The sequence below is a fragment of the Colletotrichum abscissum genome (assembly GCF_030869225.1).
Source record: "Colletotrichum abscissum strain IMI 504890 chromosome Unknown Scaffold_22.1, whole genome shotgun sequence".
Classification (NCBI taxonomy): domain Eukaryota; kingdom Fungi; phylum Ascomycota; class Sordariomycetes; order Glomerellales; family Glomerellaceae; genus Colletotrichum; species Colletotrichum abscissum.
In genome coordinates, this window is record NW_026850121.1 from 159,910 (window position 1) to 428,941 (window position 269,032).

A 269,032-nucleotide genomic window follows, 5' to 3' on the forward strand; every position below is an offset into this window, starting at 1 on the left:
GTCAGTACCTAGCAGCAAGCCAGCAGTTTGGAGACGGCGGGAAGGGAAGGAAAAGAGCGACGACCGGGGGGTAAGTGACAGGGAATGGGGGTCGATGAATGAACGAATCCTAGGCCGAGAACGGGACTGGGGGGGTTTTCGGGGAGCGAATGAACTGGGTGACGGAAGAAATAAAAAAGGGACTGGAACGGGAGAGAAAAAAAAAAAGAGTGGAAAAGGAGGAAAACGGGGCGGGGGTCCGGTGTACCTACTCCAATGAACCCCTGCTCCTCTCACTTCAGGTTGGTCTCTGATCATTCGCTATTTGACTAGGTATTCACTGTTCAGTGGCCAGTCTCGTCTCACTATGTAGGTACTTGTGGTAAATCTGAGTGAGGAAAGGTCGCTGATTACTCTCGTCTGCCGCGTCCAGAAGCAGAAGGCCTCATCTTCTTCCATGTCTACTCCGTACGAAGTACCTAAGTAGGTATCTTATTGTGCTATCGTGTAAAGTATCCAATGTCTCCAGGCCCTGCCAATTCGCAGTTGGATGTGAGTGGACCAGTCTAGTCGGCACCCGTCATCTCACTTGGGCTCACTCACTCCTGACATTATGCCTAGATGTTAGATGCTAGATGCTAATGCTAGGCCGGTCCTGCTCTCACCTTACTTGCGCCGTAGCACTTCACCTTGGGCCTCACTACCACAGACAAGGCAAGGTCGCGAGGACTCTTGGTGCGTGCGTTCTTATGACGGGGGGTCCTGGTGGCCGTTGCGGACGCTCGTGAAACAACATTGTGAAGAGGCAGGGAATGAGGTCAAGAGCTGAGACTGGCCACGAACACTGTGTGGCGCCTGCTTGTTCTGGTTCACGGGGACAGTGTTGAAATGCAATCTCCACCACCACCCTGCGCACTGTCTCAGGGTCTGGTGGGTCCCACTTGTACCCACCCCACCCAGCTAAGGTACCGGCCCCGACTTCGACGGCGCTGCCGCTAGTGAGACACTGCAGACAGGATACATGTGGCAGGTGTCGTCGAGACATTTGACGTCTAGCCGACATGAGGCGCGTGCGGTTTGCGGCTTTACTGCGTACAACTTGCGGAAACTGCGAGGATGATTCCGGCGACACTGCTCCTTCCTGACCTGGCTGCGTACCTTACCAAACCTTGCCTTGCCTTGCAATTCACCTCTTTTCTCTCTCATTGCGTCAAGGAAACTAATACCGCGAGCAGACCACAGACTACCGTCCGAATACACTAAGACCCAGAAAGTCTGAAGATCGAGACCCTCAAGACCATCTCTCTACACTAGCCGAGAGCATTGACGTTCCGCAAGCCTCGACCTGGTCAACTTCAAGTGGACTCGACATGCGCCGGAACTCAGAACCGGGCTCCTCCTCCCTGGACCTTGCTAATATCCCACAGGTTACAAGTTGCAACCCGTCCACCCATACACGGTACACCGTACCTAGATACCTTACTGTACAATCATCACTCACCAAGCATCGCCGTCCATCCCTCGCTCGCCCAGCCGGTACCACCCACACTCGCGCACAAGTCCCCGTCCGCCCGATCACCTAACTGCTTACTCTGCACATCCTAAGCAGAAGCATAACGCCGTAAGGCCATGAGGTAGGGATGTAGGCCGTCATCAGCTACACCAAAACCCAAGCAAACAACGTGCCCGGGCCGCATATTGAGCCTCTCCTTTCCACCACAACATCCGACCGCGCCGCCATCGCCGCCGGCGCAGGAACGCAGGAACCATCACTTGCATTCAGGGCCAGGAACAACCGGTGGGACGCGGCGGACACGCACAGAACAGAAGGAAACTCTCAGTCTGCTACTGCTACACAGGCACTGGCTCTGTGAATCGTGATGCTCAGCACAGACCGCGGCCCATCTTCAATGGACCATACTAAGACTCCCAGGGACCACAAGCACGGGAATCTGTCATCCATTCTCAAGTCTCCATTGTGTCGAAACCGACTCAGCCCTCCCGATATCATGTCCGGCATTCAGTACCCTACTTCAGGTTGGACAATTGAGTTCGAGGTCCAGCCTTGGCGTCAACGGCTCCTGCATTTCCACGCTCCTGTCGTCTATCTGCCCCTTTTCTTGTGTACATCTCACCCTTTGTCAGAGTCTGAGTCCCCCTCTTCCTCCCCTGGCCCACGACAGAGCGAGGCCATCGCCAGACCAAACGGACACTTTTCAAGGTCCCAATCACCACCCCAACCATGCAAGGTACCTAGCCGTCTAACCCCTTCCCTGGGGTCACGGGTGGACCATGACCATGCTCCCGCATCTCAAGCGTGCACAAGAGGTGGACTGGGAGGGGGAACTAATACATCAGAACCATCCCCTCGGCGGACTATTCTACCGACAGGACCAGGCTTCAAAGAGACCCTACGTATCATCCCAGCAATGCGGCATTCCCGCCGAAGGTGCCTGTCTGCACGTACAGCTGCCAAACCGGTTACTGTCAGGGCCATTTTGACGACGTCCGTCCGCTCCCACGGCTCTCAGCTGTAGATCTCGCTTCACATGCATCTAGGCCCCCCTCCCTCGCCTACATACATCCCGCGCCTGTTTGATGAACCCAGTCGCCCATCATCTCGAATTAGATCAGGTCCCCACCCTCAACGATACCCCGCGTCCATGATGACAATCTTCCCACCGGTTGCCCTGGCGTGCCTGGGTCATGTCAGTGCCCTTTTCCCCCCAGAACGCCCAGAGATAGTTGGACATTCGAGAAACACCAATTCCTCCACTTCTGCTGGGCATCTCCAGCTTGAATCATTGTCTTTGGCTGACAAGCTTCGCGGCGACGGGGGCCTTTGCTTTGGAATCACTGATAACAGTCTAGAATAGCCCTTTGCCAAGCTCTGTTTCTCCAGGAAACAACATCATTACTGGAATCTACGGTACGCAGTCTCCTCGTCCAGACAAGTCTGCTACCGATATTGTATGACTGCGAGCGAAGAAGACGACCCAAGAAAGAGGCCAAGTAACCACTCGGAAACCCCCCCTTCCTTCTCGATCTCCTCATACGCGCCTACAATGCGGCCTTTTCGCCAAAGAATGTGATCGAGATATCCCGAATTAGCAACTTCTTGTTGCGTACGCCGTACGGCGACATCAACAGGTCCGGTAAACCCATGTCAAATATCCCGTCTCGTCACAAGAGGGTTCGTCTTTCTACAGAGCAGCAGTCATCTAATTCGTCCGGGGAAAGATTCAAACTAAAGCAAGGTCGAGCCGATAACCGCTGTCGTCGCAAGAATTCACAATTATGTCTCCGTCCCATCATCAACCGGCAACACGCCATCCCACCTTTTTTCATTTCTAAATCAAAATTTAACCATATCATTAAGTTAAGCGCCGGCCCATTCCCAACGAGCATGACGCTAGTCCAACATTTCGGAGCCGGGTTTGGGTATGGGGGTTGGGCAGAACGAACGAAAATGCTTGACTTCACATCTTTCTCCTCCGGCACGGCGTACCCACCCCGGTCAGGTTATCAAAAAACTTGCCGTGTCTGAAGCGCAAAAGAGCCTCTTGTATCCCCATCCATCCACACACGCATCACTTTCCCAGGTTTCCCTCTTTCTGGGTTGTGACGGTGTGAGCTCGACATGCATGTTTCTTCGAGGCTAGCAAAGAGACCGAAGGTGTTCCTGGGTGCAAATCCCAAGCCGATTGGCCAAACGCACCCTACGATCCAAGAAGCCCTATGCAGGTTGGTGGTGCAGACGTGCTTCTCCCCCTCTCCATGCCCCCCTGCGAGGTTGTCCAACCCATGCCCTGCGGTTCTAAAAATAGGTTTATTTTTAGCACAACACAACTTGGCGTGCATATGCTCACCTCTTGCTCCGCAGCCACGCGACCTGGCGACCGTTTCTCTTCCCCCCAAAAAGCCAAACCGAAAGGCCTTTTGAACCACACACGCACGCACCACTGCATCTCGGGAGCCAATTATCCCCCCTTGCCTTTTGTCGATTGATTACACGTCTTTTCCGACTTACACAGTACATCGACGTAGTCCGTAGGCTGTAGGCTGTCGGTGGGTAAAACACATCTGCTCCACCTCTGATATGTCTAGTCAATGTTTCCTGGCGCCGCAAAACCAGGCTGGGGGGTTTTGGAGAAACCATGCTCTCACACACCTGGCTTGGCAGAAGACTTGATATTCTCTCTGAGGAGCAGGCCCTTGTATAACCCCAACCACCAAACCTACCATCATCATCATCAGAAGCAGCAAAAGCAGCAGCAATCACCAACCACATGTTCATTGCAACCCGCGCATCCCACCGCGTCCCATCCCATCCCATCCAATCCACGCTTTTTGTTTTCTTCTCATCTGACTTTGACTTCCCTCCCCCCCCCCCAACCCCCTTCCCCTTTCTCCCTAATCAACCACAAACTGGTTCAGAGTTCCCTAAACCTTGCACGGATGGGTTTCCACACCCAGACTACGTCAAAAGAGGTCCCGGCCAAAGCAACCTCGATCTGACAAGCGGGACACCAAACCCCACCTCCAAACGGTCCAAATGGAAACAATCCCTAGGCCACCTCTCTTCCCTTTCCAAACAAAAAAGTCTTGATCGTTTCGGCGCGTCTAGAATGCCCTTGTTGGGGACGTGTCACTCATTGTTCCCCTCATCCAATCCCTCTTTGACGTCCTCCCCCCCCGCCCCTCCCCCCCTCCCCCCCCCTCCTCTCTCCAAAAAAAAAAGCTTTTTTGTTTTCGGGGGTAGGTAAGCTTCTTTGGTGGGGTAGTTGTACTCGCTGGTTCCTCCCACCAGCCGCCCTTTACCCCTCCCCCCCCCCCCCCCCCCCATCTCACCATCTCTCGAAGCTCGTCCTTGTTTCTTTCCCTAAATTAGCCCGGCCATCGTCCGTCGTTATTTACCCGATTCGCCAATCTGGGAAAGAAGATGATGGCGCCGCGAGAGTTCACGTTGATACATACACAAATCCCGGGTTCTTTCTCTCCCCCCCCCTCCTTCCTCGGACCTCTCCCCCACCCATGTTTGTGTCTAGGTATCTACACTACCCTTACCTGTCTCTGATCTTCCCGTCTCTCCAATCCATGTTCATCTTCTACCGCATCTAGTTCTCCCGGCAACCTGCACTACCTCCTCTTCACCTCCATGTAATCATCGGCCCATGCTAGCCTCTTCCAAGAGCCTCCCCTTACTGTCCTTCCCCATTCACCCAACCGCCCACACTAGCTAGCTAGCTAGCTACCCCGAGAATGGCATGCAATATCTAACCGGGGGGGGGGGGGGGGGATCCTCCAACCTCGGAAACCAAGGTAAGCTGGACCAACGCGTCCATCACTGCAGAGTAACGACACACACATCACCACAACGGAGAAGAAGCAGTAGTAGTTAGTTAGTCACTTTGTTGAAATGAATTTCCCACGCGTGTGATGAGATGGCTACTACCCACGCTTTACGCGGCTGTGGCTAAACTTAACAACACCAGACGCCGTGCCGATGCATCATTACATGCTTTGCTTAACCGCTTTGCCAACCCCCCCCCCCCCCTCCTTCCCACCATTCGGCATCGTTTTTTTCTCCCCTTGCTCGTCGTGACGTGAGAGCAGTCCATTAGTTCTGCCCCGTCCAGTTTTGACAATGTTGATCAAGCCTTTCCAAATTCCCCAAGCTCCAAGGGCTCGCCCCTCAGATTGTTTTCTTTTTTGTCATCGTACACACACCTTTTCCCCCCTTGATTGTCGAATTGCATGATGGGTTCCAATTTTGGATTGTTCGGTCCGACCTCTTGTATGAGATTTCTCTGGTCCAAACGCTCGCAACTACCCCAACCTTTCTTCAACATGAACTTTCCCAGTCTGTTCACTGTGCCTGAACCCCTTGACCCCTTGCGTGATATCGCTTGGCATAGCCCTATTGTTAGCAACCGGGTGGTTGCGGGTGGGGTTCTTCCCCCGTTCTGGAACGTTCGTCGGTAGTTAAGCGACCAGCTGCAGCCTTTGCTATTGATTATTTGGTAAGCGCCGGAAACAGCTACCGGCCGTCCGGTTGTTCGGAGTCTGTCGTCTCAACCGTATTTTAGTGTCCTGCGCTGCAACGTCTGGTCCGTTGGAGCCTCCGACAGCTGCCAGTTTCCGCCGTCCGAACTCAACGTCGTCTCGAGTCGTTCATTGCCCGGGAGAACCGGCTCCAGCAGCTGGGGCATTGTAGGTACCGAAACCGCCATGTTCTGCGATGCCGTTGTCGGTCTTCATCGTGCCGTTAAGCATAGGACAAAGCCTTTGCAAGGGTTAGTATGCGTGCATATGGAACAGAAGTCATGGGGGAAGTGGAGAGAAAGAGAAAGCATGTTGGGTAGGTAATGAGAGAAGACTGTGGAAAGCAAGCAACAGGTAGTGATGATGGCCAAGGGGGCATATGCTTATATGACCCTAGTGCTCATACTGCTGTTGTGCCAGTAGGGCTTGGATGTGTACTTGTTGTACTTGAACTTCTTTGCCTTTGGCTTTGGGGGCTGTTTTGGCTGTCCCTTGGACGATGCCCGCCTATTGGCCTTTTCTTTTGAGCGGTCGCGTATCCTGTGCTTTTGAATCCCGTCGCTTTTTTGCTTTGGCGGGGCTGGTGTTCGCTGGCGTGCCCTCAACAGGAGCTCCCGCTTGAGAACCCAGCGATTGTTTCCCCCACGTCTGAACATGCTCCGGAGATCTGAACTGGGACGGGGAGGTAGAGGAAAAGCAAAGGGAGCAATACTTCTTGTTTGTCTTGATGTGTCCGACTTGTCCACAATTGGCACACTTTCGGGTTGTACCGGTGGCAGCGCGGTCTGCTTCGGGGGACCCTGCGTCGAGTCCACTCTTGGAACGGTGGAGTCCTTTTTGTTGCTCTCGTCCGATGCGTCGCTGCTTGTTTCGGTTGAGCCGTTCAAGCTCCTTATCAATCCTGCTAGGTGGTCAATCAAGTGTTCAGCATCTACGGAAGGATAATGCCTACTCAACCAGACGACGGCGGTCGTCATCAGCGACACCAGTCGGTCGTCCTTCGTAGATACTAAACACGAGATTACGTGAGCGGGGAGCGCATGAAGGTTGAATAATAGACCTGAAATAGGATCGGGAGGGGGGTAACGCGGTGGGAGTTCGTACTTGAAATCCTCCAACTCCAACTCCTTCTTTCTCTTGATATAACGGTCTATAATCACAGGGTCTTCGAGAATGATGACCTTTTGCTCGACAGCACCTTGATCATTGAGAACTTCTCGGGTAATCTTGAGTTTCTTTCGCTGATTCCGGCTAGTCGATGTCGTCAGGCCGGTAATTTGACTCATCCCTTCGTCGGCATGGGCAGGAGTCTGGGCTCGCTGGGGGTTGAACCGGTCATCTTCGTCTGGTGGCAGAGGCACCACGAGGTCATCGTCCTTTTGTGTGCTATCCTCCAGACTGTCTTTTTGCTTGTCCCAAATTTCACGAATGCCTTTTCTGTACATGGCTTCTTGCTCCTTGACGTTGTAAGCGTGGCCGTTGTTCGCCTTCCGTTGTGCGTCAGGGTGTGCTGCCATGGCGTCAGCTGCAGTGGTATGGGATCCACCCTTCTGGACAGTCTCGATGTAGCCGCCCTTCATGGAAGTTCTGATAAAACTGAATCCAAGGCCATGGCCAGTCGGGTCTCCTTGTCCGTGAAGCTTGAGCATAGCCTTGCCAGCACATGCGTCGATGAAAGCCTTGCTGGTTTTCCACGGCGCCATCTTGTCTGCTAGTTTTTCTTCGTTCTTCTCGGCAGCCTTCTTACTACCCTTGGCAGTGCCTGCACCCGTGCGATCGTCGTCCTCATCCTCGGCAACCTCTTCGCCTTCGTCCTCCAGGTTGACGTTGTTAGGGTCGAAACCAGCGTCTTCCAGCATCTGCATACCCAACTGCATACCATCAATCAGGCAGACGTCTTCAGGCTTGATCATCGCTCGTATTGAGTTCTCATCCATGAGAGTCTCGCCGTTCCTAAGGCCCCAGAGTCCTTTCTCAACCTTGGCGTAGGATAGGAACTCCTTGAGCTTTTGCCGGTTTTGAGCGTCCGTAGACTCGGCAATATGTTTCGTCACCTCTGATAGGTTTACCAAATGGTGCTCGTTCCTCCTCATCATGCGGTACGAAATCATCTTGATTCTGTTCTTCGAAGCATTCGTGACTTTTCGAGAATGAGGACCGGGGACCTCAACACTAGGAAAAGTCTGGCCAACCACGTAAAGATGATCAATCTTGTGTAGGTACCAGTTGGCTCCGTCGACGCCCGTTGAGCTGCGAACACAGAGGAAGTCTGTAGACCGCGGCTTATGCTTGAAGATGGGCGCTCGGTACATTTGGTTGTGCAAAGTAGGCATGGTTTGTCCCACTTCGACCTCGCCAAAGATGGCGAAAGGGGATCTGTCTTCGGGCAAGAGGACGTGAGACTCACCAATCTCCATCTTTGGTGGCGTCTCTTCGTCATCGACCTTCTTTTTGCGGTAGTAGTTAATGACACGGTTTCCCATGCCAAAGTTGGAAAGAACGGGTGGCGTTCTCTCACAGTACTCAAAGAGTACAGCCGTCGAGTTGTCCGTTATGCCCAAGTCCTTGGTGGTTTTGAAGACCTCATGAGCCTTTCCCTTCATAGTCTTGCGCTTATGGAAGCCCAATTTGCTGAACCTGATCGTCTGACGCTCATGCTTGCCAAACTTGAAATGAGGCCGGTGGAATCCATCTCGTCGAATGTCCAGCTTGACCTTGTAGAACGGCCATGCCAGTTTAAGCGCGGGCATACTGTGCTCGACGGCAAGATTCCCCAGAGTTGCTCTGACCTTGTGCTGATGGTTCTCCTTGAGCGCCTCGTACGCATCGTCGTTGGACATGTTGAAACGAGAAGATAAATCAGGTCTCAGGTGACCGTTCGCCATGCGCGTCATCTTCTGCTCCACACGTTGACGCTTGGGGCCACGCTGCGATTCGGCTTCTTCTAGGAGAAGATATGGGTCATTCAAATCGAGAATGACACGTTTGGAGGCGCGCTTGGTCACATCCTCAAAGGAGTCGAATGATGGTGCGGTGAATCGAGGAATTTCTGGCAAGCCCTTTGGCGGTGGCGGGCGCGTCTTCTTCTTTGGTGGCGGCTTTGGCTCTTCATCTTCCATGAACTCAGCCTCCCAGTCGAAATCAAAAGCGTCATCATGGGCACGCTTGACGGAAGCCGCGGCGGCTGCCTCAGCTGCAGCCTCTTTTGCTTGTTGATCGCGGAAGTCTTGCTCAGCCTGCTCAATACGGATGGACCAGTCATCGCACACCATCTCAATGTCTTGGAGCGTAAAACCCGCCACTGCTTCCGAATCGGATTCTTGCTCGAGATTAAATTCTTCAGCTTCAGCTTCGTCTGAAGACTCTTGCGGAGCGCAAGACATGAGTCCTCTAGACTCGTCGTCGATGCGTCTCTGCTTACGAGTCACAGTCGCGGGTCCGGGGATGCGGAAAAGCTTCTCTTGGTCGGCGGCAAGATCCAGGGTGAGCTTGGAGAAGATAAGGGTCTTTGGCTTCTTGGTGGGCTTCTTCTCGATCCACCGGGCCTTCTTGGGAGGCAAGAGTTCGTTCCATTTCAGAATAACACCCTTCTCCCAGGTCGGCCAGGCCTGCTTGACCAAATCTTCAGCAGTCTCAGCTGGAGCAGGAATCTCGGGATCTTGGTTGGCAGCTTCGTAGCCAGGTTCAGGATCGAAGTTAATGTCGCGGTATTGTGATGGATCGGCGTCGTCGGGATCGTGAACGTGAGGGGCTGGTGACGGCGGACCAGGGACTTCGATCGGAGAAGACGGTCCATCGCCAAACAAGTCGTCGGTGTCGTTGCTTGTACCTCCGTCATCTGTCAGACCTGGAACGGACATGGAAGTGGCAACGTTGCCTTCGCCTTCCTCCTCGTCCGGAAGATCGTCGTCGCTAATATCCTCGAAGTCTTGGGCATCGTCGGCCTTTCCAGACTGGTCGAAAGGGGTATCATCAATAGTGATGCCGAGCTCTCCGCCATTCTGGAGTGTCGCGAGAGTCCGCTCGATTTGCTCTTCGTCCTGAGCATCCTGCGCCTTCTGCGCTTCCTCACTGCGAGGAGGGGATTTGGGAGTGTCGGCGCCCATGTTGTCGATGCTTTGCACAGATATCCACCCTCTGACACCTCCGATATTGTGCGCCGACCTGTGTCTGTTCTATACCATGCCTCGCGTGGTGTCTTCCGATGCGTCGGGGTCAGCGTTCGTTCGTTCGGAGCTCGTGAAGTCGATGGGGCGACGCGTCGGTCGGCTCTGGGGAAGCAGGAGGGAAAGTTCACGTAGAGCCGCAGAAATTTGGGTGACTCAGGTGCGATTTCTGCAGGGGTGCCTGAGGCGTCAGTTGTCAGCCAATTACTTTGCTTCGAAGAAGGCAGCAATGGCCAGTGGCCCGTGCCTGCCCGTTCTACCCCAGGTGGTCATCGGCAATGGGGTTTTTGTTTCTGTCATGGCATACCTAAAATCGACGGTGGAGGATGGTGGTTTTGCTTTCCCAACGCGAAGTTGAACCAAAGAAAATATCGATATATCGGTAAAGTGAAGTCAAAAAAGTCTGCTTGTGGGTGACAATATGGCCAAGCGTGCTTTCTGTGTTCGTAATGGCATTTGATGATGGTGGATGTGGAGATAAGTTGTGTGAGATGGTAAGAAGCTGGTCACCGCGGTAAGTCGACTTTGTAGAAGTTGGAAGCGGAAAGGAAAAGGCTTGCACAAGTAGGTACTGAGGTGCCTAGCTGAGAGAGACAGACAGCCCGAGGTCGTTGATGGACGGGAAGGTCCTAGGTAAGGTACCTACTTAGACAGGAGAGGAAGAGTGGGTCGTGTTCACTTACACGGGACGTCTCTTGAGGTCTACCTTCCTCAAGGTAGGTCCAGATTTCTGAAAACTTTATGCCTAGCCATGCTGACATGCCTACTTCATCTTCGAGTTGTAGTAATCTCCTATGCCTGAGATACTGATCAAGGCATCGTAACTTGTCCTTGTTCAGAGTATCCAGATCCATGGCAGACAAGGAAACTTTTGACAAGCTGCCACCCTTCTGTCCTTTCAAGACATCCATCTCCACATCAATCGCTTTTCTGAATCGCATTTCCCCAGACTCGTTCTTTCACTAATGCGGCATAGCGTCAAGCCAAATATGCTTCACCAATGAACAGGACAAAAAGCCACGTTTACTCTACCTACTTGTCCATTGTCGACTCCAACCTTGATTGCGAGTGGCTGGCTGAGGATCGACCCGCTCCGATCATCTCACGCAATGCGAGACAAGATCTGCTATAACATTCGCAACTCCGCAATCTACACGCGAAGAACCGTAAGCTGGTCGACTCCATTCCGACATTCGAATACATGTATTTCCAAATCGCTGCAGAGTAGAAATGCTATGCGAAGATACGCAGCAGTGAACGTTCGTTTGATACGTTTTTGTATTTTTCACAATCTATGTATCTCCGATTAAGGAATAGATTGCATACGCGTACAGATAGCATCCTTCCAAGACGGTCTTAATGCGAGGTAGTCTTTTGACGCCCACCGTCTGCCTCTTCCCTCTGATAGTCAGAAAAAAGCCTTTTGTGCAAACTCCATACGCCCTTTTCTTAGTAACGAGTAACAATGACCCTCCCGCCATACTCCTGCTACCCCTATCCTAACTTTGATCCCCAACGGGCCCTTGAATGACGGCAATCACTTGCAACGCTTCTCCACGATGCTGACACCGTTCTCCTCGTACTCCTTGCGCGAGATCCACATCTGGTGGAAGGTACCCAAGCTAGCCAGGATGCTGCCGCCGATCCAGGCGCCGAAGCGACGCTCGCTGGAGAGACCGGCAGCATGGATCTTGATCTTGAGGCCGGGGTACATGGCCGTAAGCTCATTGTTCAGGCGGTCGTTGAAGCCGTTGAGCAAGCTGGTGCTGCCAGTGACAACAATGTTGCCGAGGAGGTTGGGACGCAGGTCGACGTCGACAGCGTTCAGGGCGGCGCGGATGAGCTCGGGGATCGTCTGCGACTTGTTCAGGCGGAACTCCTCGTTGGTGGTCGGGAACGCCGCGGTCTCGTCCCACATGCCCTCGGAGACCTTGTACCGCTGCTCGCGCCACATCTGATTCGCGCCGTTGGGGAACTCAAACACGCGGCCGGGTTGCGTCTTAGCGAACTCCTCGTTTTGCGGCACGGCGTACTTGCCGGGTCCGCGCCAGGTCTCGACCACTGACTCCTTGAATTCCGTAAGGAGACGGTCGTCCTCGTAGGCGCGGAATGAGTCGGTGATGGAGAAGTCGAACTTGCGTTCCTTGAACTGAGCAGGAGCGCCTGCATCGACGGGGGTCTTACTCTCGACCATGTATGTAGGAACGGGCTCGATCTTGGGCTCTGAGGTCTCCCACAGGCTGCGAATCTGGGACGACAGCCACAGGCCACCAACGGGAGACTTCTGGATGGATCGCTTCAGGACCATGCCGTCATGAATAGCTGTAACCGAAGTGTTGGAGCCGCCGACGTCAATGACCAGGGCGCTCGCCTTGCCAGCGGCAAAAGCAGCCAGAACGGGCGTTCTGCTGAGCCAAAACGCAGGACAGCCCCAGTTCTCCATGATAATTTCAATGGCCTTCTCTCTAGACTTTGCAGAGTTCCACGGCGCCTCCGTCATCAGGAGCGGGTTCTCTTGCAGGGCCTTCTCTTGCGACTCCACGTCCTCCATGGCCACGTCGGCGTCGCCGTTGGCCTCACCTCCCTCGACTTCCTCCTTGGGGTCATCATTCAGGCCGTTCTTGGACGGGTGAGTCGGGCGTCCGGGCTGGAGGCGTGTGATGAGCATGTGCTCCCAAAGCTTGTTGGCGACATCCCAGTCCTCGACAACACTGTCGCGCGTCATGTAGTTGCGGACCTCAAGGTCGGCCCGGGGGATCAGGCACTCGTCGCCGAAGACGGTCGTCGGGGTATCGGAGGAGCCAACGCGGCCGTAGAAGGACGGGAAGACGGACTTGGGGACATCTTCGCCAGCGAATCCGGCGCGGGTGCTGCAGTAGCCTGGGTCGAGGACCAGGGCGGAGACCTCATCTGTTCGCGATGGTTAGATTGGGTCACGCGTAGAGTACAGCTGGCGGTGGGCACTTACCTCCTCCGTAGATGTCGGTCGGCTGGACGGCCGAGGACAGCGGTTGTTGGGACATGATTGCAATTCGACGTGTGAAGCGACAATCCACCGAAGTAATTGAGATGGTTCGAGGGCGGTGGGGTGGGTTGTTGCGATGCTTCGGTCGATTGAAGGTCGCGTCTGGTCAAAATTTGGCGCGGTGGTTGGAGGAAGGTGCAAGGCTGAGATATTCCAGCCACACCCCACTGTGTCATAGCGCGACACACTGTACGAGCTCTCGGTGAGAGCTACTGACCGAGCAGGGATGTCTACCATTAAATTACAGAATCGTCACATCCCACCATACAGCACTTGAGTATTGGGTCTAAAGAGCGGAGCCTCAATAGAAAGGCTATGCCATTCACTTTGGCATTTTGAAATATGATTGGACTACGAATCTCGCGCGCAATGGGTATCTCATTTTCGTTTTGATTGTATTCGTTTTCAATTAGTTGCTGATTTCAGGCTTCATGTCACAATATATTCGTCCTCTGACTCGAAATCTCGGCCTTCTCCGTAGAGAACTTCACACGCGCCGGCCAACGGTATGTCCATAACAGCATCCGTCCCCTCGTTCCATATATTCTTCCAGTCGTATCCTCCCCCGGGCAGCCTATGATCTCTCTTATTCCTAGACCTCTTCTTCGGGTCGTCTCTCAGCCGCCCCTTGCTGTCAATGACCCCAATCTTAGAGGCATCATCCACCACCGTCTCAATGGAGCTCAGCGGCAGCGTCAGAATCTCCGTATTGTACGCCGCGAGCGCGATGTAAATATAGACCCCCAGCATCGTGAGGAAAGCCGGGATCGCGAGCGACCACCAGCGGTTCGGATAGTAGTAAATGCCCAGCGCGTGGAGGAATGGCGAGGGCAGGTAGGACCAGAGCAGGTAGACGAGGAAGGTCAGCGTCGAGAATAGGTACAGGACGAAGCCGTAGTATTCGTAGGTCGGCACCTGCGGCGACGCGCGCGGCACGGGCTCAAAGTCGTCGTCCGAGGCATCGGGGGTCGTCGGTCGCGATGGGCGGAGGAGCGACGTCAGTGACGGCGAAGGAGGTAGAGGGGTTGGCGGGCGACCGTAGAAGGGGGGCGCAAAGTAGTTCAAGTTGTGATGCAGGGGTCGCGGGGCCGGTAGCTCTTCGTCGTCGTCGCTGGACTCGGAGGCGAAGGATTGGTTGTCGAAGAGGAGCTCTTCTTCTTCGTCTGAGGATAGAGACATCTTGGGCGAGAAGCCCGATTAGCCCGGCCTCTGCTATCAGTGTTGCGACAGTGGAGTTGTGGTGTTGCAAGAGGCAGAATCGCCATTTCCCCAGGTTGGCTCCAGTGGAAACCTAGAATTGGCCCTGTCCGTCCTGCCCCTGTCTGCCTACCTTAGGTAGGTACCTCTCATGCACGGAGTAGTGGGGCCGCTTCGTCCTCAAGGTCGGCGCCGATTAGGTAACTTTTTGAACTTCCTTTCTTCCCGTTCACCAGACCCTTGGTGTCATCTTCTGTAAATCCAACAGGTCACGAAACTCGTATTAGTCTACAAAGAATTCCTCTTCGATAATTAAACAGTTGGAGCAATTTACGCCAACATATTTTGCAGGTTCTCGTAGGAACCAATATGACTTAGAAATCAAGAAGGTGATTGTACCAGTGAACAGCCCAGATCACTTACACAATGTTTAAATTCAATGTGCCCTGCTTCAATCAAGTCTAGTTACTTTGAATCAAGAATTGACCGATCAACCATTTCCCCGGTCTTTGCCTTTTGATCTATACCGATTCTGACCAGCCTCTGTCTCTTTCCTCTCTCTCCAGACACATCGAGAAGCAAACTAATCCACCCGTGCCACGGACACACCCATCCGCATCATCTTCTCCCAAACGCCTGTCGAAACCAACCTATTCACAAAGTCAGAAAAAAACTCCGGCAAACACCGACGTCAAACTGGTCAGGAAACGGATACACTCACCTCTCCGATTCTCGTCTCTCCTATTCTCACCTCTCCTCGTGCCCGCCGGCTCAATCCAGACCCGATTCCTCAACCCGTTCCTCACCCTCACCGCCTGCGCCCACGTCAACCCGAACCGGACGCTATTATGCATACTACACGCCACGATCCCGCACGTCCGGCACCGAAAGTACACGGCGTACGCCCTCGACCGGCAGAACGTGCACGCCGGCGGCTGGACGCGGTTGTTCATGTCCTCCACCTCCCACGACGTCGGCAGGTGATGGCTGCACAGGGGGTCCTCGGCGTGGATCGCGAATACGGGCCAGGCCCGCGGTGCTCCCGCCCTCTCGCCCGGATGCGCGAGGGGAGGTGGTCGGCGTCTGTTGGCGCGGGGTTCAGGGCGCCACTCTCGGGTTTCCGGCTAGATTATGGGAGTCAGTCCTTGTCAATGGATGGTTCAGTGCTAGGTGGAGGAAGGTGGGAAAAGGAAACTGGTGTTCTCAGCATACCTCGGTGTTTCTGCCGTCTGGGTAGAACATGATGATGCTGAACCGTCCCCGGCCCTGTCGAATACGAGCTTCCCGGTCCATGTCGTATACGTTGCGCTGATCTATGAATTGTATTTCTCCCACGGGTTGGAGACCTTGCACTTGCGGCTGGGGAACTCCTACAAACGACAAGTTAGTCCCCCCAAATCTTGTTGATAGCCACAGGGGTGAAAGCGGCAGTCAGAGAGAATTGATACGGCTGGCGTCGATCGAGGACTGTATTGGCGGAGGAGGAAATGGCACAACCATAGGCTGAACCCAGATTGAAGTTGCGCGTGCCCCCTTTAAGAATGTCACATATTCCTCATCCGATGACTAGGCGTGACAGAGGAGTCACTTACCTGCAGGAAACGGCACCCACAAACCATCAAGATTTGCTTGTGGAAAGGGTTGAGCTTGCGGTTGGACTTCCGGTTGAACCTGAGGCGGTTGAGGCGGCGGCGGAGGAGGAGGGAAAGGAGGGTGCTGAAGTACCGGCGTGGGAACAACGAGTCGACCATCTTCCCCAAGTTGACCCTGCCGATACGTCGTCCTCCGATCCCTCATATTCACACGGCCCCAACCTCTGCAATTTTGCACACAGCCTCTCCTCCATATCCCGCCGCACGAGAAGCAGAACTCTTCGCCGCATACGCACCTACACGTCCCCTAGTCAGTTCTACTCCCGAAACCTCTTTACTTCACTTTGCTTTCCAGTATAGGAGGAGAGAAAGGGAAAGAAAGGGGGAGGCACAAAAAACTCACGTCATGTGCGTACACCCGCCCGCACGCTCGATAATCCTCCGACAACTAGGGCAAGGCGAAAAACCAAGCTCGTCCATGACATCCATCAACGCCGCATCCTCGGCCTCGGTGCCACACAGCTGTCCCGGATGGAGCGGTCTCCGACACTGCCGACACGTCCCCTGCCCACATGCAAGACAAGTAGCACCACCAGCAGCCGGTATAAACGCAGCACACTCCGGCCTAGCACAATACACCCTCTCCCCGCCCGGCGTCTCCTCCTCAACCCGAACCTGTCCATACAGCCTCACCAGCCGCGGCCGTCCCTCGCCGGCGGCCTGCTCGACGTTTTCTGGTTGTAGGGGCTGACAGCACCGCGGCGGCCAGCCTCCTGGGCGTAATCCCGCGCGGAGACAGCGCCGGAGGCAGCGGGGGCACATTCGGCAGCCGCAGGGGAGGCGGTGGAGGGGTTGTCGTGCCGTGAAGCAGACGACGCATTCCGTTCTGTCGTCGTTGTTGATGTCATTGTCTTCTTCAGCGTCTGAGGTTTCTGCGCTGTTGTTTCGAGTATCAGTCAGAAGGCGATTGCGTTCTTCCCAGCCGATATAACCTCCTGTACCCTCCATGACAACGTTACCGGCGTTATTGTTGGCATCGTTATCGTTGGCCTCGTTCTCATCTTCGTGAATAATGGCGTCGTCGCCTTCTGTTCCCATGACACTCTGTCTCATGGCAATAGCGAGCTGCTGATCCGGGGTAGCCATCTCGAGCGCCCTAACGGCAGCACGCTCGACCTCCCGTTCCGTCGCAAAGCGCAACGTGTCGAGGTTGAGGAAACCATGTTCAATGATGATGTTTGTAATATCTTCGTCGAGGCGTTGAAAGAGGTCCATCTTTGTAGGTTTGGTCTAGTTCCTTTGCGTTCCATGGGGCAAGGTGCTGCTCTATGAGTGTTGGCTATCGTCTCGAGGAGTATCGATGCTGGGCGTCTCTCTTCCTCTCTCTCTAACGGGCTAGTAGCACATTGCCGACCCATCGGAGTCACAGGCTGTCAGCGGTGAAGAAGTACTCAAAATGGACATGGAGTTTCCTTCATTCAGCGTCACGAGGCGTACTGACAATCCAGTGAATGTGTTTTTCCATCACTATACGGCCCCAGTCACTCTCAATAAGCACCGTACAGACTCCCTTCAATCCGAAGAATAAGAACCCGTATTTACATTATATGCACGATACATAGGATAGGTAGCACTTCATGGATTCATAGTGAAGCCACAAGGGGGAGGGAGGAGGGGGAGCTCTCGAACCATGCTTCTTTCGAAAATGAATACGGAGGTCGATGCTGGAATACGTGCTGCAGTAGATTCTTCTTCCTAGGCCAAGTTTTGCATCTTCAAATCGGCCTCAACTCTGCTGGGCAGGTAAAATGTATCTGTTTGCGAAGCTACTATCCGAGACTCAACTTTGCATATGAATCCATGAGAAAGGCACAAATCAACTAGATCAGTAACAAGATATTAATATTTCGTCGTGGGGCATGTGATAGACACGGCCAAAGTACCGGGACAGGATTTCCCACTTTCTACTTCGGACCCAAAGCTACTTTGTAAGGCACGTGTACCGTGGTGTCGAGAAATCATACCCAGTCACAGGTCACAGGTGTCATGGAAAACAGCAAAGTGTCATTGAACAGTGACGGACTGACTCGACTCAAATTGATAGATGACAAAAGAGCTGCCTTGCCCCTGCCTATCTTCTAGACCGGATGGAACCGGCCTTGTTCCCACCGCTCCGTCATACTAAGGTGTTATGCCCAAAGAGGTGGATTTGATATATCATCGACTCCCTTACGCCATAAAAGCTGACTCCTTCGTCAAACCATAATGGGATATTCTCGTCGACATTGACCGTGATATCTTTACTTGCTTTGTCCAAACGACCGCTGCGCTGCAATATAGTGGCAAGACCTGTTTCCGCCAGAATGAACCCCCAGAACCAACCGCCCATCGGTGGCTATGGCCAATGAACCCCCCCATAAACTCCAAACATTGTAAACTCCGACGCTGCTATCCGGGATATGATTTGAAATGACAAAGAAAGAAAAGAGTGGTAATAGTAACATCAGATATAAAGTAGAAGATGGGTATAAATGATCAATAACTGAAGTCCACATTACCCATCTGGGATAACATCTTTGCTTCCGCTTCCGTCGAGCTCGCAGTCGCGCCGGTGTTTGTTGATGTTGCTGAATTTGAATTTGTTTGTGAGGTTTGCGTCGTTTGTGAAGTGGAATTTGTCTGTGTTTGTTGCAGTTCGTGTTCCGGTGGGGGTTGACCACTAGGCGACCAGCCTTCGTCTAGAATCTGTTGGAAGCTCCAGCTGGGTTCGAACCTGGTGCTGTTCCAGGCGTAGTCGACACGTTCGTACATTTCATCAATCTGCTCAAGACTAATCTTACTGGTCTCGAAGACCATGCACCACACAAATAGAACGGCCAGAATGCAAAAGGCACCCCAGAGGAAGAAGATCTTGGGACCAATATCTGCATAGCCGGGTCCCTGACCAACCATGAATGGAGTACCGTATGCGATGCCAAAGTTCAAGAGCCAGTTGGAAGCGGTCGAAATAGAAGCAGCCTTTGCACGGATCTTCAAGGGGTATATCTCGGACGTAATGACCCAGCACACGGGGCCCCACGATGCTGCGAAGAAGAATATGTTGATGGCGCAGAAGACGATCAAAATGGTTTGCGCAGCCTGCTGTAGGTTCTCTCCGGCAGCTGTAGAGAAGGAGGCGATGAGGAGTTGACAGACTGCCATGCCGATGGCACCGACCATGAGCAGCTTGCGACGGCCCCAGGATTCGATGACAAGGAGTCCCGGGACTGTTCCAACAACATTGATGATGTTGATGATGAGAGCCTTCACGTAAGGGTTCTCAACCCTGGCGCCATCGAAGAAGGACGTGCTGTAGTACATGATGAAGTTGATACCCGTAAGTTGTTGCAGCATTTGAAGGCAACATCCAGTGAGAGTTCTTCGACCAAGATGGGGCGACCCATAAAAGATTTCCTTGTATGAGTCCGGGCCAAGTGTGAGTTCATACTCGTGGTTTGCCACGATTTCCTGGAGCTCGTCGAGTAGGGCGGGATGGGTAATATCGAGGCGACGGAGGCGACTGAGTGATAAACCCGCGGCTTCTGGCTTGCCCTTCTTGACAAGAAAGCGTGGTGTTTCGGGAAGGACGAGGAGACCGAGGGTCAAGACGACGGCCCACACGAGTTGAAGGCCAAGCGGGATGCGGTAGGCGGCGCCCGAGTCCAGCCTTTCGGTCAAGATGTTGACAAAGGACGCAGACAATAACCCAATCGTAATGGATAGTTGGTAGGCGCAGACGAGTGTACCGCGAATCCACTTCGGGGCCATTTCTGACTGATAGACTGGGACGAGAACTGAGATAGATCCGACGCCGACACCAGCAAAAAACCTGTGTGTTTGGTCAGCGACGCGTTGCGCGATGAGCCGACACAACCAATCCTTTAAGCATACCTTCCGACCAAGAGCATTGGGATGTCATGCGCGCAGACTTGGAAAATACCGCCAAAGCTGAAGACGCCGGCGGATAAGATGAGCGAAATGCGACGGCCCCAACTATCGCCGATGGGTGCGGCGAGGAGAGCACCGAGGACTGTCCCGGCACTTAGAATTGCGACGATGATGGAGGATTCGGCGGGCGAAATAGCAGGCTTCAGGTTTTCGGTATAACCGGTGGAAAAGTCTCGTCGGAAGGCCGTCATGGAGAGGATACCGTTAATCGTTCTACAGTCCGTCACGAATCAGCATCCAGGTCTCGGAAGAATCCCCCCACGAACACACGAATATGAGCACCAGCGCCATCGCGTTCTTTTTCTCGTCTCGTTCGTTTGTCGTTGACGGTGGTGCTCGATCGTATTCCCGCGTTGCGCATAGGGGTTTGCGTGTGCTTACCCAGTGTCGTAGCCAAAGAGCAATCCGCCTGAGGCGACGAACAGACCGACCATGATGGCCGGGGCCGACGAGCCGGCGACATTGTCGGGCTTCTGCCAGCCCATGGCTATCGCCATGGTGAAGGGGGGTTTCGGCTCGAGCAATCCAGAATGGAAGCGTTGTACTATGAGAGGGCGAAACTCTCGAGGGTCGTCGAGAATCGAGGTGGAAATGGGCCGGCGACCATTTGAGTGAAGTGACGGGCGACGGAGACGGGGACGGCGGGCGAGTGAAGAGTGGTGAATCGACGAAGTGTGGGTAACGATGGATGGATAGGATGGAATGGGACAGGACAGGCAGATGGGGTGTGGAGAAGGAAGCAGGGAGACAGGCGAAGGTAAGAAGCACGAAAGGTCGGGCAGTCGGGTCCCGGGTACTCTACGACTAAGGTAGTCAGTCAGTCAGTCCAGTCCAGTTCGGAAGAAGGAGCCACCAAAAAAGCCACCACCGCCCACCTACTGCGTACATACGCCCACCACAGTGGCACAGTGGGAGTCTGAGAGTCTGGGAGTTCTGGGACTGAGAGAAGGGGGGCGGCGAGGCACCTCAGAGGATGGGGGCCTGGGGCACAGAGAACACTGTGAACAGCGCGAGTCTGGGGTGTGTGGAACCCAAGACGGAAGATGAACCAGTCAGAAAGATGGAGGGCAAGGGGAAATATGGAGATGGAGGGCGGGCAAGAAAAGCAGCAAGGCTTTCCCTCTTCCAATTCTCGCCTTACCTCAGCACGCTCAGGTCAGCGCTCTCTCTCGAGTCTCACCCCCGCCATTAGCACACAGCACACAGCATCAGCGCGGAAAAAGCAAAGCAGAAAAAGCACCAGCAGTACCACAGTACGTAGCGAAAAGGTGACAGGGCCCATACGAGACGCAGCCATATAGGTACTTAATTCAAGTTGCGAGGTATGGGCAGAGAAAAGGCCCAATCAAGCTGCCCCGTGGACAGACTCAGAGTCAAACACTGTGAAGCCTCGACGCAACCAACAAGATTGACTTCTGCCACATCCACCTTCGCCCACCCATCTGCTGAAGGGACGAGGGGGGGAAGGACGAAGGACCCGTGGCACCGTGGATCAACACAGTTTTTTGAGGGGCTCTCCCCCCCTCGTCTCCCACAGCATGGGCGACTAGCGATTCTTGGGAACGAGTGACTGCGCCTGTCTTGTCCCCCTCGTCTTGCTCCTCTCTCTTGGGGACCTCGATTCTTGAGTCTTCTGCTAGGTCTTGTGCTTGGGTTTTGCTGCTTTTGCGAAGGCCCCAGCCCAGTGGCTGCGGCTCTAATTGGCTCCTTTGAGCAAGAGTGGTGCATCCGGCCGTGCTCACCTCGCCAGTCACATACCCCTTTCCCAAGACTATTCCGCATCTGGCGATGGCGTCTTTTACTCTTGTTCCCCCTTGGCGCCAGAAAATGAAAGGCGGGATGGAAATATGGACTTGAACGGGGCATTGTACCCATAAAGTGCTATGTAGTGAACATGCCTGGACCGTACGAATCTGTATTCGTACCTCGATGAGGTTCGCCAGCTTCCCAGCTTGCTGGTCATCTTATTCTGTGATACCTAGGGATTTGAATAGACGCTATTCTCTTAACTTGTCGGGTCTCCACAGTCGAGCCTCTTGAATTTGCTTGGAGCGAAAGCTGTTGTACGGGGTATAGGCGAGGTACCTAGGAGGCTGAGTGGCTGAGGGAACTGAGGTGTTACACACGCGACTGCACTGATGCATCTCTCTCACCAAAATGTAGTCAATCACCCACGTAACTTGCTGGATTATTTCATGGTTTGACGCTAGGTTTCCCCTTATTTGCGGGGGACGCTGAAGTCTGGAGGAACTTGGATCACGAGAAACTGAAGTCAATCCTGGGGCGGAAGGATGAACTTCATTCTCGGCACGGCCGCTTGCGTATACGCATTCATACACAAACATCTGGAAACCTGTTAGAAAAGCAAAGCCAAGCCAACAACCTCCGCCCGTATGTCCAATGGAATCTCTTGTCGGATGTCTGACCATTACCCCTGGCTTCCCTGGAAATCGGGTTGTCGGGGTCTGGAGAAACTCAACTTCCAGAAAGTTCAGGGACGACAGACAGGACGACACACAGACGTTGAAGCATCTCTAGGGCTGCGTGTACACTACAGTTTGACCATGCAGCAGTCAGTGTCAGTGGAGGTTTAGTTGTCTTGGTCTGATGTGACTGTAGTTTCCATGGGTGTCCCGAGCGAGGGGAACACCGCAAAAACTATGTCTTGAGAGCTGTCCTGTCTACCCTAATGATACCTTACAGACATGTATAAATGCGGTGCTGATGAGGTGTAGCACGCAGGCGCCTGCTTCCCTCCCTTGACTACCCTCAAGGTACTTTCCCTTCCTCGTCCTTGGGATCGGGGGTCTTGGTTCATGTCTCTCAATGGCAAACAAAGGCGACTCTGCATTAGCGGCCTCGACACTAGCCCAGCCAGGCAAACACGCTGCAGGCGACGGGCTGACGGACTTTGACTTGACTGGACCTGTCGGCTTCTCGCACGCACTGTGCTATCCGTCCATTGTCTCTTGCGAGTGATTGCGGAGTACGGATACTGACAGCGACAAGAGTACCTTCCATTGGTAATTTGGTAGTATTCTCTAATTAGCATCGTGGCTTCCTGCTTGAGCTTCGCGCCGGTGCTGTGCTGTATCGTGCAGGCCGCACATGCATTCAGCCTACGTTGCCTTGACTCAGCATCTCCTGCATCTTGGACGCTATCTTGGTGCTTGGCTGGAGGGCTGTTGTTCTACTGCAACAAGTACCTTATGCTGCTGGGTTTGGGCATCGTACGTCGTACCATTTTCCCACTCGGGTTGCGGACAACAGTGAGATATGACTGACTGACCACTTGACAACAGCCCGGCAGCCCATCACTCTCATGGCAGGTCTAATTTTGATAAGCAGTCATTAGCAGCGGCCTGCCCTGGCTTCTCAGCTATGTGACGGTGCCACGAGTGCCTGCTGCTTGCTACCTCACCACCTTACCTTGTACCCCGTGCAAGCCGTGGGAAAGGGTCCCCATTCGATGCCGCGCAGCCGTTCGTGACCCGTCTTACCCCCAGCTGAGTCTGACAAGGCGGATGATATTCAGGGACGATGCTTGAGTATCCGTCGTACCCTTAGGTGTTGTATTGCCGTGATGAGGAGACGTTTGTATAGATGACGACAACGATGGCGCTGTCATGCTCAGAGCGCAATACAGAGAAGTCTGTATCCGCTGGCGGCGGCGGCGGCGGTCGCTTATTTCATGATTCCGAGCCTTGTCCTCGACTGGTATCGCGTGTCTACGATTCAAGAGATGCGTGGTGTGTGAGCGAGAGAGTGAGAGAGTGCGTGGGTATGTGCGGAATGCAGAGACCGTTGGTGTCGGCACACAGTGTTAGCTTAATCCGGGGTTCATCTCACCATCGAGGAGCCAACTCATCTTCCAGGCCAACACACTGTGAAGCTTGCCTGCTTTCCCATCAGACCACCAGCTCAAGACAACGGGATTACTGATAATGACACAGTGTGATCTCTCCACAAGCCATCCGCCAAAAGCCGGGCAGGGGTGGCGGACAAGGAACAAAAGATCACCTCAGTTCGCGCAGACAAATTGCGGGGAAACTCCGCCAGCCCTGACAGAATTGGGGACGTACCTATCCGTACTCCGTACCTTATCGCAAATTCTCAGCTGCCCCTCTTTTGGCTCGCAGTTCGTACCGGCCAGCGGACTTCTTTCTTGCCAGGTACTTCGGAATACCTTAGGTAAGGTAGGTATCCGCAGGACCGTAGGCAATGGAAGTTCTGGTATGGACACCAATGACAATGGGCGGCACTGGCGCTAGTCAACTTTCACTTACACTACGAAGTAATACCTACTACACGTTTACCGCGATTCCTCGTCATACATTCTTGAGTTCAACTTACAGTAAACCAAGACCAGCCAAGCGACCACCCGAATAGCTAGTCAGCTTCGCTTGCCAACTTCTGAATTCCTCGCAAGCCTGCTCCAACAATCAACCTTACCTTACTGAGGTGCAACCCCAGACTTGAATGTTCGCTGCTTCCAGCCGCGGCCCCGGCTCCAGTCTTTAGACTCTGTCCACTCAGAGAAGACCCGCCCTCCCCAGACGCCGACGCCGACGCCGACGACGACGACGCCCTCCCAACCTCACCTCACCCCATGACCATGCTGGCGTGCGGCACAGCTCTTTCCGCACCTCCATCACTTTTTCCGACCTCGACGCTCACCCGTCGATTTGTTCTGGTTTTTCTCATGTTTCCAAAGTCATGCTGCTTATGTGCCTCTCGCCTCGAGGTCGGTTATGCACTTCACCAGCAACTGTATTCTTTGCCGGCCCTGCCAGCTGTGGCAGATGCATACCATCCCAAATCGTAGACGGGTGAAAGACTCATTGACAAGTTGATGTTGTGTTTTCACCCGAGCTCTAACGACAGTTCCCAAGACTAGTAAGTAGTAGGCGTTTTGTGAGAGGAGGCTTGCGACAGACAACACCCCCAGCCGTCAGCTCCCATAGGACTACGAGAATGGAGCCCCGTGGGCATCTACCACAAATCCCGTGTTTATACGGAGACCCGAGGCGGCACAGCTCTTCCTCCAGCCCATATTTTCTCTAGGGCTGATAAGGCAGCTCGCTAGCTTCAGCTTCCGATGGCAGGAAGGTCTACCCATTCAAGGCAGCAATCAAAGTCGACTTTTTTTTCTAGTGGAAATGAAACAGCCAGGCGAGACTTCCGAGACACGAGGGATGCTGTCTCATCTGCACCGGCAAGCCACGAGCACCACATTCCAAGTAATCTGACATGCAGATGCATTGCAAATCAGCTCTGGGCCAGCCTACACGCACGAAGGTAAAGGCCCGCACAGTCTCGTGGAACCAACACACTTTCGCCCTACGGGATATTGCTCGAGCAGCAGCGCACTGACAGGAGGGAGAAAGAGAAGGATGGAAAACGGTCCGGACTCGACCTTCTGGAACGTTTGCCCGGGCATTGACATATGTAGTCACACCTGGACAACAAAGAAGACGTCAGAGGGCCTGGTTTTCCCTGGCTGGTGTTTCTATTTGGCCTCATGCTGGCCTCTTACTGTAAGTTGACAGCCCTGGCATGGTAAGTCTCATAGCAGGCCGTTCCCCAATGTGTGGGCAAAGCCACTTATATATCGCTAGACGCCACGGCGTTAGTCTGGAATCTTTTGGTGATTTGCAGTCAAGCAAACCCTGCCCAAGTTCAGGTTTTGCTCCAATAACCTGCTCGTTCACTTCAAGTTGCAATCTCTGACGAGCTCTTGAAGTGCATTGAACATGGCCATTTGAGCCTTCAACACTTACCCCTACTTCCTTCCTGGAGTTCCATTACATGGAAAGCTAAATCCTTGACGTTCCCACAGCCGATGGTACCAAGAAATCCGTTTGGCAATTGCCTCCAGTTACATGGGCAGGACAGCAGGCTGTGTCTGACATGGGTACATCGGATATTCAGAACATCTGCCGGTGGCATGACGGCTCTCTAGAAATGTATCGTCTAAGCCCCCAAAGATTGCAAATACTCGGCTCACCGTCAGCGTCAGCCTCATCCCACAAGTTCGCAGGGACGGGAAGGAGCCTCGACTGTGCAACATGCGCCTGTAGTTTGGCAACAAGGGGGGCAATGTTTCCCACTGCATGCAACTTTGGTGGTTTTGCTACAAGGCCAGTGGGCAAGATATCAGTGGATAACGATGGAGCATTAAAGCAAATAGGAACCTTTACTCGAGCGGGATACCATCCGTCGTGAATGATACTCGAAAGTGCCCAAGATACAGCAACGTCCAATACGAGAGCAAAACACAAGCATGGAAAGTGCCCACTCGTAGTTGGAAACGGGCAATCCTGCCACGCCCTGTATACATACAGTGGGGAACACGGCGGGTGTGCATCGTATATATGTGTGATTTGACAAGTGATTCCCACCAACGCGCGCTGAAGTGCGGCTTCGATGATGATCTGATCCTCCGGATCCGCCTGCAACGATCGACGGCAGTGCGGCACCCCCGAGTCGAGCACCCCCGTCCGGCGAGGAAAAACTTTACACAACACCAACAGCAGCAGCAACAGGCGAGCCGGGAGCTGTTTGGCCTTTTTGGATTTTTTCTTTATGATCTCCCCAACAATGGGCTTCATACCGAGCCGGGGTTTTGTCTACGATTACCAACATCCACGTAACACAATGCACCGTGTCGTTGTGAAGTGAGAAATGTTTCCGTGGTAGTATCATCGAGGTCGCCCTGAACCTGGTCCAAATTGCCTTGTTCATGATGCAACCCCCCGTACCCGGAGAACTCTATATGGCCTTCGTTGGTTTAAATAACGCCCATGATGATGACCCAGCTGACCGTTTGTGCCGTCAAATCATGATAGAAGGATTTCGTAGACAAACTCATGATTCAACTCGGGCGCTCTCGCAACGTATTGTCAAAATTCCCCAATTTCCTCTGGTCTCTACGTGTGTCCACTCTGCCATACCTTTGGGGCCTTCCTGAAGGCGTCCAAGAATGAGCGCCTCACAACGGATTTGACCTAAGCTACGTACAGGGCATTTCGATGATGTTTATGTGGTAAGAGGACGTAAGTTGGAGCACATCTAGCTTGAGCAGACCTCTATGCTCCATATAAAGGCCTTCGATAGAAGCCTATCAGTATCTAGTCTCCATTCTCTCTTTATGGAAAACTGGAAGTTGATGATAAACTCTAAACATGGGTGAATCTCAACCTTCCTCGAGGAAAAGGCCTGAGATTGGGAGTGGAGAAGATGGTTACGAAACTGCATCGAAAGTCCAGACTCCCCTTCCGACCAACGCATATCCACAACCATACACAATGTCTTTGAGCCCTGTAGACCCGAGACGCGATATAAGTCTTTCACAATGGGGAGGGATCTTGCGGAGCTGGATGTTGTTGATCAAGAATCTTCGTAGACTCCGCGTCACCCAATTTATCTACCCATACCACGCGAGGCATACCCGCACTTCCCCACGCGCATTCCGGAGGAACCGAGAAGAGAATGATGGTTTCGTGCTACGTGATAGGCAAGTTCAGCGTAGCGATGGCTTCATCGACAAAAGGTTTAGCTTCCTGTTGGTGATATGTGTCCTACGCCAAAGCCCCCTAAGGCATCTTCAAAACGCCAACTGCTGTAGGTCCAGCAAACGAAACTGAAGAAACGATAGCCGGAAGGCAAATCATATGCTCTGAAGGTGAAAACCTAGCATCAACATTCGCCTTAAAAACTCATTGCTCTCGAAGAAATGTCAATTTCATACGTTGATACGACCCAGGAAAGTTGGAAACCCCACGGTAGTAAGGAATAGGCAAGTGGTTGCACGAGTGGGCGCTTCAGGATCCTTTCGTTCGTCATCTTAAGCGGTGTTGGCAAAGGAGCAAGTCACCGTACCCAATTAGCAAAAAGACTATAGCAAAAAACTTCTTGAATTGCAACGAGTCTCGAGGAAACAAGTCCTATTCCCTGGACATTCCCAAACGCCGGCGCTGAATATGCTTTAATCGTCCTCCCCAACTAATCCTTGCAACACCCATCTGACACACCATCTCCAACAGCTACTTATTTTTATCCGTATTCATACAAACGCTTCAATGTCCAATACCGCCAGCGACCCAGTTGTTCCATTCCGGGTTGCCAGGTGGAGGGAAAAGGCCCTGATCTTGCTGTTGCGCCGCGGCAGGTTGACCCTGCTGCCCCTGCTGTTGAAGTCTCTGCGCCTCCTCCTCCCTTCGATGCTGCTGCTGCCTCTGCTGCCTGTAGTAGAGAAGAAGCACCAGGGACAGGGCGAGGAAGACGATGATGAGGCTCTCGGCGATGCCGTCGTCCTCCAGCGGCACGCCGTCTGGGCCCGTACCGCCGATAGTATCATCAAAGATGTCTTCATAGTACGGGTCGTCATAGAACAGTTGGTCGTCTTGAAGGAAGTTGGCAATCCACTCGCTGAGTGACCAGTCCTTCTTTGGTTCTAATGTGTGTGGTTAGCCGATGTGTATCTCGGTGAATGCGCCGTGTTGACTTACTAGGATCGTCTTGGATTGAGTGAATCGGGCCGTGAGTGAACGTGTTCCATGCGCTTCGGAGGCGGAGCTTCAGTAGACTCAAGGTGACAGGAAGATAAGCCTCCTCATTGACCTCGAGCGCTTGGTCGTAGTATCTCTTGGCCAAGTGGAAGTCTTGGGTCAGGCCAATGCCATTTTCGTGCATCCAACCAAGGTTCCAAAGGGCCTGGGCACTCTGCGAGTAGTCCGAGGCGCCCGTGTAACACTGAACGGCCTTGTTGACGTCCGGCTCGGAACCAATTCCGTGGAAGTAGTAGTCGCCCATCTTGACCTGAGAGTCCACGTTCGACTGCCTGGATGACCTCGTCCAGTACATGAGGGCGAGTCTAGGGTTGTTGAGTAGGTTGGGGCGGGTATGCTGCTGAAGACCGAACCACTCGGGAAGCGGCAGCCAGTCGGGTATTTGGAGTCGTGACTGGACAGGATCAAGAATGAAAGCGACGTTGTTCTGCGCGCGCTCATATCCTTGCTCTGCTGCCATGACGTATTCCAAGAAAGCGAGCTCCTCGTCACCGTAGTAGTAGGCTTGGTTCGCCTCGGCCCACGAGGAAACAAGCGGCTCGGCCTTTTCGGCAACGTTTTTGTAGTAGCCCAAAGCCATCGCGCACGTCTTGTCGCGGCCCACGCCGTTGTATACCATCTCAGCAAGGTAGTAGTGAGCCTCGATCTGGCCGTATCTGGCGGCAAGCTCGAAGTAGTTATTTGCAATGCGGACGTCCTCTGCGCCGCCCTGGTCCAGGTAGAGCACGCCCAATTCGATCTGGGATGGCGCGTAGTCCTGTTCCGCTGCCGCCTTAAAGAGGTCGGTGGCCATGGCAACATTCTTTGGCGTCCCGTACCCGTAAAGCATCATGAGACCGAGTCCATGCTGGGATTGGGCATCTCCGTGAGAGATGCCTCGCTCAAACCATCTCTTTGCTTGATCAAAGCTCTGGTCGACACCATCACCACGCAAGTACATGCGGCCAATGAAGCCAGCCGCCTTACTCGCCGTCTTCTCGATACCCTGCTTATGGTTTTCGATGATACGGCCGTCCTTACGCCAGTACCGTTTCGCCACAGTGAAGAAGTACTTGCGAGCAAGGTCCAGATCCCGGTCGAGACCCCTCTGCCCCTCGTAGTAGATCCTTCCAAGGTTGTAAGATGCCTTGGCGTCGCCCTTTTGCGACATGAGATCGAGGTACTCAATCACATCATCAATGGCGGCATTGGCGTCGGAGTTGGGGCTCACTTTGATGGCGTTCATACCGGCACTCGAAGCGCTAGCACCCTCGCCGTAGACACCGCCAAGCTCATCAGCGATACGATACGACTCGACCACCCAAGCCATGCCGCCGGGTGGGCCCGAACGGTACCAGTCCATTGCCTTGTCCGCAACTCTCTTGTAGTACTTGCTTGCAGCCTCGCAATTCTTCGGCGTCGCAATGCCGCTGTGATGGCGGTAGCCAATGGCCATTTCCGCGCGTGTGTCGCCCTGCATCGCTGCAAAAGTGTAGTAGAGGAGCGCCTTTGCCTGATCGGGAGCAACAACATGGCCAATGCCAGTTGCGTAGTAAAGACCAATCATGTACTGTGCCGTGCGATTTCCGTGGACCGTCGCGAGGGTGTGGTAATGATCGAAAGCAACCTTGAGGTCTCTCGGGTAGGTGTAGTTGCCATAGAAGTTCATCTCCGCGAGAAGGTACAGCGCGTCCGTGTTGTTTTTCAAAGCAGACTGTTCCAACAGCTTCACAGCCTCCAACAACGGACCTGTGACCTTGGCCTCCTGTGTCTGGTGGCTACCAGGAACAGGTGCAGCCTTCAGGCTGGGCACGACTTTGAGGGCATATCGGAGCACGGTATAGACGACAGTATAGCGGCGTTCACGTCTGGGGTAGGTTCGGGGTGGTAGCTTGATCAGTTGTTCGATTGCGAGTTCGACTAAGTCCGCTCCTATGGGAAATCAGCTCTGTTAACCGACATTCCCCCCACCATCGCGAATAGTGTACATACCGGGCTGCCTCGGAGGTGGGGTGTGGTGTTCCGGGATAACATCCGTTTGTACTTTCGCATGCTTTCCTTCGCTGCTGTCGTGATTCTTTTCGTAGTCGTTCAAGACCTTTTGCTCGTCGACACAGAATACAGTTGCTGCCTGCAACAGCACTTGATGATATGTCAGCTTACGTTCAGCCGTTTGGATTCAGTGACTTTTAACTTACGGCCTAGCCAGAGCAAAGAACGCCTCATCTCGAACGGTAATTATGTGCCAAATTCGAGCGCAAAGTTCCGCGACATGTTATATCTCACAGATATGCGGTGTCGGGAGAGGGTTTGTTGGTATTCCTAGCAATTACGCAGCTCGGTGCTTTCAGAACAGCTGTCCTGGCTTTAGGTCCACGTAGATGGAATTGGGAGCTCCAAATGAACAGGGATAGTCCACTAAACGAGACTTGATTGGTCGCTAACTTAGCCGGACGCCAGGTACGCAATACCGTTGTAAGCGGGCACTAGTTCGGAATGCTGCGTACTTGTATAACGCGGGGGTTTGCATAAAAACGCTTCTTCATTGACCAGTCCTCCAATGCGCTCACTGGTGATGCTTGCTCAAGTTTCTACGAATTTCATAGTCTGCAAAATTTCGATCTCAGCCGGGTGGAAGTGATAAGGCGGGCGGAAATCTTCAAACTTGTCAAGACCATAGAGGAGAGGTCAAATTTTGAGCTGTCTAAGCTGTGTACCATCGACGCTCAGTAAGTAGTTGCAAATCTCAGTTTTTGGTCAAGGGTCCATGCTCATATAAGCCATGCACCAAAGGTCAAGGTGCCGTGAAAATGTACAACCTGTCTTGCGTTGACGGCCATAGATTTGGCGATGTCTATGTTCTCGACATTCAGCGCCTCAACGCTGGTCTGTCCGCCATCTCATCAGATCAGAAACTCAGTCTCTTCGATCCTGCACGAGTGGGACAGGGTCCGATCAAGTCATACCAGACCAACCATGGCAACTTGACATGCCTTAGGACTTTTGACTGGCAAAACTCTATCGTTTGCACGGCGGGAGAAAATGGGGAAGTCTCAGTCTGGGATATGAGGGAAGCGTCAAAGCCGCAGGTCGCTCATTTTGCGGGTATGTTTTCTCGCTCTGAAATATCTAACGAATCTCACTAACACAACGTTCAGCTGCTCAGTCGCCTATTTTGTCTATGGCTTGCGACCCTAGGAGCAACACAATAGCACTAGGCACAGAGTTCCAGAACCACACCGCATCCGTGCTACTCTGGTAAGCCTTCCTTGGATCACGACTACCCACCCCCGCCCGATTACACAGAACTCCTGACACATCCATAGGGATATCAGAGCCGGCCCGAAGCAGAGGCTCCAGTACGACGAAGTCCACAGTGACGACGTCACAGAACTCCGCTTCCACCCTTCAGAATCTCATATCCTCCTCTCGGGATCGACCGATGGCCTCGTCAACGTCTATGACACACGAATTTCGGACGAAGATGAGGTCGTCGTCCAGACGTTGAACCAGGGCTCTGTCCACCACGCCTCCTTCCTCAGCAATACCGAGGTCTATGTGCTGACTCACGACGAGAAGCTGGCCGTGTACAGCGTCGCGGAGGATTGCGGCTCTGGCGCGGCTCTGGTAGACTTTGGCGACGCAAGAGAGACACTGGGCTGCCAGTACATTGCCAACATGACGACAAAGGTTGACGGAAGCGGTGCTATCGTCGGTGCGGGCTCACAAGAGTAAGTCTTGTTGACGAATTGTTCCCAATGTTTGGCAGCGTAACTAATAAGTGAACCAGCCGCCAAGTCTTTGAGTTGGTACACCTGTCCCGTACCGCCGAAGGCAGCTGGGGCTTCGACAGGGCGAACAGCGTCGGTCTGCCGGGGGGGCACGGCGAGGAGATTGTACGCTCGTTCTGCTTCTACGATGACGAACAGGTTGTCTTCACTGCTGGAGAAGACGGTAATATCAAGGCTTGGAGGCCCACGTAGGTCAGGGATCGAAGAAAGCAAAAGTAAAGAAAAATAGAACTTGAGAACGAAAGTGAATTGTTTTACGGCTATGCTGCTCATTGCGTGTGGGTATCATGGTTTCCCCCCTTTTCGTGTTGCCAAAGAAATTCATCCCCCGAGTTAGCCATACTTGTCGTGCTTTCCCTTGACCTTCAACATTAATAACTGCTCGTGGTAATCGCCCTCCCTTCTCGCCCTCTTCAACTTCCTGACTTCGTCGTCCTCGAGTCTACGCCCTACCGCTTGTTCAAGCTCCTTGCGACTAATCTTTTCCTTCGCCTTTTCTTCCTTGTTCGCTTTGAGCCGCGGCTTGAATCTCGCTTGCATCCTGATACGCCATGTGGTGTTGAATGTGATGGACTCTTCGTCGCCTCTGACGTCCGAGGTGGTAACATTGGGTTTCGGCGGCTTGACAGAGAGGAAGGTATCGCGTAATGTCTGGACTTGGAATGTGCCAGGGGTATCCGCCGTTGCGATGATGTTGAAAGACTCTAATGGTGAGACGGCCGCCGATGTCGCTGACAGCACGCCGTTCTTGTCGCATCCCAGATATCTGTGGCTCGTTAATACATGGCTCCCGTCGACAGCCTTCTGCAAATTATTCTTACTGTCCGTGATGGCCCTTGAACCTGAACTGCTCCGTCCCTGTGATCCTGTTCGCAACCCACACCTGCCGCACGTCGTGCGGCTCAGCCGTAGACGGGTTGCCATCGACGATGTTCTCGATCCCAAGCGTAAATATCTTGCCTACGGCATCGCACGCCAAAGCAGTAGGGGGCTCCGTCGGCAAGACGAATATGACGGGTCCGACAACATCCGTCACGGCATCGGCAGACACCCAGCTATCGTCGTCATCGTCCGCGTTCGCCGTCGATGCGGAAGCTCCGCCGGTGCGGGCAACCTCCCCGCCCTGCGCGTCGCGGTCCTGGGCCTCGGCTTCCGCGCGCTTTCTTTTCTTGGGCTTCTTGTCGCCCTTGAAAGACAGGGGCTTGACCATCGCGTTGTATCGCTCGTGTTTCGTGTCCCCCCCTCCGCTCGCAGGACTCGATGAGGAAGGTGAAAGTTGCGTTATCTTGATGCGGTTTTCGGCGATAACCGGTAAACTTTCTCTTTGGCCAATCTTGGGTGCGTGCTTGACCTTTCGAAGTCTGGGAATGGTGATGAGTAGAGTTCGAGGAACGTTTGAACGTTGTGATTACATAAGGGGCTATCTGTGCCCCTCCCCCACCTTTTAGGTACCAACCCGGCAGGTGGTATCGCGGAAGCTTGTCGATGAGCCTACGATCTGGCTGGATTCCTTCTTGTTTCATTCGTTGCTACCTTTAAACTTCTACAACTCAGATAAACACCATGGTTCAGATCGCACAACCGGTGGTTGTGTCTCTCAACGACCTTAAGGAGGGTGAGTACCGTCGAGCAGGATCGTAGGATGGAACGGACAACAGCTTACATGTGAAATTCACATCATAGGCAACATCCCCTTCGAGACTCTTAAAGAGGCCTTTGGGCCCGAATCTCTAGGTATCCTGGTGGTCAAGGATGTGCCGCCAGAGTTCACTCATTTGAGGCACCAGACCTTATCTTACGCATCTTACTTGGGCAATCTCCCTGAGGAAGAGCTGGGTACGATGCAATTTGCTACCCGTCTGCCCACCACTGCTTACACATGAGCAGTCAAGCTTGAGAATGAAAAGGCCAAATACCTGACGGGCTGGTCCCTGGGTAAAGAAACACTCAAGAATGGCCAAGTTGACACATTCAAGGGTTCATACTATGCCAACTGCGCATTCTACGTTGATGCAACTCTCGACTGTGCTAAGCCGACGGCCGAGTTTAACCAGAATAACTTTCCCGAGTACCTCTCGCCAAATATCTGGCCTTCACAAGACGTCCTTCCGGGGTTCAAGCCGAGTGTGGAGAGTCTTTGCCGAGTCATCATTGATGCGGCCGTTTTGGTAGCCCGAGCATGCGACAGATTTGCCGAGTCTGAGATCCCAGGATATACCAAAGGGTACCTTGAACACGTTGTCAGTACATCGAACACGACCAAAGCGCGCCTTCTACACTACTATCCGCAGACGAAAGAGGCCCTTTCCAAGATTGGTGCAGCCGACGATGACTGGTGAGCCACTGGATTGTGACCGCCTTCAGAAATCCACTAATAGATGCAAGGTGCTCGAGACATAAAGATCATGGGTTAGTCGGCCCCTTCTAGCAACGATGCTGCTGGTACTAACACACTCGGTAGGTGTCTGACTGGTCTGACATCTGCCATGTTCATCGACGAGAAGGAGACTTCTACCGTGGTACCTGAAGCCACGAACAATACGATAGCAAGCCTACCACCTTTGTCGGAGCTGGCCGCGTCTCCTGATCCGTCAGCAGGGCTGTATATCGAATCGCGGGGCGGAGAGACGGTACAGGTCAAGATACCGCGGGACTGCATCGCTTTTCAGACCGGCGAAGCTCTAGAGCGCATCACGGGCGGCAAGTTCAAGGCAGTACCGCACTTCGTAAGGGGAGTCAGGGCAGCTGTGAGCGACGGACGCGTCGCGCGTAACACGTTGGCCGTCTTCACTCAGCCAAACCTTGGCGAGGAGGTGGACAATGAGCAACACATAACGTTTGGCGAGTTTGCGCGGGGCATCGTGGCCAAGAACACTGTAACATAAGAGTGTCATCGTTCCGCTGATGAGAGTGTAAACGAAGCATGTCAAAGGTCACAGTCGGCTTGTTGATTGCTCCGGTGTATGTGACTAGTAGTCGAGTGTAGCCGACCCCGATGTTGGATTTGTCAAGATTGTTCGGGGCCACACGGTGGGGCACCCGACAGCAGGGGCCCGGCCGGTAGTCCCGGAGCTCGGTACTTGGTGTTGAAGGGGCCAGTCTATACTCCGAAAGGCAGCTCGGAGCCGTAGCTGTATATTCCAAATCATAGACCTAGAGGACTAGCCAAGCCGAGGCCCAAGAGGCGCAGAACGATAGCGCATGAATTCTCTAGAATTGCGTGATGCTAATGGTGAGTTTCGAGGTTGCTCAGTCAGCAAAGCTTTCGTGCGCTTGCATCATGATTGCAAAACCTCACCTATTGGCAGCTACTCTGTGGACAAGGAGCTCTATCAACACCCGGAAGCTACCCCACCCCCGCCGCCTGCTCCAATGGGGGCCTTTCGTCACCACTTCTATCAAGTAAGGTATCCGTATTGCTGCTGCTGGGCCACCTGTAGGTATCTCATATCCCCCAGACAAAGCTCCATGAAGCTCCCCTCGAACGTGTTATTAAACCTGACTCGACGCCCAATCTTTGCGTCGTCTCTATTCCCACTCATCCCATCCTCAAGTTCGACGATACCACTCGCCAGCAGAAACACTGCCCGCCTCCAACGCAACATAAGCACCACCGCCACATCCCGTTTCCGCTACACATCACCAGCAATGGCCGTACCGCCCAAATTCGCAGCTCACAAGCTGACCTTCGGAGCGGAACCCAAGCCCTCGGCCGACGGCGTCCCCGCGCAGCCGCACACCATCGAGCTCTACCTCGACTACGTCTGCCCCTACTCCGCGAAGCAATTCAACACATTTTACAACGCCGTCGTGCCCGCCATCCGCGCGAACCCGGCCTGGGCCGCCAACCTCGAGGTCATCTTCCGTCAGCAGGTCCAGCCCTGGCACCCCTCGAGCACCCTGGTTCACGAGTCCGCCGTGGCCGTCGTCAAGACCGCGCCCGCCAAGTTCTGGGCGTACAGCGACGCCCTCTTCAAGGCGCAAAAGGACTACTTTGACGCCAACGTCGTCAACGAGCCGCGCAACGAGACGTACAGGCGCCTCGCCAAGCTCGCGGGCTCCGTGGGCGTCGACGAGAAGGCGGTGCTGGACCTGCTCGTCGTCTCGGACAAGCCCGACGCCGAGGGCGCGCTCAACGTCGGCAACGGCGTGACCAACGACTTCAAGGTGCTCATCAAGCTCGCGCGGTTGACGGGCGTGCACGTCAGCCCCACGGTGCTGTTTGACGGGTACCCGAACAACGAGATCAGCTCCGGCTGGACGCTTGACCAGTGGAAGGAGTGGCTTCAGAAGAACATTGCCTGACTTGAAGGGCGGCGGGGTTCGGCGCGGGATCACCGGCTTTGAGACGATGAGGTGCTCTATTAGCTAGTAGGCAATCTGGCAGGGTTTCCAGGTTGGATTCTCATAGTAGCGGTCTTCAGTCACGTCAATCATTTAACCTAGCATAGCCAACTTGTGTCCGAGAGTCAATCAAATAAGAAGAGACAGTAATTCATGCTAGTTGCAGCTCGTGACGATTAATTGTTATCCTCATGAATTTCGGCGATGTTGAAATGGCGTACACCATCCGGGCGCTGGATACTGATTAAGTCAAGTCGCGTCGCGTGGGGAAAAATTAATTAGTACCAGGGAAGGTAGATGCGTGCAGTGACCTCATCCGACCTCAGCATTCTCATCTCACCATCAACCTCTCACTCTCCCTAATCCACCCATTTCACTCACTCACTCTTCCCCTTTTCCCTTTGGACAACCTCACAATGTCCCTACTGCGGCTCGCCTTCATACGGCAACCCCCACAAACGATCCGAATCCTCCCCACGATACGCCAATGCGCTCTCCGTCCTACCCTCCGGAAATCTCTTCTTCAGAACCAGCAATGTAGCCTGAGAAGGCCCTTTGCCTCCGCACCACCGCCGCCGACCACGGCCCCCCGGGCCGTCACCACACCACCGAAGCCGAACTCAGCCGGCGCCGGAGGCTCTGCCGGTCCCCGGGCCGGGAACCCACGTGAGTAGTAGACCCATCCATACTTCATCTCACTGTCTCTGCACACAAAGCTAACGGTGACCTACTAGAACTGCCTGAGCGACTGCTCATCTACCACGCCGGCACCGGTCGGACGGCCTTTCTGGCCTTTTGGAAAATCACCACCGTCTTCTCATGCGTCTTCTTCTGCTTCGTAGCTGCTCCCAGCTACGTCCGCGCCGAAGATAAGACTCTTACTGAGGCAGCGGGATGTAAGCTTCTCACCCCACATCTCACTCACACGTTGACTGCATTCCCATCCCATCATTCCCTATTCTCCTCCTCATAACCTCCCCCTTTGCTACACAAACCTCGCAGCATCTGATGTTTCCAAACCATTCTCACATCCCATAAACCATCGCACATATACTAACACCCGATCCAGTGGCCGCCTGCGGCATCATCCCCTTCCTCTTCGTAGCCTACACCTCGGCCCCCTTCGTAACCTACATCTACCTCCGCCTGCCCCCCTACGCGCGCCAATCCCGCGCCCTCCTAGAACGCTACGTCCGCACCCTCCCGCCCACAGCTCAACTCGAGATCGGCACAATGGGCCTCGCCACCCGTCCCCGTCTCACGGCCGTCACGGCCGCCGAGCTCCGTCCCGTGGCCGCGGACAGCGGGCCCTTGGCCACGCGCCTCGGCATCGTCACGCACACCAAGGACGTCTCGGCGCTGATGGCGAAGCGGAGGTGGTATCACTACCGCCCCGTCGGCCAGTTTGGCATCAACAGCGTTGAGGCGGGCGGGAAGACGAGCAGTAGCGGTAGCAGTGGCGGCGGCAAGGGCGCTAGTCATGGCGTTAACGATGGGTGGGTGTGGAATATCGTGCGCGAGTCGCTGGGTAAGCGCAAGTGAGTAGGGCGAAAGGGTTGGCCAGTTTGCCAAGCGCGTCCCACCATGTATTCGAGACTCTCGAGTCAAGGAGAGAGAAGTGCCGGTCAGGGTGACGGTAGCATTGTACGATTCAAGCAAGACCGAGAGGGGGCGAAAGTGTACATACGCACGTTCTGCTAGTCGTGTACGGCGCTCTCTGCGTTGTCAGATTATCTATCTAGAAGAGGGTGTGCCCCTGAGGGTGAGGGCGTGGATGATCGGAAGCCCACGCGGGGATTCCGGTATTCATCACGAGTGGCAAAGCATCACGTTCGATATTGATGCCGGGAGACAAACGACATCGATTTGTATACTATCAAACAACAACAAAAAAAGTTACAGGTGATGCCTCACCCCTTCCCTGGCGCAGACGCACTGCCACTAGTCATTCGATTTCGCCACAGTCTAAAAGCTGCTGATCGAGTCAAGGACTTGAGTCGCAATAGGAGAGCTATTTTGGACCCCGTCTAACGGTAACGGTAGGATCGAATCATCGTAGCATGTTCCATAACGTGGTGGAGGGTATTCGTACTTTGCCCATATAAGAGGCGAAAAAAAAGAGAGTGCTCTACCTAGGTTGAACCATGTTCCGGGAGGCAATCGCCATCGCACGTTTTTCGACGCTGACAACCTCGGGATGTCCAAGTTGCCTTCCTCGTCCAATACTCTTCCCACTTGCCCCTCCAACTGGGTCCCAAACCAGGGGCTTTTCTCGTGTAGAGTGTGAAGATGTTGGCTTGTTGGTTGTCAGGAAACATGAGGGGAGAGATGTAACCATAACCATGCTGTGAAAGGGTCGAGAACCAACACACTCACAAACCGAGGCTAATAACGAAAACGAGCTGACTCTGCGTCTGCCGGGGCCACAGTTCAGCCCCAAAGCCCCATTTCCAGCCGTCACCACCACCACCACTGGGAAACTCACGGCGAGGAATCCGTTGGCACACCACCATCTCTACAATACCCTGGTTGGCTTTGCTCCTCTCTGCCCTCCCTCTTCGGCCACCTCCGTCCGTCCGTCCGTCCGTCGCCGTCGCCGTCATCCGCCGCCGGAAGACGGCCTCCGCACCTGTTACCTCACCACACCCATTTGTATCCGGGCGCCGAGTAAAAACCCGAAATACACCTACCACTAAACTCCGAAGTCATTCCGTCGTACACAATCTCACACACCCTCCCCCTCTTCTATGTTGGTGCCAGTGGGATGGAAGGTAGGTAGCCAGTACATACGTCCACCGCCCCCCCCGGAACCAACAAGTCACTCATATCTCTGGAATTGCCGATGCCTCATTATCGCTGCCTCACCGTGTACTTCTACCTGTGAGAAATAGCAACATTTTCTTCACCCTTAAAACTCGGCATCCGGCAGTCGCATCTGGTACCATCCTGCAAGAATATGTTGAAATTCAAAAGGCGAATGAGGAAGAGCGCATAATGATCAACCCTATCATCCCGATGCGTGTACGTGTGCACTCGGAGACCGGGTTGTCGACGCCCGGGTAAGTCACGAATCTACCCGTAAAGCAAATCGGGACTCAATAGTAGAGATGGAATTGTGTCTTGGAACTCTACCGTACCTTTGAGTGACTTGCCATTATGCTTGTGTCATGTTTTGCAAAGCCCACGAGGGAGGGAAGGAGGGGGGGGGGGGCAACATCGCTTTCAATGTTTAAAGTCCGAAACAACCAGACGCACGTCAAAAGGATGCAAGCACGCATTCCAAAACGACATCACCAAGCTTGACCGTCGGCCACGCCGAGAAACCTCAATCCCAACAAGAAAGTGTGAGCGTACGCAGTCAAAAAAACATGAGACGGAAAAGACAAAAGCGGGGAAACCCGTGGACTATGAGGATCCTCCCCAGTCTACCTACCTTACATTGAAAAAAAAAGATGCGATGAAAAATGGAAGCAAGATTCGAGTCTATTGGACCTGCATGTCCCAGATCACAGATGGTATGCATGTGAGATGGACATCCACACATCCTTGGAATGTCCTTCCCCCCCCCTCTCTTCATCCAGCCCTTTGCAGTTTGCACACCCCTCTTCTCAGAGGGATTCAAACCCCCCCCTCACCGCTGCACGCCACGCATATTCTTGCGTCGACTTTCCCGCGCATTTCACACCTTACATCGGCGATACAGGAACCCGGTCTGGCCGCCGTTGCGCGGCCAAAAGAAAGAGACTACCTACCTTACGGGGTTTGGTACACTAGGTACTCGTAGGCGACCATCGTTGCAAATGTTAGAAAAAAACGTGCCAATGCCAAACTCTAATAGCGACCTTATCTCGAAACAACGTCACCCGTGGCCTAGGCAAAGGGGTTGCAACGATACTCGCTCCCACACTCCGTACTGCATACTTGATGTAGGTAGGTAGGTATGGCAAGGGCAAATCTCCAACATCTCCAAACATCTCTTTTGCTTCCCGCCGCTTGCTCCCATCCATCCCATCCATCACTTTGGGAGAGTTCATCGAACCCGACCCGAACGAACCCGGTCCTGGCTGCGAAACACGAGGCACAGATAACTACATGCCCCTACTCAGTACCTACCCACCCATGCAATGCCAGCGCGGTGCAGACCGCAGTGAACCCGACTCCTTGGCCGATCTGGTACACGTTACCCACGCGATGTCTCTCTCCAAGGACTCTTCAAATTCTTGAACTCACCGTCCTCGTTCCCTGTCCCCCGTCATTCGAACGAGTGACGAACATGGACTGTTCTCGACCCTGCCCATCACTTTTTGCGTGTTAAATTTAACCTTTCCCTCCTGCGTGTACTCCGTAAAGGAACACACCCCCCGGACCCGTCGCCAAAACCCTCCACTGCCTTACCTAACCGGCAATCGCTCATTGCTACCAACGGCAAACCACAGCGGCAATCGTCGTCATTGCGAAGCGAAGCAGAAGCAGAAGGGGAAGACGACGAGAAGAAGCTAAATTATGCGGTTTTCGTCAGCGGTGATGTAAGCTTGCGACTCAACCGTCTCACCACATTGAAGTTTCCAAGCGATGCTCTTCCTCCCTTGGGCCCTGGGTCCTGGGTCCTGGCTCAAGGGTCCCCCCCATTGAATGTCACTGCTCCCCACACTTTCTCTCGCCGATCAAAAGAGGCTCGAAACTATCCGTACATACCCAGAGCTTTCCGAATATACGCCCCGACATCCGACTCCCGGCTTCCGCGCAGTTGCGTCGTTCTTCTTCTTCTCCATCTCCAGGCTCCGTCTGCGGTGCGGCGTGCTCTACGGGGTACGGGGGAGGCCAACGGAATAGCCGAGGACGACGTTGTAAATACTTTTTTTCGTGTGGGATAAAACGGGCAGTCGTAAGTACTAGGTAGCTGTTGCTGTATAAGCGAGGTCAGACGTATCACGTAAGTAGGTATACCTACCACCCCGCTGTATAGCCTCAAAAAAAAAGACAAAAGAAACGCTTTTACCGACCGCCGAGATAATATACACTCCGTACCTTAGCTTCACTTTCTAAGTACCTTGTTATTAAAGAAAGTTAATTCTTTTTAAGTTATAAATATAAGAATATAGTTTTAATAAAATAGTATAGTACTTACTTAGTACTTAAATTAAAATACTTTTTTAAGCTTATTATAAGAGAAAAATAATTATATTATTAACTACTTATTATTAAAGTTCGTAACGCTATAGTTTTAACTATAATAGTTTTATTTATAATAAATAAAAAGTTTAATTATAAGTCCTTTAAAAGCCTCTTTTTAAAAGCTATAAGAGCTTTTAAGTATACTAAGTTAAAATATTTATTAAAATATTAATAACTAAATTAACTTTATAATAATAGTTTTAATAAAGAAATTAAAAAATAAATTAAAAAATAATATTAAAATCTTTATTAATATTAAGTATAATTTATAAAAGGTAATAACGTAGCTATAGAGTATTAATAATATATCTTATATTAAAAAGATTATTATTAATATTAATAAAATAAATAAGGCCGTGTTAATATAATACTTTAGCTTTTTTTTATAACTCGAGGACTATAGCCTTAAATAGTATTAGAAATTTATTAAAAAGCTCTCTTAAATACTTTAGTATATTTATTATTATTTTTATAATAATAAAACTCTTAGTATTTATATATAAGTATAAGTTATTTATTTTTAAATAATAATACTAATTTATTAATAAGCTATTAAAACTACGATTTTAATAATTTTTTAATAAGGGAGAGGGTAGAATAAAAAAAAGGATAGGTAACTTATAAAAAAGGTTAAGGTTAAATAGTACGGAATTCGAGGGTAGGGTAGCGTCTATATATACTGCGGTAATCCTCTAGTAATGCAAAACGATGGAGTTAAACAGTGTGGCTTCACTTTTAAACCTGTCGGTTAGCCCGTTTGCCCCGTCAAGGCTCAACGTTGTTTCCAGTGGAGGTTCCCTTTTTACTCGCCCTCTGATAGCTTAGAGGTGTGTGTGGTGTGTGGGTGTATGAGTGTTGCGTACCCGCGTATAGGGGAAAAAGGTCTTGTTTTTTTTTTGTAAAGGAAGTTGAGACCATTTGCTTATGCAAAGTGTATTTGGGGGTGGGCGTCTTGCTCAACGTGCGGCTGAATGAACCCTGTGAACATGTCAACATCAGATGCCGTGGCCAATCAACTCGTTCAATCGCGAGACTTTGCGACCGCTTTGGGGGCTTCCCGGTAGGAGCTCTCTCGCCTCGGGCACCCCACGTACATACACCACACCCACATCTACCCATTGTCGGCTTCCCGTCTCACCCCCCTTCCAAACGTCTTACTCCTTGCTTGCCAAGCAAACGATACAGCGAATGCCCGTTTCTGCGGGTTGCCTCTCGTTTTGCTGGTGTCTTATTCACTTCACATTGCTAGATGGTTTGAATTTGTATGCGCGCGCAAGGTGGTATCATGTCCGTATTGATCGGTCCAAGTCAATGGAAGCAACGAAACTCTTCTCTCTCTCCTCGTACAGTTACTTTTTTGGGCCTTTCCATGATTGTGATAGTAAGCAAACAGGACTCCTCGTTCGCGTTGCCAGGGTGAGCGCCGTCCGTACGCCCAACCGAATTGGGCCGCGTCGTTGGCTCCGTCATGAGGCAACATGCCAAATATAGTAATACAGTCCAGAAATACAGACCAGGACACCGCTTCGCCAACCTTCCCTCTCTCTCTTTCTTCGCACCGTCCCGAAAAAACAAAAGCCTCTTGGGAGCCCCATTCCCGGCTGGGGGCCATGCTTCCGAAGGGGCATGAGTGACGCCGGCGCCCGACATGGATCTTCCGTTGTGTTCCCCTCCTCCTCATTTTCATCGTAATCGTGTACATGTATTTCGTCGCGAGAATAAACCGTGTATAAGGCGAACGAGGACCGTAGAAAGCGAAAATCCAAGATATGTACGTGAATCGCTGTAGCTGAAAGGGGCACCTATTCGTCGGTCCAGAGGCGGTTCGCGGAGGCACCCCATAGGCTGGCAAGTGTTGTTATGAACCGGTAAATCGTCGTCGCTATACCAAAGGTGTAAAACATCCCGTAGATGTTGCCGACAAGAAGGTTAGGTAGCTTTGCAAAAATCAATTTGGAAATGGCTCATCGCCGTTTCATCATAGGACCACTGCCATCGTAATCCCAGGCCCGCTTGAGACCGCCTTCGTAGACACTGGCCACGGACTCCTGCCACATCGCCGGCGAGACAAAAGTCTGCACGGGGGCTGCAGAGTATTGTTGCGCCAACTGTTGAGAGGCCACTGGGAGAGTAGCATTGACAGCCTGAATGTCTTGGAGAGACGGGGCTTCGGGTGCACCTGAAGACGGAGAAACACTAAGCGAATTGGACTGGGGAGGCAGCGTCGAAGGCTGTGGTTGGACCTGAGGCGTACCGAAAGACGTGTTCCATTGTCTGTAGACATGTATTAGCGGGTGCCTTCGTTGAAGTATGTGATTGTCGACAACAACTTACTCAAAAATACGTGCGGGATTCCACGCTGGCGCATCCGACAACGACATGGTTTGCTGCATTCCCGGCGCTTGGGAACCTTGACTTGCCATCATGACGAGTGACTGTATAGCAGGCGAGTCACTCTTGGTATCCACAGGTCCGGCAGAAATAGGAGGTGTGATGGGGTGGCTGGTATAACTGACTTGGGAGTGTTGAAGGTTCTGCGTGTCCAACTGGTGGTCCAAGGAAGCAGTGCGTGCCATACCCGGCCTGTAACCCCTTGGAGGACTGGAATGGTTGGATGATTGGGGGCTGCCGTAAGGGAAGCTGGGCTTGAGGACAAAGGGTTTCCTGACGTCAGCAGAAAACGCTTCGCGCACCGCGTCGACTTGCTTCTGCAGGTCGGCCATCGGCCAAACCGACATGACCCTTTCGAGCACTCGCATGTGTCTCGTGAAGAACTCTCTCGCATCAGTGTTCAGATCAGGGTCTGGGGAGACGACGGCCACCTGTGTACCATAAAAGTTAGAGAGCCAGTAACGGGGAATCGCAGATCATAACCCACCAGATGGAGTACAATGCAACACAGTCCACAGTAGACGGTGAAGCTGAACCCACGAAGCATACACTGCAGTCCAGGGAATCCGAATGAATTCAAAACAGCCTCCTGGAGCCGGCATAGAGCCTTGGCAGAAGAGTAGCAGATCATCATGTGCTGTTTCCATTGTCCATCTTGCGCGTTCGGGTCCAGGAAATTCAGCTGCGGTCGATGAAGCAGAATCAGGGTTAGATAGTAGTAGGAATGCAGGTTGCCGATGTAAGGTGACGAAAGCCATGGCGGCGAGCCGTCGGGCGGGAAAGTAACCGACAAATCCGCTGGAAGATCATTCAACCAGGCATTCAAGGCCGGATTGAGCTGCACAAACTCGGGATCGACGCCCCAATCCTTCGTCTTCTTCTTCTTGAGATGGCCATAGGCCGTGTTCATGCGGCTGACGTTGCGGACAATTCGTGCGAAATAGGTGAAGTTACGGGTGGTGTGGTACTCAGAGTCGTCGCCTCCAGGGATTGGGCGTGGGACGCTGAAATCGATGGAATCCAGCTCCACGGCGAGATCAGTACGGCCTAAGGGAATTAGCAAATTCTCACAAAACGTCGAGAAAGACCAAGTGCCAACCTTGGGGAGAACCAATCATGGTTTCGCACACAAAGATAGACTGCCAGATTCGACTCTTCATCTGACAATCCAAGGGAGAAGAGCCACACGGCCTTCCCGCTTGATGATCCGTGTAGTGCTCGTCCAGACCAAGATCCTTACCCATCTGAACGCACTGGACAATCGTCATCCACGAGCGGTAGTAGTAACCACGCTTTGGTGCTGCCTCCCGAGCTTTCAGGATGAGGAGCAGGGCTTGCAAAGTGCTCAGCCTCGGTACGTCCATGAAAGAGTCGGCGTGCTCTGTCATGGTTGTTAGCCTTTGCCTATCCAGCCGACGAGTGTTTTCATACTTATTGCCAAAGCGAGCCACTGCTGCCCTTGGGCAGGGTCGTCGGCTAGTCTTCCACCCATGGCGAAAAGAGCTTCAAGAATGAGAGGCGATACGGATTCTCTGTTCGTATTCCACTGGTGATAGAAGACACTTTTGCTGAGAACAGGCACGTAGGGATGCACGTGGCTGAAGAAGAGATCAAAGTAGTGCATGACCGTCTCGTCATCCGGCATTAGTTCAGGTGGGATGCGAATCTTGAGGCCTGGTCCGGTGATAATTGGCGGAAGAGGAGTCTTGTACTCCTCATCCTCAACGGCGGGCTCCTCATCATGCAGAAAAGAGGCCTTGTTCCTCAAGTACGGCGCTGTATTACGCGTCAGTAACTCTACTACGTACGGAAAGCTGCGAGAGAGGGCCTACCTGTTCCAGCTTCGTTGACCTTCAGGGAGCCCAGAAGATCAGCAAGATCTGATTGCTGGTAGGAGCCGTCATTGGAGTAGGTGTCGGGAGGGGAATCTGGGCGTTGACTCTGCTGGAGAGGCGGCGTTGGAAATACGTTGTGACCGGTGTAAGGCTGCTCCATCATAGAGGAAGAAGGAGAAACCGTGGTGTAGTGCATGTTATGTTGATGGACCTGCTGGTCGGAGTAGTGGACGGGTGGAAAGACGTTGGGATCTGAATATGCGCCCTGTGCAGCATACATCGAAGGGTTGGGCTTCTGGGCCCCTGCCATCATGGACTGTTGCTGCATAGGAACTTGCTGGCGGAAGCTGTTCTGCAGTTGCGATGAGGCGGCGGCGAACTCATCACCGACGGGCTCATAGGCGTCGGTCGAGGTGCCATCGTACTGGCCATTGGGGCGCACACAATGGAGCTTGAGTCTGATACACGCCGAGCAGGGCCAGGTGTTCGTTGTGGCCGCATCGCACTTGATCTTTCTTCTTCTGCATCCTTCACAAGCTCTCATCACTTGATTTCATCAGTTTAGCTAGACTGCCCGCATAAATCATTTGTCCAAGGGAAAGTGAGCATACCCTTCAATCGCTTATGGCGATTGTGTTCATCCACGAAGACATAATCTACAGAAAGGCACATTTGGTTAGACAAGACGTTGTGGGCAAACCGGAGCGGAGGGCGGTAGAGGTGGAGGTGGATGGCGCACTCTTTTGGGTTTCCCGTTGAGGGAACTGCTGCGGCGCAAAAGAGAAGCTGCCCATCTGGGAGCTCTGAGGCAAGATGCGCCTCACGGAGGGATCGTTTGACATTGTGATTTGGGCGTGACGAGTCGATTTGTTGGTAGCGGTGAGGTCGTGGAGGTAGCCTCGAACGGAGAGCGGAGTCAAAGAAGCGGTTACATTCAAGCCGGTTGCTTGAGTTCTGGGTATGCGTAGCTGGCGACGACCGTCCCGACCTGGCCGCGCACTCGGCGGCTCTTGCTCTCTCTCACTCGCGCTCGCTCGCTCGCTCTCACTCTCACTCTGAGTGAGTCCTTCAGTGCTGGAGATGTCGGCGACTAGACAGACGTGTCTTGTGCAAAAGACTTGTTGGAAAAGAGGAAGTTGTAGGAAAAGAAAGTACCAGAGGGGAGTTGTGTCTCGAATTTCTCTCTCTGGGAGCGCGCTGGGCTAGGAATTGTCCGGATTGGTGGGTGATGGTGAGGGGGGTACGCGGGAGAAGGTCAAGCCTTATTATGAATGGACGACAGGTCCCGGCGTGAGGCGTGAAGGGTTGACGTGGGTAGACCTAGACGGGGAGGCGACCGGGGTAAGGAACAAGATCTGGGCTGGGTACACACAGGCAGGGTCATATCACTGAGCTGCTGGGGCCCAGAGGAAACCGATGTTCGATGATGGATGCGACCAGGAGTCGATGGGGGGAGGGGGGCCAGGACCCAGGACTGCCTAGGATGGCAGGGTAGGCTAGACAGAGGTGGACAGTGCTGTGAGGAGGTGAGGATGAGGAGAAGAGGAGCGGCAACGAAGGAGAGCAAGAGAAGAGGTGTGTGTGTGTGCGTATGCGTGTGAGTGTGTGTGTCCAGGGTTGCAGGAGGCGGACAGGGTTGCGTGAAGGTAAGGTATCCGTACTCCGTAGTTGCAGTGTGAGTGTGGTTGTGAGGTAGCGTCGTCGAAGGGTGTTGGAGAGAGGGAAGACTTGACTTGGGAATTTGGGACCTTGGGTGTGGATTGTGGAGTGGATAATGGGAAGAGAGAGAGCGTGAGTATGAGAGACAGAGAGAAGGAGAGAGAGTGTGTGTGTGAGAGGTGTGTGGGTGTGTAAATGTGTTCCTATGCGGATGTGGAGGAGGGCGTGAGCCAAGGGTGGGATGTCGAAGTTGCGCATTGCGGCGACGGCGTGAGCGGCAGCAGCAGACGGACAGGAAGAGCTCAGCATTGAGGCCTGGGGTCACTTTACTTTCTCCTCCTCCTTCTCCGCCAGCTTGACCAAGTACCTTTCCTTACAACAGTACTCCGTTCCTCACCTAAGGTCAGGCAGGTAGTGAACAGGGCAGGGCAGGACGCATCAGCGCCATCTCAGTAATAAGGTACGTCCCTAGCTGCGCAAGCAATAGCACCAGCGCCATTGAGACCGAGGAGACATGAAAGGTACAAGGATGACATGCCATCGGTAGCACGAGGAACAAGTACCTCATCCGTCTCTCTACCCTCTTCCTCCGCCTTTGCCTTCTTGCCTCCCTGACGGATCTCATCTTTCTTGCTCTCTCCCAGAGTCCCCATCAACTTACTAGTGTGAGGTAGAAGAAGATGGGCTCCTCTTTGCCCCTCTGGCAAGCTCGCCTCTCACAGTGCAGCATCATGTCCATTGCGATCCCGGTACATTGCGGCTTTGAGAGATGGCTGGATGCGGTGTTCGTACCTCATCTCACAGAGAAGGTATCCATACCAATGCCTACGCAGTATCCGTATAGCGCTCTGCTTTCTGAACAAATATCCGTACCTTGGGGCCAGACAAGGCAGGCCGAGACGCAGAGCTGGCGGGGGGGCCAGCGTGCAGGGCAGCGTTGCAAGTCCAGAGGTAAAATGCCCTGTCGCAGGCCGAATCTGGTAGTGAGATGAAGGATTGGCCAGGGGATGCGAACTTTCAACTCTCGACGGGACTCGGGACTCATGGCCAGCACATAGGTACGAATACGTACGCAGGTACGAAATACCTACGGTCCACGGATACTTGACTGGCGGCTGTTGCCTTCTATTCTCATTTGCCAGGTTGAAGTTTGAGGCTTCTTTGATGCTGGCCGTGTGAAATTGGACCCAGGCTTGCCGGGCCCGGGAAATGGCGTCGACAAAGAAGAAGAATTGGTTCTCTATGCAAGCCAAAAAATCGTGGTAGTATACTTCCCACACGGCATGGATTAACACCGCCTTAGTGCGCGCTGCACAGTCGTTTCCCCCTCCTTCTCTGTCTCTCTAAATCCGAGGTACTCCGTCCGTATCCGTACTTTCTACAAGAAGAAGTACTCCGTAGTATTATTAGTCCGTCTTTCTTTCATCTCGGTCAGTACTTCGTACGGATACTTGGAAGACGCCGACGACGACTGTGGCCAAAAGGGGTGACCGAGGTCAAAAAATAAATAAAAATGAGGAGACTGGGCTGACACACAGACAGCAAATAACGGGCAGAAGAACAAGAGACGGATAGAATGTCTCCTGTTTCTTTTCTTGGGTCGGACGGGGAAGGCGGGGGGCGAGGTTCGAGGCATGACACAGACAAGGAAGTGCTGATAAAATGAACCACCATTTCCAAAACAACCTCCTCTCGTACTCACCACTCAGTAGTGTACCGTGCTATGTGTGTCAAGCACGCCTCCTCTCCTTGACGTCGTAGGGCAGTGCGAGCGTGTTCGAGCTAGAGACAATCAATCGACTGGTATAGGGCAGGGCCAAGACCAGACGTTCTAGGCACATCAGACACAAGAGCGAGGATGGACGCCGTACCTAGTGTATCAAGGCACCAAATGCTTCAGAAGAAGAGGGTTGGGCCCCCCAGGGATGATAGGGGTCCACGTCCGCCCAAAGTCCGCAACATAAGCATGATCTGTGCCAATGTCCGTCTTCAAGGAGCAAAAGAGAGTCGAAAGCAGTTCGGTCTATCCGTACTTCATCGTCGATGAGATGGAACATACATCAGAGCGGCGGCGGTAGCCGTTGTGTCGTCGGTGACTTCAGTCTCAACTCTCAATCGCCAGGACCATCCATTGACAGGCAAAAACCGAGTCAGAATGCGGCGAGCTGCTGTGAATGATTGAGTGCATCTGTGCAAGGGACCAGCACGAGGCATGTAAGGTACATGACCTCTTGTCGGAAGTAAAGGTGAGAGGTACCCGTAAGGCAAAAGGCATTGGGTTCCGTGGACGGGTGTGTATGCGACCAATGCGCTGCCCGAAAGCCCTCGTCGACTCTCGCGAGTCCTCCGTCAATGCCCCCCTCGCCCTTCGAGCCTTGAGGCCAAGTCCCAGCTCCCATCAGTGGAAGGGGAATTCCGAGATGCCCTGTCTATGTGCGCGCCCATTTTCCAATCCGAGTCGACTCGTTGGATGGCTTGTATCCGTACTCAGCGCAGGGAAAGGAGACCGTCGATGACCATGTATTCGCACGTAGCCACTGTTGAACGCACTGTATAAGATCTCGACTTGAGCCCAGCTGCCTGTCCAAGGGCGCAACTTGATGGGCTTTCGCCTCGTCGTCATCGTCACGCAGGGCAGTGTCACGAATACAGTATTGCTCCACACTGGAAGTATACTGTGAATGTGCATTCGCAAAAACTGAGCATGGAGAATACGCCGCCGTCCCCCAGCTGCCAAAGTATCCTCTGGCCTATGTGCCTCTACCTGTACAGTACAGCTGGGAGGCTAGCCTGACCGTATTTTGCGTCCAACGTCGTCCCAAGAAACTCAGAGACTTCTCAATAGGCCGGCCCAGCCACAATGTAGGAAAAAAAAAAAAAAAAAAAAGGCGCCAGCAGCAAAGAGGGGATTTGTTAGCGGAAAGGCAACGGGGGGACGGCCGGGGGAGATGTTCGAAATGGCGGTAGGGAATAGCGCGAGCGTGGTAGGGTTGCCCATGGAATTAAGCACCCAGATAGCGAAAAGGGCACAAAATCGTCAATGCCCCATGTCATCATAATAAGTGGCCATGCTCATTCGATATTGATATCAAGTTCCAACTCCCAAGATACCGAGGTGCAACCAAATGAGGCAAGTTGCCTGAGGTACAACTTCTGCATCGCGCTTCCTTTTGCTCCTGGCTCCAGCCCTGGCGGAGATTCCTCGCACTCCCAGTCTCCCTCCCACTCGGGTGTCATGGTACTTCACGCCCTTTTTAGTGCCAACATCCATGTGCCGGATGCCTCGATGTCTCCGCTGACAGGCTGGGAGCTCAGCTAAGCCAATGGATCGCGTAGGTATCCATCCTGTTGCCGCAGTAAGCACACACGACGACAATGACCAGATGATCCGCATCTTGAGGAGTCGAGCCAGGTGGTACTCCGTAATAACCACCTTGTAAGGAGTCTCTAGCGTCGAGAGAGCAAACCAGGCAGGCGGATTAGCATTGGCAGGCAAGGTATCTGTACCCGTACCCGTCCGTAGGCTGTAGCCGTACCTTACCCGCCTTGTTGCCCTGCCCAGTAGGGCAAGTCCACCAATCTCTTCATCCACAGCGCCATTCAGCCTGGCATCTCTCGTGGGGTTGGTGGTCCCAGTCTCGCCCAAGGCCCAAAGGGACCCTCATACTCCTGACCGTCCTGGGGGGGCAAGGGGGCTGCTGGGAGACACATAAGATTGAGGACGGGTACGGAGACGGTACCTGAGGCTTGACCCCGTCTTATCCTGCCTTGATGGGTCAAGTGCATCATCCAGTCTTGTTCTCGAAGGAGTCGACCTCAACTGTCCACCGACCCCGTCCGGCCACAACGGGGGACGTGGAAGGTGGAGGGCTGCGAGGGTCTTAAAGCAGAAGCTCTGCTCGGGAGCCCGCTCTGTCGGCCCCAGACCGCCCTGGTCTGGGCAAAAGGCAGACGCACACCACAGAGTGTTTGAACTTTGAAGTTGTGTGAGCTGGGTAGGATTCCGCAGAAGATATTGGATCGTCGTCAATGATGCTGGGTGCCGCAGAGTAGCTGGCATACCTAATCATCAAACCTTAGGGCGAGAGACTAGGCTGGCAAACCGAGGACCAAGCATTCAAAGCTATCTTTTCGGCAGACGTTGTCCCGTCTGCCGTCGTGCTAACGGGATGAGACAGCAGCACCGTCGAAAGCCGGCGGAGGCGAAGCAAAAGACGGTCGTCGCACCTTTGCCAAAATGGCAATGACAGGTGGCCGGTGGAATGGCTGAAGATTCTCTGAAGGCTTCTAGTCGGAAGACTTGAGCTGAGCCGAGCGCTGTCTTGTTGAGCTTGGATGGCGTGGTGAGGCACTTGCACCGGCTCGAATCTCTCCTGCCTTAGTCTTCAACTTTGATCGACAGCAAGCCATCTCCGGGGTTGGAGAGGCCCTGGCAGCCTGGCACGACGCACGCCTGGCTGCAATGTCGAGCCGATTCGAATGGTGTCCAGGAGGCCGAGAAGCGGACCGAACCAGAGTGCTGACGTCGAGCGGCGGCGGAAGGTTGTAGGACGAGATAGCCCGAGAAATGTGCAGAGAGCCAGTCGTGGGCCATGGATGGCCCATGGGTGTGTATCTTGGAAGCTCCTACGGATTTGCAGCGCTATGCCATGCCATGGTCAATGATCCATCGAAAGGCCCTTTGGTTTTGCATGGGTACGGCGTGGGATGCACAGCAACGCCAACGCCAACGACAGGTGCATGGGGAGTGGTCGGAATGGGAGCTTGGAGATGGGAGATGGTCAAGATCCATTGGAACGGAGACACGGTATCTGCCGCTTTGTACCGCGGTAAGGTACCGCAGTTGCAGTCGCGAAAGGAAGTTTTGGTTGTGGGTTACAGCCAGGTGCGATCCCTGGCATCTCCACTGCCCGCTTACCTTATCATTACAGGCCGGCTCGTACTTACCCTGGCCCACTGCCTCCACCGGCTGGGTACGTTAGTGCGTGCTTGTCCACAGTCCACCAGAGCTTGCAGGGGCTGATACTTGGAGCTAGGCCGCACTGGATATTAGGTCCTTCGAGGTGATCCTGATGCTTGGGTAATCATCTTTGGGTTCGTACCTTCGTACCTTGCACTTCCCTCCATCCGATGACACCGTCTGCACCAAGTATTCTTGCCATGTGTGCCGCATTTCCTTCGTCAGGAAAAGTGTGGGAAGGTGCCTCCCTGCTGTGTAGGCACTTTATCTACATAGTACAGTGAACCGTTACTTAGGTGCCCATACTTACCTGTTCATAGGTAAGGTTACGTACTCCGTACCTGCCTTTTTGTCGATTACACAGCCAAGATATCTTGCTTGCCTCTAGCGTCAAGCTAAGGGATCTCAACCTGCCACTCTTCTGACCGGCCTGGGTTTTGCCGTCGCCATCTATTTCATTGTTTCTGTATGTCTACTATTCATTTCCCTTCTCCATTTCGTTCTGCAAGCATTTCTCGGTGATTGCAATGGAATACACGGATACATATAATGTCTACGGTGCCTGTCAGTGGCTACTTGCTGCTAGTATAGGTACCTTTTCACTATACTGCTGCAGCCATGGCCGTCACTTATCTATACCTCGACTCGAGTAAGCTAAGGCAGTGTTCGGACATCTTCGCAAGGTATTCGAATGTACTCGCTGCCTGGGCCTGCAGTGACTTGAAGTCGAGGGACTGCAGAGAGGAGGGGGACGGCACACGCCGTACAGTAAGGTACGTACTCTGCACTGCATCTCAGATGTGATAACGCACCTCACCACACCTCAACTCTTCCCACCCCCCCAGTGCCGCTCCCCTCACCCACGAACCAACTGATCAAAGCAGTTGCTAGGTCCCTCTGCTACTCCGTACGGAGTATTCGACTTCCATCACAAAGCCACCACCACCTGGCATCAAGTACGGATACCTAGGTATTCGCGCCGGCCTCACCCAGCTTGCAAGACGCAAAGACACCAGTATCCCCAACACTCGACTGGCTTCAATACCCTGCCGACGAGCCCCCGTAGCCGAATCCACACTGTCTTCCCCTCGCCTCTCGAGTCCCAGCAGCTCCAGCCTCCAGCCTCTAGCTTCTAGCCTCTAGACTGCCAGGGGCCTCCCCTTGGCCAGGATTGACTTGGTGCCGCTCGCATGGGAATTGGAGCTGCACCACCATGCTCTGCTTGCTGGGGTTCGGTTCTGGAATCCCAAAACAAGGTTCGTCGTGGAACGGCCATCCTAGAATGCTTCTTGAGCCAATTCCTTGAGTTCCAGGCCCTGCCGCCGTATGGCACTCAACTTGAAGTGCCGCTCATGAGAAGCATCGAAAAGCAACGACGTCGCGGCGTTTATCATTGTCACGGTGTCACCCACACTGAATAAAACACTCCAACTTAGCCGGCGGACTCTCATTGATCAATCAATATCTGAATCTCATCAAACATCGAAACCTGCCAACGGGCTGCGTAGGCACGTCCTAGTACCTACTTTACGCACTGCCGTCGACGAACCCCGGGCTTTGATGTAATTTCGGCGCTGAACACTTGGAAGTTGGGACCTCGAAATCACTTCCTGATCCAGTATTATCCAACCATCCCGCCATGCCACCCAATCGAACCCTTCTTCGGGCCTTCGACGAAGGTTCTGGCCTCATCAGGCCCTGACGCACTGACGGCGCTAATCCAGATGACACTCGGCCAAGCTGCTCCTCACACTACTCATTCTGCTACTCGTCTCACCGGGCGCCTCGTCATCATGCCCTTTTAGGCTCACAGTGCCACACGAAGCGTCTGACGGATACTGTTCGTCGTGTTTCTGTGTCTACTCCGCAGACCAACCGTCTCATGCGGCGAGCTTGTTGGCCACATCGTCAGACCACGCTGTTGTTCCAACGGCCTCACCGGATTGTGAAGGTCCAAGAACCCGCAGCCCGGACAGTATGGCATTCGTTGCGCTGCGGATTTCCGATGTTAGATGTCCGACCAACTTTGTATCTCCGTGCCTGGAGGCACTGAAAATTGTGCCATCACGCCACTAAGACGAGGACAAGTCCTCGTACCAAGAACTACAACATCTAATGTCGGATATATCATCCATGCCGCCACGTCGGTTTCATTGTCTGCACCTGGTGCGCCAGCTTGCGCAGACCTAGCATGATACTGCTGTACACATCCAGAAGAATGGCAGCGCATGCTGAAGCTAGGTACACTATGCCGCATTTCTCGCGGGGAATTTCGAGCTCCTGGACCGGAATGGCCTGTCAAAGATCAAGACCACGACCGTGGAGCGACTTACACACACTGGCACTGGCCCAATCAGTGAGCACCACTTCGAGCAAGCCGTCGATTTCGGGGTAATCCTTGGGCGAAATTGAGGGGACGCGTCCTCATTCTAGGTTGATCAAAACCTCCAGAAATTGAATAGGCCGGTGGCGGACCGGTGTCGTTTGACAGACGCCTTGGCCCTGTCCAACAGCCAAGTTAATATACATAGCTCGCGCCGCAGCTAATAAGAAGGAATCAACCGAATGGCCTGCAGCCTGTACTTGTGGGCGAGAAGAGATGGGATGGTGAGGAGCCGATGTCTTCATAGGACTCGATAGCTTTGTGGAGATCGCGGGGTCTGATGGCGACCATAACCTGCGCCCTTTTTTCACTCTGGGTAATTCACCCATATCCTCACGGTCTCGCGAATGAGCCTGGAACGTGCTCCTATTAGCAAAGTCCATTTCAAAAGACTCGCCAACGACTCTATGTCCAACCAAAGGCCAACAGGTCGACGCCGTATAGCTTTGCGGACAAGGATTGGCAGTCTTATGGAAGTTGCACATCGGTCTGGAAGGGGAGACCCAACTTCCCCCCATCTTCAAGCCGTTGGTGGGAATTAGCTTGCTGTTTCCCTCGGCATCCCTCACGGCGTGCCATCCTCCACTCTCGTCCTGGAGATGCTGGCATCGGCAGTCTCCCAGCAAATGGAATGCAAGCAGAACCACCTTTTACCAGCCAACCGAAATGGGCAGTGTCATAAGTCCACGGTGAGCAGGGGAGCTGGTCATAAAATGGGGTGAGCAAGCCAGTAGTGTCATCATTCACATGCTAAAAAACTAGCGGTGGCCACCTGGCTCGATAATATCGCAGGCCTTAGAACAGGAACCTACCGAGGAAGCCGTCACCCACGCCAAGTCTTGCCTTACCCTATTCGATCCTGTCAGGCCTGTCCCCAACATGCCGTCCAGCCTTTTGCAGAGTACGGTTATTCCGCACCCACACGGAGGCTATCCCGCACCCATACTAGGCCTACTCAAGCAAATAGTGGGCTGCACGTGACTATACAGCCGCAGCAGCCACATGTTAGGCTATGGGCGCGCGCCTTCCCATGATTTCTCTTTTGACGCGTAACACCACCTTTTTTGGTCATTTTTGAAGCAGGATAAGTACCTCTCCGAGCACTAAAATATAGGCTCTAGAGATGTATTTTACCTGAGCAAAGACTGGCTTCTAAAGTCGTGGTTTTGACTTTGAAAAGCGCGCATAATCGGCATTGTGGAAGAGGGCAAAGTGGAAGGTGCAGTTGTGGAACGTGCAGTGGAAGCGCGCCTTCCCCCTCTAGAACTGTCGGAATAATAGAGATTCCGGGTCAAATGTGGCTGCTGCGGCTGTGCAGTCACGTGCAGCCCACTATTTGCTTGAGTAGGCCTAGTATGGGTGCGGGATAGCCTTCGTGTGGGTGCGGAATAGCCGTACTCCTTTTGCAACCCTCAAAGGAATACAGCCTATCCACCCAAACCAAAATCTCAAGCTTGACATGAAAGGGGCTGTTGCTGGCTAAGAGCTCCAGAGAGTTAGTTATTGGGCTTTCTACCAACCTTCATTTTCTTTGAGTATCGAAGGGGGACGTTTATCCGTACAACTGGCGCACTGGTGGTTTCAGGCCGCATGGCTCGCCCTGCATCCTGGGGCTGTGTCTGCCTCGGATCCGAACTCGTGCCAGCGAACCACGCGCCTAGCGCTAGGAGCTAGCATCTGTCACGCTCGGTTGTTCCCTTTCGCGCAACTGGTTCCTGGAATCGTTCGTTCAGGGGGGGCTCCTGCCTTCGCCCCCAAGATCTCGGGCACGCTGTCGAGCGTGGCTGGATGGACAAGGGGGAAAGCCAAGTACGGGATGGGATTGCCTTTGGATGCACGAGGGGTGTGTCCAGAGCCAGAACGGTCCGAATGGGGATCCAGTCGCTGTGCTGGATGTCCACTTTGCTCCTGATCCATGTCGGTCAGATTGTGTTGGACATTCCGTGACTCGCATACGGTACATTTGCTAGGCGATCCGACCATGCAGGAAAAGCCGACGAGAACGACGGTCAACCGCCAAGAAGAAGGCAAATATCACAACGAATGTTCACAAAGTTACACTTTGTGAGGAAGCGTCACAATATCCGGCATGATGGTGGCGTGGTGGAGGAACAGATGACTCGGCCGAGTGCCAGGGGAGCTACCCATCGGGCAGGGTCTGTCCCGTCCGCCCGCTCCGGGGAACCTCTAAAGAATGGGCAGCAAACCAAGACATAGCAGCAGTGCCGAACAACTACACCACCTAAACCGTTACGGGATAGAGCATCCGACGCGGTCTGGACAGGGACACCGGTACGTGTCGACGACTCTGAAAGGTGACATGCCCGGGGCACAGTGAGAAACAAAGCAGCCTCAACGGCGGAAACCTCGGGGAACAGCCTCGCAGCGCGCGGCTTGCAGATTGTGGGCAGCTCCCCATGACAGGTGCCAGTCTGCGGCAGACAGGATGGAGGCGTGCGTGGTTGAAACGTTTGGAGCGGAACCTTCAAGTTGGCTTCCGCGAGGCTCCTAGACAAGGATTGCGGCGCAGTGAAATCAGCCCTCATCTTGTTCTATTGCTTCCATTATGCTTCCAAGTTCCGCCGAGTTTCGAGAAGAAGCGGGAGAAGGAATGTGCGATATCCGTGTCCGGGCACCCAGAAAGCCAATTTTCCCTAGCCCCTCATCGAGTCCGCCTTGAGGCCCTTGCCTGTCAATATCCGTAGATGGTTCAGACGACGGAGTCGGGACAAAAGAACGTGGGGTCTTGTCCGGCACGACGGCTTGTCTTAGATATTGAACGGTCCAAGGTGGCCTTCGTCATTACATAGAGGATGCTCATTTTAAAACTGTCCGCAGAACGTGGTTTGGGCGAGCATGGGAAGGGAATGAAGCAATGATTACGGCTTCGTAGCTTCTATCAATTCAGTGTGAGGATATACTAGTAATCAAACTTTGAATAATTCTCCCTGCAGGCTAGTTCTCCTATTTCTCAAGGGTCCTATCAGCCTTACGCCGTTGCTACGTACTCCGTACCACAAGCCGGCAAGGCACCTGAGATCATCTTCGCCTGCTAGTTCCAATAGAGTGTATTCGCCCGATGGGTGTGGTAACATGGGGGCCGAACGAATCTTGGTGGTGCAGCAAGGAGAGAGACAGAGAGAGAGAACCACAAGAGACAATCTTCATGGATGCTTTTTTTGGGTTTTGTTCCGTCCTCTCAATTTCGTATCCATCAGCGGGAAGGATGGATCATGGGTGGTATGGCGCACGCACGCCGCATGCAGGGCCGCCAGGCACAGGCACAGGCACAGATAGCCCGCAGGCCACGTCTTCCATTTTTGACGGTTGATGGGGGTCGTTTTTGGGGTCCTTTTGAGGGGTAAAGGGGGCGGGAAGGAAATGGGCATCCACGCATCTTTCGACTTTCATTTTTTTCCCACCATGTCAAAGAGGTTATTTTAGATTTATTGGAAGATCATCGACAACCTTTTTTCAGTGGATCGCTGACGACACGGCTCTGAAGATGGGACGGCCCCGCAATCTGTGGACCGATTCGGCAAGTGAGGGGCAATATTTCGAGAGTGCTTTCCATCACCCTAAGATTAGTGATTCATGCGTCCATTGCAGCGCCCACCGCACTTGACTGCTGATGCGGTCGCTTATCTAATCCTCGTCCACTGAAGCGGGGTCGAGCCGGGGGCATATGGCCAAAAATATTGATTCCCTCATGCCAGGTCATTTCTTTCCCATCCACAGCAACGTCCATCGCCAACCAAGTTCGCAATCCACTCCAACCGTTGACAGGGAAGACAGAAGAAAAAGAACCATCGTATTGCGCATCTGCAAGATAGACGCCATTGACCAACATCATCTCACCGTCTCATTCCGCCGCTACCGAATAAGCAGGGGCCGAGGCAAGAAACGAAGGAGAACCTTACTTTTGGACAAGGCTATCTCCTTTTTCCCCCCACCACACATAGCTGCTACCCTGCCTGTATCCCGAGATTTTGGTGGTACTGAGAGATTTCGTCGACAAGAAAGCGAGAGAGAGAGAGAGAGCAAGAGAAAGAGAGAACCGAGATCGAAGAAAGAGAACCAGGTTGGGGGCCACACTATTTGCAACTTTGCCGGGGCAGCAACTAAATCAAACTAGCGGACTTGGACTTTCATCCTGGACAAGCGACAAGCACGGATATCTTGACACCATGGACAAAGATCTTGACAATGCGAATCCGACCATCCTGAGCGCGGCCCAGATGCCGACGCGTCAGAGCAAGCGTGAAGCACCCAAGTCGGGCCCATTCCACAAGTTCGACGATGTCATCTTCGCTAAACCCTGGTACCTCTCGGAACCGTTCTGTGATGATGATTCACTGTGGTCTGAGCCGGAGGCCGATCACTCTCAGTGGACAGAAGAGCCCATTGATGAACAAGAAATCTACGGTGAGGAACCCTTCTTTCATACTGTCCCCCCCCCCCCTTTTCTTGCATGCAGTGGTTCACCTTACCAAGTATTGGGGGTTGGATGTTATGAGCTCCAATCCTGCCTGGTCCTGTTCCTGGAGTGTCTCAAGCACGGTCCTGTGTAGTCAGGCAAGCGCCACCTGATGCAGACCACCCACTCATCATGCTGTGTACTTCACCAAGTGGATGTTGCAGTTGCGCGGTGTCTTTGCTCCTTGATGAGTGGTGCCCAAAGATGCTTATCCTTCATGCATTGGCTTCAGATTTTACGCTTGGAATGCCATCTTTTCTGGGTGAACTCCTCCTACGCGTTTTCCGGCTATACTAAGTTCCTGGGGAGGATCACGCGACTGACGTTTCATAGACTTGATATCATCCATCTCAGACCCAGAGCACCCCCTCTCCCTAGGACAACTTGCTGTTGTCAACTTGCCTGATATTCACATTAGCCCTCCTCCACACATGGCCATGGACCCCAACAAGTTGGTCCAAGTGTTGGTCGAATTGACGCCAACCGTTTCTCACTGTTCTCTCGCCACAGTGCTTGGTCTGGGAGTTCGCGTGCGCCTCGAGAAGGCACTTCCTCCCAATTGGCGGGTGGATGTGAGGGTCAAGGAAAACGCGCACGCGCAAGACGATCAAGTGAACAAGCAGCTCAGTGACAAGGAGCGAGTTGCTGCCGCGCTAGAGAATGATACCCTGAAGGGGGTTCTGGACAAGATGCTCGAAACCTGCGTCTGAGTAGCGAATCAAATCTCGGATATACAGGCCGGGATCATACCCGTTTGATGCGAATCTCGGTGTCTTGTCATACCAAAAAGCGTGACGCCGAATATGGCAATGCCTTGGGACAAAATGGTCCGCCCACCGGCTCGCCCGACTAATCCGTCCGATGGGGGCCCAAGTCATGGAATTCAGCCCTTAAAAATAGACGATCGACATTCTGCACCGTTTTTTTACCAGGGCGTTTGCCACTTTGGCTGGAGAATTTATCGGATATCTGCCATGGAAAGACAACCTCTAACCCCGGCGTTTTGGCAGCTTCTCTCGAGGGAAATTGATCGACAGGTACACAGTGGGAAACGATGTCCATTTGCGCCTAAGCGCGGATATTGTAGCCGGTCAAAGAAACGTTACCTCGCCTCACACCCTCCACTTCAGGGCCCTTGGGAAAGTCGGAAAACAGGGGCCCAGCGGGATCGACTGGCAGCTCATGACTCTTTCAACCCGCGGCAAGACTCCGAGGTAGGGCTGTGCGGGCGGCGGAATTGTTCACACATATTGGCATAGCTTGGCCTGTGTGTGTTGGCTTGTATGTGGCAGCTGGTTCCCTTCTCTTTCATCTGACTCTTAAGCGCAGGCAAAAAGCCAGCAAGCTCTGACGATTCGGATTATCCGAACAGCTCGTCTGCATGGTACTAGCTGCTAGCAAAGGACCAAACGCAATGAGTGAATGGAACAACCAGTTTTTTTTTTGCCCCTACGACCTTGATTTGCCAGGGATGTATGTTCTTCTCTTCCTCTCAAAAGGCTTTCAGGTGGCTTCGTCACCTCACAATCTGAACCCCGTTCAACGTTGCGCATGGATGCAACGCTATATCAGAGAGCATATATAGACCGTTGATAAACACACGCGAGGTATCCGTACGGATAGCCGATCAAGATACAGAGCACATCCCTGACGCCGCTTACCGCGACAGCCGACGTTGCTTACCAATCTGAAGGGTCCAGGACCGCGCCACCGATGGAGGGGAAAGTTCAGCAGAGCTTTTACCGAGCGAGAGGTCTACCTAAGCTGGTCGTGACCGGTACGTAGCCTTGTAGGTGTTGGTGTGGTCAATTAAAGGTCAGGAACCATCGGATGGATGGTTCTGACGTATGAAGATCTGCAAATATTGATTTTGTGGCTTTTTTCTCTGCAACTTGCTAGGTAGTCCTCGGGCCAAGAAAAAAATGTCTCTGAAGAGAGGACTTTCGATTAATTGATAAACCCATTTCTATAGTAAACCAAGTTTTTTGCGTTGTATGATTGCATTCGTCTCCCCTGAAGCGGCGAGGTGAACAAGAAACTTGCCATGGCGTTACATTGTGGCGCTCGACTTGACAGCATTTGAACGTTTCCCCCTTCCCTGCCGCTCCCCTCCCTCAACGAGAAGGGACAGGACGGCGAAAAGGGACCTTGAAGTTATTCATATTCGGCACTGGCAGAACTGGGGGCAGCTTGTTGAACGAGGGTGTCGTACGTGAAGCTCAGCGGGAAAATTCGTGTACCGGTCTCACGGTTTTTGAGAGGGGGGCATCCTCCTACCTAATCAAAAAGTTGATTCTTTTTCCCACTTCAAGCGAAACTCTAAAGATGAGCAGAACATGAGCAAGCTGCTTACTGTGCAGCTTGAAGCTTTTGCCTTTTTTTCCCTTCCATCCTGCCACCTGAACTCTACCGATCCCACAGAATATACGGAGTACTAGGAACGAATGACAGGACCTGGTAAACGGAATCGAAGGCTCGCCCCCGGCGAGCAAGGCATGGTATTATTACATGGCACGGCATGGCATGGAGACCTGGGTTCGATTCGGTGTCTCGGTCGGACAAGACACAGCATACGAGCTACAAAATCGTTCAATTTATCCGGTGCCGGCGCCGCGGGAGCTAGGAGGGGTGGTCGTCAACCTGAGGGGTTCGGTCATTGGGCCGCTGGGGCGTAGTGTAGATGCGGCAGGAAGACCACCGCATCTCCTACGGCCGTTGGTGAAGATCTTCTTCCTCCGGGAAGGGGAACAAGGTATCTCACACCCAAACCTCGTAGGAAGAATTTCACATACTCGCGTTCCCCCCCCCCCCCGCGTCGTCCAGATCTGCCCGAGCCTTCCGTGGCCCAAGCTCTCTGGATCACTCACTGTCTTGCCTACCCGTTCCTTTTTTTCTTTTTCTCTGAATGTCTATCTGCGGAATCACGGAAACACACGTGTTGTGGTGGCACGATCTTCGCGCAAGTGGTCCTGTGCCCGACACCCCATGTCCATGTCTCTTGTCGTTTTCGTTGTCGATGTCGGTGGTGATGACATTGACAACGTTTGGTCTTGGCGAACCTCGTAGACTTCGTCAAGTTCAACGGCAAAAAGGCAAAGACGAGAGTTTCCTCTTGGCGCTTATTCTCTTCGGGCGTTGTGTTACATGGCATTGTGTGAACGACCAAACGGTCGATATCTTTGAATTACCAAAATGGGCAGGAGAGCTGTGGTTCCGTTGAAAGATGCGTGTAAGTCTAGAGAGGTCTCATGTCACGCGTCACGCTATGACGAACGTCTCTGATGAGATCGAGAGCTTCGAGGCGGGAAGGTCGCAATGGGAGGCGGCAGCGCGGGATATCTTGCACATGTCACTAGTCGTACCAACGGCCGGCCTCATCATCTACGTTTGACAGCAATCTTCTGCATGATTTACCATCTTGTGATTGTGACAGCGCGAGGCGTTGTGACGCAACTTTCCGACACGTGTGCTTGACAGCGTAGAATGCCAAGACAAGAGCTTCCCTTCCCCAGCTCCCTATTCCAGAAGCTGGGGAATTCTTGAGGAAGAGGCCCCTTCGACTACTCGAGAAAGGAAGTTACCAAGAAAATTGTTGAGAGATTTGGGGGTTCATGGGGGAGGCAGGGGGTTGGTTGACGGATGGGTGAGATTCTGCTGCGTACTGTGGTATGTAGTTGCAGTGCAGGTTCAAGGTAAAGAGGGTAGGCAGGGTGGGTTTCGAAGCATGTGCCGAAAGGTTCGTCACAGCAGGCGCTTCAAACTGGGCAGGTAGGGTGAGTACCCTCAGACGAGCTAGCTGTTTCTATTCACAGAGCCCACACACTCACCCTCACCCACACTGTTGCCTTCTTTTTCCCCAGTTTCCGGCAGGTGATACGGTACTGCTGGTGGTTGGGTCAGGCTGGGGTTTGGCGGCAAGGGTACGGAGTAGCGGGAGGGTTACGTTGGAGAAGGGGGAAGGAGGGGCAAGGGAAAAGCAGGAGGAGGAAACATGGTGGTAGTGGTGGTTGGCAAGAACAACCATAGCAAGGAGAACTTCCCTCTAGATCTTTGGTACACTAGAAGGAAAGTGTGCTTTGGGTGTCAAGATATGTATGTACGTCGGCTGATGAGCGTGACTTGCAGCAATGGGGTTGTAGAACGAGGTGTGTGCGCATGTGCGTGTATGTGACTACCAGTGAGTACCAGTAGGTGTGTGTCTCCTTGCATATTGCGAAGCAGCATCATTTTGCGAGGTGTGGCGGCAAGGCGGTGACGGGTTGTTGATGGATGTGTGGTTTTCCCCCTCGTCGTGTTTGTTGACCAATTGCCTTTTTCGCAAGGTTCGAGACACGCATTGGCTCCTATCTTTACATAACAGGGACAATGGCATACATTTTCCTTTCCAGCCCCTTGGCCACTAGGCCTTTGGCGTGTAGCCTGGGGGAATGTGGAAAGACGACTCATTGCAAATTGCTCTCCCATCACTACCTTAGTCAGATACACACTATCATCCATGATATCGTCGCTCTCTCTGTGTGTTCCTCTGATCTTGCGACTCGGTGAGGGAGTCGCCAAGGCGTACGAAGTAGAATGAGGGCAGCAAAAGCATGGCATCGGCCGGCCGGAGCCCGCCGATCCCCTTTCTAATCCTGGATCCAGCCCAAAGTCCACTTGTCACGTCCTTGAGAGTCTCTATCTCTCTCTCCCTCTATCACTTATCCTGACCAAGCCTCAACTAAGGGTATTAGCTCTGTCTTCAAACAGAGTCTAAAAAGCACACTATGTATCGGCAATAGAGAGAAACGCGCCGGTGCGGGTTCTTAATGTTAACTCCGATCTCCAGGTTACGGCAGTTTTAGCAAAAAATAAAAGAGGGACTAAGAGGTTTGTGATGGAACTAAAACACCGTCCGGTTTTTCCTGTAGGTTTGGTCCTTGGAGGGGTTCAACAGGGTTGAGCAACCATAAGGTTTGGGGCGTCCTTTCCTTTCCCGCCCCCCTTTCACCACCCGCGGAATGGGATTTTTCAACGTTTGCACCTTTTCCTGACCATGCAGGAGAGGGAGAGGCCCGTGAGGATACAGGCGCAGGCTGGCGGCACGACACCACACACACACACACACACACATACACACCAAGCACTTCCTCGTACGTACGGATACAGTACCTACACACGGACTAGGTCGTTCCCTTCTTGTCCCTAAAAAGAATGTTGTATGCGTTTGTTCTACCGCAGACGCTCGCAGACCAGACCACAGTACTCTGCAGACACCACCCACACATGGCCCCTTTGTCAGATCGACTTGGCGTTGAACACACATACATCACCTACGGAACTACCGATGTTGTTGTGGCGAAGCAAGGAAAAAGGTTCGGCGAGTCAAACAAGACGCATCGCATCACGCAATAGCCGCCGTCGCATGAGCCTCTTGATTGTGTATCACGTGTACGTCTTACGCAGTTTTCTTCCTTGACACAAGTCCACGCATGAGGCTATAGAGTATGACGCGCAAGAAGGGGGAAGTTCCAAAAGTTGGCATGATGGGCTTTACGATAAAGTTTGGCCCCCAATGGCGTCGTCACCTTGACGAGGAACAAGATGGAAAAGATGAGAGCGGCGATGTTGAGCTGGTCCATCGTGTCTGATCTCACGGCAAAGAAAGCAAGGGAGTAAGTAAGTAACTATATTCGCGTACGGATATTCTTTACCCGCACGCGCGCGCAGCCATGTGGAATGCAAACTAGATTCAGGTCGCCGAATGCTGTGTAGTTGAAGGGTCCCCCTTTCCCCCACATGGCTCGAGATGTCACCGTGTCAAGGCATCATCAAAAGGGATCCGCTTCGTCAGAATTCATCAGCAAAACTTCCACTATCCGTGCGCTAAATTACTTGTTCACCCTTTCTCCTTGCGTTCGCTCGCGTGGCTTAGAGTTGGGTGATCGAAACTTTACCCAGGGGGGGAACCGCCGAGCCGTTCGCGACGACCGCCGCCGCCGCCGCCAATGGAACTTTACTACCGTATCCCGTATGGTACCCAGCGGCAATTGGGCCACCACCACCTCCACACTTTGCAAGTTTCCCGGTTCTAATGGCAACACACTAAGACGACCAGATACCGGCCGAGATTTTGCCAGTAGCGCAGTGGGTGCCGTGGTGTTCCGCAATGCTGCTATGCGACCTCAGTGGGGTCTTTTCAAACGGAGACCTGTTCTGATCCAAAGGGACTCTGAAGGTTCATCCGGGATTTTCCCTTGTGTGTTGTCGAATAAATTAGATTGGGATGTGGGGGTGAGGAAGAGGGAGGAGGCTCCCATCTTCTGCATGCCTTTCCTTGGTGTCTTGCTTGATTGGTTGGTACAGTACTACCGTATGTAGTAGTGGTGGATTGGTGGCATCCGTAGCTTGGAAAAAAAAGTAGGGCTTTAGCTACAAAACGGTCGCGGGGAGGAGAGGTACGTCTGGCGGTGACAAGTTTGACAACGAAACAGTGTTCCAGCAGCTTGTTGTTCTGTTAGTTTTAGAGCTGATCCCCGTCGGCTACAGCCGCTCCAACGGGCGTCCTTCGGTTGTTGACATGTTGATCATTGAGATGCCAATCTGTGTCAATCTTTGTCCCGTTCAAGGGGTCATCAACGACAGGCCCGCATCCGGGCCTAAGTATGCAGGTGGTGCTGTATGTGTGTCTGCCCCCCTCTCCAGAGAAGCCTCGGTGTATTTTCTGAAAGTCCGGAATATGGTCGGTGTGTGCTGCTGCTTGTTGGTGCCGGGGTCTGATCCACTCCAAGGTGAGATGGCTGGGAAGCTTGCAAGAATGAGCTACTATGGATACAGATACAACCTGAAGGACCGGGAGACGTGAAGAGAGAGGGATGAGACGGTGGGCAAGATGGGGCGATGTACGAATACAATGATACTCTAGGTATGGCAAGAGGGGGAAGAAGGAAACTCCGCACTCAACTTAGTTACTGTGGTATCCGTTGTAGGTACTACAGATAGGCACTTGGAATGCAACGGCGGGGAGGCTGGCTGCGATGGGCCGGCCGAGGGATGGCGAGGTAGCTCTCAAGGAGTTCGAAGCTCCTCCCTCCCCCTTCCGGGTTCCGGGTTGGTTCGCAGTAAGCTTTTCAGTGGAGGGATTTTCTTTCCAACTGCACCGCCGTTCGACGACCCCCGGTTCGATCGGCGTTCCGTATGGCCGGCCATGACGATTGGGATTTGGGGGAGACGCGGGATTTGAGGACTCGCTTGTCGGGGAAGTCGGATCGGGGATCCCAGGTTTTACGGCTTTTGTTCTTCAGTGTCACGGATGGTTTTCCGTTGTATATTTCTATTGGACGTTGTAATGTGGCACGTATCCGAGGCGTGAGATCTTCTCCCGCTCGAAACTTGTATTCTCAATGTAACTTGGACATTTGGTTCAACGACATTGGGGCAGTGCTGTCTTCCTTGCATCTGTAGTTTGACTACCATGACAGAGTAGATGCTGTCTTTCCCTGGACTCCGTTTGAAAAGGTCTAGCCCGCGCCGATACTTTCCCATATCGAAATCGAAGAAATGCCATCGGCCCTTTTTTAGAGGGGAGACCTAGTAAACTGGGCAAAAAAGTTGCGGGATACCGCTGATCCAAAGTATCAGAACGATTGGAGGGGGTGACTCTGGGATTGTCACATAGGTTTCGCTTTATTTATGGGGTTCTTGTCGGGGGGGTGTTGTTTGGTTCTGCAGTGTTGGTATGGAGCTTGTTTCACGACAGTTGGATCTGCCAAGGGCATATTCACCCCCGCTCTCGAGATATGTTACGGATGTGAACATCTCCGTGCTGTCAACTCTTGTCATCTCATGTCTATGGAGTATGGACCATGTTAAGGAACGGTTCAACTGGAGTATCTGAAGGACGGTCATGTGGCTGAAGGCGCAGGATTATTGCGGAGTTCCCACGTTTACATATGCCTCTTCGTGAGGTAATCATATCTCATGCCAAGTCAATGACACGTCTAAGACGGTACTCAGAATGAACAGGAAAATATCATACCTCAGAACACGCTGGAGCGGAGGACGATACCTTGAGGGTTTGTCTAAGGTGCTGGCCATCAATGTTCTCAGTCACTAATGGCATCACAGGCCAAAACTATCAATCAGGGTAAAAGGGCTCACCGCGCTGATTCACAAGTCTATCATTGCAGTCAGCTCGGAGCCAAGCCGCCCATGGGAATTTCCCACATCCAAGAGCCGATGTCGAACGATCGTCATGAGCAAAATGATTCTGCATCTCGCGTTCTTGGACCTGTCTCGACCGGAGACAAATCTAAAGCGGGCAGGCTATACACGGCCTCGTAGTTACGAGTGTAACGTGGACGTATGGTCGCCGTGGCTTTGCAATATCTGCAAGCTTCATGGTCTCGATTCTTTGCCAAGAAAGCTTCTCGGTGTAGATTCAAGACGCCGAGAGTCTGGAAACCAAACATTGTACCATTCATTGCCTTGTTTCTCATACCAAGTCGATGCAAGACAAACCTCAAGGTAGGGCCATCGGAAACTTGTCATTCGCCAGGCAGCAAGGACATCATGAGGGCACATCCTAGGTTGATACTGTCGGGATGGAGAGGCAGAGTCCTCATTTGCACTAGACGATGGATTTCTGCTTGACTAATCCGTAGGTCTATCCCGTCATCTACGTTGAATCAGGTGAATGAAAATTGACGAGAGCAAAATCGATGTAAATTCGATGTGAAGTTGCCTACGCAAAAATGCCTCACCGTTTCTAGAACCTAACCTCTCACTACTCACGTCACCAATAATCCACTGGAAAAGTAAGACCTCTGCATCTGCAATTTGCTCTCTTAGATTCCTTTCGATTTTGATACAGAATCCAACGCGAGAACTTTCCGGCTCTGCGAGCTCGCTAGATGGGTCCCTTCCGGCCCGAGAAACGCCAGCAAGGATCCGGTTTCTCCGTGTCCCGAAAATTGGCCCAGATCGTCTAGTTGGTTAGGATGATACGTTGTGGTTCTTCTATACAGCGATCCGTGTTGACGGCGGTTCGAATCCGCCTCTGGGCAATTTCGCTTTTGTTATTTTGGAAAATTTGTTTCTGCAAGTAAAGAGAATCATCACCGTAACTTTTTCTCTCTTTGGATCATCCGGAGTCGATGGCTATGCTGTCTTGCTCAAACGTGTGGGGTTGGGAAACTCACTCGACAGAACGAACTTTGGAGAACATGCATGCATGATGGCTAAGGTAGAAGCGACTGACTGACCGCATGCAAGCCCGCTGAACATAAAAAACCTTTCTCGGAAAGTCTATGATTTACATGTAATAATTCAACCTAGTGTGGGGGGAAGCTATTCTGAGCACCCGGGCATGAGCGAGTGCTTCGACGAGACACACAGCAAGTAGATGGACACGGCAAAGCCGCACACGTATTCTTCTAATGCGGGCTCGTCCGGCGCCGGACGCCGATCCGAGCCCCCTCGTCTTCGGCCACCGGTGCCCGCAAGGTCCCCGAAGGCAGACCACCTTCCAGGATGGCATGAGGAAGAACTCGAGACACGATCCCGCCAACCCCCCCCCCCCCTCTTTACCCCCTTCTCTCTCGAAGGAGGGATACAGAGTACATAGATTGGGGGAATTGAAACACGCCCCCCTTTGCACACACCATTACGCCCTCATTCGCCTGGCTGGTCTAGACCCGCGTCTTCAAGCATGGGCACTGGAGCGGGGAATAGTAAGTCTACGAAACCAGACACCATCTTTTCTTAAGTTAGAAAGGTGAAAGACGCTCGTTCCCCTGTTTTTTCTCAGCAGTTTTTGATATACACAACGGCCCGAGTTGTCTCATGGCTGGCTCATCTATTCGCAGATGCCCACAAACCTCGCTGCCTCATCACATGTGAGCCCATTCGCTCTCCATTCTCTTGAGCCCTTGTTTGGCGACTTGCATGGCTACTGGCCCACAAGCAAGCGCCTGACCGTATTGTCTCAACAGCCGCATCGTTAGAACCGCTGACCTTGCTACATTCCTGCATACTGCTGCTCTCCCACCACACGCTACTGAATAACCCTTTAGTCGCCAAGAGCGCCACTCTCCATGAGGCTTTGGTAGAACTCAGGCTCCAGGAATGTTGCCACGCTCACGTCCTCGCTGAGACCCTTTCTCCTTCTCGTCTTCAGCACAAAGTCTCTGGCCGTGGCTTGTGCACTTGCCGGCTGCAGCGGCCGCAGAATAACCTCCTTGTCGAGAGGATCACCTGGCACAATGCTCCAACTGTCAAACGTCAAGCTGACCATGGCCATGCCCTTGGTCTTGATGCGCAGGTCCGTTTCGAAGCCAAAGGAGTCGATGACAGGAATCAGACCGTTGACGCGATAGAGAGGCGTGCCGGCCACAGGTCCATCCTGAAGGACGTGACCACGACGTCTAGCCAACGTTGTATAGACCTCTGTTGCGGAGTCCTCAGGGCCAGTCACAGAGACAGAGTACAGAGGCTCCATCAGTCGAGGGGAGGCCATCAGGAACGAAGAGTAGCAGGCCCGCCTGGAAGTGGGGATGATCTGACCGCCTCCCCGGAAGATAGCTTCCGACGCCAACGACACATCCGTGATCCTGAACTTTGTATTTCGAATGGCTGTAGCGAGCAGGTATCGTTAGCGGTTGGTTACCGGTGAGAGAGTAAAGGTTGGGGAATGGCCTGATGTGGGGACTAGATATCTGCTAAGGGCCGTGCCCCCATCCCCGGTCAACCACAGCCCCCTCCTAAAAGGCATGGTTGTTGAATGAGGTCTCGTGCGCAGAAGCAGGTTTTTGTTTTGACAGGTCGGGGTAAGATGAGGGGACCATAGTCTCGCTGCGAATGCAAGCCATGCCCAAAAACCCAACCCCAACCCCGGTCCCATGTGTGTAGGACCCTCCCGGGAGCTAGTCCCGCCTGCTTGGGGACCAATGGCAGGATACCAGGAAGGTTCCAAGGACAAGACAATAGACAGGAGGCGGATGCTAACAAGGGGTAAGGGAAATAAGGACTCACGTTCTTCGCACAGGGGCCCTTCTCTAGTTGCCCAGCTGAAGCCTTGGCGAATGGTTTCCTTGACCGTCGTCAAGAGCTTCTTGTCGACCTGGAGTTTTGTTAGCCCATTGCCTATTTGTCTGAAAGTGGAGGGAGGAGACATTACCTCTGAGGGCAACGTGTCGTCCTGCAGAATGTTAGGGCCCATCTCATCGGGACCAAATGCCCAGATGCTTCTCGCTGCCAGCTTGTCCCAACCATAGGTGTCTTCGAAGTATTTGGCTGTCTTGCGAATAGGGTCCTTGATCTTGACCTTGCCTGACTCAATGTCTTCCGAGATGCCCTTATCTAGCTGCTCGGCAACCATCGTAATCTTGTTCTTCTTGTTCGGCGTGATGGCGTAGCATTTGGTCGCTGACTGCTCAACGACTGTCTCGCAGAAGCGAGTTACTGGATCCGAAATCTTAATCTCCATATCGGCGTAGAGGCGTCTAAGGTCATGGAGAACACAGTCCATGTACAATTCGCCAGTGCCCAAGACGATGTGTTCTCCCGATTCCTCAACCTTCGTAGTAATGAGCGGATAGCTCTTTTGGATTTTCCGCAGACCGTCAAGCATCTTGGGTAATTCTGACGGGTTGATGGGCTCGACGGCTACCTTGAGTACAGACTCGGTGAAATGTGTGACAGGCTTAAAGATGTAAGGATCCTCATCATCTTCAAGCTTCGGCGGGATGAGTGTTGCCGTTTTGACGATGGAGTTGTCGACTCCACCGAGCAGTACGAAATTGCCCGCCGGCACGCCGTCCGTCGGAATGTTATACCTCGACTCTGCGATGAAGACGTCAGAAATCGTTGCCATAGCCATGTCTTCGTCGTCATCTATCGAGTACCCCTCTCCAAGAACTCGGACTTGCGAGCCAGGATGAGCTGTGCCACTTAGCACGCGACCAAACGAATAAAAGCTCTTGGCGTCTGCGGTGCTGAAAAGTTTTGTTACGTGAATTACCAGCGGACCGTCTTGGTTGCAAGCCTTCATGGACTGAGCCAACTTCGTATCCAGAGGGCCAGTGTAGTACTTTTCCAAGTACTTCTCCGCAGACTGGTCAGGTGAAGGGATGTGGCCTACGATCATGTCGACGAATCCTGTTGAGGGACCGAAGAACTGCTCGCAGACCAGTTTTAACAGCACCTTAGCGTCAGCCTTGTACTGAGAAGGCTTCAAGGTGATGCCGAGGCTGCCCAAGACAATCTTCAATTCCTCTGGGCTGTCGCTGATTGTGTGCGTAAAGATCTTGTAAATAGGCTCCAGAACGAAGTTGACAAAGGATCGGCTCGATCGTGGCTCTAGCGGCTTGCGGGTGAAGTTTCGTTTCTCGGGGTTGAAGTAAATATCGCCCCATAACCTCTTCGCGAAATCCTCGGTGTTGATGCCGCCGTACGTGTCTGCGTACATCTTCGCGAATGACTGCAGGGTGAAGCACCACCCCATGTCCGTGCAAGCAAAAAGAACATTGCCCTTCTCGGGGCTTATCCGTCTTTCCTCGCCCTTGCCCGGGATAGTGTTTTCGATTACCGTGTTGACCTCCTCGATGACGTGCTTAAGCTTGAAGTAGGCATCCTTGGGCGGCAGCTTCAGCTCCAAGATGAGGCGGTCCATCTTGTTGACAATGAGCGTCAGCGGGATATCCTCCAGAACAGCATGCTTGATGATTTGCTCCGTGTTGACCTGAACGCCCTCCACAACGTCGACAACCAGACAGACTCCGTCGGCTAATCTCAGACTGGCTGCGACCTCATCAACAAAGTTGACGTGGCCGGGGGTATCCAGAATGTTAATCAGATGGGATTTTCCTTTGGAACTCGGAAGAACCAAGCTCATGGGCGAAGCCTTGATCGATACGCCTCTTTCCCGTTCCACAACGTGGACGTCGGTATATCTCAGCTGCTCGTCTCTCTTCTTGCCGACCCGGCGCTCGAGCCTGTCTGTGATATCATGGGTTTCCAACACCAGCATATCCATAAATGCCGTCTTTCCGTGATGGAGGTGTCCTGCCAACGCAACATTCCGTATTTGATCGGGGAAGTTCATGAGGTCTGTCATGAAGCTGCGCTCAAAGAATACGGGTGGTAGGTCGACCTCTTCGATGTTGAACTTCTTCTGCTCGACGGGCGCTATGATCGGCTGCGAGAGCAACTGCTCATCTTCCTCTCGTACAAGGACTTCGACTTCATCTCCGTATACTTGCTGTGCCGTCGGGTAGTATTGTTTGTCCTCGTGCAGAATGATCGCATTTGATGGGCCATCATCTGTTCCCCCAGGTTAGTTAACTTCCATCGGCGCAAAAGCAAGATATACATGCCGTCAATTTCCATCAATTCTTGACCAGTGGGTGCGGGCGCCTCGCTAGCATCATCGCCGTAGACGTAATCGCCCTCCGCCCCTCGTTCAGACGCCTCTTCAGAGCCGACATCCTCGCCGATGAAGTTACCGAACCTATGATAACAATTGTCAGTCGAACTATATTCTCGGCCAACATAATGATATGTTTACTTACTCGTCGTATAAATCATCCATCTTGGCGTCTAGGGGTGCAGGAGATGAACTTTTTGTCGTGGGTTGCTAGAAGCCTGCTGAAATTCTAGTCCACGCGCAGTCGCGTTCCCAGCATGACGGCGGCGCAAAGTTTCTGGCAAGGCTACATTGTGGCTAAATCAGAAGTGTGGCTGCAAGGCTGAGTGGCTGAAGCTAAGTCAATTGGTCGCACGGCCAACGCTAGTCAAGCAGGTACAGTGGAGCTTGGGACAGGGGACCTCCGACAGAGAGCTACCTTACCTACTGCGCCACAAGGTCCCAGCTGTGGACAAAGCCACCGGAGCGGTGCAGGGTCGGAGCAACCCCACCAAACATCCAAAAAGGCGGCGAGGGGTGATTGGAAGCAGCTCTTTCTGATTAGTGACACTTGCCCAACAAAAAACTGTTTACTTCCTTCTCTCTTCACAGTTAAGTAGGAACGGTTCCCGGCTCATCCTTGAAGAAACTCTCCTTCTTTCATCCAAACCCAAACATCCAACATATCCACCTTCAAAATGGCCAACCTTCCCCCCGTCTACATCGTCTCTGCTGCCAGAACCCCCGTTGGTTCTTTCTTGGGGTACGAATAAGCTCACTCGACAATATTATCTTGACCGCTTGACCGAGAAGCTAACGTACTATCTTCTCTCAGTTCTTTGTCTAGCCTGAGCGCCACGCAGCTGGGTGCTCACGCCATTAAGGGTATGTAAATGTCTTATCAACGGTCCGAGACGCGGGGCAAGCTAACATTTACCCCTCCACAGCTGCTGTCGAGCGAGTCCCCCAGATCAAGCCCGAGGATGTCGAGGAAGTCTACTACGGCAACGTCCTGTCCGCCAAGTACGTCTCACGCACATATGAAGGGTTATAATTACCCATACAATGTTTACGTATTCTGACCGAAAACCAGCCTCGGCCAGGCCCCCGCCCGCCAATGCGCTCTCGGAGCTGGCCTCTCGCAGGGCGTCGCCGCCACGACCGTCAACAAGGTGTGCGCCTCGGGAATGAAGGCCATCATCCTCGGTGCCCAGACTATCCTCACTGGCAGCGCCGACATCGTTGTCGCCGGTGGCACCGAGTCCATGTCCAACACTCCTCACTACCTCCCCGTCCTCCGCAACGGCGCCAAGTATGGCGACCAGACCCTCGTTGACGGTGTCCTCAAAGACGGTCTTACCGACGCCTACGGCAAGAAGGAGCACATGGGCATGTCCGCCGAGCTCTGCGCCAAGGAGCACGAGTTCACCCGTGAGCAGCAAGACGAGTACGCCATCAAGACCTACCAGAAGGCTCAGGCTGCCACCGAGGCCGGTGTCTTCTCCAAGGAGATTGCCCCTGTCGAGGTCTCCGGCGGCCGTGGCAAGCCCGCTATCAAGGTTGACCGCGACGACGAGGTCAAGAACCTCAACATTGACAAGCTCAAGGCCATGCGCCCGGCTTTCATTCCCAACGGCGGCACAGTCACCGCCCCTAATGCCGCTCCCCTCAACGACGGCGCTGCCGCTGTTGTCCTCATGTCCGAGGCCAAGGTGAAGGAGCTCGGCGTCACCCCTATCGCAAAGATCCGCGGCTGGGCCGATGCCGCCCGCGAGCCCGAGCGCTTCACCATTGCCCCCGCGCTGGCCATCCCCAAGGCCATCAAGCACGCCGGCCTTACTGAGAAGGACGTCGACTTCTACGAGATCAACGAGGCGTTCTCCGTCGTTGCCCTCGCCAACATTAAGCTCCTGAACCTCGACCCCGAGACCGTCAACGTCTTTGGTGGCTCCGTCGCCATCGGACACCCCCTCGGCTGCTCCGGCGCTCGCATCGTCACCACCCTTTCGACCGTCCTTCGCGAGAAGAAGGCCAAGATTGGTGTTGCCGGTATCTGCAACGGTGGCGGTGGTGCCTCCGCCATTGTCATTGAGAGCCTACAATAGACGGACACTCAATTGCAGCAGAATTTCAAGATTCCCCCTCTCCCAAAAGTAGAAGTCTCGGAGCTCCGAGTTCGTACGGTCCAAATCAAGTAATTGGCAGGAACGTGGGGCCGTGACCCCGTCGAGCACCCACGTACACACGCGCAGAGTCAGCGGCTTTGCCGCATGTGACGCTGGTGGTTGTGCAGACTGCAGAAGACTTGACGCACACCACTTTTTGTTTTTTGGTCTCGCGTCATGGTACCTGAGCCGATGGGCGGGCTCCAAGACTACTGAAGGAAAATTTAAAAACCTCAAAAGGACAAAAAAGACAAAAGTATACCAAGTTTTAGATATAGCGCAATGGGCGGCCATTGCAGATCTTTTTACCTAATATCACGAATCCGACGACCGCAAAAACTTCTTCCTTACCACACCTTACCTAGAGACTAAGACCACAAGTGCCCACTTGGCTGCCGTGATTTGCGTCTTTTTCTTGCGTTTTTCTGCGCTTCCTCATGCACCGTTCTCGGATAGATCCTGGGAGATTTGACTGATTAGATGATCTGATAAGATCCACCCGTGTTACATCTTCGGCCCCTCCTAAAGAAGAATTTACAAGTAGACAAATGGAACTGTGGCTGTGTCAATTCCCCATTTCCTGCACTACCTACTTATTGCGTTGTGAAGAAGAGACTTTTGCGGCTTCGTGCATAATTAACGCGGTGGCCGAAGCGTCGACGCCGCGACATCGGCCCCGAAGGTGTGGGACTTACTTCGCTACCCGATGCCATGTAAGGTACCTGGGACTTTTGAAGTGACAAACAGGTACAAAGTTTGAATCGAGATTTTATGCTTGCAAGACCTTTTTTATTTTGCGCAACTACAATTATTGTACATTTGCAGGAAAGAGAAGACTGAAAAGGAATGAGTCGCAAAAGGAGGCGCAACTCGCTCTCTCTCATGATGAATGTCCGTGAAAAAAGAGAGAATCGTCTGCCAAAGCCTCCCCACTCTACTCTTCTTTCTGCAATCAGGTCGAAAAATTAGGAAAAAAAGGAGTCATGTAACGCCGAACCTTTCCCACGCCGTTCCCATGCCAACCCGTTCCACGGATTCAACGATCGTGGTCAGGGCATCAAGAGAAGACCAAATCCATGTAAAGTTGGGGTAACATGGCAGCCATGCCGCTCTGCACCGCTATGCCGCCTGGTATCTTCGTAATTGTGAACTTTCAGCCTTCGCCCATCTTGTCTCCGATCTCACACATGTTGCCAACTTCTTTGCCCGCGCCACCTATAAACGCCGGTTCCGCTGGATCACCACTTCACTACTCTGCGGTGTCCATTGCGTCCCCTGCGTCCGAGGCGGGTGCGATGCCATCCTTGAGCCACTTTGACCATCCCTCGTTGGACTTTTGTACGTCGGACTGGCTCATGCCCTTCATCCAGGGGCTGTTGAAGACAAACTTCTCGCGAAGCTTCGTGTCGCGCTTGTTACTCGCATTCTTGAGCCTCTCGAGGTGTCGCTCCTGGCCCTCCTTGTCCTTGGGAACGTTGTCGTAGACAAAGTACTCAGATGTACCAGCCTTCCACACCATCTTGCTCGAGTTCAGACAGATACTGATGGAAAGGTCTTCATCGAACGAGATGGGCTTGGGAATGTGGCTGTCCTCAAACTTCTCGTCGCTAGAAGGAAGATTGCGGGCCAACACTGTCTTTTGGAGCTTGTGCCGTGGCACACCTTCTGTCGGCTCGACTTGGATGAAGGACGAGATGTAGTATTGCCAGCGATCCTTGGCCTTCATCTCATCCATGTAGAAGGTGGTGTCTTCACGCTGCAGCCAACGGACAGAGGCTTCCGATTTGAGCGGGAACTGTGAAATGTGTTAGAAACAAGATAGAGAGAGAAAGTGGTGTTCAAGTGGACTTACCCAACAGATGACAAACATCTCGCCGTCCTTGACGCACTTCTCTGCGTACTTGCGGGCAGCGATCTCTGACTGGTAGTTTGTCTCCTCCTTCTCTCGGCTGTGGAGGTACTGCTGAATGAGGTCCGGAGTCTTCTCCTTCGCATCAGTGCTGCTGCAGGTGAGAGCGAGACGGCACAGAGTCTTGAGGAGGTCCTGAATGGTGTACAGCTTCCAACCGCTCTTAAGGTAGTAGTGGCGTAAAACATCCTGGTAACGGACCTCGTCGATATCGCCGGTGATGTATTCCTCAACAAGCTCAAGGGTCTTCGGCCAGAAGCTCTCAGGGTCGTCATGAGGGCCGAAGTAGTTGAGGGTGTTGTCGGCCAAGCCAATATCCTTGGCGGGACGAGGTCGGTTGACGCGGTTAACCTCTTCGACGACGCTCTCCTTGCTCTCCTTAACATCTCTGAGACGGGTATAAATCGTCTGGAACACGTTGAAGAAGACGAATATGGTTTGGTTGCAGAAGAAGTTGTGCCAAGGCCGCGAGAAGAAGCCATCAGCCTTCAGTTCACCATCAGCGGTGAGGAGAGCATCGTCCCCAGTCGTGACTATAGGCTGCGGGACAATCGGCATCCAGCGATCGTTAGACACGTCGGGGCCAGTACCATCCTCGGGAGCATCGGGCATTTCTTCCTCGTTCGCTGACCCAACTTCGGGTGTCGTCTCTTTGCTGCCAGACGCCGCGCTTCCCTCCTTTTGCGCACGCGGCTTAGAGCCGTTGCGGCCAGGATCGAGCACGCCACGGAGTAAATCACCCCTTCTACCGGCACGGCGGCTGCGGCCGTTAGTCAGTTCGGTAGGGACGGCCTCTTCAGTCTCATCCTCTTCCGATACATCTTGCAGCCTCGGTAGACGACCTTCCAATTCTTCCTCGGGAATATCGAAGAATGCAGGGATGAATGTCTCGAAGAAGTCGGCAATGCGCTCCTTCTCTGGCACGCTATGCTGACCACTGCTGATAGTGTAGAGCATCATCAAACGAAGCAGCTCAACGACAACCTTCTTGTCGTTGAAGTCCCAAACCAACTGATGACGCGGGGCTTTGCCCTTCAAGCTGCGCTGGCGCCTCTGCTCCTCGGCCTTCGTCTTGATGACGTCGACAAGGTGTTTAGCTGAGAGGTTCCTCTTGTCGGTCTGCTTGACGAGGATGCCCATATGGTCGAGACTCTTGAGGTGCATGTGCTCAACTTGAGCATGCCACACCTTCTCCCATTCACGCTGTGAGAAGCGCCATTCCTCATCCTTTTGCTTCATTCTGGTCAACACAATCGGGACTACATTCAGCGGGTTGCTGAACAAGTCGTTGACGACTTCGGGACCCTTTTCACCATAAATCTTCTTGCAGACACGCTTGAAGACCGAGGTACTGTGTCCAGCCAAGGCCTGCGGCATCTGGAAGTGCTCTCTCTCCGCAGGCGACATGACGCTGATTTGCTGGGCGACAGGCTCCAAGAGTTGGATGCACTTGAGGTTTGCCTCGATATTGAAGTCGTAGTCGTGGCGTTCTTCCTCGATGCGATGCAAACCCTCTTCGAAACCGTTCTTACGATGCGCGACGAATCCGGAATCTTCGGAGGCCCAGGTTGGGTGCGACGCCCAGTCGTCGTTCAACACGGAATTGCAGAGTTCATCGCGGCCGCTGCAAGGCTTGAGACGCTCCTGATTAATGGTTAGCGAGTGCAAATAAGACAACGAGTCTGGCTGACATACCCTTTTGGGAAGAAGACGATAACTAGGCCCATAGCCTCGGCAGTTGCTCAATGACACTTTGCCGCTCGGAGGCGCGGGTCTGTTATCGACGATTTCGTCATGCGGCTCGTACTTGAGGAACGCCTTCCAGAAACCTAACAGCTCGGGATTTGCGGCAAAGAAGACGCTGCCCTTGTGAAACACTGTGTTGCGGTCGATGATGGATTGACTGAACAAGTTGCAGACTTTGAGAAACTCGTTGAAAGACGTCTTGTTGCTGAGGTACTTCTTAACCTTTTCGAAGAAGGCGATCTCATCAGAGTTCGAGGTGGTCGACGCGGGAGGTCCCAAAGGCTCTGGCAATATCGGCGTCAGTGTCGGCTCAACCGCGGGGGCATCGGAAGCCAGCGCCTTGTTGTGAGACATCTTGGTTCGCTTGTTGTTGACGGCCGCAGGGGGAGGAGCGCCAGTAACAGCTCGGTTGGCTGAGACAGCAGCCTCCACGATGGGCGGCGCAGGAACGGGCGTCTGCTTGTCAGTTCTAGGTCGCTTCTTGTTGTTCTCCTTGGAGGCACTTGGGGGAGCAAAGCTTCCCAAGGGAGGCATCTTCTGGCCGCTCATAGTCGGCTGAGGTGTTTGGTTAGGGCCAGGGCCAGGCGGAAGCTCATCGCCAGGCCGTCCGGGTGTTCCCTTTCCTCCTTGTCCAGCAGATTCGGGCAAGAACTGCTTGAAATCTTCGAGTAGGTCAGGTGCAGTGTGGAACAAAGTCGTGACTTGGGCGTACACGTCCTGGATCGGCTTTTGTTCGCGCTGATAAGTCTGGAGAATTTCAAGGAATTGTTTGTAAATCTCAGGCTTATCCTGAAAGCGGTTCTGCGGCGTGGTTAGTGCGCGAGGCCTCAGACTGAAGCGGGATATTGATAGCAAGAAAAAAGTCCAGTTAGACTGACCTTGATTTTGTTCACGTAGCTGATGGCATGGTTGAACTCTACCGGCCCACGGCGCTCCAGGTTTGCCTGTTGTTGTTGCTGGTTGGTCGCGCCGTTCAGATTTGCGGGTCCCGTTACCGGAGTAGGGGTCTGCGCATTGCGAGGAGGCTGCTGCGCGTTGTTCGCGTGGGCAGCGCCTTGCGCCGGAGGACCACGCTGCTGACTTCCACCAGGACCCTCGAAAGGCGCGACGTGACCCTGGTTCATAAACGCAGGCGTACTAAAGTTCGCTTCAGGGCTCTCGATGCTGTGTTGCGGCTGCTGGGGCGGCGGTTGTTGTTGCTGTTGCTGCTGCTGAGGCTGTTGCTGCTGCTGTTGCCAATTGTTTCCACGCTGAGGAAAGAGCGGCTGAGAAGCACCGTTAGGGTGTGGATGACCTTCAACCTGCGTTCCTCGGCCAGCAATGGACTGAACAGTTGTGCCCATAGGGGTGGTGACCCTGATGGTGTTAGGGTCGTTGCCAGCGCCGCATTCAATCCGGTATCCTGGTGGCAGGAAGGTATTGAAGCCCTGGATTAGGTTCGGATGACCAGCGAATAGCTCCGAGACGCGATTGATGACCCCAGGAGTGTCAATGCTGCTTTGGTCAGTTGTGTCACCTGAACAACGGATTAATCACATACGCCTGGCTTTTGAAGTCTTTCATAATGTCGAGGAACCGATTGTACACGTCTGGCTGGTCGTGGAACTGTACCTTGACCTGGTCAAGATACGTCAAGGCATCCTGCCATTCATAGTTAGCTCTGACCGATGACAAACAAAACATTTAACCCGAAACCAAGCTTTACTTTGACCATGATGGGCGTATCCATGACCGCGGTTGCATTGGGTTTGCAGGCTACAGAGAGGAGAATTTCATGCGCATGGTTCTGGGGGGGAACTGGGTAGATGGGAAGATGACGAAGACAAGACGATGCGCAAATGGACGTAGCGAGATGGAAGGACGGAATATGCACGCGGGGCGGCACTGCATCCTGCCTGGGCAACATGCGCCGTATCGGCGCACCAGCCCACATCGGTTTCCACTTTGGATGCGTCCAGCCACAGGTAAGAGCATCGGCAAAGGGTTCGCGGCTGCCTCCTTCTTCATCTGGCAAGTTTACAAATGACTTATTTCAACTTACATTCAAGATGGGTTGTTGGCCTTGGGCAATGCCGCCTTGGCCTTGCTGACCTGGCGGCCCTTGACTTTGACCGCCAGCAGCACCGGGGGCAGCGCCTCCAGTATTTCCACCACTGCCACCGAAAGGAGGTCCTTGTTGCATCGGAGGTTGGCCCTCGCGCTGCTGTAGCGGCCCTCCAAAAACAGGTGGACCACCGCTGGCAGCGCCTAGGGAGTTACTGGGGGGGACGGTCGTGTGCGGGATCGGCGCGAACATCTGGTGCTGGGTATTGGGGTTGTTCGGACCCCCGTGCGGCGGAGGTCTACTGTTATCGGGTTGAAGGGGACCGCCGAAGTTTGCGCCAGGCCCCGAGGGGGCGCCGAGAGGCATGGGCGGTCCGGACGAGCCTGAGCCGTGGTTTGCGAGCAGGCCGCCGGGGCTGTGGATTGCGCCCATCGCGCGAGATGCGACGGGCTGGTGTATGGGGATAGAGCCAGCATTGCTGTGATGGGGTGGGCCGGGGGGGTAGCCGTCTCGGCGGCGTCTCTCGGCTTGTTCTTGTTCGCGTCGTTCCATTTCTTCGGCTTCTTGGAGGCGGCGACGATTTTCGGCCTCGCGCTCGTAGGCGTCCACCTCGTCAGCGGATTTCCCGCTCATCATCCTGAGATCGATCGTCCTATTCCACTCCGGACGTTAGCGACGCGTTGGCATATAGAGTAGAGAGAAGGTAGGGTAGAGAGGGGTTGTCCTCAGTTGCGCCCGAAGAGTCTGAGGGGGGTGGCTGGACTCTGCAACCGCGCAAGCTTTGCTTCGCCCGCCAGTCCTCTGCGACCGAGGATCGTGTCGAGACTGAAGACACTTACAGACTGATGCTACCAATGGTATAATGTCTACATGGGGATCCAACGTCTTATCTCAGATTACAGTATCGTAAATCTACGAGGACGTCACGTAGGTAGGGAAAATTCGTAGTGGTCTCCAAGCTTGGAAGCTGCTGCTCAAACCCCTTCGCGGCTGATTGGAATGAAGCCCCCAGGTGCGGCTTCTTCCGCACATCACGTGCAGATAACGATCTTATCATGCTCGGTCCACCTTTATGTCCGAATGGCAAAAGCAGTCTTTCTTCCTCTCAAATTGCGCCGACAGCTTAGTATTAATGCTGCAAACTTGACAATATGTGGAGTTTCCTCGCGCCTCTGCAGTCACTTACAGTCCGATTTGGCCGTTTCTGTTTCGCAAGGTTGAATGTCTTCTTGGCAACGTTATTGTTTTATTTTCTTTGAATAAGATGAAACGATGCTTTCACCTGGATGGATTAACTAAAACCTCGAGCTTTACGATTTCGGGTCACTGTGTGGACAGGCAGAAGGGTGTTGAGTTTGGTTCGCACAATGACTGGTCTTTCAAAATAGCTCCCTTGTGAATTCTTGATGTATTTTAATCTTGAACTTTCTCTTCTGCGTAGCATGACTTCCGATCGATTCCGATTGTTTGCCTGAACTGTGTAGGTGGGTGCCTTGAAGAAGTGATAAACATTATTGTATGTCTTGTATTCTACCGCGTCGTTTGGATATTCGTTTACTATTCTTCGCTGATCATTCATCTACCTATTCATCCACGCTTTGATTGCCGATTCATCAAACAAAAGCAAAAGCTAATAACTCAGCAAAAGCTCAGCCCCCTGTAGGGAGCTTACGAAAGATCCGAGGAGACTCTTACCAGCCTCAAGTGTAACGATGCAAGGATTTTTACAAGTAGAAAACGGGACTCGAACCCGCGACCCATAGGAGCGAGGCAATTCAGAACGAGCTAACATTCCCCGCCACACCACGGGCCTTGGTGACGATAATAAACAGATTTGTATCCTATAGAGGGTATTGGGGTGGCCGTTCCAGCGGACTCTCGCTCATGGCTCATAGCTCATAGGGAAGTCTGACTACGGTACCTTAGGCATAGTTCCGTACCGCCTTGATAATCCACTGTGTGCGATGGTTACTCACAGCCCGACAAGGTAAACCGTACGGGATGTTAAAGAAAGCATTGGGATCACATACCACTTCGCCATTGGCAACAGTACTCGCTACACTTACTACCTCAATATTACCAGGCTGGATCTAAACTATTCGTCAGTTTCCCAATATCGACATGATTGATAACAAAACAGAAAAGGAAAGAAAGGGACAGCATGGTATCGACTTACGAACTTAACACCGTCCTTGGTCTCCCACCACACATCCCTATCATCACCAATCGTCTTGGCCTTTGTATTCTCGGGCCACGGGCTCACGCCAACCATGTGCGCCTCAACAAACCGCTGAATGTTCCTCTGCGCCTTATCCCTGCCGTCGTCGCCCTCGTAGGCGTCGGCGCCGAGCTGCTGGTAGTCGCGGGGATCCTCCCACGGTTTCCGCGGCAGCTTCTCGACGGCCGAGTTGAGGGGCGCCAGCACGGTGGTGTTGCGCCCTTGGTCGTCGAGGCGGCGCGAGGCGGATTCGATGTCGCGCGTGAAGCCGGCGAAGACGTTGATGCTCCGGTCACGGCCCATTACGTCGGAGAGCCTCACGCCTCCTCCTCCTCCTCCGTCTTGGCCCGGGCCGGAAGAGGAGGGGGTGTCTGAGGGCGGCGGTGGTGGCATGGCTGGACCGGGGGCGGGGTCTACGGATTCTACGATGGGTTTCTGGCGGAAGAAGCGGGGTGCGTATCCGTTGAGGCCGGAGCGTTCGACGGGGAGGGATCTGAGCTGGGCCGTCACTACGGTGCAGGTCAAGAGAAGTATTATGGCAGTGGGCCGTCTCATTATGCTTCTTGTTCTTTGGGAATGGGGAATTTGTGTATCGAATTAAGATTCCCGTCGTCGCAGTTCAGGAATGCAGCAATGCAGTCGCACTTGCCTTGGAAACTACTACACTGATGGCGCGCGTCACTTTCACGTTGGATGCGGCTTCGCGGCCTTGGATTTTCCCCACGGGACCAGATTTTTGGAAATCTAAGGGCGACGATTGGCTGCATGATAGGATGACATCACCCATGCTCCGATGCTGCGCAGGGCGGTGCTCTCCGCCAGCAGGAACACCTGCGACTCGTTTGTGGTAAGGTGCCTTGCTCGCTGTAAGGCACACCAAACCAGCAGCAAAAGCGCAACCGCCTCACACCACGTGATGCTCGATCAACGAGGCAAGTCGCAAAACGCTTACTTTCCGAAGATGCCTTTACGATGCGGAAGCGAGTTCTATCTTTCATTCCTGCGTTGCCGACGGATGAGCGCACTCGCCGAGATGCACCGAAGACGGCAGCCCAATAACCCCAGGTATTCTCTACTATTTTGTCTCACAGAAGGGAGCGATTGCGGAGACGGGCAGCCGTTCCCCACACTTTTCTCAATCCGCGGGTTTCCTTATGGCACAGGTGAGTTGAGGTGAGGATGCGCGAAACGGCAGTCGGGCAGTCGGGAATTATTGCTGCATTTGAACGAGAAAGACTGGCTGGGAGAGCCCTATGCCTCAGCAATCAGCGACCAAAAAACGATGCAAGGCCACCACTAGCAATTGTACCAATAGTTTAGTTTTTATTATCCTCAGGATTCAATAAAGCCTCTCATGAATCATGAGAGGCTGAATTGGAAACCAAGTCGATGGGATAGGTGGCAAGTTTCTGTATGGGGGGGGGGGGGGGGGGTTTACGGTCAAAGAAGCTTGAGCACCTGACACATCTAGGCTTTTGCTCCGTCCTGACGCTTTCCCCCAAGAATGCCCCCTTTCACATGCGAAAAAAAAGATGTACGGCCTGGGTTCCCCAGACCAGCCCAGTCAGCCCAGTACCAGCCCCCAAGCACGACTCCAAAAAAGAAGTCCTTGGAGCCGGAAATGGCCCGTGAGAGGAAGGGGATTTCTACTGTACTACTGTGTATTCGACTATATTCGTACGAGTGCGGAGGAACAAGCTGGACTGGAATGCAGGCCGAAAGTGGTCGCCCAGCAGCGGCAAGGGAAAAGAGGGGACGGCAATGCGAGTAGATCCTCGGTCAGGTGCTAAAAGTTCCGGACCGGTCAATCATCTGACCTGCACCTCTTGTGTGGGGGATTAGGTGGGAGGGGGCCTAGTGAGACTACGGTATCTACAGTCCTACACAGTACGTGGTGGCTATGCCTCTCTCGCACGTAGCTACACTCGTGAAGATTCGACGGCGTCTTGAGAATTGCGCTCGGCCAGCCGCAGCCTCAATGCAGCCGCACAGTCTTGAGGGGCAGAAGGGGCTGGAGAAGGGTTTTGGAACGTGTCCCATGGCATGGGCATCGCAGGCGGCGGGTTTATGCCCGTGAAAGATGTCGATTACCCGTTCACCTTGTTGACACGAGGCATGTGGTACGCACCCAAGGTTGTGGGGAGAGTGGGAAGGCGACGGGACGCCAATTGCTGGTTAGAGATTCGACGGCAGACGTTTAGTTTTGGCAGCCTCTCAGACGGGAAGACAGGCGGTTCGAGGTTCAGTCAGCTGCATGAGCTCGAGCACGAGGGTAAGCCCGTGACCTTGGATGCACCTTGGGTGGAAATGGTAAAGTAGTGGCCTTCACATGTCAGAGGCAAACGATGGACGGCTCGAAAAGTCCTGAAACTGTCACAAAATTCTTCGTGGCCTTTTCTGCGGCAGCTTACTCCAACAATTTGACTCGTGAAAGTGTACTTACCTACACAGTTGGAGCTAAGGCTGGCGCAGGCGTGGCAGGTGAACCGGTCTGTCATCCCTTCTCGAGAGAGCCTCAATTGCATCTTTTGAGGTTTTTGGGTCAAACGTCTTCAACATGTCTAGGTACTGTGTAATGCCCTCTCTTCCGTTGGTCAGTTCGGTAAACGGAGCGCAGAGGTACCTCAGTAATAGACGGGGAACCTTTAGTAGCCAGACGGGGAATTCGAGACTTTTAGAACATCCCCCACAGTTTCCCCCAGTTTTGCAGGTCGCGGTCCACCACCGAGGAAAGCGAACGCGGGCCCAGTCTCGGCCAGAATTACTGCGAGAAGCCAACGACTGTCTGGGGTCTCTTCATGCTAGAGGAGCAGTTCAGTTGCAATGCCCTCCGCAGACCGGACGCAATTGCCTGTTCGTAGTTGACAGACACAACATGGAGGAAACTTTTCTCACGATGCGCAGTTGGGGAAATAAACTGCACATGGAAGACAAGACTCAATTGAGATTCCATCTCTCTCGTCGCTCTCGGCTTCCCCACACCTGTACCTAAGAAAAAAAAGGTGTCCCATTGTTCCTCGGACCACTGCCACCGCTTGACCAAAAGGCTCATTCTTACTGGTACGTTCATCTGCCTCCCCCCGTTTAGTGACGCCAATTCTCCTCCCCCAGGGCCCCAGACCGTCCCTTTCCCCGACCCCCAACTCTGAGTCTCTGACCCAAACTCGGCCCAAAACTCACTAGCACCGCGGGCAAGCCCAGTCGTGGACTCGTGTGCCATGGAAGTCCCCAGTGCGAAGTTGCCCCCCCCTGGTTTCTGCTTTTCCCACCGGCGCTTCGACCTCGGCTCACGAATCGCCGTGTCAGCGACCTTTCTGCCAATCCCTCCCATCTGCGCGCACCACCTCACGCAACCAGAACGAGTCGTCTCCGTAAGGTATGTACCACTGTCCCACTGCACCGTACCATACGGTACGAAGTATACCCCCCCAGGTCCCTTGCGGAGCGGATACCACTACCACCTGCACCTGCCTTCGGCCCCAGACCCGCGTCGTCCTTGTGCCTTTGTCCCCATCTTCCCTCGGCGTAGCAACAAGACGAAAGGCACCGCTCCTCTTCTCGTTTTCTTCTTAAACCTCTCCATCCAAACTCTCTTCCTCCCCCACCAACTTTCCTCTTCCCCATCTTCTTTGTTTGTTCTCCATCCTGTCCTCTGGAGCGCATCAATACCATCACATCAATCAAAATGGCACCCAGAGTTATCGTCGTTGGCGGTGGTCGTAAGTTACCTCAACCCCTTCCTGCTCCCACCTCCGCCTCTCAGTCTTACCACTCTCTCTGCCGCGGCCAATCTCGGCCTCGTCTTACCCGCTCACATGCTAATCCGTACTGCCAGTGTCCGGCTTGAGTGCCGCGCATACCATCTACCTCGCAGGAGGCAACGTTGTCGTTCTCGACAAGCAGGGTAAGTCTAATAAACCTATGACTGCCATGCTGCTTGTGATTGTCGCAAAGCTCACGCTCCTACTCTATAGGCTTCTTCGGAGGCAACTCCACAAAGGCCACTTCTGGCATCAACGGTGCCTTGACGCGGACACAGGTCGACACCGGAATTGCCGACAGCGTCAAGCAATTCTATGATGATACCCTCAAGTCTGCTCGTGACAAGGCCCGCCCCGACCTCATCAAGGTCCTTACCTACAAGTCCGCTGCCGCCGTCGAGTGGCTTCAGGATGTCTTCAACCTGGACCTTACTCTCGTTTCGCGGTTAGGGTAAGTCGATCGCAGAAGCCCAATGTACAAGGTTCCTCCGGTTCTAACCTATCCTACAGAGGTCACTCCCAGCCCCGTACCCACCGTGGTCACGATGCCAAGTTCCCTGGTATGGCCATCACATATGCGCTCATGCAGAGACTCGAGGAGCTCGCCGAGACCGAGCCCGAGCGTGTCGAGATCATCAAGAAGGCCCGCGTTACCGGCCTGAACAAGGACGGCAACACCATCACTGGTGTTTCATACGAGTTCAACGGCGAGGAGCAAAAGGTTGACGGACCCGTCATTCTTGCCACCGGTGGTTACGCTGCCGACTTTGGCGAGACCTCCCTACTCAAGAAGCACCGTCCCGATACCTTCGGCCTCGCCACCACCAACGGCACCCACGCCACTGGTGACGGTCAGAAGATGGTCATGGCCATCGGCGGTAACGGTATTGACATGGACAAGGTCCAGGTCCATCCTACCGGTCTGGTTGACCCTAAGGACCCCGGCTCCAAGTGGAAGTTCTTGGCTGCTGAGGCCCTTCGTGGTGAGGGCGGTCTCCTTCTCAACGCCGACGGTGACCGTTTCTGCGATGAGCTTGGCCACCGTGACTACGTCTCCGGCATGATGTGGAAGGAGAAGGACAAGAACAAGTTCCCTATCAGACTCATCCTCAACTCCAAGGCCTCTAAGGTCCTTGACTTCCACACTCGCCACTACTCTGGTCGTGGTCTGATGAAGAAGATGACCGGTGCCGAGCTGGCCAAGGAAATTGGCTGCTCCCCCGACCACCTCCAGAAGACCTTCACCACCTACAACGCCATTGCCGATGGCAAGCAGAAGGACCCTTGGGGCAAGAAGTTCTTCCACAACCTGCCCGTCGACATCAACGATGACTTCCACGTCGCGCTGATGGAGCCTGTTCTCCACTTCACCATGGGTGGTATCGAGATCAACGACAAGGCCCAGGTCTTGAACAGCGAGCAGAAGCCCTTTGACGGTCTGTTCGCCTGCGGTGAGCTTGCTGGTGGCGTTCACGGTGCCAACCGTCTCGGTGGTTCTTCCCTACTTGGCTGTGTCGTTTACGGCCGTGTTGCCGGTGACACCGCTAGCAACTACCTCTTCCAGCAGGCTCTTAACGGCGTAGGAGGTGCCACCTCCCGTCTCGGCCAGATCTCACTGCACCTGGACCCCGCCCAGCCTGGTCGCGTCACGATCGACTGGAACAACGGTGGTGGCTCCGGTGGCCAGGGTATCCCTGCCCAGCAGACCACATCGGCCGCCGGCCCCACGCCCGAGAAGGCGGACGGCCAGAAGGCTTCCAAGCCCAACAACCCCAAGGAGTTTTCCGTTCCCGAGAAGGAGTTCTCTATGGAGGAGGTTGCCAAGCACAACACCAAGGAGGACCTGTGGGTCGTCGTCAAGGGTGTTGTGATGGATCTCTCAAACTGGCTCGAGGAGCACCCCGGTGGACCCCAGGCCATCATGAACTTCATGGGCCGCGACGCCACCGAGGAGTTTGAGATGCTGCACGACGACGAGGTTATCCCCAAGTACGCACCACAGCAGGTGATTGGCCGCGTCAAGGGCCAGACGCCGAGTTTGGAGCTGTAAATTTTGAGACGATCATCTACGACGAGCGCACGACGGAATCTTGGCTTTGGGTAAAACAGTGATAACCGGAGTAACGGGTGCGCATTGGCGCGCTTTTTTGAATTTGGGCATTTTTCTCACATCTCGGGAATGTATTCATAGATACATGTTGTAGTCTCTTGGATTCAATGGAACTCCAAACTCTCTGTTCACTTGATCGTCTCTTCTCCATGTGATGTTTGTGATGCCCTTGCATGTCGTCCTAGAGGTCGAAGCTAGTAGCTATCAAAAAGCACGACCAATGGAGAGATAGGGTAATTTATTCGAGACAGACGATAATTGTACACCACCCCTTCGCCCTCTGCAGTTCAACGTTGCCTCTGGATTTTCGCGGCTTTTTACTCCACACATGTCAGAATCGCGACGGGGCATCTCTTGCTCACCGGACGATGACAACGGCAAACAAGGAATCTGCACTTGGACTAATTTGTTTTTCACCAGCCTCATCACCGCTATCTACCTTGATATGGCCCGCACCCAGCTGGCTACATACACAACCACTCGTTACAGGCTCGTCCGATCTATCTTAACTCCTTCTCTCAAGACGTTTCTTCGGTCTCCTCCTTATCCTTGAGGGGCTTTCTCGCATGGATGACATAGCTATACATTCATCAGCACCGTCAAAAGACTGAGGGAGCAGGGGGAAACACTTACACAGGGATATACGCATGTATACCCCTATCCTTCAACTCCTTCCTCACACTAATCAAAAACACATTGACCTCCTCTTTAGTCCACTCAAGCGCCCTCGTAAAGGGCGCCATGCTGAACCCTTCGAGCCCTTCCATCCAGTTCTCTAGGCACCAGATACCCAGCTCGCGGTAGTGCGGGTCCTTTGGCCACGAGTTGATGGGCCACTTGAATTTGGTGATTGTGACGTCCTCGAAGCCGACCTCCTCGAGGAGGGGCTTGAGGCCCGGGCAGTCGATGTAAGGGCGGCCGAAGATGTTGCAGGCCTCCTCGAGCTTGTCTACCCATTCTAGTAGGGGGCTGTCGGGCTTGAGGGTGCCGTCGTCGCATTCGGGGCGCATATGGCCTTCTTGGAGCTCTAGGTAGCCGCCTGGCTCGAGGTTACTGTTGGGATTGTAGAGTGTGGTCAGTTACCTTTCCAAGTTCTTTGTTTGGAAACAGCAGCAACTCTATCGACCAGTATGAGAGCGGTCTTGGTCGCAGAATTTGATTCGCTTACTCGTATGATTGTTGGAAGAACTTCTTCCAGTCGGAGATGCTTGAGGTCATGATGCGTGTGTGGATATAGTCAAACTTTCTGCTGTACGTCCACGGTTCCTCGACATCATCGACCTCGAACTTTACGTTTGGCGGAACACTGAGGTTGAAGGATTATTAGTACGAGTGCCCATTCAAGGTAGTAGGAGGAAACCGTACAATGCTGTCGGAGCCGGTGACAGATCGATACCAAGAACCTAAAAGCACGAAAAGATTTAGCACCCAAACCCGACTCATCGGGGGAAGAAGAAGATCCAAAGCAGATGCAAGGCCAGGCCAGTTTCATTCTACGTACCTCGGCATCGGGATGCTCATCACCAAATTCAATGCACCAAAGCCCGGTACCGGTACCAACGTCCAGAACACGCTTGACCTTGGACTCGAGCTGGGCCGGCGGCGCGAGACCGAGCTTGTAGTCCAGCGTGAGGAGGAAGATGTTGTGCTGAAGGTCTGAGAAGAGAAAGTACCATTAGCCCTTTGGGACCCAGGAACAAGAACACACTAAAATATGCTCTGCAAAGGAAGGAGCTCTTGCCTAGCCGGTCATGTTCCTTTTCATCGTTAGGATAGACGTATTCTTCAGAAATCTTTGTCAGTACCAGAAAAAAGGTTGGATGGGACCATGAAGAGGGAACGTCTTACGGCCATCTTTGTAGCGGTGGTATGTTCTGCCGTTCTCGAGGCGGTGGTTCAGGATTGAGCTTGCCAAGCTTGTGCTGGAAGACGCGATGCTCTACGAAGGGGAACAGAAATGGGGATCAGCAAAGAAGACATTTCGTGGTTTTTCTTGCATCTTCAAGGAGAGGGCTTGGTCTCCTTACAGTTGCCCGATCCGACGAGCTGTCATCGGCACTCTGAAATAGGTCGTCAGCAAGTCTGGAGAAAATGAAATGATCAAACAGGTCCTGGCTAAGAAAAAGTACTCACAAAGTCTTCATCGGCCACAATGACTGGGCCATCGTCTGCGGGTTCCTGCTGGTCGTTGCACATGGTCGCCGTGTTTTATGCTATGTTTCTTGCAATGAGACAACAAAGGACAGAGGGACAACAAAAAGACAAGAGAGGGGAATGCGACATGAAGAACATCTAGAAAGCCCCCCAGTTGTTTTTATCATCTCTCATGTGGAACGACCATGTTCTGTTTGCATAACCCCTCTTTCTTGGTTGGAAACCGCATCATGCACGTTGGTGGCAAAGGCGATTCGTTGGTGGAGACAATATGTGCCTTCCGAGTTCCAACAACATGGGTCCGCGAGCGCATTAGGAAACTACCAATGTGTCCCGAGGTACGTTGGACGAGGAGCATATCTCCAACGGGCAATTGTTGGTCGGACTTCCTTCCAGTAGTGGCTAAAGAGCCTCGTCATTCGTCACCGTCGCGATCCTCGACCTGATAAGTAAGTGAGAACATCACTGCTTGCTCGAATGCGAGAGGACAAATGTAGAGTTGATATTGTATGGCGTTGGGCAAAAAATACACATTCTTTTCTCCCTTTACTGAACTTGCACAAAATTAGCGCCGTATTACTGCTTAAAGATTTCGATCCCTCAGTAGATGGTGGAAAGTAGGGCGAGTGTGATCGATTTCTCGCCATTGTCGTCGTCGCGGCCATCGCGATCATCTCTCGTATCATAGCCGAGGCCCTCTGCCCCATAACCATTTACGAATCCTGTCAAATTCTTACCAGCCACACCGTTCTAAACAAAGCACGAATGATGGTCTTCAGCCTTTCATGCGCAAACTAGAAGTTCAAGGGAACCTGTAGAAGCGATAAAGTTGACCGGTCTTGTGCTTGGCATGATCAAGTACCTTGAAGATAGCCATGATACGTGTTATGTCTCCTATTCCATACCTCATTCTTCTCCTTCTTCTTCTCGCCAGAGACAGGCCAAGTCGAAACAATGAACAACGCTGTTAAAACGTCGCTTTGTCATCTAATACAATCTATCATCGACAGCGACAGGCGACTAGAAACCTCTACAGTTGTCAGATATGGTCCAGGCTCTTCATGAGCATGACCACTACAGTTGCGAAGCTGGTACCCAACACCCGCTCCAGAAACCATTCCGATATCCAACGAGGAGCTCACCAACCAGAACTCAAAGATCAAGCAGAAACCCCATTTACAACTTCTCCCAACCCACGACCAGCAACAATGTGCAACATCCAACAATTCATCTGCAACCTATGCGACCGCCCCAAAGCAGTCTCCCTCACCTACTGCAAACCAGTCCTGGATGCCGGCCACATCCCCTATTCGCACGTCCTCATCGAGATCAAAGACACCTTCGTCTGGACGCCCTATGAAGGCTGCGAAGGGCTCACAACCGACCCCGTGGCGGCCCGCTGGATGAAGTGCGGCTCGTTCGACTTTACGGATGACGAGGCTGAGATGGATGAACAGTTTGATGCTGATGATGAGATGAGCGACTAACATGTCGAATCATGACCGACGGCGGTTGGATGGTAGTCCCCGGATTTGGGGGGGAAAGAGAGAGAGAGAGATGACGGCGAGTGATGGCTAGAACACGTATGTGGGTTTCGAGTGCTAGGCTCTAGAAAATTTGGAGGCAACTAGATAAACGTTGGCTGGGCTTTAGAACAATGACAAACAAGGTGGTACTCCTTTCTTTTCTCACTGGGTTCTAAAGTTCACATCAGTTCTTTAACTCAAGGATCAAATCTGCCATTGATATTGTGCGTAATCGGCTTGCTATTCTAGTGGTATCATCTTATTCTGTAACAACCCGCAACGAAAAGGGACGGCAGAAAGGTATTAGGGACTAATGACAGAAAAGGGGGGTTTAGATCCGGCCAGGGATCTGAAAATCGGAGACGTTTGTATCTCGAAGAATTAGAGACCGGAAAAAAAGGTGGCGCTTTTTTAGTCGTATTGATGCTGGATGCTGCAGTCATTCAAAACATACGCAGAGAATCTGAATTTCAAATCGGGAGGTTCAAATGTCGTCCATCAATCTTTAACGGCGGACGGGAGGGGTTCGGGCACCCGTCAAAGGAGGACCTTGGGAGTTCTCCATGTTGCCAGTCAGTTCAGCAACACGCGCCTTAATACGCGCTACGCGGGATTCGATCGCTATACATGGTCAGATCTTGGACGCCAAAGGTTTCTAGTTTCATGGTAAGGCTTACTCTCTTCCCCGCTTGTGTCGTCGCCATCGTCGGTAGTCTTGCTGTATCCGCCGCGGCTCTGTTCTTCGCTCTGGCGTTGAGCTGCGCGATCCGCAGCGTTCTTGCGGATCTGAGCCCATCGGTCGACTGCGGGCGGCGATCTAGGGCCATCCTCGGGAGACACCGGAGCGGACGAGTTGTCCGCAGGAGGTTCGGGGGTCTTCGCGCGTCTTGCGATAGGGGGCGGAACAGCATCCTCGGAGTCGTCGTCGGGGACGAATGCGGGCTGCTCTTGCAGAGGGCCCTGGTCAAACCGCGAGAATTCGTGCCGAGCCTCGTTGGCATCGTCGGTATCGACGCGAGAAAGGGATTCATCAACGGACGGCTCGTACTGCGGCTCGTGAGCTTGGGTCTCAACTGGGGCGGGTTGAGGAGTCTCCATTGGTGTGATGTAAGCCTCTGCAGGTGTTGGTGTGGGGAGATTGGACTCTGAAGCAGCGGGTTGGGGGACAGGAGAAGGAGCAAGCTTTGGCGGCTCGGGAGTTGCTGTCTCGCGCTGGAGCATACCGTTCAAATCTGCGGCGGCATTCTCAGGCAGTTTCGAGTTCCGGTTCTTGTTACGGCCAAAAAGCTTGCGAAGTCCACCTCCACCGGTCTTCTCCTTGTGGAGCTTCTTGGACTTTTTGTCCTTCGGGCTGGTGTCCGGTTCAGGGGTGAACATGTTCTCCCGTGCCTGGTCATATGAGTCCTTCGGCGGGGGCATCGGAGAACTGCGGCCTTCCTCGAGTCGGTCGGTCGGGTGCAGACCACTCGGGGCCTCTGATTCCTTCTCGGATGGAATGCGAGGTTCGTCGTCTTGCGCGCCGGGGGGAAGCGGGGATGGCGAACGAGGGAAACCTGGTGAGCTCTGGGTCAATGGCGAGGGCTGTGGTTGCAGCGAGGGCGACTTGGCCGGGACTTCCGGGCGAAGCTCCGCTCCGTTGGTGTTGCCGTTTGAGTATTCGTTATGGCCTTGACTGTCCTTCCTTTGCATGGTGGAAACACCGATACCGCGCCCAGCAGTGTTGTTCGCCAGGTAGGCCTCCCGAATCGCTTCCTTATCGTACTTGTTTGCCCATTTCATCGCTGGAGACGCCTGACGCATGATTTCTGGCTGGAGGGTGAATACACTGGTGGTCTTCTCTCTCGCCGACTCATCATTCCGGCCTCGGCGAGCCTGCAAAATTTGCTGTTGCTTCTCCTGCTGCTGACGGGCCTGAAGCTGTTGAGCAGCAGCTTGAATCCGAGCCTGTTGATCGGGACCGATGCTCGATTTACTGACATTGGGATCTGTCTTTTTATTGCCCTTCTCAAGAGTATGCTTGCCGGTTGATTTACGGCGGTTGACGCCCTTATTGCGCCTTGTCCAGCTGAAGAATCCCTTCTTTTCGGCAATGTAGGCTCCCTCCTGAGGCTCGGGGGCGGCACCAGCAACCATCTCCTCCATGACGAGCCATCGACCACGTTTAATGGTCGTCTCAATCACGGCGCAGCGGCCAAACGCAGATTTTCTCTCGGGAGTCTCTTCGGGTGCAAGACTGCTCATCCAAACCCACCAGAAGCTCTCGTCGAGGTCAAAGCGGGCAATGCTTGCTAGCTCGCCAGGCTCGAGACGATCCGACTCCAGGCGTGGGTTGTGAGATTGGGAGCTCCGTTGGCGTTGAGCTGTCTCGATGGGCGGCAACTGCTTATCGGGCGGCAGTAGCATGTTCGGGTTGTTTGGGTTGTCATCCACAAAGCCAGACGAGAGGAAATCGGCCCAGGAAGGTGTAGTCGGCCGTCCCAAGCCCATGTTGCCAGCCGCAGGTGTAGTTCTCAAGCCCTGGGGTTTGCGAGCCGCAGCTGCCGCTTCTTGGTCATCGTCGTCGTCGTTGTCCTCGAGAGCGCTGGTGAAGCCAATGTCTTCGAAGCGTGACCAGGATGCGTCGCGCAAACTCGTCGAGTGTTTTGAGCTGGAAACTTGAGACTGATTGGCGGAGGAGATCGATTTCAAGACGCGACGGCATTCTTCCGTCAGTGCCTTTACAGGATCCTCGTACTCGGAAAACTCGCGCAGAGCTTGGTCCTCATCGCGGTACTGGAAGTGATTGGCTCGACGGAGTAGCGCAAAGGGGCCCGGCGAAACGGTGTCCACGATCATAACGACCCTGTATGTAGAGGACTGCATCAATGATGGCTTCTGGGGAGGATACTCGGTTTCCTGAAGCAATTTTTGAAGAGACATTGGCAGCAGCGAGATGGAGCCCTGCGTCTGCTTCTGCGGGGCCAAAGATCGCAGGTAGGCGAAGAACAGATGGCTCGTAGCATCAGCGGCGCTGAAGAATGTTAGTGTTGCTCGACCATCGTGGTAATTTTACTCACCTTGCCCATGCCTTGTAACCACCTTCGAAGCCACTGCCCGTGTCCTTGTGTTCGAACGCCCACCAGGCAGCCGTCCGAGACAATTTCCGTCCGCCCAATCCGTTCATCTTGCTGTGGGCGGCAATTGCAGACATCAAGTCGAAGAAATCGAAAATGATACACGAACGAGCTCCATTATCCACACTCAGAGGGATGAATGTTTTGAACGAGTCCCTCGCCATATTTGAGTCTAATGCGCGGGTCAGCCCATGGTGCCCATGAAATACTCATGTGAAGTGCCGAGTCCGTTTGTGCAACATACCTTGCTCGCCGACTTTGAACAGCTCGTACGCATCCCAGCCTACAACACCGCCTGCAAGGCGACTCCAGCACCATTTAACTACGCCAGCAATGACCTAGTGACATGTAAGTATATCAGTGGTAAATCTGTGTTCAAGATTCACAAACCATTGGCTCAGTCATGCGAAGCTCTTGCGACAAGAATTCGCCGCGCAAAGGTTGGCTTCCATCGAAAAAGTGGCGGATGAAGGTCCGGACCGCACTAGGGTCCGAAGTAGGTCTAAACGGCAGCAGCAAAAAGGGGTGGTCGAGGGCTAGGTTGTGACATGTCAGTACACCGTTGGCGCAATTGGCCGAAGTTCAGAGAAAGGCGACGGTGGGAGCTCAGAGGCAGATGCAAACGACATACCTCTTGCTTTCAGCTCGTCAGTGCAACGCCTGATCAAGTCCTGGATCTCTTCGGGCTCGACCGTCTTCCTCGTGAAAGCGTCGTCCCATTTTGGCTTCGCGGGCAGCTGATCGGCATTGTCAAAGTTGGCGCCCTTTTTTGCCTTTTTGGAGCCGTCCTTGCTCTTCAATCGGGAGAAGAGGCTAGGCATCTTGTCGGTGGACTCTCGCCTCAATCAAGGCGATTGGTGTTTGGAGCGGGGAAAGGCGCGATGCATTCGAGGTTGCGACGGTTGGATAAATGGGCAGGCGCGCCTTCTTTGACGAGGGGCAGGTTACAAGTCGTGTAATCGGAAGTGAGACAGGGAAAGTCAAGAAATCGATGTTGGGTGGACTCGGTCGGTTAAGGAATTGGCCGGGGGGGTTAAGGTAGGTAGTCGCGAGAGGGCCGCGATAGGGGGCGGGAAGTGTGAGTGTGTCGTCGAAAGAGAGAGGTGGGCGCGCGTTTGCTCTTGGTCCAATGTCAATAATACGTCGTTGGAACGGTCCACCACGCGAAGAGATTCCACTAGGAAATTGCGATAGCGGGGGAAACCAACTGCTGAGGGCGAGGGTATCGGGAAACAAAGACGGCGGGGTTCAACGAAACGAAGGGAAATCTCCAGCAAGGGAAAGAATGGTGTTAGGAGAAAAGAAGGGATGGACGGGAAAGGAGAATAAGTGATGATGTTGCAGCTTTGCTTTGGGCACGAGGGAAACCGAAAAGAGAAGAGGCAGCAGCTCTGGTGAGTGTGACCTGTGTGTCTCCCGGCCGGCACTCAGGTTAAAGGCAGGTCCCGTTCTCACCTTACTTCTTTCTCTTTGGCTTTTTCCTAGAATTCAGGGGCGAATGAACAATCGGCGGGCTATTAATTGGAGAAGGAGAGAAATGGTATTATTTGGGGGGTCCCCTGGAGCCTTGGCCTGTCTGCCGGTGCTTGTCTTTTTTATTTTTTTTATTTTTTTTACACCACACTCTACAACTGCCCTCTTCTTGCCTTGCTTTCTTTTTTTTTTTCTGCTCTTCTGTTTTTGATCTGTAGCCCCCAGACCCCCTGTCTTGTTATTTCAAGGTGGGCACAAGTACCTTTTGTGTGACGATCACCGCAGGCGGGTACCTGACTACGACCCTGAAGTGGCAACCCAAAGGGGGATAGCTCTTCATGCAGCGCGTTAGGGGTGTAGCTCTTCCTCAGTCCGTGGGACTCTGTGCAGGCTCTATGGCTCCCAAGAGTCCTTGATGGCTTTTGGCGGCGTCTGGTAGGTTCGCAAGGTCGCTGGCCCGTTGTTTGAGTCTCGACTTGTCGACCGTGGGCGGTTTTTTGGGTGATGCTAGCGGCACCTCAGAATCAGGCACGCCGCCCGCCGTACCGCTGCAACACAGCTTTCCCTCTTCCCCTGCCTTAACGATGGGACTAGGTTGGGAGAGTGGGAGAGGCGGGAGGGGCACGACAGGCCCTGAAATGAAATTAAATCGCTGGAACGAGGATCCTGGTCCTAGCGCCAATGGGCACAGTCGGCGCCAATGAGACAGACCAACAAGATGTTAGCAGCAGAATCGAGTCTCTACGTAGTAAAGCCTACGGAGACAGTCAACGCCGTCGACCTTTCTCTCGCCGGGCTCGCCCCAGGCACTGTGGCCGAGGCCCTGTCAGTTCGACCGAGTCCTGAATCAGTCTGTACCGTAGATGGGTGACCACGGGGCAGACGTATCACCGCGGTGGGGGAGAGGCTGTTGGTGGCTGAGGACTAAGATCTCAGGCGACAATAATAGCATCACTCGGAGCAAACGGTAGAAGCGTTGCGGCGCCCGGACAACTTTCAGAGGCACCGAGAGAACCGGCCATGATAAGTTGGAGTGGAGGAGATGGAAAGGCTTCGGCGACGAGGATAGAAGGCAAGACGATGCGCGGAAGTTGGAACACTGGACGACCAAAACCAGAGACGACGCGCAATGTGTGATACTAGGTTCAGTGCTTTTAGAGCTAATGCAGAGTATGCAATGCCTGTTGCCGCTGCTGGTGCTCAGAGTAAGAAAACCTCAGATGGCCAAAGACAATGTAGCAAATCCGGCGTCGGTATCGGCTTCTTCATCGATAGACCGGACGAAACAAGTCGAGGGAGGGAAGGGAAGCGTGCCTTATCAAAAGTGTGCTTCTTTGGTGTCCCGGAAGGCTTTTCCCGTCAAGCAGACAAAGGGTTGATCTCAATGATCCAAGTCGTCTACCTAATATGTGTAGTCGGTACCCAAGGCCTCCTTGCTCGTATACACCCTTTCTCGTGAGATATTACCGGCCATGCCTGGTTGAGTCCATGAATGAGGTGAGACAAGTTGTCTTTGCTGCTTGTTGCTTGGTCCGGGCAAGCGTGGGAACCCCGTCAGTCGTCCGCACCTTAATTGAGCCCCCCCCTAGCACCCATTAGCTCCGTTCGCCCTACGCACCTTTTTGGTGTCTTCCTCACTGCTTGGCTCTCAAGCAGCTTGGCAGCCAGGCTTACCAGGGTACTTAATTGATTGATTCTTAGCTTGAACTGTAGTGGTTGCTGGTGATATTGAGGCTTTCGGGATACATGCCAATGGTGTTACTTGTACAGAGCACTTGGCCTTGCTGTGGAAAGAAAAGGAAAGAAGGGGAGGGAAAGATGAGATGAGATGCAAAAGACACAATTGAAAGAGCCTCGAGCAATGTTCAACACCTTCAGGTAGGTAGAGAGGTAGGTACCCTTTGATGAGGTGGTTTCTGCCATCGCTCCTCCCTTTCCCGGGGCCGCTTTACGGTTTACCTCGCTCCTTCCACATGGCGCCGCAACCCAGTGGGGGTGGGCCCTGTCTCGTTTCGGAGCGACTTCCATCTGCCTCGCCTGCTGCGGGTAGATCCTTCAGGCTTCACCTCTGCAAAGCTGTATCCGTCGAGGCAGCTAGGTAGGTACGGATACGGATACAGTTTTCATCTCTTCTCTGTCTGCCATCCATTGCTTGTCTTCGCCGACATCCCCTAGCCCAAACAAATCCACAAGCACATCTGCATCTTCTACCTCATCCCTTGATATACATCCACGATGCCAATGTACCCCGCGTGCCCGCCAGCCCACTCAATCAACCGTTGAAGCGTTGGTGTCATTCGAGGCATACCTAACATAAAGCAGATTTCAGCCCGTATCCACGCCTCCTAGCATCGGTACCACCGCCACGGCTCATCTCTCCAACGGCTATGTGTCGCACTCGTCATTTCGTGTCTCACGGTACCTTGGAAAGCAACAAGGTATGACTACAGATACTTAGACGGCGAGACGCGTCTCGAACCCGCCGCTCGCTTGGTTGATGTTCCGGCGCCCGCCCGACCGCCCCACCACAGATCCCCGGCCAGACACGATGCGGAACCATTGTGCCTCAGTTGATGGAATTCAATTGATGCAGAAGAAACAGAATCGCGACTGACATTCGAGAAAGAAATTCACAAACAAGAAACCCGCCCCGCCGCCACGCCGGCTCAAAAGCCCACGGCCGACCGCTCACAAAGGTCCGCAAGGGACGCCACACCATCCGTGGTGGTCCAGAAAAGCCCACAGCTCAGAGTAATCTATCTCCGGGCCGCCCAATCTGCTTCTCCCTTCTTTCCTCAGCTCGCCGTCAATGCCAATAATAGGTCGAGGATGATCCTACGTTTGGTCACTTGGTCGCGCATGAGTTGGCCGGTGCCAGCACATCCTCGTCGTCACCTCCTCCATACAGAACCGGGTCTTGCACACATCCACCGTGCCGAGCACCCCGCCAGAACAAGTCATTGGCTGTGACCCGTGCGCTTGATCGTCGTGTGCTGGCATCCGTCTAGGGGTACTGTCAAAGCCTGACGAACAGCAACCTCCTCATCACTTGCATTGGGCATCGTGTGCGTCACCGATCTCTCCGACCTCAGCAAATGCTGTGCAGATGGCACTCGCTACCAAATATCCGTATGCTCTTCCCATGGCCGCATATTCGGATGTTTGGCCAAGTAGCCTCGAAATGGATACAGAGTACGGACACAGTCGCTCTTGACAGATCACTATGACACGATTGTGATAATACCACGCGGAAGCGGAAGCGGGCCAGCATGGCACGTTACGTTCATTGGCATGATGATGGGCTCCCTCAAACCACCCGTCGGCGAGTGCGGCGACGCTCGAGCCTCCAACTGCGTCCTTCCCATTCCATCCCCTTGGGGATTTGTCCTGGCCAGCCTGGTACCTGCGCATGAACACACCTTCAAGGGGCTCAAGGACCTGCTTGCCTCCTCACGTTTGCTCCGTGGGCTCTGAGTGGCCAGGTTGAGATGCGAAACTCTCCTCTGGGCCTACCTGGATGAATATTGGGTGCGTTGCCGATCGATCAACGTCAGAAATGTCTGTTCGAACCCCACCAATATGGCCAACTCAATTATCGGACGATGTCTCTAGGCTGAAGGGCATTAAAGGGAGGGACGCCGTCATTGACAAACGTTAATAACTGCGGCCACCATCCATTGAGATGGGATCCGCCAGGAGCCAAGATGGCATTTTTGAGATTCTTTTGGTGACACCATTTCTCACATGCGGTGAAAGCTGCTGACTCAAATATATCAAATACCTACTGCTTCGCAAAGTCTCCCTTTCATCTGCCGGCATACAGCTCCGGTAGCACAACGCGGCTGCACCAACCCTAATCTTACTCCAACATCGGGAGGACCTTGAATTCCTCGCGATGACATAAGCCACTTCTATCTGAGGGGAAAAAAACATGTGACCATAGATTGCGCCGCGGCGGAACGCGGTTCAGAATGCATTGTGGTAGGAAAAATATGGTACATCTCAAAACGTTTGGCCGCGAGGGCCCTATACCAGTTTCGAGAAACTGTAGCAAAAAGGTTCAGCTCGCCGTCTTACTCTGCTCAGCCGTGTACGTTGTCTCACGCCAGCTTGTGCTAATTGCGGCATTCCATTCTTCCGCCGCGCTTCCGTTCGCTTTAACTCGTATCGTCCACCTGAGCTCTGCAAGCTCTTAAGTCAGTACCGTAATCCGAGACATTACCGGGGCCGGCTTCGGGGTGGCGATAGGACCTCGAAGTGGGACCCGGCCTTCGGGCCTGGGCCGCTGATGGCGTGAGGGTGCCGCATTCCAGAGTTTGGCGCTTTGATCACCCCGGAATGTGAGATCTGCTTCACTACTTTAGCACCAAGCAGTGTCCGGTCGTTCGGTTTTTTGCGATATCGACCGCATCGCCTCGTAGTCAAGCTCGCCGTTGCCTTGCACCTACAACGGGGAGTCGCGAGTAACAGCTGCTAGACTCACAGGAGGCAGGAGACAGATACAGGCACCTTGTCTTACGGAAAACTTGACGCGGGACATGAGAAGGTTGTTTCGAAATGCATTCCTTCTAGGCTCGAAGACCTCAACAGAGTGCTAGTATCCGAGAATGCCATGCATGATTATCATCTAGGTGACTTACAACAGTGGTCACCACCCAGTGTCGAAGTCCACATCTGTCGGTGCGTAAATACTGTTCTCAATCGCGTCGGCGGCATGTACTTGTTCTAGCTCTCGTGTCATCCTCGTTCGTGCGGACAGCGCTAGGGTAGGGTAGCTGAAAGGGGGCATATTCGCCCCCTGTGTTCTCTTAACCTGGTGTTTGGATCAACTCAAGACGTTTTGGCAAGAAGGCGGCCATTCTTCTGGCGTGAATATACGTTTATTGCATCTTTTTCGATGAAGCTCTGGGGTGTTATCTGCACAAGGGATTCGTAGTGAGATTCGAGTCCAAAGTTGTGTGAGTGACGTATATTGGAGACTTGAGCTTCAAAGTGATTAGTCTTTCCCAGTTACGGGGCGATTTTGAGCCTCTCTTAGGGAGCTTCAAACGGGTGTTAAGTTTGTGTTTACGAGGCCATGGACTAGACAGACCTTTCGAGACTATGTGCCTCTTTTTAGCGGCACAGAAAGTATGCGTAAGGACGTACCTACCCGCGTAGTTCTTGGTTACTCATTCTGCCGTCTGAGGACGTCTTTCCAACCAAGATCTTTCACCTATCACAAGCTGCTGTCATATACCGAGTGAGGTGTTTGGGGCTCGCCTAGAAAATCCATCCTAGAACTCTGGTCGGACAGATCTCATGATGGATTTGGTGGTAAATATTCCGATACTCATCTTGGAGGTGGATGGCCTGAAAAGGAGGAAAGCTTAGGAAGCTGGTGGACACGATGTAGAGACTGCAGTGAAAGTTATAAGGCGAACATGGGGTGACGAGAGATACTTGCACACAAAAATAACAGACGCCGCACATAGTCTCGAAGTACTCGGATTGCCGTAAGCGAGAGCAAGTCGATCAAACCTACCTTACACAAGGTCACATACCAGTGCAAGCCCACTGGTGGATCACTGCCGCTCACAGAACAGGTCCCACGTGAAAGGTTCCCTCGCCAATCTGCAGGTCATCTGACAGCTTCCTACTTTGACCCTTGGACTTAAGTCGGTTCGAGACATCTCGGCGGCAAAGTCGAGGTGCCAAGAGAAGCAGGGGCTGCGGTTCGCTCCTGCTTTTGTTGGGACGCTTTGAGGTTGTCTACATGTATGATTTGAAGTCAGCAGTTTGGGGAGGTATAGTATAGAAGGACATTATAGGATAAGGAAAGACGGTGTTCGTGTGTTAGCACCAGAAAAGAACTTCACGTTATTGCCCTAGTGACAACTTTGAAACATTGTCAGATGTCCATAGGTCTCCAATATCCAACAAGACATCTAGTTCCTACCACCTTCCAACTCACAACGCCAATGCATGTTATGCCTTTCACAACACATGTCACATCCAGACTTTTCTCACAGCTCCATCTTGTGAATGATTTCCTTGATAACTTCCAAGGGTATGTCCACAACTATAGCCTTCTTCCAAGTCAAGTCCCAAGATACTACTGTCCACGAATATTGCCCACCAAGGACAACTGAAAAACTAGAGTACATAAATCAACCGTTTAAAAGTCACGAGAACTTCGGGGTCAAAGTATTCCCCATAGTCCGATGGCTTTGAACTCTCTCTTCGGTTCGGCCCAAGCTCGGGGCCGACTGGGAACCTAGCCGGGGAGGATCGAGCCCGTCATGCACACCCATATTTAGGCGCAAACATGTATGTATAATAACTTTTGGTAATTCCGTCTGAAGAATTGAAAAGCCATCATAAGTGAAGGGATGACGTGCGCGGGAATTTCATAGGATCAAAAGTATCATGAGTCCGCAGGAGGAGGAGGTGTGCATGCGTGCGTATGCCAGTGAAGGAGCCGCAGCTGAAACTCCCTTTGGAAGACAGTCAGCTAGAAGCAATGATGAGAGCTAAGGTTCCATGTGTGAATCATTCATCTATAAGAAAAAGAGAGAAGAGAGAATTTGAGTCGTTGCGTTGTGGTCTTATGGTGTAATTGTAGCAACTTACAAAACCGAACGGGATAAGATCGTGAAGAGCATCAACCACCAGTACAAGTCATTTGGACTTAGTCCCTTGATTTTATACGAGTGAATGAGACCACATGAGTAACACATTTCATTCTTTCATGTCGTCTCCGAGTACCTGGACGTACGATTCCGCCACTCCGGATACATCGAATGCAAGACAGGCCATGCGCCGGAGCAATCAAACCACGCCAACGTGAGCGCTTTGTCCGCGAAACCAACAACTCAGCCACCTCCGCATCTGCCATCTTCAAAACATGCAGCAGCTGCAAGATTTGTTTCCTCAAACTCTGCTAAGAGAGGGAACGAACAGGCAAGAATAAAAAGCCCTCTCTGCTTGGCGTTTGGGACGAGGTCCATGAGTTCCTACGAGTCCCATGAATCCCATTGCGGAGTAGGGCAACATGAGCCTGCCGAAAGCGACGGGACAGCGCAAGTAGTCAGCCCACTCACAGACTACCTCACGTTCACCCAAAGCTCACGATCGCCAAGGACGCAGACCAAGCCCGGGGGAAACGGCAACGTGTCTGGGGCTGGAGCTCTTGCGACCGGGCCAAGGCTCATGTTTCCACCGTGGTCGAAGGTTCGCCTCTACCGTTGGAGCCTCCGCCATGTGTGTGGCTTGTACGCTCAACTTTCCGTGTCTGCTTCGTCACCTCTTCAGAGTATGTCTTGTACGTGTACGTAGTGTACAGTGTGTTCTCCCTGACGTAGACTATGTGAGCTTCAACCTTTCAACCTGCACGATTCGGTCTTGTCCGTTTCCATGAACGCTACTTAGGGCTGAGAAAGCTTGTGAGGGCGTTTGCGCCGGGGTCTTGTCGTCCGTGAATCTGGACCAGGTCGATGGGTGGCGGTGGTTGTGATTTGCTTGTCTAGTTCTGCAACTCTATATAGCTGACCCTTGTGGCATTCAGGGAAGGGCCAAGGACACTAAATTTCTTGTCTTGTTTTGAATTACTCTTACTATACCCATATCAGTATTTTGTTCTTGCGAGGGAAGCAACATGTGCGGAATTACGGCAGCTATCACACTCCAGCGGAGCGATTCCGCCAGCAGGGACAGGGACAGCATCGGAACGAACGGAACCAAGAGCAAGGCAAAGAAGATCTCGGAGCATGGTACCTTGCGTCAACAGTTTCAACAGAGTCTTGAGGCCATCGCTCACCGCGGCCCGGACGCCTCTGGTGTCTGGATCAGTGATGATGCCACAGTCGGTATGAAACCCCCCTAACAAACATGCTTTGGGAACTGTCCAACTTATCGTGTGATGCTAGGTCTTGGCCACTGCCGGCTAGCAATCAACGACCTCTCTCCAGACGGAGAGCAGCCATTACACAGTGACGATGGCAAGATCCACGCCGTGGTAAACGGAGAAATCTATGATCACGACGCCATCAGAGAGAGATGTATCAAAGAGCACAACTACCGCTTCAAGGGCCACTGCGACAGCGAGGTCCTCGTCGCCCTGTACAAGATCTACGGCGCCCCCGGCTTCTTCAAGCACCTCCGCGGCGAGTTCTCCTTTGTCATCTACGACGAGAACAAGGACCGGGTCATCGTGGCCAGGGACCGTTTCGGTATCAAGCCGATGTTTTGGACTGTACAGGACCAGGGCAACGGTGCGAGTAAGCGGATGCTATTAGCCTCGGAGATGAAGGGATTCCGAGCTTTTGGCTGGGAGCCGGAGTGGAATGTCTACGGGTTGCTCAGTGGATCTTCGATGCAAGCCGACTGCACCGTGTTCAAGGACGTTCGCAAGCTGGAGCCCGGAAACTGGATGGAGATTAGAGATGGCGAGATCAAGCATCGCCAGTACTGGGATCCCGAGTTTAAGGACAAGGTATGTGAAGCCGCGGTCATGATAGTTTCTGCTGGGAGGTGCAGTTTTGCTAACTTATGGCAGCGTGAGGTGGAGACACGAAGCGTGGAGGAGATGATTGATGGTGTAAGGGAGCGTCTGATAGAGGCGGTGAAGCTCCGACTGCGCGCCGATGTTCCCGTGGGAATCTACCTGTCTGGAGGTACGGAGTCGTCAGATCAAAAAGATCGAAGCACAAGACTGACCTTGCCACAGGTATCGATTCATCAGTCATTGCAGGAATTGTGACGAAGCTGGTAAAGGAGCAGGGCATTGAGCTGGGCAATCAAGACGCAACGAAGCGTATTAAGTGTTTCACGATCCAGTTCCCAGAGTCATCGGGCTTCAACGAAGCTGGTGAGTGCACAGCCCCCTATGGATCATCATAGGGATACCATACTGACGCCCGACAAAAGATATTGCTGAGCGCTCGGCCGATTTCCTCGGCGTGCAGATCCTCAAGAAGGACATGAACGAGACAGAGCTCGCCGACAACTTTGCCGACGCAGTCTTCCACACCGAGCACCACAACTTTGACCTGAACAGCGTGGGAAAGTTCTGCCTGTCGTCCCTGCCTCAACAGCACGGTGTGCCCGTCGTCCTCACGGGCGAGGGCGCCGACGAGCACTTTGCAGGCTACCCTTTCGTGCTGCCAGCCTTTCTCATGGAACCCGACCTCGCGTGGCCCCAGTCCGACATGACGGACGGCATCCGCATCCCCATGTATCAGGAGATGACGGACGACCTCAAGGCCATGTTTGACCGGATCGGCATGTTCGAGGATGAATCCTCCTCGGGCGGCGCCGCCCCGACGAGCAACTCGATGCGTCTCGAGCCCGAATGGAACGCCTTCTCGCCGTGGGTGCGGGAGACGTACAAGATGCCCGGCTCGGCCGAGTCGACGCTCGCGCCAGAAGTCCTCGAGAAGATGATTGAGAAGTGGCACTCGCTGCACACGAGCCTCTACGTCTACACCAAGGGCCCGCTCGCCAACATGATCCTCACGTGCCTGGGTGACCGCACGGAGATGGCGCACAGCATCGAGGCTCGCCCTCCCTTCTTGGACCACCACCTCGTCGAGTACGTTAACAACCTGCCGCCGAGCGTCAAGGTCGCATATCAAGAAGCTGCCGGGGCAGCCGCCGGGACTGGAACGACCGGCACCGGAGCTAGTCTGTGGTGGAAGGACCTCAGCCCGGCACGTCAGAAACTGAGCGAGAAGTGGATCCTCAAGGAGGCCGGGAAGCCGTTTATTACACAGGAGCTCTACGAGCGGAGGAAGCACCCGTACTCGGCGCCGGTCAAGTGGCCGCGCGGCGGGCCCGTGTATAAGATGATTGCGGGGCTGATTACGCAGGAGAATATTGAGAATCTAGGCTTCATGGAGTGGGATAACGCAAAGAGGTGGCTTGAGGAGGGCTTTGGCGAGGATGCGAGCCCCAGAGCATTCCGAAAGTTGATCTGTACCGCCTCCTGGGTTGTTCTCAGTCAACGGTTTGGGGTGAAGAAGGCGGCCGTGGAACAGTGGTCAGCGAGTGCGTGATTGGATGCTCACTTAGGAGTTGGGGACTTTTAGAATTTTGCGGTACGAGATGCTCTCAGGTACCTTATTCCGTACCGGGTACGACATACGAGGAATGAGTTTGGATTAGGAATGCACAACAAGTATTGAAGAAAACGACTGGCTTTTGAGAAACAATCCGGGACAATGTATTGATGCATTGAAAAATCTTGGCTGCATGTGTACACTTTGGACTTGCTTCGTTGGGGTCCCTGTCTGGCTTCTGATATGGGGACATCCGGACCGTTGGGCGGCCCCGCATCGGAGCCGAACCCGACAAGTAACCATGTCCCTTAGGCGGTGCCGTGAAATATTGCCCCCAACAGCAATATTGGCCTCCTTCAACGCCTTGCTACACCCAATCCATGGGTCACAAGCATTTTCAGCAATTGACGAGTGCTACGCGTATTACCGAGCTGGGTCATCGTGTCGTCGGGGTCAGATTTGCAACAGTCTGGTACCATTGGCCAGACTGGTCTGAAGCAAAGCTGACAAGGAACCGAGGCACCCATCCCTTCCCCCCCAGGTGCCACAATAGGGGTTCTGTCGATCGGCTCCCCGGCCAATTGGGTACGCAAGCTGAAGCTCCGTTGGGTCCAAAAGTGCCCCGAAGCCCCGGCTTTGCGGGCAGTGTCAGCTAGCCTTTTTTTTACACGCGGCGGGGGGGAAAGAGGTACCTGTGCATCCACCGCAGGGAACGCGTGCCGCCGCCTGTCTGAAGCTTAGCCCTTCCAGGTTCCAATCCCTCCAAAAGGCGGTTTTGCGTCACAAAAATAACCCCCAAACTAAAGGTCCCCGGTCTTGTCTGGACACATGGGACGGAAGTTGCGACCACGAGACTTCATCTCCAATTTCCCACAACCTCCAACCTTTCCCCGTTTGCTGGAATCAACACACCGAAGTGTCGAAAGTCACAACTCGGCACAGCTCTTGAGAGCTTTTCCTTCTCTATACACACATTGACGAGATGTTGTAGAAACTCTCAAACCTGAAACTCTCTCTCCCTTTCCGCCTCTTCGGCTTCTTCTACACGTACACGTGCGCAAAGTTCCTCGAGGAGCTTTGCATCCACGAGCCAGCCCGCCATGGCTGCCATCCTCAAGTTCTCGAGGAGCATCTACGACCTCGATAACCTCGACACCCGCTTCACGAGCTCCTCTTCCGTTCCCTACAAGACCATCGTCGAGGCCCGAACCGATCCCGCGCAGAGCAAGGAGCCGCCCAACAAGGTCCAAAGCCGCTCCCAACCGTCGAAATGGGGGACACCAGAATACCTCCTCTACATCTTTCTGCTTTCATTCATCGTGCCATACATGTTTTGGATCGCGTATGATGTATCAAGGCGTACGTCTGGTCCTCTTCCTCCGAAGATGAACCTTCCGCTGATGCTCAATGCTTCCGTCCTCTAGCTTCCGACCCTCGATACCACAACTACGAACGCTTCCTCCGTGATGGCTGGATACCGGGTCGCAAGATCGTAAGCTCCATACAATGCGCAAACCTACCCAATCTGTAAACTCCAGCTCACCCCCGACTTCTCTTTCTAGGACGTATCCGATTCGCAATACCACACGTTCCGCGAGAACCTCCCGTTCATGGCCCTCCTCCTGGCCTTCCACCCCCTCCTCCGCAAGCTCTGGAACACAGTCTTTCCGATCCCCTCGGACCTGCACAAAAAGTCTGTCTCCGAACAGGGCGACGCCCGCCTCGAGCAGCGCGCCTCCTTCGACTACCGCTTCGCCCTCGTCTTCCTCGTCGCCCTGCACGGCTTCTCCGCCCTCAAGGTGCTCGCGATCCTCCACATCAACTACCAGCTGGCGACCCGGCTCCCGCGCCGCTACGTCCCTGCCGCGACGTGGACGTTCAACATCTGCATGCTTTTTGCGAACGAGCTCTGCGAGGGGTACCGCTTCGCCGCCATTGCGCGACACATCACCCCGCCGCCCGCGACGAAGAACTTGCTCGATGAAGACCCCTTTCTCGTGAGGTGGGGTACATGGATGGACCGTCATGGCGGCCTCATGAGCCGCTGGGAGATTCTCTTCAACATCACCGTCCTACGGCTCATCAGCTTCAACTTGGACTACTACTTCAGCCTCGATCAACGCAATGGAAGTCCCCTAGAGGTAAGATCAAAGCTCTGTCATACCAACCCCCTCGACATCACTGACGTCCCCAAGAAGAAGCAACTCGACCCCTCCAACCTCTCCGAACGAGACCGCCTCGCCATCTCCGCCGCGCCCAAGGACTACTCCTTCCGCAACTACGTCGCCTACGCAATCTACGCGCCCCTCTACCTCGTCGGCCCCATCATGTGCTACAACGACTTCATCTCCCAGCTCCGCCACCGCCCGGCCTCGATCGAGACCCCGCGCACGATCCGCTACGCCGTCCGCTTCCTCCTCGGCCTCCTCGCCATGGAAGTTGTCCTGCACTACGACTACGTCTGCGCAATCTCCCACGCCGGGCCCGACTGGTCCACCTACACGCCCGCCCAGCTCTCCCTCCTCTCCTTCTTCAACCTCCACATCATCTGGCTCAAGCTCCTCCTGCCCTGGCGCCTCTTCCGCCTCTGGGCCCTCATCGACGGCGTCGACGCCCCCGAGAACATGCTCCGCTGCGTCTCCAACAACTGGTCCCCGAAATCCTTTTGGAAGGCCTGGCACCGCTCCTACAACCGCTGGCTCATCCGGTACATCTACATCCCCCTCGGCGGCGCAAACTTCCGCTCCTGGGCCACCACCGTCCGCTCCATCGCCACGTACCTGCTGGTCTTTACGTTCGTCGCCCTCTGGCACGATATCCGTCTGCGCCTGCTCATCTGGGGCTGGCTCATTGTGCTCTTCCTGCTCCCCGAGGTCCTTGCGCAGCTCCTGTTCTCCGCGCGCAAGTGGGAGGGCAGACCGGACACGTACCGGCGGATCTGCGCCGTGGGAGCTGTTGCGAACGTGCTCATGATGATGATTGCCAACCTTGTCGGTTTCGCTGTCGGACTCGACGGCTTGCAGAGCATTCTCTCTGGAATCCTGCACGACTGGTCAGGTAAGTTCATCTTCCCTTCTTACCCCTGAGAGTGCATGCACTAATCCTGATCTCTCTAGGTGCGCTGTTCTTTATGAGTGCGTTTGCCTCCTTGTACATGGGTGTCCAGGTCATGTTTGAAATCAGAGAGGCCGAGATGCGAAGAGGCATTTCACTAAAGTGTTGACGGTTGTTCACCGTCGTTTGTCACCCAAAACGTTTGTAGCAAAATTACCTGTTTGAATAGCGATTCTTAGATGTTTGGTATTATGATACTAGACAGTTATTATGCTGTACTATTACTTTGATGCAACTCGCTCCCTCTTCCCCTTTTGCGCCTCTCAACGTTGTGATGCTACTCATGGCAAGGAGGGGACAAAAATTAGTTGAGGTCCCTCCGGGGTATAATAACAATGCAGTGCCTGCTCCCAAATCCGTGTCCAGACTCCTTCTCCTTGTCTCTCCCTCTTTATACATATACATATACATATAAGTCACCACGTTTGCGTGTTCTGTCGATTGAAATGGGCGTGCGCTTAGGCTCCTTTTACCCTCCTCCTTTTCGCTCCCTCTTTCTGACTTTATATCCGGTCTCAGTGCTTGGAGGTGATGGTGCCCAGCTCCGTGTCGTAGTTGCGGAAGCGCTGCTGGGCAAACTTGCCGTCCATGCCCAGCTTCTTCTCCGTGATCCACTCCCTCAACCAGATGAGGCCCTTTGCAATGAGATAAAAGACGATACCGGCCACCGCGATGCCGATAATGTACGCCGCCACCTTGCCGCTGCCGTTCTTGTCGATGTTGAGGAAGTCGTAGGTGTAGAAGCCCTGTGTGTAGTAGGTGACGTAGGCGAGCGCGAGGTACAGGGCGAGGACGATGATGAGCCAGAGCATGTGCACCCACTCGAGCTGGGCGGCGCTGGTGCGCGGGATGACGATCTCAAAGAGGGCAAAAGCCGAGTTGAGGCCGTGCTGGGAGATGTTGCTAAAGGCCTCGAATTGCTCGGTGTACCAGGGGGCCGAGTAGATGATGGCCCAGTAGACGATGGTCACGATGAAGGGGTAGGTGACGATGGTGCTATAGTAGAAGGCGTGCAGGGCCTGGAGGGGTCGCGGGAAGCGGTCGAGCAGCGGGGTCCCAGAGTGCGCGTACGTGAAGGTGTGGATGGCCGAGATGAGGAAGTAAAACGCGAGTCCCCAGTAGGTCAGAACAGTCTACGGAGGGGGGTCCCTCAAGTCAGTCTTGCGCCCTGTTCACCATGTTGGCACACAATGATATTCGAGGTTTACTTACGAAGTAGGAAAAGCTCTGGCCGACGACCTTGCACCCGCCATCTTCGGCGTGAGTACAGGTCCAACCGATGACGAAGAAGCGGACGACAAAGATGTACAGACTCTGCGAGAAAAAGACATGTTAGTTCCCACAAGCAATTCACTGTTTGGTGGTGGTTAAAGGGGCATTTGCGCGCTGAGAGGATGGTGACGACATTGCTAGACACCACAATGCACGAAGGGTCCTCAAGCGTGACAGAGAAGAGTAGGGGAAGCCAAGACTCACAATTAGCGCTCGACACGCGGCCAACAGATAGGGAGAAAGCAGCCATGAGGTCTCGAAGCGGTGAGAAGGATCCCAAAGATCCCTCCCGAAGCGGAATGCAGCGAACATCGTGATCTGCCGGGGGGTGGTTGATGCCGGCTAGGATTGAGGGGGGGAAAGGGGGAGTGGTGAAGCCCTTTACCCTCTCAATTTTCCTTCACGATGATGAAGTTTTGGAGTTGAGCTAGAAGGACGGGGCAATTGCTCGAGGACCCAAGAGGATTTTGAACGTGGGCCTTGGCTTTCGGCGCGGGTCGTTGGTTCGCAGGGATGGTCTCCGCTCGGCGCTGGCTGAGAAATCGCAATTACTTTCTGCTGCTGGGGGAACCTGGACCTTGGTGGCAGGGCGTGCCGAGTCTCACGGGATGTCGCGTGCCGGATGTTGATGCGGGAGACCGTACGATTATTGATACAGAGTAATGATCGTTGATGATGTTCGCGACTGTGAACAGTTGGGTGCTATCTACTGTATCTTCTGTTATTGTTGTTGTTGTTATTTCTCTTCCTGTCGATGCCAGCTTGCGACCCCATTGAAGAATGAACTGATTCGACAACCATGGACTGTGCAGCAGTCGTAAGCAACGTCGCGAGGCCCAATGTGTAAGCTGGGCCGCGGAATGCGACCATAAAGGTCTACCAAGGCTATACACAGGTACCGACGGCTCCACGATAGGTATGGCCGATGCCGACACCTCTTTTTTTGGTTCTTCTATCCGCTTTTGTGGCCGAGGAACCTGGTCACCAAAGAGGGTCTTGACCGTTGCTGCAGTTAGCCGGAGATGATGTGGGGGGTTCATGTACGATGTCAACGGGAGCATAAGGGGGGAAACCGTGGGTTTTCTTGAATTTCTCGAGTTCGGCCGAGAGCGTCAGAAAAGAAGATCCCGCCCGCGACATGTCCATCTCTTCTCACAAGCGTCTCCCTCCCCAAACTTGGGGTTCGACTGTAGCGAGTAAGACGGTCAGCCGAGAATAGCTGAACCGGATTTGCTGAGCAGACAGGTAAAGAATGCCACCGTGTGTTTTGGGCTATGTTGTGTGGCTGACGCCAAGTTAGCTGATCCAATATGATGGTGCTCGACTGAGAAGTGGCTCCTCGTCGTCAGCCATAATTGATGATAGCGAGAGCCTTCGATAGTGAGGATATATCCGAACGGGCGCAAACTCCTCCTCCCGCTGAATCAGTGAGAAGGTATCCTCGAATAATCAGCTGAGAGAGCCCATAGCCATTGTGGCTCGGCTGGCGCCACTGCTTTTGGTTTCTGGCCACCACGTATCCGTAGTCCATCACGCCGTTGCTGTATTGCCGTTCCCCTGGCACAGGTGCATGCTGCGGGGTGAGGCTCCTGCAGAGAAGAAGTAGATGATTCTCAACTTTGGTAAGCAGATTGTAGATCGATCTCCAGATGAACCGACCGTCGATCGACAGGTGTCCCAGACTTCCAGGCCGAAGGTGGCACAAGGGGCACCGCACGAACGGCGGTATGACGGGATCGAAACCAGGACATGCCTTGCAGCCGCGCTTGTCGTGCAAGATGCGCTGAATCGTGGATGCCCGTCATTTCCGCGCTTGCGTTGCGAAGGAGAAGCGCGATACAAATACGGCCGCCACTTTCCGACCCTTGACGGAGCCACTGCGAAGCCAATATTTGTCCACGGTGAAATTTCACCGCGAGGGGTCGAAATGTAGAGGAGATCGATGGCCCAATCCCACAGGAGCCACAATGGCTATCGTGACGTGAGCGACCCCTTGGCGACGGTAATACGGGAAGAAACTTGTCAAAGTCCCACATGAGCCCCCCGGAAGGTTGTGGCTCATCACATCGTCATGCCCGTCATCTATCGAACTCTCCGTCGTCTGCCCTGTAGACCCTCAAGATGGCCACACGGTCGTATTCCCATTGCTAAGGTAGAGGTGGGTTGGCAATGTCCGCCAAAACCAATACTTCGCCAAACCGACTTGAACCGTTACCAATTGCAGTTGTATGAGCCACCGAGCGAGATGTGGTAATCTGGTTCGTCCCGTATCATTGGGTCAGGAGAAATCGTCAGCGGACCGTTTTGGGCTTTTATTGGAGTTGAGGAGGTCACAACGGGCCGCATGGCATCGGCCGTTGGGTTGTGTCTGTAAAATAACCGGCCCAAGACGCGCTGGAGTAGGATCGATAGTCAACATTAACATTGAGCGTCGCGCTTCTTTGGACCGAGGCTTTCGGCCTAGTAAACCCCCATGAACTGCCCAGCAAGCTCCGTCGTCATTCCATCAAAAGCGCGGTGGTTGCTCGCACAGACTAGCTCTATAGTCAGCGTCAGGGGCTTTTGGACCGAACCCGATGAGGCTCCTCGGTTCATCTCGTCTTTTCTTGGCTCTCGTCTCTTCTCGCCTTCCCCTGTTCCAGCCATGTCAAGGGTGTCGCAACTAATCTTGAACGGCGGTCAACAACTGGGGAAATTCAAGTTAAGGACCCAAATGAACGCTGCAAATCAGGTCAAATATTCCACTCGATCGATAAAGATGTTACCGGGAAGAGTCAAGGGCTATAAGCGGGCTCCATGGTCGGGAGACGAGGCCGATCGATCGGCTCAGTGAGCCTATGTCCACAGATGGAAATGAGGCCGGAGAGGCGAGCCGTTAACACAAACTCGTCTCGAGCAAAAGCCACGAGATGGTGGGTGTCAATTGTCGACACGGTCGGCGGTTTGAGACTCAGGTCTAGCTTCCGCCGCTTCAAACATCGAAGGCCGTGCGATCAAAGACCAACTAGGACATGATGCCCGCGACAGGCGTTAGAGGAATAAAGAGTGTGAGAGCAGAGTGTACCATAAGTATCTGGGGCATCGGCATTGCACACCCCGTTTTGCGAATCGTGCCCCCATTGACGGACATAACTAGACACCGAATTTGGAATGCTTCTTGGGTGTAGACCTGTGATATATCATGAGATGCGAATTAAGTGATTTTTGTCATTTACGCCGCGAATATAGTCAATCTCAACCTCCACACAACGGCACATCTAATGCCGATGTGAGCGGGCGCTCCTGGCGTCTATACCACAGTAGACTGTACTTGTCGAGCTGTGTTTGGTATTTGCCCGGCGGGTATGGCCTGGGCTGGGCCAAAAACAGGCGAAGCAAATAATCGCATCGCCAGGACTTCTTCAGGCCCTGTCGTCGTTGACAAAAGACCCAAGAGGCACCTTTGGATGGCAAGGTTGCAGTACGAAGTGCCATAACCATTGAATGTGGGCCTTCAATGGCGCGTCAAATGGAACATGCAACGGCACTTGGGCAAAGTGGGAGGGCGGCCTTCGCAGGCTGTGCCTTCAAGGTGTACGGGTACCCCTCTCCTATGGATCAATTTCATCGTGTGAATGCGAGTTATTAATGGCGGGCCGGAGGATGACATCTGGAATGGGCTGGATTACGGGTGACGACGACCAACTTCCCCAAAGCATCCGTATTCGGCCATGAAAGGAAGTTGTGTCAGCGGTTGAACAATACTGTGGTAAGACGACGTCCCAGACTGGCTGTCAAGAGCAGGGGGTTGGATCCCAATCGAGACTCGGTCCTGCATCGTGGAAATAGTCTCGTAGCCCTAGGACAAGGCACCTTGTCTCCCGTTGGTTGTTGGCAGAAAGGTGTGAGTTGGATTTGATTGATAGTTTGGAAAAGCATCGTGTACTGTAGGTACTAAGTAGTGCGAGGTGCCAGTCAGCGCAGGCCGTAGGCCGCAGACAGCAGAAGTTTGGCTGGTACTTTCTGCCGTGTTTGGTGGCTGCTGACGAAACATCTGCCCGTTTGCCTTGGCGTGCATATACTAGCCGCAATGACTGCGTCGGTGGATGGCGGCTGATTTGTTTCTTTCGGTGGGTTGAAAGCTGGGACGGCCCATCTTGTCAGCAGCCTGGAGGGGATGATTTGACTCTGATGCTGCAGAAGCAAGCAGAAGATGCTTTCGACGGGCATGTTATCGGCATCGGCTGCAGCATTAGCATCAGTGTGTCGAGTGCGTCCCGGTCCTAGACCACACGTCAAGGTAGGGGGCGGAAAGGGAAGTGGGTGAAGACATGTGCTCGGTAGGAGGGCACCTATTAACACAATCAACGCGTAGGTGGACACCATCGAATAATGTCTAAGCGACGGAGTCAGTCACAGCTCCCGTAGTCTGGCAACCCAGTCAGTAAGTTCAGTGGTGCCAAGCAAGATGGACCTGCTCTCTGCACAAGGAAGAAGAGCAGATAGACTGCGCTTCCCTTTTCATCATCGAGGGCCACACCTAGGGTTTTCAATATCATGCAGATGCGCAACCCCATCCGTACAGAGTATCCGTAGTTAAACTGGAGTTTGGAGGGCCAGAGGTCGAGAGCCGGAGACCGCTTTTCGCCGGACGAGAGGGGTGGCAGTTGGAAGTATTGGAGGATTGAGGGGTGGAGAGAGAAAGGTTAGGTGCTGCGTAGGTTGAAGACAGGGTCCGGGGTGATTGGGGGCTGTTCTGTCCCCTGAGCCCGTGCGGGCAGCGCAAAGACGATTTCGAATTCAAGCAGCGAGCTCTGGGGGAGAAAGTGGTGCTGATTCTGGGCCTGGATCCAGGGCGAGGTCTTGGTGAGTACTTTGTACTGATCATGGTGCATTTGAGATGGTGAGGTGGTGAGGATGGTGAAATCTTCCATGGCGAGGTTTGGGCTGATGTGTGTTCCGTAAGGTAGGCACGTAGTAAGTAAGGTAAGAAGGTAAGGTACGGAGTACTAGGGAGTCCACGGGTTCGTACTCCGTAGGGGACCCTGCAAGTGAGTCCCTGTCTTGGGAGGAGCGTCGGGTGGTTCTGGGCCCTTTCCCTTTTGCAGCTCGCCATGTTCTTCCCCGTTTTGCTCAGGGGTTCGAGGAAAGAAGCAGCGCTAAGGCAGAAAAGAGCAAGGGCGGCAGGGATCCATGGGAAACGATTCAACTCACAAGGGGGAGGAAGGAGGGACGGGCGGGTGGTGCTGGGTCCTTCCTTTCTTCCTTCTGCTGGGGCCAACATGAGGCGTCCCTTTTTTTCCTTCTTTTTTTCTCTCTTAATGACCTGGAGCAATGTGATGGCTGCGGAGAGGAGGGGGGGGGGGGGCGCAAAGCAATAGAGCGATTCAATTGAATGCCTGGAATGACTAAGTAATACAATGAATCTCGGAAGAGGCGATGAAGAATCGAACGAGGGCCTCCAGCTAGGTACTCGAAGACCTTTTCGGGGAGTGCCTAAGCACCTAAGGTAAATAGGTAATGGAAGAGATTTCATCAAAGGAGAAGGAAGCAAAAGTGGCATTCCATAAGAACCAAAGGCGAGTGTCACAACTGCAAGGGCGAAGAAGCACCGCCGCTTGTAGACACGAGACTCGAACGAGAGAGGTAAAGGGAGAGAGTGTGTACGAATATACATGTGAGAGTACTTTACCTTGGGACAAGGAACATACTTGGATCGAAGTATCTTCTCTTGGAGCTCTGCCCCCATGGTTCAGGTACTCCGTAATGGTCCCATGGCAGCGGCGGTCGCAGGTGTCAGTTGAGCCTGCCCGATTCCACGTCCTTGTCAATGTCAAGTGACTGTCACTGGGTGTCAAGGTCAATGTGTCAGTGCTGTTCAACCAACAGCAGCAGTATCTGCTTTCTTTTCTCACTCAATCTGGAGCCCTGCCAGAAACAACACGTATGTACATACTGCGGTAGACAAACGCACTCGCACTCGCCCCAAGCTGCATTTTGTTTCTGGGCGAGGTACATAGCCTTACGGTCGGGATTCCGAAGTATTTTTTCCTACCTTACTCCGTACTGTATGGTACGAATACCTCACAGGCATCCCCGCGGAGCATGTATCTGGAATACAATCTCGACTAGGGAGGTACAGCCAGGAGGCTACCTTACTTGGAGATACTTGCTTTACCTAAGATGATAGACCTCGGGCTCAACCCTTTCCCTCAGTACTCAAAAAGGCACTGGCACCATTTTGCATCTGCACCTCACGCTCCGCGCCGCGTACCTTACCTTGCTTGCACCACTCACTCACTTATGGCCATGGATCGCAAAGTAGCAGCAGATGTACCTCAGGTACGAAGTAAGAGGTGTCTACTGTGTGTAAAGTGGTGGTGAAAAAAAGGAGCAGGGCGACCACCACCCACCTTGCCCACCTGCTTGGTCTTGCCTTTCCTTGCGTTAGCGTAGTCGCCGGCATTCGAGCCACTCATCCCTCCACCTTCGTTCAATCAATTCAATTTAGTGGAGGGTGGGTGGATGGATGTACGTCTGTCCAGGTCCGGGTCCAGGTCCAGGTTCGCGCCCAGGGCACCCCCATCTCATCCCATCCCATCCCACACCGTCCCATCTCATGGTCCATCGCCGCGCAAGTCACTCCCTCTCACACACACACACACACACACCACACACCACGCTCTCTCACTCGCGAACTGCATTTCCGGGCTTTCTTTACCATCCCAGCGAGAGGCGCCTCACGTACCTTGCTACCAACAGAGCTTCTTTGCCCTTTTCCCTCCTCTCGACTTGTCGCTCCATCTTGTCACTCTTTTCCAAGGCCACGAGGTAGAATTGAGATCCAACTCTCTATCTGTCTGTACCACTCACTACCTACCTACCTTGCTCCGTACACTTTGGCCCGCCTCAACTGTCCAGTCCCTCCTCTTCAGACTTCAAACTCAACCCTCGCCTCGTCCATCTCCGCCCTGGAATGCTATCCTCTGCCCCTCTCGCCATTCTTGTACGGATACACGACTGAGCGTACGACGGGAGCCTTGACTCTTGAGCCTTCTTCCCGGTCCCGATCCCGCCGTCATCGCTTGGCCTTCCCGCTTCTTCTTTTTCGCTTCTCATTGTCCTGAGCCTAACCCTTTTACTCATAATCCTAATATTATCCCACTTCACACTATAATCTATACCTTACCCTGTCTGGCCTTACCTTGCCTCCGACATCCCTCCTTGCTCGCCCGCTCGCCCTTTTTCACCATTGCGACAACCCCGGATCTATTCTTGCTCGCTCCTCTCTTTCTCAACCCCCCTCTCTCACCTTCCAGGGGCTGTCCTGCCTGTCATGTCAATCTGCGACTGCTGAACACGTCCTTTTTCTCCCCTTCGACGCGGCTGCTTGTTGCAACATCTCGACTCTTTGCCAATCTCATCCAACCAGAGCCAGCCATTCGCACACCCAACACTCCGTACAACAACCACCACCAACACTTGTGAGACCAGCAGTGACAGTTGTGATCTCCCACACAGCGCCCGTGTCGCACAACGTCGTACGTTATATCTCCGACTCTGCTATTCGACCTTCCGCATCGCACGACTCCGACCGAACCACCAGACCCGTACTGTCGAGCGGCTGTGGCAGTTGTCGCACGCCAACGGTCTCTGCCGCTCGTCTATAGCCTCGCCAGACACAGCTTCTTCTGTACGCCATGGCTACATCAACGGGCTTCCCACGCATGTCCTTCGGGGCCAACAACAACCTCGACTTGAGCTTGGACCTGCCAATCGTTCTCTTCCCCCCGTCAGACGACCTGCCTTCTCCCATTTATGAGAGTGACGATGAGGATGCTCAGCGAACACCGACCACGGCTACCGTGCCCCAGATCCCAGACCGCAGCACACGCCGAACAAATAACGAGTCACCGACACTGGGTAGCCCCAAGGTCCCTCGCCATCCCATCCCCTCAATGCAGGCCGCTTTCGCCGAGTCATTTCTCGAAGTCGCCGATGGCAATCCTACTCAGAAACCGAAACTCAAAACTGCTGATGCAAAGATTCGTCGCGAGGAGCTCATTAGCCAGGAACGCGAAGATGACCTACCCGATATGCTCTGGCGATTTCGCCCCGGCCAGCAGCAGCACGAGCTCCAGAAGCTCATGGCGCAGATATCATTTGGCGTTTACTTGCTACTTCACGGCATGGCCAACAGCGCCGCCCAGGTCGTCAGTATCCTGCAGGGTCACATCGACGAGGTGGACGAGTTTCTCGAGGTGGTCATGGAGGACTTTGAGCAGGCGACCAACGATTTGAAGGAGAGGATCGACTACCTTCGCTTGCCCATGGAGAACCTCGAAGTCTTTGAGAAACTGCTAGAGGACCGCAATTTCCGCCTCGAGATTGTTCAGGGCAACGAAAAGATTGAGCATATCGTAGCTCGCACCAACATCCAGCTTGAACAGTACGACAAAGATGTGCAGCATGGCCTCGCCGCAACAAAGGAGTTTGCTGTTTATCTGGCTCACCAGAATGCAGGCAGTTGGCGTCAAGATCGTCCAGACGTGGTTGACATCTATGCCGCAATGAAGGGCAATACTGAGGGGTGGTATAACGCATTTGTAGAGTTGCAAGCTCAAGGCAAGGAGTTGAAGACCTTGGTCGTTAAGCTGGGGAAGATGGTGGCTGAAATGAGCAAGAAGGCCGGCGAAGTGAGTCGAAGAACTTGGGTAAGTCGGGCCAATCGCCCTGTGGTCTACCCAGAACTAACCGCTCTGTAGGCCAGCATTCCGCCGTTCAGCTTACCGCTACAAGGCGCCCGAGTCGATGACGCACCGTCAAATTCACCACCAATTTCACCTCCCAGAGACCCGAGGCGCTCTACGCTGCGCGCGAATAGTATGAGCGGCTCTGTCTCTACTGGGGGAAGGTCAAGTTCCAATTTGGCCTACTTTGACATCCCAATGCAGATACCATCGCCAGTAGCTTCCCCTGATCAGCGATCGGTCAAAACCCATAGAACATCGCACTCAAACAACACCATGCAATCTTTCCACACCTCTCACTCTCACAACACAATTCATTCACAAACGACCACTAAATCTCATACAACCACACACTCTCACAACACCAACCACTCCCACGAGACGGCTCGCACAAGCCATACTACTCGCACCAACCAGAGCGCGCAGCCTATCGCGCCCAAGCTCACTCTGGAGACTCCCGACGGCCCAATAACTGAGCCAGTCAGCGCTGAGGAGGAGGTGGAGGTGACACTGGACGACGGACCGCTATACATACTCCAACCACGGACCTACACCCCACAGCCACCAGAGGAACGCATGCCTTCACCCGCCCCGACCGAATCATCAAGCAAATACCAGCCCCAGCGCGAGGCGCCTCTCCCAACGAAGAAGACATCGCTTCGCCAGAGAGTTTCTTTGAAGACGACCCCTCCAGAGTCAATCCAAATTCCACCCCCGTCATCAGACCTTCATCACACTGCGCGAGAGTCTCCTCGGGAGCGTCAGGCTCCAGATTCCGCCTACGGTTCTGACTATGACCAGCGGCAGCGTTATCATGCAGCGAACGAGCTCTCTCCACCTGTACAGCAGCCGCCGGTGCTACCGTCTCCGAGGTCGGAACACCAATATTACCGCCCGGTGCAAGCGAGCCCACACTCTCCACTACAGCAAAGGCCGCTCACTGCTGGTGCGCAGCCTAGATCTCCTTATGGTCACCAGTCTGGGTACTATCCCACTCATCAGAGGAACGCACCATCCCGTCTAGGAGGCGCAAGCATGTTGAGCAACGTCACGACCATGACATACGACTCGCAGATGACAGCGAGCGGAGAAAAGCGACTGAAGAAGAAACGCAGCGCTTTTGGCTGGCTGAAGAAGGCATTCTCGCTTGACGAAGAGGAACAACGAGCATACGAAGCACGAAGGCAGCAGCAAACGCCCAATATGTATTACGACGGCAGAAGCCCCAAGTTCTTAGACGGCAAAAGGGTGGCGCCGCCACGGACGGCAGACAGCGTCTATCGCCAAGGAGGCAGCGTCTATCGACAACAATAAGTCGGCCGTGTCACAGCAGGTTGTCATGGGCCGTAACCCCCACATGTGGCTCGTCGTCTGTAAAACTGGGAATCATGCCGAGTATGGACCACTCTTCGAATTCGCCATTTTGCGACTTGCGCCCGGTATTGGACAGAAGAAGTGCGATATTGATACCCCTCGGGCGATCATTTCTTGATATTACATCACTGTAATCATGCCACTCAACAAAAACCGTTGAACATGCTTCGCGATGTACATTTTGGCTTACGGGGTTTCCGCGAGCACATAACCATCTACTCGTTATTTTATGTTATTTGGAACAGATACTCGCAAGCTTGCGAAGGAAGAAAATCAGCATTAGTGCCCTGCCAGGCGTCAAGGCGTTTTAGTCATTAATGTAGCGACTTGCCGTTTTTTGGTGCATTTACAAGCCAATCTTAGTCATATACACCCGATGGAGGGCAGTAATATATGATTCTACGAGGATCCAAGACGAAATAGCGGGCCAAACCTCAACCCAACTCTAAATGAAAGCATCACCCCGCAATGTAGTGAACATATGTGATGCCTACGATTGCTGCGGTCTACGCCCTTGTGTACGCCCTACGCTGTAAGGCTAATATCCCTGTACGATTGGCCAAGTGCTTTCTAGGTCGATTTGCCGTGTAGAGAGCTCCGATCAATCCGCAGATCCTAGACTGCTCGTTTTCGTTAACTCTGTACGCCGGTTTCCTGCACAGCCAAGACCAGTCGGTATCCGCTTCATAATTTGTATCGAATAATATAAGAAGCCACCGCGAGGTCCTGTCAGACTTGAGGGGATGCTAACTCTGATTTTTTATATGTCTCTTGAATTACTATTTCACCTTTCCACAATATTTATCACCCTCTTCCCCGCTTTATACCTCTACAAGCAACGGAGAAGAGGAAGAGTTCAGCAGATCTCCCACCCGCCATGACAACCTCAGCGCACAGGACGTGGTTCATCACGGGCTGCACGAGCGGTTTCGGCGAGGCCCTCGTGCGGAAGCTGCTGGCGGAGGGGGATAATGTCATTGCCACGGGGCGTGGCGGGGCGGAGGCCAGGCTTGCGCACCTGCGAGACTCGACGACAGCGGCGCGGTTTCGGATCATGGAGCTTGACGTCGGAGCGGCGTCTGAGGCGGAGGTACGGACCAAGGTGGCTGAGGCGTGGGGGTACTTTGAGGGCGGGGTTGATGTTGTTGTGAATAATGCTGGGTATATCGTATCTGGACTTGTCGAGGAGTTGACGTGAGTTCTCTTTGGGGCCTCCCTTTTCCATGTCCCCTTTTTGTGTCCTCTTTCCCGCGTCCCCCCCCCTTTTTTTTTCTTCCCCTCCGGAGTATCTACTGACATGGACGAAACAAGGAAAGACAAGAGGAGATGGAAGCGAGCTTCAAGACGAACTTTCACGGTCCGCTGAGCATTTCGCGCGCGTTTCTGCCGATGATGAGGGAGAGGGGGACGGGAACGCTGGTGTATATCAGTTCGCAGGCGGCGTGGCATGTTGAAGTCGGTGCCGGGGCGTATAGTGCGAGTAAATTCGCGCTCTAGAGTTTGTGTTTTGCGTTTCTTTTTTGCCAACTCCATCGCTTCCACCTTGTACACCTCGAACATCAGTCTTGTTTTCTTGAGCTTGGTATCTTCTACGGTCTCCTCTCATCCACCCCCCATCCCTGAACAAGAAAGAAGAAGAGGAAGAGAAAGGCTGACCCTGCAACTTTGAACCCTCCCAAAGGCGCCGTCGAGACACTCTCCAAAGAACTATCCGTCCTCGCTCCAAACATAAAAGTCATCATCATCGAGCCGGGCTTCTTCCGCACCAAAGTCTTTAACAAGATATCCAACGTTCCAGCCCGTATTCCCGAGTTTGCAGAGTTCAACGCCGCGATCAGGGCGGGCGCCGAGGCGCTTCCGGGGACGAAGCTGGGGGACCCTGAGAAGGCTGTAGCGAGGACCGCGGAGCTGGTTCGGGGCGACGGGATGGCGAAGAACGGGGGCGGAGACGGGGACGGCGGTGGTGGTAGGGAGGTGCCGTTACGGGTCGCACTGGGGAGCGATGGGTGGGAGAGGATTCGGGCTAAGTGTGTGGGTGTTTTGGAGGGGTTGATGGCTTGGGAGGATGTTGCGAGGAGTACGGATCTGTGAATGTCTCACTAGCAGTCTCCCTTTAGAAAGAGTTTGGAAAACACAAGAAAAGTAAGGAGATGACCAAGATTCAGCCTGCAGGCTTCTATTCCTCTTGTCTATTCAAGCCCCGGGAAAATACAGTCGTCACTCCCCGACGCCGTAGCTCTTTACTCTACTAAAGAAGAAGGGCTTATCGTTCTTCAAGGCAAACTCGCCCAGGTCGTCCGTCAGCTTGTTGTAGCTGTAGAAGCCCTTCCACACGAGCTTGGTGTTGCGCGCGCCGCCCTTGCCGGCGTTGCGCATCTCTAGATACATCCTGTACGTGTACTTCGCCCCGACCCCCTCCGTCTCGACGGCCACGTCGCCCTCGACCTCCCCGAGCGGCCTGTCCGGGTGATCGAGCGCCGAGGATAGCCGCCACCGCCCGCGAAGGCCGTGCTGCATGACGACGGACGGCAGGTGCGCCGTGCCGCCGCCGCTACTGCGCCGATGGAGCTCAAGCAGGTCCTTTGTCATGTAGTGCACGACGTGGGCGGGTTCGTCGGTGGTGAGCAGGCTGATGGCGGTGCCGTCGCGGAAGAAGCGGAGGTAGCGGTAGTAGGTCACGATGTGGACGGGGCTGTTCCAGGTGATTTGGTTGGCGTTGGCCTGGCCCGGTCGGATGTAGTTCACGGTGCTGATGTAGCACCCGTTGAAGCGGATCCGCGGCCTGTGCCGGAACATTTTCCGCCAGGACGAGTCGTAGAGTTCCGGGAGGAGGGTGAGGGTTGTAGCCTCGCCCTCTTCCCTGCGGCGCCGCGCGAGCTCCTCCATGGTCACGTAGTCAAGGTCGCCGCTGTTGTCTTCCTCCTCCTCCAGCGGTTCCCAAGAGACGCCGCGTTGCCAGTGGTAGTGCATGCCCGCGAAGCCGAATTCCGGGCCGAGAGCGACGCGGCGCCAGATCTGCTGCTCCGTGGCGACGACGTAGGCGAATCGTTTGCATGTGAGGGACAGCCGCACAAAGTCGCCGACGTCGAGGACGGCCACGTCTTTGAAGATGTGGACGAGGATCTCTTCAGGCATGGCGGCAATGGGGCAGGGCGGCGCCGGGTCACCTTCTACCGGCGGGGGCGCTGCTGCTACGGCGAGACCTGAGAAGCTGGCAATCAGCTCGCTCATTGTCTGCGTCTCTACGGGCTTGTTTGCTGCGCTTGTGCCGGCGGTCGCAGGACCCGATGCTGAGGGCTGTGGCGCTTTCGCGGCACCGGCGGGGAAGTGCTTCTTCCGGTATGCCAGGTCGACTCTGTTATCCATCTGCAGTGAAAGCTTCAGTATGATGACGGTGGAAGAGATGTACTAGCAAAGCACTGGCTGCTCACCCTGAATGCTTTCCGGTACAATTTGAGACTGTCCCCTAAGCTACCGATTGCCTCCTTTTCGACAGCTTCTTCAAAGTGATCCAGGGCGGATACCAGTTCTCTGGCCTTATTGGGATCAGACTGACCATCCAGTGTCGGACCGGACGCGGGCGGTGCTGGTTCGTCGAAAACGAGAGATTGTGCGTATTCCTCATCCTCTTCTATTTGAGACCTCTTGGCAACTATGCTTTTGGGAATCTCTGCAGGTACCGAATGCTTGGATGACGAGGATGACTCCTTTTTCGAGTGAGGCGCCCGGGCTTCTGGGACTACCTTTTTGTGCTTCAGCTCAGTCTGCCATTGTTGCCGGAAAGACTCCAGCTCAGAATCGAGCTGTGGAGGTTGGTCTGCCATGACTGATAGCTATGATGCTCAAAAGTTATGAGCCGATGAAGCTGGGGAAGTGCTATGACAGTGACATTGATTATTTCTTTAAAAGTCGAGCTGGGTGATGGCGTTGTTTGGCGGGTTTGAAATTCTGTATATCTTTAAGAACCGAAGCTGCGACATGAGATGTAGTTAAAGTCGACCACTCATCATCGACAATGATGCTGTAAGCAGGCACGGAAAGCACGCCGAACTGGAGTCAGACGGCGTGTGCGGTGCCACATGAGGTCCACCGTGCCTGGTGCTTATCGGTGACATTTTGTGGCGCACCGATGTATCCACCAGAGTTCCAGCCAATTGGGTCAGAGGGTCGGTCCGTGACATCACCTTAAACGGTTTGGGCTCGGCTCGGCCAGCAAGGTGCCCCGGCGCCACCCATTTCATTATCTCCGGCAAATTTTTGGGGGAAGAAATGGAAGGGACCAGAGTCGGAGCGCGCACCCGATTTCGCAGTCATGACGAGGCGACTCTCCCGGTCTAGCGAACGGGGTAAGGCTAATTAATTCTCACCCTGCCTCTTCTTCCCACATCGTGAAAGCTTGTACCTTTTCCTCACCCCCTCATCCGTCAAACCGCCCGTCATTTTCCACTTTGGCCAACCTCTTACTGCACCACATTTCTGCCGAACGGATGACCGCAGCATCTCTGCCAAGCTCCGACTTCCCCGACGATGCAAGCTGGTCCGCAATGACTACCATCCACCAGGCCACCCGAGGCCAGGACCACGACAGATTTGATCCCGATGACTCTTTCCCAATGGCGCGAATAGCTCAGCCCCCGACCAACGGCAGCGGAGGAAGCGACGATGATATTACAGCGCCGCAAAAGATGATCTCGGCCATGTCGGGTAGTCTTTTGACATCGCTTCTCGGTAAGCTAGCTAAAGCGCGAAGCTGGATTTGAGCTTCCATACGCTGACACGCATCTGCAGTGACGCCCCTCGACGTTGTCCGAATCCGATGGCAGTCGCAAAATGTCACCCCGCCGACGGTAGACTTTTCACGGCTGGCTATGACCACCGACACCCTCAAGACTTTCAACACATCGAACCTCGGAGTCACAGCTTGCTGCCGTGAGGTATTCTTCATGAACAATAACTCCGAACTATGTCTCGCGATGCCGAGAGCGGCAGAAGGCGCGGGAGCTTCCGCTGCTGCTGCATGCTCTGTCGAGGAGGTTGAGCGCAAGACAATCAGCTCTACCATGGACGGTCTGAAGAAGATTGCGCGAAATGAAGGATTCACCAGTCTATGGAGGGGTTTGTCTCCCACATTGCTAATGACGATCCCGGGCAACATCATCTACTTTACTGGCTACGACTGGATGAGATACAATAGAAAGAGCCCAATCGCGCAAAGGCTCAACGACGATACCGCTCCGTTGGTTGCCGGTTCCGCAGCTCGCGTTCTGGCCGCAGCTGCCGTCAGCCCGATCGAGCTCTTCCGTACAAGAATGCAAGCCTCGACAGGCAACTCTACGACCGGCCATCTCGCAAACACGTTCCGCGACATCAAGGATATGGTCCACAGCAGCGGATATACTTCGCTATGGAGGGGCCTGACCTTGACACTGTGGAGGGATGTGCCCTTCTCAGGTCTGTACTGGTGGGGATACGAGACGATCCGGGGTAGATTGACAGATTTCCGAGAGACCCGCCGCGGCCGGACTTTGGATACTAGAGGATCACGAACTCAGTCGCGGCGCAGGTCTCAGAGCCACGAAAACCACACCGAAACCATGACGGACAGCTTCATTGCCGGTGCCGTCTCGGGCGGGTTCGCATCGATAGTCACCATGCCTTTCGACGTGGGCAAGACAAGGACGCAAGTGTATCGCGAAGCGCCCCGTCAAGCGGGCGAAGCCAACGCGGCCAAGGCCGCTGCGGCTGAACAGGGCTCCATGGTGCGTTTGCTCTGGCATATCTTCACGACGGAGGGCATCGGCGGTCTGTGGAAAGGATGGATCCCCAGAACTCTCAAGGTGGCTCCGGCGTGCGCCATCATGATCAGCAGTTACGAAGTCGGAAAGCGGGTATTCAGGGGCGTCAACGAGAAGTCTAGGAGGGACGCAGACTAATATTGGAGCATCATCACTACTCATTCCATTCCTAGCATTATTGGGCGTTCAGCGGGCTGCTATCTATTGACGACGGGAAGGAAAAGAACCCAGGCCTGGAGTTTGCATGCCGAGCGGCATACGTCGCGGTTGGTTTAGACATTGGGGAAAGCAAAAAATCGTGTAATTCTAGTTGAAGTGTAATGATACCTCGTCCACAAAGTGGTTTTACTTCATGTCATACTTCAGTCATGGCTGATCCCAGCCTTCCATTGTGCGGAAGGGATGCATTGCCCAATAATGGACCAGTGTTAACCCTGAGGTGAGATAAGGTAAGGTAAGGAAGGTACTTAAGGTACCTAAGCCAGACAGATATCTTGATGAAGTCACCACTTCGTCCCAAATAGCCGACGGGAGCTCTCAGGGGCGATTGGAACCACTAAGCAGCCGGGGCCGCTGCAGGGCTGCAGCTCCCAGGCAGCCCCCCGCCCCCTACCAGCCACTAAAAGCTTTCAGGACGCGCCAGAACAGCGGGTCAATCAACTCGCGTTAATGACTTTTTCCAGTTGGTAGCGCGTCACCACGCGACGTTCCGCAAACTGAGTGTTCGAGCTGTAAGGCCAATGGAGGGCTAAGGGAAATCTCATTCTTGACTACACTCCATACTCCGTCTCTCTTCTTCCCCCACTCCAAACCTCTTTCTTAGCCCATTCTATTACATCTCTTTAACGTGAACAAGACCGACCCAAATCTGAATTCTGTACCAGCTTAATGACGAATTGAGAATTCTTGTCAGGTCCAACTCTCCATTACAATTAGTCCTCTACGCCTCTCCAGGTTAGCAACCTACGCCGTCCTACGTCCGCGGCCAGGTCAACGGCCTGCCAACGTCATCGTCTCCCTCTCGTACAGCCTTCCCTCTCCACACGCCAACATGTCCACACTCAAGCGTAAGGCCGGCACGCTGTCCGCCTCCGACAGCAAAAAACCCAAGCAAGATGGGAGCATTATGTCCTTCTTTGGGGCCCCGAAGCCGGCGGCCGGCAACAAGGGGGCCGGTGCTGCGGCCGCTCCCGAGGCGCCTGCGGTCAAGTTTGACAAGGCCAAGTGGGTTGCCGGACTGACGGCCGAGCAGAAGGAGCTGCTGCAGCTCGAAATCAGCTCGCTGCACGAGAGCTGGCTCGCCCTTCTCAAGGACGAGGTCACCAGCAAGGAGTTTCTGGACCTCAAGCGCTTCCTCAACAGGGAGTCGGATGCCGGGAAGAAGTGGTTCCCCCCAAAGGAGGATGTATACTCTTGGTATGTCCCAACTCTGATCCAAGCATTGAGAACCCTCAGCAAAAGTCACCCTTTTCTAACCGTAAGCTTCTACCAGGTCCCGTCACACCCCTTTCAACACAGTCAAGGTCGTTATCCTCGGCCAAGACCCCTACCACAACGTAAACCAGGCCCACGGCCTCGCCTTCTCCGTCCGCCCGCCCACTCCGGCCCCGCCATCACTCAAGAACATGTACATCGCCCTGAAGAAGGACTACCCTTCCTTCTCCCCGCCCCCCAACAAGGGCGGCCTCCTGACCCCCTGGGCCGACCGCGGCGTCCTCCTCCTCAACACGTGCCTGACGGTGCGGGCCCACGAGGCGAATTCCCACGCTAACCGCGGCTGGGAGCGCTTCACGCAAAAGGTCATCGACCTCGTCGCCGCCAAGCGCTCGCGCGGCGTCGTCTTCGTGGCGTGGGGCACGCCCGCGGGCAAGCGCGTCGTCAAGGTCGACGCCCAGAAGCACCTCGTCCTCAAGAGCGTGCACCCGAGCCCGCTCAGCGCGTCGAGGGGGTTTTTCGACTGCGGGCACTTTAAAAAGGCAAACGAGTGGCTCGTTACCCGGTACGGCGCTGGCGCCGAGATTGATTGGGACCTGAGCGGGACGACGAAGAAGGTCGAGGCCAAGGTTGTTGCCCCGCCGGAGACCAAAGTCACCAAGACGATCGACGTTGACGAGGACGAAGAGGCCGAGATGGCCATGGTTGCGGCTGCGGCTGAGGCTGAGAAGGAGAATGAGAAGGGCAAGGATTCGCCCAAGGATGATACCGAAGAAGAGGAGTAATGTTAAGAAATTACGATGAAAAAGAAACGGCACGGGGATGACGGGCTACGTTACGGGCAAGGCGGGCGTTTGGTAAATTCGCGGTTTGGGACGAAAACAAGAAAAGCGCCGCTTGCCTCTCGAGCCTGTCTTCTAGGAAAAGGGTTTGAACGATTTGACGACACTTTGTACACCAGGGCACTAGATGATACAGCCTGATACAGGTACATGAAAGACCCACACTTTAGATACGAACATGCTGGGTCAGATGATGGAATTAGCTACTCGGGATTTCTTACTGCAACAGATATTAATGCAGACGATGGAAAATATTTGAGCCCCTTCTCAAGCGTGCATGCGGTTCTTTTAGAGCTGTGAGAACATGAGCGGTCCCTTGGAAAGGCATCCGTTGAAATCAATCGGAATCTCGGAGGCTCTCATGCTGCCGACGGGCTTTCGCCAGAATCCATGTGATTACTGGCACCACGTGCTGACTTGGGTCTCTTGGAATTGAAGGCTTTCGTAGTCCGAAGCTCGAGCATGGAAGTAATGTAGACTTGGCTCCCGTTCCAGTCCAAAGTGGAACACGATAGATGTACGACCGGCATTAAGCTATCTAGGTTCGTTTGGCCTGACGCCTCGAAGCTGTACAAGAAAATAAGAGAACGTGTTTCCGTACGGAAACATGAAAACTCAGGAAAACGTGTAGTCAAGCACAAAAGTATACAACGAAACACAGAGCAAAGTATGAAAACATGCTATAAATCATTAGAATACCCTAGACAAGATTTTCATGCTCAAGAAAGAAGTAAAGAAAACGAGTTTCGGTACGAAAACATGACAACACGCCAAGAAAACATGTGTTTTCGTACAAAAACGTGAGAACACCGCGAGGAAACATGCCTCGAAGTATCCAAAACATAGCAAAGAAACATGAGAACATGCAACAAAACATAGAAACATGTTGAAAAATACCGAAACACCCAAGAAAACAGCCAAGGAAACATGGAAACGTCCAAAGACGACAAGACAACAAGAAAACATGCTAGCAACGCAAAAGGTGCAAATTACGCACCCTTGACCGCACGATCAATTGCGGAACAGTCAAAAGGTCGATTTGATACCGCCAAGTTCCGTCTTCACAAACTACTCAATCCCTCTCAGCTTTTTCTTGAATGAAAATCAAATCGAGTAGTGAAGCACTACGACATAAGTATATGCTGCACATGGCCCTTTTGGACCAATTCACAATTAATGGCGGGTTCTTCATTGCTGAAAGAAGGTCACTCGAGCACTCGAAATTGATTCAGATCCAGGCTCAAAGGCCCTCTTTGTTGTGGCTTATATACGATATTTATATGTACAGTGAATTGCAAAAAGATATGTTCAAGAGAAAATGGCCTAGAAGACCAGGAGTGACAGCAAAGCACCGAGCTCTGTGGTAGCCCAAAGCCCCAAGCGTCGTCAAGCCTTCGATGGTCTCTCCCAGCCGTCTCCCAGCCGTCAGGGTTCGATTTCCAAAGATTGGCCGTCCTACTCCCTTAAGCCAGAAGCTCGACAGCGTCGAAGCTGACACCAGGGCTGAGGTACTTCTCGCCGGAGCTGCCGCTGATGATGTTGATGGTGAGGATCTGCCACTCGCTCGTGCTCTGGATCCAAGCGGACTGTGGCACGGCGAAGGTGAGCTTGACGTTGTTGCCGCGGTACGTGCCGACGGTCAGCGAGCGGGTGCTGGCCTGGTTGGTGGCCGCGGGGAGGGCCGAGGCCCACGAGTTGACGTTGATGGCCGGGCGGCCGCCGATGTAGCCCTCCGTGATGCCGATGCGGACGGTGTGGCCGGCGGCGAGCTGGGCGGTGGTGAGCTTGAAGTAGATGAGGTAGCCGCTGTTGACCTCCTTCCACATGTAACCGGGGAAGCGGTTGGCGCTGTGGGTGCCGACGATGAAGTTGCCGGCGTTCCAGGTGGAGATGCGGGTGTCGGAGGGATGCATGTAAGTGGGCTTCATGGGGGTGTCCTCGAAGTTCAAAAAGCCCTTGGGGGTTCCATCTATGCCACAAGTCAGCTTTTGTGTTCTTCATGCCCTCAAAGATTGTACAGGATATCTACTGACCCCACTCGCCGATGCGCCAAATGACAGCATCATCCTGAGGATCAACACAGGTGATGGTGTTGACGGCAGTGCCGGCGCCAGCCTTGATGGTGACGGAGGAGGTGGCGACCTCAAGCTCGTCCTTGTAGACGGTCAGGGTGTAAGTTCCAGGGATTATCTTGGTGATGGACCAGGCGCCACCGGAGCCGGCGGTGCCCCAGTACTGGGCGGCGGAGTTGGACAGCCCGACGACGTATGTCTTGCCGGACTTCATGTTGGAGAGGCCGACACCGGAAGCGTAGCCGCGACCGGAGGCAGGCACCCAGCCATCGAGCTAGATTTGAGTTAGATTGAGTATGCTACGCGATTGTTGGATAGGGGAGTTCCTGCTTACGCCGAGGTCATCGAACCAGGACCAGTCGGCCTTGCGGGCGAAGAGGTTGCTGTTGGGGTCCTCGCCTGCAGTGAAAGCCAGGACGGAGGGGCCTTGGAGACCGGTGCGCATGGGGTCGGTGTGGCCCATGTTGTAGTAGTAGATGTCGTACAAGTCCTCGCCAGTCGGGTCCGCGCGACGAACGAGAGAGCGGAAGAAGGGACCGCCGCTGGCCTTTTCGTGGTTGCTTCTGATCATGAACAGACCGACGCCGGTCTTCTTGCGGCCGACGTAGTCGACTACTTGGGGTCAGTATTATTCCACAGAAGTCGAATAGGGGAAGGACGCATACAGTCCATAACTCTGCTGGTTATTAGTCAAGTTCTTTGCGAAGAAGGATGTTCTTGTAACGTACCGGCCGTAGTTGGAGCCTTGGTAGTGCTTGCTCTTGGTCAAGCCGGCGCTGTTGACGTTGATATCCTGGGCCTCGATGATGGTGCTGCTGGCATCATAGAAGTCCTTTTTCGTAGTTTGTCAGCTGGCTATCATGAGAGATCGATCGATTGGAAAGCACATACGCTCTCTGTAGAGTCATGGGAGAAGATTCCACCCGGGATGCGAACAATGTAGCGCATGGCCGAGACAGAGTCGTCTGCCTTGTTCGTGAAGAGGTAGACATTGTTGTTTCCGTAGCGGACAAAGATCCAGTGCTTGAGAGTCTGTAGATGTTTGTCAGAATATGACGCTTCGAGGTTATAGTGGGAAGGGCCCGAAAGGGATATGAGGAGGGAAGACGTACGCCGTGGACGACCGCGACCTTGATGACGTTGCTGTAGCTCGTGATGCTGACCGTGCTGGTACCGAGGCCTTCTCTCATGTTAGTCTTGGTCAATTCCTGTAGAACAAGGCGAATTTCGCAAACCTACCTGATTCGACATGGGTGTTCTTGCCGCCCCAGCCATTGTACTCGACGCCCTTGTAGTTGAGCGAGGAGATATCACCGCAGCACTTGGTCACCTTGATGACGAGGTCAGATCCGCTGTCAATGACATACTCGGAGCCATTGTCCGTCCAGCCAAAGGCCGCCAAGACGACCGCTGGCAGGAAGAACAGCGAGTACAGGAGTGAAAGGAACAACATGGTTGCTGTTGATCACCCCGTGTTACGAAAAACTCGCAGCAGCAGTGCGAGTCTTGGCAGTAAAAAAAAGGAGCGACAGAGGGAAACGAAGAGGACGGCAGATGCGTAGCTTCCTTTCCTCTTCCCTGAGAGGGCGGAAAATCTGGGAACTCATCATATTATATTGGCAAACCTCAAGCCCGCCCTGCCTGCCATCCTTCTCCTTTCTTTCCGCTCCGCTCCCAAGAACCAAAGCCCACATGGTAAACCAGCCCAAAAGGAACTTAGACGTTCCCGTCCCGGCCGACAAGACGTGCTGCGGAAATGCCCTTGAGTCCTTGACAAAACTAAACCCCCTCTCAAGCAGCAAGCTTAATCACTTGAAGGAACCTCTATGGTGGGAATAGATTGAGGGTTGCGATGTAAGCGGAGGAGGGCGCGTGCTCAAGCTGGTCCTCTCCCATGCCGTCCATCCAAGACCATGGGCCCCTCGGCGCTCATGGCCCTACCGGGCGCTTCGTCCGTGATCCTTGGGTCCCACTCCTTATATCCGGGCATTGAACCCCCCGGCCGGACAGGAATCCTCCGGTTGGGAACTTGGGAAAGAGAAAAAGGTTCTTCTTTTCTGCCCACCGTCCACGTAAGTGCCCTCCCACGTGCGGCGTGCTTCCTAATCGTCTGCCCTTTTTGCATCACCGGGCTGACAATTTGGTAGTTCGTTCGAAGGGGTTGAATCGTGGAACAATATCGGCCGGGGGATTCCACTGGGCAGTTCCCACGACCCACGGGCTGGTGCCACTGGTGGAAATGCGCGTGAAAGTACCGCTGAGAAAACCCCCCGCCTTCGGAATAGTCGGTCCTCTCAGGACCCTTGTTGACTCGGGTGACATTCGCGATATTGCCTTATTGGCATGGCCTTTTCCATAGCCCGCACCGCAATCTTCTTTGGCTTCGCGCTTTTTTGCACCGCCTTACGATAGTCGTTGGCTCATGGGCACAACATACATGGGAGCTGGAACATGCCATTGACCGCATCGGGCTGCATGTTGCATTCACATGCCGATCCCAAAGGCTTGACATGGGGCTGCCGGCTTTCATGCCCTCGCTGACAGGCGCCCTCTCGCGGCATACGCTGTTGATCGCATTGGCAGTCAGCAGCCTGATTGACAGGGATGCCATACGCGCTTGCTTCGCAATACTGCATTCAACCTCGTGCTGAATTGCTGCCACAACCCATCAGCTCCTATCCCCTAACAAAGACAAGGAAAGGACGACCTGGTTATCAAATATCGTACCCGTCTGATCAATAAGCAGTTGACACTGCTTGAGAGAGCCGGAGCTGCCCGCTAGAGAAATGCAAAGTCAGAAAACACCTTCAAGAGAGCACCGAAAACGAGAGGGTTCCGTGTACGATACTGTAAGAGGAAAGTCCGGATCGGCGCAAGGATCTCGGTGGGCCTCTAACGACTCACGAGGAACACATGGTGACATGGTAAATGGCGCCCGCTCCGCTATCCTGCTTCCAAGTCCCGAAAGGAGAACCAAGAGATGGGCAGGTCATTGCGGCAATTCTTATATGCTGCCCACAAAACCTCCATGGCTATTAAATGGGGTTTCGCTAGATCGGGTTTACCCAGTCTTTAAACTCGGTATAACAGAACGCTCACTATTGACGTGCCCTTGACAAACTAAGGTACATTTAGAAGACGGCTTTTGTTCTGGTATTTCTGGGGTTACGTACTCAATGCAAATCAGTCCCTCCAATTTCCAAGATGCTGATATCAACATACCAAATGATAACACCAAGTCATGCACATTTCCCAAGAAGATGAACTTCCACAGAAAAACCAATTGCGCCATAACAGTCTTGCCCTTGCCAATCAATAGACAACCCCTCATAATTATACCACGATGCACAACCTGCTGGAATAGGCAAGGCCCGTGTTTCAAAAGCAAACCCCCGGCCCCCAAAGACGCTCTGGAGCGCCCGCTCCGCGAGCGCGGAATCAAGCAATCTAGGGCCCTACATTTATTCAGATAAATTCGTGGACTGCAGTGTCTCCAAATCAGAAGACTCGCAAAGTGAGCATGTAGTAAATGGGAGCAAGGTGACGGGAGAGCCAAGGGCCCGGACATTCGCTCAAGCACCGGCGCCCCTCTTTCCGCCCCGACCAGTCCCGGAAGCCCGCCCGCCTCTAGTACGGATCCCACCGGCCCCGCACCTCCGCCAACAATATCTTCCGGAATACCGCAGTCGGCTTGGCCTGTGCGCGAAAGACTATTACCAACGACGACTTGACTAACATTGTTAAGAAAGACAGGCATCCCCTCCTGGGAGCCTGACACATAGTCGAGGGTGCGCTGCTACCGGGAGGTCTGATAAGCGATGTAGGGCCTTGAAGCGCTCATACCTTGGAACCAGTCTCGGCACTGCCTTGTCGTCACGATGTACAGTGCAGAGCTCGCCAGCTTTTCGAAACCATACACTTGCGGTCTTGTCAGACCGATAAAGGCCACGCGTTGGTAGTATTTTCCAGGCCTCGGTATAGTTCGCCCATCGAAAGTCTCATTCATTCATGAAATTTGTACATGCCTAGTGCACAAAAGATACACCCCAAGTCTATCCATCAATCGGACACCTGTACTCCCTCGCATGAGTCTCCGCCCGCGTTTTCCCCTCAACCTCCGGCCGGGACTGGTAGGCGTCTAGGCAGCTCTGGTGATAAATATGCCTGCAAGCCAGAACGACCAACGGTCCCAGCGGCTGCTCTCTCGGTTTCGCCACAACTTCGCTCTGTAACTCTGCGCCTTCTTCAGGCGCCGCCTCGTCCGCCTCTACATGGGAGTCTGATGCCACAGGCGCGGCCTTACCCTTCCCTTTAGAGTCTGATACGGCCTGCGATACGTCGCTGCCGCTTCCCGTCTTCCCCTTGTCTCCAGCAACAATCAAGGCTTTCTTTTCTGCTTTCCACTCTTCTTCCCGCGCTTGCTTCTCCTCCCAAGCCTCAAAGACATTTCCCGAAACACCGGGGCCCCAGATCCGGCGACCACAAGCTTCGCAAGTCGAGCCCCTAGGTCGCCAGCCTCGTTGACGAAGTTCTACAGCTTGCTTAACATTTACAAACAGGCTTCGCTCAAGAAGTCGGTTGGAAAGCCGAAGTATTGATTCTTCGTAGGCATAGGCTGAGAAGATCGATGCCAGGACAGAGCGCAAATCTGCGAGGTTTGGCGACGAGGCCGCGGCTCGAGTGAGGAAAGCTCGTAGGATGCGGAGGAATGACAAATTGCTCCCGGCATTTGTAAGAAGTCTCCCCCCACCTTGACCTCCTGCTGGGCTAGAAGTTGTTGTCAGGAGAGCCGTAAAGGTGTGTTGGACGAGGGATCGCAGAAGAGCCAAAAGCTTATCCTTATCAAGATCATCAAATCCATCGTGAGCGTCATCAGAAAGAGTGCCATTCTCAGTGGTTCCTGTAGTCTCAATGGTGGACGATACCTGCCGGGTTGTCTGCACAGCTGCGTCGATCAGGTTGAGCCAAAGCTCTTCATCAGGTGATAAGACCTCTGAAGTTGATGGCTTCGTCTTCTTTTGAACGCCATTCGCCTTTCTCGACGACTTGGTCTGACCTTGACAAAGCCAGATGCCCACATGTACATACTTCTGTAGTGCCCGCAATATTTCTTCGGCCCCTGACTGCAAGTTTCCAGCTTTGTCGTTGTTTTGAGCGCCTGTCAGGACACCTTGCAAGGCAGACTCGAGCGTACCAAGGTGCTTGACAAGTCTGTCCATAGCATCCTTGATCTGCCCCTCTCGAGCCATTAGCACCACGGCAGCGTCGATGACACCAGTCTCTTCCATAGTTGGAAGCAGGGCATCAAGTCGGAGGTTAACAGATTGAACCAAGCCAATATAGTCAGACACATGAGCTGGGTCAAATCTGCACATGAGTTGCACGTAGCGTTCAATCAGAGCTCGGTCTGGGTTTGCTGGGGATTCCCCGTCGCGCTTTTCTGGTTCGAGCAACGTTCGGAGGTAGAAGAATTGCAGCCCCAACGCATCTTCGGCAGAATCCAAAACATGCTGGTGGATGTCTGCGGGCTGCCCTGATAGAGATTTCGCCGCTTCGACAGGATTGGTCTTAATAAGCGCCCTGGCGTTGTTCCTGATTGCGTCAAGGACTTCTTGAACCTGGCGGCGGTTCAGGCCACTCTGTGGCCGTAGACAATCCCCGATACATTCAAAGACGGCGTCCCGGTCAGCGGGGTCTTCGAAATAAGTCTGGACAAGCTTGCCATACTGTTTATCAACCTTGTATTGCCTCTTCAAAATCCGGTAGAAACCGGCCTTCTTGAACATCGGTATGAGCGTGTTCGCGTCGGGCGGTTGATAAATCGATAGGAGGTACTCGGCGCTGAGCTGTGCATCTTCGGCAAGATCTGATCCGGGGTAGTTGCACAGTCCGGTTAGAACCTTCGTAAGTGTAGAACCCGGGAAGAGCAAGTATTGAGGGAACTTTGGCAGGTTCCGAGCGATAAACATATCGAGATAGATCGTATCCTCGGCTGCGAAGTCCGCCGGATTCATAATCTCCAGAAGTATGGATACGATGTATTGACGGTCGACCGTACGGCCAAAGATCTGCTCTTCAGGCACGTCGCCCCTGATGCCACCGTTAACTTGCTTGTCCGGCGAATCATTCAAAAACGAATCCTCAAAGGCCTCGTTCACCGCACTCAAGAAACTCGGGGCATCAAACTTCAGTATCAGTCTGAGATAGGGAAATGACGGCTCTGTATGCTGGTCTGGCCGTGTAAGGAAGCGTCGGTCGCTGCCTTTGGGCCATGTGACACTGTTCCCCGAGAATAGAAACCAGTAAATCTCAGCCTTAGCTTTCGAGGCAGTGGCATCGTCCATAATCTCGCCGGTAGGATATACTCTGCCAGTCAATGTGTAGGAGAGATAGGGGAACATCTTCAACGCGTTCACGCCGTATATCTCATCCTCCATGTTTCCGGAAGACATGTAGTCACCATTGCTCATGAGAGGCACCAGCAACGTTAGTAGGTCGATCAGCGGTGTGATATAATCGTTCAATGCCTGGTTCCAGACGTATATCAGCGCATCGTAGAGGCTGTGCTGCTTGCACAGCAGTGTGATCTGGTCCAGGTCCAGCGTCATAGTGTCCATGTGAACGATGATCTCCTCGAGTCGACTCTCCCATCCTTTGGTGACGTAGTATGTCACTACAGCCTTGACAACAGCAGGTGGTACGATGGTAATATTTTTGTCGAGAATATAGGGTTCCATGGTTTCGAAGAAGATGCCCTCCACGCCAGCGTCCTCGTACCACTCGTACATCTCTTCGAAGAGGAAATCAACGTCGCCCACATTGTGACAGGCAGTGAAGCATGTCTCGCAAAGCTCCCGCACATGGTTGTCATCGGCTGCTGATTTGTCCTTTTGCCGCTGGGTGAAGGCATATTTGAGCGACGCTTTCATGATTTCCATGAGCTTGTCGCGGACCATTGAGTGTCGCAGCGAGGTGTCTTCAGGCAAACCAATTGTGAGCTTGTCTGCATCACCGGTGTAGTAGGATGTACCAAGCTGTATCGCGCCGACGTAGTCACCGTTCTCCATAAGAGCAATGATTCGATCAGCCCAGTTTGATAGCGACCCAATGGACACATCGTTGAACCCAAGCAAGAAGATTTTGCCCTTGTACGTCTTCAAACTCATGTAAAATGCGTCAGCTACAACACCATGCATAGACGTATCGTCCTCGTCCAATTGCTCCACTAGGGTGTGTAGTTGTTTCGAGAAGAGATCGGCATGATATATAAACTTGTTGATCAAGTCGAAACCTTCTGTCTGCCGCATTGTTCGGTCTTCGAGCACAATCAAGCGCTGTGATATCGTCAGGACAGTGAGTACCGAGCGACTAAGCCACTGCACTGCAACGATGGCTTCTTCGCACTTCCACCTGCTCCGTGCCTTAAACTTGAGCGTCGGTGGTTTGTCCTTGTTCTCGGCCGGTATCTCGTCAACGTCTAGGACAGTCAAGACGTTGGACCAGCAGTACACCAATTTGACTCTGGAAATATCGCTTCCTGTGACAGGATCCGGAACCTTAAGCTTCACGGCAGGGAACCACGCCAGGCAGCCAGTCATGGCGCTATGGTGAGCAACGTCTTTCGGCCTTGCCGATTTGTGTTGGGTTTGCGCGACGGGTGTCGTGGACACAATGACCAGTAGATAAGGCGTAAGCATTGCAGTGAGGCCCATGGTGTCTGTTGCACGCTCCGTGTTGCCAAGGGGCAAGGGACTGAATGCCAGGACTGTGCTGGGCTTGAGAGGCTTGCCGGCTGGAGGGGCAGCGTTCGGATACCTTCCTAGTATCCTCGTCGTCTTCACGGTTCGGCCGAGGGATCCTGTACCTCTCGTTGCCAGGTGTGAGAAAGCCATTCCGCGGTCGTCCGCCGACACGAGCGCAGTGTGCCTCGTTCCGAGAAAGCCGAGATGGGTCACGGCAACACCTGGTAGGTGTCCGTCAACAGTCCGGTTTTGCAGCTGCGGCTGTTCAAGGTGTGGTATGGAAAGGAACGGCCTGGATGCTCGGTTCGCCTCCCAGGTGAATATGTTTCCGTTCGCATGGCCTCCGGCAATCGTGGTATGGTCTGCCGAAACTGCGATGGCGGTGATGGCGCCAGACTCGACCGCCTTGGTCCCGGGGCCGATGATGGTCTTCAAGACCTGATTGTAATCAAACATTAATATTATACCCTTCGTAGTCCCCAGCACGATCGAAGCTGAGACAGCAATGCATGTAGGGGCGCCAAAGTTGCGCTTGCCAGCCTCGGAGAAGGCCTGGCCGTTGAGTTTCTTCAACCTCGTCCATCGTACAACTTCCCAAGGTGGAGATGGGGTGTCGGTATCGTCGCGGTCTAGCAAGTTTGAACTGAGGGAAGCGGAGCGGCTGTGACCGGTGAGAAAGCCGGGGGAGGAGGATCGCGGGCTGTGAATGAAGCTTGCGGATGAGATGCGGGACTGGAAGCGACGGTCGAAGGGTCGGAATGAGGGGGTGGGACTGCTGAGGCCGGGTCGGGAGGCCACGGAGGGGAGGACGCTACTGCTCGGAGACGAGATCACGGAGCCCTGAACACACAAGGTTAGTTGGAGCGCATTGGGATACTGCGAAGCTGTACTTGCCTGAACCGAAGGGGAATCATCAGGAACCGACATCAGAGAATCAATCGGGCTCCCAACTCGCTTGGGAACGGCATCCACGGAGCCTTCGTCGGATACATTGTCGGCTTGCTCGCGCAAAATCTCCCTGTATCGATTCGGAAGTGCGCCGCTCTCGGTCACCGGTGGTGTGCTGCTGGACGTCTGGGTTTCATCATCCAAAAGGCCGACGATGCCGTCTTCCTCCCTCTCGGCCTTTACGGTCTCTTCATCACTGGAAGCTTGTATGTCCTCGGAGGACCGGTCGTCTTGGTCTGCCATTGTGTCTCCAGGTCCATCATCTCTCTCCTTCGATGGTGGGGTCATCAATGGCGGTTCATCAGGCGCATTGCTGGCGGTCGCAGGTTGGAGAGTTCGTTTTGGATTCGGAAGCTTGATAAGTGCTTAGGGGAAGGGAGGATTCGTAGAAGAAGCCGGCTCAATCAAGCTATGAACTGAAGCTGATAGAACCTTATGAATGAAATTGTGTTCTCTGACGATACGATCCCACTATGCCTGCTCCTATCAGACGAAGATGAGCTGTTGGTCAATGGTTGTCTAGTTGTCTTCTGAAAGAGGCGCATTACGCAGCTTGGACACCACAGCCCACACTGACCGGGCACCTTACAGTTCCAGGTTCTAGGTTCCTGCCGCCTACTAACGCAGAGCTCCAACACGGACCGGGGTTTCTCCGGCGGGCCGCAAACTACGCTATCAGGTACCTACCTACGACCTACCTACTCAGTAGGTACCTGAGGTACCTTATGCTCACCGTGCCGTGGTGGACCTTCAAAGTTACATCACAGCGCGGGTTCGCTCTGCTCCTTGCATCCACTTCCCCAGACTCCCCTTGCGACGACTTGTTTACTATCAACACAACCCATCCGAAAGAAGAGTCGCAAGCCGCAAGCTTCAACACTTCCCACCCTTCCAGCGTGAAGACACAAATCCTTCATCATGTCTTCAATTGGTCCACAAATGCCACCGCATCTCACAAAGAGAAAGCGCACTCCGGATGACCCAGGCGCAGACTCACCACCACCAAAGCATACGCGCAACAACACTAACGAAATCGACCTTGACTCCGACGACTCCGACGACGATGCATTCGGACCGACCGCGCCGAGCGCAACAGCCGTAGCAGCACCCAAGAATCCCACCCCATCATCGAAGCCCTCCATCGGGCCAACTCTTCCACCATCAAACCCAACAAACTCGAGCGAAATCCCCCTCGACGACTCAGACTCTGAAGACGGCTATGGCCCAACAGCACCTCGCGCATCGGCGCCAGCCCAAGAAGCCCTCAAGACAAAGCCCTCAATAGGCCCAACACCTCCTCCGAAACAAGCCATAGGTCCCGCCATGCCACCACCAGACCACCGCCCCTCCGCCGCAGACTCGGACTCGGACTCGGATGACGACTACGGCCCGGCCCTCCCTTCCTCAACAACAGCCGTTCAACGAGCCCAAGCCGCCGCCGCAGCAGCAGCAGCGACGGCATCCCAAGGCCCCGCGGCACCGCAGCGCGACGACTGGATGCTCGCGCCGCCCACGCAGTCAGGTTACCAGGAACGCGACCCAACAAAACTCAAGAACCGCAAATTCGCCAGCGGGAAATCCTCCGCCGCCGCGGGAGGAGGCGGAGGAGGCATCAGCAGCATATGGACCGAGACGCCAGAACAGAAGCGCAAACGCCTCGAGGACGCGGTCCTCGGCCGCGGCGATCCGACGGCCGCGGGCAACGAAAGAAGCCAGCAGCCGCGCCGGACCAAGGAGGAAACGGAGCGGGAGAGACGCATCAGCGAGAACATTGCGAGCGCGCGGGGCAAAAGCATGTACGAGGAGCACCAGGCAAACAAGAAGCACGGCGCGAAGCCTGGGAGGGACGAGGAGGAGGAAGATGACCCCAGCAAAAGGGCTTTCGACAAGGAGAAGGACATGTCCCTGGGAGGCAAGATTGGGACAGCGCAGAGGAGAGAGTTGCTCAACAAAGCAAAAGACTTTGGTGGCCGGTTTCAGAAGGGATCGTATCTTTAGTTGTGATCTTTCAGCATGCACCAATCGCAGAAAAATCCATACAAGAGTTCCTGGTTTACTACTTGGCCAGGCAAAAGGGGGGGCTTTAATACCATAACGTTGCTCAAATACCCTTTTCGGGGCGAAGCATGTGTCACTATCAAAGAATCCACGTCGTCCTTCATGGTTTCAATATTGTGCCATTATACGCTGCGGGCTTGAATCATAAAATCACATACATTCATAATCACAATTCTCAATCAAGTGGTCTGCAAGTAAGTTGGTACGTTAACTTTGATTGTCATTATTCCGTGACGAGTGATGCCTTAATCGCCGCAACTCCGCCGCTCCCCTTGTAATTCCAGAGAAACCAAACCAAAACAGGTCCCGTGTGCCTGCGATGCAAACCTGCCTCTGCTGCAGCGCGGCCTGGTCCACCACCCTCCTCCTCCGTTGGCCCATGTGGCCTAATCCCACTCCGTCTGTATGTAAAGTATGGGTATGAAAAGCGGCGTCGTGTTGCATATATAATGCAATAAACATCGCAGGTCTATGCTGAGATCTGCAAATTGGTCTCGGGGGTATGATGTACATGAGTAGCACAACAATAAAAAACAAAATCGCGTTCGCCTTGGTAGGTGATACAGTCATCAAAAAGGCAGTCACCGTGCCTCAGTCATGGCCGTGGTGGTGCCTGCGTTTGGTGCAGTCTGCGTACCAGCCTCCAGTTGGGACGGTGTGACGTTAGCACCATTTGCCGTCGGAGATGGAGTTTGCTGATCGCCACCGCGTCGGAGGGGGTTGCGGAAGGCAGGCAGCCTAATGTTGGAGAGAAGACCACGAGATTCCTGGTTCTCTGCAGTAGTCGGCGAGGCTTGCGAGGTGTTGTGGTTTGAGGCAGGCGGAGCCTGTTGACGAGTACGAGGACGACGGTCCGGTCGGTTGTTGCCACGACGGTTGCCGTTGTTTCGTCCCCCCAGACCAAATCGTGAACCGCTCAAGTTGTACCACGCAGCTGGAGGGGCGTTAGGCATGTTGGTACGCGATGCCGTGCGAGCCATGTCGCCTGTAGCGTTGGGATCTCCTTCGCCAGGGGTTGGTCGGGGCTTGGGGGTGTAGTAGTCGGCCTTGCACAGAGGACAGCAGGCCCTTCTGCTGGTGAGCCAAGGATCAACGCAGACAGCATGGAAAGCGTGGCCACATGTTAGTCCGCGAATATCATCATCGTCCTCAAGCGTGTCAATGCAAATGGCACAAGTATCACCGCTGGTAGCCATCAGTTCAGGCGGAACGGCGGCATTGATGTGTTCATCGTCTTCGTCCTCCTCCTCACTATGAACACGCTGGAGATGAGTGGCAGAAGTCGGGGTGGTCTGAGTAGCATCGGCATTGGCAGTCGTAGTCGAGGTGTCTCCGTCCTTCTTCGCAGCATCTTCGGTAGGTTTCTCGGCGATGGCTTTGTTCCCGGCGGCGGTAGCGGGGCGATCTTCAATCGACTCGCGCTCTTTCGAGGGCAGCTCAGGTACAATTCCATCGACAGATCGGAGACTGTTCGCCCGACTGGGAGGCGCAGAAACACCGCCGGCGGTAGGCAGGCCCTCTCGTGCCCGCTCAGATACCCATGTCTTGTACTTTGTCATAGGGAATTTGTCGTTGACCTCATCCATCGTCATTAACTTCTTCTCGCGGCGCCTACGGTGCGGGCGAGGCATGTTCTCAAGATTGATGGGCTCGCCATCCTCGTTGAGACGCATAGCACGATTACGAGCATTGTACCGGAAGCAGTACTTGACGCCAACGATGATCCTAGAGACGGTGTTAGATGGTTATTGAGCGGGTATAGTCAAGTCTTAAGCAGGCTAACCATAAGTTCGTAAAAACTACTCCAAAGCCCAGGGCGACGAAGAAGAGCAGAGGGGAGCTCGTGGAGCCACCATTGCCGCCCCCTCCTCCTCCATTGCCCGAGTTACTGGTAGGCGTCGGGTTGTCGGTGGTCGTTTGGATTACACTCGTGGCATCGTTGAGAGTCGACGTAGGGTCGGCGCTGAATGGTGCAGATGGCGTAGCGGACAAGGCCCCCGAGGTCGAAGAGAGCTGCCGCACCACGAGGTGGGAGACCTCGACGAAGACCTGATCAATGGCAGGCATTTTGACGGCGATCTAGCAGTCGAAATCCACGTCCTGGCAGTTGAGAAGTCGAACACCGTTGGGAGGTGATGCCGAAAGAAAACTCACGGTCGGGAGAGAGTCGAGTTCATGGAGTTGAGAGATGGGTGTGGCTAGGTTAAGTGACTGCCTTGATTTGAAACCGGAAAGCCGAAAACAGCAACTACGGACGGAAATGGTCGACCTGAACCCCCGTTCGCATGCGGCGTGCAATCGATACAATCCGATCGAGTAACGAAGGAAATTGCGTCTCGTAGAGATATTATTCCCTTCTGTATACGAGTCTTGGTTCCAATCTACTCTCAAGCCGTGGGAGGCGTGGTGAGTAGAGTGAATTGAAACAAGAGGAGAATCACGACACGATGTCGGATGGTGGTTGGGGAAGGTTGACAAAAGCAGGCAAGAGAGTGCGGAGGGAGGGAGAGTGCAGGTGGAGTGGGATAAGTATGGAACAGGACATGGAACTCTGACGGACAGTAAGAGCGTAACACAGCCCGGTCGCAGCGAAAAAGTGGGAACCACAAGGCGATGGGCGGGTAAGTGCGAAGGGGAAGGAAGAAGAGGAGTGGAGGAAGGACCACCCAGCCCAGACGAGACACATCAGACACCCCAAGGGCCGCCAAACCAAACCGAGCAAAGTGTGGCAGAGACGTACCCAAGTATCCCTACCTTACCCCCCAGTGTACGGAGTAATAGGTAGGCCAGTTGAAAAGGTGCAAGAAGGCACCACGGCACACGAAGGAAAGAGGCACTGAGGCACAGAGCGAAAGGAAAGACTGGGGAAGAGCGATGGAACGGAGAAGCGGCCTGCAAGATGGGATTGGGCAGGGTATGAGTTAGCCCGCGCCAGGGTTGTATGCAAGGAGGTGGAGTTGCTGAGAAACCGGGTCTTCTTTGTGAGGTGGTGTTGGTAACCTGGCACGCTGCACGCCGGCCTGGATGAAATGGATGTTGGCTGCCCTCACACTGTGCCACTGCGAAGCCTCAGATTAGCATTTTCCAATCTGTGCTGGTGCACACACCTTCAAGCCAGGTAGGGGCACGAAAGGGTGTCATGGAGACGGGCGACCAAACTGAGCATACCTGAGGACGGATAGTGCCCAGTACCGACTGCTTCGTAGATACCGAGACAGCACAGACAATCCACCATGGATGAAAGCGCTGCCATTTGAAAGGATTAGACTGCGTATGTACGTATGTAGAAATCCAAGGCATGCGTCTCGTAGGTGACTGAGATGGACGCTCACGGGTCTGAGGGCCGTCAATTGTTGCAAGTCACCTCGTTTGCACCTTCACCCAGCTCGTAGGACGCCCCGGTCTAGTCTGTTTTGGGAAACAAAGCGCCACGCCAGAGACAATGTGAGTGATGGAACTCGACCCTCGGACAGACGACTATACTCTTTTGGGCCTAGTGTCATATCTGGCTCAAGTGCTCACATAGGTAGCAAGTGGGTTGCTCTCTTGAAATGTCATGGTTGAACTCGTTCTTGACTGGGGAACCGGCAATGAACCGGCGGGGAAACTGAGAAAATGGCCTTCTAAAATCTTGAACAATTCAAAGACCAGCGTATTGTTCTCAAGATAAGAAATGCAAAAGCAGGCGTCTACAACTAAGGTTGGCCGGGGACTTACCTTACCGTAGATTGTCTCTTCCCGCTGCTTTTGACGGATACAGTGACTTGAGTCTGACTCTGGGCTACCGCCATGGTGCTTAGGTTGGCTTTAGCGTCGCTTGTCTTCAACCCCCTACTAACGGAGCATCTAAGGTACTTTACACAAAATCAAAGCTCAAGCGCCGCTTCCCGTGATGGACAATCCGATTCTCCTCTTCATCTCGGTCAACCCGTTGGTTCTTTGTCGTCGTTCCCGCTGCCGTCATGAGGCTGATACTGCAAATCGCACCCTATCGGATTCCCTCTACCCCTATCCTAGGTAGAGAAATCTCGCATCGAATCAAGGGGCCCAGCATGATGCTGATCTGACACGCAAGGTACCGTATACCACTGCCGAACTGCCTGATGTTGCCTTAGCTCAAGGTAGTGCGTACCTGCCATCAAGGCGCCTGAAATTCCAAAGAGTCTGCCTGTCGCGCCCGCACAACCTGCACCGCAACACCACCTCAAGTCACGAACACCAATACCGTTCGGGCCTGCTGACACTGCTTCTGAAGAAGAAGGGGTTTCTTTCCCTTGCTGATATCACGTCGGATAAATCATCCGTGCCCTCAGCTTCCATTTCGCCCACTTGCCCGTTCATGATTTGAGTTCCAACATCAACTTCCTCCAAAGCCTCGGCAAATCATCATTTCTCGGTTCTCGACAGGCATGGGTAATGAACAGCCGACCATGCAAAATGTCGTCTTCTTTGTTCCCCTTTGTCTTTGCAACCAAGCCAAATCCCGCACCGCTACGGCCGGGTACTAGGCTACCGGTCAGCTTTAGCCCGCGGTGCGCATCGTCAACGCCATCCGCCCTCCGGCGGCCCAGGCCGATGCTCTGGCGATGCCTCCAAAAGAAAGCAGGGGATGCTGTGGGGATGCGGCGCCGGACGATGGAAGGGAAAGACCGCGGCACCATGCGGCGATAACCCAACGGAGAATTGCAGCAGCAGAAGCAAGCACCTAGCGGCTTACGCCAGAAGCAAAGTCGACAAGGGTCAGAGTAGGATATGACTGCTCGGTTGTTTCGTCTCTCGCCAAACGATCGCCCGAGTCCAGCTGTCTGGAGCCGCGTGTCTGAGGGTTTGATGTCTCTTTCACGATCATACCTCCTGGAACTGAACTGCCAGCATATTCGCTCACGCCTGACATTGAAACGGAAAGGCATACGACCAGCAGGTACCTAGATGGGCATCCCCAATAGCCATTGCAACCTACGATTATCAGCCGCTTGTACGGAACATGGCCGGAGCAACCAACGTCTACCTGTTGAATTTTCTATGCTTTCTTTTTGCAGCCATGGCGCATCATTCTGTCGCTTCATCCTTGTCCTCACGAACAGGGTTCTTCCAACTTAGAGTGCTTTGGTTTTCCCAGCCCCGGACATGGCGCACATGGATCCATATCACCGAGTCAAGCCAGTGTCAGACGAGCCATCGGATTGTACAAAGTCGGAGTTGAGCGCTGGGTTGTGCCTTGCAGATGGGAGCAACCGAGCACGCCATCACTAATCCGTGTGTATCTCGTTTCTGACGTTCTACTGTGTATTGGTGTGTAGGGAACGCGGCACCAATTCGAGGTACGGCTACCCCGGCCCGGGAGAAGCAACATACCTACCAAGCAAGCCTTCAAATCTTCAACACCAACATTGGCGACTAACCCCTGGCACATCCCGCATAGGGACATGCGAGGAAGAAAGAGAGAGCGAGAGAAAAAAGAAGCACAACACGCACGTATCCGTCCAATACGACGAAAAGCAATAACTCAATCTCCTGGCACGGAATACGACGTCCTTACTGTCCCTCGTCTGGAATACGTCTCAACATCTCAGACATGATCATTAATAGAACCTGCATCTCAGCGCAGCGCTCCGACGAAATGGACGGTCTGAAGGTCGCGAGAACAATTAATAATAGCCACGAACTATTGTTCATGGCGAGTAACGACTTGCTGGCTGGCTACCGCTGCACGCTGCAACCACTCGAAAAACCAGATGGCCAGCTTCGGAACGCTAGGGCCGACGGGCAATTCATTTCACCCCATCTTCTCAATGTTTCAGCATCACGGACAAGGACGACGCTTTTTCGCCACGACGACTCTATCGGCAGTGTGGGCTTGCTTGATTCAAGCGTTTGTCAATGTGTCGCCCTCCTTACACAGTCGAATTGACTCCTCGGACCCTACCGCCAGCATTTCGAGAAGATGCACTCACTCGGCCACGTCTAATCGTTGTCAGTGCCACCTCAGCCAGTCCGAGCACTAGACCGCTGCTTTGGCAGTCGGTATTCCCCAGGGTGCCAGGTCAAGATGTCAGACACGAAAGCGCAAGAGCACTACTACCAGAGTATCTGAACTGAGTACCTACTGCTCAGGCAACACGACACATGTATGTCTCACACATCTTATTATCAGATGCCACGACACGAACAACCTTACGATTCTTTGGTCAGTGAACGGCTCTCTTAGACGCTGTTGTGTCTTGCTCCGTCTCAAGAACCAAAGCCCCTGGAAAACGCTCAGGCGCCCACCTAGGAAAGCTTGATCTCCATGGGACCACTGCTGTTCCTGGGGACGACGAAATCGATGTCATGAAGACTTCCCTTAGTACCTTACATGACTGCCATTGAACCGCCAAATCGTGAAAATGAGCTCCCTAGCGTTATCAGTGATTAAATCATACTATCAGTACGACGACCAAACTACAACTTCGCTTCTTCGGAATTGTATCAAGCTGTCTCGACTGGGGAAACAGGCGCAAAGACAAGCCGATTGATCCGTGACTAACAGGACAACAGTACGAGGAAATAGTCTTTTCACAGTGCGTCTGGGGATACTGGCCCGCTCCAATGGGGGGCTGCTTCGACTAATGACGCTGACCGAAGGTGAGTGCCGTCAAATCCGGACACACCAACTTATCCCCGCCATTGATGACGGCGACGAAAACGGCTTGGCTCCCGGCCAAACCAGAACATTCCCGGTCTTCGTCTGCAGCGTACTCCGTATTTGTATACCGAATATTCTGGGCTTTCAAGCTTCCATCGAAAACTAAGCCTACGATGCAGTATGGTTGCGGTCGCTTCGAACACGTCTGCGCCCCAAATTACAACAGAACGCCCGCTGTAAGCCAAGTTTCTATGGTTCACTAGAAAGATCTCACAGCCTACTCTCCACGTCTATGAGGGAAATTCTATCATACCCTCGAGAGGCTCGAAAGTTGGGAGGCTGGTACGCGGGGCGGCTGTTAACAGAGCCTGTGTGTGCAACTGGGATCATGCCATCAAAGCATCCGCGGCAGAATAATGTCGATCAACTTCTATCGGACCCGGGGTGTTGCAGACGGATCAGTAGATGCCCCTCGCCGTCGGAATGAAATTCATCGGATTGCCCTGGCCGCCGGCAACAACCACGCCATAACCTTTTGCTTCCGGGTCTTGCGGATTTCGACGTTCAACCCCGGAGCCTTCCGAGCCGCACATCTAGGTCTGTCTTTGGGGGCCATCTGACTTAGTTTTCCTTTCCTTCCCGCGCTTTATGGCGCCAACGAGAACACTAACTAATTCGCCTGCCCGCTTTCGTTGCGAGTGGGCGGCACGAGTTGTCTCGTAACTCGGTGGTCGTATTGTAAGGCCACAATTTTCGCGGGGGCCAGATGCTTATCTTCGCCGCGCAGGAATGAGGATATTCTCTTGTCATCAAGGTCATCATCGATTTGACTTTCAATCCCCGGAAAACAGCTGGCGCAGGGCTGTGCAGACACGCCATTGAACGTTGAAAGAAGGCTTGCCGATCCCAGATCGCATTCCACGCCTCCAATATCTCCCAGTCGCCCCCCAGCCACTACTGAACATCGGCATTCAAGATATTTGGTGATCATGTGCGGTGTGTCTACGACGTACCTGGCTACAAGCTACAACTGCGGTCCTCTGCTTGTTAGCAACGCGATTTGGTTCCGTATTGATAGACTCGTATCGTGGGTGACCTGTCAGCGGGCCATGTGTGGATCTAGTGGTAACGAACCGCGCCCGAAACAAAATATACAGGCCCCTAATGTGTGAGGCCCTCGGGAGTGTGAAGGTCGAAACGTCCTGTTTTCGCGAATCACAACGAGACCTGAGCCTACTATTGGATCGTCAGCATTCCATGAGATCATTTTCTATGGAACGACAGGCTGCTTTGTCGCCCGAGCCCGGCCCCCTCTTCACCCGCTCCACCCTGCTCTGGTGCTGTCGATCTTCAACGCCGCGCCATCCGGGGGGAGTCTGGACTTTTTTCGCCTACGAGTTGGTTGGCTCGCGATAACGGCGATGCGGCAGACGCACCACGGCAGCAAGGCAAAGAGGAAAGCCGTCCTTGATGGGGCTTGTTGCTAACGCCAGCCTGTCAGACGCTTCAGTTCGCTCCCGTCGATCAGTTCGATTTCCGGCGAGCAATTCAAATCTCCCCCAAATCGTCCACGGCGAAAACCCAAGTGCCTGGTAGCGTTCCGAGCATTCCAGACTTTCCACGCGGTCGTCGCGATGCGGCATATGTGCGCGAAGGCTGGCGCCGCGGGAAACTTGGAGAGGGGCAACGATTCTCTTCAATATCGTCGAGTTTGGTGTCCTCATCCACTCTCGTAGCCCCCAAGCCTCAGCCAAGAGAGGCTGGGCATTTGGCAAAAGTAGACTATCTTCTGTTAAACCCGACTTCCGTGACGCGGCCTTCTGCATTTGGTACCCTTGGAATATGGGTACGGGGGGCTTCTCCTCACTTTCAACCCCGGGCTTCAGCTGGAGCTGCAGCTGTAGTGCAGCCAAAAGACGCGGGGTTCTCTGCGCGATGTTCGCTCCGATTCGAGAGGACCTCTGGCCGCGGTGGGTTATGTAAGATGCGAGGTAAGGGCAGCAGAGCAAGGAGAAAACCACGCGACCAATGACATATGGACGGTTTGCGTGGGGCTGCGGTGCCCATCCACGAATTGAGGATTCATCAGAACAGCTGCTCGAGCGGTCGAACAGTCTGGTTTCGGTAGACCACTTGCTGGTTCGCGAACTTCTATCTACCCCCTTGACCGTTGGAATTCTAATTACCAGAGGAAGCATGAAGGCTGAGCGCCCAGGTAGCGCATTGTGGCTGATCTATTGTTTCAAGTGCGACAACATCAAGCTTTCTCTCCCTATATTTCTTTTTAGTTGAAGAAGCTTAATATATTGCTGTTCTTGTTCTCCCTCTACTGCGTACGGAATATGCTTTCCAATATTAGCGCACGACCTCACGAGGATTTTTGTACGCCGAACCGGTCTTGTCTCGCGTGCCCTTGCCAGGTACGGATTCATCCACGGCGGTCCTGAGTCAAGTTCCCTCCCGGGGGTCCCTGTCGCCCATGAATTTGGGGCTGCACGGGTCTTTTTTTTTTCCCTCTTTTCCTTTTTCCAATATTGTGTTTCCCTTGTCAGATTGACACACTTTGACAGCCGTCAGCAGACAGCCCACCCCGGGGAAGGCTACTATATCTTCGGCGACCCCCGGCCTCGGCACGGACGACGGCCGATCGGGAGACGGCTCATCCGAGAATTTTACGGGTCCGGGGTGTATGTGTTTGTGTGTGTGGCCGGTTTGAAAAAGCAACCGTGAGGTTTGGCATGCTCTCCAAAACCCTCCCTTTTCGTTTCTGCTGGGCATCATCGGTGAAGGGGAAGAGAGAGAATCTCGGCTCATCTCGCCGCGTTCCCTCGGCGCAACGACCCCCGCCGTCAAGTCTGCTGCATGCAGTAACGGCGTTTCTTTAGACGTACAACTTACTTTGAGCTGGTGGACGAATCTCGACGGCGGTGGTGGTGAAACCTACCGGATTTCGTTACTCGGTCTTTCTAGCTGAATGAAGCCGACGTTCTGAGTCGGGCGTGATGGCGAGGGTTGTGAAGGTTGCTGGCGATGAGGCGCACACGGAGCTTACCCTGGCATAGGCTGCGATTCGGATGTAGGAGGATATCCGCTTCTCTGTCCTGGCGAGGTTTGGTCAAGCATGCCTCGATTTTAAGGAGGCTTGATGTCTGCTTGACGAGTGGGCTAATCATCTTGCCGTGATGGCTCTGCATTGCTTTCTACGTCTCTCTACATGAGAACGAACACGAATGGTTCCAAATGTACCCAGGCATCGAGCTTGAACTTCTTCGCTATTTCAAACTGGTACTTACCTAGCCAAGTCAGCCTGCGATGCACCAAGCGGTCAGCTCGTCTATCATGGTTGAAGCTAAAGTTTTCAGTATGTACTACAGCTACGAGCGGGTGGGTTGATGATCCCCCCATCATGTTTCCTGTTTATGGCGTGATGCAGCAAACGAGGGAACTCTGTGCTATTTTCCTTTTTCTCGCGGTGTCTCGTATGACCATATATTCAGCATTGTTGCCCGTGACTTGACGATTACTCTTCGTGATCATTGTCTTGATTTTTGGGGTCCGGCTCGAGATGTGGACAATACTTACGATGTGGCAGCTTACATGAGGCGGATGGAGTCCCTCGCGCGACGGGGGGATAGGTTACTCCGTGAGCAATCGCTCACGGTCTTTTCAGAGATGGTTTAGGCTTCTGTAAAGAAGCCTGTGTTTTGAACGTTGCGAACTCAGTGTGATGAAAGGTCACCGGCATCTGGAATGGATCTGATGTTGTCTTTCAAAGTCAACCGCTGTTGGTGATAAGGCGCGAGCGCTCATTCTGACCATCCCGAATTGTTTCTTAGCCTATGGGGACCAGAGGGGGAAACATCTTTGGGGTTCTCGAGGTACTCGGCCTCCAACTTGGTCATTCCTTCTCTAACCAAGATCATCGATCGCCAGTAACCCCTGTGCTTCCCTGGAAATCGATCTTGCATGGAGAGCCCCTTGGCTTGCTGGTCTGGGCAAATCTGTGACGCATGAAGGGTCCTCATACGGTGGATTGTTGGGGTGATTTACACATCGAAGCCGGTGTATAAAACCTTATCCACTGCCCATGCGGCAGGATCGTTATAGAATCGGCAGAGTCAATGGAAGACGATACCTTTGTGACAGTCCAGCGGTTTGTTTCTATTGGATGAGAGCAACCTGGAGTACGTCCGTAGAGTACCAATATTGATAATATGACGGTCAGCTTGTCCTGCTAGTCGGTCGAGGCACGACCACTATCCTCGGAGGTTCCAGCAAGACGGTACTCGGAAGCCGTTGCGAGCTGATCACTGCATCTCCAAACACAACAATGAACCGAACGATACGTGTAAAGAACGTTCCTCTGATGCGGAGTTCGGATTCAGTGTGGCTTGCATGTTCGCTGCATTTGAGGCATTTTGCCAGCAACCCGATACCCCGGAGGACAAGTAAAGCCTCGTTTTTGGCCCGTTTGGGTAGGTGCCTCCGCACCAGCGGGCTGGGGTCTGCATGTCGCTGACAATCCCCATCCAGTCGCCCGGGAGAGCTGGGCAGGAAAGCTGAGGTGCCAAGATTTGGAGGAGTACGGAGTACCTTAGGTAGTGCAGCGTCGTCGTCGTTGTCGTTGGCGAAGTTCTCTTCCAAAAGAACCTATGGAAGGTTTATCCTGCCCGGGTTCCGACAACTCGGCTCAGGTGCGTGCGTTGCCCTCCGCACTTTGGACGGGCTGGGCGGCCCCACATAGGTGCAGGACAGGTGCGGGCCTACGAATCCACGGCGTGGATTGACAGAAGTTTCCCGTAATCCATACCGTTAGTTCTTGGATATCGAATTCATCCACCGCCTGGCTTCCAAGTCTCAACAACTCCCCCCCGCCTTTCAACATACCTTAGCCCACTTACCCCGCCGGCGTCCACGGAAGAGAAACAGCTGCAGCTGGGGCCGAGTCTACTTTTTTTCCCCTTTCGTTTGTTTCCTTGTCCCCGTTCCCACACGACCGACCTACGGCTAGATTACCACCCCCAAAACCACCCCCAGCCATGCCTCCCACGAAGCTCCCGGAATCCGGCAACCCGCTGTAAGTCTAAGTTTCTTCCTCTTTCTTCTCTCAGGAACCCCTTACCGCGCGCGCGGCATTCTCGGTGGATATCCAAATCCGCCTCTCCATCTCTCATCCCACTCACGCCTCGCTGTGCCTTTCACCGCTTCTCGCCAACACCTAGCCTAGTGATTCTGAGAGGGGAGGGGCCGCAGTCATCTCGAAGCGGTGGCGGTGGCTGAGCTCTCGGCGTCCACACCCTCCTCAACAGCCTCTCGAGCTTCAATGGTAGAGGTGGGAAAGCCAGCCCCTATTGCGCTGATATGTGAACAAGTACACGGGAGCCGGTGGCAGTCCACTACCCCGAGAGTGATTTAGTCTTCACCCTTTTTTTGATTTGAGTTGTACAAGGAAGTGAGCTAATACAGAAGCCTGCGTCAATAGGGTCTTTTTCGACATCACACTTGGTGGTATGTATCAAATCATTCGCCGTCGGGGGGCTCAATTTTTCCTCATGTCTTGGCCGGGGTGCTTGGGGGACGAGTCTCATGGACTGTTCTGTCGTCCTTGGCCTCTTGAAGTCTTGGGGCCACGAAGCTATTCGAAGGCATCGTGCACGTGTGCATATGCCGAGAGAGACGGACCCCCGCAAGGTTCTGCCTTACATGCTGGGCACTCTTGTCCACGAACGAGCTAGGTTGTCGTTGTCCAGATGAGTCTAGGGTCTTGGACTTGGAAACTTGTCCCCTCTTGGCCACAAAGACGCTACCACCGGCGGTTGAGCATCGCGGCTCAGGCAATCCCGGCTCCGGGGCTCCGAGCTGCTGGTGTGCTTCGGCTCTTCGGTGTGGCCCTGATCTGTCGGTCTACGAATCTGCCCGGCCGTCATTCCCAAAGCCCCAAAGCCTGGGAATATGTCTTTACTATCCATCCTTTGACTTGCACCGTTTCTCTCTAACGCTTCTTCGGTATTGTCTCTAGGTGAACCACTCGGCCGCATCACGTTCGAGCTCTTCAAGGATGTAGTCCCCAAGACAGCCGAGAACTTTCGTCAGTTCTGCACCGGCGAGTCCAAGGATGCTCGGGGTCGTCCGCAGGGCTACAAGGCCTCTAAGTTCCATCGTATCGTGAGTCATCTTTCTACGTAACACTGCCAGCCATCTTACTCAATCTCCGGACCGGACACTGAAGGGGGAAGGTCATGTGAAGATAGTTGAAAACGGTGCAACGGCTGACGGACAATGTCTTACAGATTCAAGGCTTCATGTGCCAGGGCGGCGACTTCCTGAATGGCGACGGTACCGGCTCGGTATGCATCTACGGCACCTCCAAGTTCGCCGATGAGAACTTCAACCTGAAGCACGACCAGCCCGGTCTGCTCTCCATGGCTGTACGTCAAGAACCTACTTTCCGAATTTGAGACCAACTCACTGCAACGTGACGAAATTGGCGATTATGATACCTAGACTAATAATGACGTCTTAACAGAATGCCGGACCCAACACAAACGGCTCCCAGTTCTTCATCACCACCGTCCCGACGCCCTTCCTGGACAACAAGCACGTCGTCTTTGGCAAGGTTGTCGACGGTATGGACATTGTCAAGATGATGGAGGCCACCAAGACGGGGTACCGCGGAAAGGACCAGCCGAACCAGGACGTTGTCATCGCGCAGTGCGGTGAGATGTGAGGATGGTTTTGGTTGATAAGATCCTGAGGCGATGAGCTACGAGGCGGGGTGAATGAGGGCATATAGTTTGGGTGGTCTTACTGCCCGCCTTGTGAGGCTGTAGCATCAGAACCCACGTTCTGGCTCGTGATACATGGAGTCTGGAGCGAGGAAGCTCCCGTATGTGAGACGAAAGAGGGATAGGATGATATCCGACTCGCTCGCTGGGTCCACATGTTCACCTAGCAAGTTGACTTGATCTGGTTCAAGGCCCAAAGCCCCCGTAGCCAAGGAGAGACGCCTCGTGTCATGAATACTTGAAATCGTCCCTGCTCCTCGTCTTCAACTTGTCCCTGGTTCACGCTGGACATTACCTTATCTCCTCTCTCCTGATATGGAGAACACGAGGAGTGAGAAGACAACAACTGCCCATGGCTCTGTCTCATCTGTGACGCCGCTTAGAGGTAGTTGAACACGACTTTTTCTTGACCCGTCGTCGGCACTTGATGGAGTTTATGTTTGGTCGACGTCTCGCTGGGTATCTGAATGAATGCTCGAAAAGTTATGGCAAACCTCATCATAAGCTTGAGCGCCCAGCCAGCGCGCTCGGAAGGACGAGGAGGCGGTTGAAGGCTGGGCGGGATGCTGACAAGCGTGGTCGATCGAACTAATTACAGACAACCATTTCCTAAACTTGAGTGTTACCGCAAGGAATGATAAACATCATTTCATTCTCGCAGAATTTTGGCAATAAGTAGTCATGAGGCACTTAGATATGAGTGGCTTACTCCCACAACCCTTCACGCCCGACCCTCTTGGGGTTTCTACAAGAAACGATGATGCTTCTGTATATAATGAAGACCGAAAGCTCCTATATTGAAAGAGGCCTCCTATATCAACTTTCAAGCCTACCGTCATCCTTCATCATACCCCAATACTCAAGTCATCCAAAAAGTCAAAAGAGTTCACCCCCCCGGTGCTGAACTGGGGGCTACATCTCTTAGTGCTCATGCTGGGATTCGAACTCGGGTATGCGCTGAGCCTGTCGTCGAGTAGGCTGGTTGGCGTGAATAATTTGGTGACCATTAACCATTCCACCACCCACGCCACAGTTTGACCTGACCCCCCGACCTAGGGGGGCGCCTGCTGTGCTGGTGACGAGAATGGAATTGAGGTGCCCTATAGACCCTTGGTGGGTTGGTAGGCGGTTTGAGGGAGAGAGAATAGTGGGTGTCCGTCCCGTCAAGGTATGGGATGAAGGTTTGTTGTTGTTGTGGTTGGACGTGGACAGGAAGGTGCGATGTGGGTGGCGGCTGCCTGGGGAGCCGGTGAGGGTTCTGGGCAGCCTTGCCTATACTTCAGCCTCGTGGACAGCTCAGTCACTGCCAGAGCGGATTCAGACTGTGCATGATGGCTTTTGCTCTGATGGGAGCCATGACTACGATATCAACTAGTCTATGCTTGGCTACTTGGAAGATTCTGGGTGTATCAAGGCCCTTTCCACGCACGAACGCTGCCCATGACACAGAACGCTGACATCGAACACATGTTTGGCACTACAGTCTTCCTGTTCAATTCAAGAGATATCTAGCAGTTGAGGTCATATCAAGCTGAGGATACTATGTGCTGACAAAGATGACTAGTCTTGAACATGGCCCCAACCGATGAAAGCGACTGGTCTATATGGAGTGGGTGGGTGGACTAAACAGCGTCGGTGAGTGAGCTGAACAGCATCAAGGTTGGTCAAAGAGGTCGGTCATACAAGTCCACATGATGGCTGTGTCGAACCTTGAAATCATGTCACATGCGAGTCACCGGGAAGTGCAACGAAAAAGTGTGTGAACTGGCTTCCATGGTACTACCACCCTCCAGGCGAGCACTATAGCCTCTGCGTTCCATGACTACTTGTTTTTCGTGTGTTTGCCTCCCTTCCATCATCTAATCCATAACCCCATTCCGCCAATTCGTATCATGTCTCTTAAGTGCAGCATCGAGCCGCCCAACCAGAAGGGGAGACGTGAAGTCCGAACATCGAAATGGGTAGAAAAGGTGTAAGCGAGGCCTTGAGAAAATTGCGAACCAGTTTGGAAGCCTTTCCTCCCATATACCCATGGGGGAGACTTGAAAACTCTTGGGAGACAAACCCTCCCTGATGACAAAGAAATGGCCTCAGAATATTGAGGCAACTGAAAGAAGAAAGAAGTTGGTATCATCCTTTATCCTCCAACGCCGACCGGAAATGCCGTTCCGGTTATATGCCTGGGTCATCAAGAAAGAAAGAAAGAAAAAGACCTTGCCCCGTCCTGTCCACCTGGGGTAATGCTCAGAAATTCGAAATGTCGACCGTGATACTCCTGTTCATGACCCTTTGTCCAATCCCCGTTGCCGTTGATGCCGGAAAGTTGAAGAGAACGTGATGCCTGTAACCGGATGTATGTACTGTAGGACTTTGGCGATACCGAAAAGAGAGCCCAAACTCCAAGAGAGTGGTATGGTAATGCTGGGTATTGTTGAAGAATAGCACTGAAAGAAAAGAAAGAAAGAAATTGTCGAACTAGAAAAAGTCGAATAATGTTGCGCATGGCCCAGTAGACGATGTGTGTCCCTCAGAATGCTTGCGCGACGTGGGTCCCCAACAGCTTAGTTGCCCTGGCCGAAGTTCCAAGAGTCTCTACCTCTGACATGACGGCCGTGGAGGAAGGGGGTGACGCTGGCCTCAGCAGACTGTTGACCGCTGGTGGGAGTCGGAGCGGGAGTCTGGGCATTGAGAGTGACAGTAAGGAACGAGTACAGAGTCATAGCAGGAGCAGAGACAGTGAGAACTCGAGCCTTGTTGGTGCCCTGGGCGACTCCAGAAGGAACGGTGGGAGTCGGAGTGCGAGTAGCGGCCGGAGTGCTGCTGTGAGTACCATTGCTGGGGGCTGAGTTGACAGGGGCAGCCTGGCCGTCGACGCTGACCTGGAAGGGGTTGGCAAGCTGGTCCTTGATAGCGTTGAAGTTGTAATCCGTCTCCTCGAGGAACGTGAAGGCAGACAGAGCGTTGGTAGCCTTGTTGGAGTTCGAGGAAGCCTTGGCACCGGGCACAAGCTTCTCACCCTGAACCTTGATAACAGAGCAGCTAGAATAGAGCTCAGGCGTCTCGATATCCTCAGAGGTAGCAGCGCGCTTGTCGTCCGTGAAGCCGACAGGGAAGTCGGCAAACTGGCCGTTCGTGGACTCAGCGACGACACCCGGCTTGAGAGTAGGCCAAGTCCAGACCCAGTAGATGGAGTACTCTGAGTTCTGGGCCAGATCCTCAGGGAGCTGGAAGGCCGTCTGGCACCAAATGTTGACGCCCATGGGTTGAAGAGCTTCATGCACAGCGGCACCCTGACGCTCCTGGGAGATGGGCGAATCGTTGACCTGGTAACACTGGCCATCGTCGTAGTTGCGAGTTGCCAGGAGGCGACCAGTGCCATCGCCACCCTTGCCGTCAGCAGTCCACTGGCGGTGAATGTCGAAGACGCTAGGGTTAGACTTGGGCTGGGTGGTGCCGTAGATGAAGACAGTGCCGCGGTTGAGGGGCTTGTTCTCGGGGGCGGTCGGCTTAGTGACATGGCCGTTCTCCTGGTAGCGAAGAGAAACGAAGTCGCCAGGAGCAGCAGTCAAGGACGGGAACTCTGCAGGCTGGCTACCGGGCATGGACTTCTCGCAGAGATTGAAGCCCTTTCCGGGAATGCGCATTGTGTACCGCTCGTCGTCAAAGCCGTTGAGACGACCAGCCCAGCCATTGGAAAAGCCATCAGGACCAACGAGAGTACCGTTGGCAGCGACGCGGTTGAGCTGCTCGACCCAGGTGTGAGACTCGACCATAGGGACACCGATGATGGCGGCGACAGCCATGGCGAAGGAGTTGACGCGAACCATGGTGAATTCTTGGGATATGATTGCGAAGAGGAAGGAGTGAATATTCTTGTGAATGGGATACTCAAGTGATGAAGCTTTTGATACTCGCGGAGCGCAAAAGTAGGGAAGAATTTGGTGGACTCGTGAGCGATTCCAAAGGGAAAGTGAGGAAAGTGAATAGTGGTGAGGAATTTGACGAAATCAAAAAAGGATCGAGTGTGTGTCTGGATGAAAAAGATGAGTTAGGGTTTGCGTATGTATGAGCTGGAAGAAGGACAACAAACCAGGTGGGGCGGGCTGAGATATCGTTTGGCAGGAAGGAGCGCAGAGTTTTCGAGTCTTCCAGAAGAGTCGAAGTTGTAGTAATGTTATGACTGATGTGAAAGTTTGAGATCGATGACTGGGCCGCCTCGAGGTTGTTTTTATGTACGCGGATTCTTGGATTCTCGGTGAATCAGGTTGTTGACTGGCGTGGCAGGACTGAACGAGACCAAGAAGTTTGTTTGTTTACACACGTAAATTTGTATTCACAATTAAAGACGTCCGGCGCAATCAGATACCAGCTGAGTCAAGAATAGAAGGCGAAAGAAAAAGAAGAATAACAAGGCCTTGTCGTGCTACATGCGGCGATGGTCGAGGTCAAAGATTGATATCTCGGGTAAAGTGGGGCGGCGTTGTAAGCTGTGAGGTTGTTGAAAAGGCGAGGAAGGATCGAACAGTCGACTCGGTCCGGGAGGAAGGAACAATAAAACGAATAAAGGAAGGTGCCTGCCTGCCTCAAGCGCGTACAATGAAATCCACGGAAATTAGGGTGGTCTGAGAATGGGCCTCAAGGGAAGAAGGGAAACAATGCGATTGTTTCCACGTTCTTTTGCGAATCCCGAGGAGGAAGGGCGTTTGGTGGATGAGGAGGTGAGGTGAGGTGAAGACCACAAGGCCATTTCGGGATGAGAGGCCGGGCTGGTTTAATATCACGTCTGTCTGTCACCCATGGGCCATGTCTGCCGCCTTCCATGGCCTGGATATCCCTACACGCATCTAGACTCATGCTTTCCCTTCTGGCTGCTCAACCCGTGGACGAGGGTCGTGATCGACGCAGGATGGGTACCCGAATGACAGGCAAACACCCATGCGGCGCATCGTGGGAGTCGCGATCTAAAACGATAACGGTGGAGGACGGGATGGGCACTCGGACAGGGGGATTCTGGGCATCTGGCCAAAGAGCGAACGATACCGGTCGTGTGCCGGGGCCGGCCATAGGGTCGGATGGGGCCTGGTATGGGACGAAGAAGAGCGCATGTTTCTGATGCGAGGTACTGGGCGCCAGTCAAGCACGATGCGCCAAAGTAGCCAAGGTTGATGTTTGACAAGGAACGGCGGAGGTTGAAGTGGACTTCTTGGCGCACAGGTCTCAAGGTTGAAGGCAATGCAAGGTAGTCACGGTAGTCACGACAAGGCATGTAGTGTGTATGACATCCGCATCAAGGTCGGGGAGACGTCGGGTCGGGCGGTGGGCACTTAACGGGAGATGGTCTGCACTAACCTGCACGCGAGCGGGGCTCTCTAGGTACCTACGGGCAGGTACCTTTGGAAGTTTGGGGCAATAAGTACCAGTCGTCGCTGCTCTCCCGCTGTAAGGTACCGACGCTCGTGGGGTTGCACCGATCTTGGTTTAGGCGCCACGGTCCATGTAGCCAGGGATTGGGAGCTAACGACGAAACATGTATCTCTGCAGGCCAAAACGTATGGCCGAGAGACTTTAGACCCCATGCTTCACAGCAAAATCTGGAACAAGGGGCTCGCACTCTTCTTGCAGAGAGTCCAGAAGGTCCTGACCGTCCTGCGAGTCGCGATGCACCTCATCCAGTCAACCAGGCCCATGCGACCCCTGCCCGAAGTAAGCGAGCTCCAGACCCAAGGGTCCACCACCACTTTGACTGGCAGCTAGCACCTCTGCCGCTCTGCAACTTACGGCGCCTACCAAAATTGGCACCCAGACCACCACTTGCTTCTCTCTGCTTGTTCCACCTTCAACGCGCCGAGGCCATTCCCGTCGACCATTTTCTCTTTTTTCCTTGCTTATTTCGCGTGTCGTCCACGAATACATGGCTGGCCACCGTAAGATTGGCTCAGCCTCTTTTCTCCTTTCCTGTTTGGCCTTGCCGCGCCGCCGCCGGACACAAGGGCCTGGTAATCTACTCGATTGGCCACCGTTGGCGCAGACTGCCGCCAGACGGTCGACGAAGATGGATCCAGGAATGGAACAGGCAAGGAAGTGAACAACAAAAGCCAAGTTCCCACTGCCGTCTGTCCACGCAACTAAACTGACCAGTGTTCCATGGCAGCTTACTTGATGCCAAATCAGAAATGCAAATGCTTCGCAAAATGTACTCCTTGCGCCAAGCACCCTGGTCTCTTTTGCCGCGGATGGAGTCGCGAGTATACAAGATTCCAACCCACCTTGGAGCACCGACCTACTCCAAAATCCCACATCAGGGATCTTAATGAACGGTGGCAATACCCAACAGTTATGGGCATCGGACACCACGACCCGGGTCACCACCTTTCATTCCAGACGGACCGAAGTCTAGGCAAGCGCAATGGACCGCCGTCTACGGATGTCAGGGAAGCACAAGCTTGGACGTCTGGACGGCGTCTAGAAGAGCAAAATGCAACGAGACTCGAAACACGGACCAGTGGCCCCTACAGAGTACACAGCACACAACACGCGATGAACAACGAATACCTGACCGGGCCTTCGTTTCCAGTCTTTTGCTCCGTTTTCTCTGTTCGTGGCTCGGTTTGCCACGTCTCTTCTTTGCTCTGGCAATCGGTGTTCGGGTTAACCATTAGAGGTAGACGAAGACTAACAGCAAGCAAGAGTCGGCGACCGCACAGAAGTTGGAAAGTAAGAGTTGTTCATGGTATTCCCAGTTCTGCTTTCTCATCCGCTTAGACCACCCCCATCTCAATTGTCGAGAGATTGTCACCTACGCCTCCGAGCTCAATGCCCTGGAGCCGTCAATCTGCAAGCCAAACCCCGGCATATCAACAATTGGATCCTCCTCGCTGGTGTGAATTCAGAAATCGTCTTGTCTCATCGTCTGTGCGCATCCCGGTCCTTTCTTTTTCTGCTCCACCGCTAGCAGCCCGCCGCGGGCGGCGGGCGCGAGATCTCGGCGAACGGCTTCAGTCCAGTCCAATCGTGGCTGAGTATGCTGAGGCTCAACTTGACAGCGCTTGCTCAACCGCCGAGATTCTTGTCACGCAATTGATGAATCTTTCGACTTCAACTCTTCCTCAAGACGGCAGCTCGAACGGGCGATTATCTTGAAAACTCACCAGACTTACCAACCCCCTATTTCCCGTCTTTTGCCACTGTTCGCGATATCACACACCTCGGTCACCAACGTTCAGACATGCAGCGTTTCACCTGCGCCTGCTGTCCACGTTGTTCAGACCATGCACCCGCAAACCCTCGTCCGTCCCATCCTAAGAAAAGAAGAACCCCTGCGAACATCCTCCGCTCTTTTTTCTCACTGATCGCCCTCATCCTCTCTCTCTCTCTCTCTCGCTCCATCTCCTGGTTCTGAGCACTCACATTTTTCGCACGATGCGATGGGTAGGTCTCCACGTGCACACCTCCACTCGCTTCTCCTGCTCCGCAATCTCGTTCTCTTGCTTGGAATGAAACATCAAACTCCCACGTTCCACTCGCGCTACTGAATCCTCCTGGCGAGGCCGGGGAAGGGGGAGTTATTATTATTACCGTAACGTCCGGGCGGCACTGGTGACGAGGACAGGGACGATGTTGACGACGACTACGACTACGAACCCGCACCGAGAGCTCCGTCGAGTTTGCGACAAAAGGCAAACCGAAGAAACGGAGGAACCACAATTTGGCAGCGTCTCACAAAACATAAGTCTTGGCAACAGAGGATCATCTGATCTTTTTAAGCTTCCATCACCTCAAACGCTGATGAAAAAAGAAAAAAAGAAGAGGAAGAGAATACCCACCACAGGTGAACCCCCCCCCCCCCCTCGACGAACACCAGGCAGACAAGCAAGCAGGCAGGCTTGCCACTTTTCTGAGCGTTTCATCTCATCACTCCAGCGAAGCTCTCTGAACCACTCGCTCGTCCCAACACCAACGTTTGGCGGGCATGAAGGATGACAGGAGAAACAATACGTCTCTTGTCGGACCAATGTAACCGTGATGTGGGAACCGAAGCAATTTTTGTTTTCATATTCTGCCGAGGGGACCAAGTGAGAGTAACAAGTTGCGTTTCTTTCTCCTTACTAAAAACTCTGGTAATAACAAGACGTGATTATTGGTATCAAAAGTTGCTGTTCTTTCTAGCATATTGCAACATGTTTTTTTCTCTGCCCCTATTCCATCCAAGAGGAGCCTTTATAGGCGTTTCACACATGAGTCGGCCGTCAATCATTCCATCCCACCCTAAAGTCAAGAACATAAACTCCCGCGCAAAAGTACACTGTCCCTTTTTTTCACCTCTGCTCAGATGCCGCTGCATGCGAGATTACTCCTCTCCAGTTTTGCGACATACGCGCAAGCAAGCAGGGCACACATCTCCCGGAAACATGCTGTATTCCCCTTTCCCTTTCCCGTCTGTACAGCTCGGCCGAGTGTGAAGTTTCACTCCCAGTTCCGGTGTCCGTGACCACCAGCCTCGTCCATCACAGCTGCCGGCGCTCGATGGTGCACCAGCTTCTGGATCGATGATGCGGGGTAGTTCTCCCTGTTCTCCATGTCGAGGCTGTTGGAGCGCGCCCTCTTCCTGCTGCCCGTCAACGACTTGAGCGGGGTGAGTTGATCCAGCGAGGGCAGTCCGCTGCTGCGCTGTTGGTCGACTGGTGACCATCCGGATCTGCCGTCTGTGCCGGCCACGGCAGCGACTGCCGAGACGGCCTGGGCCCATGGCTGCTGGTTCCATGTATGGTGGTCCTTGCTCTCGGCCCAGAGGTTGGAGTTGGCCGCCGCGCTGCGGTGGTTCTCGTTCTGCCACTGCTGCGTCTTTGGGTCTGACGCCGCCTCGCTCCAGCCGTTCCACTGGTGGAGGCCATGGAAGGACGAAGTCGTCGTGTCCCAGTCGTGGATGCCCTCGACCTCGCCCTCATCGTAAACGCCGACAGGTACACCGCTTGAAACTTGAATGCCTGCAGTCGCCGAGAGGTACGGGTCGGGAGCAGCAGATGACATGTCGGCGACGATGGCCTGGTTGTCCATGGAGCTAGTGCAGGCCGCGGCGGTAAAGAGGTCAAGCTGGTGGTGATGGTGGTGTGGCCCGCCGGCCAGCTCATGACTGCCATCGTAGCTACTTGCGTACGACGAGTTGAGAGAGGCACTTGGTGGAGGCGTTGCGAGTCCATGTGAGTAGGGTTCCATGAGCCCAAGTGTTCCGGTGGATGCCAGGCTTGGCAGCTGGCCAGGCATGGTGACGGACTCCCAAGCATTGCTCATGTTGTCGTTCATGACGGCAGCGAGGTGGTGAGAGTAGGGGGGTGTCGGTGCCATGAGCATCTCCCGGCCCGGGCCAGATGCCGGGTTGACGCAGACATTCTGCTGATGCGCCGAGGAGACGGGGTCCAGAGCCGTGAGGAAGCGCCAGGTCGTGCCGGGAGGGTTGAAGACGCGCTTTGAGCGGCTTCCCCGTCGGGATGATGAGCTCTGGTCTTCGCCGTCCTCCTCGGCGGGCTTCCTGCCCTTCTGCGGCGCAGGCTTCTCAAAGATGGGGTTCCACTTGTCGTCAAAGGCATGGATCGTGCGGAACTTCCAGAGAATGATACCGCGGCGCACCCAGTTGCGGCGGTCAGAGTTGTCGGGCGGGGCAGACCACAGCTCCTGGAACATGCCGACCTGCTGGATCAGCTCTGCCGTGGTACGCTCGGCCTCGAGGGCGGCGTCTTCCGCGGCCTTGGCTCTCTCTTCATCGTCCTCGATTTTGTTCTTGTTGTCGACGGGCTCGAGGTAGCCGGCGCACGTGCTCAGGATGCTAGCCCACTCGGCCGCGGGGAAGGGCACGCGGACGTCCTGTCTGGGACGGCTGCGGCAGTCGCACTCGAACTTGCTCTCCTGGCATCCGGGACGGTGCGTGTACTGCACGCCGACCTCGCTCGTTTGCTCAATGATGCAGGGCTCGTTCTCGGCTCGGCGGAGCTCCTCGGGCCGCGCCAGCTTGGTGACGCACTTCCAGCGATGGTTCTGGAGTGCGGGCTGGGAAATGCTCAGCTCAACGAAGCCGTTGAGCTCAGATCCGGCGGGGAAGTTGCTGCGGGGATGAATTTCGAGCGTGACGGTCATCTCCAAGATGTCGAGCCACTTGTTGTCCTGGATGGCGTGCTCGAGTGACTTGTGCAAGGGAGGGAACTTGGCCTCCCATTCCTGAGACATCTCAGTGACAGCTGCGGATTCCTTCTGTGCCAATTCGCGGTTGTACTCGTGCAGGAGAACGCTGCCGTTGAGGCCTCTGGAAAGACCGTCTTCCTTGTGCATGTTCTTCTCCAAGTGGGGGTAGTAGTCAGGGTCGAGAGGCTTGCCGTGTTGGTCGTAGGCGTCTCCGTTCTCTTCCATCCTGACGTTGGAGGAAGCGACGAAGATCCAAGCAGTCTTGGGCCTCATGACGACAAGGGAGTCCATGGCAAGAATCTGGGCAAAGTACTCGTAATTGGGGCGCACGTCTGGAAGACGACCCTCGGCGAGGGCGACCAGGACTGGGTTGTCCTTGAAGGAGGCAATCTCCATGTTGTCCTTGAGACGGGCCTCGCTTTTGTCAGGGTCCTTGACGAAAAAGAAGTGGTCTGAAATGTGTTAGCTCAAGTCCCTAAAGCAGACGGACAGCCCGAACTTACAGCATCGGTGCTTCTCAAACATCTTCTTAACCACTTGAATGTGGCTGGAGACTTGCTTTCTCTTTCTTTCCTCTGCCTTTTGTCCTGGCTGCAAGCTGCAGCAGTACGCGATCCACAGGTACTCGCTGATGAGCATGTTACGCCCAAACTGCTTGCCCTGCATGCTGTACTTCTTTCTACCCATATGCGGGATGATGAGCAGCGCTAAGATGCCATGTCAGAAGGGACTTCAAGCTGCTCAAGTGAATGTGACTTACAGTCAAGGAAGGCATCTTCCAATACACGAGGCCAGATCTGCTTCTCGTTGGGATCCTTTTGGTCTTGCTTGTCCCGGTAAGGCCGGAACTCAGGGGCATAGTAGATGGGGTTGATGTCATGTCGTGCCCTTCTGGCCATGTGGAGAGCATCAGGCCTTCTCAGGCTGTTGCTGCTCCTGTAGGTAGAGCCAGCCTGGGATGGTACGATAGGTGGAGTGGGTATGCTCGTCAGGCTCGGTGAGAAGAGCCCAAGTGGGCTATTACGGCACGACGATGCGAGGCTTCCCAAGTGAGAGCCGGCGGACTGGACATTGCCCGTCGACTCCCTCAACGGCTGCCGCCCAGTCGGTGTGCATCGTCTGCTATCGTAGCTGTAGACTGGGGAAGGGGAGTAGCGTTGAGAGGGAAGCACAGGGCGCGGGTGCTCCATCATCATCAGGTCTGCTTCCTCTGGAAGCAATCTTCTTTCCTTTGTGTTTCTGGAGATAGTCCTTGCGGAGGACTGGTATGGGACTGGTTGATGCGTCGACCTTGGTCCGTTCTTTCTCTCTACCCCACGAGGAGAGTAGAGACTTCAACTGGATTGTAAAAGGATTCCTTGACAAGCACGGAACCCCTGAGTGAAAGAATGGAAGATAGCTGAGAGGCAAAAGACGTAGGTGAAAGGAATGACTCTTCAGGAATTCCGTGACGGGGCGGGCATGGGTTTTGTTGCTAAGTGAAGGAGTGCAAAAGGGCGCCTGTTCTCCGTGTGATATGCTCCGGGGTCAAGATTCCTCGTGGTATGTCCTCGGGAGAAGGGCTGAGAGAGCGGGAGAGGAATGATGGCGAAGTGAGTGTAAAAGATGGTGTTTTCCGATTAGGAAACAAACAGCAAAGTAAAATGAGCGTGTGTCTGAATTCCGCAGCTCGAGAAACTGGTTTGAGAAAGGCGGGCGAGCCACACGTGCCTTTCCTATGCTTGAGTGTTTGGATCAAGCAAGAGAAAAGTAAGGATGTTGGAAGATGGAGAGAAGGCTTGGGGAAGTTGAAAGGAATGACACTGGCATGGGACGTACGTCAATATAAGTTCCTGAAGCCAGGTACACCCGCTCCAAAGTCTGAAAAGAGAGGAGGCGAGGGAAGGTTCAGTATCGTTCGACAGACACACCCTCAACACCGTAGTCTACCGGGCGAAGGAGACGGCGATAGACGGGACTGACAGAGCAAGAGAGAGCTTTCGAATTTTCGTTTGGCACCCCAGGTTCCAGATCGAGGGCCAACACACGCCCCCCTTCTTAGCCCTCTGCTTCATCGTCCTCCTCATCCATTCCCCGGGTATGCCTGTGGACTCCTCCTAGTCTAAGGGCCCTGTCCTCCTTGGGACAGTAGATACAGAACATGTGCCTGTGAGCCCCGCTCGAGGCTCCAGATTATCCCGACTCCTGCGTCCTGGACCCTCTGAGCGGGGTGAAGGGAAGATCCCTTTTTGGACGGCGCTGGTCAGCACTGCTGAAGCGGGAATGTGGTCTGGGTGAAGGAAGGGATGGCGGGGCAGTGAGAGAGAGAGGGAAGTTAATCTGAGCACGAGCTTCAGAGGGGATATGGAGAGGTGCAGACAGGAAGCTCCGGCAGACTAAGTCGTATCAGGGCTCCGAGAGGAACTAGCCAGGGTGAGGGAAGCAGAGCGAAAGAGAAGGCAGGACGTTAGTGAGCAGTATAGTGGGAAGCACAGGGCTGGAGCCGTGCCTGTCAGAGGAGGATAAGGGAGGAGGGTGATTCTATTGGCAAGTCCAGCGACGTTGTATGACCCGAATTTGACTAACATGACTTGACAGCTCGGAGGATCGCGAGCTTAGTCGTAGCTGAGCTAGGAAGCATCGGGGAGCCAGTCTTGTCGATATGGGGCCCGTTGAGGTTTTCCCTGTCGCCCTACGACTACGGTACAGTACCAAGCGGATGTGCGTGTGCATATGATCGTCTGTCAATTCGACAAGGGCCATCTCCACATGGCAAATCATGGGAAACTAACGAAGCTGGAGTGGTGGACACATTGAGGGCGCTGGCATGCAAGGGGGTTGGTCCAAGGAACGTTGGCCTTCACGGGGGGGCCAACTTGGGACGAACTAGGTAGAGACCACGGTTCTGGATCTGCACGTACCACGCGCACCAAACCATACAGCACCACCACCACCACCGTCACTCATTCAGACCCGTCCAATCGAGAGTTCTCTTACTCTTTCTAGAGGCAAGTCTGGAAGAAGATGGGACGGACAGACAACTTTTTCTTCGATTTCGGCATGGATGCTGATTTAGGGCCTCCCCGCCGTTCCGCTCTCTTGTCAAAAGTTGGAACATCCTTCGCAACACGAGAGGCAAAATAACAACGAGTAAGAAAGACAAAACAAAAGGATAGAGTTAGAAACACAGGCGAAGAAAGGGCATAGTGCACAGTGAAGCTGGCATGTAGCCAGATTAGAAAGAGACAAAAACACCGAGTGAAGGGGAGAGAGATGCATTCCTGCTGTGCGGGTCAAGGAGGCGAAGAGGGACACACAAGTACGCAGCTCGAGGCAGGACAGGCAGAAGGAGGCGAAATGACAGATGAGAGAAAGGTTTTTGGTGTGAGAGGATGATGTTCGCTTTCCTCTGCCTTTCCCCGCGTGGTTCCTCCTCCCACTCTCCTCCTCTTCCTCATCCCTTCCCATCTGCAACGAAGATGGTTCTCTCGCGTATTGAAGCTATTGCCATTCGATGTTCTGGTGCACGGGGCAAGGTCCCAAATAGCACAGACAGTATTAGTCCGTAGTTGACTTGCAGTTTCCGCCCTCTCCAGAACCCCACCGTTTGACAAAACAAACTCCTTTGGTTCCCGTCGTGGGCTTGACATGGGGAAAGGTGCCCCAATAGCGGGACGGTTTATTTTTTGCAGGAGGTGTTCTGTTCGGAGAAAAATTGATCGGAAGGGTGACAAGGGGGTGAGCAGGGGCCCAAATCGCGGGGCCAGGGATAAGTGAGACAGATTTGCATACAGAATTACAGATGTGGACTACCACTGAAGTTAAAGAAAGTAACTACCAAAGGGCGATACCATGTAGAGATACCTGGACCAAACTTCTCTGATTCTGAGTTGGTGGTATCGATTGTCACTTTGAGGGGGAAGACGAGAATGACGCGACGATAGTGCAGTTGGTCAGGGAAATGTTGTGAGACGATGGTGACATAACACCGACAAAAATTTAGATTCGCTTCTATCTTTTCCCTCTTGGGACCGTTGATGTTGATGTTCCTCCAACCGCTCACATATCCATCTCGTCGGCATTGTCGTCTCCGATGGTGACCCTTTTCCTGTTCTGGCCCATGAGCTGCGAGAGAGCGACCTTGTTGACTTGGCCCCCGATCTTGCGCTGCATCTTGGCAATCTCCTCCTCCGCGTCGACCGCCTCGGCCTCGGCGTAGTCGAGAACCAACTTGCGGCCCAGCAAGTGGGTGTCTCGCAATGCGTTGAGAGCGTTTTCCGCCTCTCGGGGTGTGACAAACTCGGCAAAGGCAAAACCCCTGGTCGAGTTGCCAAACTTCTTCGGCAGGCGCACCGCCCTGAGCTGGCCATAGGTGCTGAACAGGGTGCGGATGTCCTTCTTGGTCGCTTCGAAGGGCAAGTTCTTGATGACGACTTTGGTCCGCTGCCCCGCTGCCTTGCGGGCCTTGTCCTCCCGGCGACGCTCCTCTGCTGCGTCTTGGCCCTTGTGGGAAGCCTTGACCGCAAGGGTGTGCCCTTCCAGCACAAACCCGTCCATGGACTTGAGGGCTGCCTGCGCTTGTTCCTTTGTCTTGAAGACGACAAAGCCGAAACCCATACTGAGCACCTGTCCAGGCTTCTTGGTGTCCATCTTTGTCTTCACTCTGGCGGAGGCGAAGCCGTCCAACGGTTTAAACGTTTCTGCCAACTTATCCGTCGTGGTGGAGAAGTTGAGGTTCCGGACAAACAGTGAGGTTGTTTCAACGCTGGCCTCGCTTTGGTCGTCCCGTCCCAAAAGCTCTGTAACGCTCAACTTCTGAACACCGGTGGGCCGATCCTCCTTGCCCTGCGTCATGTTTACTGAGGCATCATTCTTGAACAGGTTCTTCGGGCCCTTCTCCAGAAACAGCACAGTGTCCTTAATACGCCTATACGCCAGCTTAGCGAAGGCAGCCTTTGCATGTGTTGGCTGCGCGAATTCGACGATGGCAATGGTACCACTAGGCGGCATCAGCACCCTCAGGACTGTGCCGTGCTCCTCAAACATAGTTCTCAGCTCCTCCATCGTAGTCCCGAACGGGAAGTTCTTGACCAAAATGGTCGTGTCGCCCCGCTTTTGCGACTTGAGGGCATCGAGATCCACGCCGTTCGACACAAAGTACGACTTGGTCTCTTGGATGATCGACGTCTCGGCGATGGCCTGCTTGACACCGGCATCTGCCGAAGTGGGATCTAGCAGCTCTGATTTGGACACGCCCAGCCGGCTTGCCACGGAAGCATTGACTGCATCCTGGCTCATGTACAGAGAATTCCAGTTGAACGTGCTAGAGGCGGCATCGGCTTTCTTTCGGATCAGGTTCTGCTTTTTCAAGGGCAGCTTTGAGATTGCGAACTCATCCAGCCCGGCATCGCGCTTTCCCTCAGCGGGCAAGACGTGCAAAAGACGCCCTTGAAAAGTCTGACCATCCGTCGACTGGAATGCAGCAACAGCTGACTCGGCACTCGTGAATTGGACCATTGCAAAGCCCTTGCTTGCGCCTCCAGCAGTGACTGGCAGATGTACCTGGTGGGAAATTAGCAATCTGAGCACATCTTTGATGTTCATATGAAGGGCTGAGAAGGCAATCATTTTTCAGAAAGTCGAAGCATCTACTAAAATACCGATCCAAGGTTCGCATCAACCATCATTTGATGTAAGCTGTCCCTATCTGGATTCATCACATGATTGTATGGCACGGAGTGGCGTAAGATTGATATGAAAAGCTCTCTGCTTACCTCTTGCAGCTCCCCAAACTGTTCAAAGTGTGCCCGCAAGTCCTCATCTTTGGCACTAAACGGTAGGTTTCGAACGAAGAGTCTAGAGTTTCGCTTGATGGTGGCGAGGGTGGCATCTTCCTCGACCTCCTGGGAAACCGGGGCGTCTTGAATTACAGCTCCACCGTCAGTCTCGGCCTTGGGCTTCTCGGCCGCCGGCTGCTTTTGCTGTTCCACGGGAGCACTTCCGACTGTCTCTCCACTGTCTTGCTGGACTGGAGGTCGGGGCACTTCGCCATCTTCAACTAGGTCAAGTAGTCGATTTGTCCTCGAACGAAGCCAATCATCGTCGGTGGCAGCAGCATTGGTTGGGGTAGGCGTAGTCTCGTCCTGAGGCCTGACTTCCGTCGGCTCAGAGACGGGGTCAGCGTCAGGCATCGCCTCGTCCTTTTCCGGCAAAGGCTCTGTACGACCATCTCCCTGTGGTGCCTCCCTCATCTGCCGTTTCTCAGGCCGAGACGGGATGGCCTCATACTCATCGTCACTCTCGTCGTCTTGAAGCAACTTCTTCTGCTCTTTAACAGCGGCAGAGGCCATGACATCTGACATTTCGTTTGCAGAGCTTTGACCAGTGCCCATGACCTGCAAGAACTCGCGCAGCTTGGGATCCGATTCATCCAGATCCTCTCGCTTTCGCTTCTTCTTCGCATCCTTCTCGTCACTGGCAGGGAGAGGGGCAACGGATGCTGACGGCGTTGCCACAGACATCTGGCCGCTAGTGCCCTTTGCCTTTGCAGGGGCAAGATCTGCAATCTGGGTAGATAATATGAGTATATGGACATTCGTTTGTTTACAAGGTGACGATGTCAACATACCGGTCTTGCAAGCTCAACGTTGATCCTTGACATACGGATGTACGATCTGTTGAAATACTTGACTGCCTTCGCAGCAACCTCGGGAGTTTTGAAACCGACATAGCCGATTCTCCGTTGAGGAATAATTTTTACGTCTGTAACTTCACGACCTCCAGCTGAGAAGTGCTGTCGGAAGTCTGCGTCTGTGATTTTGGGCGGAAGACCTCTCACGAAAATGCGAGAGGTCTCCAATGGAGTAGCTTCGGCGGCGGTGGCAGCCATTATGTGAAGGGGTATCTCAGAAAACAAAATAAAAGGCTCCAACAGTAGTAAGAAGAAAAGATTATGAGCTCAATTGCTCGGGGGGTTGTGGTGGCTATAAAGGCAGAGACATGCTGTCGTGTAGTGGACAGAGGAAGACGGGAGAAGGCCTTGGTGATATTCACGACGGAAACGGGACTTGCCTTGAAGTTTTTTTTTCTTCCGCCCCGTCGTTATCGTTATCGCCATGTGACCTTCCGCCCCGCCTTGTCAACGCTAGCGCATGTTACAGCCGTAGCCGTTTCCACCCCGGAAGGAAGATTGTGGCCCGTGCGCCCATGACAACCCAACTCGATCGAATGGACCCTTCCCTGTCGCGGGCACTTTGTCAGGTTTGCTCCAAACACGCGACAACCACTCTTGAAAGAAACTTGTAAACCAAGCCAATTCCTCGGTCTAAGGATTTTCATGTAAGTCGAACCCTCCGCGATGTGCAGCAAATCATTGACACTCTCGTCAGAACCTCGATCCCTATAAGTGAGTTTCTCCGAACTAGACGAAGGCGCAGCAGTGGACGATGAGTTGGAAAAGGGGCTTGCGAGTTGTGCCGCGTAAACCGAACGAATCATCTGGACCGAGGCTGACGACGAGATCGCAAAACTCAGATACTTTTGCAGCACCACGAAATTATACAATGGCCGACGCTAAGAGCACTTCGCCCGCTCCGCGCGAGAAGCTGGAAGGTACGTTGCGACAATAGACTGGGTCATCTGTGCAGGAACTGGACGAGGATAAGGTTGAAGACGAGGCTGACGCAACCGAAAAACAGCTCAGGTCAAGAGCGCCGACATGGTGAGGAGCGCCGACGGACCGCCCAACTGCGACCCACGATACTGACAGTGTATAGACCGAGGACATGCAGCAGGAATCCATTGAAGTCGGTATGTAACGTCATTCCTCGGAAAGCCCCTCCGTAGGACCCCGCTGTGTTCTGACGACCCCTCCACAGCTCAGGAAGCCATGGCCAAGTTCACTATTGAGAAGGTACGCGTCCCCATTTCACAGAGAACATAGCGTACGACATCGTTTACTGACAAACATGATCTCCAGGACATTGCCCAGCACATCAAGCGAACCGTGAGCCTACCGTAATTCCTTTTATCGCCTGACTGCATACAGTTGCTAATACTTGCGGCGATTTCAGTTCGATGAGCGCAAGGGACCTACATGGCACTGCATTGTTGGCCGCAACTTTGGCAGCTTCGTGACCCACGGTACGTCTACCAACAGCCCAACGTCCGACTTCCAGCCATAACAGGAGGAGAATACGGGGCATCAAACTGGACATACCCTAATCATATCTAACCCGGTATACAGAAACTAAGCATTTCATCTACTTCTACCTCGGCCACTGCGCGATCCTTCTCTTCAAGACCCAATAGACGGCTGAACGACCAAGCCGAAGAACGAAAATTAACCGACAGATTACTGTCCAAAGACTTGGGACCCCGCCCAGGGACGACGCGTCGCAGATACGATGTACAGGACATACCTTCAAATAGGGAGAGGGCCCGCGACTAGACCGGCCTCATATGGGATAATGGGAATATGAACTTGTGGAAAAAGGCGTGTGCGGGAACTGCTTCTTTCTTGGAGGGGGAGAGACGACTGTCAACCAAAACGGGGGGTTCAAAATGCTGCGTTGGGCGAGTAGATTTTTGCCGTGATCTTCTGCTAGGCGGCGCTGGAGCCCATTCGTCAATCAGATATGCTTCAAACGTCATGGCTCGTAACAATTGCTGTTAGTAGGGCTTTGTAGGCTTCCTTGCGCCAGCCAGGCATTTGGCGCCTCCCGAAGCCCTGTTGAAATGCGGAGTGTACGCTTATAGAGAACTTCGTGGTTCCTGGGAGGCTGTTTACGATCGGCGTATTCCCAGGGCGCAAGGCTCTTTTTAAGGACGGAGTCTCGATTCACTACAGGTGCTTCAATTTGACCTCTGCCGTACCTTGCGATGGATGGTATGATGAAATACTGATCGACGGAACACAAGATGGCATGCGCCGTGCTCACAAAATTGATCCCGAGGCCACGGTGAGCAAGGTGACAGTGATCATGTGCTGAATTTAGCAATAGGAAGAGAAATCGTCAGTTCTCTCAAATGTTACCCAATATAATGCTCTTCCCGGACCTTGACTGGACGTAACGCATTGAGATGTGAATGTCTAGAACATGCCCACGACCCTCTTCGAGAATAGTATAATGAGAGAAGTACAGAGGTGTAATCTTCCATCTATATGGGCCTCTATTCAAAAGATAGACGCGCGTGTACTTCTTTTCTCTCACAATATTCCAATTGCTAGCCAACTCAATATCGAACAGACGTTACAACAACTCCGGAAATAATTGCCTCAGAATAATCGCCACTACGGATAACTGTAACTTCTTTGATAAATGTCCAGAGCATCCGTCCACCACATTACGATATACGTCCGCAAGTGTGTACCCATCGAGATATCATCAGGAGAAATAACCATCCGTTTAACTACCTCCCTTCGGCACGTCAGACCCGAGCAGCATCGCGGGTCCAGACTCTCTCCCGACCAAGAGGCAAAGGAAGGGAACCGCGGTCGAGAGCCTCGTTTCAGACGACCCCTTTCTCTGGCGAATCAGCACCTCCGAGGCCGTTGTCCATGGGGGATTTCTCATCCGTCCGACGGCTGTCTGTCTCCCCCACCCTTCTCTCCTCAACTCTCTCCGGATCTGAAGCCGACAGGACGACATCTTGTGGGGATGATTCACGGGACGTTGGTATGTTCAACCCGTTTAGAGTGACCATCTCATCCTCATCCGTCTTGCCCCTTTGCCTTCAAGTCTCGGAGATCCAAAGTCGAGACCGGAATCTAGGGTGTACCACAATAGCGAGGAAGCAACACCTCACGACATAATCAAACGGCTCAGGCACAGGCTTCTGCCTCTCCTCCGTTCTACGAATCAGTTCTACAAAAACAAGGGAATTGCTACTGGGCTGGGTACCACGGCGCATGTCAATCTTGTTCAACCCAAATGTCTCCGTCTCGGGACATAAAACGAAACCGGGGCCCATGCTCATTTTCGTCTCAAGTTTTCCTTAGCCTCGACGTTGTTGCCGTGGAATAAATTAAGTACGGATCGACGCAACCAAATAAAAAGAAAGAGACTTTCTCCATTGAAAAAGGGTTGTTTTTCTTGTAACAGTATGACCCAGCATACCGGGTGGGTGACCTTTTCCCTTCCTCGGCCGAGACACACACACACACACACACCCACACCCACACGCTCACGGGGAAAGGGGAAACCACTTTGCTGAAGTTGCTCTCACTCTCTCTCGCTCTCTTGTTACAGAATGTCAGTAAGGGGGTTTTGTTATGGGATGGGATCGACGTCGGCTTCCCGTGCCCACCTTTCATCCACTCACTCGTGTTATCCGAGCGAGAAGTCTACATGCCATACGAACCAGTCTCTGGGCAGAGTTAAGACTTGAATTGATTCTAAATTATCAACAACCGCAAATAAGACACCAATTTCCAACCGAACCTTTTTTTTCTTCCAGGAAGACCAATTCGGAAAATCGCAGCTCGTACGGGAGTCATTCTTAATGAGGCGGTGTCTGTCATTCGTTCTTCCGAACTTGAACAATACGTGCAGTGTAGCCCCCGGCCTATGGGCACTTTTTCGTTCCGTCAGTTCTCCACAACGGGTGAGTTGGGAACTTGGGGTAACACTCAAAGTGGCACTTCCCTCGCGAGGCGCTGCCAGGCACCCAGCAATAGCAGGTTGGGGTTTCTGTTCATGTCCATGTTCCTGGCTGGTACCTTCCTCCAACCTTGCGTACCTTTTATGGATAGGTAACCAGCAAAAGAATTAGTATCCGTACGTATCTAACCATCAACAGGCGTAACCCAAGGAAGCGGGCCCTCTCACCTGACACCAGAAGCGGCTGGCCCTCCTCCTCCACCACCCCAAGATGCCAAGGTGTGTAGGTACTGTGGTAGGTACCTACAGAGTCCCGTCCCTCCTCCCAAGGAGTCCCCTCCGCTCTGCGGCACCCGCGCCGAGCCAAGACACAGACATGCGCTAGAGCCCAAGAGATCACACGCTAACGTCGACCTAACTAACGACTTGTTGTTCTACGGATGGATGCTCCGTACGTATACTACACTACTGCGCAGTCTTGCGCTTGGAGGGGAAGAAGAACGAGAAGAGGGACTCGCAGGTGAGGGCAAGGGAGGGGCAAGAGCGGAGGGCGATAGCCCGCTTTATTTCTCGGCGGCCGGTGGCTGGCTGCTGCCGGATCGACATTGATGAGCGGGCTGCGGGATGGGCAGACGAAATGCAACGGGGTTTCGTTGAACGCGTGCAGTGGGGAGAGAAAGACAGAGAGCGACAGACCACGTTTTTCTGGAAAGAATGATCTGCAAAGGTGCGTTTCCGTCCCCTTTCGTGTAAGAGGACCATGGGGGTCGCTGCTGCGAATCTATCTGTACCTATTCAGAGGTGAGCTGAATCCGCAAACATTTGAACCAAGGGGGAATGGGACCAGAAGACGAAGCACGCTGGGACAACACACGACTCAGCTCCCACTTGGCAAATATCCCACACAGATAGACGATGCCGTTAAGCTCTCCCGCAACGAAATGAATCAACATAACAAAGTCTGCTGGGGTGCTTCCTTGACAGATCATATCACCTTCCGGAAACTTTCTGATATATGGGCGCCCGCACCATGCTCTCCCGATATGCAAAGCGCGAACCGCCAGTGCGTGGGCAATGTGATCCGAGAGCAGTTGCCATGGTGGGGGGAGGGATAGGAAAAAGAGAATCGTACTGCGATTCACCGCGCTGCTCCCTCCCCCTGCCATACGCACGTTCGAATGGCCCTGGCGTTGCCTATACATGATGCACATGAGCCGAAAGCCATTGAAGGAATTGAGTGCTTTGATGAAGAAGCGGGGTAAAGACCAATGTGAATGAAGCCATCGGCGGAAACTTGAGCAATTCATCTTTTCGCCCAAACCTTTTGGTGTCGTTGCAGATTCTTTCGGGGGCTGGGTGATAGATTTCCGGCAACCGGTAACTGGTTTCGGACGTTGCGCGACGACATGGTTGGCGGGAACGGAACGACCATACGGAGTACAAGTAGGCACTATAGACGAGAGGCGAGACCCAGGGTGTCAGCCAGACCACCACCATCCTATTCAGGGTCCTGGTGGCAGGGGACAATCTGCTGGACGATCAGGGCCCTGGTTAAAAGGGTATTTCGAACGAAAAGCATCAACCCTTCTCCGTGACGACATGGCAATCGTCTTCTTTGCAGTCCGCATTGCTTGTCGGCAAAAGGCGAGTCCCTCTCGTATCGGAAGGAATGTAGGTTCCACAGGTCTTCGTCAAGAGCCCCAGGTATCCTGTTTGAGGCGTAGAGCTGAGCATCTCTTTCTTGTCGTTTCTCGGGTGAGTGGCCCTGATCAACGGAGCAGCTACGGAAGCAGGCCGGAGTGCAGGCTGGTCCATCATCCGCCTCTCCTCCTCCTCCCCACCTCACAAAACACCTCTGTACTGTGTAGTCACGGATACTTGGGTTTGCGACGCACAGGACAGCACCCGGTCCTACTTTGTCCGAACCATAGAAACCCATCTGTCTGGCTGGACCGGCTGGAAGGTTTCTCGGCTGCATTGGTGTCTGTCAGCCTTCCAGCACACACCATATCTAACAATGTTGGTCGATGTCCTGAGCGGTTCCTGTGTGTAGCCGTCCTGTAGGTAGATAGGCCCGGTAGGCTTCTCATCATCTTCGGATGGAGTAACCGTTTTTGGTGGTTTTGTGCTACCCATGCGTGTAGCATGTCTCACACTTTTTTCTTGCTCCGGCTGGCTGGACTCCAAACTCCCGAACAGCTGGAATGGGACTCACTCTATGAGGGATCAAATATTTGCGTCGCTTAGTATGTCTGTAGTACTCTCCTTCAGCTTCGCCACATCGATTGTAGCCATTGTTCCGGGAGTTTCCTCTAACTCGTCGACGAAAAGGAAGAGGGATCGAGGGCTGGAATCGGCCTGCAACGCACGGGTCTATCGACTTAGCTACGGCATCTAAGGCCCAAGTTGGGCAACGGGGCGGGGAACGATGCATGTATCGCGTGTGTACCTACACCCATTCGGCTTAATCGCCATCCGCCATCTCGACTCGGCAACGTCTCGATGAGTATCCGTACACCGGGCCAGTCCGGCCCTTAGAATGGGATGCAGCTAGAAGGCTGGCCCACACTTGAAGAAGGAGAGGAAGAAGCTCAGGCGCGGCATCGGGCCCAGCAGGTTGGAGGCACTGGGGTACAAGGTGATGAGAAAATACTATGAAGCAGGTCGACCCATGAGGTCTTCGCCACTAGTAGGATGATGGCCCCCGATATCAGCAGTCCGCCTGTGATAGTTGGCAGTGATATAGCAACTGTGGACTGTGAGGTTGATGCAAATGTACTGGCTGGCAGGCCTGGGCATCCGAGCTCCGTTGCAGGGTTTGGAGCTTGCTCTCCACAAGTGAGCTGAGATGATCCGCCAGGTGTCAGACACTCAGATCGGACAGATGGGTAAGAGAATACACAAGTGCCGCTGAAGGTAAAGACGGACGGCAGCTGCTTTTGCGCGGTCATAGGTATCTTATGTCATCCAGTAAGCTGACGTCTCGTTGCATTTTTATATTGAACTTGGCTGTCATGGTGTTGTATTATCGACGGTCAGGTAGTTCCTGGCAAAAAATCAACAGAAATGTTGCTTTCGTAGTCGTTGCGGGGATGGATTGCTTGGGCAGCGTCTGATCCTGTCCTTGTTTCGGGGGAAACACATATGGCTCTCATTGACCACCAGTGGCCCAATTCGAGGCTTTCCTGTGCGTAGTCGGATTCGATTGATATGCGTGCTCATTCACTGATCCCCTGTGTAACTTGCTACCGTTTCTCTGCCGCCGGTAGCGGGTTTCCTGTTCTTTTCCGGCGCGGTTGAGTTTGTATGAAGAAGACGCCGACCCATGTTTTCGGCAACAGGAGCCCGTTAGTGGCCAACGGCCTCGGCATGTTTCTGTTTTCTCGTTACAGGACATGGATGGTCACGGCATCAGTGCTCAGGGTGATTTTGACACTCAAAGCTTCAAACGTATTACCTGCAGATAGATTGAAGCGTTGCTAGAGGCAATGTCGGTATCCAATGATGAAGCACTAGACAGAGGCAGAAATTAGACGTTTATGCTGTTTTCAGGATGCTCCCTTACGTTCTCCATCAACGTCCGAACTTTGACGGTGCCCCATGCTTTTAGAGGTGGGGTTGTTGTCTGCGATGGCCCTTGGGCTTCGTGGTCGGTTTTCGAAAGCAGGCGCCGAGTCACACGGAGAAGACTCTACGGATAGCTCCACAATAATAATAGTGTGGTTGACTTTGCTTGTGGTGGCTGTCGATTTGGTGTAAACAGCCTTGTGATGTTGATGATTTCCTGCAGTGCCAACTTCTCGCAAACGATCCGATATCTAGTAGATACAGTCAGGCAGTCTTTGGAATCGGTATTCCGCGTGTTTAAGGGATCTATGGATGAGCTACCAGGGGCACGAACGTCGGGGGCAGGGTGATTGGCGAGATCTTACTCTGTATTCTGTGTAACCAGCAATCGTCGATGTTGCCGTCGTTCTGTGCTAGATTGTGCTGCACACAGCGAATTATGCTCAGGTATGGCATTGTCCGGCCGAAGCCCAGTAGTCCGTGCTGTTTGAACACGAGTACTGGGCCATCGCAGTTTGTCGCAGTTGTCTGGCGTCTGCATCATACTTCGCTCACAAGCCGGGAGAGGGTCCCTGCTTTCTGCAAAAGTCGTTCGAGGTCAAATAGTTGGTAGATGGGACAATACGTGGTGATGGCAGGCCGACTTTCTCGGACGCGATCTTGGACTGAGTAATGTTCCGGTGGGAGAATTGCTGTATACCAGCGCCAGTATCGTACTCACTGGTACAGAACGTACAGGTCCTCGTTGATGGCGCCGAAACAAATGCATAAGGTATCCGTACCTGGCATGAAGCCAGTTTGGGTGCCCGTCTTCCATGGTCACACAAAAGCGTGGCAGGTGCTGTGGCCTTGTGTTCTTCCGCAACCCAAAGGAGTGAATATTAGCGCAACATGTTCGCTACACCAAACGACACCGATCCGTCTAGCCTCCCTCCAAACACTACAGTACAGTCGAGACGGATGGGAGTCGGTAGGCTGCTGGCTGCCACGCTGCATGCCGTACTGGCTATGTACCTACCTGCTGTGCGTTCGCCATTGTCGAGTCAAGGTGAAATGTCGCGCAGGTAGACCGAAATGCACCCAGGTGCGCTACCTACTATTGCTGAAGTATCCCTACCTTGACGTCCGTCGCCAGGGAAAACGGCAAAGACATGTTTCAGTCGAGGTTGAGACAATGAGACGCACCCCCCGAGACAAGCAAAGAACGGCTCTATCTGGCAGGCAAGCGAGACTTGCAGTTGAGATTCAGGCTCAAGCCGAATCTCCAGCTGCCATCTGCCGCCTCCCCTGACGTGGAGTACAAAATGCAAATCAAATCCAAATCAACCTGCATGTGTAGCAAGCCTGTCAGCTAGAGAGTGCCCATATACGGTACGTACACTGCTGCGTAGCGATCGGCCCTGCCAATCGCGAGCTTCGTTCGCCTTACGCCATGCTCTTGGTAGTGTAGGTACGACGAAGCTGACCACGAAAGCAACCAAGCCAGTCTGGAGCCTTGCTTGGGGAGGCCATACGATGGTGAGTGTCATTGGGGGCTCGGGCTCGTACCCAGGCCGTGGCGCTGTTGGCTCCTGGCCTGACCCGTGATGGTGATGGCTGTAAGTAGGTACTGCGTCACCTCGGACGAGCGCCCGTATGGAGGCCCGCGATAGCTTGCAAGTTGGCGAAGCTTTGCATGCCGGCCCGCCAACATGGGCACATATTGCGAAAGTCGACGACTGTGGCCTGCCTGCCTTTGAAGAAGTGGAAACTGGGAAGTGACGTGACGGGAAAAGCCAGCGGATCCGAGGACACAAGCATGATCCATCATCCCGCACCAACCATCCCACGCCGTTTGAGTGCTCATTCTGGCGGTTAGGGGAAACACTATTTCGGCGTTAGTCTGGGCCCGATGATGAATCCGATTAAAGTGACTTCCCTTCCCGCGGGAACCCGGGTAGCCACAAAGTCGTGTCCGATGTTCGCTGCGTGTGTCTCTCTGTGAGTGGTACGGAATATGAAGAAACGATGGCAGAAATTGCAATTGTAAACGACGTCAAGAGTCGATGGCGGGCAGCTCGTGGTGAATGGACGACAGGGGTCTTGGGCGGGCACGACGGGATAGTATTTGTTTTTCTGACCTGTTCTTTTCTTTCTCGATCTCTGTGAAAAGTCGTCTGTAGCATCGTTCACCGTCGACGATTTGGGGGTCTTCTTTCTTTTTCTTCATTCCGGGGAAACACCAGCTGGGTCTCAAGGCTTTGGAGGCTTCGGAGGCGTTGTCGAGGAAAGAGACATTGGCAATTGAGGTACGTACCGGTATTCGTACCTACTGGTGTTCGTACGAGAGGAAGGTACGAAGACCGCATCAAAAGAATGGAAGGATCGACTGGGGTTCCCGAGGTACCTTCCCGACGCCTCCGTACTTGCACTTGCAACAACATACATTTCTAGACGGGATCCACTCCGAGGTACCCAAAGGTAGGTACAGATACTGCAGCGGTACATGACCTCGTGGCTGCAACCAAAAGTTAGGTATGATTCTCCCGCGCCCCCAGCAACCCAGCACACTCGCGCATCGTCACCCAATGTGCCAATCCATCCACTTGGGCACTGCTGCTTCACTGGTGCTTCAATGGCAGGTGCAGGTGGTAGACGGAGGTGTACCGCCGAGACTGAAGTGAGGGCAGGAACCAACAATTCGATGACCTCCTTCCGTTTATCCCGTCTCTTCCATTGATCCTGTCGTCCGCCTCAAATCAATCCGTACCTTGCGGAATAATTCTACCAATCCTCCCTCACCTTCTGTCCTCTCCCACGCGCGTCTTCACTCTCATTGGTTTCCTTCAACACTAGAGTAATCCAGCCGGGATGTGCGTTCTGGTCTCCCTTCAGCCAACCCAACTCTCAACTTACTGGAACTTGGATGCTGTCTGCCAATTAACCACCCGGTCGCCTACCTATGCGGATGCCTCTTCTGCGCCCTCGAATTTGCCCGAATGATGTCAGAGTCTTTGAAGAGCCTGGCATAGAGATACAAACACCGGCGGTGACTTTATGTGTGGAAGCACCAAGTAGACTAGCGGTAGACTGATCAATGGTCACAGTCACACTCCTCGACGATGGGACACTGCAGCAAACAGTCAAGTGACAGCGCAAGCTACTTGACCCATTGGGATCCTCATGAGACCCGCACCAGCTGCAGCATAGAAGGTCAGGTACGGCCGTCCGTCCGTGACTCCATTTGAAGGATGGCGAGGCGACCTACCACAGTAGAACGTCTGCACAGCACATGGGCTTCCCCTCATTACACCTAGCCGCTGCATCTCAATGACTGCTACGTACACAACCGCATTCCGCCATGACACCGAAGACGGCCCAGGTCAATCTGGATGAACATGGCTGAAGTCGAATAGGTCGGCTTGGTCGGAAAACCCTTACTTCTCTGCCTTACTCCCAGTCGTTGAACCCTCAAGAACCGTTCAGCCAGCAGCGATCGCGCCGGCCAATTTGGACGGATGCGGGCATGGTGTGGGTGTTGCCAGTGGTATGGCCCTCTTCACATTCCATCTAGAAGGAAGGGTGTTCCCACTCAGGCACACGCACCAGTTGCAGTGCGGTCGACGTTGCGTGCAACGAATTCTATCGGTCACCAGCTGCCGGCCACGTTCCAGCCGCAAGAGGTCGAGGAAAGAAGAATACCGCCCCGGCGACGCCAGCCAGCGGCACCACCATTGGCGGACGGGGTTTCAGCCCGCCTTACCTTACTATGCCATGCCAGCGAAGCAGAACAAGATGCAGAGAAGCCTTCTGGATACCCAGTCATGCCAGTCTGGCGTCGTCTTCCCGACTCGCCTATTTCCTGTCGTTGATTTTTACTTCTGGCCGCCATGGAACAGCAAGGCAACTACTCAAAAGGCATATTCTGTACTCAAAACTTGTAAACCCATCCGACGGCTTCTTCCCCGGGTGTCGAGACCAGTATCCGTTGCCAATGGAATTCATCAAGCGAGCGACATTGGCCTCTACTCATGGTCCGACAGGGGGGAGCACTAGCCGCTGCTAGCCCAGTGCGCTCACCATCACCATTGTCGCAACATGGAACCTGTGTATCCATCAAGTAAGGACAGGCCGCGTTCTGCAGTCGAGGTACAGGCTTGGTACTAAGCCCACCGAGGAGGAACTGCAGGGCAGCACCACCACAACAGGACGAGACAGGAGACCATCTTTCACCCAAGGATAGCGCCGAATGGTAGCACGGGAGTGGACCGGTTTCGTCCCTACAAAAACAATTTACGGTATTGCTAACCGTGGGAGCAAGTCACTCTACCAAAAGCACCAGGTTCGTCGTTCTGATTTCCCAGTCACCGCTGGTGATGTATGAGCATAATGGTAAGGACCTCTTCGTCGCAATATCCAGCATGACCCGTTCGCGGGCGCAGGTATATCCGTACTTCTCCAAACGGGATGAGATGTCTTGCAGACAAATGCAACAGCGCAAGGGCGATGGATGGCGGCGGACCGAAAGTTGAGGTATTGAACATGTAACAATGTTACAGTTGAGACGGCGAGAGCTACGTTCGGGTGGCAGATCCACTAGCTACGGTCGAACTGGGACTGGGCTGGACCGGACAAAGCGGTTTTGCCCTTGATTGCCCGCCAATCCAGTCCTTGTTAAGGTTCGCGGCCGTGTGTCAAGTTTGGACGGATTGCCCTTCGTTCAAACAACTGGAAGCCGAAGCAATACGTCGGGCTGTTATGATTGCAGAGAATAACTCGACGGAAGATATGGTACCCACCTCCGGTCCCGAACAGGCGGACGGCTGCATCGCTGTTTCTTTTCCCTCCAGAAGAGAAACATGAAGCAAAGATATCGACGAGCAAGACAAGAACGGCATGGGCTGCTGGAAACGATGGGACAAAGGCAGGCCGTCACAGACGAGGTTTGCCACATGCTGCCTGTTCCCGTTTCCGTTTCCCGTTGAGCAGCCACCAGCGAGTGCCCCTTGGTTTTCTTCTCATCAATCTTATCATAACAGCAAAATGAAAGCGATGGAGTCATGGAGACAGAGGGACAGGAAGAACAAGGGGTAGCGACTGGGAATATGGAACTTTTCGTAGGAGTGGGAACAAGACGGAGAGGTGAGTGAGTCGGCGGGCCCAATCACCGAATGACAGGGGAACGAACTATGGGATTCGAAAGGGAAAAGTCAAGGCCAAAAATATCCATAGAGATACCACCTCCCTACTCGGTGACAGCACTGACAAAATTCAAGTCATCCTTTTTCCGGTACGATGCGGACGAGAGGATGGTCCGGTAGCCTGCTGCGCAGCGGATGTTCTGGTTGTTCGTCTCACCATTTGAGCTGATTGGATTATGTTTTACAGTTTCTTTTCATCTATTACGGTTTCCTCATGTCCTTTGCTCAAGTTGTCAATGTCATCCTGTCAAAGTGGAAGTGGGTGGGCTTGAACCCCGTGACTCGGAGAACAAGCATACCTTAGTAATTGGACGATTAGGGATACGGATAGACAATAGACTATCCGTAAAGAGGGAGGAGGCAGGTGAAAAAGAGGCTCAGAGGGATACGGTGAAGGTTAAATGGATTATGGAACGAGGTGAGGGACCGCCCGCTATCGGATGCTATGCCGGGCTGGGCCCCCGGCCGGAAGTTGTCGTGTAAACCTCGCCCATGCCCAATGCTTTCGAAATTCTCCATAGGTTATTACACATTGCCCACCTCGTCTTGACTCCTCACACTATCGCGCGCAAGTGGTGCTTTTACCTCTGTGTTGTCTTGCGGCCACCGTTCGAATGTCTTCGCCCTTTGGCTTCCTTCTGCCCCCATGTGGCACCACGGCTGCGTGACTATGACTGGCCCTGACTGATCCAGTGCCAACTTACGGAGTACTACGTACAATCACATCTCATACGAAGCAGAACGCCAAGCACCGTCTTACCCAGTCGACTGTCTTACTCCATCAGGCCTCACCTCGGTCTTCCATTCTAGGTTTCCCCTCTGGTTTCCCCCTCCAAAGCTGGCTGAGGTGGGCTGGGCCGACATCAAGCGTCCATGTCTTTGGCGGCAAATGCGCAGAACAGAACAGAAACTGAACGGTACAAAGCAGGGCAGCACAGACTCAATGATTTGGGGTTACGTCTTTTACCTTGACCTCGTCACTTTGTACTTTTCTTCATCTTATCTGGCTCACTCTACCTACGTCTACGTATACGTTGCTTTCCTGAGATGGTGGTCTTCAGTCATCATGGCACCGATAGAGCATGCGTACTGACTGGACTGGAGTGGTCGCCTTGGTTTTCTGACTTTCTGTACGGATACTGCGTAGACCTCAAGGCTCAAGGTACAGCAACATCGACGGTCCCCTTGGTTGATTTCGCACACCCCGACCACCCCTGTCGCTTCGGCCAAAAAGGTCAGAGGTACAAGAAGTACAGGCACCAGGCGTCCGCCAGAGTGACCAGACCCCCGGCCACGGTCGTTGGTCCAGCCAGTCAGAGCATCCGCTTGCCCTTGAGATCGTACCCATTGTGGGTCTCCTTCTTCCTCTTCTGCTCAGTCACTCCCTCCCCCGTCCCCTCCCTCCTTCGCTCTGGAGACTGAGCCGATGAACTCAGCAAAGTACACACCAAGTACCCGTTATTGGCCAGGCGTGACACCCTGTCTCGCATGGGGGTGGGTACACAGTCAGGTACATATCGCCGCGGAAAACCACAGCGGTCGCTACAGTAAACCCCGATGGCTCCAGCGGTCTCTAGTGGTCTCTAGTGGTCTCTCCAGCGAGCTTTCAGTTCAGCCCCCCATCGTTTCGAAAGTATCGCTTCTTGTACCCGCACTAATTACTACCGGTGGGTGGCCCTGCTGCGGTCCGGCCTGCCTGGGCTCTCTCTCCCACTCCTCAGTCCCTCTGCTCACTCCAAGTCCCACGCCCACGGCCCATTTGTCTTTTGGCTGGGGACCTGGGCTGGGCTGACTGGCTGTGCAGCCTGTGCTTCCTTTCCGCTACTCTCCTCTTGTCCCCGATCTCGACTTCCTTCCCTTCACTCTCATCTTCACCTCCTCCTCACCCTGTCGTCTACAAGGCTTCTCTCTCGCTTGTTTACCTACTGCGGTGAATCATTCTTTACATCCATTCTCCAGACGAAAAGGGCAAGCCTCGAGCCTCAAACCCCAACGCCCCGTCCTCGTCCATTCACTTCTTGCGAAGCCGGAAGAGTCCACATTCAACCTCGCCATGGCAATGTGACGTCCTGCCGACCCGCCCCATAATCCGCCTGCGAGAATAATAGACGCAACTCAACCACCAAAACCCAACAACAACCTCCTTTTGTCCGCCGATACCCCGACTCGACATTCGACTCTACACTTGTCCAACTCTTAGTTCTACTCGAAATATTTGCTCGCAAGGCGAAAGCTGAGCCGGAGCATGCGAGGTGCAACCGACCCTCAACACAGCTGATTCGCGTGATCCGAGAGAGCGAGAGAGAGAACCAAGATGCCTTCTTCACTCAAGGTTCCGGAATCCGGCCTCATTCTTGAGAGCTCGGCCGCCTCGGGAAACCCTGTACCACCACAGGCTTTCTGCATCAATCTTTCTGACCATGTACTCGAGGACATGATCAAGTGTGTACAGGGTGGTGAGGACCTCCAATTGTCCTTGGGGAGCAGCCCGGTAAGTCCTACGCAACGCTATCCTTTGCCCATTTTCTTGAACCCCCTTCGAACAATTCATTTGTCCTCCCGACGGGAAGAGCTGGCACTTGTACCTGTATGCAAGGCGAGGAAAGCAGTGCACCGCTGCCCATCTGGGACATCTGCTGCCGTCCGATGCCAACACAAACGAGTCCCGCCCGCTAGCGGAAGCGCTGTTCGTTGACAGATACTAATGCTGCCTCGCTACCAAGACATTGCTCTACGGGCCCAGTTCCCACACCCTCTCTCCCATCTCCGCGACATTCTCACACGACCTCTTCCTCACGAAACCATTCGAATCGACGAAACGAGCTACACGACTACCACAAACCTCCTCACTATGGAAGAAGCTGCCCGGCTTCGAGGCTCCCAAGAAGGGCGAGCAGGCCAAGGCCAAGGGTGCACCTTCAACCTCGTCGTCCGGGATGGACTCAGATATAGAGAATCTGCAGAACTCCATCGCAGCGGCGACGGCATCGAAGAAGCAGTATGTTGACAGTGGCTGGGTCATGGTGGCCATGACACAACTAACAAGGGTAATAGATCAAAGGTCATGGATAGGCCGCTGCCGGGCACCAACAAGAAGCCCACGGCAAAGGGGGCCAAGTCCAAGTTGCTGTCGAGCATGGCGTCATACGGCAATGGTGGCGGCAAGTCATCGCCCTCAGGGTCACCGGCTCTGGTAGCCGTCAGCTCACCGTCGATAAATCCTGTCTACGCTTCTTCGCAACAAATCGTCGAGAAGTCCAAGGAGCAAAGATCTATGATTGTACATGAACTAGCGGTGCAGGAGCGGCCGGCCGACTACCTGGAGAGCCTATGGGAAGGCAAAGACGAAGATTTCAAGCCTGCCCTGGAGAAGGTGGCCCAGTTCGAGCCGGATACGCAGATGTGGGCATTGAGAAAGAACTACTGGAGAGAGTTGGACGTGTGGAAGTACGAATATGATACCCAAGATACCCGACAGAAAGCGATCGACAACGCAATCCGTCAATTCGATAAGATGCGGCTGGCAACAACGGAAACCGAGTGGCAGAAGCTTTTGCCCCGGGAAGAGCGAGGAAAGGGCAAGATCCTCAGCAAGTTGCAGGCAAATATCGCCAAGGCTTCCGCCGCACCACCTCCCAAGATCAAAGTCAGCGATGCGACAAGCGATAATGGCGACGAAGACGTTCTCAAGATGAAAGGCGGCGAGACAATGTCACGATCATCATCGAATCCGTTGCCGCCGAAACCGAAGAAGGCTGCCGACTCTCAGGTTAAGCGTCTCTTGTCTACGAACAAGAAGCCCGCGACGCCCAAGGCCGCGCCGACGAAGGCAAAGGAGAAAGCAGCCCCAGCTGGCAAGAACGGCCGGGTTCTCTCTGCAGAGTTTGTGACCAACTCAGACTCGGATTCAGAGTCTTCAGAGGACAAGCCGATGGCGAGCATTGTGGCTTCCAAGCCCAGGCCAGCGCCTGCAGCTGCACCTGCCCCCAAGAGAAGGATCGAACATGCACTCCCACCAAAGCCGAAGATTGCTGTGCCCAAGGCAAAAGCCAGACCAGTTGAGAAGCCTGTAGAGCGGACTGTGGAAAGATCAATTGAGAGGCCCAAGGAAAAGTCGCCTCAGCCTCCACGAGAGACTGCCAAGGCGGCCAAACCACAGCCTCCCAAGCGACAGAGGGAAGAGGAGGCAGACGACAGCAGCTCAAGTTCTGGCGCCCCCTTGGCCAAGCGTGCTAAGCCCAAGGCGCCCATCAAGGCGCCCGTCAGCCTCAAGCAACGGCCCGCAGAACCCTCACATGCATCATCCCGCAACTCATCTGGCGTCTCTCTCAAGAGCAAAAATACATCACCGGCCAAGTCATCGCCTTTGGCTTCGTCACCGCCAACGAACGCATCGGATCTTGAACACTCAGCACCACCCAAGAAGCGCAAGGCTATGGAATCTTCCGACTCCAACGAGAGCGCCCGGACCAAGCAAGCCCCTAAGCGTCAGCGCGGGCTCAGCCCCGACCTGGTCAGCAAAGCCGCGCGTTTCAAGGTGTTCTATGAAAAGTATGAGGCTCTGCACTGGGAGATTGCAGACATGCGCAACCCACCCGAGGACAAGATGGCGGATCTCCTCGACATGCGCCAGCGGCTGAAAACTCTCAAGATTGAGATTTACAAGGAATGCCCGCCTCCAAACAGCGTCCCCAGCAGCGCCCCCATCGCGGTCGCTTAGGGAGGGACCAAGAAGGACAATTGCAAACTGATTGAACGGCCGCTTTCTAAGAGCAACGTATCGACGAAGAAGACGGCGAAAGAAGCCCCAGCCAAAAAGGCGAAGGCGAAGGCGCAGAAACGTGTTTTGGGATTTCTTTGGAAAAAGCGATAATTTTTCGGGACATCTCAAGAGAGTCCTCGACTGGACGGCCACTTGAAAGCATCAGCAACAGCGAAATGATTTTCTCACCTTTTTCCTTTTCTTTTCACTTGGGCTGGGATTGCATCACAGGGGACGGAACGGGCATTGGCGACCAGCATATAGGATTGCATGGAATCTGGAAAAAAAACCAGCCAACTGGTAAACCGTGGATGCGGGCCAGGAATATTTCCCTTTTGGAGATATTCATTTTCTTGTCTTCTTCATTTTGATTGATACCAGGTGGTAGTCAGCTACACAAAACAGAACAGTATCCAAATGAAAGTCATTTGAACGATTACATTGCCTGACTATGACTGGTTGATTTGAATTGAGACTACTGGTCCTGGTGATACCCGCAGCTTGAGTCGACAGCAGTGATGATGCGGTGTATCCTTACGAATGCTGAGAAACGAGGCGGCGTTTGTTCATACAGGGTGTCAACGTCATGACGGGACCCCCGCCCCCTGGCTGCAGACCTGCAAATCCTTGGCTGTTTGTCCTGTCGAAAACGGCCGTGCGCCTACTCCTTCATCTCTCCTCCATTTTCTGGATAATACGGGGCCGGATATCCGTACAGATACTTTTTCTTTTCTTTTTTTGGCACGCGACGATTGCCAGGCTGGTGCTTTTCATGATTGAGATACTTGCGTTTGTGGAGGAAGAAAATGACCGATGTGATGATTTGCGAGGTTTTCTGATCTGATCTGACCTGACCCGACCTGCCTTTGCTCGCATCGTGACATGGAGGTGGCTTCCCAAAATTCTCACCCGTTGTTCCGCAGGACCAGCGGTAGTTTCCGCTTAGGAGGGAGGTTACGACTCCACCAGAGCTCCCCGCAATTCATTAAAATGGGTATTGGGAGATTTGCGCTCGGGGTTTGGGTGGGCAAAGCAAGAAAAGAAGAAGATGTGTCAGCGGAGATGGATTGTTCTAGTATTTTTGCTCGTTTTCTTTTTGTTCTTAGAAATCGGGGTTACAGGAAGATGAGTGCTTTGGGGGAGGGGGGGGGGGGGGGGTCCCGGCTTTTGGTACTTTGCTTTCTTACATGGTAGAGATCTTCCTTACGTGAGCATTTTTGTTCCTCGTCGCTTCAAACCAAGGGGAAACTTGAATGTTTCTTTTGTGGAGGAGAGCATCTCAGTAAGCTGCGTACGAGGCTCTCAAGTCTCAATGCCTCAACTTTTGATCCAGATCTTGTTGGAGATGGGGATCCAAGAACCTCACGCATACCTACGCATGTCTCTCGATCTTGTCATTTGTTCCTTCTCTTTCTTTCTTTTTTCCCGCTATCCAGATCTAGTCTTCCCTGCAGGCAAACAAGCAAAGCCAGATGACAGATTGGGTTTTGCCCCATAAAGAGTTTAAGCAGAAAATGAGTTATCTGTAAGGCACCTTATGTGCAAACTTGGCGGTTTGCTTTGCCCACCCGCATCCTGCGATCCTGACCTGCAGCAGGTAGGATCCCAATGAAGAAAGTGAAAACCTTTTGGGGGAAAAAAAAGCAAACCAACATCGGAATGTGCGCCACCAAAGGCATCAGTGACCCTTTCTCTATGAAACGCTTTATCCGAGGTTTTTGTCCAGCAAAGAGACAGGAAAAGCTTGAATGGGCGGGCTTGTTCCTCTACGATCCTTCGATGTGTTGGTAGGCTGACGGGTATGAAGTCACAAACTTACCTTTCCTTTCCATACCTACAAGTCACATTTCTACTCAGTGTACTCCGTAATAGCGGGGGGACCGGAAGGTGTGGGAGGTGGAGGAGGAGTCCCGGGTTTGCCAAGCTAATGCTCCAGCCTCCAGAACCCCCACACGTACGCCGGCGGCTCCCGGCCCGCCCGCCGTTGGGTTTTATTTCTATTTAGCCTTTCCCGGGGTCGGGGTTGTCTGTTTTGTTTTGTTTGGAGGTGTGGCGGTTGCTACCGGTGTCTGATGTTGCAATGTCACGAAAACTTTACTTGGGAGATCCCACGTCATCCTTGGTCGGCTATGCCGCTACTGATATGCAATGCTCAAAAGCGAAAAAGGCAGGCTTGTTTGAGATGGGGTGGGACATTGAAAGGGCAAGAGAGGAAATCATGAAAGATGCAATGATGGGAGAGTTGCGAGAGACTGCCCCGTATTCTCATGCAAGCTTGCAGCGAGATGGGGGTTGTCTGTTCGTGAAAGAAAAAGGTCTCGAATTCTATGTGATTTGTGCTGGAGACTACGCTGATTGTCAAGTTTTGACAAGAGAAAGATGTGTAGATTCCCTTTAGCTATGTATCCAAAAAGCTAGTCTGCGTGCCTTCTCACTTATCTTGAGTTGAGGAACTCCGAGGGTGGAAATGCAAATAGACAGATAATGGTCCGGTACCTGAGCCTTATCAACAAGAAGAGCAAATATGCAGCATTGCCTAAACAAAGACGAGTGGAAACTCGCAAGATGAAAGAAAGGCGCAGAGAGCGGTTTGTCTTTGTGTCCAATACCATGCCAAGCTGCAGAAAATCGACGTGCGGACTCCCGTTTCTCGACAGCTAAAGACTTCTTTCACATGATGGAAATCCAAGTTGTGGTCATCTAGCCTGAGAAGAAAGAAATAGGATCGTTCGCAGGATGGCAGGGTATCTCCAGCCATTCAAATATGTCAGATAGCTCCCCCCATTTCACCTTTCCAAGCCGGAGACTCTTGGACTTCGAAAGGAAGCAATCTCAAGCTTCTGTTGCGAACCAACGTCACCAACAAGTTTGCCACAACGTGCAATGTCTCGTGACCTGTACGATCCTCCTTTCCACTACAGCCCACGAAGGCCCTACCCAGCGCGATACCCGCCGCCGCCCTCGCCGCTTGAGATTGAGGCATATCTCGCGCCGTACTATTACGTGCGGCCGCCGCACGAACGGGCATCCTCACCGATCATGAGCCCCTTATCGAGTGGTCGACACCGAGATGACAATTCCGGAGCCAGGGAACGCGGTCGCCGTCGAGGCGAAAGCAGCGAAGACGAAACTGAGCGCGTTCAGAAAGCCGTGGCAAGGCTCTCGCTCGTTCAGCAGGCTCCCCAAGACCGTGAAGCCGCTGTCCGGTCCCGCCAGTATCGCCTCATTCAAATCAGGCTATTACTAGTTCAAGTACATGACCAGCTTGAAATTGCACACGAGGTCTACGACGCAGCGTTCCAAAAGTTCCTGGGGCAGGTGGAGAAAATCAAGGAGTCCAGCCCAGCGACAAAGAATCAGATATGGGTCGACATGATATCGAAGGATGCAGAGGAAGGCAAGAAGGAGGCGGACAGGGAAAGATCGCCGCCGCCGCTCAACTTCGATGCAGTAATGGCGCAGGTGGAGACATGTTTGCAGTCACTTGAAGGCGCTCAGATGAAGAACTGGCCGCCAGCTTCAGGCTTTGACGACAAATCACCAGACGCCGAGGGCCAATTCAAGGTGGTCGTTGACGCTGTCAGGGATATCGTCGATCTGGCCGCAAAGGCCCCAGAGGAGAATCTCGTTTGCGAAGATCTGGTGGAGCGCCTCGATAGAGCTCGGAGTCTGGCCGATACCAATTCTAACGTCTGGAGAGCCGTACTATCTAAATTGCCGGCTAGAAGCATGGGAAGCACAAAGTCCAAAGATCCATATTGGGCCGCCAGTAGCGAAGGGCAACAGTCAGGATCTTAGAGCCCGTCGTGAGTGATGCGGTAGGCAATGGTCAAATTCTAATGCGTCGTCGATCGCTTCTTGCTGGAATTGTACTGTACTGGCTGACGTGGAAGTTGGCGATTGGCGTCTGCGGTAAATGTGTCGGTCAAGGTTGGAGTTTGAGGTGGAGTAAGGGAGACATAGACTACATTGTTAGGAGGGCATATTTCTTCGTCAGTAGTATCCTTGGTTCACGAAGCCGAAACCGCAAAAAAAAAAAAAAAATGTATCTTACCTGAGAAGAAAAAAAGATGAAGCACCGTCCTCAACAGAATGATCGGAATTGAATTGTCAAGTCCCTGGCCAGCCGAAGCCAGCCAGGATCCAGACGCTGCGTATCGCACTCAAGTGCTCTGCACAATCTTTTCGCAACGGCTCTCCCATAGGGACACCGAGTCCAGAGCTCATCTTCCCCCTCTCCCCAGAGGGAATCAGGGTATACATGAGAACGGCCCGGGCCCTGCTTTTCTGATGCCAATTGCAGACGTGAAGTCACGCCAGACCCTCGCGGGCAGACCCGTCATCCCGCACTAGGCAGGCGACATTGGGTGAGTGGTGTGAAGAAGTTACTCCGAATTTCTCATATGCCAGTTTGGTAAAATGAGAGACTTCCGCTTGCGCGTACATCTCTCCGTTTGTAGCATAGAAACGCAGCGTTGAAGAGGACGGTGCTTGGAGAAGGGAAAAAAGAAGAAGAGTCAGACTCTACGCGGAAATTGGCGCTTTATATATGAATTTTTTGTGACGTGGGGTTGCAAGGGTATTTGGCGGCAGCCTTGCAAATGAGGCTAACCAATCAGTGAGCTGGACTGGCAGGTACCTTCGGAAGGAAAGACCCCTCGAAGCAATCCCCCACCTGCCAGATCTGGATCCACGTTTTATGGGTCCCGAAGCTTAGCGATAAGGATCCTTATCGCCCTGCCGCTGTGGTTCCTGCGTGAGGTCCCTTTGGTTTTGTATTGGCGATGGGGTCTTTGGTCAGGTCCAGACCGCTGCACAAAATTTCCGTGACGCTGAGGCACATGTCCCCCTTCTCACTTTCTCATCGACGACGCACCTTTTCTTCTGGTCAACGTTATTGCTTAATTTTCTTCTCTTTTGATGCGGATTCTACCGGATTCAGGTGTTCATAGTATACGACTGCACGTAGATTCTTAATCCGCAACCATGATACTCGAACCGAAGGACTTCCCGCAGATGTGGCAAAAGCCGTCAAGTGATGACGTGCTCAGCACGCTGAAGCAACTGGAACTTAGCCCTCCGGTATGGAGTCACAAGCGCAGGCGATCTGATATCATTCATGAACAAGAGGCCACGGCGTATTTCCGGCGCGAAGTAACGATGTACCTATCGTCCATCATCAAGAGCGGCCTCTCCTGGATTGAGGACGATGACAAGAAGGAGGAAGTCTGGTCAGAGGCTAGCCGCAGGATGACGGAACGATGTGGAAGAACCGGTGCGTGTTGACAATGACTGCTGCCTTTCCTGAACTGCGCAGCCTCTAATGCCGCACGTAGCCATGGGCGAGATTACCCGGCGATGGCCCTTTAGAGAAGAGGACCTCACGCCGACCTTTGAGCTCATCATCCGGGAGCCGCCCCTGACCGGCGACTCACTTGGTCTCAAGACCTGGGGGTCTTCTTACGTTCTCGCCAAGCACTTGCCATCTATTGGTTCAACAGCTCTCTTCCGGCTCTTTGACGAATCTCTGGGCGAGCCGCGGCCATCTATCTTGGAATTAGGTTCTGGCACAGGCCTACTTGGACTTGCGGCGGCAGCTTTGTGGAAGGCTCATGTAATTCTCAGCGACTTGCCAGACATCATGTCGAATCTCTGCCATAACGTCGAGGCCAACCGTGCCACGGTGGAGAAGCTGGGAGGTTCATTGAACGCTGGTGCACTTACTTGGGGTGGCTCAGGGGATGAGGAAGTTGATCAGGATCTCTTTGGCAAACGAAACCAGTTCAAGGTACATGACTATTGAAAATTGCTACGGAGAGACTGCTAATATAGCCCATAGGTTGTCCTCGCTGCTGATCCCCTTTACAACGACTGTCATCCAGGGCTTCTGGCAGGTGCTTTTTCTGAGCAGCTATCAATTGCAGACGATGCTCGCGCAGTTGTAATGGTCCCGCTACGAGACGAAACCACCAAAAAGCTTCTCAAGGCTTTCCGAGATGCTATGGGAAGCCAGGAAAACCCTCTACTATGCATTGAGGAAGGAACACTCGATGGCCAGGATGACTGGGGTGAAGACAAGGAGGGCACCGACGTGACTTGTTGGTGGGGAATCTTTGCACGCAAGCAGCAAATATGAATACTAGAGGCGCAATCGGCGAAATGATCGAGCTTGAAGACGACTCAAGACATAGATTAGACGATGGATAATGGCATAGGCCAGCCCTCGCATTTTAGAATTAGATCTAGACAAAACAGAATTCAATGATAGATGACTCTGATGCCTTGACATACAATAATCAGGTGCAACCAAGTTTACCGTCCGTCCCAACCCGTTGCCGTGCTGCGTGTCCAGCTCACGGGAGGCTCCTTCCCCCAGGAGAACCTCCTTCCATCTTCTATGTATATCTGTGGCCCTGAATCACTGCCTCTTCAAAAATCACTCGTCCCTCCCTCTGAGAAAACTCGTGGATCACTCTCCTTCGGTCCTTTCTCCTCGCTTCCTTACTTCCGAAGTTTTTCACTTCTAAACTTCCTTACTTCCAAACTTCCAAGCTTCACACAAATCTTCTTCCTCTTCTCACACACTGTCCCAAACAATCCAACCCAAGCTATCCTATCCACGATACACGGCCTCTCGGTATGCACCTGAGACACCTGCAAATACAGCAAACAAACGACTAACCTTAAGGATGGTTGGTCAAATCACCTATACTGAGGAAGAAATTATCTTCATTCTCCATCACAGCCTCGTCAAGGACAAGGACCATAAGGACACCTTGCGCGAGTACGAACAGCAATTCAGCAAGACTCTCACCATGGCTCAATTGAAATACGTCAGAGCCAAATATGGCCATGATCCTGAATTCGGGTAAGTTTCCTCCCTCGATGGGCCCTTTCACTACTACCTTTTGGCCTACGCCTCCCTTACTCTCTCCTTCTTTGCTTGGAAAAATGTGAAGAGTGCCACTTTCTGATAATTTTTGGCAGCACGGCAATGATCAATGGACAGGTCCCGGACAATGGCGGTAATAGAAAGACTGCGGTTCCATCTCCATGGCAGTAAGTCGGTTCAGCTTCTCGGGAGACGTGACCCAAGTTACTAATTTTAACCAACTTAGGGAAGCAATGGTTGCACCCATCCAGTGCGAAAACGATCAAAACGATCAATCCTTCACATCTTCTACGAATGAGGATGATTCAGTCTCTGAGGATCACATGCTGCAGGTCTTGGCAAGCTATGTATACAATTCTCCCTCAGAGGCTCCCGGGAAGCTGGCTTTGTCCTCCGACGAGGTACAGCAGGATGAGCAGGCGCGCATCGACGCAGAGGAGTATGCTGCCGCACACGAAAAGATTCTGCACATGTTCGAGGAGGATCCCGACCGCCCGTATGGTGTACAGCCTGTTCAGCAGCACTACGAGCAAATGCTCTTCCCTTCTACAGTGCAGAAGCGAAAGCGGGATGAGCTTGAGGAAGCGGGTGATGGATCGATCACAGCCCCGGATTCAGGCTTATCTCCTCCAGTGCTTGAAGAACCTCAAGAGAGCATCCCGAAGCGTTTGAAGACCCAGCCGCAGGAGACATACTCCCAGGAGCTCCCTGCTCAGTATTTATCCCCGATGCCAAACAACAACGCACCCCAGACGACCGGACACGATGATGAAGCGTTGAACCTACTCAATGTCAATCTTCCCGAAGTCCCTGTAACCCCCGATAATCTGAGAATGGGCACAGATCATGTGCATGCAGACCCCAGTTTGTCACCCCTGACAAAGCTTCTCAATAGCATCGACAATGAGTATCCTCAAGGACCAACAACTGACAGCTCGTTTTTCGCACAGCTCGATCGCCCGATGGGCCCATCTGGCTATAGCACCGTCAACTTCGAGAATACTATGTTCCAAGAACCAGATCCATCAGCTGCTCCCACGTGGACAGGGGCAGACCCAACGATGTTATCTGCGAGCCCCAGCCTCAACTTCTCCCAGTCCACGCAATTTGCGCCATGGGAAGCACCCTACAACGAGGAAGAGAGCAACTTCTGGGGTACCCAATCAGGCACCTGGCAGGGCGTGACTGGTTATGATACCGCACCGGGATTCAACTTAGATCTGCTCGTTCCACAGTACACCCAAACTTCTGCACCTTATACATATGCTGAGTCGATGGCCAGCGGCAGCGGAACATACCAAGATTCCGGAGCCTTAATTTCTGCGCAGCAACAAATCGAAGGCCAGAACGTCGCTAGCTTCTCTGGCGGCATCAGCGTCGACTGGAACAACGTGAGCAATGCCGAGTGGGAAGAACTGTTCATGTACAGTGCAGAGCCACAGGGCCATGCCGACTATTCTCAGCAGTTCTTTGGTCCTCTCGAGTAGAGCTGCGATCCGCATTTTTCCTTCTTGCATACGATCTCTGAGCTACAGTTCACATACAATTTTTGTCGCCTAGAACGCAACGAAGCATCACATAACACCTTGCCTACTCTCCAATACGATACCCCCTTTCTTCCCTTTTTCAGCAGATTCCTCCTTTTCGACAAACTCCTCTTCGACAATGAACTCACCATATTTGGACCTTCGGTACGCAGGCAGGGTAGCTTGCAAATATATAGATAGGTAGTTGGTGGTCATTGCGACATAGACTATAAGATGATTTCCTCCCAGATTGGCCACAATATCCATTGTGACATGTAATGTAACGAACGACGCTCCCAGCCTCCCTTGTTCTCATAACGACATTGAAAAAGACGCACGATTTTCTAGCCTCCCATTGTCCAAGCTCCCAGCGCCAAAATCCGTCCACGATGGGTATCTAGTGCAGTAGAAACGAACAGACGGGCGCTCTCCCCCAGGTATGTTGTGTGTTGTTTTGCATGTTGTTTGTGTGTATGTGTGCGTCTGCTTGAAACTCTGGCCTCTCCAAGCAGACTTTTCTTCGCAATCGACCTACCCGCTTTGCTCTGCCTTGTGAGGGTGGTAAAGTAGGCTGTAATAGTGGTTTTCGTGGGGAAACCCCAAAGAACAATGCAGTTGGGAAAAAAAATCAAAACAAGAGAAATGGGACAAGATTTGAGGGAAAGTAGGCGTTCAGACCACGATGGTTGTTGATTTCCTCGACTCGCCCTCCTCTGGTGGGAAGCCAAACACGAGCCTGTACAGGTCGCGCAAGAATATATACTGGCTAGATCTTTGGCTCATGTAGTGAACGCTTTTGGCCAGGTCATGCGCCGAGATACGTTTGCCATGGGCCGGAAGCAGCGAGGATCCCCTGAACGCCGAATCGGCATGCACAAGGTTCTTGTAGTGCTGTAAAAGTGTCGAGTGCGCAGGCAAGGACCCGAAGGAGCCCGTGGGCATATGCTTGACAAAGGCTTGGAGAGCTGACTTCTCGGCTTTACTGTCAAGAGCCGGGTCTCGAGTAAAGCCAACGTTCATGGCAGCCTTAATGACGAGGGCTTTGATGCGGTTGCTGTTGCTGTCCTCGCCTGCCGTAGTCGTTGTTGCCGTGCTTGATGTCTTGTTGCTGCTTTGCGAGTAGCTCGACAATTGCGAAGCGCTGCTTGACCACCGTCCCCCGCGTCCGCTATCAGATGTTGTGCCTAGAACAAGAATATTTGGCACTCGGGGTGAGGAGCTCTCTGGAGAGATCGGCGTGTCTTCAAATTCGGTCACGGGAGTTTCAGGAACTGGTGGCGGCTTCCGTGGCCGTTCCTCGGTCAGGCTTTTGTGACTTTCCCTCTTTGAGTATGATGATCGGTTCGACGCTCTGCTCTCACCTCGAGCAGGTTGATCATACTGCTGCTGATGGCCGAAGAAGCTCGTCTGGCTCGGTCGTGGGGTGTTTCGGTCTGGCCGCACTTGAGTCCACCCGTCTCTGAAGAGGTCGCAAAGCTCCCAGCATGCCTGTACCGCGGAACACAAGAGCTCCTCGTCAGGAGCTCTTCCGTCACGCTTATTCTGTCTCAGACTGAAAAGCATCTCGGCAAGTGACCAACACGCCTTCAGCAAAGAGTCCGTCTCATCGGCCAATTCGCTTCGCTGTTTCATCAATCGATGGCAAAGAGTAATATAGAAATCTAAAGTACGCTCCCGGAAGGGTTCTGGGAGGTTCTGGATGTCCTGAGCGCTATAGAGACTGGATCATGGTTAGCTAATTTGTCCAACCCTTGTGGATCTCTGGAATGGACTCACTGGTTATTCAGTTCGAAACTGACTCGCAAAACAGAATCAGCAACTTCATCCTTCCTCTGCCGGACGTCGAAAAGGGACTGGCAAAAATCTCGGCAATGATCGAGATTCTCTCGGACGTGGTGATCATAGTGGTCTTCGTCGCGGTTGTCATACAGGCGCTGGCAAAGCCTCCAACACGCCATCCAAGCTTTTTCGTGAGCATCGGGAGTACCTGAGCTATTGAACATCCGTGTTCGATGAATCGAGCTCAAGTTCGCTAACGTGTTACACAATGTCCAGCACTCTTGGAGAGCGGTTCGTAGAGCCCTGATTTCCGAATCCTCCTGAGGCAAGGCAGGGGTAGCGAAGGGCTCTTCGTCGTAATTTTCGGTATCGGTCTCTACTTCTCTAGCCTCGTCGATTTCTGTTTCGCGTTAGACCATTCAGTCGGTGGATGAGTGTGTGGAATATACAAACTTTCAAGGCTGCTTGTGCTGCTAGACCTTAGCCGGGACGACTCATTAAGCATGTCGTGGAGGTCTTGCGCGCGTGGTGTGGCGCTGTCTAGACTGTACCGAACGGGCCGGATATCTGTGGAGAGAGGAGGTGGTGTAGGCAGCCCAGGGGATCTCGACTGTTCTAGCTCAGTACTTGAATGGCTTCAGGTGAAGCTTTTAGGCAGCCGTACCTTAATTGCATGATCAGTGACGGATGGAAGACTCATTGTATCGGTCTTTGGTGATGATCTCGTGCTGCTTTGATCCGGCTTTACTGTCGGCTCCGTAGAGGCCTGTCCCAAGGTTACTCTCTGCCTGTTTGGGAAAGAGTTTCCATGAGATACTTACCCAGCTATGGAAGCTTTCCGGCGCATGTATGACTGATACGGCTTCTTCACTGCTACTCTGCCGCAAATGATCGGGAATGTTGGTCGAGAGCATCATGAGCTACGATGGGTCAGTCACGCTGCCTGCCTTGGGAATGGCATCCAGAAGACTAACCTGAGGATGTGGTGCCGGATTGGTAACATTAGGCCGGGCCTGAACCTCCTCCGCCTCTTCGTCCTCGATTTCTGTTGTTTCAGTACCTGTTGAAGTGACTGGTGAAGGTCCAACAATATCGCTCGGGCTCATCAAGTTCAAATTTGTCGACGGAACTCTCTGAATGGAGTTGGGGCGCAGAGAATTGCGGCCGGAGTGATCTGAGGCGTTCGAAGACCTATACCCACATATAAGCTGGGGAACTGCAACGACACCGTACGACCATAATTGCTCACATGCTGGCGAAAGGAGATTGAAAAGAACCGTTGTCGGGAGATGAGACAGACATATCGTTGTGATGGGAATAAGCAGATATTTGACTTCCGATAGACGACCGGAGAGGGGCTTCGAGTGCCATCGTCAGTCTCTCGACTCGTTCGTATGCGATAACCTTCCGGCACCGACGCAGGTAGTGATGGAAGTCGGCCGGGCTGTCCAGCAGACTGGTATTCGGCGGCTTTCAAAGTCGAGAATGCCTCGGGAGCCCCACGCAGTTTGCTTTCTGGTCGGTTGGGTCTACTCCTGGGCCGCACTGGTTAAATGGTGTTGGTCGTGATCCTAGAGGCCGTCGAGGCGAAGGAATAAAGCTGTGCTGGAAGGTCTCGTAGACGACGGCCCGGAGATCATCAAGCTTCCAGACTAGCGATAGAGGCTCGAGAGTGAAGAAGCTCGAGAGCGAGAGGGTGGGGAGGGCAGTTTAAGAGGAGCTGTGCCTACTGCTACCTCAGTGCTGGGAAGAGTAACGGTACGGAGACCGGGGTGGCTCCAGGCCGACCCTAGCTGACCGTGTCTGTGCCTCGCTCACGCGAAATATCGACAGGGCCAGGTTTGGTTTCGCTGCGTCGCGGCGGGTCTACTGTGACAGCAGGGGTAGTACCCAAATAGCGATCCTGACGATTGAAGGGACAATATATGGGGAAGGCAAGTTGGCTCGACCTGGGGGCAACGCGACCACGGCCTTGCTGGGAGAGAATTGGGGAATTTCAGAGGGCCAGATCAGGCTGAGAGCTGTACGTCTGTCTCTGCGACCTAAGCTTAGGTAGGTATGCTGCAGTATGCCCGTCTCTTGGGAAGGGCGGTTGAGAGAGAGCTGCGGCTAAGATTCGACCAAACGGGTGACTAGCACGGCTCCACTGACGGCTTCGTCGTCTATGCGGTCTCGGGCAGCTGGGCAAGAGAAGCGAAAGTTGACAGAATGGAAAAAGCAGATAGACAGACAGAAGAAGAGCAGGCGACAGCTGATTCGAGACGGCGCGGTTGATGTGGATGTCCAACGTCCACCGTACAGACACCCGGCAGGTGGCACGGAGGCGGGCGGTTCGGTGGTACGGGTAAAGAAAGAAGCCAGCTCTCCAACGGACGGCGAGAAATTGTTATGATTTGCAGGGAAAGATGACCACCAGCAGTAATAAGAATGGGTGTTCTCGGTGCTTCTCAAGGAGCAAGACAAGCTGGATTTGAGTTGTGGAGGAGAGTCAAGTCAGAAATGTCAGAAATTTGTGTGTTGTCTGAATGGTTGACCTAGTTCCGATCCGCCCTATGGACAGGCACCTCACATGGGAATGAATCAGAAGGGGGAGACCAGAAATGGATCGTCGTAGCGTTCGCTGGCAGTTGAGCAGATCCGACAGGACGAAGGGAAAGAAGGCTAGGAAGTCAAATCGTTGAAGTAGAGAGGGCCGAGGTGGCCAGAAAGAAGAGAGGTCCGCGGGGTGGGATCCAATCCGCGAGCTGGGTCGGCCGCACCTCAGTCGGAGACAACCACCGCGGTACCACCACCATCTTTTGCGCCTTCTTCGTTCCCAGGAATACTAGGATACACCATTCTCCACGAACTTGAGCCAACCTTAGTTAAGGCAGGCACCGGGCAGCATGTACATAGAAGGCGATGGATGAACCAGTCAGAGATGCAGCTGCGCGTCTTCTCCCATGGGCATAGCAGCGCACCTCCTGACGGGTTCAACCAGTCAGAGTTGGGCACAAGGTGGTGTCGGTGGATGAGAAGAGCGACGTCGAGCTGTGGGCTGCATGAAGCAGACAGGCGTCGGCGCTTAGCAAAAGGTGGGTCTCGCTTCCGTCCAGTCGTGCCCGTGAACCACAACCGACCCCTGCACTTGACGGCCCCACTTAGGACGGAGGGGCTTGCCTTACACTTTGGAGGGGTGATGGAAAGGCAAGGGGCGCCCGGCCAAGAGGGAAGGAAAGATCCAGAGCCACCACTGCTCCAAAGGAAATAGCAGGGAAGAGAGAGCCTTCCTCAGCTGGTTCTCAACCGCCCCGCCGTCCCTTCCAGGCCTGGAGGCAGGCAATGGCTGTTTGCGGAATTAAACGTCAGGTGTATAGTAGGCAAGGTAAGGTAGGTACGAAGGAATATATGGAAGGAACGTATTTGATCATGGGTAGTACGGAGCAGCGAGACTGCCAATTAACCTGGCGAAATGGAAGTGAATGTGGTGGCATTGAGGTATTGTCTGCCAAGGTACGGATACCTCACCGAAGATTTGCTTTCTTATACCTCAATTCGACTCTGACGTGGGACAACTTTCACGAGAATTCCTCCCCGTCAATTCCAATTTCTACCCATCGTATCAGAATCATCTGAAGTCCAAGACAGAGAAGACCCTTTCCTCCGTGATTGACCGAAACTGAGGCCGGCGGCGACAAGTTGTTTAGACCGAGCCGGTATGCTGGGCCCAACGGTATCAACCGCGGCCTGCATGTCTGAATTGGGACTTTTGTCCCTCTTCTGATTGCGTGCAGTGTGCCTGCTCGCATATCGGGGATGGATGGGCGGATATCTCTCGCAACCTCCTCCAACGCCCTCTTGTCCCCCCATTAGAGAGATTCGCGGGCCAATCTGACGATGCCGTGTCATTGAAGACGCGGGAAACACAGTCACGCTACCTGGAGTTGCTTATGTACTGTGCATTTGGGGGCCGTGACATGCGCGTGCACCATTGTGAACGGCTCTGCCCGTCCGTTGTCGTGGACGTCTTCGTTACCAGTCTCGGTCCCTGTTTGCCGCCCTGGTGGGAATGTGTGTGTGTGTGCGAGGCGGGGGAGCTCCGTTGGGATTTGGGACCAGACGCCCAACACCTCTTCACTTCAACTTTCAACAGCGCAGGCTGCGGTGGGCCACAAACTCATTTGCCGGCTCCAACAACGAAATCGAACACTTCTTCGACCTGTACCTTCGACTTTTGACGAGAATTTGGAAAAGCGTGGTGGGAGTCGCTCGGCCGCCCAAATAAACAAAGCCACACCTCTGCCATATGGTCAGAACCGACTTGAGCCGTGTGACTGGCGCTGTTTGCTCCGCGACAATCCGCCTGATCCGGTCAGTAGACATTGGGCCAGGTTTTAACCATTCATCAGGTAAGACGCCGAGAGAGAGGTGGTTGATGATGTACTCTTATTCATACACCAGTCTTTACTTCACTATCGTGTGTACTACCAACAGAGTGCTAATCGTTGTAGGAGGGTATAAGAACAAGTTCTTCGCGAGCCCAACGTGTCTGCCACGCATCAGACGTCCGCGTTTCGACATTAATGTAATCCGTACTCTGTACTCAAATCCCCGCTTCTCTTTTCTATTCATGGCAACACGGATTCCGATAATCTGGAACGGCGTTTCCTCAGTACCTTACGGATATTGAAGGGGGGGGGGGGAGAGAAATTTGTAGCGGCACCATGCTGCAGTGAGGTGCACCGTTCGACACAGAGTGGGCCCTGATCGACCTTCATTCACACGCTACCAGGTGTGACAGGCCACACCCAAGCCTACCGTTTGTTTAAACCGTCCGTGGTAGGGATTGGATGGAAGCCCGGGCCCGTTGCGGCTTCAAATCCTACTGGCGGGTACATATCCCTCCTTCACCGTTGGTTTTGCGTTGGCTGTTGGTTCGAGTCTTTCTTCGAAAATCTTGCTAGCCAGACTCTGTCACCTGCCTAGGCAGCTGGGCAGCAGCCTATCCCATGGTTGCAATGAGTATTTGGTCGGTTTCCTTGGGAAGACAGAGTAGGAGATGCCTGACATCCAAACTTGTGACTCAGTTCTTGCAACTCGATGGTCGTTCCTGTTTGAAGTAGCATACATAGAATAAAGGTACGCTTACAACAAATCATGTTCGGACTTGCCTTGGAGAACTTTTCCTTGAGATTGGCGTACAGAGGCTACACACATCTCAAAAGTCAAACCCAAGTCAGTTATCCTGGGCAATCGCTACATAGAAACGGGTAACAAGATCCGGCCAAGCATCCCAACAATTATGTTGCTCAAGGAAACCCCGCCCCTGTCAGGGTCCCCGGCGACCCGTTGATGTCTCGCAGACAGACTCATCACCTGACAACAGCTCGCTTCGTAAATTCATCGACGTTGTAAGTACGCTTGGTAGGCTTCGCAAACTGCCCAGAACCTGGAAGGCGTAACATTGCTGGTCCTCAACACGAACTTTTCATCGTCCATTGAGGCCGTCATTTTCTTGAAGAATTGCATCCCAGCCATCGTTTTAGTACAGTGATAGCCCTGGCTACCATGTAGGTGCCTTCGACTGATCACAGCGCTAGCACGACTTTTGGGAAAAGCAAACCACCTCAACCCCAGCGACCCGGTGGGGTGTGCAGCTCCAGCCTCCAGGACCCAGGAATCCGTGGCCGGGCACCAGTTTGCTGATCGTCGATGGAGGGGCCGGACTATTCACCCACCACCCCTCCACGCTTCGAAAGATCAGATACGATGTCAATATCGCCGACGCCTGCGGCAAACTCATTTTCCAGATATCAAGAACGAAAGGGAACCAACTACTAGCCAAGGATGGTATGAGATCTTTTCCCTCTCCATTCTCCGTGAGCCCTCCCCTCCCGAACGCTGGCCTGCGACTAGCCGGGGTCTCTGCTTGCTTCGTGGTATCCCTGACGCCACGACCGCATCACGCATGCAGTTCAACGCGCGTAGGCGCCAACAAGCAGCTCTGCGGGCTCTCTACGGCTCAAGACTCCCCATCCGGTATGGCTTTGCTCTGTACGACATGTAGGAAGCTGGCGTTATGCTGTATTTTGGACACCGGAGAGCCAGTCGCGGTAGCAGTTGCGCGCTAAAGTCGAATCCTTTCGCGGTTGCGCCAGTCCCTCGAGCTCAGGATTCCGAAGTAATTTTGTACTCATGCGAATACAACTCGATGCCATGGAGCTGTGGGTCTTTGTCACTAAGTTTTGCTTATCTGTGAGCGGTCTTCCGGTTCCGCATATGCGTCAGTCTAGTTCGGCCAGGCGGACGTATCTCCAGACTCTGAACGCTGTGCAGCAAACCAAGGCTTGTTGGAGCTACCCTGTGTCCTGTGACAAATCACCACCATCCGCGAAATGAAAGCTTCGGCGGATACGGCCCCATTCAGGAAATCTGGTTGGTGCATCTCGCGGCAGAAACCACCACTGCGCCATTCCCAGACCCTCGGGTCTTCATGTTAGCCACTGCTACACGACCAGCACAGCACTTTGCACCCGCTGCCTTGCTAAACCCATGTCCCCGTTGGTGCTTGGAGCATCACGCGAAAAGGAAAAAAAACGAGGAAGAATGGGTCACCATCTACCAGGATTCAACAATCGAAACAAGCACCAGGCAGAAATCGGCAGATTGGCTTGGGCTCTCCCGGGTCGTGTACCCGGACTGCCTGTTTCTCTGCAGAGCCCAGGACAATCGCGGAGGTTCAATCGGTGAACTCCGCCTTGCGTATAATTCTGGCCCCCAAGGTCAGCCTGCTGTACAACGTCACTGACCGGAAAGATGCTGGAGGCTCTTTGGCCGGTACATGCTGTGCTAGAACTGATATTCTTCGTCCATATAGCCCCGTCTCACCACCCACCATATGCCGTTGCAGCAAGGCGCATGTGGTCAGCGATTAGCACGCTAGGCGGACTGACATGAAAGCTACTTTTGCCTACTGGCTGCTACCTCTGCCTTGACCGCTAGATCAAAGTGATGCGCTGCTTTCAGACTCGGAGAGAACCAGTCATTCTGCTAGAGCATTGAAACATTGTTGGGGTGTGACACTACTACACACATGTGAATACCTGTTTCATAGGTCGCCTGATATAGCTGCGTTCTTTGTTGGAGGGATCTCTCGAAGAGCTGTCACTGTGGGAAACCAGATGGTCGTCCAGCAAACAATTGGTACTGCCGACCAGGTGTTGAGCCCATTGACTAGGACCCAACATGCTGTCTAATTACATGACGAGCGACGTGAAGACTAGTAGAGTCATCTTGGAGAATCGAGACCTTCCGAGATAGCATTCCTGCGTACAATTGCAACCACAGTCAATTTCCATGTGGCGGGGTTGCATCCGGGCCTGTGGTTGTCTCGATGCCAATCGACTTGCCTCTTGCCACCGCTTGCTGAGCTTGCTTTGAGGTGGCTGGTTCTCGCTGCCTGTAGGAGTCGGAGACGGGAGCTTTCCATCTGTACTGAAGGACATGTTCGCTGACGCTCCGTCACGGCTCGAGCACAGCTTTTCTCCTATTCGCGCAGCGCACTCTGCCTTCCTCGAGAATCCCTAACGCCTTGCAATGCCAATGTTTTCCAAAAACTCCAATTCGTGAAATCCATCCCGAGCACTTTACGGGTTCAAGGACATCTTCTTCTCGTTGCGACCGTCCGGTGTGTACCTGTAGGGGTTTGTAAGCTTTCGAAAAAACGATTCGGCGCATGCTGCTCGAGGGTATACATACTTGAGAAGCTTCTCAATAAGGTCGACGTGGGTCATGACCATGCGGCGGCAGCAGTAACGCTTCAGGCCAAGCTGGTCCATCGCGTCACTGTTGACGTGAATGTTAATTATCGTGTGTCGCAATCCAGCATCGCGATCGTGGTGACTCACCCATCCGTAATGCCGTCGTCGATGAGCTTGAGGTAGCGCTCCCACAGGTCTCCGGTGACCTGACGACAGAAGTTAGATACCAGGCGTCCATCGCATGCAATCATCTGTGCCGACGAACCTTGCCGCAAGAGAAGCAGCGAACGGGGATAATCATTGTGCCTGAGAAAGTCGGAAATGGAGCTGTGGCAGTTTGACGTTTGTTCACTGAGAGACCGTAACGGTTCCGGTACGTCGCTTCTCGAGGTGTTGCGTGGTTTGAGGTCCTGGGACTGTTGCCTTCCGAAATCGTCGTCGCCGTCGTCAGAGAAAACTTCCGGGGCTTTCCTGTCGCAGTGGAAGGCGCGCGACCAGGCGGGAGAACAGAAAATTTGTCGGTCCGTGATTTCCTCCGCTGCTTATCTTATCGGTGTTGATTGTGGGGGAGCTCCACCAATTGCATGGCCGGGCGACTGGGCGGGACCAAAATTTCTTTGGGAACTCTCGAACTTTTTTTTTTCTTAGTAGGAACGAAAGAAGGGTCGTGTGTGCGAAACAGAGCAGGATTGAAAGCCAGAGACTACCGAACGAAGAATAGTCTCCAGGCCGCCGCTTTCCTTCCCTGTCTCATCGCCTCGAGATATTTGCGACTTCCAATTGCCCGTACTTGAAAATCGTTCTCGGCTTTCGCGCAAATTTATACCTACACAATGGCTGGCCCTTCGACCCCGAGAAGTCGGGAGGACCAAAAGAAGCGTAAGAGAGAGCAGAATGAGAGGGACGGACAGGCGAAGCGCCTTCGGCAAAAGACAAAGACGGCGGGCAAAGCAAATGGCCAAAAGAACGGAAACACCGACGCCGACGACCTCCGCGACGGCGCCTTGAATGTGCTTTCGCAGCTCCAGAAGAACCTTACCGACGACCAAATTGAGACCGAGCTAGTCAAGCTCGGCGACACGGAGTCTCAGGAGGCGGGATGGCAGGTTTCCCTGCCAATGGGCGGCCGAATGGCTGACATCGATCCCATCTTTGCCGAGAACGAGAAGTAGGTGCCAACTCAGCAGGCGTTTCTTGGTCGACTTCTGGTGTCTAACATGAGGGGAACCAGGTACCTGATCGTCACTTACAACACATCCTTGCAAATCTATTCAGTGGCCGAGTCACTACTGATCCGAAGAATCGCCCTCCCGGTGGTCCAAAACACATACGCGGAGAAGTCGTCTGCACCCACGATCGTGGCCACGCGCCAGTCGCAGCTCAAGCCCGATTTTCTCTGGGTGGCCTGTTCTGACGGCAGGGTCTGGCGGGTGAACTGGAAGAAGGGAACCGGTGTCTATGACGAGTTCCGGACCCAGTCGCAAACGGCGCTGGACCTGTCCGTGGCATCAATCGAGGGACAGAAGAAGACAACGGAGGTCCTGTACGTCTCGGAGGGGAAGAAGCACGCCAAGGGCGAGGTTGTCGCATACCCGGGCCCCGATTTCAAGCAGCCCACCGCCGAGGTCCTTTTTGCTACGAAGCAGGTCGATCAGGCGATTCACTTACTGCACTCTAGTCCCAATGGTAAGACTATTGTCGGAGCTACCAAGGACGGTCTCGTCGTTGGAACACTGACGCCGGAGTCCGAGTGGGAGTTCTTCACGTTCGATACGACCGATATTATCTGCGCCCTCGACATCCGGGTTACACACAGCAAGGACAACTCCCTCGTCCTCGACCTGATTGCGGGTGGTGCCCGAGGTGCTATCTACTTTTACGACGACATCCTCAGAAAACTGCAGAACCTCAACGGGCCAAAATCTAAGAGAGAGGCTCTCACGAGCCGCAAGTTCCACTGGCACAGGAGGGCTGTCCACAGCGTGAAGTGGTCAAAGGATGGTGAGGACTTTCAGTCGCCAATGACTATCATCTGCAAACACTAACATGCGCTGTAGGTCAATACATGATTTCCGGTGGTTCGGAAAATGTCCTCGTGCTCTGGCAGATGGATACCGGCAAGAAGGATTTCCTCCCTCACTTGTCGGGAAGTATCGAGAACATCGTTGTGTCCCCCACTGGAGCATCTTACGCAATCCACTTGGATGACAACTCTGCCATCGTCTTGTCCACGGCTGAGATGAAGCCATCGACGTACATCTCTGGTATTCAGTCCGCCGCCCGGTTTACCTCGACGCCAAAAGACTTGCTCGTTAAGCGTGTCTGGTCTGTTTCCGACGAGGTGCGGCATCCAGTTCCTGCGGCACTGAATCCTGCCGAGCCATCAAGACTGTATGTCTGCACAGGAACTGGCCAGCAGTCGATGTTGGCTGGCGAGATTCAGTCAGCACCTTTGTTGCAATCATTCGATATGGAATCGTTCCGGAGTGTCTCAAAGCAAGCTCTAGCAAGAACCCAGCCGACAGATGTTAATATCACGTCAAAGGGTAACCCCATCTCAGAGCCTCGTATAACCCATGTCTCGTTCTCGCAAGACGGCAGGTGGTTGGCGACCGTTGATGACTGGCAACCTCCCAAGCGTGATTTGGAGAAGGTGGCACCAGAAGCGCGCGAGCAGTTTGTAAGAGAGAGGCGCGAGATCTATCTCAAATTCTGGTCTGCGACTGCTGGCGAAGAGCACTTTGCCCTGTCTTCCAGAATCAACAGCCCGCACGTCACAAGTCGGCCAGAGACGGTCCTGGCGCTCGCAGCAGATCACACAACGAACAGATTCGCCACCCTCGGAGACGATGGCACGGCGCGGATATGGCAATCAAAAACAAGGCAGCAAGATGGTATCGCATCCAAAGACAACGCCGGCGAGGTCTTGCACTCGTGGTCATGCACGGTGGCCGTGGGTCTCGGAGGCAACGTGGGAGCTGATGCGCTTACCACCACTGGAGAGACGACGGGAGAGCGTAGCGGCAGCCTGTGCTTCTCCGAGGACGGCTCGACGCTTTTTGTTGCCTTTGGCCACTCAAACGACGGCGGCATCTATGTGATCGATACCAAGACTGGTGAGATTAGGTCGACACTGGAAAACATGTGGAAGGGTCACATTCGCCGCCTTCAGGTTCTCTCCCCGTACATCATCACCCTCTCGGATGACCTGAGAGTGTTTGATGTGGTAGCCGACGAGCTGCAGTACGGCCTCCAGCTGCCGAGCGGCCGCAACGCCACGGCAGTGAAGGAATTCAGTCACTTGGCTGTTGACCGTAAATCACGGACGTTCGCCGTCGTCGTACCTGGCGGCCAAGCTTCGCAGCTCGCAGTCTTCAAGCCGGAAGAGCCTGCGCTGCTGTGCGTGAGGCGCATCCCCCACCGTATCACCAGTCTTGTCTCCACCGGAAGCTCATCAGGCTTCGTCGCGGTCGACGACGCGGCGCAACTGTGGTCAGTTGCCGAGGCCTCGGACCCCACAGCCGTCGCGCTCTCAAGGCCGTTGGAGGACATGCAGCTGGATGGTGAGCCGGTTGCCGCAGACGTGGTTCTCGACGACGCCATCGAGGACGAGGAGATGGCCAGCGACAATGAGCAGGAGACGGAGGCTGCGAACGGAGAAGAGATGGATTTGGATGATGACGACGCCCAACCGGCCGTCATCAACAGGCAGAAACTTGCCGAGCTGTTTGATGCGGCGCCGGCTTTTGCCATGCCCTCGGTTGAGGACATGTTCTACAAGGTTACGGGTTTATTGGCGACGAAGCCTCTGGGATCATGAAACGGCTAAACAAAAGTTGTTAAAATATGTGCATTATACCCGATAATAGAAGAATGTAGTAAAAGCATTTGGATCTTCAAGGGTTTCTTGTGGAAATGTTCGATTGACTTGGCCCGAGTACTAGGCAACTCCCTTGAGTTCAAGGCTCTTTGCGCACTACTGGCGTGCCCCTCACCACGGATGCGTTGTGTCTGTACACCTTTATAGACTGTGAGGCAGGGCAGGCACGTACGACCGGACCGCCTGGCTCATCGCACCTTCCCATACATGTCACCGGAAGGGTATATAGACCCCCTCAATCCCATTCCTTTCACCAGCCAGCAGGCGCCCGTCTAGGTCGACGGGTCAGGTCAAACTGGCTGGGTGGTGGAGTGGTTTATGGTTAACGATCAAAATCTCTAACGCCAACCAGCCTTACTCGACGACAGGCTTAGCGAGTACCCGAGTTCGAATCCCAGCATGAGCACCAAGAGATGTAGCCACACCGGTGGTGAACTCTTTTTTAGTGTTTAGGTGATTTTGGATTGGTAGATATTGGGGGACATTTGGTCTTAGTATCGCGAATGAATACAAATATGAAGAAGTATAAGCTACTTATGGTATCCTTCAGTGTCGTGACTCCGTATCTGCCAGTAGGGGCTGGTGTGTTACCGCTTTCGCGTTCTCGCGTTATTGGCGCTGGTGAGGGTTGGGCGGTCAGATGGAATGTGAAAATGCGCCGGTTATTCGGTGACCCCGCCGCGCCGAACTGCGGGGCAAGCCGATCGGCAAAGTGCCCCGCCGCCCGCATTACGCCATCCCGTTGCCCAATTGCTCAAACGACGGCTTACCTGAACAGCGGCATGCCAAATGCTGCGACTTCGCACTCATGTTATCCGGATCATACCACTGATATCTTCTACACAGGAATCGATTCAATAGACGATCTACCTATTTAAATTGCCTTCCCTAACTTCTTTCTAGTCCAGCCTAGGCCTGCCTTTTGTCTTTTGATCTCTCGACCGTTTTTGAATTCCTGTAGAGTATGAGACAGCAGCAGTGAGACACACAGCCATGTCTTTCACATCCATTCCGATCCTCGACCTCGCCTTGGCGCAAGATCCCGAGACGAAACCGCAGTTTCTTAATGATCTGCGCCATGCACTCATGGAAGTCGGGTTTCTGTACCTAAAAAACGTCGGTATCCCCGACGAGCTATTCAAGAGGGTGATTAAGGAAGGCAAGGGCTTCTTCGATATACCCACCGAGGAAAAGTACAGTGAACTCCTTTGATTCAGACAATGATGCTCCAGATTGTAGACCGGTTTATAAATGTGCTGACATTCTTGATTAGACTAAAGATCGAGATGAAGAACGCCAAATCCTTCCTCGGCTACTCCCAGCTCTCGGCAGAAATCACAGCAGGCAAGATAGACCACCGCGAACAAATCGACCTCTCGACAGAACACCCGCTGCCGGGACCAAACGACCCGCTCTACTACAGCCTCCTCGCCCCAAACCAGTGGCCCTCTGAATCCGCGCTCCCGGGCTTCCGCGCCACCTTCACAGAGTACATGGACCGCATGGGCCAAATCTCCATCGCCTTCACCTCCCTCATCGCCGAGGCCATCAAGCTGCCCGCCGACGCCTTCAACAAGTACTTTGACGCCAACCAGCAGCACAAGCTCAAAATCGTCAAATACCCAGACCTCCAGGAACTCGGCATCACGGATCCCAAGATCCAGGGGCAGGGAGTCGGTCCGCACAAGGATAGTATGCTGAGCAGCTACCTCTTGCAAGCGAGCCACCACCGCGGGCTGCAGGTGCAGAACGTCCGCGGGGAATGGATCGACGCGCCGCCCGTCGAGGGGACGCTGGTTGTGGCCATCGGGCAGGGATTAGAGGCGTTAACGCGGGGCGTCTGCGTGTCGACGACGCACCGCGTGCTCAGCCCGCCTGCCGGCGAGGGCGCGCGGTTCTCGATCCCGTTTTTCCAGGGAGTGAGAGGGGACGCCGATTTTGAGGACCTCGAGACCGTGGGGGTCGGGCGGGTGCCGGAGGATATCCGGGAGCAGAGGCGACTTGTGCTGGAGAGGAACGGCGGGACGAGGCTTGATGATGTCGAGTTTACGTTCCGGAAGGGCGGGGTGGCCAAGACGCTTGGGGAGGCGACGTTGAGGAATCGGGTCAAGAGTCATCCAGATGTGGGAGAGAGGTGGTATCCGGACATCCTGGCTGCTATTCGCGAGGAGCAGGCTAGAGCTGCTGGCGGTGGTGGCGGAGAGAAGGACGTCAAGGGTGTTCCGGAGGTTTCGTCGGTTCCTGTTCCAGCGCATTGAGAACTCGCAGTGAGAGCGATATGTAAGCTTCATGAGGATCTTCTCTCCTCGCGGTAGTAGTAACTCAACAGACCCATATCTGGATGAACTCGTCGGTTGTGCCCGTCGAGAATCCAGCTCGCACTATGAAATCAGCAATTTCACACAGGTCATGAGAGCAAATAAGCTCGACCGCGATGAGTGCCCCAAGTTGTGAAAGCGTATGTTTGTACTCGTTTAATCGTGTTTTTTTCTTGATTTTCCGAAAATAAAGAGGGCAAGATTTCAAATTACGCCTTTTCGCTGCATGCCCCGGGCCAGATCTTGACCGAATCCGCCCACCATTTCTTCAACATCACGCCGTGCCGCCATGCTCGTCCCTGAAAACTCCCCACAACTCCGTTCTGTTCGTGACTCCTCGTACTCTCCGTGTCTCTTCTTTCTTTCAAACTATGCGGCAACGAAGGCGGGGAAGCAGTCGGCGAGGCCCTTGCTGTGCTTGTTCTCGGCGTGCTCGGTGAGACTGTTGCAAGAAGACGACATCAGTACATTGAATCGCCAAGCGCTAGAATCATATAGAAGACTTGGGAGGTTGCGACTTACGCGGGGGCCTTGGTGGTCTTCAGGAAGGTGGACTTGCAGATCTGGCACTGGATGTCCTTGGCGGCGGCGTTCTGGTCGCAAAAAATGTCAGTCACCGAGACCTAAATCGAACATTGATTGCGAATGGATAATACGTACCACCTTGAGCTGAGAGCCCTTGGGCTTCGCGTCCTTGGCGTTGCGATCACGCTTCTGCTGAGCCTTTGCGCCCTGATTCCCCAGAATGTCAGCATCAAATCTGCCCCTCATTTTCATGGTTTCCACCGGACCCTGATCAGCGGTGGGGTGAGGGGAAAGGGTTCGCTGGGTGTACATACGTTACCCATTTTGATAATATTTGTGGGATGTAGAGGTACTGTCGGTAGAGCGAAGTCGAGTGTAGGGAGTCAATAGCGGTCGTGAAGAGTTCGTGAGAGTTCGGGAAGTGAGGAAGGAAAAGAGGCTCAGGCGGGCGCAGACCGACTGGCCTTTTTTTTTTCTGCTGCCCCTCGGACGACCCCGTAGCGCTTCTGCATGGATCGGCATTCCAGACTGTCTTTGGGCACGGTCCTTCCGGGCCAGTAGCGTACCAGTCGCACTCTCCACCGGTCTTCACCGACGGCACACTATGAGGGGGTCGTTTTTGCTGAGGAAAGAGTTCGGGCCGGAAATTGTTTGTAGCGTTCCGGGAATATCGCTACAGAAGCCGTTTCATCCAGTCTGGTCTTCCATCCTTTCACATGCCCGAATAACTGGCATTATCCGAATTCCATTTGTCGTTCGTTTCGTTTCAAAGGACCCATTTTTCCAAATAGAGTTACAGCTTCCACCCAGCTCCTCTGTGGCTTTCTGACCCTACCTCCTACCTCAACGACGAGCCTCAGACGAGTGGGATTGTACCCAGGCCTTACCTAATCATCTTTGATACGGAGCACTTTGGCACCACACTCAGTGTGGGCTCTGGTTCACCTTACGTCAAAAGAAGTTACTATCCTCGCGATTTGATCCACTCCCTTGCTGCTTTCAGGAGCGCGTTGAGCTTTGTTCTGGGGAGCTTCATTTACACCCTACTCACACCCTTGCCGTACTTCTCCAAACGTCTTCTAGCTCCGAGAACCCAGTTCCTCACGATCCCAGACGTGTTTAAGGAACGTCGCGCTTCATGGCGACCTGGACTCCCAAAGTTATGTCACCGGACAAGCTATCTGCTAAGGAGTTCAAGAATTTGCTTTCGGAATACGAACCTCTCCTCGAGTCCATTTCATCCACCAAAGGCGGTATGTCGGCCCTGGATCGCGGCTCTTCCCCGCAGAATCATTGAGCTTGCCAGCAGATTCCTGACTTCTCTACACAGCCAAGCCTGGCCAAAAGACCCTGAAAGAGTTGGACCATTTCCGATTTGTTGAGGCCCCGGCACAGTTTTCTGAGTATGAGCCGAAGCGTGTGATGGACCATGACGACGTCAAACTCCTAGTGGAATGGAAGCTGTAAGTGCAAGCCTTTCTTGATCACGCGTTCCGCGACAACATGTGTATGCGGAGCTTCAGACGGGGCTGTCGCTGCAGGTCCCCGTTTTCTATTATTTTCGTATAAGTGTGTGCATGTGTTGAGTCATGTGCGCCCCAATTGCTGTAATGGTTGGAAGAATCGAGTGATCTGATTTATTTGCTCCAGCCGTCATGGGACATTCCGTCCAACGCTCATGAAATTCGTGTCATCCAACGAGTCTTCGACTGTTGCGAAGACTATCCAGAACGCCATTGCGAGTTATCAAAGTACATCGGACCTTTCAGCGGCTTTGGGCATCCTGACCAAGTTGAAGGGCATCGGTCCCGCGACAGCTTCGCTTCTTCTCGCGGTACACTTCTCTGAGAAAGTCATGTTCTTCTCCGACGAGGGATACTACTGGATGTGCAACAATAACCAAAAAACATCACTCAAGTACAACATGAAGGAGTACGAGTCTCTCAACATCCAAGTAGAAAAGCTCACCAAAAGACTCAACGTGTCTGCTCTAGACGTGGAGAAAGTAGCCTACGTCATTTTCCACCAGGAAGGAGTTGACCCCAAGCTGGCGCTCAAACGCAGCCTTTCAAAGGCTGCAAAGACGGCCGCTCCGCAGACAAAGCCGGCAGCACCGGAAAAAAGAAAGAAGAGCCCCGAAGATGTAGTCGAGGACAAGATGCCAGTCAGAAGATCGAAACGCGGGAAGGCTGTGTAATAAGCTTAATGTGGTCAGCGTTCGGATGGTGAACATCGGACCCGTCCGAAACACGGCAGATGGGAACGACAACGCGGATGATATGGTCCAATCCGCGTCGATGGATCTGCTTGAGGTTGGCACTCAATGCATGCGTCCACAGCCTGGAGGTGTGGTAAACGTTGCATCATGTGTCCCGGGACTGGGCTGAATGGAGAGTCGGAGACTGGTCTGGAAAATGGGAACTAGACCCTTACCATGCGGCTACTTTTCACTTGTCACTCAACTCTCCCATTGGTCTTGTATCCAGGAACGAGGTTTATTGAGGTTTGTGGCGGCACAGCGGCCCGGCTGTAGCGTTGTCAGCGACTAGGAGTATCCCCCACCGTTGAGCCGCGGCGACCCGACCTTTTCCCGGCCCCGCGTGATCCTGACCCCGGAACCTTGTCGGCGGCGGGGCCCGATGCCATCGCTCTACTTGTAGGAACATGCTCCAACTCGTCCATTTCACGAACAAATACAACACGGAGCTTCTGCAAGTACCACCCGGTACGTTGCAGCTATTCACGCTGCAACATGGAGGACGACATGTTCCAAAATGAATATGGGCAAGGCGATGACACGTCGCCACTGCCGGACCTGGATTTCTCATCCATCTCAGACGACCTACTTTCTCAGTTCCTCTCACCCTTTGATACCCCCAGTCTGCTTTGGTCACAGTCTTTTCCCATAGCTCTGGACAATCATCCACGAGGCTTTATGCGTGCCGACGAAATTTTCACCGAGAATGGCGAACCAATCCCGCTGCCACCGAGATTTGCCCAGATTAAACGAAGCCTGGTCGCCGGCAAGGAGCACGCCATAGTGCAATCATGGGAACGCTTATTAGTAGCTCTTCGAGCCGAGATCGCCGTCATTGGCGTCAGGAAATCAGACATCATCCCGACCATCGACTTCTCGGAGCTCCAGAACCATGCCCGCGTGTCCGAGTTCACCGCCAAGCTCCGGCGCCGAGGTGGTGCCATCATCCGCAACGTCGTACCGGCCTCCGAGGCTCATTCTTGGCGCGAAGAGACGGAGACGTATTTGTCGGAGAACCCGCACACCAAGGGCTGGCCGACTCGCGATCCGCACTTGTTCGGCATCTACTGGTCCCCTTCACAGATCAAGGGCCGAGCTCATCCAAATGTTTTAGAGGCTCAGCGGTTCCTAATGCGGCTATGGCGCTCTCGGGACCCCAACGCTCCTGTTGTGGCCGATTCACCGGTAGCATACGCTGATCGTCTTCGGATCCGAACTCCAGGCGACGAAGCCTGGCACCTGAATGCTCACGTGGATGGCGGCAGCGTCGAGCGGTGGGAGAGTGATGGTTACGGGAACGCCGGGACATACCAGCGCATATGGGATGGCAAATGGGAGGACTACGACCCTTGGGACAGTAGTACGCGGCTCAGAGTCACGTCAGATCTCTACAACGGCGCGGGCTCATGTAGCATGTTCCGTATGTTCCAAGGTTGGATTTCCATGTCCGACATCAACCCGGCCGACGGCACCCTCCTGCTCTGCCCCATGCTCCAGCTCGCCACCGCCTACTTCCTCCTACGCCCCTTCTTCTCACCGCGCAACCCCTCGCCAACATCCCCCAACTTCCTCGCGCGCGAGAACTGGGCCCTGGACTTTGCCCAAACAAGCATCATCCAGGGGGCCGTCCCTTCCTACACACAAGAGCTCAACTCGGCGCTCCACCCACATCTCCAGTTAGACAAATCCCTCGTGCGCATCCCGCCCGTGCGGCCGGGCGACTACGTTGTGTGGCACCCGGATATGGTATACGGCGTCGACAGGGTGCCGTCGTCCTCCGCGCCAGCGACCATTATGTACATTCCGGCCTGTCCACTGACACAGACCAACGCGCTGTACCTCGCCCGCCAGCGGAAGGCGTTCCTACTCGGCCAGCCGAGCCCGGACTTTGGAGGCGGCAAGGGGGAGACGACGCACACAGGCCGACCTGGCACGCAGGAGGTCAGCGACGCGGGTGGGGAGGACGGGTTGAGGGCTATGGGTTTGCTGCCTTGGGAGGATCAGGAGAGCAGGAGTCCGACGGAGAAGGCGCTGGTTGGGATGGCGAATGCGATTCTGTTTCCAGAGAGCTATGATATGGTTTGAGTATCTTTGTTGAGAAATGGAGCGTGGGGTTTTGCATGGCGTTTGGGTCGATTCCTGGGTGCATATGGGAAGCGACTTCGGTAAAGAAAAAGGGTTAGGAAAAGAGAGTTGGCAGTATAATGGTTTAGATTGTCAAAAAGGCGTCTGAGACAACGAATCTACATGTATTATCCAGGTGCCGCCTCCATTTCACGGTGGCCTTGATCCTGTCGGCCACGCTTTTGCAGAAAATCACCAACCCCGGGAAAGGAGCCATAACTGCTGTAAGACTCCGCCATGACGTCTCTAACTAAAGACCTCAGAAAGACACCTCGTCCCAACTCTGACTGATGAAATGGCACTATCTGGCGTTCCCTTCACTCCGAGGAAAAGTAGGTGCTTTCAATAGAAGAGTCCAAGTCTATGTGTACTGATCGCTTGATGACCATTATTAGATCCGAATATAAGCTTTACGGCATCTTCAAGTAGACCAGTAGTCGGCGAGACGTCCATTGAGCTTCGGGTACCCTGCTGCCACGTTGAGTCCTGACAATAACGGGTGGATGTTCTTCATACAACCAAGCTCTCTCCCCGAGAGTCCGTTCTGGCTGTACATCAACATCGTGAACATTTAGGGAGCATGCAGTGGCCGGGTATCTTATCATCCTTTAGGCCAATCAACAACACGCCGTACGTTGCGCTGCCACTTCCCTGCGTCTCATGGCAGGGAAGACCTCGATATCAGTCGCTATGTGAGACTACAGAAAACATATGCAAACATCGCGGATCTTACGTTCAGAATGCCTTACTCTATTAACCAACCAGGTTTCTTAGTCGGATATGCACTTTTGCAACGCTTCCCACGACAAGTCTGCCTCGCTCATATCATGGGCTGCGGATACGTGGCCAGCGTCCTCAGCGAGAGGCAGATTCGCCCAGACCTGTCGTCACTGCATGTGCTAAGGTTGCGGCGGGGTTACGATCACTCAGCGCTGGATGTCTCATTGGATGGGTTGTCTTCCAAAACCGCCTTGCGTTGTAGAGCCTGCCGCAACGAAGATGCAGCCTGCAGCAACGAAGATGCAGCCACGTAGTAGCAACACTTCATGGCTGTTTTCTAATGTAGGGAAGTCGAAAAATCTGTCAATGATTATCAAAACTGTGTGACAGCCTACAGCAACCAACACACAGCCTGCCTGCACGATGGCGGACCAGACGCCTCAACATGTCGAGCGTTACGAGGGCGGTTGCGCTTTTTGTGGCACTTCTAAGTCCGAGGCCCCCCGATATCTTTGCATGGGTGCCTGGGGAGGAGAAATGAACCCGAACAGAATCTTTTCAGTATTCCCATCGTCCGTCGAACGTCGAGTGTCCGCTCGGAACCCGTCCTCGACAACGTGCCCAACGTCGGCTTGAGGATCACAAGCAGTTTTCAGACAACCGTTTCAATCATTTGGCTGCTCTGCTATGGCCGACCCCTTGAGCATCGCCGCAAGCATTGCGGGGCTCCTCTCTCTTGCGGACATCGTCTTTCTGCGCTTGTCCAAGTATATCAAGTCAGTCAAGAATGCCGAGAAAGAGATCAGCGATCTATGCAAAGAAGTCAATTTGGTTGGGGGCACTGTCAACATGTTGTCGCGATTGGCAACCTCCCTGGAGGCGGAGGACGAGTCTCCCATTCAGGGCTTCCGAATGCACCACGTTGACGGTTGTGCAGCGATCCTATCCGAGATTGTCAACAAGACGAAGAAGTACGAAGACAAATCAGGAGGAAGACTCAAGAAACTGTTTTGGCCTTACACTTCTTCGAAGACCAAGGAAATGCTCGCAGACCTATCGCGACACAAGGAGAACATGAATCTTGCGTTATCAGCTACTTCATTGGAGGCATTACTGCGTTGTCTCGCTAAAGAGGAAGAAAGAGAACGAGCCGCGACTGCAATACTAGCCGATGTTCAAAAAACCAAAGAGATTGCAGTACGGATCCAAGAGGATACCAGAAGACGGCGAATCCTAGACTTCTTCCTGAGATACAATCCGCAATCAAATTACGAGATGAGTGTAAAGCTACGACACCCGAGGACTGGCATGTGGCTTGAACGTCATTCGTCTTTCCAGCAATGGCTTCGCACCCAAGGGTCCCGACTCTGGTTGAGCGGCATTCCCGGCGCCGGAAAAACGGTACTCGCAGGCTCAATTATTGGCCATGCTCTTGCGAGAAGCTCAGATACCGTTGCTGTAGGCTTTTTCTTTTGCGACTACAAGAACGAGACGACGCAGAGCCCTGTCAATATTCTTGGGGGCTTGGCGTATCAATTGGCGATACAGAGCGAGAAAGCGTATTCGATGCTCGAAGAGTATTACTTGGAGCTCCATCCAGACAAGGGACTCCCTCGCTCTCCCAGCACAGAAGACCTAGGACGAACCATCTTGAGGATGTGTCAAGTCTTTGAACATACCTACATAGTGGTTGATGGCCTAGATGAATGCGGAGATCACGCAGAGGAGGTTGTGGAGGCGCTCTGCGATATTGCAGAAAACTCCGACGAATTATCGATGGCGCTGCTTAGTCGCGACGAGGACGACATCCAACGACACCTCCGAGATTCCGAGAAGAAATTTATCAATATAGAGATTGCAGCTCACACGGATGACATCACTGAGTTTCTCACTTCGGAGATTGAACGACGTATTCGCAGCAGAAAGCTGGTATTCGACGATCTCTCTCTTAAAGCAGAGATTCTAGAGAGCCTCGTGACCGGGGCACATGGAATGTAAGCATGATTAAGCATGGAATGTATAACATTAAGATTTGGCTGACTCGGATTTGGCTAGGTTTCGCTGGGTTGCCTGTCAACTGGATCACCTTGGAGGCTGCGATTCTGACGAGCAATGTCGAGAGGCCCTGCGCAGTCTCCCACCCGACCTCCCAGAGACTTACATGCGCATCTTGAGGAGAGTTTCTCCAGCAAAACAAACCCAGGTTCAGATGACACTGCACTTCATCGCTTACGCTGAGCCAAGACTCGACATTGAGCAATTGAGAGAAATTCTTTCAATACCATCAACTAGCCAGCAACTAAGCCCATCTGGCATCATAAGGGAAGACGCAATAGCCAGATATTGCAGTAGTCTGATTCGAAAGTCAAACGACGGGAAATACTTTGAATTTGCTCATTTTTCGGTCCAGGAGTTTTTGACAAGTGACGTTTTACAATCATCCGGTTTAGGGATGTTTTACATTACTAAATCTCACTGCAACAAACTCCTAGCAGTGCGATGTTTGGAATATCTTCAGCTCGACAACTTCGATCATCTACCGACGGCAACAAGCGAGGAACTCGACTACATGGAGCAAAGAGACGATGAATATCGTCTCTACAGTTATGCTGCGGAATACTGGTTGTGTTTCGCTAGAGAAGAATGGACACATCCTGATTTACTAGCCATGGCAAAACGTCTCTTCGATCCGCAGAAATCCACGCAATTCACGTCATGGGTAGTGACTTTAGTCTTAAATCTCTCGCATTCTGCTTTTGATGAGTTCAGTCAGGAAAGCATCGACATAATGGTAATTGATTCGATAGCGGGAGTCATTCACGACAGTTTCCGACCACTGCACTTCGCAGCGACTATGTCACTACCAGAGATCAGTTCATTCCTACTACAGACTTCGGATCATCACGAAACCAAATGCATGCTTGGAACTCCAATAAAGTGTGCTGTAAGTTGTCTTTGCGGGGCTCTAGAGCACTATTGTTACTTAGACGATGACTTAGACAACCACAAACTGGCATGGTTTCAACGCTACACAGGAACGGACAGTCTGGAATTGTTTTATACTATCGAGACCGTGGGATTGTTTCTGGGCATGAATCTCCAAGCACCAGAGGATCTTTTACGTGTTTCTCTGAGAGATGGAATCAGCATACGCAACCTTTCGGTCGCTCAGCTACTCGTCGACAAAGGTCTTGTTCCCACACAAAGCGACCTAGACTATTTCAAAACATTCATGAAAACGACAATGGATAATGACGAAGTTTACTGGGGCGAGAAACATCTGCCATCACTGTGCAAGTTCTGCGAAGCGCTTAGCCATGGAATTGATACTTCGCCCTTGCATCTTGAGTTTTGTCAGTCGGCGTGGGAATATTGCCTGCGGACTACCCCAAGTCTCACTGATCTCGAAAGTTACAACATCAGTTCCAAAGTTACTGATGATGCACGTAGCCTGGAGACATGGGCATTTGATGTAGTTCGCTGGACCTCCGATATCACTGTGTTGCAGAAAGTAGTTGATGATCAACGAGTGGATGTTTCATCCATTCTAAGCCCTGGTCAGGAAGATGGGCTGTTGCATACACTGGTCCGCTCAGGGAATGATTGTTGGGCAAGGACAAGTGAAGACTCTGGTTGGTCCGTCCAGGCTGAGAAAATCTTGGACTTGCTGTTGAGCGTCGGCTGTAGCCTGTCCAAGCGCAACAGAGACGGACATACGCCATTGACGCTTGCAATCAAGGAGGGACTGGTTGGCTTCGCCATGACCATCTTAAAGAGGTGTGAAAACGAGCCGATGGCCTGGGAATGCCAGACTCCAATATTGTTGTTAGTTGCTGAATCAGGCTCTGAGGGGATCTTAGACCTACTCATTAGTATGGGTCTAGAAGTTCACCTGGCCGACTACGAACACAAAAACCCATTGCATTGTTTGAATTACGATACAGATCTAACGATGGTAGAAAAGCTGGACACGCTGGTTCCGGGTGGAAGGCAGCGTCGAAGCGATGAAAAGTTACCATGGGAATTCTACATGAATGCCATCTTGACTGAATCACCATCCTTCATCTCGCCAGCTGTAGAGGTGCTGGAGTATCTCATTCAGCCGCTGGCAACCTTCTCAAATTCTCTTGAAGCATCAAGAATGTGGGAGTACTACGCTTCAGGAATTCTGCAGAGCGCAGGCCTTGCTCCCAAGTACATCGATGAGGTAGCCAGGTGTTTGGCACGCGTTGGCATATTCGACATTTACGAGAAAGATCGTTTGAATTCTGCGCTTCTACCGATCGCTGAAGCCTGTTCGAATGAGTGGCTGGTAGACCCCAGAGCCATCGAGTACTTTCCTCTCACGGACGACACGCTGTCTTTCTTGTTGAAGGCCACAACCTACTGGAACAGCTTCCAAGAGTCACTTTATGCCGTTGAACTTCTGAAAGTATCTTCCACTCTCAACTACAGCATGACAGTAGATCGGTTGTTAGCACGAGGCATTGGTGTTCATCGACGCTGCAAAGGGGTGTCCACCTTGGAATATATTTGCGCGTTACCAGCGGGCCTTGAAGACGACAATTCCAGGGTATGGCAGCTTCTTGATCACGCAGATCCCGTATGTTTGAACCATACAAACCCAACTTCCGGCTTGGGATTAATTCATCTCTCTAATGAGAAGGATGTGCCGTGGTTTAGGCATGAGATAGTTGAAATGCTTCTAGGGCGTGGTGTTATTCCAGATCTGCGGATTAGTATCTGGCCACGATCATCGGCATTGGTTTACCACTTGTCTAAGAAACATTTTGACTTAGCAGCTACCCTCCTCCATCAAGGAGCGGATCCCACAATCCCTTGCCGATCTGGATGGACAGCGATTCATGCGGCGATTGCACGTGATAACGTGTCTTTCTTGTCCGATATTCTCAAGCACAGCGACCCGATCTGGAAAATTGACTGGGAAGGTCAGAGTAATACTCAACGGTATAAAGGCATAAGACCGCTGCACCAGGCAGCGATGTCCTCTGTCGATTGCCTACAGACTATCCTTGAGAAGGTAGTCTCTATCAGTCTAGAAGCGCCGGCAGAGAATGGTTACACTGCTGTTCACTTTGCAGTGGTGGGCAGGAAAATCAGTGCGGTTGAACTCCTCCATGCTCGAGGTGCAAACATCAACGCGAGGTCAGTTGATGGCCAATTAGCCCTGCATATTGCTGTTGCTCAAGGCAATCTCGCGGCGGTCGAAAGACTTCTAGAACTGGGCAGTGAAATGACACCCGATCGTGATGGAATGACGCCGCTGCTATTGGCGTACCAACGAAATGATCGAAACATCATCGACTGCCTTAGAGACCACGATAAGAGCCAGTGCGGCGCGATCTCGGCCGGTGTGCGTTCTGCAGCTCTTGCCAAAGGGGTTTTTAGAGCTATCCAAGCTGGGAACCTCTCTTCTTGTCAGGAGATGTTTGCGTCACTGCCGACAGTGGATATAGATATACCTGCCATATTTGGGGGCCTTACAGCTCTTGGAGTCGCCGTACGCTTTGGGAAACTGAACATAGTAACTTGGCTTCTACAACAAGGTGCAAATGCAAATTACCCCTGCGGAAACGACAGTTCCATCATCCTGTCGATGATTTTCCAACCCCTTTTGAATCCAGGATTACCAGCAATGCTCGAGAGATATGTTGCGACCGGTGGTAGCATTCTGAGGGAATCAGGATGTGTGGTGGCCACGGCTGTGAGGGCTAAGAATGAAGAAGGGTTGGTAATTCTTCTGGATCATCTGAAAGCAAATAGGAAGCATCATGCGTAAGTTAACTTCCGAGGTTGATGAGATTCAACAACTCACATGGATGTAGCGAGCAAGTTGGTGCAGACTCGTCGGCATTATTTGCGTTGGCTGTGAATAGAAAGTGGCAACATATGACGGCCTTGCATTGGGCGGCAATGCAGAACAAAGTGTTCTTTGTTCAGCTCTTAGTCGACAATAGCGCCGATCTCGAGGCCAAAGACAATTGTGGTCGCACCCCCCTCCTCCTCGTCACAACGGCGCCTGCTACGGTCGACAATTCAGTTGTTATTCAAATTCTTCTCCAGGCTGGCAGCAACATCAACTGTCGCAACAACACTGGCGCTACACCAATGGCCCAGGCATGTGAGAGGGGGAACTCTCTTGCCATTTCAGCTCTAATGGACTGGGACCCAGATATGTTGGTCAAAGATCACAAAGGGCGCAATGTGTTGCACTATCTCTTCTGCAGCAGAGAGACTAATGAAAGAGATAGCTGTAGGCCCGCACTCTTCATCAAGTTCACTCAAATGGGTGTCAAGCCAAGCGAAGTCGACATGTTTGGCTGCTCTGCCCTTCATCTGAGTATGCATAACAAATGTATGACAGCCTTGTTGCTGAATGGAAATGCCCAGATTCAGGACGAAAGGCCTATTCCGTGGTCAAGTTTGTTTTTAAACCCGGATGCTGTCAACGCAGCATGCCTGATAACGGCCTTTCGGCTGTACCGTCGAAAACTATCAACTCAAAAGTTCCGTACGCTGCTGAATCTTGAGGTCGTCGGTCCTCGGAATCCCCTTTGCTTCGCTGCAGCCAGAGGGCAAATACAAGCCATGGAAAACATTTTGTCTTTGGGAAGTCTGATAGACTTTGAAGGCTGTTTTGAGGGGTCCGCACTCATGGCAGCATCCAGCGCAGGAACTTTAGAATCCGTCATCTATCTCGTTCGCCATGGCGCGAGCATCTCCTTCCAAGGAAACAACCACTTTCGGTCTGCAGTGAAGCTGGCCGCTACTTCACCGCGGGTCCTTCGCTGGTTGCTCGTAGATCGATTCACCGACCAGAAGAAGCTCGACCAGTTTTGCCACGAATCAACCTCCCTATCGACATGTTATAAGCCGTGGAGCGGGATTCACAAAGCCGAGATGGTCATATCAGGACGATGGGAGCGGCAGCCACATGAGTCTTCTCAGCAATACTGGGCACGTCTATCGAACATGACAGAGGATTTTAGGGGCAAGTTCCTTCCTCCCAACAGCGGGAAGACAACGCGGAGACAGTCGAAGCTAGTCCCGTCAGAAAGTGTCAAGATTGCAGCCGACGGATATTTTGTTCCGTACGATGCCTCGGTAGGAGAACGCGTGACGAGGAAGAGCAAGTGGTCGGAGTTGGGCTTGGAGGTTCGAGAGTGTCTGGAGCGTTTCTGCTTATGATCTTGAGGAAAGTCGTGCTGTTATGTAGGAATGAGCTGGCAAATGTCTCGTGGATTTATCGTTCAGGCTGGCGTTACGGCTGTCAGGTTTCTTTCGTGTGTTCATACTGCTTCCCAGTCATAGCCCATTCTAGCAACCAAGCTATCAATGTTTCCCAAGAACTCCTTACATGATGGCATGAACCCAACCGCCCAATGTCATCCTCGGAGGCGGAGAACACTTGTTCGTAGTATCTTCAAGCCTTCTCGCATGTCCCGGGAGTAACTAGATTATCCCCGGTCTTATGTTACGAGGCAGTCGGCAGCGGACGCAGCTTTCCCTGGCATAGAGCCGCAACGATGATGAACATTCGAGCATTTGACGACGAGACGGGCTCCCCACTTCCCTCTCCCACGACCACCAAGAAAGAAACTCGCCCTTTCCCTCGGAACTGCGCAATAAGATCCCCCACCGTACACAAAAGCTACAAAACAAAAGGAAGAGTAAAAGAAATACATGCAACACCGGGCATTCGCCGGTCGTCTCCGACCCGACTACTACTCCGGCCCTCACTGGTTTATCGATGGGAGAGCGGACGGGATCCCGAGTTCTCGAGTGGGTGTGGTCGCATGTGCTATGTTTTGGTGGTGAGGGTGCTCATGTTGGAGCTGTCACTAGAGGCTGGTGATAGTGGTTTCATGTCAGGGGCAAAAAGAGGATCTTGAGATCGAGTCGCGAACACAGTCAAAAGAATTTGTTGGTTGTATTCATCAAACTACGTCAAATGTCTGCTCTGGCCGGAGACGAATATGTCAAAAAGGGGTGCTGGAATGCCTTCAACCGGCAAAAGTTCCGAAACCGAGAATCGAACTCGGGGCTATGCCTAACCTCTCATTGAGATGAGAGGGCATCATGTTGGCCACTACACCATATCGGATGTTGATGGGAATCTTTCACAGAAACTCATTTGAGTAGCTCTCAACCTGCGGGCCCCCACCAATAGCCCGTCACCCAAGCGGGCTTAGCGCCTAGCGGACCCACAGCACCGGCCGACCACAACCCCCGAACATCGGCGTGTCTACCGACCGAACGTCTTCCGAGATACGACCTCGAGCGAGTCATGGCACGGCTCGCATCCCATGTCAGAAACCCGACCAGTTCGTCTCAGCCCCCAATGAATTCGCGTTTTCTGGGCGGTCATTTGTTTGGCGTTGCAGTCTTGGGATTCTCTGGCTTTTTTGAAATCTTGTCTAACGCACCTAGTTCCATGGACTAGTCCGTCTTTCTTGCCTGCCGCACCGGTCTAAAAAGTAGCTCGACTGAATGGCAGGCACCCAGGTCCACGGGCAGACATTACCCTGGTGTTGGGGATCTCAATCTAACCAGTGACCCCTCCCTTCTCACCAACCACGGACACCACGGCCACCCATTACCGTGATCTGTCACCACGCTACCCACCGGCATTAAACCCCCGGAGAACCGGGAGTGGGATGGTGGGCATGCAAGTGACAAAATGGGTTAATGGCCAACAAAAGATTACCATGCTTACTTACTTACTTACCTGCTTCTTGTCCACAATGTTGTTATTCTTTTTATTCCTGTTATTTCTACTGTTACTTTATCTTTTACATTCATCTGAGAATTCTTTGAGAAAAGAAGAGGAACAGTGATAACAGGAATAGGAATAGGAACAAGAGGGAGAGGAACAAGGTCAACAGGAATGATAGGAGTGATAGGATAAGCGCTAGGGAGGGTACCTATAGAGCGGCAACCGAAGGTGTCGCCCACCTGGCATGGTACTGTAGTGCCAATGTTTCGAGGAGGGTGTGGGTAAAGATGACGTTGATCGATCCTTTTGTAGTTCATCGACTCTTGGGAAGATGTTCTGCCTAGGGTAGACCCCCTGGGCACGTTCGGGGGCCTCGTTTATAGCCTCAGAAGTAGACGGTACATCTTGCATGGCGACACGTCGATGTACTCGATACATCTTGGTCTTGGCTGTCTGCTCGGGTACCGTCTCCTCTTGCCTAATCTGATCTTCTTGAACTTGCGATTGTCCGTTCTCTCGTATGTGAGACAGGAATATCAGTGGGACGCCTTGCGCAGGAATAGCTTGATGCGATTGTGAATCTTGAGTCGTGGAAAGGAGATTAGGAGATAATCTTCCAGGAAGAGATCCGAATCGTTCGTCGGAAGTGCAACATGGCCCCCGGTTCTCGTCGTTCGATTCGTCATACTCGTCAGAGCTGGCGAGGTAATGACGCAAATCAGATATCACATCGGAACGGGGGCTCCAAATGCCCATCAAACAGATTTCGGGGCTGGGATATCGTGGGGATTTCCCCCTCAACAACACGCAGGCCGCTTCGCACACGTGTATGGCCCGGAGGCCAGAACTCCCTCTCTCGCTCTCCCTCAACCCCCGGTCTTGGCAGGGTGGCAGGCAGGAAAAAGATCCGGGACTTGAATCGTGTATCGTGCATCGGACAAGACTACGAATATGGATTGCAGCTCAAAAGCCATGGGGAATGGAACTCCAAATTTCCAGCTTTCCCTTGCCGTACTGACTCCAAACTCCGCTAAACCCCTCACAAACTCCTCATCGCCTTTTCGCTTCAAGTCTATCCCAGGAAACCGATGTTCCCAGCAACCCCCGGGAATGGACTGTCTTGGGTGGCAAGGGGTCCTATCCGAGCGGCTGGCAACACAGCTCTTCTCGGGTCTCCTGACCTCGTATGCTCACCGTTTTCGTATGAAGAGTCGAGACGGTCTCTGGACGGTTGTGAGCAGGTCACGCAAACATACCTACTCACACCCCTCTCTTGAATCGCCAAAAAACGCACAATGTAGCAACTTCCTTGATTAACCCCTCCAGATGGGAATTGCGTCACTGTCGTCTCAATAAGGCAGAGTCGCTTCTTATCTTGCTTTTTGCCTAGTTCCCCCGGACTCCCGGTGGGAGTCTCGAAGCTCACACCCAAGAGAGCGGCACGACTTGCCTGCCCGTTCCGATTGGGAAAGGCTTCGAAATGGTTAAGGTTTGTTGTGTAACCCGTCAACTATGAGATGACGTTGTGGATAATGGACGCGGCCCCGCGCCGCCGGCCAAAGGAGTTGGTTGCGGAGTCTCACTCGCAGCTTGCCTGCCAACCTCTCTCCAGACTCCCGAAATGCTGTTGTCGGCTAAAGTGAAGGTTCACTTACTCATACAAAGCATGCTATTTCGGCAAAAGATGGGTATATCCCGATAGGAATCCCGATTTGTTATCACTTCAAAGCCCGAGCAAGTGGGTGATGGCGGCGGGCAGAACTTGGGCAGAAGTTCTCCTCGTCGGCACGAAGAATTAGGTGCTAGCTCGGTTATGCCGTGAAGTCGAAATATCGAGAGCTGAATTGGGAAAAGAGCCTGGTGAATACCGAGACATGTCAGAGCTTTCGCTAAACTAAGGTAAGAGAAAACATGGAAAACATCAGGTCTCACTTTGGCTCTTAGTCCAAATCTGAGTTCAAACCCCGGCCGGCAGTAGATGAGAAGCTGCAGCTGAACATCCCATGGCTTCCTGGGGGCCCTTTCGAAATTAGTCGCTTCTTCGGTTCTATCAGACCGAGCAACCTTGGGCTGTAATTGTTAAATTGTGCATTCTTCAGTAAGTTCAACTAGCTAACTATGAATGGATCCATTGTCAACATGAGTCGATGCTCTCCACCATCTATGATGAGCCCATTAGCTGCGAAATGGTGCTCAAAGACAGTGAGTGCCATGAGTAGGGTCGGGGTGCAATCCCGCGAGGCATGTTTCGAAATTAGGATATTCCCTTCAAGCTTTGCTGGGCAGGACTTGAAGATATATATAGTACTTGTAACGTCGGATAACGGGACACTTCACTAGTGAGGTGTACCCTGTGGGTGATGATATTTCCTTGGAAAATGGTCACTGAGACCTGGTGATTTCTCAATTTGAGTTCAATTTCACTGAACACATCATGTTTTCGCTTCTACGGAGACATCTTGGTCGCCCGGCGTCCGTAAATTACTTTGATGTCACATTGTATCCTTATAAGAAATATGTTCAAGATCCTGACTGCGGGGTGTGACTGTGTGCGATCTTGTTTTCCCCCATGATTACATGCTGGTTACTTTCATGCGCAGAGCCAAGCCCAGAGCTCACCCGAATTTGTGAGAATGAATCCGAGGAGAGACACTGTCTCGAAGTATTAGACGTTCACAATGACTTGGAATTTCATACATGATCGGACATGTCGCTGAGCATCTAGAACACGTGTGAAGTAATTGGTAGTTGCCAGCTGGAGAGGATCACCTGTGACCTCACGCGACCAATCACACCCACCCTGGGCGAACTGCCTTACCATGCCCTGAGGTGACACCGTGACAGCAAGACAGCGGCAGGTTGCGGGCAGGCTCGAGAAGCACAGCAGGCCAATGCAGGGGCCGACAGTGGTCTGTGCTTGGCTTTGGCGAGGGGGATGCCTTAACGAGAGTTGTGATACGTGGGCGGAATTGCTCAGGGACCAGAGGCTAGCCCTTCCAGCCCTTCTGGGCCTTCTAGCCCTCGGATCCCGCCAATCTCAGCCCAGGGAAGGGACGGAGCCGATGGATGCTGCTCCAGCAAAGTACCTTTCATTACCTCATCTCAAGGCTTAAAGCATACCTAGTATCCCGTAGCTGACATGGGGGGCACACCTGCCTGTCTGTACCTTATTGTTAACCTACCCGAGGCCTAGCAGTGATCGCACTAACAAGGCCCCGTCACCGAGGTCGTGCGACGCACCTTCCCCTGCCAGCGCCAGCCCACGTCCGCCCGCCCTCCCCTCTGCCTTCTTGTCAGGGCCAGCGCCAGCAACTGTACCGACCTACTTCCTGCAACACAGATACCACTACCAGCGCCTACTACAAGCACTAGAGCCTTCCTTGGGACCCGACCTTGCGAACAAGACGAAAGTGGATCTCTTCTCTGCGGCTAGGCTCCAATTCTTTCCTCTACCTTACTACGGCTACCTGGCGTTCTGCAACCAAACTACACGTACCATACCTCACAGCAGACCACACAAGCCCCGAGTCATCCAACGACACAGCAACTGCAACACAACCCTCAGCAACCCAAGTAAACAAATCTGTCCCTCGACTCAAGCCTCGAAGCCCCCTCGACGCACGTCCGTTAGCCTGCTCCCGAATCACCGCTCTCCCGACGACCTTGCCTCGCCAATTGGCCCGATATACTACCTTCTCTCTGCCCTCTCTTCCCACACCACCTCCCTCCCTCGAACCGCAATCGCCTTGTCCCAAAGACCGACCCCCCGGGCAATCATCCACATCCTCGCGAGAGGGGGGCAATGACTATTCCCCCGCCGAACCATGGCTGATTCGGCCAGGTCCTCGGACAAGAACCCCCGGTCCCCCCTCAAGTCCAAGGTTGTACGCTCTCAGAAGATCTCTCCGCCCAACGATTCCCGGCCCCCACCACCAGGCGTTCCCGACGATCTCGAGGACTTCAGCGACCGCGACATCGAGCAGCACCGCCGTGTTCCCTCCGCTCCGGGAGGACCCATAATCTCGCGTTCCCATACGCCCGGTCACCTTGCCTCCAAGAGTCAAGACCGTCGCCGCAAACCTTCCGAACTCTCCATTCGCCAGCGCTCCCAGTCGGCGTCCCAGGCCCAGGCCTCACAACAGTCTCGTACGACACCCACGAGCGCGAATACCCCTAGGCCTCCGCCACCGTCCTTCCGGCCGAGCAATACTGCCAGCGATGCCACGACGCTGAACAGCAACGATGGCTCCGAATCTACCGGTGGCCACGGCTCCGACCGTGACGGCCGCCGCCCTATCGCCATGCGCTCCACATCTGCCATAGCCGCAAAGCCTTCTTCGCTCCCTCTCTCGTCATCCTCAACGCGCCAGCTCTCGACGACAGTATCCTCAAGATCCGCTCCCAAAGGTCAACATATCCCCTTTCCGCCCCTCCAGGACCCAAAGACTGCGCCAGATGTACCTCCGGCCCCATCATCAGGCATGTACTGGTCGCGAGCGCCCGTCTCAGGGGCTCCCCATACGTCACTTCGCGCTCACACGACCACGCTTGTCGGATCCAACATATTTGTGTTTGGAGGCTGCGACTCACGCGCCTGTTTCAACGAGCTCTACGTCTTTGATGCAGATGCCTTCTACTGGTCCGTACCGCACGTTACCGGCGAGATCCCTGTGCCACTGCGCGCAATGACCTGCACAGCTGTCGGCAAAAAGCTGGTGATTTTTGGCGGTGGCGATGGGCCCGCCTATTACAATGATATATACGTTCTAGACACGACAAATTTCAGGTGGCACCGGCCAAAGATTATAGGCGACCGTGTCCCCTCCAAACGTCGCGCGCACACAGCCTGCCTCTACAAGAACGGCATCTACATCTTTGGAGGCGGTGATGGGGTTCGCGCTCTCAACGATGTCTGGCGCCTCGACGTTAGCGATATGAACAAGATGTCATGGAAGCTTGTCTCCGGGCCGGAGCGGGCCCCGCCCCCGGGCGTCCGGGAGACTCGCCCGAAGCCCCGCGGCTACCACACCGCCAACATGGTGGGAAGCAAGCTGATCATCTTTGGCGGCTCCGATGGCGGCGAGTGCTTCAACGACGTGTGGGTCTACGACGTCGACGCCCATATCTGGAAAGCCGTGTCCATCCCGCAGACCTACCGCCGCCTATCACATACGGCCACCCTCGTCGGCTCCTATCTATTCATTGTTGGTGGACACGATGGTAACGAGTACTCCAACGATGTCCTGCTGCTTAACCTCGTTACCATGACGTGGGATCGTCGGCGCGTCTATGGATTGCCGCCTAGTGGCCGTGGATATCACGGCACCGTTCTGTACGATAGCCGTCTGTTCATCATTGGTGGATTTGACGGCAGCGAAGTGTTTAGCGATGTCTGGATGTTGGAACTGGCTGTGCACGCGTATTATTCCCAGATTAGCCACTTCACTATTGAGGTCTAAGATTCAAGGAAGAAGCTGGGAGCCTGCCGTTGTTCTTGCTTTTTCAACAGCATCTTTGCCATATACCGTAATCTGGTTTAATCTGTTTCTCCTCACCCCAAATTTCGTGCGTCGTTTTCCAAAGCAGCAATGCTTCTTATCTACAGTTATCTACCTATGCTTGATGACGGAACGGCTTTATTACAATCCTAGGTGGGCGATGGATAGGCAGGTGGGCAGGCAGGCATGCGTTATCCTTTGTTTTTATTTACCTATCCTATATACCTGTTGAACATATCTGGCCCTTTCACATCAGAGGGATAGAGACGCTGAGCGTTGGGATCTGCTCTCGTGTCCTCTTCGCTTATCTATCATTGTGTGACGTGACGTGACGAATCCGTAATTATGAGATCTCTCTCAACTACGGATATACTTAGTATGTAACATCGGGTGGTGGTTGCCCTTGTTTGTATCCGTACATCACCCAATCGTGGGATGCCGGATCGACAAACGCAACTCGTCCTTTTTTTTTTTTTGGACTGACTCGCGAATCTTTCGGTGTCTGGCCTGGCCCGTACCGCTTGCTGCGCGAGTAGGGGGCGGATGGATGAATGGATGGATGGATGGGGTTTTTGATGCGGGGAGGTACGTCATTCCAGCAAGGGAGTTGTTCTCGATGATCATTTGGAGTCGTTTTTTTTTGTGAGTGAGTCGAGGCAAGTACGTAGAGGGAGTTGGAGTAGGTATTCTTGGACTTGGAGTAGCAAAGAAAAAAAGTTACCGTCGGAGGTCCCAGGACGGAGGAGACGGAGGGCAAGGAAGGCAAGGAGGAGGAAAAGGAGGGGTGGGTTGCGCTCCGCCAAGGATCACGGGAGCTTGCCCCCCCCCCCCCCTCTCTCGTCTCGATGTTCCGCTGTACGAATACCGTAGCCTAGCGTGTTCTGGGTAAGTAGCTGGTGTTTCCGTTCCCCTGCGATCCCTCTAGGTAAATGGCAACGAAACCGATAACGGGCATCGAAAATAGAAGAATGGTGGCTTCGGATTCATAATTGCTTGGGGGAGTAGCGGGCATATACGGATCTGGTGTATGGTCGTATCACGCCACCTGAGTGGTCTGATTATACGTGTGCAGAGAAGGGCTATCGCTTGCCTCTCTGCAATTACTCACACGGGGACCGCATTGGCAGCTGTGACCAGAAGGTGAATTAAGTAGAAATTGTATTTGGCAAAGACTTGCTACACCGCCGGATTGATATATCAGACATCTAGTTTCTCGCTTGCCAATGTCGCTCTCTCACAGTGACATTCGAACAATCATCAATGGGTGTTGAACGACGAGGCCGTGGCCCGGTCATCGACACTTTTCTCCCTATGTAAATATAACGCCGGCAATGCAAAACGAAAATCATCCGCCAAGCTGATCTCCCTGCTCCGTGGGGAACTTTGCTCTGCGAAAGACATAGGAAATAATTCGTACATTGAACCCTGTATGGGTTCATGGAACAGGTGGATGGATGGGTGATAAGTCGAGTAATGCTTCTAGAAATGTTTACTTCTGCTCGGAAGCCTTGCGGGCAGCGATGCGGCGCTCCTCGGCAGCAACCATGTCTGTTTGATAGAATGTCAGTAATGAGCTCCGGTAACAAGAGTGGGGATCGGCTGATCACCCGCTCGGGGAGATAAGCCTGGGGAATGTTAACGTACCCTTCCATAGGTCCTGGCCCTCGTACTCCTCCTTGTGAATCTTCTTCTCAATGAGGTGCTTGTGCTCCGGGTCCTCGGGGTCGATAATCATAACCGTCTCCCAGCGGCCGGCGCCCGTCTTGGCGTCCTGCATCTCAAAGGCGGCGGTCACGACAAGCATGACGACGGCGAGGGCCTGCGCGTAGACACGAGCCTGAACGAGCTTCTGCGCGCCCGTGAGGTACTTGTCCTTGCCGACGATGGCGAGCGCGACGCCCATGGACGCGAGCCACGACGCAAAGACGATGGAGTACCGGTTCTCGCGGCCCCACTCCTTGAGCTTCTGCATCTCCGTCTCGTTGGCCTTGGCCTCGGCGATGGCGCGCGCCGTCGCGTCCTTGTAGCCGTACATGGGGTCCTTTTCCTTGCCGAAGCGGATGGACTCGCGGTCGGCGTGGACGATGGCGCCAAAGGTCGCGGACGAGGTGACGAGGAAGGAGCGGAAGGGGAGGGTGAGCTGACGGAAGGCAGGGTAGCGCTTGCTTGCGAAGAGGACGCCGCCGAGTCCGACAGCCAGACCGGCCGTGCCGCCGATGAGGCCGGCCTTGACAACGACGCTGTAGTGCTCTGCCTCCTCTTCTTTGCTGAGGACCTTCATGATTGCGGTTTATGCGGGGTGGTTGTGGTGTGTTAAATGGTGTGGACCTTTCGGATCGCAGAGGGAGGAACAGGTATTTGTTCCTCAATGGGGGAAAAAGAACTGAAGCTGCAAAAAGAGTTGTTTAGGTGCGCAGCCTTGTAGGTTTTGGTGTTGTCGGGATCTGAGCCGGCGGTGGTGGTCGTGGGGATAGTAGTGTCGTAATTACGTGGTGGTTGGTGACGGATGGATGACGGATCGGGATTCGAAGCTACCTTTGCTCGTTTTCGCTAAGGTCAATGGTCTCAGTGAATCGCGGTCTTGAAATTTTTGATGGATGTTTCTGTGCAGCTGAGAATAGTGAGGCTGAAGAAGGTGTCAATGGCCTTATATCCAATGAATGGAATTGTCAAAGTTGATGACAGATGCAGACGGCGATTGAAAACCTGGTGGACGGGACGCCGCGTGGGCGAAAAAAGCTCTCATGGGACCCAGAATCGTGCCATGAGGTCGTCGCTACGGCATGATGTAATGGACCCTTGTTGTCCGGTCTTTGCCGTCCCGCAAGTGCTGGCCCTGCTCTCAGTAACGCCTCGCGGCACCACAAAGCGGCTGTTCAGCGGCCGGGCTCTCTCTCAGTCTAGAGCCCTCCGCGGAATCACTCACCTCTACAAACACCGAGAAATTTCCGCACTGGCTGAGTAAGCCGTGAGGGAACAATTTCATCTCTTCTGATTGGCTGTCACATCCCTCAGAGACACAAAAAAACCGGACGAGGCGCCGCACATTCCCATCGGTCGTCAGTCTGACCACTTTGCCAGAGAGTTCCCTATTTTCGCCGTTTGCTCGAGGCTCCAGTAAATTATGGGATTTCAAACGCCGAACGCCTTGTCCCCCCCGAGGCTTCAGGCAGACTGCTGCAGTGGAAATACTCGCGTATCGGGGATCATTCAGCTGCGGACCTGGAGATCGCCGACTTATGTCCACCGCTTTCCTGATGACGGGGACGCCGCTCTCGGGTTGGGTCAACTCTCTCTCCGCGTTGGTCGGGCCTGAGCGCCCGGCAAGAAATGCTGCCTTCCAAGTCCATCGAATCCGACCTGCCGAGGGCGACCCCTTTTGACAGCGAAGTCTCCCCGTAGAACGGCCCCTTTCACTCACCGGCCGCGCCCGAACGCTCAGCCCGGCGCCCCATAATATCCGTGTACGCACATGCCGTTGGACACGAATAAGCAAGGTACGAATACTCGCCAGATGCTCTCTGTAAGGATGGGAGTGGCCTGATGTTGGTAATCTGCATTTCTGACACCACTCTCACTCGCCTATACCATTTTGCCATTCTCCTTTATTTGATTTGTGCGCTAGCCAGGCGCATGCGGCAAAGGCGATCCTGTAATTGTAGTACCAGAGTGCGCATGAAGGGTTGTTCCGAGGTCGCCCTAGAAATAATTTGTCGTGGTTGTTGTTGTTTCTTCCCAGCCCTTGACCGCCCTGCCATGGCTATGAGTTGTTCTCCTCTCGCAAGTGGGGGCTCAGGGTCAAGCCATGTTGAACGACGCTTCGGAACAACTAGAATGGCTTCTAGCAAGATGACAGCTGGCTACCAAGGCCATGCATTGCCTCTTGCTTCATACTGGTGCTAGGCAGCAAAAGGAATCGCATCTATGTGTTTGTCAGTCCATTCCCGCGCCGTGTTGGGCGTCTTCCCCGCAAAGCGCGGCGCTTGGAGATGCCTGGGAAAAGTGCGTGATGTTTCTGAGCAAGCTTCACAGATTCGCAAGACTGGCCTGAAGTAAATGTTCAGCGCAGAAAGTGTCCAACAACACATCTTGGCGGTGTGTGGACGAGCATTCAGAGGCGGTGAGTAGAAACTCATCTCATGACTGCGTCAAACCGGCAAAACCCAAATCCTTTCCAGCGTGGTAGTGGTGGTGCCGGTGGTGCATTGGCGCGAGAATATAGGAGGCCAAATTTCCGTAGCTTAACTCTCGTCGAGTTTCGGGTGCTCTTCTGTTTCAAAGCTTCGAGAGATACTCAGGGTCCAAGTCATGCAGTCTACCAATATCCACATGCAACAGAGCTTCCGCCCCGATTCAGGGTCCTCGCTATTATGCGTTGCATACAGAGTACAGATGCGCCCCGTAATTCTCACCGCTGGTTGGGTGATGGATTACTCCGTCGTAATACACAGTCTACGGATTCGTGTGCCATTATGGCAAACAAAATCACAGACCAGGTCAAGGTCTCCTACGTAGTAAATTAGTGAAGGCCCGTCCTCACTCCTAGGTATTGATGAGAGGGACGGGGGCGATTCCCGTGCGCCTCATTCTTCAGCCCGAACCGTCTTCTAGAAACCTTCCACGATCCTTGCTAGGGTCAGGGTCCTCTGTGCGCTCCCGCCTGCCACGTTTGCCCTCAGCCCCCGACAAAGCCCGAGTCACCGAGCGACTTGTAGCTTTTGGGCGTACGGAGGATGGATCTTGAAAGCTCGAAGCCACGGTAGCTGACCTAAGTCTAAATCATCACTAGGCCTCAAGTGGCTGCTTCTTCCTTGTTGAAGGTTGTCTTCGTTGGTGTAGGTATTCGTTTCGTGCGCCCCTTTAGCACCTACATTTCCAATGTTGTCCGTCATCCACAGCGTTACTTCATTCGTAAGGTCGTCCGAACTGCTGGCTCTGGGCCTCCTTTAGTCTGAATCATGCCTCATGCATGCATCATGGACTGTCGTTGTGCAGAGGCTGTTTGAGGGCAACCCCTTGTGGTATTGGGCCTACTTCGGCAATGTCCTCTCTACCTAACACCGCGTCTAGGCTTCATCCTGGGCGAGTCCGGTCCGAAGCTCTCAGATCGGCTGGCGCCGAGTCATTCGCTCGAAGCGAACACGGCGTTGAAGACATTACGTACCCGTCCAGAATAATTCGGCTTTAGCGCCAAGTAGTGCGTATAAGCCCTGGAGTTGCTCAGCAAGGCATCTTTCCATCCCGCTATACCTGTATGTCGAGAACAACCAAGAATGATTGGTAATAAGCGTTGAAGCCAGATGCCTTCTCGGGCATTCGAAAGCAGGCTCTGCGAGTAGCTCCTGTGAGGGTATGCCAGGCCCTTCGCAATTGGGGAGTTCATGGGTGGCCGATATTGCTGTTGGGTTATGGAGCGTTCCGCTAGAATCTAGGGCTTCCCAAATAACATTTGTGGTTTGTGATGATTGAGGGACTACGGATATGCAGCCAGAGAGTTAAGGAGCCACAAGGCTCAATAGCAATAAGGCACGGAACCTGTAATAATCTCCTACCCGAGGGACAAAATATCGGCTCGTGTGCAGAACCATGTGTATCCACAGGTGGGCCGGTGAAGAGTGATGGACAGCCGACCATGCAGTATCGAGATTGCGGCATTTCAGGCGTTACCCCGCTACGGTTCCTGGCATTAACACATCGCCATCTGGGTGGACGGCCGAACGGTGGACAAACGCTGACGTTACCGTAGCCGTCTCCGCGATCTCGGCCGGGTCGTGTAACATGAGGAGTGTTCGGGACTCCGTGCCTGCGGGGTGAAGTGTGGGTGGTGGTGTCAGTGTTGGTGGTTCGTCGGCCAAGCGCACGCAGGATCTTGGATTGCTCCTTCAACAGTTGGCCGGGTCGGCGGGGAGACAATTGTGGCAAGCCGGTTTTGATGAGCAAGATCGGCGAGGGAAATCGTACAATATGATGCTTCTGGCCACGGCCATCACATGCAGCACGTATGTCAACAGCGGGTCATACCATCGAGGGTGCAGCCTAGGTAGGAGTGAAGTGGATGGGTTCGAGATCGAGGTGTAAACCCAAGATCGCACAGAGATCCGGTAGCTTGCGGCCACGCTTCGAAGCCCATGTGCACCTCATCTGGTGGGAGAGAGATGACAAGCGAGTCAATCCCCTGGAGATCTACGGCTCTTTTGGTCCACTGCCCTGGACCACGTTGCCTGTCAAATCACAGTCTGGGGGTGAAAACATGGCAGAAAAGTTGGTACAGCGCATTGCCAATCCAAGCTGTATCTCACTGAGATGAAGGTTGCGGCGAGCCCCAGCAAGGGGGAAAGGTTATTCCAAAGTTTTTGGGACGAGGAAATGATGCATCGAGTATTGAGGGGCGCCGTTTGCGGCGGTACTTTGGTGTTGAGATTTTGGGATATCATTCGGTGTACGGAGTACCTATGCGTTTGCTGTTTTTCGCTATCCGCGGCTGCGGACAAAGTCGATCTTTTCCAACTTGTAAGTTGTCCGTGGCTTCCTCTACCTGCAACTCGTTCATCAGTCTGCAGGCGAAATGAAAAGCCTCGGTCTTCTCAAACGCGCCCATGTTCTGTGCTTGATGAGCCAGGGAGTATGTGTATCTGTTCAGAATTGCTGTAGATCGTGGGCGGTCGTCTGCCGTGGTAGGTAAAGTGTCCGTGAGAAATGTCCCACACCGCCTTTCCTCCCAAGAACGAGGTGTCCGTAGTGACGATGGGTTGCTCGTTACAAACGGTCCTCCTCTCTGAGACAGGTCAGAAATGTCGGCGAAATTGGGATCCAGGTATGCGGCGCTGAAGAGCGGTGTTCGTAGGCAGCTTTGGGATTTGCCAGCCTCTGCTTCCGCCAGCCAGCCAAGGATACATAGGAGCCATGTCCCTGAGTAGCAAAGTGTCAAGTGCCTCGCGCAGCCCACCCATGCGACGGTGAATTCATCCGGAGCGGGAGCGAATTCTGGGAAAAGGCAGCAGGGTGTGCACGGCGGACGTTAGGCTCGTTTTAGTTGTTGCGGCTAGCAAGGGTATCGTAGCGAGACACAGACCTGGCGCCCCGACGTTGGACTTGGCTGCGTCTTTGGCCTTGGGGGTGCCATTGTCGAAACTGTCATTCGTCGGATCCGGAGTGGACCGACATCGGTGGGGTGTTGCTTCTGTTCCGCTTCTGCATGTATTCGCTGCGCCGTGTTCCCATTCCCAGCCGTGCCAGCGTGCCATTGCCTCCACCATGAGGTAAACGTCGTGGGTAAGGCACCCAGCCCAGGACCCCGAAAGCAGACATGCAAGTATTGTAGGACCTGACCGCCTTCCTTGCTGCGGGCCCAGAGGTTACAGAGCTGAGAGACCCTGTTTCTGCCACTTTCTTTTCCGACGTTCCCACAAACTTCTTAGGAATTTCCATGGATGTCACCTTGAGCTCGCTTTGAGTTCCCTGAGTGCTTGACCGTCGTCATATGCGTAGAAAGCGAAGCAGGAAGCAGGCATCGTCCGAGGCGCATCTCCTCTCCCTCCATCTCTATCCTGCTGTGTGCACTGTGCAGTGACAGACAGGAATCGTATCTAGATTCTAGTTACTAGAGGGGTTTGCTGGAGTGGTGATGGTTGGCACACCAAGAGTTCGGAACCCCTTCCGTAGCCTCCTACCTTCCTTCTGTCTGAAATTTGGGATATGCTGTTGACTCGGCCGCTTCGGAAAGCCATGCAGCATTCTGCCTCGCTTTTCTTCTTGCTCGTCTTCTCAGCCTAGTGCACTTTTCCTTCAGCAACAATTTTGTATCTCGTCTTTGTTGTTGTAGACGGTCAATCACCGAGGACGGGTAGCGGCCGATGAGTGCAGTACATAGACTTGACATGGAGCATGGAGTGGCCAAGCAGGCCTGTCCCCGACACTAAATGTCTGGCTATGAGTCAAGCATGGCAGCTTAGAGGCGGGTGTGCGGCAGCCCTGTCCAGTCATCTCGTGGCATCTCCATCCGTCGGTACCGTAGGATCCACCGCTACAGAATAATTCTGGGCAATTCGTGGCTCGCTGACGTTGATTTTCTGATTTGACGTTGTTGCCAGCCGGTGCTTCTTGCGGAGCTCAACTTGTATGAGAAACTTCCACGAAAATCAATATTGGGTCTTTTGGCACATCGCTCGCGGCTCGCATCTGCGGACAAGCCCTGGGGGGAGGGGGCAAGTTGGAGTAGCAGCCTCCAATATGTCTGAGTACTGTACGTTTGCTCGGAGGCATCATCGATGGTCGCATAAATGACGCCTGCGATTGGCCTGCGGCTGGTGACGTCCTTGTCGGCAAGGCAGGTTGACGATCAGGCGCAGGGCCGGCGCAACTCACCCGCCAACCAGCCTCTCTCAGCTGGAGCCGATGGTGCCTGTCCTGTATTCGTAGAGTATATTCGCACCAGCAGCGAGCTTGACCAGCCTTTCGTGTCTCGCAGGAGTCCGACCCAGCGCTCCGGGTTACTCGAAGTAGACAGGCTCACTGGTCCATGTTTGGCAACCTGAATCGTGCCTGTGCGTGACTTGGTATAGGAGATGAGAGGTGATGAAATAGTTCCATCGATCCAAGTACGTATCCGTCGAAGGTAGGCATTTCATGTGGCCTGGCGTGGATATGGTGGGCAGACAGGCTCGACGGCTCCATTTAACACAGTGACCATGACCTTGTTCGATTCCTAGAGCGTCCCCAAGAGACTGGGTCGATCACGTAACGGTTTGGATCCTGCTCCGTCCCCTGTGCTTGAGGCCTTCATCTCTGACACGGGATTCATATTCATCCCCGTGGAACCTGCCGTTTGTGTCTTTTCCCTTCCTTCCTTGGAGAGCAAAGATGGGCTATCGCAGGTGGGAACAGCGGAAAATAGACGGTGGATAAGAAGCGTTTGATCATGGATCGTGTAAGTCGTTGCGCTAGGATAGCCTGTGACAGACGTAGACAAGACTTTGCCTGGGAGGTAGCGTCGAAAGGGGAGGCTAAGGGACCAATGGAACATAATTGGGGGCCGGCCGGGATGGTGCCGGCACATGTCGACGGACGCCGCTGGCCGTGTGGCAACAAGCTGGTCTAGGAACGGTTCGATGCTGTGTGATGGGTGTGTGCGGTTTTGGCGAGAAGTTATCCAGCATGGCAGAAACGCGTCCAAGAGTGGTCTGTACAGAGCCATGTAACGAAACTCGTCTCTTATTGCGATTGATCGATCAATAATGACTGCTGCTAATGCCAGAATGCCGGGCGGCGGGGAGAGATTTGCAGCCACAAACGAGGTGTGTTATTCCAGACTTTACGGAGTACTTCGTACGAATATTCGCAGGTAAGAGAAGAGGATATCCGCCATTACGTACCTTGCCGTATGGTATCCGCCTCGAGGCAAGCGCTAAAATTCATTACAGGGCTACAGGCAGGCCTGCAGGCAAGCCCTCGTCTTCGCCTGTTCATTATTGCTTCTTCTTCGACGTCGGTGCCTCCCTTGCCCTCCTTCGAGACTCGAGAGTAAGAATGGAGTCGTGAAAGAGTGGGATCGCAGGTCCCCTGGGGCGCCAGCTGGTCGGCTTGTTGCTTTTTCCTCGTCTGTTGTTCCTTCCTCGGTGGATCGTGCCACGCCTGCCTCAAGAAAAGTCCCTTGCTATGACCGTTGCCTTGCCTTTACCTTACCTTTTCCGGACCTGTTATTCGTCGAGAAGATCGTCTGACCCAGGACGTACTTGCCTGCCCGGTGTCATCTCCTGCCTCCTTCCTGTCGTCGCCGCCTCCGTCGTTCATGCGGAGCGTCGAGCAGGAGCGCTTACCGCACTGAGATGCGTACCTACCTGTTCATACCTTCCTTACCTTATGTATCAGCTTGTTGGAAGTTCTGCCATGGAAGATGAGGTACGGAGCACTTGGAAACTTAACATCATCAACGACGGGAAGGAAGAGTGTGGTAAGCCGAGTTAAGTACCTTACATTTAGCTGAGGAACGCTACCTTTGGAGGCAGGTACCAAGTATCTTGTACTTTACATCTCTGTCTTACCTACACAGTAAAGGTACCTAATTACCCCCGAAATATCTAACGAGGCCAAGGCTATCCCACACAAATCCCCTAACAAACGGCGCAATTGTCTGTCTTACTCTACCCCAGGAAACATCAATGAGCGGTACATCGGACCAGATCAGACACTTGGGGCTTATTTGCCTTTTGATTTGGTCGTTGTAGAGAGCACCGTTTGTCGTCGAGGAGTCACACTAACAGTCATCGGCCGTTAGGGTGTGTGTCTGTGTGGTGCCATTCGCCCGTGTTCCCCCGTTCTTCTCTGCCTCGCCCGCGCCTGAGCTTGGGCTCAGACCCAATATCTACGGCCCCGATGGGAAAGTACAACGGGCACGCAGGTAACCAGCATGTTGGTGGTGTGTGAGTGTGTGTGCTATTGCAGCAAACTCCCCATCTGGATCTGGGAGTGCTGAAAGTCTAAGGTGTAGGTCAACATCGGTGTGCCTGCCAGTCCGAGACAAGACGATTGGGTCCCCTCTCGCTTTCTTGCTTTGCCTTTCTCGCCATCTCCTGCATACCTCCAGCTTGCTTCACCTACTGCGCAGAAACCGTACTTTACGTTCGAGCAGTTGGCACAATGTATGTAGATGACAGCCCCTTCATGGGACAGAAAGACAGACAGACGGACAGTAAGGTGCTACTAACATGGACTGGAACCCCCGTCGTCGTCATTGACACCCCCAAAACTTTCCCACATTTCCCACCCCCAAGTATCGGCCGAGCTTTCGTCGAGGGGACCGCTTTCCAAGCGCCTTCCAAGTTCCGTGCTCTGCCTTACCTTATCCTACAGATACCCTCCTCCTTCTCCTCCGCCTTCTCCCCAAGTCCCAACCTACTTCCCAAGGTGCCCTTGGACCGATCAACCTAGAGCCTGGACTGACCAGGTCAAGTACCTTGACTCTTGCGCCAGGACAACCCAGATTTGTGCTTGTGTCGAGTCAACGCATGCCCATCTCTTCCATCATACCGCTTGTCTTCTTATTCATAACCCCGTGCCCTTCCTGGCTTTCGTCCCCGACATCTGTTGTGCTTCTACTCTTGACTTCGTCCCAGATCCGCTTCCCCCAATCTATCAGTCATCCATTTATACTACCTTTGCCTCCTCTTCACCTCGAGCTCTCAAGGCCCTGTCCATTTACAGTCTTGCATTGTCGACGGAAGAACAACACACAACAATCGATACCAATACCCACTCTAACAACCCCTTGTCGAGACTATAAGACGATTTCTTACAATCATAATAAACAGCATCGACAACACCCAAGCAACCGTTCACAAAGTACAATACCCGTTGATTCGTCTCGACAGTTGACTATCTTCTTCGATGATCAACACTCATCTTCATCTTCAGCCCAGAGCCTCACCCAGCCTCGCTACTACGCCTCTGCGGACATAGATCGGTCACAACTTTTCGGAGATAACATCATCCAGCCGTCACCACTACTTCCACAGCCTTCCGGAACTAGCTCGTTTCCGATCTTTGGACAGTAGAAACCACTAAGACGCGGAAGACTTGCGCACTCGATTTTCGCCTCCGACCTTTGAACGCACCTTCTAGAGGTCATTACCAATACCACGCGCTGTCGCCGTCGCCGGAATACCTACCAATCCACCATCCTCGGTCGGTCCCCAGCCCACCTTTATTCGCCTCCCTAGGCGGTACACCAAAACTACGGCCACCACGAACTGTTCCGTCAGGTACCTCCCAACCTTTCGTTGCCCAAGGTACTTTCCGGGAAAAGGTACTTGGACCATCACTTTTTAAGCTTCGACCTGCCACCGCCGCAGTACCCCCAGCAAATCGTATTCGAGACACCCAATACCTACCTTTTGCACCGAGTCCGCCCCATCCCCTCATATTCCTCTGTCGATTCCCCAGAATTGGCAGAGAATCCAAACCAGAGACAAAATCAAGAGAAACAGGGGGAAAAGAAGTGCAGCACACAAAGGCAGCACATATACGCACGCATTCCCTCACACCCCTCCCCCCTCTTTTTTCTCTTGACACATTACAGCGGCAGCGCTGCTAGTCGAGACGCGGACTCGATCTCCTTTTTCGGGGCGCATCCGCCGGCTGCATTCAGTGGCCCGATTAAATAAGTACCCACAAAAAGGGTCGAGAAACGTTCTGGGAGCCACGGATCCCCTGCCTAACCCCAATACAACGTCTACTTCCAGCTGACATGAGGAGCGCCCTTCGCTGGTTCAACCCAACAAGTACCGAGGACCCAAGGGACCCGTCGACCCGGTCCACCGCCGCCGCCGCCCACAACAGCGAACCCAGGCGCACGCCCAGCAGAAGTGACTGCGCCAGCGCCGATAATATTAGTTATCGTGCGTCGGCTTCCTCTTTCACCACTACAACACCACCACCTTCTGCCTCCGACAACATCTTCGCCTCTCCTTCACCAGGCTCTTCCAACTCGTCATCCCGCACTCCAAACTCTCCCTCATCGCAACCCCTCACACCCACCGACCCCTTTGACGTTCGTGATTCCCGCGCAGGCCTCTGGTCCACCAAGCCAATTACCATTGCTACACCCACAAGCACGAGGGACCCTTCATCCACCTCCCCCTCAGGCCCCGCAAAGTCCAGCTTCGACAGAAACCCCTTTGCTCTCCCCGACGAGCTCCTCGACTTTGCTCCCATCCCAACCAAGAGTATCGATATGACCACTGGCCCAGCCATGGATTCGGCCATGGGTCGGAGTCGCCAGGACTCCTTTGTCAGCGCTGGTCCTAAGCCAATTTCTATGGCCAACCCCAACCGCGACCATGTCAACCGCCAGAGACGAGAGAGTCTCGCTGGCAGCCTCATGGGTGCTGGCGCGAGCTGGGGAGGAATGTCATTCGGCAGCTTTATTCGCGATGAGTATGTTCCCGCCTTCCTTCCTAGCCTCCTACATTTATTTGCGTTACATACATGCTTCGGTGGCGACCATTGGCATGTCATCAGTCGCAGCAACGCTCGTGCGAGAATTACCGCTAACCGGTTCTACTAGCATCGCCATGGCAGGCACGTCACCGTTCGCACACCAAGCCTCGCCATCCTTCCACTCCGGTTCCTATTTGCCCAAGCTTGAGGCGAGTTTCATGAAGGACTTCACTTGTTGCGGTTTGAACTTGCCGAACCTTCACGATTTGTTACAGCATTATGAAGAGTCGCACACCCAACCCAGTCCGAACACTGCGCGCAATGCGCCCTTTTCTTCCCAGTTCGCCGCGATACCCACACAGCCCTCATCCAGGGCCAGCAGCGCAAGACCACAGACTCAGCAACAAAACACCACTTCAATGTCGCAGCTTGGTCAACCAAGCCGTCCAGGTTCCAATCTTGGCGGAGGCATGGGAGGTTTGGGGATGCAGCTTGGTCAGCAAAACATGGCAGGACAGCAGCATGCACAAATGTCGCAGTTCGACGAGATGGATGCTGTCGGTGACATGGAGATGGATGATGCTTTGGGAACCATGGAGATGGACGATAGCCAGAGAACCATGTCACAAACTCGGCAAATGTTCGGCCAGCAACAGCGACCTCAGTTGCACGTCAACGCCTCGGGTCTCACTCAAGGACTGCGGACATCCCAGCCACCAACGCCTGCAGCTGCCAGCTTTGGGCTGCAGCACAACCCCACGGTATCATCTGTGAACACCCCGACGCTTACTACCCAGCAAACGCCACAGCAACAGCGCCCCAACAATGGTTTCCAGAACTCCCCGATGCAGCCCATGGACGATATGGACGATATGGACGACGACTTGCCAGGCATGCCTATGGGTGGCAACATGGATCTTAACGGATCCAACTTCGGGGACGTGAGCTTTGGAAACTCTGCTTCCGAGTTCTGCATCAATGATCCTGGCAAACACCTGTTCAGCCCTGGAGGTGCTCTCACCAACCAGCAACGGGCCATTCAGGCACATCTCATTGGAATGGGCTTCGATCCTAGCCAGCCCAACAGTGCGGCGAACAAGGCTTTGATCCAAAAGTTTGGCGCAATGATGATTCCAGAGGAACACAAGCCTTTCAAATGCCCCGTCATCGGCTGCGAAAAGGCGTACAAGAACCAGAACGGTCTCAAGTAAGTGTCCACATTCCGGCTGGTGTGTATGACAAGTGGCTAATCAGGGTCCAAATTAGGTACCACAAGACACACGGGCACCAGACGCAACAGCTACACGAGAACGGTGATGGCACTTTCTCTATCGTCAACCCTGAAACTAGCACTCCTTACCCCGGTACTTTGGGTATGGAAAAGGAGAAGCCTTTCTCCTGCGACGTCTGCGGAAAGCGCTACAAGAACCTCAACGGTCTCAAATACGTGAGTCTATACTTGATGTTAGCAGTAAACGGAATGCGGTGACTGACAAAATGAACAGCACAAGGGACACTCCGCACCTTGCAATCCCGATTTCAAGTTCTTAGCCGCAGGACTCAACAATCTCGCTAGCCTGCCGGGTCTCATGGAGAATTCGATGACCAACCTGCCTGGAATCGGCGAAGACCAGATGATGTAAGGGGTCAATCCGTCCGACGATTTCACCACACCCCATTCAAATGACTTCGAGGCATCGCTGAGGTCACTGGGAACCGTACAGCACCCTGACCTCGGCCTCGGAATCACGACTAAATATCTCGGCTATGCGGTTGGTTTGCGGCATACGGAGCGGCGTTTGAATGCTTTTGCGGGCGGTTTTCAGGTCGATTGTCAGGTCGATCGAGTCTGGTCCCCATTTTATACCCTCATAGACTTACAAGTAACGCTTGCGATTCTTCGACCACGATACAACTCCTTTCTAGATTAATACAAGCCTCGGCAGCTTCGGTCGAGGTTAGACGGCTTTTAGGCCATCAGAGCAGGCCGGCAATGTTTGGTTTCTTTTGGTTTCTCCGCTTGTTTAGTTTTCTTTGTTGGTACTCGGCCGCCTGTTCAGGTTTGCTTTACCATTCGTTTTCACTGCTTTGGGAGCAGGAGTGTGGTGAAGCTGGTTTCACGTCACGGAATGGATCCAATCCTTTCCACGGGTCGCGAGATTTCCGGAGAGGAAATTAGGATGCTTCAGGGGAGGATGGAGAGGGAATGCAGCAATGATGGTCTGGAAAAGTCTTTGTATGAGCTTGGAGGCAATGAGTTGGAAGAAGGAAAGCAGACGAGTGAGGGCTGGATTGACTTCAGGGCTATTGAATAGTCTCTTGTCACCTTTTTATATTTTCGCTTTCTCGAGTCTCGTTTCAAAAGAATCTTTTCTCGCCATATGCGAGGGATTTACGCTTGATTGACAGAGTGTAGGCGTTGTAGTAGGGCACGGTTGGGAAAAGTTTACTCATGATTTTTTATTTTTATTCATTTTTCTTGCCTGCTTTTTGGACAATCTCCCAAAATATAGACTGAACGAATGTATTGACCGAACAATTGGCCTAAAAAAACTCGCGAGCAGAAAAGTAACAAGAAGCTTTGTGTGATTGTGTTTGTGGGATATCAATGTCTACCAGACAGCAACTCCAGCACGATTTGAGTAAACAAATGGAAAAAAAACCAGAGCCAAAGCCGCTCTATGACCAACACCGTACCATGCCGAAAACCATTAGCCACCACGTAAGACATTTCTTCGTTACTTGCGAAAACCATAAAAGGTGAGGTGAGATTGTGCGAGCCAGCCAGTTTGCACCATAACCATGTTCACGTTATTGAGGACATCTTGCTAGTCCCTTCCTAAACATGATTCGCCTCAGCAAATCGAGGTGGTGTATCGAGCCGCGCCTGGATGAATGACAAGAACACATTCAGCTCATCTCCATGCCGTCTTCGTCGTCGGCTTCACTGTCAAGTAGTTGCGTGTGGTTGCTGCTCACGCTCTCCTTTCGACTGACGACAGAACATCCATCTCCAAACCGGGAACCTGCCAACCCGCCGACATATTCCAGTTCATCACCGCCGACGACGCGGCCCTCCATGTCGATTTCCTGAGAGAGTTCAACAAGCGCCGACCTTGGCAGACGGAGGAACCCTTGGGTCCGTACGATACGACCCCAGTGTGTGAGACAGAACTGTGCAGCCCGCTTGCGGAGCCACTCTTCGTTCGCAAGTCCAGCACAGTGCCAGATGACGCAGGCATGGTCAACGTCGAGTTCTTTGGAGAGTCGGTTCACGCACAAAAGCCTCAGATGCGGAATGCCGTAAATGTTGGACATGACGAGAAGCCCAGCTACGTCAGACAAATCAGTAGTGGCACCACTCTCGTTGACAGACGTTCCATGTATGCTGTCCGTGTACAGGTAATAAAGAAAAGCCTTGACCACGGAGTATGGCTCAGGGATGTGCATCTTCTTTGTGTGGAATTCCGCCATCTGGGAGTTGTATAACCGGGCGAAGTGTGGCCAACGAGCCTGAAGAATGAGCTTGTGGACGTGGATTGGTTGGGATGTAGGGGCGTCAGGCGCGAGCCAATTTTGGCCTGCAGACGCGTCTGTGACACGAGACATCATGTCGTCGTCTTCGTAGTCGCCTTCCAAGGCCGTGACCATGAAGTCAGTGCCGCTGCCGCTCTCTGGAGGATGATCAAAGAGTTTTGCCAAGTCAGCCCCGAGCCCTTTTGAGGGTTGGTCGACTACTCGCGTTGTCGGCCTTGATTCTATACGTGGCTCAGGCGAAAAGTTGTTTCCTAAGAAGCCATATCTACGAAGATCGATCTCCATTATGTCGCTACGAGTGACAAGTCAGAAACGCCCTTGTTTGATGGTTAGTTGGGATTACTCACCTCAGGTATTCCTCGAACCCGTTGGGGCCCAAGTCCGAAGCGACAGGGTCAGTAGGACATCCGAGCAGCCATGCCTTAGTTCCGTCTTCGTTCATGGTACAGTAGTGCCATCGGTAGCCCGACTTGAAGATTTCGCGACCTTCAGCTAGCTTTTGCCATCGCAAGGTTCCCAAGTCCAGTGCTGATAAGGAACACTCCTTGGAAGTGATAGTTGCGGCCGGTGTAACAAAGTCAAGTAGCGTGCCCGATGAGTACACGTGGAAGTGTATGCCAGACCCCTGCGAGGGTATGTTGGGTCCGGATATGAACTTCAGAGAAGAGATTGTTCCTGGGGCCATGGGTGAAAAGGTCTTGAGCTGAAAAGAAGGTGGGTTGACTTGTTGAGTCCGCGAGTTGGCGGCATACCCTGAAGAGCCTACTGCAGGTGGTGGATGCGCCATAGAATAAGGTTGTCTTGGCGATCCAACAGCACGGCTGGTGCCAGTTTGACGATCGTAGATCCCGACGTGAGGTGCAGAATCAAAAGCCGGACTACCCTTGAGATCGAGCCACCAGAGGTCGCCAATCTTGTCCATGTCCTCAGACAATCCGCCAAAAACCCATACTCTGTCTCCATAAATGTAGGCAGAGTGATCGAATCGACCTACGAAACGCCAGGAGCGGGACCAAGTGAAGGTCTTGAGATCGAGATAGCAGATATCGTCAAGCACGTAGTTGTCGTGACCAGTTATGCCTCCAACGATGAAAAGTTTATCTTCGTGCAGCACCGCTGCGTGTCTTGCTCGACCCTTGGGCACAGGACCAGTTACTGAAGGTTGTGTCCAGTGCGCGGTTTTCAGATCAAAAATGATCAAGTCGGAGAGATAGGTCCGGTGCTCGTTTTCGCCGCCAAAGACCAGAAGTTTGTCACCTTGGTATAGGGTGGCAGTATGACCTGGATTTTGTTAGATCGTGGCGGTGAATGAAGCCGCGCTCCGTGATCAAGACGACTTACCCATTCTTACGCCGGGAATATCGCCGTAGTTGTCAACCAAACTCCACTGGTGACTGACCAAATCCAGCTTGAGGACATGGTTGTAGACTTCGTCGGTGTACTGATCGAAGCCTCCGAAAGCGTAGATATGGTTGTTGCCACAATATGTGACCGAGGCGTTGACAAGGCAAGCTGGTCGCTGGCCCAAGGTCCTTGTTACCCTTGGACGATAGCCATCGAGGGTACCTCTACTCTTGATAGGAGAGTTGGGCATGATGTAGGTGTTGTTGCTTGACGCTGCTGAACCCGGAGTTTGGTCCATCGGAGAAGGCGAAGGTTGCGTGGATGTGTTCGAGGGCTGGTTGGGTGTCGATAGGGCCTGAGCTGCCGGCCCACCGAAGAGGGATTGGGCCAAGGCCCCAGGAGTTGCTGGTGATGGCTGAGGCTGGGCCATGATGGGCAGCGAAGGTAGGGCGAATGCTAACAAATCATCTCAATCGTATGCAAGATCGCGAAATTGGTGCTGGCTACGGCGTGTAGTTGGCTGAACAGCGTGGAGACGAAGGAGTTGCGGCAGGAGCGGGCGACACTTTTCTATCGAGTGCAAGTTCAACAGAGGGACGGCAAGCGACAGTGAGATAGGATGGGATGGGATGTCGTCGCACACCGGAGACTGGAGGTGGAGATTCGCAATGTTCCTGCATAGGTTGACAACCCAGGCCTCTTAATTAGGGAATCACGGGCCACCCTCCTGTCTCCAGCCTGCGTCTCTGTCGTGGCAACTGCAGACGGGCTGTGTGCAGGGGACCGGGAGGCTGCGCTTCGTTCATTGGCTTGCCCGATTTTCGCGGTTGCGCCCGACTCGCAACGGAAACCACGTGACCCTAGTCGCTCCTGTACCTTACGTCAGCAAGCGAGCAATGAACAGTGACCGGTTACCTAAGGTAGGCAGTTTCCATGGCAGAGAAGTTCGACGGTGCAACGTCAGAAAGCCCCACCCATGTCAATCTGGCAACGCCGCAACGCTGGTCCAAGCGTCGTTGCCCGGCCGCGATGATGGTGGGGCACAAAGTAAATAAAAGATGATGAGAGCTCCTGTCCAGCTTCAAGCTTTCTTCTCTCTATACCAAACCTCTTCACTCCCGCTATCCTCTACTACCTTGAATCTGCTCTCCTACGCTTTCGAGCTGGGTCAAGCTTCTCAATCAAAGCCTTTTCACAAGAAAAATCAAGTCCTCTAGATCTCATCGCTGTCCACAGCCATTTGGTCGCCCATCCGACTTCGAGCCTTTCTCGTGGCGGCACTACTTCGAATATCGAGCACAACGACAGAATACTAACAGAACACACCAAACGTCCAGGAACCTTTCGATAGAGTCTCTTGGAGCTCTCATCACCTCTTCCCTCGGTGCACCAGGTTGCACCCGTTGGAAATTTACAATTCGTTTCATCACGATACCCCACATACACTACTCAAAATGGCCACTGCATCAGTATCCACTCCCATCAAGTCCCACAAGGGTCTCTTTTCTTCCCGCACCGCCGGCGGTCGCATGCCTCTCACACCTTCGCCCCGTCAGCATTCCACCTCCGTCTCGGTGAACCTGAACTCTTCCCCCTTCACCCCTGAGAAGCAGTCTGGCAGCGACGCCTACCGCGCATCAGGCAAGTCAACCTATGGTGGCAACCTCACTGCCCACTTGGCTAGATCCACCACCACCAAGTCGTCTCACCGCGACTCTCCCAAGTCCAACATTGCCAGGGGCGTTTCAACTCCTCGCAGAGCTCTCGAGCTTGGCCTGTCCGATTTCACTTTGACCAGCTCTGGAACTTCCAAGACACCTTCCAGCGCCAAGTCCAAGAAGACCTCTCACAGGCAAAAGACCAGCAAGACGACTGTCAACTATGGTGGTGACCGCTTCATCCCCAACCGTAGCGCAAGCTCTGCTATTTCCAATGCCGGCAGCAGCAAGCTCGACCGACCCGACAAGCGCTCAAAGGCCAGCGTGAGCGAAGCATCCAACGTGCTTTCATCCGCAACAGAGGATGCCATTGCTGCCCTCGAGGGTCTCAACATTGAGGATGAGGAGCCATCCACGTACTCTCGTCCTTCTCCCAACACCGTTGCGTACCAAGATTCTCTCGCAAGCGCTTGCGGAGTCAGCCTCAACACTCGCATCCTGCAATTCAAGCCTGCGCCCCCCGAATCTTCCAAGCCTATCGACCTCCGTCAGCAGTACAACCGCCCTCTCAAGCCTGCGAGCGCCACATCAGCCCAATTCCGCCGTCGCGTTGCCACTGCCCCTGAGCGTGTTCTCGATGCTCCTGGTCTGATTGACGACTATTACCTCAACCTTCTCGACTGGAGCTCCGGTAACCAGGTTGCCATCGGCCTTGAACGCAACGTCTACGTCTGGTCCGCTGACGAGGGAAGCGTCAGCTGTCTCCTTGAGACAAGCCCCGACACGTACGTCAGCAGTGTTAAGTGGTCTGGCGACGGTGCGTACGTCGGCGTTGGTCTTGGCACCGGTGAGGTTCAGATCTGGGACGTAGCCGAGGCCCAGAAGGTCCGTAGCATGTTCGGTCACGATACCCGGGTCGGCGTTATGGGCTGGAACAAGCACCTTCTGTCCACTGGAGCTCGCAGCGGACTGGTCTTCAACCACGATGTCCGCATTGCGGAGCACAAGGTTGCAGAGCTGGTCTCTCATACTTCAGAAGTCTGCGGTCTGGAGTGGCGCTCGGATGGCGCACAACTGGCCACTGGAGGCAACGACAACCTCGTCTCTATCTGGGACGCCCGCTCGCTCTCTGTGCCCAAGTTTACCAAGACCAATCACAAGGCTGCTGTCAAGGCCCTTGCGTGGTGCCCCTGGAACATGAACCTTCTGGCTACGGGTGGTGGCTCTTATGATCGCCACATCCACTTCTGGAACTCCACTTCTGGTGCTCGCGTCAACAGCATCGACACTGGCTCCCAGGTCACCAGCCTGCGATGGAGCCCTCACTACCGTGAGATCGTCAGCTCTAGCGGCTTCCCCGACAACTCCCTGAGCATCTGGAGCTACCCCACGTTGGTTCGCAACGTCGATATCCCTGCACACGAGAGCAGAGTCTTGCACAGCTGCCTCAGCCCTGACGGTCAGATGCTTGCTACCGCAGGTGAGTCTTGGAATTATGAAACTTAACAATGACAACTGCTAACTATTATCGCTTAGCTGCCGATGAGAGTCTGAAGTTCTGGAAGGTCTTCGAGAAGAAGGCCGGTGCCAGTGCCGGTGTTGGCAGCAGCACATCTTCGGCCAAGGCAGACATGGTCAAGCAGATGACCATCCGGTAAACGGTCCACCATCGACCAAGCCTGGCGAATGTCGGTCAAACGACATCAATAAATGTAGGTATATCTCCTCTGGCATTTGTCGGTCATGGATTCCTGGCGGTTGGGGTCATCTTCAGCGAGGAGTTTGGTTTTATTGCATCCGACTCTACGTGGCACGAAAGGGCTTCTCCACGGGAAACGAAATTGCTTGGTCATGAGTAACGACAGAAGATATCATTCATTGCTGTTTAGCATGGGACAGATTTGTAATGCTTGTTTTTGCGAAGGAATGCATCGTCAGGGACGTGCTGTAGTATTAAAGAAGACGGCCGTGGTTAAGTGACAAGGACCGCTCTTGCAATGAAGAAAACCTGGTTTTTAACTTCTTCTCGTGTCAATACTTTGATTCCGTCTGTTGATGACCATATTTGCTCAATATTCCATTGTTCCTGAGGTGCGCAGCAGGTTAAGTTTCTTTGACCAGAGTTGCTTGTCGAAGACCTGAGGTGCGGCTTACACCCCGCATTCCGACTTCAATCCACTTCTCAGGTGGCTTATCGGGTTAATTAAGGCCTTATCAGTTCCTGCGGGAAGTGTGGATCCTTCAGCGATCATCGCGCGGGCAGTTTGCGGGCAGTTTGCAGTTGGCAGGTGCCTGAGTTCAGCCTTCCCTCCGTGCGGCTGCCGCCTAAGCTTACTAATAGGCGAGCTTCGAGCCTCAAAACGAAACCCACCGAACAAAGGCAATCTTGACCCGTACACATTACCGAGCGAAAAACAGGGCCCAGCCAGACACCCTGCCTACATCTCAATTCCCCGATAGCAACCAGCGAGACCTCGTCAGCAATCGATTGCATATTCGCCGTTACCGATTTTACACAGGCGCATGCCATTTTGGGCAGCGAGAAGTGGCGGACTAAGCAGGCGGTTCCCCATCGACAACCCAAGAGCAACCTTGTGAAGGCGGACTTCGATTGAATACTCTCGACCATTTCTGCGACTTCGTTTCTCAACTAAGTCTAACAGTCAGGAAGGAGGGACCAGGTTGGAGAAGGCGCGACCACAAGATTCGCACATCCGTCTCGCCGGTACCGAAGCTTGACACTACTTTCTTCGACAAACACATAGTTGACGACGACAACGACGACCAACAAACGCCACCATGTCTAACAACGCGGTGGGTAACGTCTACTCACAGATCATCGATGAGGTGATAAATTCTTCTCGGGTCGATTTCGAGGAGGGTGGTGTTGATGAGAGCGTGCTCGAAGAGTTGAAGAAGGGATGGCAGGAAAAACTCACTCAACTCGAGGTCGCGGCGTTTCCATGGGACCCCGTCAAGGAAGCTCCAGCTCCTCCTGCACCACCTCCGACTACGGCCGCACCCCCGCCTGCGGCTCCATACTCTCAGGCCCAGCTCAGTCCGCAACTCCCAGTACCTGGTCTACCTCTGCCTGGCGGAAACCCGGCTCAACAGGCCAGTAACATGCCTGTAAAGGAGGAGCCTTACATCAAGCCGGAGCCTGGCATGCAGAATGTGCCGATGCCGCCATCTCAACAAGATAGCGCTGGACTTGCAGCTTACCGAGCCGCTCAACATGTGCGCGGTCAGTTTGGCGAGAAAGGCGCCGCCTCCATGAACGCCATACAAGCCTCGGCGACCAATAGGCCTGCCAACCAACCGCCTCTGCCCCAGATGCCCGGCCAGCCTCAGCAGCAGCAGCAACAGCAGTATCGCCCGGGAGTTCCTCAACAGGGTCAGCCTCAGCAGCGTCCACCTAGCAATGGTCAGCCAGGTGTGAATCCCTCGCAGACCGACGGTGCTGGTGACGACTTCGACTTTGAAGGTGTTCTGCTCCAACGCAACCCTGATGGGTCTCAACGCGAGATTGGACGTGTTGATATTGATCGCATGATCCACGCGCGGATTGCTGCCAATGCCAAGAGCATGGAGGGCGGCGGCTTGATGCTGCCTCTTAAGGAAGCCACGAGGCATTCGTCGGCTGCCACGGCGCGATCCAAGGGCAAGGAACATGGTGGAATTGCCGGTTACGATGGTTATGATGATGACGAAGTTGACGAAGACGCAATCAACTCAGATCTTGACGACCCTGATGAAGACAAGGATGACGACGAGGTCGACGATGAGGGTCTTGGACATATCATGCTCTGCATGTACGACAAGGTCCAGCGCGTCAAGAACAAGTGGAAGTGCGTCCTCAAGGATGGTGTTCTCACCGTCAACGGCAAGGAGTACGTCTTCCACAAGGCCACTGGCGAGTACGAGTGGTAAAGAACCCGACGCGCTTTGCACGACGAATCGACGCTTTTCAGTCCTGTGAGGAATGGAGTTTTCCAATTCTATCACTACCACTTCATTGCCTACCCAATTTCGATCTTGTAGACTAGCAGAAGGCAGAGGCTAAAGATCAGCCACACGCCCAGAAATTCAGCATCGTTCAATTTGATTTTTTCTATCTTTCGGGATGACTGTCGACGCTCAATTCCTAGTGCAATGCCTCGGAAACCGTTTGCGATGCAATGAGATTGGCTTCGCAGTATGGTCTCTGTCTCCCACTACCATCAGGGAGCCAGACCTGTTGCCCATACACACTGCAGCCCATCGCGTCTCAAAGGCACATGCGTCTTGAAGTGCAAAGGCATGCTCTGGAAAACGATGGCCATGCTATGTTCCCGGAGGCCTACGGGACCGAGAGCTTGGGGAAGTTTGACCGAGGATGGGTTTCTACAGGAGGAAAAGGTCAGCAGGAAGACTCGCTCCAGTCAAGCAAATAGAGAAGACGGATCAGAGCAAATTGGGTTTTCTCCTCTACGCCGTCGGTCTCGGTGGGAATGCAGCAGACCCCTTTCTTTCATTGCACCACAAAAGACAATCAACAAAATGAAATTCAAACCCCCCAAAAAAGAAAAAGAAAAACGTGTACAACAGCAAGCAATCATAAAGTCGTTTCTGATTTCTTTAGAATAGAATCTGCTGCCACGGAATATGCTCGTCCCCTAAATATCTATCGGCCCGCTACTCGGCCTTAATGTGTTGAGAGTGAAATGTCCCAATATCAGTCGACTTGATCCGTTGTGAAACGTACCTTGCCGTCTTGTCTTAACCTGACGATGTACTCCCATGACTATATTGCCCACGGCCCCAACCCCATTCCCCCTCACCCTACACTCACCCCTTACACCTCGTGCCCTCTCACATGAGTGACATCTATACAAGCATGTAAAAACTTCGGCAGTGTGCCGTGCCGTCTTTGGAATCAAATCAAACCAGACCTGATGAAATTTGTTTCTCTCTCTCTCTACTCCGTACTCGCCTTGATGTCTCTGTTTCAAACTCTAACTTGCCCTTGCGGCTTCTTCCTTTCCAAAACAACTCCCTCCTCCTGTGATGGCGTTTTGACAAGATGACGTGGGTGAGTGAGACAGGAGAGAGGCATAGAGGTGATCGAAGTGCCAACGTGTGATCGATACTGCCCCCCGGTGTCAGCCACGTCGACGGGGTACCAAGCCAGCCATGTTAGGTGATGTCTGTGATGCCGGTCTAGCCCGCTCGATCCGTCCCGTGGAGCGAGGTTCACATTCCTCGTGGCGGGGAGGTAAAGCCTCTTGCGTGCTCTATCTCGCACTTGCGGATGGCGGCGGTCAGGTCTATCCTCTGCTGGACATGTCCCTCGGTCTCAGTCTCATTTTCACACAGCCTGAAATCTCCGGTGGCCTCCTCCCCCGGCACAAATTATCCAGAGGTGTCTCCAGATGGCAGATTTGCCGCACATCATCGACGTGTATGTGGTCGGTCACCAACATCAACTCAGCATGGCTAGATGTTATAGACTTCAAAGCAAAAGGAGATAGGAGGAGGAGAGGGTGCCTCGAGCCATTCGCCTCCAGATGCCTGTTCATTGAGGAGGAGACATGGATTAATGGTGCGAGCAGGGCTGAAAACTGAGGCTCACAGTATCTCAGCCAAAGACCCAAGGAACAGACCCCAAGATGTGATGCTTGAGTATCTGAAAGGGTACGTAGAGTGTTTTACAGGGGTGATATTGAAGGTCTTCTCTCGTCTAGATGACTGATCCCAAGTAGATCTCGTTGAGCCCCAAGCTTGAATCCTCCGATTCAAGCATCGAACCCAGATAAAGTGCCTCCCTTCCGCGTTGAAAGCACACCAAAACATCGAACCACCGGTTCGTTCCATGAACACCCCACTCTACAGACTACCAGCAGAGGGACAGCGGTTCATAGCAAACGCAAACGCCACACAAGTTATCCTTAATAGGCGGGCCCCCGGGGCCCGGGAGTTGGCTTCCGTCGCGCTCCCGACAGAAGCACGATCGACTCGATTCGTACCTCCAATGCTCCATGGCGATATGGTTCGTCCTCGGGAGTGATGACCTCACAAAACCTCCAGCTCGCGTCCCTCGGCTCGGCTATCCAAGGGAGTCGAGCCCAGGGGCCCATGGGGCAGCCAGATTGCCATGGGCAGACAATCGATCTCATCGGCCACAGGACATTGGAAAAGGGCGATGATATTCTGCCAGCACCTGCCGATATCCCGCCACCAAGTGTGGCTGCGGCCGCTCCTGCCTCCAACCACGGAGCCTAGCTGCCCATACCTACCTACTTACCTACCCACTTACTTACCTACTTACTTACTTACCTACTTACCTACTTATAACTACTACTTTATCGACCTCGCTATTACTACTACTACTACTACTACTAATTAAAGCTATTCTTAATATTAATATATTATAAAAAGAGAATAATTACGAAGTTAACGATTTTTTTATTTATTAATATATTATTAATTATAACGATTATAATTACGTAAAATATAATTACTTATTTTATAATTAACGCTTTTTTAGCTTACTTAAGACTAAAATAGTACTTAACGAGGCTATTTACGAGGCTAGTTTTATAATCCAAATTATTTAATATAAACCTTTTATTAAGGTACTAACTATTATTACTTATTATTATATTTATAGCCCGCGTTACGATCGAAAATAATAACGCTTTATAAAGTTAATTTATTTAAATAAACGTTATAAATCTTTAACTTTATTTATAAACTATTATTAATAAATTATTATTAGCTTTTTAAATAATAACTAGCTCTTTTATTTTATTATTAGCGCTTTTTATAATTACTATAACTATTTATTTAATAATACTAACGCTTTTATATATTATTACTACGCGTTATTACGTAATAAAAAGGACTAAATTTATTATAGCTAGCTAGTTATAGTAAGTATATTAATAAAAGTTAAGGTTACGAGTACTAAGTAAATAGTATCGTAGTTATAAATAGCTTTCCTAAAGCTATATTTATAAGTTATAAAATAAATAAGGCTTTAATAATTAATTATAGTCTTATTAAAAGGGTTTTTAATAAAAATAGCTAAAAGTAATTATAAGATCTAATACTAAGTTAATTATTAAAAAAGCTATAAAAATCTATCCTTAAGCCCAGCTTAAGTTTATACTATATATAAATCTCGTTCTTAAATATATTTTTTATAATATCCTTATTTATTATTATTTAATAATTTACTAAACGGTCGTTTATCTTATTTATTTATAATTATCCGTTTTACTTATTTATAAGTATCCGTTCCTTATTTTATTATATAATTATAATTACGTAATTTATTTATAGTTCTTTTACTTTAAGAGGAGTTATTTTAAACTTATATTTTTATATATAGAGTATAATAGTTATTATAAGTCCTATAGGGCGAGGCCCCGACCTTATTATACGTATTAAGTCGTAATATTAGCTTCTTTTTTTAAAAATCTAATTCTCTAGGCCTATAAATAGGTCGTCTATTCTTAAGTTAAGGAATCGTTAAGTATTTTTTTAAAATATATTAATACGATATTAAATCGAATTAAAAAATCGAAATTTTTAATAACTACGTCTTATTATAAATTATTATATATTATTCGCTTTTTTAATAAAAGTATAGAAATAATATTTTATTTAAATTATTACTCACGAGGGGTCCGTTATTTAGTTCTTTTTAATTCCGAGGTTTATAAAACGTACTATTATTTAAGTATTTTATATAATACGTCCGCTAATACTATTTATATTTATAAATATTACGTTTCTATTTATAAGTCTTAGCTAACTAAGTATAATTAGTTAGTTAATAATAAAGTTTAATTATCTTAATTATAAAAAAAAAATAAAAGAGTTACGGTTTTAAGAGAGGGCTACGGAATTATAAAAAAAAACTAAGGCTTATTAATAAGCCTAAATTAAATTAAATAAGTTATTATTTAAATTAAAACGTCTTTATTTTTAAAAATAAATAGTATTTAAAAAGAGTCGTATTATATTAAAGGAGTTTTTTAAGGATTTTAAAAATACTTTTTTAGTAACCCATAAAGTATAAACTAATAATACTTTTAAAATTATTAATTAGAACGCCGTAATAGCTAAGAGTTTTAAATTTAATTTTAACTTTAATACTCCTTAAGAAATTATTAAGAGTTTTAAAAATTTATAATAAGTTCTTATATATTTTTTTTATATTTATAGTTTTTCTATTTAATAAGGAATTCTTATATTTTATTCCTAATTTTATAATTAATAATTCGTTTAATTTCGTATTCTAATTAGTTTAGTTCTATAATAATATAATTTTCTATATATAAACCCTTTAATATAAGTTCGAGTAATAAGATATAAAAAATAGGATAGTATCGTATCGTATTTAGTAATCTTAATTTATAATTAATTAATAAGACTTTTTTAATAATTTCGAAAAATCTAAGTTTTTTATAATCTAATTTATTACTTAGTTATTTTATTTTAATATTATAATAAAAAAAATAAGCGCTATTTCCCTTTTTTAAAAATAGTCCTCTAATTTTTAATCTATTTACGTTCTTTTTTATATATTATTATATAAACTCGAAGTTTAATAAGGCTTATTTATAAATCTCTTTAAGTTTATTTATATTTACTATAACTCTTATAACTTATAATCCTTATTATACTTCTTTATATATTATTAACTAAAATCCGTAGTTAAAATAAAACGGAGATTCTCTCGTACTTTTATTAATTATATTATTATATATAAACTAAGCTATTAATAAAAGTACTACTTAATTATTCTAATTATAGTTTATATAATAATAAAAGTATATCTTAAAGATCTAATTAATCCTTTTTATCTATCTATCGGTTTATAAATAAAATAATATTAATAATTTATAGTCTATATTAAGTTACGAAATTAGGGATTTCTAAAACTTCAAAATAAATAGCTTATTTCTATTAAAAATAATTTTTCTTAGTAAATTATAGTTTAAAAATATAACCTTAGTAAATACGTATATTAGGTTTTTTATAATATTTAATTTTTTATAAAAAATAAAATAAGTAAACTTAGTAAGTTAGTTAACTATAATTAAGATACTATCGTACTATATTTTAATAAATAGTTCTCTAAACTTTAATAATTTAATAATAAAGTCCTATATAATTAATTATTATACTTTTATTAATAATTATAATAGTTATAGCTCGTTATAAAGTTTATATAGGCTATTTTTATTTTTTTTATAAGTTACGTAATCCTTAATTATTTTTATAATTTTAATACGTATAGCGGATTTATTATAATATTAATAAATCCGTTTTTACGTTTTAATTATTTTTTAATAACCGTATACTAATATATTATAAATTTCTATAATAAGCTTAGGGGTTATTTTTTTAGTTAAGCTAGTATTAATCCTTTTAGTTATTATAAAGAGTTTTATAATTAATACGAAATTACCATCCTTTTCTTATTTAAAAATAACTTATATTTTTTTAGGGACCGTAATTTCGTAATTAGGCCTTTTACTAAGAGCGTCTATTTTACTATTTTCTAAACTTTTTTAATAAATAATTTAGAAATTATGTTTAATTATGTATTCGCTCTATTTAACTTATTATTTATTTAGATTCTTATTTATTATAAAGTTTATAAAGTTCTTATAGTTTATATAAACTATAACTTCGTACTTAGTTCTAAATAATTATAATCTCTATTTTTAAAATACTTTAATAATTACTATTAATTCCTTATTATAAATTTATTAATTTAATTCTATTTTATAGAATATTTTAAAATAAAAATAATATAAATAAAGCTTTTTTTATTTATTTTATTATTTTAAAACCGCTCTTATAGTAAAGTCCGAGGTATTGGTTTTAATTTTAAAAAGTTTTCGGGGTCTAGGATTATAATAACTAGTTCAGAAACGACTATATTCTTAACTTTAATAAATATTTTTTTATATTTAAAATCCTAAATAAATAAGGTATCCTTTTATATTAAGTTATTAAGGGGTCTAACTATATTAATATAGTTTTTAAAAAATTATTAATAAAAATTAATAAATCCTAAGAATCCTTATACATCCTTAACGTTTTATAGTATAAGCTAGTTTCTAACTATTTCTATTTTTAATATTTATATATAGATTTATCTTAGTATAATAGTATATTTAAAGAAGTTTACTTTTTATATATAAAACTCGTATTTAAAGGGTTCGGTATATAGCTTAGCGTTTTAAAATTTTTAAAATATTATATAAATATACTTTTTATATATCTTAAGGTTAGGGGAAAAAATAAGAATATTATTAATATAAATAATAATAAAAATATTAATATATTCTTAAAATACGTAATTAACTATTATTTAAAAAGTTATCGGAGCGTTAATAAGTTTAAAAAGTATAATAAAGTACTTAAAGAGTCCTCTACGAGTTCGGAATACCGTTTTCTATTTATCTTTTTTTTTAATCTAAATTTAATTAAATACTTTTTTAAGATTTATAATAATAAACTAATTAGCTCTATAAAATAGATTTTTAAGCTTAGTAATAAATAATAAAGAATAGTAATTCTTTTTCGTAATTTCGTTAAGTCTTTTATAATTAATAACTAGTTTTTATTTTTTTATTCCTTTTTTTAATATAAAGAATAAGGGTAATTTTATAAAAGAATTCGATAGTTAAATAAGTACTTTTTTAAGTTTTTTATTAATATATTTATTAAAATATTCCTATTCTTCTTAATTTATTAAATATATTAAAAAGAACCTAAGTTATATTCTTTTTTTAAATTCGATTTTTATATCCTAGCTATTATATTTTAATAATCCTATTTCTTTAGGTTTTATAAATAGTTTTATATATATTTAATACTCTTTGGGTATAATTTAAAGTCGTTATAATCCTTAATTATTAGTACTAGTTATAAACTTCTTAGAGCTTTTTATTATTTTAATAAAAGCTATATATTATATTTATTCTCGTTTTTTAAGAGTTTTTAAAAATCTATTTAAACCCTTTTTTTTTTAAGTTATTTAGTAACTAAATTTTCTTAGAGGACTTAGCTAATAATCTAATTTATTTATAAATTATACTTTCGTAATTACGAGATTCTTAAGATAACGTTAATATTTCCGATTTTTATAATATCGTATTATAATTATTTTTATTAGTTATTAATATATATTAAGAAGTATATAGTCTCTTAATTAATATATTTATAATTATAATTAACTCGTTTTTTTTTTACTATTTATAATTGATATAAGTTATCCTTTTATATTTATAATAAATTAAGTTTATTTACTATTTTTAATAAAATATAAGTTTCTTATACGCCGCTATTAATAATAACGTTTAATCATTATTTATAAATATTAAGGTTAACTTATAAATATACGTCGTTATGTTATTTAGTTATATATAAAAACTTTTCTTTTATCCTCGCCTTTTATCGTTCTTTTATAATTAGCTTTTTTAGTTTTTTATTATACGCTTTTTTTATTAAATACCTTATTTATTTAGTTCTTATTATTTTCTCTAAGCTTTAGCTTTTTTAATATAATAAACTTAATATTAGTCGTATTTATAATCTTTTTATTTTATATACTCGCTATTAAGGTATTTTATAAAAAAGCTAGGGTTTAAGCTAAATATTACTTTATTATTATTATTAAAATTTAGTAATATCTAACTAAGTAGTTAATTTTCTATATAGATATTTTTAATAAGCTTATTATTATATTTTTGTAAGTAGAAGCGACTATTTTATTTATATACGAGGTATTAAAAATATTTATTATCTAAGCATTCTACTTAAAATAATTCTTTATAAAAGGGGTTTTTAGGGTTAAGTAAAGAGTGATTTTTATTTATATAGGGGGTTATTATAACCTTTTTACGTTCTTTAATTCTATAAAACTAAATAATTTAATTATCCTCGAATAAATAAATATACTTATACTATAGTTTATTATTATCCTTTTTAAAACTAGTATTATTAATACTAAATAGTACTTTATAATTAATCTCTATTTAAATATATCGTCGGGTAATGTTATGAGATTCGTTCGAATTATAAAATAATTCTATTTTGTTAAAATAAAAAGAATTAGTTCCTATTTTAATATCTTTTTTTTTAAAATTAAAGTTAATTTTTCTTTTTTTTATAACTTCGAAATTAAAAGTTAGTCTTTTAAGTATTTTAATCTTATTTTTATATACGAGGTCCCTAAGTTATTTTTTAACTTTATAAATAAATTTTTTATTATTATTTATTTTTCGTATTATATAAATAGATTTAGTTAGGATTTCGTTTAAATCGAGTCCTTTTTTAAACTTAGTAAATTATTTTTAATTTATATAGTTTCGTTATACTATATAAATAAGGCTACTTATAATTTTTTTAATATTAGGTCCTTTTTTTTTAAATTTAAAGAGCTACTCTTTTATATTAACTAGGTATTTTTATTTAATTCGTTTTTAAAAAAAGTAAAGTATATCTTTTATAATAAGGTTTATTTTAGCTTTTTTTTTTATATTCTTATAAATCTAAAAGAGCGTAGTAATATATTTAATATTATTTTCTTTAAGAATATAGGGTTAGTAAGCGGGTATTTTTATTTTTTTTATTACTATTACTAAAGTCTTAACGGATAGTATAATATCGTATCTAAATCGTCCTTTATTTTTAAGTTATTTTAGGTACTATCCTATTTATTTTTTATTATTTTAATAAGTAAGATAGTTATTATTATAATAAGCCGTTTATAAAAGTTACTTATAGGGGACTTTTTTATTTATAATATTAGCTCGCTTTTTTAAAATAAGTTAGTATTAAATACGCTTAGGTTATTAGTAGTTTCTAGTTATATATCTTAGTTTATTATAGTTATAGTATTTAAAGTCCTTTTTTTAATAAAGTTATTCTTTTTTAGTAATACTAAGATCTATTAGTCCGCTATAATACCCTATTATAATAGTTATTAATTTATATTTATATTTATTATTAAGTTTAGCTCGGTTATTCTAAGTATTCTATCTTTTTTATTTAAAGCGTCGTTCGTAAAATTAATTATTAATCTTAATTATTATATTAATATAATTATAAAACTTATTTAGTTATTTTTATTAAAAAAGGTTATTTTTAATTTTTTTTTTAAACTATAATAAAAAGTTATTATAAACGTATTATTACCTTAATTAAGCTTAAAAATAATCTACTTAAATTTAAATATATACTTACTAACTAATCTTTTTTATATAAGGGTTATAAGCTTTCGTTTAGTAATTCGTTCTTTATTAAAGTTACTAAAAGTTTTTTTAAGGTTTTTTTTAAATTTATTATAATTATTAAAAAAAATTTTAGTATTTTCGTTTTAAAAGTTACGTTTGTTTTTTAAGTAGTCTCTTATAAAGGGCTTAAATTAAATAAGGGTATTTTTTTTAAAAAATAAAGCTATATAATAAACTTTATTAACTTTAATAATAAAAGAGGTCTTATAGTAACGTAAATAAGTTTTAATTTAGGTAAAGAATTCTTAGAGAGTATTTAGGGACTTATTATAGGGTTCTAGTTTAGAGTACTTAATTCTAAGTATTAAAAAAGGTTAGGGTATTATAAGCTAAGTATAAAACTACTTATTTTTATTTTTAAGTTTAAGTATTATATTATATAGTTATTAAATAGTAAGTATAGCTATTTTAATAAGCTATGCCGTATTATTATTATTAATAATTAATATATTTATACTATTTAGTTAGTTTTTTATAAAATAAACTTATTAAATAAGAGTAATTAAAGTATTATAACTAGTTAGTTATAATAAGTATATTAATAAAAATTAAAGCTACGAGTACTAAGTAAATAGTATCGTAATTATAAATAGCTTTTTTAAAACTATATTTATAAATTATAAAGTAAATAAGGCTTTAATAATTAATCGTAGTCTTATTAAAAAGGTTCTTAATAAAAATAGCTAAAAACGATTATAAAATTTAATATTAAGTTAATTATTAAAAAAGTTATAAAAGTCTATTCTCGAGCCCGGCTTAAGTTTATATTATATATAAATCTCGTTTTTAAATATATCCTTTATAGTATTTTTATTTATTATTATTTAATAATTTACCGAACGGTCGTCTATCTTACTTATTTATAATTATTTATTTTATTTATTTACGGGTATCCGTTCTTTATTTTATTATATAATTATAGTTACGTAACTTATTTATAGTTCTTTTGTTCCGAAAGGAGTTATCCTAAACTTATATTTTTATATATATAATATAGTAGCTACTATAGGTCCTATAGGGCGAGGCCCCGACCTTATTATATATATTAGGTCGTAACAAAATTATTAATTAATAAAATAAGAGTATTCGACTTATTTAAATTCTTTTAAGCTTCTAATTAAAAAGTAATAATTATAATAGTATTATTAACTACGATATACTTAATATACTAGCTACTTATTACTATAATAAATTAAGTAATAGATCCCTTATTAAGTAGTTATTTAACTAATTATGCGATTTTATAAAATACTAATACTACTTCTAACATAATAATACGGGCTATATTATAAGCTTATTTATTATACTTATTACTACAATTTCTTTACTTTAATAATATCCGGATATTTTATTAATAAATTTTATATATAAAACTAATCAATTTAATATACTATTATTTAATATTTACGGAGCTACGAACGATAATTATACTTTTTAAGTTACGAGCTACTTTTTATTTAATAAGAAAAAAGCTAATTATTATTAGGTTATTAACTAGCTATTAGTATTATTCTAGGCTTACGAAATTCCCTTTTTATAAGTTATATATACGGATTATAAAATTACTCTACTTAATGCCCTTAATAATAATACTTAATTTAAAATAGTACTATACGTACTTTATTATTAATATATTAACCTTAACGTACTAACTAAGACCTAGTACTATTTTAGCCCGGCTATAAGGGACGAAATTAGTATTATTATATATAACCCTCGCTTCTAATAATTCCTTATAAATTAAAATAATCTCTTTTATAATAAATTAATAGTTATATATTATAATTAATTATTTAAATTTAAAATTACTAAGTACCTTATAGTAGTAGTTAATTACGTTATTAATACTTAGTTTAAGCTATAATATAAGAAAATCGTATTTATTTAAGTTAACTAAATTAGGTACTTTAGTTACTTAATTATATTAATTATTAAATCCTTATATATAAGTATTAAAATACGAATTTATTATTATACGGGCGATTTTAAAGCCGTATTTAATAAATTAGTTATTTTTTAAATA

The 269,032-nt window shown here is 52.3% G+C and overlaps 76 protein-coding genes across 76 annotated transcripts; 36 read left to right on the plus strand and 40 right to left on the minus strand.

Annotated features, from left to right (window-relative positions):
* Positions 1-6,407: 6,407 nt before the first annotated feature.
* On the minus strand, positions 6,408-10,130 carry CABS01_09251 (transcription initiation factor TFIID subunit 1; the record flags this gene model as incomplete). The annotated part of the gene is made up of 1 exon (XM_060542608.1): positions 6,408-10,130. The coding sequence occupies one exon, from the start codon at positions 10,128-10,130 to the stop codon at positions 6,408-6,410; it is 3,723 nt and encodes a 1,240-aa protein (XP_060400335.1).
* Positions 10,131-11,727: 1,597 nt separating this feature from the next.
* CABS01_09252 (actin-like protein 4) lies at positions 11,728-13,213 on the minus strand (the record flags this gene model as incomplete). The annotated part of the gene is made up of 2 exons (XM_060542609.1): positions 11,728-13,100; positions 13,159-13,213. 2 exons carry the CDS (start codon positions 13,211-13,213, stop codon positions 11,728-11,730), a joined length of 1,428 nt encoding a protein of 475 aa, XP_060400336.1.
* Positions 13,214-13,644: 431 nt separating this feature from the next.
* CABS01_09253 (uncharacterized protein) lies at positions 13,645-14,394 on the minus strand (the record flags this gene model as incomplete). Its single annotated transcript, XM_060542610.1, has 1 exon — positions 13,645-14,394. One exon carries the CDS (start codon positions 14,392-14,394, stop codon positions 13,645-13,647), a length of 750 nt encoding a protein of 249 aa, XP_060400337.1.
* A 636-nt stretch (positions 14,395-15,030) lies between these two features.
* Positions 15,031-16,163, minus strand: CABS01_09254 (uncharacterized protein; the record flags this gene model as incomplete). Its single annotated transcript, XM_060542611.1, has 5 exons — positions 15,031-15,062; positions 15,134-15,536; positions 15,625-15,782; positions 15,861-15,945; positions 16,005-16,163. 5 exons carry the CDS (start codon positions 16,161-16,163, stop codon positions 15,031-15,033), a joined length of 837 nt encoding a protein of 278 aa, XP_060400338.1.
* Positions 16,164-16,693: 530 nt separating this feature from the next.
* On the minus strand, positions 16,694-17,279 carry CABS01_09255 (IBR domain-containing protein; the record flags this gene model as incomplete). Its single annotated transcript, XM_060542612.1, has 2 exons — positions 16,694-16,941; positions 17,006-17,279. 2 exons carry the CDS (start codon positions 17,277-17,279, stop codon positions 16,694-16,696), a joined length of 522 nt encoding a protein of 173 aa, XP_060400339.1.
* Positions 17,280-18,539: 1,260 nt separating this feature from the next.
* CABS01_09256 (glucose transporter rco-3) lies at positions 18,540-20,488 on the minus strand (the record flags this gene model as incomplete). Its single annotated transcript, XM_060542613.1, has 3 exons — positions 18,540-19,872; positions 19,935-20,204; positions 20,373-20,488. 3 exons carry the CDS (start codon positions 20,486-20,488, stop codon positions 18,540-18,542), a joined length of 1,719 nt encoding a protein of 572 aa, XP_060400340.1.
* A 7,581-nt stretch (positions 20,489-28,069) lies between these two features.
* Positions 28,070-30,766, minus strand: CABS01_09257 (uncharacterized protein; the record flags this gene model as incomplete). Its single annotated transcript, XM_060542614.1, has 4 exons — positions 28,070-28,446; positions 28,502-30,472; positions 30,533-30,682; positions 30,739-30,766. 4 exons carry the CDS (start codon positions 30,764-30,766, stop codon positions 28,070-28,072), a joined length of 2,526 nt encoding a protein of 841 aa, XP_060400341.1.
* A 584-nt stretch (positions 30,767-31,350) lies between these two features.
* Positions 31,351-32,523, plus strand: CABS01_09258 (WD domain-containing protein; the record flags this gene model as incomplete). The annotated part of the gene is made up of 4 exons (XM_060542615.1): positions 31,351-31,645; positions 31,699-31,798; positions 31,867-32,271; positions 32,331-32,523. 4 exons carry the CDS (start codon positions 31,351-31,353, stop codon positions 32,521-32,523), a joined length of 993 nt encoding a protein of 330 aa, XP_060400342.1.
* Positions 32,524-32,664: 141 nt separating this feature from the next.
* CABS01_09259 (uncharacterized protein) lies at positions 32,665-33,541 on the minus strand (the record flags this gene model as incomplete). The annotated part of the gene is made up of 2 exons (XM_060542616.1): positions 32,665-33,097; positions 33,153-33,541. 2 exons carry the CDS (start codon positions 33,539-33,541, stop codon positions 32,665-32,667), a joined length of 822 nt encoding a protein of 273 aa, XP_060400343.1.
* A 353-nt stretch (positions 33,542-33,894) lies between these two features.
* On the plus strand, positions 33,895-35,216 carry CABS01_09260 (uncharacterized protein; the record flags this gene model as incomplete). The annotated part of the gene is made up of 5 exons (XM_060542617.1): positions 33,895-33,946; positions 34,015-34,167; positions 34,219-34,666; positions 34,717-34,740; positions 34,793-35,216. The coding sequence occupies 5 exons, from the start codon at positions 33,895-33,897 to the stop codon at positions 35,214-35,216; spliced, it is 1,101 nt and encodes a 366-aa protein (XP_060400344.1).
* A 763-nt stretch (positions 35,217-35,979) lies between these two features.
* On the plus strand, positions 35,980-36,636 carry CABS01_09261 (uncharacterized protein; the record flags this gene model as incomplete). The annotated part of the gene is made up of 1 exon (XM_060542618.1): positions 35,980-36,636. The coding sequence occupies one exon, from the start codon at positions 35,980-35,982 to the stop codon at positions 36,634-36,636; it is 657 nt and encodes a 218-aa protein (XP_060400345.1).
* A 455-nt stretch (positions 36,637-37,091) lies between these two features.
* Positions 37,092-38,217, plus strand: CABS01_09262 (uncharacterized protein; the record flags this gene model as incomplete). Its single annotated transcript, XM_060542619.1, has 3 exons — positions 37,092-37,341; positions 37,410-37,571; positions 37,745-38,217. The coding sequence occupies 3 exons, from the start codon at positions 37,092-37,094 to the stop codon at positions 38,215-38,217; spliced, it is 885 nt and encodes a 294-aa protein (XP_060400346.1).
* A 2,398-nt stretch (positions 38,218-40,615) lies between these two features.
* Positions 40,616-40,990, plus strand: CABS01_09263 (uncharacterized protein; the record flags this gene model as incomplete). Its single annotated transcript, XM_060542620.1, has 1 exon — positions 40,616-40,990. The coding sequence occupies one exon, from the start codon at positions 40,616-40,618 to the stop codon at positions 40,988-40,990; it is 375 nt and encodes a 124-aa protein (XP_060400347.1).
* Positions 40,991-43,814: 2,824 nt separating this feature from the next.
* CABS01_09264 (uncharacterized protein) lies at positions 43,815-46,918 on the minus strand (the record flags this gene model as incomplete). Its single annotated transcript, XM_060542621.1, has 7 exons — positions 43,815-44,124; positions 44,185-44,672; positions 44,729-45,288; positions 45,341-45,622; positions 45,673-46,017; positions 46,074-46,622; positions 46,777-46,918. 7 exons carry the CDS (start codon positions 46,916-46,918, stop codon positions 43,815-43,817), a joined length of 2,676 nt encoding a protein of 891 aa, XP_060400348.1.
* Positions 46,919-48,138: 1,220 nt separating this feature from the next.
* Positions 48,139-48,360, minus strand: CABS01_09265 (uncharacterized protein; the record flags this gene model as incomplete). The annotated part of the gene is made up of 1 exon (XM_060542622.1): positions 48,139-48,360. One exon carries the CDS (start codon positions 48,358-48,360, stop codon positions 48,139-48,141), a length of 222 nt encoding a protein of 73 aa, XP_060400349.1.
* A 753-nt stretch (positions 48,361-49,113) lies between these two features.
* Positions 49,114-49,371, minus strand: CABS01_09266 (uncharacterized protein; the record flags this gene model as incomplete). The annotated part of the gene is made up of 1 exon (XM_060542623.1): positions 49,114-49,371. One exon carries the CDS (start codon positions 49,369-49,371, stop codon positions 49,114-49,116), a length of 258 nt encoding a protein of 85 aa, XP_060400350.1.
* Positions 49,372-52,113: 2,742 nt separating this feature from the next.
* On the minus strand, positions 52,114-52,329 carry CABS01_09267 (uncharacterized protein; the record flags this gene model as incomplete). Its single annotated transcript, XM_060542624.1, has 1 exon — positions 52,114-52,329. One exon carries the CDS (start codon positions 52,327-52,329, stop codon positions 52,114-52,116), a length of 216 nt encoding a protein of 71 aa, XP_060400351.1.
* CABS01_09268 (uncharacterized protein) lies at positions 52,303-53,838 on the plus strand (the record flags this gene model as incomplete). The annotated part of the gene is made up of 4 exons (XM_060542625.1): positions 52,303-52,716; positions 52,789-52,833; positions 53,084-53,194; positions 53,587-53,838. 4 exons carry the CDS (start codon positions 52,303-52,305, stop codon positions 53,836-53,838), a joined length of 822 nt encoding a protein of 273 aa, XP_060400352.1.
* Positions 53,839-59,265: 5,427 nt separating this feature from the next.
* On the plus strand, positions 59,266-60,265 carry CABS01_09269 (uncharacterized protein; the record flags this gene model as incomplete). Its single annotated transcript, XM_060542626.1, has 2 exons — positions 59,266-59,503; positions 59,889-60,265. The coding sequence occupies 2 exons, from the start codon at positions 59,266-59,268 to the stop codon at positions 60,263-60,265; spliced, it is 615 nt and encodes a 204-aa protein (XP_060400353.1).
* A 3,119-nt stretch (positions 60,266-63,384) lies between these two features.
* CABS01_09270 (uncharacterized protein) lies at positions 63,385-63,579 on the minus strand (the record flags this gene model as incomplete). The annotated part of the gene is made up of 1 exon (XM_060542627.1): positions 63,385-63,579. The coding sequence occupies one exon, from the start codon at positions 63,577-63,579 to the stop codon at positions 63,385-63,387; it is 195 nt and encodes a 64-aa protein (XP_060400354.1).
* A 6,021-nt stretch (positions 63,580-69,600) lies between these two features.
* CABS01_09271 (elongation factor Tu GTP binding domain-containing protein) lies at positions 69,601-73,119 on the minus strand (the record flags this gene model as incomplete). Its single annotated transcript, XM_060542628.1, has 5 exons — positions 69,601-70,163; positions 70,563-70,650; positions 70,708-72,851; positions 72,929-73,038; positions 73,100-73,119. The coding sequence occupies 5 exons, from the start codon at positions 73,117-73,119 to the stop codon at positions 69,601-69,603; spliced, it is 2,925 nt and encodes a 974-aa protein (XP_060400355.1).
* Positions 73,120-73,631: 512 nt separating this feature from the next.
* Positions 73,632-75,038, plus strand: CABS01_09272 (acetyl-CoA acetyltransferase; the record flags this gene model as incomplete). Its single annotated transcript, XM_060542629.1, has 4 exons — positions 73,632-73,696; positions 73,769-73,818; positions 73,881-73,956; positions 74,027-75,038. 4 exons carry the CDS (start codon positions 73,632-73,634, stop codon positions 75,036-75,038), a joined length of 1,203 nt encoding a protein of 400 aa, XP_060400356.1.
* A 1,309-nt stretch (positions 75,039-76,347) lies between these two features.
* Positions 76,348-81,433, minus strand: CABS01_09273 (histone deacetylase interacting; the record flags this gene model as incomplete). Its single annotated transcript, XM_060542630.1, has 6 exons — positions 76,348-76,893; positions 76,951-78,651; positions 78,703-79,554; positions 79,632-80,247; positions 80,294-80,394; positions 80,795-81,433. 6 exons carry the CDS (start codon positions 81,431-81,433, stop codon positions 76,348-76,350), a joined length of 4,455 nt encoding a protein of 1,484 aa, XP_060400357.1.
* Positions 81,434-82,719: 1,286 nt separating this feature from the next.
* On the minus strand, positions 82,720-83,570 carry CABS01_09274 (uncharacterized protein; the record flags this gene model as incomplete). The annotated part of the gene is made up of 2 exons (XM_060542631.1): positions 82,720-82,887; positions 82,974-83,570. 2 exons carry the CDS (start codon positions 83,568-83,570, stop codon positions 82,720-82,722), a joined length of 765 nt encoding a protein of 254 aa, XP_060400358.1.
* A 3,130-nt stretch (positions 83,571-86,700) lies between these two features.
* CABS01_09275 (flavocytochrome c) lies at positions 86,701-88,826 on the plus strand (the record flags this gene model as incomplete). Its single annotated transcript, XM_060542632.1, has 4 exons — positions 86,701-86,734; positions 86,851-86,919; positions 86,990-87,227; positions 87,287-88,826. The coding sequence occupies 4 exons, from the start codon at positions 86,701-86,703 to the stop codon at positions 88,824-88,826; spliced, it is 1,881 nt and encodes a 626-aa protein (XP_060400359.1).
* A 578-nt stretch (positions 88,827-89,404) lies between these two features.
* CABS01_09276 (uncharacterized protein) lies at positions 89,405-91,082 on the minus strand (the record flags this gene model as incomplete). The annotated part of the gene is made up of 8 exons (XM_060542633.1): positions 89,405-89,465; positions 89,520-89,939; positions 90,055-90,192; positions 90,252-90,289; positions 90,388-90,542; positions 90,735-90,825; positions 90,914-90,946; positions 91,020-91,082. 8 exons carry the CDS (start codon positions 91,080-91,082, stop codon positions 89,405-89,407), a joined length of 999 nt encoding a protein of 332 aa, XP_060400360.1.
* Positions 91,083-92,248: 1,166 nt separating this feature from the next.
* Positions 92,249-92,527, plus strand: CABS01_09277 (uncharacterized protein; the record flags this gene model as incomplete). The annotated part of the gene is made up of 1 exon (XM_060542634.1): positions 92,249-92,527. One exon carries the CDS (start codon positions 92,249-92,251, stop codon positions 92,525-92,527), a length of 279 nt encoding a protein of 92 aa, XP_060400361.1.
* Positions 92,528-93,071: 544 nt separating this feature from the next.
* CABS01_09278 (uncharacterized protein) lies at positions 93,072-96,500 on the minus strand (the record flags this gene model as incomplete). Its single annotated transcript, XM_060542635.1, has 6 exons — positions 93,072-93,187; positions 93,244-95,576; positions 95,623-95,851; positions 95,924-96,017; positions 96,070-96,215; positions 96,311-96,500. 6 exons carry the CDS (start codon positions 96,498-96,500, stop codon positions 93,072-93,074), a joined length of 3,108 nt encoding a protein of 1,035 aa, XP_060400362.1.
* Positions 96,501-100,443: 3,943 nt separating this feature from the next.
* Positions 100,444-100,626, plus strand: CABS01_09279 (uncharacterized protein; the record flags this gene model as incomplete). Its single annotated transcript, XM_060542636.1, has 1 exon — positions 100,444-100,626. The coding sequence occupies one exon, from the start codon at positions 100,444-100,446 to the stop codon at positions 100,624-100,626; it is 183 nt and encodes a 60-aa protein (XP_060400363.1).
* A 4,162-nt stretch (positions 100,627-104,788) lies between these two features.
* On the plus strand, positions 104,789-107,186 carry CABS01_09280 (asparagine synthase; the record flags this gene model as incomplete). Its single annotated transcript, XM_060542637.1, has 5 exons — positions 104,789-104,999; positions 105,060-105,625; positions 105,689-105,806; positions 105,860-106,000; positions 106,060-107,186. The coding sequence occupies 5 exons, from the start codon at positions 104,789-104,791 to the stop codon at positions 107,184-107,186; spliced, it is 2,163 nt and encodes a 720-aa protein (XP_060400364.1).
* Positions 107,187-108,289: 1,103 nt separating this feature from the next.
* On the plus strand, positions 108,290-110,412 carry CABS01_09281 (MBOAT family protein; the record flags this gene model as incomplete). Its single annotated transcript, XM_060542638.1, has 5 exons — positions 108,290-108,548; positions 108,614-108,681; positions 108,752-109,330; positions 109,385-110,246; positions 110,306-110,412. The coding sequence occupies 5 exons, from the start codon at positions 108,290-108,292 to the stop codon at positions 110,410-110,412; spliced, it is 1,875 nt and encodes a 624-aa protein (XP_060400365.1).
* A 406-nt stretch (positions 110,413-110,818) lies between these two features.
* CABS01_09282 (uncharacterized protein) lies at positions 110,819-111,887 on the minus strand (the record flags this gene model as incomplete). The annotated part of the gene is made up of 3 exons (XM_060542639.1): positions 110,819-111,436; positions 111,516-111,617; positions 111,780-111,887. 3 exons carry the CDS (start codon positions 111,885-111,887, stop codon positions 110,819-110,821), a joined length of 828 nt encoding a protein of 275 aa, XP_060400366.1.
* A 4,373-nt stretch (positions 111,888-116,260) lies between these two features.
* On the minus strand, positions 116,261-116,488 carry CABS01_09283 (uncharacterized protein; the record flags this gene model as incomplete). The annotated part of the gene is made up of 1 exon (XM_060542640.1): positions 116,261-116,488. The coding sequence occupies one exon, from the start codon at positions 116,486-116,488 to the stop codon at positions 116,261-116,263; it is 228 nt and encodes a 75-aa protein (XP_060400367.1).
* A 2,766-nt stretch (positions 116,489-119,254) lies between these two features.
* On the plus strand, positions 119,255-121,618 carry CABS01_09284 (uncharacterized protein; the record flags this gene model as incomplete). The annotated part of the gene is made up of 2 exons (XM_060542641.1): positions 119,255-120,268; positions 120,320-121,618. The coding sequence occupies 2 exons, from the start codon at positions 119,255-119,257 to the stop codon at positions 121,616-121,618; spliced, it is 2,313 nt and encodes a 770-aa protein (XP_060400368.1).
* Positions 121,619-122,555: 937 nt separating this feature from the next.
* Positions 122,556-123,769, plus strand: CABS01_09285 (uncharacterized protein; the record flags this gene model as incomplete). Its single annotated transcript, XM_060542642.1, has 3 exons — positions 122,556-122,872; positions 122,995-123,158; positions 123,360-123,769. 3 exons carry the CDS (start codon positions 122,556-122,558, stop codon positions 123,767-123,769), a joined length of 891 nt encoding a protein of 296 aa, XP_060400369.1.
* Positions 123,770-123,895: 126 nt separating this feature from the next.
* Positions 123,896-125,502, minus strand: CABS01_09286 (F-box domain-containing protein; the record flags this gene model as incomplete). Its single annotated transcript, XM_060542643.1, has 2 exons — positions 123,896-125,044; positions 125,110-125,502. The coding sequence occupies 2 exons, from the start codon at positions 125,500-125,502 to the stop codon at positions 123,896-123,898; spliced, it is 1,542 nt and encodes a 513-aa protein (XP_060400370.1).
* A 663-nt stretch (positions 125,503-126,165) lies between these two features.
* Positions 126,166-127,611, plus strand: CABS01_09287 (uncharacterized protein; the record flags this gene model as incomplete). The annotated part of the gene is made up of 2 exons (XM_060542644.1): positions 126,166-126,406; positions 126,467-127,611. The coding sequence occupies 2 exons, from the start codon at positions 126,166-126,168 to the stop codon at positions 127,609-127,611; spliced, it is 1,386 nt and encodes a 461-aa protein (XP_060400371.1).
* A 913-nt stretch (positions 127,612-128,524) lies between these two features.
* On the plus strand, positions 128,525-129,692 carry CABS01_09288 (uracil-DNA glycosylase; the record flags this gene model as incomplete). Its single annotated transcript, XM_060542645.1, has 2 exons — positions 128,525-128,889; positions 128,966-129,692. The coding sequence occupies 2 exons, from the start codon at positions 128,525-128,527 to the stop codon at positions 129,690-129,692; spliced, it is 1,092 nt and encodes a 363-aa protein (XP_060400372.1).
* A 1,520-nt stretch (positions 129,693-131,212) lies between these two features.
* CABS01_09289 (rhamnogalacturonan lyase) lies at positions 131,213-133,274 on the minus strand (the record flags this gene model as incomplete). The annotated part of the gene is made up of 8 exons (XM_060542646.1): positions 131,213-131,718; positions 131,783-132,095; positions 132,156-132,433; positions 132,487-132,497; positions 132,550-132,653; positions 132,713-132,853; positions 132,934-133,001; positions 133,061-133,274. 8 exons carry the CDS (start codon positions 133,272-133,274, stop codon positions 131,213-131,215), a joined length of 1,635 nt encoding a protein of 544 aa, XP_060400373.1.
* Positions 133,275-135,873: 2,599 nt separating this feature from the next.
* Positions 135,874-140,754, minus strand: CABS01_09290 (vacuolar assembly/sorting protein VPS8; the record flags this gene model as incomplete). The annotated part of the gene is made up of 1 exon (XM_060542647.1): positions 135,874-140,754. The coding sequence occupies one exon, from the start codon at positions 140,752-140,754 to the stop codon at positions 135,874-135,876; it is 4,881 nt and encodes a 1,626-aa protein (XP_060400374.1).
* Positions 140,755-141,429: 675 nt separating this feature from the next.
* On the plus strand, positions 141,430-142,509 carry CABS01_09291 (uncharacterized protein; the record flags this gene model as incomplete). The annotated part of the gene is made up of 1 exon (XM_060542648.1): positions 141,430-142,509. The coding sequence occupies one exon, from the start codon at positions 141,430-141,432 to the stop codon at positions 142,507-142,509; it is 1,080 nt and encodes a 359-aa protein (XP_060400375.1).
* A 641-nt stretch (positions 142,510-143,150) lies between these two features.
* Positions 143,151-144,636, minus strand: CABS01_09292 (uncharacterized protein; the record flags this gene model as incomplete). The annotated part of the gene is made up of 2 exons (XM_060542649.1): positions 143,151-144,294; positions 144,353-144,636. The coding sequence occupies 2 exons, from the start codon at positions 144,634-144,636 to the stop codon at positions 143,151-143,153; spliced, it is 1,428 nt and encodes a 475-aa protein (XP_060400376.1).
* Positions 144,637-146,778: 2,142 nt separating this feature from the next.
* Positions 146,779-147,463, minus strand: CABS01_09293 (uncharacterized protein; the record flags this gene model as incomplete). The annotated part of the gene is made up of 2 exons (XM_060542650.1): positions 146,779-146,943; positions 147,287-147,463. 2 exons carry the CDS (start codon positions 147,461-147,463, stop codon positions 146,779-146,781), a joined length of 342 nt encoding a protein of 113 aa, XP_060400377.1.
* Positions 147,464-149,684: 2,221 nt separating this feature from the next.
* CABS01_09294 (uncharacterized protein) lies at positions 149,685-150,073 on the minus strand (the record flags this gene model as incomplete). The annotated part of the gene is made up of 2 exons (XM_060542651.1): positions 149,685-149,797; positions 149,866-150,073. 2 exons carry the CDS (start codon positions 150,071-150,073, stop codon positions 149,685-149,687), a joined length of 321 nt encoding a protein of 106 aa, XP_060400378.1.
* A 4,160-nt stretch (positions 150,074-154,233) lies between these two features.
* On the plus strand, positions 154,234-155,921 carry CABS01_09295 (cyclophilin type peptidyl-prolyl cis-trans isomerase/CLD; the record flags this gene model as incomplete). Its single annotated transcript, XM_060542652.1, has 5 exons — positions 154,234-154,271; positions 154,995-155,077; positions 155,214-155,359; positions 155,485-155,622; positions 155,721-155,921. 5 exons carry the CDS (start codon positions 154,234-154,236, stop codon positions 155,919-155,921), a joined length of 606 nt encoding a protein of 201 aa, XP_060400379.1.
* A 2,619-nt stretch (positions 155,922-158,540) lies between these two features.
* CABS01_09296 (uncharacterized protein) lies at positions 158,541-159,806 on the minus strand (the record flags this gene model as incomplete). Its single annotated transcript, XM_060542653.1, has 1 exon — positions 158,541-159,806. The coding sequence occupies one exon, from the start codon at positions 159,804-159,806 to the stop codon at positions 158,541-158,543; it is 1,266 nt and encodes a 421-aa protein (XP_060400380.1).
* Positions 159,807-164,442: 4,636 nt separating this feature from the next.
* Positions 164,443-167,348, minus strand: CABS01_09297 (uncharacterized protein; the record flags this gene model as incomplete). The annotated part of the gene is made up of 3 exons (XM_060542654.1): positions 164,443-166,604; positions 166,656-166,859; positions 166,913-167,348. 3 exons carry the CDS (start codon positions 167,346-167,348, stop codon positions 164,443-164,445), a joined length of 2,802 nt encoding a protein of 933 aa, XP_060400381.1.
* Positions 167,349-170,190: 2,842 nt separating this feature from the next.
* Positions 170,191-173,020, minus strand: CABS01_09298 (RNA recognition domain-containing protein; the record flags this gene model as incomplete). The annotated part of the gene is made up of 3 exons (XM_060542655.1): positions 170,191-171,693; positions 171,906-172,697; positions 172,760-173,020. 3 exons carry the CDS (start codon positions 173,018-173,020, stop codon positions 170,191-170,193), a joined length of 2,556 nt encoding a protein of 851 aa, XP_060400382.1.
* Positions 173,021-173,693: 673 nt separating this feature from the next.
* Positions 173,694-174,441, plus strand: CABS01_09299 (dynein light chain; the record flags this gene model as incomplete). The annotated part of the gene is made up of 7 exons (XM_060542656.1): positions 173,694-173,742; positions 173,829-173,851; positions 173,907-173,940; positions 174,009-174,043; positions 174,110-174,136; positions 174,204-174,273; positions 174,377-174,441. The coding sequence occupies 7 exons, from the start codon at positions 173,694-173,696 to the stop codon at positions 174,439-174,441; spliced, it is 303 nt and encodes a 100-aa protein (XP_060400383.1).
* Positions 174,442-177,197: 2,756 nt separating this feature from the next.
* On the minus strand, positions 177,198-178,039 carry CABS01_09300 (uncharacterized protein; the record flags this gene model as incomplete). The annotated part of the gene is made up of 2 exons (XM_060542657.1): positions 177,198-177,523; positions 177,607-178,039. 2 exons carry the CDS (start codon positions 178,037-178,039, stop codon positions 177,198-177,200), a joined length of 759 nt encoding a protein of 252 aa, XP_060400384.1.
* Positions 178,040-187,793: 9,754 nt separating this feature from the next.
* On the plus strand, positions 187,794-190,199 carry CABS01_09301 (uncharacterized protein; the record flags this gene model as incomplete). The annotated part of the gene is made up of 3 exons (XM_060542658.1): positions 187,794-187,970; positions 188,203-188,477; positions 188,534-190,199. The coding sequence occupies 3 exons, from the start codon at positions 187,794-187,796 to the stop codon at positions 190,197-190,199; spliced, it is 2,118 nt and encodes a 705-aa protein (XP_060400385.1).
* A 2,925-nt stretch (positions 190,200-193,124) lies between these two features.
* CABS01_09302 (uncharacterized protein) lies at positions 193,125-194,039 on the plus strand (the record flags this gene model as incomplete). The annotated part of the gene is made up of 1 exon (XM_060542659.1): positions 193,125-194,039. One exon carries the CDS (start codon positions 193,125-193,127, stop codon positions 194,037-194,039), a length of 915 nt encoding a protein of 304 aa, XP_060400386.1.
* Positions 194,040-195,227: 1,188 nt separating this feature from the next.
* On the plus strand, positions 195,228-196,377 carry CABS01_09303 (uncharacterized protein; the record flags this gene model as incomplete). Its single annotated transcript, XM_060542660.1, has 3 exons — positions 195,228-195,516; positions 195,578-196,029; positions 196,081-196,377. The coding sequence occupies 3 exons, from the start codon at positions 195,228-195,230 to the stop codon at positions 196,375-196,377; spliced, it is 1,038 nt and encodes a 345-aa protein (XP_060400387.1).
* Positions 196,378-196,930: 553 nt separating this feature from the next.
* On the plus strand, positions 196,931-198,620 carry CABS01_09304 (uncharacterized protein; the record flags this gene model as incomplete). The annotated part of the gene is made up of 3 exons (XM_060542661.1): positions 196,931-197,109; positions 197,229-197,300; positions 197,360-198,620. 3 exons carry the CDS (start codon positions 196,931-196,933, stop codon positions 198,618-198,620), a joined length of 1,512 nt encoding a protein of 503 aa, XP_060400388.1.
* A 711-nt stretch (positions 198,621-199,331) lies between these two features.
* CABS01_09305 (uncharacterized protein) lies at positions 199,332-201,908 on the minus strand (the record flags this gene model as incomplete). Its single annotated transcript, XM_060542662.1, has 7 exons — positions 199,332-200,370; positions 200,436-200,838; positions 200,892-201,048; positions 201,103-201,204; positions 201,260-201,358; positions 201,413-201,629; positions 201,688-201,908. Coding segments are annotated over 7 exons (2,238 nt in total), but the record flags the coding sequence as incomplete, so codon positions are not given.
* Positions 201,909-204,852: 2,944 nt separating this feature from the next.
* Positions 204,853-205,069, plus strand: CABS01_09306 (uncharacterized protein; the record flags this gene model as incomplete). The annotated part of the gene is made up of 2 exons (XM_060542663.1): positions 204,853-204,982; positions 205,014-205,069. 2 exons carry the CDS (start codon positions 204,853-204,855, stop codon positions 205,067-205,069), a joined length of 186 nt encoding a protein of 61 aa, XP_060400390.1.
* A 2,994-nt stretch (positions 205,070-208,063) lies between these two features.
* Positions 208,064-208,647, minus strand: CABS01_09307 (RNA polymerase N/8 kDa subunit; the record flags this gene model as incomplete). Its single annotated transcript, XM_060542664.1, has 3 exons — positions 208,064-208,112; positions 208,176-208,262; positions 208,325-208,647. Coding segments are annotated over 3 exons (459 nt in total), but the record flags the coding sequence as incomplete, so codon positions are not given.
* Positions 208,648-209,010: 363 nt separating this feature from the next.
* On the plus strand, positions 209,011-211,997 carry CABS01_09308 (WD domain-containing protein; the record flags this gene model as incomplete). The annotated part of the gene is made up of 3 exons (XM_060542665.1): positions 209,011-209,345; positions 209,409-210,178; positions 210,235-211,997. The coding sequence occupies 3 exons, from the start codon at positions 209,011-209,013 to the stop codon at positions 211,995-211,997; spliced, it is 2,868 nt and encodes a 955-aa protein (XP_060400392.1).
* A 1,053-nt stretch (positions 211,998-213,050) lies between these two features.
* CABS01_09309 (2OG-Fe(II)oxygenase superfamily protein) lies at positions 213,051-214,315 on the plus strand (the record flags this gene model as incomplete). Its single annotated transcript, XM_060542666.1, has 2 exons — positions 213,051-213,250; positions 213,331-214,315. 2 exons carry the CDS (start codon positions 213,051-213,053, stop codon positions 214,313-214,315), a joined length of 1,185 nt encoding a protein of 394 aa, XP_060400393.1.
* Positions 214,316-214,744: 429 nt separating this feature from the next.
* On the minus strand, positions 214,745-215,223 carry CABS01_09310 (uncharacterized protein; the record flags this gene model as incomplete). The annotated part of the gene is made up of 4 exons (XM_060542667.1): positions 214,745-214,817; positions 214,898-214,968; positions 215,036-215,107; positions 215,215-215,223. 4 exons carry the CDS (start codon positions 215,221-215,223, stop codon positions 214,745-214,747), a joined length of 225 nt encoding a protein of 74 aa, XP_060400394.1.
* Positions 215,224-216,038: 815 nt separating this feature from the next.
* Positions 216,039-217,097, plus strand: CABS01_09311 (uncharacterized protein; the record flags this gene model as incomplete). Its single annotated transcript, XM_060542668.1, has 3 exons — positions 216,039-216,153; positions 216,231-216,363; positions 216,551-217,097. The coding sequence occupies 3 exons, from the start codon at positions 216,039-216,041 to the stop codon at positions 217,095-217,097; spliced, it is 795 nt and encodes a 264-aa protein (XP_060400395.1).
* A 25-nt stretch (positions 217,098-217,122) lies between these two features.
* Positions 217,123-219,242, plus strand: CABS01_09312 (uncharacterized protein; the record flags this gene model as incomplete). The annotated part of the gene is made up of 3 exons (XM_060542669.1): positions 217,123-217,251; positions 217,326-217,403; positions 217,470-219,242. 3 exons carry the CDS (start codon positions 217,123-217,125, stop codon positions 219,240-219,242), a joined length of 1,980 nt encoding a protein of 659 aa, XP_060400396.1.
* Positions 219,243-220,688: 1,446 nt separating this feature from the next.
* CABS01_09313 (uncharacterized protein) lies at positions 220,689-221,999 on the plus strand (the record flags this gene model as incomplete). The annotated part of the gene is made up of 1 exon (XM_060542670.1): positions 220,689-221,999. The coding sequence occupies one exon, from the start codon at positions 220,689-220,691 to the stop codon at positions 221,997-221,999; it is 1,311 nt and encodes a 436-aa protein (XP_060400397.1).
* Positions 222,000-223,953: 1,954 nt separating this feature from the next.
* On the plus strand, positions 223,954-227,210 carry CABS01_09314 (uncharacterized protein; the record flags this gene model as incomplete). Its single annotated transcript, XM_060542671.1, has 3 exons — positions 223,954-224,474; positions 225,786-225,797; positions 225,848-227,210. 3 exons carry the CDS (start codon positions 223,954-223,956, stop codon positions 227,208-227,210), a joined length of 1,896 nt encoding a protein of 631 aa, XP_060400398.1.
* A 281-nt stretch (positions 227,211-227,491) lies between these two features.
* On the minus strand, positions 227,492-227,707 carry CABS01_09315 (uncharacterized protein; the record flags this gene model as incomplete). Its single annotated transcript, XM_060542672.1, has 1 exon — positions 227,492-227,707. One exon carries the CDS (start codon positions 227,705-227,707, stop codon positions 227,492-227,494), a length of 216 nt encoding a protein of 71 aa, XP_060400399.1.
* A 4,855-nt stretch (positions 227,708-232,562) lies between these two features.
* Positions 232,563-234,197, plus strand: CABS01_09316 (kelch domain-containing protein; the record flags this gene model as incomplete). Its single annotated transcript, XM_060542673.1, has 1 exon — positions 232,563-234,197. The coding sequence occupies one exon, from the start codon at positions 232,563-232,565 to the stop codon at positions 234,195-234,197; it is 1,635 nt and encodes a 544-aa protein (XP_060400400.1).
* A 459-nt stretch (positions 234,198-234,656) lies between these two features.
* Positions 234,657-234,860, minus strand: CABS01_09317 (uncharacterized protein; the record flags this gene model as incomplete). Its single annotated transcript, XM_060542674.1, has 1 exon — positions 234,657-234,860. The coding sequence occupies one exon, from the start codon at positions 234,858-234,860 to the stop codon at positions 234,657-234,659; it is 204 nt and encodes a 67-aa protein (XP_060400401.1).
* An 865-nt stretch (positions 234,861-235,725) lies between these two features.
* CABS01_09318 (uncharacterized protein) lies at positions 235,726-236,517 on the minus strand (the record flags this gene model as incomplete). The annotated part of the gene is made up of 2 exons (XM_060542675.1): positions 235,726-235,784; positions 235,881-236,517. The coding sequence occupies 2 exons, from the start codon at positions 236,515-236,517 to the stop codon at positions 235,726-235,728; spliced, it is 696 nt and encodes a 231-aa protein (XP_060400402.1).
* A 4,149-nt stretch (positions 236,518-240,666) lies between these two features.
* Positions 240,667-241,480, minus strand: CABS01_09319 (uncharacterized protein; the record flags this gene model as incomplete). Its single annotated transcript, XM_060542676.1, has 2 exons — positions 240,667-241,220; positions 241,309-241,480. 2 exons carry the CDS (start codon positions 241,478-241,480, stop codon positions 240,667-240,669), a joined length of 726 nt encoding a protein of 241 aa, XP_060400403.1.
* Positions 241,481-245,239: 3,759 nt separating this feature from the next.
* CABS01_09320 (uncharacterized protein) lies at positions 245,240-245,785 on the plus strand (the record flags this gene model as incomplete). The annotated part of the gene is made up of 1 exon (XM_060542677.1): positions 245,240-245,785. One exon carries the CDS (start codon positions 245,240-245,242, stop codon positions 245,783-245,785), a length of 546 nt encoding a protein of 181 aa, XP_060400404.1.
* A 692-nt stretch (positions 245,786-246,477) lies between these two features.
* Positions 246,478-248,812, plus strand: CABS01_09321 (uncharacterized protein; the record flags this gene model as incomplete). Its single annotated transcript, XM_060542678.1, has 4 exons — positions 246,478-247,166; positions 247,297-248,376; positions 248,436-248,616; positions 248,675-248,812. 4 exons carry the CDS (start codon positions 246,478-246,480, stop codon positions 248,810-248,812), a joined length of 2,088 nt encoding a protein of 695 aa, XP_060400405.1.
* A 1,267-nt stretch (positions 248,813-250,079) lies between these two features.
* Positions 250,080-252,480, minus strand: CABS01_09322 (kelch domain-containing protein; the record flags this gene model as incomplete). Its single annotated transcript, XM_060542679.1, has 3 exons — positions 250,080-250,998; positions 251,054-251,987; positions 252,048-252,480. The coding sequence occupies 3 exons, from the start codon at positions 252,478-252,480 to the stop codon at positions 250,080-250,082; spliced, it is 2,286 nt and encodes a 761-aa protein (XP_060400406.1).
* Positions 252,481-253,504: 1,024 nt separating this feature from the next.
* CABS01_09323 (WD repeat domain-containing protein) lies at positions 253,505-255,366 on the plus strand (the record flags this gene model as incomplete). The annotated part of the gene is made up of 2 exons (XM_060542680.1): positions 253,505-255,188; positions 255,245-255,366. 2 exons carry the CDS (start codon positions 253,505-253,507, stop codon positions 255,364-255,366), a joined length of 1,806 nt encoding a protein of 601 aa, XP_060400407.1.
* Positions 255,367-256,507: 1,141 nt separating this feature from the next.
* Positions 256,508-257,638, plus strand: CABS01_09324 (transcription factor IIA; the record flags this gene model as incomplete). The annotated part of the gene is made up of 1 exon (XM_060542681.1): positions 256,508-257,638. The coding sequence occupies one exon, from the start codon at positions 256,508-256,510 to the stop codon at positions 257,636-257,638; it is 1,131 nt and encodes a 376-aa protein (XP_060400408.1).
* Positions 257,639-261,996: 4,358 nt separating this feature from the next.
* CABS01_09325 (uncharacterized protein) lies at positions 261,997-262,179 on the minus strand (the record flags this gene model as incomplete). Its single annotated transcript, XM_060542682.1, has 1 exon — positions 261,997-262,179. A coding segment is annotated over one exon (183 nt), but the record flags the coding sequence as incomplete, so codon positions are not given.
* Positions 262,180-262,632: 453 nt separating this feature from the next.
* Positions 262,633-262,782, minus strand: CABS01_09326 (uncharacterized protein; the record flags this gene model as incomplete). Its single annotated transcript, XM_060542683.1, has 1 exon — positions 262,633-262,782. A coding segment is annotated over one exon (150 nt), but the record flags the coding sequence as incomplete, so codon positions are not given.
* Between the last annotated feature and the right edge of the window lie 6,250 nt (positions 262,783-269,032).